General features: G+C 42.1%; 4 protein-coding genes across 4 annotated transcripts; all 4 read right to left on the bottom strand.

Moving 5' to 3' along the window:
- Window positions 1-18,005: 18,005 nt before the first annotated feature.
- Window positions 18,006-96,039, bottom strand: F5 (coagulation factor V). Its single transcript, XM_075988456.1, has 25 exons — window positions 95,739-96,039; window positions 92,540-92,628; window positions 80,270-80,392; window positions 70,556-70,768; window positions 66,962-67,105; window positions 63,839-64,060; window positions 62,111-62,276; window positions 60,803-60,980; window positions 59,102-59,201; window positions 58,516-58,727; window positions 50,413-50,563; window positions 46,389-46,601; window positions 42,538-45,040; window positions 38,009-38,183; window positions 36,733-36,969; window positions 34,936-35,143; window positions 31,272-31,451; window positions 28,996-29,112; window positions 28,192-28,263; window positions 27,108-27,211; window positions 26,524-26,679; window positions 24,271-24,415; window positions 21,292-21,443; window positions 20,287-20,469; window positions 18,006-18,861 (listed from the first exon to the last, which is right to left on the bottom strand). The coding sequence occupies exons 1-25, from the start codon at window positions 95,894-95,896 to the stop codon at window positions 18,715-18,717; spliced, it is 6,348 nt and encodes a 2,115-aa protein (XP_075844571.1). The 5' UTR covers window positions 95,897-96,039; the 3' UTR covers window positions 18,006-18,714.
- Window positions 96,040-97,900: 1,861 nt separating this feature from the next.
- Selp (selectin P) lies at window positions 97,901-134,189 on the bottom strand. Its single transcript, XM_075987336.1, has 17 exons — window positions 134,172-134,189; window positions 131,731-131,814; window positions 123,181-123,271; window positions 120,813-121,199; window positions 119,580-119,687; window positions 118,898-119,083; window positions 117,219-117,404; window positions 115,029-115,214; window positions 112,466-112,651; window positions 109,206-109,391; window positions 106,113-106,298; window positions 104,785-104,994; window positions 103,580-103,765; window positions 102,609-102,728; window positions 100,374-100,404; window positions 99,164-99,219; window positions 97,901-98,676 (listed from the first exon to the last, which is right to left on the bottom strand). The coding sequence occupies exons 1-16, from the start codon at window positions 134,187-134,189 to the stop codon at window positions 99,165-99,167; spliced, it is 2,406 nt and encodes an 801-aa protein (XP_075843451.1). The 3' UTR covers window positions 97,901-98,676; window position 99,164.
- A 39,063-nt stretch (window positions 134,190-173,252) lies between these two features.
- On the bottom strand, window positions 173,253-191,724 carry Sell (selectin L). The gene is made up of 9 exons (XM_075988455.1): window positions 191,591-191,724; window positions 190,719-190,800; window positions 188,313-188,699; window positions 187,694-187,801; window positions 184,999-185,184; window positions 183,289-183,474; window positions 181,668-181,796; window positions 178,077-178,095; window positions 173,253-174,280 (listed from the first exon to the last, which is right to left on the bottom strand). Exons 1-9 carry the CDS (start codon window positions 191,591-191,593, stop codon window positions 174,262-174,264), a joined length of 1,119 nt encoding a protein of 372 aa, XP_075844570.1. The 5' UTR covers window positions 191,594-191,724; the 3' UTR covers window positions 173,253-174,261.
- A 14,359-nt stretch (window positions 191,725-206,083) lies between these two features.
- Sele (selectin E) lies at window positions 206,084-216,159 on the bottom strand. The gene is made up of 14 exons (XM_075987469.1): window positions 216,095-216,159; window positions 215,682-215,765; window positions 214,791-215,174; window positions 214,121-214,228; window positions 213,517-213,705; window positions 212,417-212,602; window positions 212,126-212,314; window positions 210,967-211,155; window positions 210,458-210,646; window positions 210,188-210,364; window positions 209,472-209,582; window positions 208,714-208,735; window positions 208,535-208,607; window positions 206,084-207,652 (listed from the first exon to the last, which is right to left on the bottom strand). The coding sequence occupies exons 2-13, from the start codon at window positions 215,716-215,718 to the stop codon at window positions 208,550-208,552; spliced, it is 1,839 nt and encodes a 612-aa protein (XP_075843584.1). The 5' UTR covers window positions 215,719-215,765; window positions 216,095-216,159; the 3' UTR covers window positions 206,084-207,652; window positions 208,535-208,549.
- Between the last annotated feature and the right edge of the window lie 35,837 nt (window positions 216,160-251,996).

Below are 251,996 nucleotides of genomic sequence, written 5' to 3'. Positions count from 1 at the left end.
GTTATGCACACATGTACTTCTGGTGTTATTCCACATCATACAATCCCTTGTGTTCTCCCTCCTATTTTATATCTCTCCACTTTCAATATGTAGTCTGTTTACCCTCTGCACGGGTTCTACACCCACAGTTTCATCTAGCCATGGATTTGAAATAGTCATAAAATTGCATTTGTATTGAATACACACAAACTCTCTTTCTTTTCCCTAGACGACATAGGGTAACAACAATCGACATAGCATTACCTTGTACTGAATATTATAAACATTCCAGAGGTGAGTTTAAGCATAGAAGAGGATGTGCCTAGGCGATCTATAGGCATCACAGCGTTCCACATGAGGATTTAGCATCTGTGAATCTTGGGGCTGATTCCTCATGCGTGCAGAGAGAAAATGGTTCCATATGTAAATGCATTTCTGGAAAACAACACATTGAAACGCCTTCAAATTCATTCACTGGATGTTAGATTCTTACTACAGTTCTGTAAGTATGATAGCTGAAAACACATATTCCCCGCCCCTCCCCGATTTTCAGCCGGGAACACAAAGAATATCAGTCTTGCATACCCATCTATTCCTTCAATGTGTTTTTTGAGAACCCGTTGTTTAAGGCATTGCGCTTCGTTTCATAAGACAGCCCACAGCCAGATGACTCATGAGAAATCAGTCGTGGATCAGCACCCAAGTCCCACTGTAGGCTGTGCCCCCGAAATGTCCCTAAATTTGGGGTGGCTTTCACAAACAGAAGCAAGTTGTGTCCTGGCAATAACTGTTGACGAGATTATGCTTTGCAGGAAAATGTGTACTCAGCTCCTACGTGAGTCTCCGCCCCTTGCTGAGTACTTGACCCGGAATTTTGTGCAGAGTCAACAAGGCACCATCTTACCTGTCGAGCTGTATCACATCACGTTGCATCCTAACAAAAGGGCTGCCTATCAATCTGCTGCTCAGCTTGTGTGGGCTGGGAATGTGTTACCAAGCAGGAGAGGCATTGTCACACCTATAGGGAGTTCTGGAAAGTACTCCGGAGCGTGCCCAGTGTACACTTTGTGGTGCCATCCCCCTACTCCACTTTGGCTCTGCCTAACTTCTTCCATCTTTTCATTTCTAAATCAGAACACAACCACCATTTGCCAATCTCAGAAAGTTCTACAGCATCCAGAGAGATCGTCCTAAAGCCTAAATAAACCATATCATTCTTCTTTTTAGAGATCTCCAATGCTGTCCCACAAAATTTAGAATTAAGAGCTGGGTGGTGGCGGCACACGCCTTTACTTAATCCCAGCACTTGGGAGGCGTTCTCTCTCTCTCTCTCTTCTCTCTCTCTCTCTCTCTCTCTCTCTCTCTCTCTCTCTCTCTCTCTCTCTCTCCTCCCCGTCCCCTTCTCTCCTTCTCCCCTTCTCCCCTTCCCTTCTCCCTCCATAACCCACTAAATAAGCTCATATCCCAGCTCTCTCTCTCTCTGCATGGCGTATCTATCTGTTTGACTCACACCTGCTGTGATCTTCCACCCACAAGGGGACCTGAGGAGGCCTAGGGTGGCCTATCGCTGCCCCTTGTTGGACAGGCCTCAGAGACCCACCTTTTTATAAATGACAACACTTACCCTGACTGCTTTCCAGTTTATGCCTAATTGTTTTATTTTATCATTCAAAAATTTTTATGTGTATGGTGTTTTGCCTGCCTATATGTCTGTGCACCATATGCACACAGTGCCCTCAGAAACCAGAAAAGGGTATCAGATCCCCAGGAACTGAAGTTACAGGTGGTTGTTGCCACCATGTGGGTGCTGGGAACTGATCCCAGGTCCTCTTTTTACTGCTGAGCCATCATTCCAGCCCCTAAGCCTAGTTATTACTTTATCCTATGTAGAGTAGCACACAAATCCGTCCCAGGCACTTGGCGTGTCCACTTTATTCGTCCTCTCCCCACCACCATCATCTCCATGTGTCTTGTTGCATACGTGTTTACTTTTCCTATTCCTTCAGCGGACCCTCAAATGAGAGCCGCGTGGAAGCAGCACCTCGGCTTTGGCTTACTATTCTAGAACGATGCTCAGCAAGATACCCATGCATTCGATTTATATCTAGTGAATAAATGCGCAGATGTGACATCCGTTCCTCCCTGACTCCTTGGCTGCTTGTTCTGTTCTTTACTTTGGAACTGTGGACCTATTTATATGTCTCACATTTTATTATAACATTTGTATCCCAGTCCTCATCTACCTATAAAATCCCCAGCAATAGGTGTCTTACGCACCTCCATGTCCACTGACTCCCAGCACACATTTGGTGAATGCTGGAGAGACCTGCTTCAGCAAGGATGGGCAGGGGAGGGGAGTGTTCAGGTCCCAAAGAGAAAATGAAGTTGCGGGGGGGGGGAATGGGGGAGGTGAGGAGGAGATGGATGTGATCTTTTTCTCAATAAAAGATTACACCTTTTATACTGTGTAGTTGCACATAAGATTAAAATGGAGACAAAGGACACAGGAGCTGGGTTGTGGCTTGAGACCAAGAGATGAGGAATCTAGCTATGACCTTGGCAATAGGCACCCTCAACAGGGTCCTAAGTTCCCCTTGCTAGAGATAAAAATAACTGCTTTACCAAGCAGAATCCTTATCCAGATGCCTGACCTTGGGAAAAGAACTTCAGGGGCACAGACACTATACTGCAGTTTCTTAGTCTTACTATACCAACCTGTTCCTCCATAATGCTCCCAAAAGGGAAAGTCCTGCTGTCTTACTCTCTTCCCATCAGACCATAACATTTCTCTGTATTTATTAACTGAACTCTAGTCCTTGATGGCCTTAGGGTCTGGGTCTGAACTGCAGGCAGTTCATCCTTGGAATCAGGTGTGTCTAGTGAATCTCTAACCCCCGGTTTTTGGTGTAATTAGGAGGGCACAATGGAATTCCTGGTTCTGTGGTGGTGGGGATTCTTTTTTTCCCTAATGAATTATTTTGTTTAGAGAAGCTACCACTGTATACATTTTAATTCTTTACTGCAGCGCACTGCACCCCTGTCTGCGCTCTATGAGCTACAATACAGTTCGCGAGCTTTGGGCAGGGGCTGGAGGTTGAGGAAACACACGCAGAGACAGACAGACACACAGACCTCCAATCACTGGTACAAAGCCCTTTATTTCATAGCACCATGGAGGCTTAAATACCCAGCAGTCAAGTGGGCCAACAGGTGAAAACCCCATCCTCTGATCCTCTAGGCAAGGCACAGCTTTTAGTAACTCCTATCTCAAGGCGCTAGCAGGGAAGAGCAGCTGAAGGCCAGGACTCCAATTGGTCCCAACACTTTACCAAAGCCTGTGCAAAATTTCCAAGAAGGTGTTAATAGTGAGAATCATTAAAAATAAAAGTGGAAAGGTGCTGGGGAAGTGTGGCCTGCGATGTTGAAACTTTCTCAAGCAGCAGTGGGCGCCATGTGATCCGTGCCAGGTGTAAATGAGTAGATGGCCAATGGCAAAGAAACAAAATGGCTCAGCCGCAGTGGGCATTCTAGAATACGTGGATATGAGGCTTTCACTAATCCTGCTTTGGGGAAGCTATTTCCATACTGAATTTTGGCATTTTTCTAGAATAGACCACAGAAAAACCTCTCTCTGTCTCATCCACTAGTCTCCAAATTCCCTTTCCTAAAAACCCCCAGCTTTCCTGGAGCTCCAAAAAGCCATGTGGATAGCAATCTCACTTGAAGTTTAAAAACAGGCTGACCTGTAGCAATTCCAACCTAAGAGCTTTATCATAAACACTGTTAACCTCTGTGATTCAATAAGAAAATGGAATTATGTTTTTAGGAACACTGTTTTTTAAGGGCCACCCAGGTGGATAGTGCGAGCCATAAAGATTGCAAATTAATCTGAGGTAGAGATGTATTTTGGCCGAAGACAACTGGATGAAGAGATACTTCACTGCAAGTTCCTGCCCCAGTAGGTCAAGTAGGCTACATGCCTTTAGATAGTGACTGAATCTTACAACCTCAATTCCTCTAACATGAGAGTTGCACTAGATAATTTTTGCACATCCTCCTAGCTATAAAGTTCTCTGCTATTGAATTAGTTGGGAGACTGTTCCCTGGTGAGTCCTGGAAAAGGAATATACCATCTCAACACCAATGGCATGGAATGATGACAGAGACACATTTGTAAGCCTCAGATGTCATTTGTATTCTCATTCCTACCAACACCAATGCCTTACTCACACATGTATCAAGTCCCTGAGCTCCCTTCACGACGGACGAGAAGAGGGGAGGAATGGGACACACTGCCAGCCAGATTTGAAAGGTACGAGAAGAGCTTAATCAGGAGAGGGCAACTTGCCAGCACTTCCTGGCCATTTTAGCCCTGCTGTTGGGTTTTTTCTGAAAATTAGCACTGATGTGACCCAGAATTCAGGGTGTGTCCTTTGAAAGTTCCCAGGGATGGTACAGTCAGTCACTTGCAAAATGGCGGGCTTGGACACATCAGCTCTGACTCAGGACCTCACATTAGAACGACTTCCATGAAGAACAGGTTTCAGATGGGATCAGAACTGACCGGACTACTAGCCAAGCCAGGTATGGAAATAATTTATGTTCTGATATTCTGTGTCTTTTTTAAAAGATTGCACCAAGCCTTTGTAAGGGACCATGTTAAGCCCTGTTTTCTGTGACGAGGTAAGCAAGCTCTCCCGATAACCTCTAAACTCAGCATTCACGGTCACAGGAGAATGAGTCACAAGCCAGCCAAAACAAGGGCATGTTGATTTCTCCCATCAGATAGCCAGCATGGCAAACCAACCTACTGAAGGAACAGATTTTCCAAGTGCACTGACATTGCCAACACCACAGAGACGGGCCCTATCTATCAAGATATTTCTGTCTTTCTTCTCTTTCTGTCCTAACAGTATATAAGCACACTGAACACACCCGCACACTCTTTGATTTTCTCCTCCTAGTTATAGGTTCTTTGTGTGGCTTCTGTGTGGATAGACTGTTTTATATAAAGTCCTCCCAGAGAGAAAGAGACTGGCAAGGGCAGACTCTTCCTGAACGGCACTCTGAATACTGATTCTCAGAAATGAAAAATTCCCATTATGTATTTTCTCGGTCCTGATTCTGAGGATGAGGGTTATTAGCTAGAGTTTCAATAGAGGATTTCTATTGGGAGTCAGGGAGACTTTTAGGTATTGTGGGATGTGATTATTCAGGCCACATGTATGTCCTTGCCATATTCTGTCAGGTAAATAATTTCTAGTCCTTCTTTGTATGAATTCCTGTTTCATAAGTTGTGATTATCACTGTTGGTGTTATAGTATTATTAATTATTATTATTAATTTATTGAGAGATGGTCTTGTTGTGTAGATGAAACTGGCCTCAAAAATCACTATCCACCAGCCTCCACTTCCAAAGTGTTAGGACTACAGGTGTGTACTACCAAGCTCGGCTACTGTGTTTTTCTGTGATTAAGAACCAGCTGTGATCTTTAGCTTTCCCTGTGTTTTCTCTGATATTTTGAGCATATGCATTCTCTAATAAGTATGTTGGTAGACAAACTTCTTACTCCTCATCAGTTGGCTTTAATCTTAATACCTTTTGAAGATCATTTGTTGGTTTACAATGCTACACTAATACATAAGTGAAACACTCCGTGCCCATAGTCAGGCTACTTATTCTGTTATAGTGTAAAAATCTTTAGAGGAAATCAACCATAGAGTCTACTATGTATCCACGGGGTGGAAGGACCCATCTTTGTATCAGAACACACAGATCCCTTATCTTCATTCGTCCACTTGCTGACAACCCATGCCGTTCTGTATTTCTAACCATGTCTTCTCTCACTATATTCCAGGATTCTAGGGCAGAAGCTCTTCAAGCTTGGAAACATGAAGAAGCATCTACATGGGGGCTGGAATGTGGCTAGTGGTCGTCTACTTGACTGGTGTGTGTAGGGTGTAGGGTGTCTAGGGGGTGGAGGGAAAGGATATACAAGCCCAGGGTGTGACTGGTGCTTCTCTCGGACCATTGGAACTTCAAATCTTTATCCTGTCAAGAAGTATTTTTCTTTTCATTTCTTTCCCTTTCTTTCTTCTTCTCTCTCCTGCCACTCGCTCCCATCCCCCCCCCCCGGCAGTGTTGTGGTTTACTTATTTATATCTAGTATTCACTTCTGAGTGAGTACATATAATATTTAACATTTTGGGTCTGGGTTACCTCACTCAGGATGGTATTTTCTAGTTCCATCTATTTACATGCAAAATTCAAGATGTTGTTGTTTTTTAACTCTGAGTAGTACTCTAATGTGTAAATGTGCAACATTTTCTTTATCCATTCTTTGGTTGAGGGGCATCTAGGTTGTTTCCAGTTTCTGTCTATTACAAATAATGCTTCTATGAACATAGTTGAACATATATCTTTGTAGTATGATTGAGCATATTTTGGATATATACCCAAGAGTGGTATTGCTGGATCCTGAGATAGGTTGATTCCCACTTTTTTGAGAAACTGCCATATGTTTGCCATATGCCAAAGTGGTTGTACAAGTTTGTATTCCCACCAGCAATGGATGAGTGTTCCCCTTACTCAACATCCTCTCCAGCATAAGTCACTGGTGTTTTGGATCTCAGCCATTATGACAGGTGTAAGATGGTATCTCAGAGTTATTTTGATTTGCATTTCCCTGAGGGCGAAGGATGTCGAACATTTCCTTAAGTGCCTTTTGGGCATTTTAGATTCTTCTGTTGAGAATTTTCTGTTTAGTTCTGTAACCCATTTTTAATTGGGTTATTTGGAATTTTGATGTCTAATTTCTTGAGTTCTTTATATATTTTGGATATCAGTTCTCTGTCTTATGTGGGGTTGGTAAAGATCTTTTCCCATTCAGTAGGCTGCCTTTTTGTCTTACTGACTGTGTGTCTTACTGACTGTCCTTTGCTTTACAGAGCTTCTCAGTTTCAGGAGGTCCCATTTATTTATTGTTACTGTTATTGTTATTGTGTCTGTGGTCTCCTGTGCCCATGCATTGAAGGATACTTCCCACTTTCTCTTCTATCAGTTCAGTGTGGTCGGATTTATATTGAGGTCTTTAATCCATTTGGACTTGAGTTTTGTGCATGACGATAGATATGCATCTATTTTCATTCTTCTACATGTTGACATCCAGTTATGCCAACACCATTTGCTTTCTCTTTTCCATTGTGTAAGTTTAGCTTCTTTGTCAAAAATTAGGTGTTTATAGGTGTGTGGATTAACATCTGGGCCTTCAATTCGATTCCATTGGTCCTCCTGTCTGTTTTTATGCCAATACTAAGCTGTTTTCATTTCTGTAGCTCTGTAATAGCTTTTTTTTGATGTCAGGGATCATGATGCCTCCAGAAAGTTCCTTTATTGTACAGGATTGGTTGTTTTACATATGAAGCTGATTATTGTTCTTTCAATGTCTGTGAAGAATTGTATTGGAATTTTGATGGGGATTGCACTGAATCTACAGATTTCTTTTGGTAGGATTGCCATTTTTATTTTGTTGATCCTCCCTATTCAAGAACATGGGAGATCTTTCCATTTTCTGGTATCTGCTTCAATTTCTTTCCCCAGAGACTTAAAGTTCTAGTCGAATAGGTCTTTCACTTCTTTGGTTAGTGTTACCCCAAGTATTTTATGTTATTTGTGTCTACTTTGAAAGGTAATGTTTCTCTGAATGATTTCTCAGCCCCTTTATCATTTGTATATAGCAGGGCTACCGATCTTTTTTGAGTTAATCTTGTACCCTGTCACATTACTGAAGATATTTATCAGCTATAGGAGTTCCCTGGTAGAGTTTTTGGGGTCACTTATATATACTATCATATCATCTGCAAATAATGATAGTTTGACTTCTTTCTTTCCAATTTGAATCCCTTTGATCTCCTTTTGTTGTCTTATTGCTATAGCCAGAACTTCAAGAACTATGTTGAAGAAATATGGAGAGAGTGGGCAGCTTTGTCTTGTTCCTGATTTTAGTAGAATCACTTTGAGCATTTCTCAATTTAATTTGATGCTGGTGATCAGCTTGCTGTATATTGCTTTTATTATGTTTAGATATGCTCCTTGTATCTCTGATCTCTCCATGACCTTTATCATGAAGGGGTATTGGAATTTGTCAAGTGATTTTTCAGCATCTAAGGAGATGATCATATGGTTTTTCCTTTCAGTTTATTTATATGATGGATGACATTGATTTTTGTATGTTGAACCATCCCTGCATTTCTGGGATGAAGTGGACTTGATCATGGTGGATGATTTTTTTTGATGTGTTCTTAGATTCAGTTTGCAATATTTTATTGAGTATTTTTGCATCTATATTCATGAATAATATTGGTCTGTAATTCTCTTTCTTGCTTTAGTCTTTGTGTGGTTTCAGAATCAGGGTAAATGTAACCTCATAAAAAGAGTTTGTCACTGTTCCTTCTGTTTCTATTATGTGGAACACTTTGAGGAGTATAGGTATTAGCTCTTCTTGGAAGTTCTAGTAGAATTCTGCACTAAAGCCATCTGGCCCTGGGCTTTTTTGGGTTGGGAGGCTTTTGATGACAGCTTCTATTTCCTTATAGTTTATAGGTCTATTTAAATTGTTCACCTGGTCTTGATTTAATTTTGGTATATGGTATCTACCCAGAAAATTGTCCATTTCTTTTATGTTTTCCAATTTTGTGGAGTATAGGTTTTTGTAGTATGACCTAATGGTTCTCTGGATTTCCTCAGTGTCTGTTATTATGTCCCCATTTTCATTTCTGATTTTGTTAATTTGGATGCTCTCTCTCTGCCTTTTGATTAGTTTTGATAAAGGTTTGTCTATCTTGTTGATTTTCTCAAAGAACTGGTGCTGTGGGACAATGGTCTGTACCCTGCCACTTGTATTTAAATAAATGCTGATTGGCCAGTAGCCAGGCAGGAAGTATAGGCGGGGTAACCAGGCAGGAAGTAGAGGTGGGACAATGAGAATTCTGGGAAGAGGGAAGTTTCAGTCTGCTGTTGTCACCCAGATGCAGAGGATGCAAGATGTGACTGCCTCGCTGAAAAAGGTACCAAGCCACGTAGCTAACACAGACAAGAATAGTGGGCTAATATAAAATATAAGAAAGAGTTAATAAGAAGCCTGAGCTACTAAGCCAACCAGTTTATTATTAATGTAGACCTCTGTGTGTTTCTTTGGGGCTGAAAGGCTGTAGGATCTGGCAGGACAGAAACCTCTGCCAACAAATGGCATCCAATGTGGGGCAACTGCATCCACATAAAGCCTGAAAGAGCTTGGGAAGTAATTCTAGACACAAAAGAACAAAGTTAAGCTTGGCTTCTTGGTATCATTTTCTCAGGTGTACTCTGTTTGTTAGAGGTCTGCTGTTGCCACCCAGATGAAGAGGATATAAGATGTGCTGGCCTCGCTGAAAAAGGTACCAAGACATGTGGCTAACACAGGCAAGAATAATGGGCTAATATAAGATGTTAGAAAGAGTTAATAAGCCTGAGCTAGTAGGCCAACTAGTTTATAATTAGTGTAGACCTCTGTATGGTCTTTCTTTGGGGCTGAATGGCTGCAGGATTGGGCAGGACAGAAACCTCTGTCAGCAAACCAGCTTTTTGTCTCATTGATTCTTTGTGTTGTTTTCTTTGTTTCTATTTCATTGATTTCAGACCTCAATTTGATTATTTCCTGTCTTCTACTCCTCCTGGGTACATCTGCTTCTTTTTGTTCTAGAGCTTTCAGGTGTGCTGTTAAGTCATTAGTGTGAAATTTCTTTATGTGAGCACTTAGTGTTATGAACTTTTCTCTTAGTACTGCTTTTATAATGTCCCATAGGTTTGGGTATGTTGTGCCTTCATTTTCACTGAATTCTAGGGAGTCCTTAGTTTCTTTCTTTATTTCTTCCTTGACCTAAGGGTATTTCAATAGTTCACTGTTCAATTTCCGTGAGTTGGTAGACCCTAATATTTTGGAAATAGTTTGCTGAGTTGTGAGCAGCGATGGGAACTAGAACTGAAATGCCAAGTTCGGTATTGATGATGAAAAAATGGGGCTTTCCTCCTCTCCCTGGAAGGAAGATAGATGAAAGTAGCTCTAACAAACTGGAGTTGTCTGAAGGATGGCAAGCAGTGCTAATGATCATGGGGGCACACTGGATGTAGAGAAGGTGAAACCGCGAAGCTGGAGTTGTGTGAAAGTATTGGATACTGGCAGTAAGAGGCGAGAGTGTTTGAGAGCTGAGCTGCTCCAGGAGTTTCTAGCCTGTTGGATATACCATTCCATGGTCCTGTGCTGAGGTCACAAGGTTGAGGCTTGCTCATGGGAACTGGCCACTGATGTAAAAAGGGAGGTAAAGTGATGTCTTCTAACAACCAGCAGACCCCGCAAAAGCCACTGGGATAGTTGAACAGCTCAGTACATTCAAAGGAATTTAGATGGCAAGTCCTGCAGATTCTCACTGAGAAAGGTGTTCTGAAAGGTTTAAGTAGGCACTTTGGGGACTAAACACAAGTGATAAATTGTGTTTTGATAAATGCATCGCAAAAAAAATCATTTTTTTCTTTAAAAATGATTGACATTAATTTAATCTGCTGGGTCACATGAATTTGTTGAAGCCAAATTGTTGAGTTTAGTAGTAGCATGTTGTCATCTTAACCACAATTCCGTATTTAATCTGTTTCTCTGTTGTTTTTGTTTCATTATTAATTCTTTGAGAATTTTAGACATTCTGTTTTCATTATATTTTCCATCTCCCCTAAATTCATCCAGATCTACTTCTCATCTCATACCCACCTAACTTTGAGTCCTTGGATATTTTTTTCTCCCACCAGTACAACTTACGAGTGCTGGCCATACATTCTTGCATGTATGGATGTCTGCTGGAGTGTGTTCAGTCTACCAGAGGCCACAGGCTTAAAACTAATTTGAAACCAATTTCTTTCCATGCAGCTTTCAATTACCAATAGATCCTTAACTAGAAATAGGACTTGGTGAAAACAATGATTTTGAAAGAGGCTTTCTTAAATTGAAAGTAGGGCCTAGGAGGAGGTTCGTTGGTGCATTCTGAAAAACTGTAGGTGGGTAGTATGTAAGGGCATTGGATGTGTTGTGGAAGAGGCTGGGGAGAGGTGGTTAACTATAAACCCAACTTAGTTTTCAAAGCATTAATCCTGTTGAATGGTAACTTCTTAGAGCAAACATTGGGTTTGGGGAGTAAGCTGATATTTGTATTTCAACATCTGGGGTATAGTCCAAGTGATTTCAAAGTGGGAGACACTGTTTATTTAGAATCTGTGCCAAGTGTGCGGCCACACACTCCAAAGCATTGCAAAGAAAAGCATGTGTAATTAGGAATACCAGGCCTCGAGAGCTGGAACTGTGTGTGGCTAAATGCAGAGCTCAGTGCAAAGGAGCTGCCCAGCAGTTTGCGAGTGCTGAGGTTCGGCCACAACTACCCTTTGTGGTATCTTTTCTTGATTTACAATAAACATTTCTTTAAGCAGGCTGAAAGACTCTATAACAATATGGTACATTCATTTTCAGAAAAGCTGATTCTCAGAGATGGTTAGTGTATGCCTGAGAGAGAAACATCAGAACACATGTATACACACAATGCTTGGATATTGATGTCCCTACCACAGGTTGTGGATAGGATGAAAGGGAATTGAGTGTGAAGGATTATTCCATTGACAAAATAGAATGACAATCTTTTATCAAGTAACCTGAAGTCAGATTAATGAAAACAATGTTATAAAATTATATATTTCCCATTATGTTTTCCAAAGCATCTGACTTCCCTTGGCATTTGCTTATATGAGAATGAGAGGAAAGAGCACGCCTGTGGAATTGTGGTTCTTGTATCTGAATGCAGTCTTGAGCTTATTGCCACTGAATGACCATCAAGTCCATGACTGGAGAAATATCTATGACGGGAGTGTGTATATGAACATGAGCTCCCTTTAGAGACCCCACGCTCTAGCTCATGCAAACAGAGCACATGGCACTGACCTCTGAAGCCTTGCTTTCGCTGGACAGTGTTTCACTGAAAGGATCCAGATTCTGAGGGATGCACAGGAAAGCAGCTAAACATCATCCAGCTTCCTCGATGGCACTGTTCACACTGGATGGTGGCCTTGTTCTGTGAGCTTTAGGGAGAAAATTATGTTTAATTTCAGTCTCCAGGAAAGCATGCTTCTTCTGAATAGTTTTTGGGAGCAATACATTCTATAACTGATGATAAGGCTTTAATTTTTGCTTTGACTATTAAAAAATTCTGTTATAAACCGGGCAGTGGTGGTGCATGCCTTTAATCCCAGTACTCGGGAGGCAGAGGCAGGCGGATCTCGGTGAGTTTGAGGTCAGCTAGTTCCAGGTCAGGCTCTAAAACTACAGCAAAAACCTGTCTCGAAAAAGAAAAAAATTGTGTTATATCCCAAAGTCATCTATATTAAGACTAAGGACATATAGATTACATTTTCTTTGTTGCTAGTTAAAACACTGCTCTATTCTTTCACACATGAGGATACCTGGGCTTAGAGAGGCAGCAGTTAAGTATTTTTCCCAAGGCACTTGGCCACTGAGTATCAAAAGCCTTAGAACTCTTGAGAACAGGATTATATTTTCACAATAGCCTTTCTAAATTTCTTTCTGTTCTGACTTGTAATCCAGCTTTCTCTCCTACTTTTAATGGATGGTGTCTATCAGAACCTTATGTTTTCTTCCAACCAAGCTTAAATCCATTGTGTATGGGTGTGTGTGTGTGCACATATACGGGGTTATACTCAACTGTGTGTCTGTGCACATGTACAGGAGGTATACTTGTCTCTCTGTATGTGCGTGTACACGTGTATGTGTGTGTGCACAAGTACAGGGGTATATTCATCTGTATGTGTGTGCACATGTATGCGGTACACTCACCTGTGTGTGCACATGTATGGGGTATACTTGTCTACTTGTGTGTATACACACATATGGGGGTACACTCACCTGTGTGTGCACATGTATGGGGTATACTTGTCTATGTGTGTGTGCACACATATGGGGGTACACTCACCTGTGTGTATACATGTATGGGGTATACTTGTCTACTTGTGTGTGTGCACACTATGGGGGTACACTCACCTGTGTGTGGACACGTATGGGGTATACTTGTCTACTTGTGTATGTGCACACTATGGGGGTACACTCACCTGTGTGTGCACATGTATGGGGTATACTTGTCTACTTGTGTGTGTGCACACACATGGGGGTACACTCACCTGTGTGTGGACATGTATGGGGTATACTTGTCTACTTGTGTGTGTGCACACATATGGGGGTACACTCACCTGTGTGTGTATGCCCTTGTATGGGGGTACACTTGCCTATGTGTGCACATGTATGGAGCACACGCACCGGTGTGTGTGTTCATACACAGGGGTACACTCATTTCTGTGTGTGCGTGTGTTCCTCTATCATTCTATGCCTCATTTTTAGAGACAGGGTCTCTCATTGGACCTGGAGCTCACCACTGTGACTAGACACCTCTCCCTACCCAGCATACATGTTACCTGGCTTTTGCACAGATACTAGGGGCCCAAACTCAGGTCATCACAATCTCATGGCTAGAATTTTACCCATTCAGCCTTCTTCTCAGTTCAATAAACTTAAATCTTCTAGGGACAAGAAAAGAAACAAACATAATCATGCATTAATTCATAAAATGTGTTGTCATCATTCTAATCATTGTTATTATCATCCTGGGGACTGAGTCTAGAAACTCACAAATACTGGCTAGCCATGACTTCACTGAGTTACAGCCCCAAACTATCCTGTGGAGTATTGGCTTGAGAGTGTTGGCCTCCCAGTTTCTTTCTAACGTAGGATGTTAGCAGCTGGAGGATAGGGAGCATTCTTTCTAATCTCAGAAATGTCAGACCATATTATCACCACCAATGGTGTAGAATGTTCTAGTCTATTCAGTGTATTGCAAAAAAAAAAAGCATAACATAGTTCATTGTGCTGGACATCTTTTTCTGGTTTATCTTTGGTTAAACTTCTCTCTCTCTGGTTTTTAAAGACAGGGTCCTCTGTTGTAGCCCCGACTGTCCTTCCTGTAACTTCCTCTGTAGACCGGACTGGCCTCAAACTCTGATATCTTCCTGCCTAGGCCTTCCAAGTGCTGGGATTAAGGGCTTGCACCTCTACCACCTGGTTTATTTCCTTTCTTAAAAATCAATTTTTCCTTTTTTCCTTCTCTCTCTCTCTCTCTCTCTCTCTCTCTCTCTCTCTCTCTCTCTCTCCTTTTCTTTTTCTTTTTCTTTTTTTTTTAGAAAGGGTTTCTCTGTGTAATGGTCCTGGCTGGAACTTGCTTTGTAGACCAGGCTGGCCTCAAACTCACAGAGATACCAGCTGCCTCTGCCTCCTGAGTGCTGGGATTAAGGGCGTGTTTTTCCACTGCCTGGCTCTAATTTTTCTTGAAAGAAACTTTTTACTTAATTCCTGTAGTGGTTTGAATAGGAATGGTCCCCATAGGCTCATAGAATGGTTGGTCACCAGAGAGTGGTACTAGTGGGTGTGGCCTTACTAGAATAAGTGCATCATGTGGGTGGGTCCTAGGGTTTCAAATGCTCAAGTCAGGCCCAGTGTCTCTCTCTTCCTGTTGCTTACCATCCAATGTGAAGCTCTCAGCTGCTTCTCCAGCACAATGCCAGCCTTCATGCTGCCATACTTCCCGTATGACAATAATGGACTAAACCCTGATGTTAGCAAGCCCCAAGTAAATGCTTTCTTTTTTATAAGAGTTGCCTTGGTCATGACCACTTCACGGCAAAAGAGCACTAAGACAAGTACATTTAAAATTCTTAATTTTCTATGTGCATAATTTTTTCTGAATCTCATAAGAAGGCCTAAGCGTTTGGTATATAAACAAACATTAACTGCTCCTATTCCTGAGAGAAACATAATCTGGTCAGTGAAATCTACCAAGGAAGTTCAGGCATGACATCCAGTCAGTCATTCGTTTAGCCTCGGGAATTAAGGTTTAACCTTTTGTGGAAATCCTGGAGCTCTATTTGTACAGTTGAATGCCAACTGCTGAGGAAAGGAAGGCAGAAAACAGGGCAGCGGCTGAAAGCAATGAGTGCTCGACACAGGCGGGGTTGAGGCCAACTTAGTCTGCAAATAGAAAACTGGATGAGGCAGAGTGACATCACAAGTCTCTGTCAAGCATGCACGTGATCAAAGGCTGGGGAGCAGTGGTGATAGGGCCCCAACAATGGGAGAACTTAGGCAAGGAGTTGAAAACAGGCACACCAGCGACTGTCACCAAATTCCATGCCAATAAAAAATAAACAAGAGTCTGAACTTGCTGTGTACCATTCCTAAGACACGGAGAAACTTTCCTTTACCATAAAAATAGAAAAGTGCAGATAGATTCGAGGGTGGTTTGAATAGGGACAAGAGATCAAGCCTTTACATAAACACTTTAAAGTCTTGCAACCGTCCAACCGTACCCTGTGATTGTTCTATGTATCAATCATTTTTCTTCACATATGTCAAACATTTCCTCCTTAAATTGTTCTTTTGTAATGATGGTCCTCATCACAAAAGATGATACTTGTTCAATTTTGTTATAAAAAGTGGCATGATGTTTTTTGGTACTTGAAATCCCTCTGAAGAAGTGATCCTACGTTCACTGAGGACTTCTCATATTTGTGAGGAACCCAACCGTTCTCCAACTTTCAATTTGAGTGACTAATAACACCTGGGATTTTAATTGTTGGTTTCTCTCTGCAAATTATAATTCCTCTGTGAGTCACTTCTTTCCATAGCAACCAGTTATGAGATAACAAACAGAGCTTGTGTTGTGTCAGAGGAGACAGACTAGGTACCGAGGCTGTAATTTCAGCTAAAGCACTTTAAAGGGAGGGACAAAAAGTGCAACTGTATTTTACTTCAAAGTCACTTATAGCCCTAACATTTTATTGGTACTGAAACATTTTTTTTCAGATCAATTATGTGTCATTAATTAGCACTCATATCTTCCTGTCTAAGGGTGTGGTTTATACACACTATAACTTCTGTTTTTGTTGTGATTGAGTTTAGCTCTAACACTAACAAGTAAGAGTTTTGAGCAATTACTTTTCCTTTGGGGTCTTATTTATCTCATCGACAAGATAACCAGGCTACCTGTTTCACTACATTGTCTTCTATTCCCCTATTTACGGTACTGCATAATATTTATTACCCCAATCACATTTCAGATCAAGAGAAATTCTAGCCTGGTGTGGGGGCACAAGGCTTTAACCCCAGCAGGTACGGGTGGATCTCTGTGAGTTCACGGCCAGCCTGGTCTAGAGAGTTCCAAGCCCAACAAGGACTATATTGTGAAATCCTGGAGAGAGAGAGAGACAGAGACAGAGACAGAGAGACACAGAGCTGAGACCATCTAATTCTTAGTATAGATACCTATGACTAGCTTTATAATTTATGGGGGCTTATTAAAAAATGAAAATGTTAGTTTTTTTTATCTTAAAAATTAAATGTGTCAGGAGGATGACAGCTGAGCAGAAACCTCAGTCCAGATCCCTGAACACAGGGCCTTTTTGCTGATGGATCAGTAGCGTATTCACAAGGCCAGACTTGGAAAAAAGATTTTTTTTTAAACTTTATATTCTCAGCTGTTGTTAACAAAATGAAAATCTTGGAGAAATTTTGGTAGGATAGTGACAGGAATCAGGAATCACGAAAGGAAAGAGACAACAGAAATATAAATACTTCTATGGACGTTGGACGCTCTCACACATATCTTCAAGGCTCTGCAGAAGAAGAAATAGGGAACTGGTTCTAAGGGAACCCTCAGTGAGCAGTGCCCTCTGGTATGCACAGCCATAGAGTTCCTCCTACTCTGATAATGGGCTCACTTGCTTCACCAGATGGAATGCGGCAGAAGTGAGCTATGCCTCTGCTCTGAGCCTGGACTTTAAAAAGAATGAGGATCTCATCTTCCTAGCATCTGAGAGATGCCTGAACCATCACATAAAAAGATCAGCTGCTCACTGGGGACACTGAGTGGAAGACCACACACAGAAGCCAAGTAGGGGGATTGGAGCTGAGACATGTCAAAAGAGAGGAAGGACGCTCCCCTGCCCCCCACTCCCACCCTGCTGTCTTCGTTTCTGCACTCATGTAAATCCCCTAAGAAACCCAGTTGAGGCCATGCTTTTACTCTAACTACAGAGGGACACCGAAGGAAGCCAGCAACGAAACTGTCCAACTGAGCCCAGGGAACCCACAGCACCCTCAGAGGGAAGACATTTGGTGTTGTTTATGTCATTCATTTTTTAATCTAGAAAAATTGTATTTGTGGTATATAATGATGTCTTGACTATATGTACACACCATAAAATTAGCCATTTATCTTACCTCTACCACATGTATATTTTGTGCAATTCTTGCTTAAGCTTTGGGGTAGTTTATTTCACAAAACCAGAGAGTTTTGACTGTCTGTTTGAATGACTATCCTGACTGTATGGAGTATTCATCCCATGTGACTTTACAGATGTTGAGAGGCTCTACAGATGGGCAAGCAGAACAGCACTGTCAGATTTCACGCTTCAGAGAAAAGCATGCTAACAGGAGCTGCCGAGCGCAGGGAGGCGAGAAAGAAGGCACAGAAAGAACTCCAAACCCACTTGCCAGTTTGGCCCGGAGCAGCTCTAACAGGAACTGCCAAGCGTGTGCCAACTGTCCCCGTGTTCCTCTTTACAGGTAAGTGCTTTCTTTCCCTTAGGCGAACCCAAGTTTTGAAACAGTATGTTTCACCATGCCAGATTTTCGATCAAGCCAAGGCATATGACCAGCTCTCCCAAGGATATTTGAGTTGTATTTAATGTCTTGATATACCCTTGGACATCAAGAGGAGCAGCCTCCCCCAAACAAGGCCAAGACAGATTTGCAAGTCCAACTGGAGTGTGAAAAACATGCTCAATTGCTTCTTTGCTCATGAGGAATCAGAAAACTCACGGTGACATCGAAAGATGGACTTGTAAAATCTTTTATTTACTGTTAGAGCTTGAATGTGGGCATGGGCACACACATGTGCCACAGCTGCATGGTGAAATCAAGGACAGCTTTTCAGAATCCGTTGCTTCTTTCCCTGTGGGTTTTTGGACTTGAACTTAGGCCATCAGGTTTTGGCAGCGAGCACCTCTGTTGGCCTGCTAGGCCATCTCAACGCAGAGCATTTTAAGTTCTCCCTTCATTACCGCATGATTCTTTCCTCTATTATCAAAAAACTAAGCTATTTTAGTCTCTCTTCTTTACAAATTATAGTTTGTTTTTAAAGGGGAAGTATAGCAAGACAAGTTTTCTAGGTCTACGAACAGTTTCTGAAAGTCATATCTCTTTTATTAATGTCTACAGGATTGGAAAGAGCTAGAGTGAACCATATCATTCCACTATATAACATTACATAACATCTTTAATCAGAGTAAAAGGCAGTCATTTTCTTGCTGGAACTTAATATTTTCCCATCTATATTAAAATTAGTGCTTAATGGCAGCGATGAATTAACATTGTAAAAGCTTCTTATATAAACTTTATTCTCTATTAGAAAAAATAGCAGAAAATCTCTTAACATTCAAAATAGTCATAATATATTGGCTATTTTATATTTGCTCTAAATGGCTTAGGCCTTAAGAAGTTTCTTCAGTTTTTATCCTTTCCTTTTCTTTCTTGGTTTTCAATTCTAGTAAACGTCACAGCCAAAGAGTTCCAGGCGAAGTGCAATACTTTGGTTCCAGGATTTAGGAATGATGCGAATAAATCTGGAAATGATGGGTGGGTTAAAGAAGTTCTTCATTTGTCCTTTGGTATTACTATTTCCTTCGAAAATCTGAAAGAAAAACATGATAAAAATTGTCAACATTTACATCATGGGCATTAATGTTTCATTCTCATTTTTTAAAATCCTTTTATACCAAAGTCAATTATTATATATTTTTTTGCTGTTATCAGTAAGTTACTAAATCAGAAGACAGATAGATGTCCCCTTAAAGATGTTCTTGTTTGTTTGTTTGTTTGTTTTCGAGACAGGGTTTCTCTGTCTAGTCCTGGCTGTCCTGGAACAAGCTCTATAGACCAGGCTGGCCTTGAACTCACAGAGATTCTCCTGCCACTGCCTCCCGATTGCTGGAATCATTTCTTAATGATGTGTCAGACTAAGAAAAAATAAATAAACCTGACATGAGTGTTTGTAAACTTCTTCTCTAGCGTCTTTGTTGCCATGTGAGTTTGAAGACGTCATTACATCCCTCTGCACTCACTGTCTCATCATCAGGGCGAGAACAATCAAGTTTGCATCATACAAGTTGCACACATTTGAAAATATGTGTAAGCACACGGTGAGTGCCTCGTCAGGGTTGTGTAGTGGATGCCAATGAATAACTTGGTGTCATTGACATTTAAAATAAATGTGACCCTGAGGTTTTTATTTGCATTTCTCTTTTTTGGTGTGTGCTCTTCCTCCTCCTCGAGAGTTTATGTTTGTTTCTATTCTCCCCCTCAGGAAGTTCCCTGAGATTTACACACACAGCATCAGCGAGATGTCATTATTTCTTTAAGGTAGCGGGGTTTACCCTGATGTGAGGGCAGCCTGCTGTAACAAGATAACGCACACTGCCGGGGGTCTAAAAATAAGAAAGGGGCACCAATTTATTCAGTGCTAAGCATTTAATTAGAATTAAATCAAATTAAACCACCCTGGGTTGCTTTTCCTACTAGTTTTAGCCCAGTTTCCATTCCTGGAACACTAGACAGACTTCCTTGGCTTTATTTCGGACAGCATCATTAAACCACCTGGTAGAAGGTAGAGGGACTTAGAAATGTAATAGAGCAGTTAGTTTCACCAGAAGAGTGGTTTTCCCAAATGTTTTCTGTTCAGTAGCAATGTGACATACAGAGGCTTGCAGTCTTGGGCATCTGATTCGCTACAAGCAGCAACTCTAACTGCAGCAACTGTGTTTTATTATTATTATTGCAGAAGGTTTTCTGGATAGGTTCATTGTCTTTCTCAGTCAGAGAGAATAAAAGCCACACTGCACCCCCTGGCATTTTGTCCTCCCCATTTTATTTCACAGGTGGCGAAGTCAGAAAAGTGATGGAAATGGTCCCTCTGCTAAGACCAGCCACCTGGAGAATGGGGGTTGAGAAGACTGGGGGAGCGGTACATAATCAGCATTGTCAAATCAAGAAGCCCTTGTTTGTCTCATCAGGAGACGGTTCTCCAGCAGCTTTTGCTTTGCCAGCATGGCACCCGTACCTTGTCCACCATGGAGGATTTCTGCCTGTAAGGCTTCCATTCCATGCCCTGGTCACTGTACTGGATGCTGTAGCTCTTCACGTACATTTCAGAGGACAGCGACTTACAGCCCTGCGTTACAATGGCAGTTATCTTCTTGATCTTGAGCAGATCGATCTGCAACCACTGCTTGTTGTTATTTGCCTATGAAAATGATTTAAAAAACAAAAACAAAACCCTGGAATGAGTATGCTGTTTAAGCCTGTCTGTTTGTTACGATCAGGATGTTTAGAGACACACGGGGCTTTTCCATTTGCTCCCTTAGGAGCCACTGTCTTTGGGAGAACTTCGCTGTGATTTCTTATTTATTGTTGTGGATCATGATGGGGGACAGGGACTAAAGAGAGAGGAATAGACTATACATAAAAGGATGGCAATATTAAAGGGAACTGATTAAGAACAAAGTATAATGACACATGTATGACATTGTCACAATAAAACCTACTACTTTGTACATTAATCTAAAAAAATTAATTTCTACTGGCGTATTGCATATCATCTACAATAATCACTGCTTTTTCTTTTTTATGTCCCTTGCTGTTCTAGTGTGAGAGCTTAGTTAGTCTTTTACCCCTGGTGTTTATAACAAGACAAGGAACACAGTGTTTGACAAGTAGCTGCTGGATAAATACATACAAGAAGTTTACTTGAAATGAAAAGAGTAAATTCCCAAATTATCTGTGAACTTAAATTATTTACTATCTCTTTGCACACTGCTGTTCCTTCCCGTTTTAAATCTCAGCTCGACCAAGAACCACAGTGAAGATGTGTGACTTCTTCTGAGCCATGGCTAGAGCTGCGACTGTGGATTTTGCAAGTCATCCTAGCCTCTCAGATCTGGGACTTCAGAATCTAACACTTTTGCTCCCCAGTCACGCACCCCCCCCCACAACTATGTCCCCTGTGGTAGGGGCCATTGTTTGTTTCTGGAAGGCAAGAGAACACCATTTATATGGTTGTTGTCACCTTGGCTTGCCAGGCATTCACACGGCCCTGGGCATTCAGGCGGGCACGGGAGGGCTCCCAGTAGTCTCCCCACCAGGACTTTTTAAATGAGGATGCAGTGATTTGCTTGTTTTCTATCCTTCCATCTTCCAGGCCCAGTGGTGTGGAACATCCTGCCAAGTGGAAAGTAATGTGATTAATTACACAGCACTAATAGTCCCTGCATTGCATTTGCAACAGAGGAGGCAAGAAACACCACTCCCAGGGACACAGCAAAACAATCAAAACAAAGAACAATTGTTCAATTCAAGTGCAAGTACCACTATAAATATACTATTCAACGCTCATACTCACACCCATTTGACAGAAGAGACATAGCAGCTTGCCCAACACAAGACAGTCAAAAGAACAGGAAACTGAATTTAATGCTAGTTATCATCAAAAACTATATCCTAAGTATGGGTACTCCCTTCCTCAGACAGACACGAAGTTGTCAGTCTTTGAGGTAGATGGTAGTTCTGAAAAATTTATGTGTCCCATAATAATGACATTTCAGTTAATAGCAGACCACACAAATAATGGTGGGTCCCATTAGACTGTGAAGCTGATGCCTTGTAACATCCTAGCTGTCATAGTAATGTATAACCTCTGTGTTTGTGATGGTGCCCTAAGTAGATTTATATGCAGTGCATAGAATTATGTAGAATTCATAATATTCCATAGTAGACTACAATGTAACAGCTTTGTATATTTATTTTACTTTCAAATCATTAATATTGAACACACTCTTTCTACTTAAATAAAGTAGCTTATTGTGAAGCAGCGCCATGCTATGCTCACTCACTGTCTTTCCTGATTGTGTCAAGAGACCATACTGAGGGACTGTACTGTGCTGTCTAGGTTTGTGTAAACACAATTTATGGTATTTGCATGGTAAGCAAAATAACCTAAAATGCATTTCAAAGAACTGATTTTTACAGTTGAGTGAGGCATAGCTGTACACACACACACACACACACACACACACACACACACACACACACACAAAGTTTCTTTTAACAGAAGCTGATGAGAAGATGTAGTGAAGCTTTGGGAGTCACTGTTTGTGTTTTCCTTTTCAAAATTTTGAACACATAGACTCTTTAGAATTTTGCCAAGGTATAATTTGAGCATTCTAGGCAGCAGAGCTGACCTATTGATTTAGGAAACTAGCTAGTGAGTAAGGCTAGCTAACTATTTTCTTAGTGCTACTTTGTTTTTTATTTGAAAGATACAGACTTTTATTTTGAAGCTATAGCTTGCTTTTTATATGTGGGGAAAAAAAATCCCAAGAGGAACCTCTGTGCTGTGTGGTAATGTTCTTGTCCATTGTAAAGATTTGTCATTCATATTGGTTTAATAAAATGTTGACTGGCCAGTAGCCAGGCAGGAAGTATAGGTCGGGCGACCAGACTAGGAGTATTCTGGGAAGAGGAAAGGCAGAGACACAGTCACAATCCAGATGCAGAGGAAGCAAGATGAGAATGTCTCGCTGAGAAGAGGTACCAAACCATGTGGTTAAGCATAGAAAAGAATTATGGGTTAATTTAAGTTGTAAGAGCTAGTTAGTAATAAGCCTGAGCAATAGGCCAAACAGTTTATAATTAATACAAGCCTCTGTGTGTTTCTTTGGGGCTGAACAGCTATGGGACCAGATGGGACAGAAACTTCCATCTACATATGTAGAGCCCACTATGTAAGTTCCAAAAAGTGGAGAAAAAAGTAATGCTTATTATGTAGAAAATGATTTTTTTTTAGTTTTTTTTTTTTTTTAGTTTTTCAAGACAGGGTTTCTCTGTAGCTTTGGAGCCTATCCTGGAACTAGCTTTTGTAGACCAGGCTGGGCTCAAACTCACAGAGACTCACCTGCCTCTGCCTCCCACATTGGATTAAAGGCATGAGCCACCACTGCCCAGCAAAAATGAATATAAATTAATAGAACAGAACTTCACATTCTAGGTTAGCAAGAGTACATGACTGAGCAAAGCTACCATTCACATCATAATTATGGAAACAAAACTCCCATGACTTGTAGAACTGTTTCATGGAGTAATCCTGCCTACACAAAATTTGCATTTTGTGTGGGCAGTTTTATACACTACTAATAATTAGGTACTGGCAATTGTCCACATCCATATCTCTCACAAATGTCAAGGTCAGCATTATCTACTTTGGAAAGAAACTGGTTCCAAAATTCAGGTACTTTCTTAATAATGAGTCAGGGGAAGATCATGTAGTTAACAAGAGCATGACACTCAGTTTTTTGGCAGTCAGCTGAGGCCTGGGTCAGCCAAGCCTTGGGCCAATTTCTTTTAACTCGGAATGCCTGGACGATGATAGTATTTTCTGTATGTGCCTGAAAGTTAAAAATACTGGAAGACCTTGCTTCAAAATCAGAGAACAGTCAGTTGACCTTTATTATGACTGTTTCTTATGACCCAGATTTTGTTACATCCTAATCCAAATTTCATTCCCTGAAAAAAATAGAAGCTTGAAAAGACTTGAGGACTTATACTGGGTCCAAAGCAGAATACAGAACACACTCGTGGTTTCAGAAATAGGAAACCAGGGTCAGATTAAAGAACACTCACTGAACCCCCAAAATATGCCAGAGTCATGGCTCCTTCAGTCAAGAGGCTCTCACTGAAAATGGGCTGATGGTGACAGTCCCAATCTAGACCATTGATGATGCCATGGTGGGGCCATGATGATGCTCATATCATCTAGACATCATCTAGTGAGGTGCTGCCTACCTCCTGACTACCAGAACCAGGCTCAGTCTCTGTTTAGATAGTGCTGAGAATATCCCTATTTGGAGCTGGTGTTTTGCAAAAAATAAATAAATAAATAAAAATCTGGAGCCTGAGTGGTTGAGGAGTATCTAAGAATTCTAGTCTCCCACACTGCTCAAATCTTGAGTCTTGGGGTGGCCATGAGGAGGTCGTGCTTCTTGTCCCTTACCATTCAGCTCACAGCCTAGTAGCTCTAACCGAAGGGTGGGTCTATTATAGGACTTTGTTGGATGTATCCTAATGTATCTAGCCACGATAGGTGGGTCAAACCGATTCTCTTTTATTGTAGAGGCATCTGAGTTGCCAGCAAAATCCTAGAGGAAAAGAGGAAAACATTAATAACAATTCCTAAGACATTGTCTTTTTAACAAATTCATCTAACAAGTTTTGTAAGGTTCTTTCATGGGAACTGAATCAATTCAATTTGGTTTGAAAAATTGATTGTGGATATTTCTACTTGGAGGAAGCTGGTGCCGATGCACTTTCTCCTATTCGCTCTGCTGTGTAGAGCCAGAAACCCTGGACTACGCCTAAAAGAAGCAAAAGAAGATGAGAAGCTGGTATGAAGAAGCAGAACAGACCAGTTAAGCCTCTCGGGGATGTAAGGAATAGCACGGTCCTGGGGCCCAGGCTTTCTGTTTATGTCACATGTCCCGGGCTTAGAGATGAAGATGGCAACAGTCTCACTAGATAGCAGTTGAATACCAGCCAGCTACCACAGGAAAACAAACAAACCCAGACTTAACCCAAGCATAGGAGTAACAGCTGTACTGAAGGGTTAGACTTCTAGATTTCTGGGACTGAAGAGGTACTAGAAGCATCGTAGGGTATTAGAGAAGGGCAAAGTAGGAGCCCAGGATGCCATCTCTGCAAATCCTAGTAGGGCGCCCTCAGCAGTGTCAAGAGAAGCCAGTGTGGAACTCTGCACCTACCTAGCAGTCAAGAGAAAAAATGACTCCTAAGGCGCCCAGGGAGAACTTGGACTCTGACCCCTACCTGGAAGTCACAAGTCTATATGCCCCACCTCCCTGTCTCTGACAGAGAAGCACCAGAAAATGCCCAGCTAAAACAAGGCAAGAGTAGGCATCAGCAAAATTGAACACAAACAATTGAAGGAAATTGATAAAGGAACTGGTGCTTGGAGAAGATTAAAAACAAATTGACAGAACCTCAACAGGGCTGACCCCAAAGTAAAAGAAGAGAGGAATTTTGATGTCAGAGATGAAGTAGGCCATGTCGCTACAGTCCCTACAGATGTTGGGAGGACATCTGGGGACAACTGGTACTACAGATTCTACACATGTGACCCACAATGCAGAGGAAAGGGGCCAGTTCATGTTTTAAGAGCCTCAGAAAGAATCACAACTCACCCTATAAAATAGACAGCTCAAATAGCCTTCAAATGACTAAAGAAAGAAATTGAATTTAAAAATTTTACATTTCCCACAGAGGAATTTTCAGGTCCAGGTGGGTTTGTGGGTGATGTCTGCCAAATGAAGGAATTAGCAACGATTTTAGAAATCTCATCCCAAGCACCAAAGGGAATGCTCTTTGATTTATTTCACAAGTCACCCACTGCTGTATTAAAGTTAGAAACAGCAGAAAACAATCAAACTGCACACCAAAGTGCTTCATAAATACGGGCCTGAATATCCTTAAGGTATGATGTTAACTGCTGTCTGTGTTTTCTTTCCCACTACTGATTTTTTTAGCATCATAATTTAAGATTTTTTAGTGATCTTAATCTAAACTGTGTTATAAATGTGTCCCTATTAGAAATAGCTGAGACAGCAAAGGAAAAGTAGACTATGGTTAATGGTTTATATAAAATACCAACAGAAACAGATTAAAAGTGGTTGGTCTAACGACAGCCGACAGGCTCTCTACATTTGGATATTTTTGTCTGCGGAGGAGGCTCGGGACAAGGGGCTGATCTAGGAATCTTGGCTAGGCTCATGGAGGACCAGGTAGGAGGACATTGGTCCTCAGGTATGTCCCCAAGAGCAGCCTGAGAATCACGCGGCTTCAGAGCATCTCTGGGTAATCATGCTCACTGTAAAATAAGGCACGTTAGATAAGGAACAAAGTAAAATACGACCGTGAAATCAGAACTTTTGGAGGGCAGTTTCTAGATAGGCTCTGTGTTGCTCAGTGGTAGACACTGTTCCTGCCACCTGATAATCTAGTTTGTAGGGTGCTTGCTTAAATGAGTTTTTCCTCTCAAGTCTTGTGAGGTTTGAAGTTTTAGTAGCTCCTTGTGTCCTTTTAATTTGTAATATACAGGCTTATATTGGCGTTTTTACTTCCTAGGACCCTTAGAAAACCATTCACATTTCAATCGTCCTGATGTACTGGTAAAGGATACTGCTACGGAAGCCCCAGGGTGAGTCTTAAGATTTAGCCAGAAAACATGTGCACAAACCATGATGTTCTTTGTGCTGTTCCCTCTGAAGATCTGCCAGTTTGTTTGGTCGGAGCTGTATGCCACGTGGAATTCGGTGATAAAGCAAGACTTTAGGTAGTGTTTCGCACCCTGGGTTTGTATCCCTGTGACTACAACTTCCTTCTGCATGTCCACCTGCAGTACAGACAAGTCGGTAAACAGCAACATCCTCGTTAGTGAGTCACAGCTTGCCATAGCTCATGCTGTAATCAGCTTTCTTTAGTATTGGACAATGCCCAAGGTCTTAGTGAGCTCAGTAAAACCGTGAGGCCAGGGTACGGCCCACAGTCGAGCAAAGCACACCTCGACTTGAGTGTCAGCCGAGGCGCTGGCTGGGAGAGCTTTACTTTGGGAAAGTGGTTGTCACCTTCGTCTGAGTTTTTCTTTCTTAGGCTGAAAATCAGTAGACCCACCTCCCCAAGCTGATAGGAGGAAGCGAAGAGCTGAGAACAGTACCTACCACCCCTTACTGCTTTTTCCTTTAGCGCCACTGTAAGAACCTACTGACCCACCGCCATTTTTGTCACAATAGCGGTCAATATCATCAGGTTAGTAAGACATACCTGGATCCAAGACTTAAAGGCAAAGTCTAAAGCAGATTTCTCTAAACTCCAAGCATTATATGAACCACCATTGTTCAATCGTGCTAGTTTGGGCTCCCAATAACCTAAATTCATAAACAGAAGAAAAAGGAATTGTGAATTTATTTGTTTTTTGAGGGAAGGTCTTGTTATATAGCCTAGGCTAGACTCAGGCTCACAGTCTTCCTGCCTCAGCCAGGTACTACCATGTCTGGCTTGAAGTGTTGTTTCTTTTTTTTAATAGAAAATGACCAGTTTCTCAAGTAAGTTTGGTCCAGCAGAGAAGCAGATCCTCGGAGGATCTGTGCTGTAGGTAGGAGACCAGGCAGGTGGCATGGGCATAGGCTGCCTAGCCAGTCCTGAATGATGAAATCTTGGCTTTCGGCCATGTTTAGTCAGCTGAAAGCCATCAGCCACCCTTCCTTGTGCATAGGTCATGTTTGTATTTTCTCAGCCATGTTGATATGGCTACTGCTGAATATACCTACTGAACAGGAAGATTTGGGAGGAATCCGTGGGATCTCATGATGTTCTTCATCGTGGCCTCTAGATCTCAGAAAGGGATTTGAGGCAGAATGAATAAATCTAAGAGACGTTTTGTTCATAACATTTCTTGACTGGATAAATGGCTAGCTTAAGTATTGGAACTGTCTTTCCTGAACAATAAAACCCAGTGAATCTGGCTGGAGCTTATGTGTGAGGGCCAATCTAGGCAAGATAAATGGAGTTTGGGAAATGATCACAATGTTGTAAGACTAAGCTATTTACTTCCTGCCAAATCCCTGCAGAGCTGTGGGTTGCTCAGCAATGCTGGGTTCCTGGTATTTCCTAGAGAAGACCCTTTGGGGAATAGACATGCTGGGTGTATGAATATGATTTTAGCTCCTGCTATATTTCTTTCTCTACCAGAGGAGAGCTACAGATGGAGCTGTTTCATCAAAGCCGTGACAGACACAAACCCAGAGAGAGGAACTGGCTCATGGTCAGGTTGTCATGCCTGGTTTCATGAGCTGGATTCTGCACAGTGTAGGCATCCCCAGTCACAGGTTACGATGTTGCTACTTACTCAGATGTCCTGAGGCCTTGATCTGTGAATCAGATATGACACCCGTGCTCAGTCCCATTGGCATCTTACACTCTGTGAAAAAAAAAACCACAAAAATCAATAATTTTTTTTAGAAAAAAAATATATATAATAAGTAAAACTTCCATGGCTAGAGATTGTTTTCACTTATCTTTCACAATAGTGACATTAATATGCCTGATTAGAAAGTGATAAGCACTCATCAAGACTTTAGTGTTTATTAAAATAGTCAATACCACATGAGAAATTAACTGGAGACTTAAAAATATTTTTAAGCTGATTTCTGTCTGGCTCAATTTTTAAAACAAAGTCTTGACATTAAGCGCTATTATTCCTAAGACTGCAGGGTGCTCTTGGCCTGGGGGTTACAAGGAAGGAACTACCAGCTAGCGGGTACCTGGATGAGAGCGCAGTGCTTGGTCGTCAACAGGTGATTGACAAGACTTGATACCAAATGGATAGATAATCTATGAGTTCCTGCAGAATCCTGGTTTCTCTTTCGGCTCTACTATAGAAGCTTAAAGATTTTCTTACATTTTCCCATGGGTCAAAATTTCTGCGGAAGTAAGCTTTCTATTGTTTTCCCCAGCCATGAAATACTTGACCCGTTTGTTAGAGTTTTATAGATAAATTGTTATGTTTTTAATGGCCAGGGAAAAAAGCCTGTTTCATCTTTGTCACAGCAGAATGATGAGAATCAGATATTTGCAAGAATCAGATAACTGGACATTGGAAGCATTCTATTATTTGGCACCTCCTCATCAGTAAATATCACATGGGCGATACCTTTGTCTATGATGAGAAAGGGTGTTTGCATGCCCGCTATCTGGTTCTCTCCAATCTCTGTGTCCAGCAGCCACCAGCCAGGCTTTGAGGCCTTCATTTCAAGAGTTTTAAATGAACCTAAAATAGGGAGTGAAAGAGAAAATTATAAGCTTAGTGATTATCAGATTAATATTGTGGTGGAGCGCTCTAAGAATCTTAAAGTCACAAGAAACTGCAGGGGAGAATTTAAAAGTGATTCTTCTCTCTTGAGGCTACATAAAAATTAATTCCGTGAAAGCTACGACACCAGCATCCACAAATGACCAAAACTGAGTAGAGGAGCTACTCAGTCAGGAAAACATGCTTGCCTAGAACTCAAAGCTCTGAACTTGACCCTGTAAACTGGGCACCCCAGTGCATGCCTCTACCCAAAGGGCTCAGTAGGAGAAGGCAGGGGAATCAGGAGTTCAAGGCCATCTGTCGCTGCATGGGGAGACCTGAGACTATTTCAAGCAAACAAACCATCGAGCAGATAAACAACACAAGAGAAATTACCAAAAATAAATCACCCAGACATAAAAACCCTGCCAGCCCTCCTTAAAAAGTTTTCAGTCGTCTAAACTCACTGTTAGGAACTGACCCATACACAATTTGAATACACAGTTTCAAGTTTCAAAGTGACCTTGAATGACTTATCACTAGGCATTATAGCTATAGAATGTGTTTTCCTTTTCAATATGTAAGGAATAAAAATATCCTTTCCTTATGCTTTCAAATTCTCTTGAAAGTGTACATACATAAAAAAATGTACAAAAATTGTTTCAGGAAATTGGAAAGAAAGCCTAAAACTTATGTTAATTTGTACTGACACATAATGTCCACTCTCTTCCACTTGATCCTATATTTGAGTTTTATTTACTACAATTTATGACCACGTCCCAGATTGTGAGTAAAAATTAACAGCTAATGGTTATTCTTTTCAAACTCGGTGAATTACATCTCTCACGTTCCTTCTGACATCTGTTATTTTGGTTTGAAAATGCATGTGGGATGCTCAACCTTCACTTCTTAGGCCACGCTGCATGTTTATGCAATGAACTCGCTTGCTGACACTTGGTGAAAAGATGGGGTGAATTTGGCCTGGTCCATCCTGTCTCTGGAGTTAAACAAAGGAGCAAAGGAGCTTTTTTTTTTTTAAACTCTTAGGGAGTGGCATTCAGAACCAAACCAGAAGACATTTCTCCCTCTGTTTAGTAAAATAGACCTGTCTGGACTTCCTTGTCTGTATATGAGACGAATTCACACAATGGAATTCACACCCGACCCCTGTGAATGGATTGCCTTTTGTTAGTTCTTCAGACAGTATGTATGGGGAGGGAAGAGATCCAGAATCCCGGCTCTTCTCCCCCACAGTCTATACCTTTCCCAAGTCTCTGAAAGAAAATCTCAGTCCGTGTGCATCTTAACCCGAGTCCTGGGTTCTTCAGTGGCATCTCGCCCTCATAACCCCGCCCACTAACAGATTTCTATTCAGAGAACTCAGAGACACAGCAAAAATCCTCCCTGATGGTTCCCGTTTGTACAGATCTACGTTAATCATCGTGTTTTCACATGAACAACTCCAAATGCCTCTGCTAGCTTTTACAATCGTGCAAAGGAGCTTGTTCTCCAGAGTCATGAATCTGTTCAAGATTACAATTGCCAGAATCGCTTACTCAGAAAGGTTAGGCTGAAGGTTTCAGAAGTGGAGTTCAAGGCCCCCGAAGAGCACAGTTTGAGTTCCTAATCAACCTCCCAACAGCAACAGGTTCTTCTTTGTACCTTGGTGGCCTATTTGTCATATACTGAGATCTGATTCTCATGAAACACAGATGCCCAGGAGAAACTGGCGTGAGAAACTCTGTGACGACCCGAAGGTCACAAATCTGTCTTATGTGGTGCCTACACACAGCTCAGGAGATCCAGATGTCCACAGCTGTGCTCTCCTGGTCTAACCTGCAGCTCCCCGCATCTGATGGTTCAGTCCTCTGGTATAGCCTGCTGTTTCCTGCTTCTGATGGCTCTGTCCTCTCCTTGTCTAACCTGCGGTGCCCTGCTTCTGATGGCTCTGCCTTTTCTAGTCTAACAAGCTCTATTTGTGCTGGATGTATACAGCATAGAGACAAAGCTTTGCCTTGGCATCTGGAGCAGACTCTTCCCTTAAACAGTAGATGTACAAGGAGACAAAGACAGGAAGTTACAGGTGCCCTGTCCTGCTATTTCTTAGCAGGGACTTCTCCCATCGCCCAGATCTTTACCAGGTAGAAGGGGCCAGACCCCTAACTGGTGCTGTTTGGTGCTATTATCCAGCAGGGTCTGGCCATGAAAGTGAACCACGTGAATGTCTTGGGAGTCGCCCATGTTCAGCAGGTGGAGCCTCACCCACTCTTGCTCGTACATTATCAGGCCAGGCAGATTGTAGATCATCCCATTAATGGCTGAAAGGAAAGAGAGCTGTAATCAATCAAAAACTTGTATGCACAAGGAGGAGTTGGGTAAGCCACCCACTCCCCACCCTTCCTCCTCATTACTGGGCATTCCTAGGCCTACCCAGGTGTAGAAAGGGCCCTTGGCAGTATCATAGAACCCATGTGAGGGTGAATGAGGACTTCTGAATTTTTAGGCTACTTCACAAACATCTGCAGAAGTGTGGGTTGGCTCTATTTTGGAATGTTTTTTCTCTTTCTCCCCCAGATTTTGTTCCTCTCCTGCTTAAGGCTTTGCCCATTTGCCTTTCACGTTGATTGTATAAATGTCCCCTTGATGCAGAAAGATGAAAGGGGGCAGATAATGCTAGCCCCTAGGGTGAGAGTAAGTTAACAGTAGCAGTGTGTCATCTTTCCTTGGTGTGGCTCCTCAGCTCACCTCTCAGATGTGAGTCTAAGATCGCCACGCTGTATCTACCTTCCCTTTAGTGAAATCGGTGGATTTTTTGTTTTAGGTGAGGTCTTGGTATATACCCCAGGCCAGCCTGGAACTCTCTCTCTTTAGCTCAAGGTGATCCTGAACTCAAGGTCTTCTTGTCTTATCCTTGGGCACAATGCCATACCACTGTGTGTGTGTGTGTGTCTGTATGTGTCTGTGTGTTTCAAGCTCCTAATAACCTTAACCACCTTAAAAATGTAACACACATACACACGCACGCATGCACACACACACAAATTAATGATAAAGTTTGGTGCTATAAAACACTGAACTGGAACAGAAGCGGGGTAAGGAGACTTCAAGGGATTGCTGTAGGATTTCAGAAACCAACCAAAGAAACTTTTGGAGGGGGAGGGGTTGCAATTATTCTGGCACTTGTCGAATCATTTCAAGCACAGGAATGCCTGCCTACATACTTGAGCACCAGCTCTTACCCCCGTGCTTCAGTTTCTGTTCAAGAATTTGATGTCGTAAGAGTGAAGGACAGTGGGAGTGGTCACTACGTCAGCATCGTTCAGGGGCTGCACTAGGATATGGGAGAGAGGACTTTCAACAGAGATGCTCAATGAACGTTCGGTAGATGAGGATGGATAAGAGGACTTGTTCATTCATTCACTATTTCATTTGTATTCTGAGCATGTGCTACCAAAGCCAGGCACTGAGCTAGAGCCTGGAGGACTCCAGAGGTCTGCTTGTCACATACCCCGATAAATACTACACATTGGGATCACTAAATGTCCAAGAATTAGGAATGTGTTTAGGACTGAAGCTATAATAAACATAGCTAGCTTTGGGGGGAAACCAGAAAGCATTTTCTGGAGGATGCTCTTCAAGCAAAGGGCATAATCAAGAGACAGCCCATCTTATTCTTCAGCCTGTGGGGTCTTATTAGGCTGAGGGGGTTCCTAAAGGGGATACTTCCTGCTTATTCAAGCCAATTTCAGGGCTGAAAGGCCTAGAGATGGAAGAGGGAAGGGAAGGGAAAGGAAGGGAAGGGAAGAGAAGGACAGAGTAGGGGAGGGCAGGGAAGGGGAGGGGAGGAGAGGGAAAAGAGGGGGAGGGGAGGAAATGAAAGGGAAGGGAGGGGGAGAGGAGGAAAGGGGAAGAGAGGGAAGGGAGAAGAGGAAAGGGGAAGAGAGGGAAGGGAGGAGAGGAAAGGGGAAGAGAGGGAAGGGAGGAGAGGAAAGGGGAAGAGAGGGAAGGGAGGAGAGAAAAGGGGAAGAGAGGGAAGGGAGGGGAAGAAGGAATCTCTGTTTGCAATCTGTCCAACAGCTGTCTGAATCAGCTGTACTCTAACAGAAGTTTTTATATTTGAATTTTAAAAAATCTTTAAAGGTTTTTATGAAAAGCAGATTCTACTACTAGTTGGTGGGCTTTTAGAACAAATGTAAATCATTGTTTTCCTACTTGTGTCTCAAAGTATTTACAGGTGACATTATTGAACGTCTAGAAGTAAGGCCATGTATATAAGAAGTGTGCCTTGAGCACATCAGCGATAGAGGAAAAATAAATCTACCGAGCCTGGGTGGCTGGCTAGAGGTGCCATCTAATAGCATGCTATAAAAACATCTTGAAGTACATTGTTCATTTATTTGCTATTTATTCTTTCAGACAAGGTCTCAGTGCGTAGTTCAGCCCTCCTACCCCAGCCTTCAGTGCTGTGATTTCAGGCCTGTGCACGTTTCTCCTCCCTCAGTATTCTGACAGACTCGTTACCAAAAGCACAGGTTCTCACTAATCAGAAACTTCAGAACAATGGCCTTCATTTTCAAACTTCATTTCCAAAACAGGCCTGAGGTGTCTCTCATTTATTTTTAAATTTATTTTCACCTTGTGTGTCACATGTGTATGTGTGTGCACATGTGCTCGGGTGTGCACACACATACACATGTGCGCATGCATACACACACATGTGCACATGCACACACACACACATACACATGTGCACATGCACACACACACACATACACATGTGCACATGCACACACACACATACACACACACATACACATGTGCACATGCACACACACATACACATGTGCACATGCATACACACACACATACACATGTGCACATGCACACACACACATACACACACATACACATGTGCACATGCACACACACATACACATGTGCACATGCACACACACACACATACACATGTACACACACACACACCTATGGTATACATGCAGAAGTCAGAGAACACCTTGTGGGAATCTCTTCTTTCCTTCCACCATGCAGGTTTGGGAGATGGCCCTTGGGTTTGGAAGCAAGCCCTCTTACTTTCTGAACTGTCTTACCACTCATGAGTCTTTATTTTCTTCTGATTTCTGACTGTTGTTGTTTTGGCTGGGCACTAAACTCTTCATCCTGCCTTTTTCTAAGCCTGTTTTTTAATTAATTTGCCATTTTACAGGCCATCTTCCTCAAGGGACTTCTGAACAGAGACACTTTCCCCCGTATCATCTCCTAAGGGCAGGCTGTCTTGCCTGTATCCTGTTGCCTGGATGCTTAGCTTCCTAGTTCCTTAAATTCTCATGCCACCTGGTATAGATGCTGCCTGCAGAGGCCAAGAGATGGAGCTGCTATAGCCCCTCTGATTTCGGAAGAGACACAGGGACGGCCGTTTCTTAGTGTAAATACTAATTGTTTTAAACTGCAAGAAACAGGGTCATTAATATCTTACAGAGGAGAGTGATACCGTGCCCATGCCTATGTATGTTGCCATCTGGAGGACAGTGCCCATTTTCTTGTTGGTTAGTTTTATGTTGTCTGGCAGCAGCCAGTGTATGCTGTCCTGCAGTCCCTCTGTGCCCTTTAGCAGGGTTTCCTATGGGCCAGATCCTCTCTCTAGGATGCTGAAGAGCCAGGCTTCATTGATGCTGCTGGCTCCTCAAGAACACCTAAGGTCTAATCTTGTGAAGACCTAACGGCAGGAATCATTGTGACCTTGTGAGGTTTAATCAGAACAGATCAAAGTCAGAGGAAAAATACCGTAAAACTTGTGGGAATTTTTCACTTCTGGAGAATCGATTCTCCATGACCTTTTGGACTTTTCATAGTACCAACTCTTCTTTTCATCAAAGGCCATGAAGAGCAAGACAAATTCCCTCCTGTCCATAGGCAGATTGCTCTCCTCGTGAAGTGTTCCTTTCCGGCAGATCAGAAGGGGGCCAATCAAACCCGAGTGGATGTCTTTCTCCTGGAAGACAAGACAAGCAAAGTGCAAACGCTCGTCATTCATTGGAATATTCTTATTTTCTCTTCTGACAATTACAGTTCTTACACAGAAAGAAATCTCGTCTAAGAGGCTCCAAACTTGAAGATCAGTAATGAATAAGTCTGGGTTGTTATCCTTTATCTGAATAATAACATTAAAAATCGGCAACCAAATGAACACCATTTATTGAGCGTCCATACTTTATTAAAGGCTTTGCCTGTAGTATCTTATTTAATCCTGACAACAATCCCAACGGCAAGTGGAAATACATTCATTGAACGCATGTCTACTAACCTCCCCACACCCCCTTCCTTCTACCACTCTCTGTTTTGGTTTTGGGAACGGAATTGATTTTCATCTCCAGCCTCTTTCTAATTTTTTCAAAGGCAAGTTCTCACTAAATGGTTCAGCCCATCCTTGAATACACTCCGAACCAATCCCGTAAACCCCTAAACCACTTGTCCAGGGACAAAGGGAATCCCAGCAAACTGTCTAGAAACCTTGGTCTAACAAAGACAGATATTTGCCCTGTCTTTGAGGGCAAATCTGAAGCCAAGCTGTCCTTTGCCAAGTGGAGGGCTGGAGAGGGCTTTGGATTTTGCTGGCTGTGAACCTGGGCGGAGTCCTCAGCCATCTGTGTTTGGGAGTCTCACTGTGCAAAGGTTTCTCTCTAAAGGTCAAGGGCAAAGAAGACAGTGAGAGGCCAGTGGGTCTGCATGGATGCCAATTTCTTTCTGCCTTTCCTGGGCGCCTAAGGCCAGCCAAGAAGACAGGAGGTGGGCACAGCTTGTCCTGATCGACACAGTTGCTAGTTTGCCCAGAGAAACTAATTGTTCCTACCTTCCTGAATGTGCCTGGATTATTCCTCCAGGAACACCGCAGCCTCCTCCCTATGTCCTTGTTTAACTTAGAACAGAACTGACTTCTTATCGCATTGTTCTTTATTAGCAAAGGCTACGCATTAAGTAACAAACTGAATCTCCTCATGGCCTAAGTGGAACAGGGAAAACATTTCCTAAGTTGATGAAAATGATTGACCAGGTCTGGTCTCTTCCTCAAGAGGGCACCAGATCTCATTACAGATGGTTGTGAGCAACCATGTGGTTGCTAGGAATTGAACTAGGACCTGTGGAAAAGCAGGCAGTGCTCTTAACTGCTGAGCTCCATCTCTCAGGCCCTGACTTAAGACTAAACTACTTTTAAATTGCAAACTAGCATGGTTCTCTGGGAGCACACTCAGACTTATGTAATCCCCAGGATGTCCATTGAATGAACACTTTCTCTGTGCCACATCTAATGAACTGTGTGGAGTATCTCTAGTTATGGCAGCCACACCATGAATGGCAACTCTGTCACATGTCCCATGAAAAGCATGGGAGCCTTTTTTTTTTTTCAGACCAGGCTGGCCTCACAGAGATCTGCCTGTCGCTCCCTCCCAAGTGCCAGGATCAAAGGTCCAGTCTGTAGGAGATGCAAAAAAAAAAAAAAAAAAAAAACCACAAAACAAAACAAAACAAAAAAACCAACCTGTGGCTTTATGATGAGGGTAGAGATCAGAATTCAAAACCTACCACATTCACTGCAGAGTAGTAGGCCCAAGCCCGGCAGGCAGAGCCAGCGTTCTCTGGCCCAGAGCGTTCGGTGGCATGCCACACATATGTATAACTGCTGTTGGGCTGGACAGCATTGTCTTCCTGAAACCATTCAGGAGAGTCATCTTCATAAGTCTTTCCCTCAGAGGACTTTTCATAGAAAAGTCCATGGGCATGAAGAGAGTATGGTCTGGATGCTAAATTTTTAAAGCGAACCTAGAAAAAGAAGAAGAAGAAAGAGTGACCCACAAATGTCTTAACATACCAAACCAAAACTGTCAACACTAAAGACTGTCACTGGCAGTCATGATATCAGAGCTAAAGTGTACTGGGCGCTTATAACTGCAAATGAATTTTTGCATATTATTTGATTTAATGCAAGACACCCAAAGCGAGGGAGTCAAGCAACCATTGATGAAATCATGGGCTAAAAGAAGTGTTTCCTCCGTTATCAGAGCAACAGAGAGCCGACTAACACAGACTTCATTGCCTTTCATGACTGATTAATTGGTTTTGTTGTGTCGGAGTTCAAGGCCAGGATATTGCAGATCACAGACTAAGTGGTTACTCTTTACCCATGGAGCCATCTCCCCACCCCCGTGTGTCTTTTGAAAAGGAACAAATGGTCATTGACAAATTGGCAGATACCCTCACAGGTCAAAGGTTATGTTTCTGGACATAGATGCGGAGCAGTTTTTCTTGTGTTTTGTTTGCTTATTGTTGTTATTGTTTTGTTTTTGTTTGATATATGAGAGTTTAGGAAGGATGGGGAGATAAACTCTGTTATAAACGCAAGTTGTTGTCTGGGAAGTGGATACAGGGTTTTAAAAGCAATCAATGACTAAGGCTGGTAAAATGCTTAAGAAACTGGCTTACTCTTTTAGGGCAGAGAGACATCTTCATTTTCCAGTTTCCTTTCATTTGGTCTCATATTGTCTCTTAAGAAAACGCTGGGATATATTTATAAACTACTACGGTTGCTGTCACCGCTTCTGCCGTGGAATACAGCTGAGTCATTTTCTACGTTAGCTCAACACAGCCTGGCTTCAGCTAGAAATGCCAGTACTGCCTCTTCCAGATTAAACAACTTTCAGGGTTAAAACGTCTAAGGTCTTTTTTAATCTCAAAAATTGCCAAATAGTCAAGCAGACTCTGGGGGTGGGGAATGGCAGTTACTTGTCAGTTCTGAGAAACAAGTCAGCTTTGGTGCTTGTGGTGAATCCCTGGAGACTCAGAGGGCTCGAGGATGGCTTACTTGGATCACGTCATCCACTTCAGCTCTGATAACAGGACCCAGAATCCCAAGATGCTCCTCATATTCCGCCCGAGGATCACGTCTGGTGAAAGTACTGTCCAGGTATTTTCTGAAAACAACTTTCTTGTATGTGGTGTCCCTTGGAATGGCATCAGAGTCTTCACTGTCCATTTCACTGAAGTGATAGCAATAGCATTCATTAAAAAAAAGAAATTAAGGACTGTTGGGGAAATCTGGGAGAGATGGCTCAGCAGTTAGGAGCTCTGGTTGCTTTTGCAGAGGACCTACGTTTGGTTCCCAGCACCCACTGTGGGCAACTCACAACCACTTGTAACCCCAGTTCTAGGGGATATTCTGGCCTTTGAGGATGCCAGGCACACAACACAGTTCATACATACATTCAGGCACTCATACCTACACATAAAATAAAAATAAACAATTGAAAGGAATTAGGAAATAATCTGTTTGGTAACTAGCATAGAATATTTAATAACCACTTCATGTATAAGTTAATGAATATATATAAATGAAAACACAGGTGACTACATATGTTTTAGTTTCCAGCTTAAATATAACTTCTTCGGTAATACTTCCTAAAATCTCTTGGAGTAGGTCCAGTATAATTTCATTTATTTATTTATTTAGTATATTAATATATCAGTATAATAAATATATGTATGGTATTATTATAGTCTACACAGTAGATTTCTATAGTAGTCCTATAGTATTTCTTTTTTGTTTGTTTGTTTTTGTTTTTGTTTTTTGAGACAGGGTTTCTCTGTAGCTTTCTCTGGAACTAGCTATTGTAGACCAGGCTGGCCTTGAACTCACAGAGATCCTCCTGTCTCTGCCTCCCGAGTGCTGGGATTAAAGACGTGCACCACCACCGCCCAGCTTGTCCTATAGTATTTCTACAGGATGTATAACAAATTATATGAGACCTGAGAGATCTATTGATACCTCGGTCTGCCACTAAGGAGTAAGTCTTATGAGGCCAAGTATTCTACTCAGCCTGCTCATGATAAGTTCTCCAATTCTCTTTTTTCTTTTCTTTTTTCTTTTCCTTCCCTCCTTCCTTCCTTCCTTCCTTCCTTCCTTCCTTCCTTCCTTCCTTCCCTTCCTTTTTTGTTTCTTTTTCAAGGCAGTGTTTTTCTGTAGCTTTGAAGCCTGACCTGGAACTCGCTCTTGTAGACCAGGCTGGCCTCAAACTCACAGAGATCTGCCTGCCTCTGCCTCCCAAGTGCTGGGATTAAAGGCATGCGCCACCATTGCCCAGCTGCATTCTCCAATTCTTAGCATGTTATTTGGCGTACAGTAGGCACTTAATATGCTTTTGTCAAGCACATAACTTAATAAACAAATATAATGATATAGTAACAGATATTTTAAAACCAAAGACAGACAACATCATTCAATGGGTAAGTACCAGAGCTGGGACTTCCAGATGATGGTCAGTTGAGTTAGAAGGCCACCCTCATGAAAGGGATCAGATAGACGCATGTCTTTTACCCTGAGTGGCTGTTCTTGGCTTTGATTTTGCTAATGCATATTATTTATAAGCTTTTAGACACTGGTCTGAGCAAAGATTTTCATGATAAGACTCTCAAAATCAGGTAACAAAACACAAACAGACAGATGGAATTCCATTCATGCAATATCAGACTAAAGTGACATGCGGCAAAGGAAACAGTCAAGAGAATTAAGAAACAGCTTATGTGATTGGAGAACACATATTGTATCAGATACATGTTTATGTATCTGATAAGGAATCAATATCTAAACATATATGAGGAACTAAATTACTAACAAAAATATTGATTAACAGCAGGCAAAGAATGCAATATACATTATTATTAATAATTAATTAGTAAACAAAATAATATGGTAACATAAATTTTATATATAATATATTTAAATTTTTGATATATTATCAAAAGAAGACTTAGAAATTCCCAACAAGTACATAAAATGCTACTGTTAACGATCAAAAATGAAAATAAAAATTCCAAGGATGTCACTTTTAATCGGTTAAAATGGTGATTATAGGAACAGGAGATAAGTGTTACAAGCACATGGAGAAAAAGAAGCCTTTAAAATAAAAAAAGTGAATCTAAATGATAACACATTATTAAAAATAGGACAGAGGTTGCTCAAAAAAAATCAACAATAGAGTTCCAACATACATTGCAGTCTCATTTTTCTCTCTTGCCCTTTCTTTGAGATGGGGTTTCACTGTGTGGCACTAGCTAGCCTAGCAGTTACTACATTATAATCCAGGCTGGTCTTGACCTCCCAGAGATCTGCCCGCTTCTGCCTCCCAAGTGCATGGATTAAAATGTGTCACCATGCTTGGCTGGAAATCTCATTTTTGGCCACAGAATTGAATGTGAAATTTGTACATTAAAGAAACAGCTGCATTATTACAGGATTATTTATAACAGCCAAATGTATAATCAACCTAAGAGCCTATTAATGGATGAATGAATAAAGAAAATTACACACACACGAACACAAGATAGCCTCTATAAAGAAGAAAAATTTGTCATGTTAATAAATGAAAAGAGCCAAGCACAGAAAGACAAAAACTCATGGAAGCAGAGTGGTTATCAGGGACTTTAAGGGAAGCGGACTGGGAAGGTGTTGGTCAAAAGATACAAAATTTCGTTCAGAGAGCAAATGTACCTTCAGGAGACCTACTATACAGCAAAGCAACTATAATCAGTCATTGTGTAGTGCAGCCTTGACAACTGGCAAGAGTAAGCTCTAAGAGGTCTCTAACAGAAAATAAGTGTATGGTGCGTGTGTTCATTAGCTTGGGATACTTCCACAGGTATTGAAACCCCTCATATTTGGCAGCATCAATATTCATCAACAGCAAAACAACAACAACACTTGTGAATGTCATGTGAAATCCTACGGAGCAATAGAAGGAATGGTTAGATTGTTTAATAATGAGGATGTATCTCTGGAGAATTCTGTTTAGTGGTTAAAAAAATAAAAAGCCAATCCCCTAAGATCACATGTTGCACGACACAGTGGTTATGAAATGACAAAATGGCAGATATAGAGATCTGACTAGTGACCACAAGGCTAAGGTGAAGTACGGTGGGAGGGAGGTAGATGGGCGGTATGAGGCGTGTGTGTGTGTGTGTGTGTGTGTGTGTGTGTGTGTGTAGATGGCAATGTTCTCTCTCACGACAGCAGCAAGCTCCATACACTTTTTTGTAGTATAGTATACTTTTCTAAGAGACTACCACTGGGGTGACCCAGTAAAGAATATAAGGAATATTGTGTAATTTCTCACAAGAGTGTGTGATTCCACAATCATCTCAAAATAAAAAGCTTAATAAAAATATAAATCCAACACTTTAGTTCCCACAGATTTTATCAACTAAGCGAGAGGCCAAAAGACATCAAATTCTCTTACAGATTCAAATCTCTCAAGTCGATGAAAATAAGCCCCAAACTCATCCTTCAAACACCTAATAGCTATAATATCTCCAAAGCCATCAACGGAGAAACTTATTCTGCCTTCCCTCACGTCTTTCTTTCCTGCTGGCCCCATCTAGCCACACATGGAACACATGAGCAGGCAAAACAACTCTGCCAGCTGTAAGAGCCAGCTTCAGGCCTGAGAGGCAAGAGTTTGGAGGAACTGGCTTCCACTCTTTCTACTCTGTGTAAAGACTGCAACCCTGTCTCCCCAAGGCTCATCTTAGAAATATTCAGATAACTAGTTTATTCCCATGTAGTGATGGGCACTGCATTTAAGTAAGAAACCACAGGGGACAGCATCTTAAAGAAGCATTCTAAAGAAAATGCTAGCCGCTGTATGGCCAGTCTGAGGTGGATCAGTCTCAATGCACACCGTGTTCGCGTACTATAATCACACCTTTACGATATGTGTGTGGCAGCCTTGATTAACCACTACAAGCTGCTTATTGTATACAGTCACCAGATCTATCCCGAAGAATCTGCGGTTGACTAATGATTCTTGCCCTTTTCTTCTGTTTTCATCCCAGAACAGGGTGGCTTTCCATCCCTCAGTGACACTGAATTGGAAAGAATATTAAAAATAAAAGAGTAAGTAAGTGGATCTCTTAGAAACTGTTGTTAACAAGTAGATGCAAACAGAGATTTCTACATTAAAGTCTGGATTGGAAGCCAACCTCACTTGAGCTGTTTTGGTCAGCAGATAGCTATGCAGAGGGATAAGTGTGTGTTAGGACAAGGAAAGGGGACAGGAGCATGTGTGGTAAGTGGATATGAGAAAGGAGGGGAGACTGATTTAACCACAGCATACCATAGACTTCCTCAGTACTGGTTCTTATTTGCCTGAGTGTCATCTAAAGTGTAGAGGGCACTAATATTGGAAATGACAAAGGAAACATCACAGGCCCAGTTGACATAGGAGACATAGACAATAGAAAGCACAGTTTGTCCAAAATCACCTCCCAGGAACTGCTGTCGGTGATTTTCATGGCAGTGGTAGGAAAAATGAGAATATAAAGAGAAAAAACTAGCCAAACCTTTGAGAAAATTTTGAATAATCCCAGGATATTTCTTCAGCAGCAATAAAATAGTATTGCTTGTTTCCACGATGGCCACGGAGGTACCATGCTGCAATGGTATCCGGATTTCTGGAGGAGTTGGTATCTGTCCTGGTATCTGTTTTGTAGGGATCATTATAGTTTACATAATAATCTTCAGTATAATCATCATCAATGCTTTCTAGCTCCTCATTTGAAATGATTTCAACATCATCTCCATCGACTCTGCTGAGACCTACTACAACAAGAGGATTCAGTTCCGTTGACTTGGAAGTGTTATTGAGTTGGGGCGATGGTGAAGGAGATGGTGTGTGAATGAGATCTGGATGGAGAAGAGTCTGGTTCAGTTCTGGAAGAGGTAAAAACTGACCAGAATCTGAAGGGTCGGATGCTCGGCCAGGATCCTCAGAGGCTGTTTCGCGCCTGTGGTTAAGAGGGGGGCTTGTCTGGATGAGGTCTGGAGAGAGGGTCACTTGACTGAGGTCTGGGGATAGGATGATCTCATCAAAATCTGGAGAGAGGGTCAAGAGGCTGAGGTCTGGGGAGAGGGTCACCTGACTGAGGTCTGAAGACTGGGGCATCTGGTCCAAATCCTGGGAAAGGACTGGCTCATCAAATTCTGGAGGGAGAGGCAAGAGGCTAAGATCATTGGGGGAGGCTTTCTGGTTGTCATCTGGAGAAAAGGGCACCTGACCCAGGTCTGGGGAGGAGGGCATCTGGTAGTCATCAGGATAAAGGGGCACCTGACCCAGGTCTGGGGAGGAGGTCTTTTGGTTGTCATCTGGAGAAAGGGGTACCTGACCGAGGTCTGGGGAGAAGGTCTTCTGGTTGTCATCTGGAGAAAGGGTCATCTGGCCCAGGTCTGGAGAAATAATTGTCTGATCTAATTCTGGAGAGATGGTAAAGAGGCTTGGGTCTGAGGAGGGACTTGCTTGGCCATCTTCTGAAGACAGAGACTTTTGACTTTGGTCTGGAAAGAAAGATGTTTGACCAATGTCTTCAGGGTAGGATTCATGGCTTAGGTCATAATCAAGCCCCTGGCTGGGCTCTGGAGGAAAGGATCTGTGACTCGGGTCTATGGTGGAGTGTGTTTGATCAGGATCCTGGGTAAGAAATATTGGAGATTGTTCCTCTGGGGGCAATGATGGATACACATCTAAAGCAGAGCTCATCTGTCTCGAGCCATGTTGGGGAGCTTGATGATGGTCAGGAAGTGACCTGTCAACACTTGTTGAAGGGGAGGTCTGATTCAGGTCTATAGGAAGAGCTGTTTCATTGGACTTGTGGGGTACCAGCGAGTGATTAAGTCTCTGGTCTAAAAATGTGGGCTGGACATCTCCTCGTAGTGGGTGAAAGCCTCTTGGAGATAGAAAACTATGGATTGCCATCTTCTTATCCTTCTTCTTCTTTCGTGTCTTGATGAACTGTCCATTATTAAAGTTTCTGTTCCCTTTCTCCTGTCTTACTTGTGGAGATTTACGTCTAATTCCAGAAAACCTTGGGAGATCACGTGGCTTTCCTGTTGTTTTTGTAGTGGAGGTGCTATTGTCCCAAGCCCCTGAGATGTTCTGATTCTGAGGGCCATTCTGCAGCTTATCAACAGCCGTGTCTTCACCATTTGCTGGTATTATTTCATAACTACTTTTTTCAGAAGCCAAATACCATGCCCTATCCAAAAAATTGGATGTGTTCGTTTGTTTTAAGAGGAACAAATCAGTAGGAATTTCCTCGCTGGACCTCACTCTGGCATTAGTATTCTTTGGGTTTGAATGCCTCCTAGTTTTTTGGGCTGGTACTTTCATCTGGGGGAACCTATACTTCATCAGGTGGGCTCTTCCTAGCTTGGCTTTTTTATGCTTAGCGTGTCCTTGGCTCCCTGATCCTTTTGCACCAAAGGGAAGTAGGTGAACCACTGTGATGTCTGATTGTGAATCTTCCACCTCATGTTCATAATAGGAGCTGGAATGGTGTTCTGTGGGAGAGTTGAGAACTGAGTTCTCACCCAAGCCAGTGAGGTCCTCTGGGAGCGTACCAGTCATGGTGTCTCCTGAGCCAGGAAGGGTTTGTTGAGATTCTTTGAGGTTGTTACTGGCGATCCCACTAAGGTTTCCTGGAGAAGATTTTGAGTCATTTACTTTGTCTATGCTTGGAAATATGGACTCCGAGCTGTTCTCTAGAGCGAGAGCAGTAAGATTGAACTCATCTTCCTCCTGATTCCATGATGAGTTTCTGAATGACCTAATTCCTAGTGACGAAGCCAATAGATACTGGTAATCCTCATCTTCACTCTCGACGGAAAACTCGTTTTCTAAAGAGTCATGAATTTTCCGAGTTGTCGTGGAATCGGGTGTAGGTACAAAAGGTTCATAAATCTCATACGAGTCTTCATCATCATCATTCCGGATACATTTAACATCCCTAAATCTCAGTCTTAGGTTTTTGTGTCTTGGATTGGAATTCATGGCAGTTAACATCCACGTTCCTTTATAGGAGAGACAGAGAAGGGAAGGTTGAAAGCTCAGGAAAAGTTATAAAAACACCAGGATCTGCTGGGGGAAACAATTTCTAGGGAATTTTAACCAGAGGGCCCATGTGTGAGCTATGGACCATGCTAGACTATAAATGGTGAGTTACTGAGCTACATTGACATAGAGAGAAAAACCAAGAATAGGGTGTTTAGGAATTTTTTAAAATGTAGCTTGACATTGCTTTGGTATCTATCCACAGGGTCATTGTACTTTTAGGCTAGGGTATTTAACAGAAATTAGCTTTAAACTATTGGTCTATGGAGATTAAGAAGAAAAAGAGACTTTCGGTTTGGATTGTTCAAGAATTGTTGCTTTAGAATACACCAAGAAAAGGGGAAATCAGTGATAAAATGGACCTCAAAAGTCATTACCGTCTGCTTACTTGTACATTTTGTCTGAGGCTTGGAATTTGAGAGATGATGGTGAGGTTGTTTTCCCACAAAGAAAGGGTATTTAGGTATTTCTAGGAAATAATGTATGTGTCATTTTGAAAGTGAATTACTGAGACACTAAGGATGACCTGGGACAGCACCAACGCAACCACTTGTTGAGTGCTGGGCACTTGGAGGAGCTTACAACTAGGAGCCGAAACAACTCTGCACAGTGCTCTCAAGCTCTTCTGAGGGAGAGCCAGTAACACATCTAAAGTTGCAAAACATTGAGCAGGATTTGAACTTGGGTCTTACACAACAATGTTGTCTCTGAGGCAGCCTCCAGGGCTCATCTAATGGTTGCTCACCTGAAGGTGGGGTGATCTCTGATAAGAAATTGAAAAGTGGGGCTGGGGAGACAGTTCAGTTAGCACAAGGACCTGAGTTTGATTCCTAGCATCCATGTTAAAAAAAAAAAACAGTCAGGGCTAGTAGCCCGAGTTTGTAATTCCATCTCTGGGGAAGTGGATATAGGTGGGTCCTTGGGGTCCACTGGACAGTTACAATGGCCTATTTGGCAAATTCCATGCCACTGTTTCATAAAGAGGTCGACGACGCTTGAGGACTGACACCAAAGGCTGCTTTCGTGGCTAATCCCTTTCTGCTGCTTCTTCAGGGTTACATCTGTCTTTCTGCCATTGTATGTCTTTGCTGCCTGGTTATTTCAGAGATGTGCAAATGGAATTGGCATGAAATTGCTTCTATTTAAGCCATTATTTTCCCAACTATAAACCATGAGCAGCAGGGTAAGGCAAGCCCACAAGGGTCCTGGAGACACACCAGGAGCTGTGGTCATTGGGATGGCTCAATAGACCTTTCTCCACCTGAGAGCCGATCAGTTTTCCCTCTAAATACCTAGACCCTTACTCACCAACATTGTCCATCGTGACGGTCACAGATTCACCGCTCATAGGGAACAGGGTCAGTGTGTCCTCGTGCTTCTTCCCGTAGATGAATGAGTGCCCGGTGAAGTGGATGGTCAAAATGTCATCATAAATTCCCACACTGCAGAAGTGCCACTGGACGGTGTCATCAAAGCAGAATCCTAGAGTGGATATGCTCTCAGGCACATAGCCGTTGAGAGCTGAAAGAGTAAAATCTGTCAAACGCCAGGCCTGTACAACACGAGGACCCATAATCATAGCCCAGACAAATGCCTCTATACTCATTTGGCTGCATTAAGGCAGTGGTTAGTGAAGGTAAGCTTTGAGGGCTAATGTGTGAGTAGGTCACAGTCAGCTTTCCAAGACATGGCTGATGCTCTTGACTTAGTTGAGGGGGAAAATCAGGATAAAGATAAAGCCTCTCATGCACATCGGTTTAGTATGCATCCATCAAGCAACTATAAAATGTTACTTTATGCTCTGCTGTACTTGATTTAGATGGTCCAAGATGAACCTACCGGGAAGACAAGTCTATGTAGAAGAACTTTATCTTCTTGGGCATCATGCTTGTAAGAATGAATGTCACAAAACAAGGAGCTTACTGAGCACATTTGTTGTTGAGAACTGTTATCTGTAACCTAAGGTTGACGGATGGCTAGTCTAATAGTTTCCATTCAAGCACTGAGTTCATGTATTTTAATTATCTTTAAAGGAACACCACTTTGGGCAACATCTTTATTTACATATGTACTGCACATGGAAATCCAATTAAGATATGATTTATTGGAGGGCACAACCAGTACACCCGGGTCACCACTGTGACCACACTCCTAGTACGTGTGGTGTTTGGTACTAAAAAAAAAAAAAACAAATATAAGTGACTATGTACCAAATATATGTTGAGTTGCTGAAAGTGTGTGTTATTAGTTTCTACATCATTGCAGATGCTTTTCTAAATGGGCTAATCCTATGGGCACTGGCTGCAAGAGGCTGTGAGCAGGTATATTCCATTGACATGTACTTTAAGATCAAATACACACTGTACTGCGAAGACAGTCATAAAGCATATCCCATTTATTTGTATTACTTTAAAAAATTATGTATCTTTACATCATGAAAGCCTATCTCAAAACAACAAAAAAAGATAGTATCTGGAATATGCTGAGCTAAGTAAAGATTATTCTAATGAATTTCACTCATTTCTCTTTACTTTTCAACTTACCAGGAAATTTCATGTAAATGACTCACCTGTAATTTTTTGGGCAGCACTGGTCTAGAGCCATAGGTCTAGAGCTATCACAGACCCTGAGCTATAGGTCTAGAGTTATCACAGACCCTGAGCTATAGGTCTAGAGCTATCACAGACCCTGAGCTATAGGTCTAGAGCTATCACAGACCCTGAGCTATAGGTCTAGAGCTATCACAGACCCTGAGCTATAGGTCTAGAGATATCAGAGACCCTGAGCTATAGGTCTAGAGATATCAGAGACCCTGAGCTATAGGTCTAGGGCTATCAGAGACCCCAGCTATAGGTTTAGAGATTTCACAGACCCAAGCTATAGATCTAGAGCTATCACAGACCCGAGCTGTAGGTCTAGAGCTATCACAGATCCAAGCTATAGATCTAGAGCTATCACAGACCCGAGCTATAGGTCTAGGGCTATCAGAGACCCCAGCTACAGGTATAGAGCTATCACAGACATAAGCTATAAGTCCAGAACTATCACAGACCCAAGCTATAGGTCTAGAACTATCACAGACATAAGCTATAAGTCTAGAACTATCACAGACCCGAGCTGTAGGTCTAGAGCTATCAGAGACCCCAGCTATAGGTCTAGAGCTATCACAGACATAAGCTATAAGTCTAGAACTATCACAGACCCGAGCTGTAGGTCTAGAGCTATCAGAGACCCCAGCTATAGGTCTAGAGCTATCACAGACATAAGCTATAAGTCTAGAACTATCACAGACCCGAGCTATAGGTCTAGAACTATCACAGACATAAGCTATAAGTCTAGAACTATCACAGACACGAGCTGTAGGTCTAGAACTATCACAGACCTGAGCTGTAAGTCTAGAGCTATCACAGACCTGAGCTGTAAGTCTAGAGCTATCACAGACATAAGCTATAAGTCTAGAACTATCACAGACACGAGCTGTAGGTCTAGAACTATCACAGACATAAGCTATAAGTCTAGAACTATCACAGACCCGAGCTGTAGGTCTAGAACTATCACAGACCTGAGCTGTAGGTCTAGAGCTATCACAGACCCAAGCTATAGATCTAGAGCTATTACAGACCCAAGCTATAGATCTAGAGCTATCACAGACCCGAGCTGTAGATCTAGAGCTATCACAGACCCAAGCTATAGATCTAGAGCTATCACAGACCCGAGCTGTAGATCTAGAGCTATCACAGGGCCCTTACTGGAAGGAAATTATGTGAAGTCAGCTTAATGTGGCACCTGTCAGTCCTGAAACTACATGAACAGTCTCTGGGAAGCCACCTGCAGAGAGGTGGTTATTCATCAGAAAAGGTGATGGAGGTGGCTTTTTATTTTGAGGAATGGTGTGTGTGTGTGTGTGTGTGTGTGCATGCATGCATGTGTGTGTTCATGGGTGTGTGTGCATGGGTTTGTGTACATGAGTGTGTGTGTGTGTGCGTGTGTGTGTGTGTGTGTGTGTGTGTGTGTGTGTATGTATGTATGTATGTTGTAGGGGACTCTGGTTGTTGGAAGGAATTGCTTGCAGATGCCACAGTAAACTCATCTCAGACTTCTCATGACAATGGACTTTGGAATCATAGCAAATACCAAGCTCATGGAACTTTCCCCTCTGCTCTGAATTCCTCTCCACATACTTTCTCTTCGGACTTCTGCATCCACCGCCTTCTCACGACACTGGGCTCCCAGGCTCACCTTGCTTGACTCTGACTGGAGAATGCAGCTTTCTCTAAAAGACATCTTATCTCTGTCCTGGCATCAACTAGAGGGTCTTCACCATGCACATTTCTAAAATCCTTAGGTACCACTGACCAAGGTCCTCATGCCTTTCCTCCCAGCCTTCATCGTTGCCTAGTGCATGCACACTTCAACACACACACACCACATCACATTCACATACTACACATACACATGCACCACACACACATACATACATACCATACCACACAAACACATATACATACCACACATACACACCACGCAAACACATACCACACATACATACACACACAAACACACACCACACATACATACATACCATACCACACAAACACATATACATACCACACATATACACCACACAAACACACACCACACATACATACATACACACACCATGCCATACACATACATACACTGTACACACATACATACACCACAGACACACATGTACACCACACACACATACCACACATCACATATACATACCACACATACACACACCACAAACACATGCATACATACAAACCATACCTTACAAACACTTATACACACCACACAAACACATACCACAATACATATACAGACACACAAACATACACCACACATACACACACAAACATGCACACATACATCACCACACACACATACACACCACCACACAAACATGGCACACACCTTTAATCCCAGCACCAAGGAGGCAGAGGCAGGCGGATCTCTGTGAGTTTGAGACCAGCCTGGTCTACAAGGGCTAGTTCCAGGACAGGCTCCAAAGCTACAGAGAAACCCTGTCTCAGAAAAAACAAACAAACAAATCCCACACAAAATTTGGAAGCATGAGGCCACTCTGACTTAAAGGACCACTAGACTTTGAACCTTGTCTTAAAAGAAAAAAAGCTTTGGTTGCTGTGTTGTCAGGCATCCCATTACCAAGTCTTCAGTCCCTGAGTGAGGAGAGGAGGGGTTGCTTTTGGGAGAGGATAAAGCCATCACATGTTTGCCTTCGGGTAAAGACATGCTGCAACCACTAGAGTAAAAAAGACAGATAGAAGCGGGGGCTCCGACTTACTGCTCATGATATTTGATTCATAAAACTTGGGGTCGTCACGTTTCACCTCTTCAGGATTTTCACAAAACTTGTTGATGTTGTCCTCAATGTACCAGCTCTTGTTCTCATCAAACACAGCAAACACAGCCTGCTGCTCAATGTCTGCTGCTTTCTGGAGGTGAAAGGGCAGGGATTAAAGCTCCAGTTGGCTCCTACTTCCCCATTGCTTTGAGTCCAGAGAAGCCACATTTCAGGCACCTATGAGAGCCCATGATATACCAAACACTTGTCAGAGATATAGCTAATACGTGAAAGCAAACAGGAGGGGATCAGAGAACTCAGTCAAAAGTTCCTAGGGGAAAAATGCTACCTCCGTCCGGCACCTGCAAGCCAGTGTGTGTCTGTAGTGGGGCACTTTTCAGCACGAAAGACTGAATTTGCTCCAGATGATGTAAAGGAGGAGCAGAAGGTTGCAACAGGGAAGCCTCATGCCCTTCCTTCCCGTGTCCTTTACGATATCAATAAATCAAGATCTTGCAAGTGTTCTGATTTTTCTGGGCATCTGCCTATTTTGCATGCCTTTGAATAAGACCCCTTTCACTATTATTTAACCTAATGGGAATTTTAGGTGAATAATATAAGACTATTCATTTGCAATGAAGAGAAACTCAGGATGCTGGGGATATAGTTCCATTGGTAAAGTGTTTGTTTAGCATGCAGAAAGCCCTGGGTTCTCCCAAGTACCACATATGCTTGGTGTGGCAGCATATGTCTCCAGTCCCGGAGACATGGAAGTTCAAAATTATTCTGGTTACACAATCAGTTTGAGGCCTGCCTGAACTACAAGAGAAACCTCTCTCAAAACAAAAACCAAACAACAACAAACCAACAAACAGGGGGCAGGCTGAAGAGACTGTTTAGCAATTAAGAGTGCTGGCTGAGGCTAGGCGGTGGTGGCACACGCCTTTAATCCCAGCACTCGGGAGGCAGAGGCAGCCGGATCTCTGTGAGTTTGAGGCCAGCCTGATCTACAAGAGCTAGTTCCAGGATAGGAACCAAAAGCTACGGAGAAACCCTGTCTCGAAAAATTAAAAAAAAAAAAAAAAAAGAGTGCTGGCTGAAGACCTGGGTTTAATTCCCATCATCCACATGGCACCCTACAACCATCTGTAACTACAGGGGATTTAACTCCTTCTTCTGGCCACTGTGGGCACCAGGGATACACACTGTATGAAGACATGCATGCAAGCAAAACACATACACTAAAAACAAAAATAAAATAAAAACTAAAATTTAAAAATAAAAAGAAAGAAAAGACAATTTTTAAATGTTCAAGGCCATCCTAGCCCATATAGTGAGTTTGAGGCCAAGTTGGGCCACATAAAAACATGTCTCAAACAAAAACAAACTGAGAAATCTAGTCTCTTTGGTCACATTTTTTTGCTGTAACTTAGTCTCGCCAAAGAAAAACTTTTGACAGGCTCCAATTTCACCAAAACTATGGCTCCAGCTGGGCATTGATGGTGCATGCCTTTAATCCTAGCACTAGGGAAGCAGAGGCAAGTGGATCTCTACAAGTTTGAGGCCACCATGGTCTATACAGCCAGTTCCAGGACAGTCAGTGCTACACAGAGAAACCCTGTCTCAAAATCAAAGCAAAGCAAAGCAAAACAACAACAACCCAAACAAACAAACAAAACTATAGCTCCAGATGTCCTTGTTCTAAGGGATCTCTCCTGTTTCTGTTACCTGCCTCTGAAAACAACAAAGACTGGCACCAAGTTCTCACTGCATTTCTTATGCCACCCTGTAAACAAATTTCAGTGTGGGGGTGGGTGTTCTTATTTATTTGATCAAAGAGAAGAATTAAAAGAGCTTAACTGGCTTCTTCATCACAGGGGCAACACCGACAGGCCTAGGGTTTGAAACTTGGTTAAAATCCAGCATCACGAGCAAGCTCCACCAAGAGCAGAAACCAGGAGCAAAATCCAGTCCCAGGAGTCAACCCCATCCCGGGTCAATGGCGGATCAGGATTGAGCCAGTGACCAGATGCAGAGTCAGTGATCTCCTTCGGAACAGGTAGAGGGGAGTAATTCTGAGTGAGTGAGCCAGAGCCAGAGACCGCTGAGGGTCCAGACATGAATCTGAGACCTTCAAGGGAGTAGACCTAAGCCAAGACCCCTGGGGTCTGGGCGTTAGTAAACCTGGGACCTCCGATGGAATAAGCAGAAACCAGAGATCTCTGTGGGGCCAGGTGTGAGTCTGGGACCTCAGAGGGAGTAGGCCTGAATCAGGATTTCTGTGGGTCCAAGACCTCTGTGGGTCTGGGCACTGGTCTGAGACATCAAAAGGAATAGGCAGGAACCTGGAACCTCTGCGGGACTGAGCCTGAGTCTGGGATCTCTGAGGGAGTAAGCCTGAGTCAGATCCTCTGCAGTTCCAGGTGCACTCAAACCTGGGACATCTGAAGCAGCAGAATGGAGTCAGAAATCTTTGCAGGACCAGCTCCAAGCCAGGGACTTCTGCAGGAGAATATCCAGACCAGGATTTACAGAAACATGCAAAGCCAGAAGCCTAGGCCAAAGTAGATCTGAAACAGCAAACTCCAAGGGAGCAGAGCAAAGAACAGGAGCACTGAGCTATCTCCAGGAACACGGAGTAATCAACGGGGTAACTAGAACTGTGGCACTGACTGTACCATGAAGAACAACCATCTGAGCTTTGGATTCACTAAAACCTAGAAGGTTATTTAACAGAATCTCAGACAGCCCCAACCACACCTATTAGAGAAAAGATGAGTAGAAAAGGTAAGAACACACACAACACCACAAGAGTAACACAACACCAGTAAAACCTAAAGACCCTACAACAGCAAAACCTGAACAATCAAATATGAATGAAGCAGAAGAAAATGACCTAAAAAATAACTTCAAGGAATGTTTGAAACTCTAAAAGAGGAAATGAGAAATTCCCTTAAAGAAATGGAGGAAAAGATGAACAAAAATTGGAAGACACCAGCAAATCACTTAAAGAAAGTCAAGAAAAAGAAATCAAACATATGAAAGAAACTATTCAGGACTTGAAAACTGAAATAGAGACAATAAAGAAAACACAAGCTGAGGGAATTATAGAAACAGAAATCATGAGAAAACGAACAGGAACCACAAACACAAGCATGAACAACAGAATACAAGAGATGGAAGAGAGAATCTCAAGTGCTGAAGATACAATAGAGGAAATAGACTCATCAGTAAATCTAACAAATGCTTAACCCAAAATATACAAGAAATATGGGACACCATGAAAAAGCCAAATCTAAGAATAATAGGTATAGAAGAAGGAAAAGAAATTCAACTCAAAAGCACAGAAAATATACTTAACAAAATCATAGAAGAAAACTTTCCCAACCTAAAGAAAGATATGCCCATGGAGATACAAGATGCCTGTAGAACATCAAATAGACTGGATCAAAAAATAAATCCTCTTGCCATATAATAATCAAAACACTAATCATACAGAATAAAGAAAGAATATTAAGAGCTGCAAAGGAAAAAGGCCAAGTAACATATAAAGGCCGACCTATCAGAATTTCAGAATTACACCTGACTTTTCATTGGACACAATGAAAGCCAGAAATCAAGCATTATGCAGACATTAAAAGACCATGGATGCCAGCCCAGACTACTATACTGAGCAAAACTGTCAATCACCATAGAAAGACAAAACAAGATATTCCACGACAAATCTAGATTTCACCAATACCTAGCCACAAATCTAGTCCTACACAAAATACTACAAGGAAAACTCCAGCCCAAGGAAGTTGGCTACACCAACAAAAACACAGCAATTGATGGTCTCATAGCAGCAAATCCCAAAGAAGGGAAAAATGCACAAATTAACATCACCAACAATGGTAACTAAATTAACAGGAGATAGCAATCACTGGTCATTAATATCCATTAATGTAAATGGACTCAACTCACCTATAAAAAGGTACAAGCTAACAGATTGGATATGAAAACAGGATCCATCCTTCTTCTGCATACAAGAAACATATCTCAACCTCAAAGACAGACATCATCTCAGAGTAAAGGGTTGGGAAAAATATACCAATCAAATGGACCTAAGAAACAAGTGGTGTAGCTATCCTAATATCTAGCAAAATAAACTTCAAGCTAAAATCAGTCAAAAGAGACAAAGAAAGTCACTTCATATTAGTCACAGGAAAAAATCCATCAAGAGGAAATCTCAATTCTGAACATCTATGCCCCAGATAGAAGGGTACCCTCAGATGTAAAAGAAATACTTGCAAATCTTAAATCATGCATTAAACCCCACACACTAATAGTAGGAGACTTCACTCCCCTCTCACCACTGGACATGTCAGTAAGACAAAAAATGAACAGAGAAATAAGAGACCTAACAAATGTTATAACTCAAATAGACTTAACAGACATCTATAGAATATTCTATCCAAACAGAAAAGAATATACCTTCTTCTCAGCACCTCAGGAACCTTCTCAAAAACTGACCACATACTCAGTAACAAAACAAACCTCAACAAATATAAAAAAAATTGGCATAACCCAATGTACCTATCAGATCACCATGGTTTAAAACTAGAAGTCAACAGCAATACTAATTCCATAAAGCCCACAAACACATGGAAATTAAACAATGCTCACCTGAATCATGAATGGGTCAAGGAAGAAATAAAGGAAAAAATCAAAGACTTCCTAAAATTCAATGAAAATGACCACACAACATACCAAAATTCATGGGACACAATGAAAGCAGTGTTAAGAGGAAAGTTCATAGCACTAAACACCTACATAAGCTAAAAAGATCCCACACTAGTGAATTAACGAACATTTGAAAACTTCAGGACAAAAAGAAGCAAACTCACTAAGAGAACTAGATGGCAGGAAATAATCAAATTGAGAGCTGAAATCAACAAAATAGAAACAAAGAAAACAATTCAAAGAATCAATGAGACAAAGAGTTGGTTCTTCAAGAAAATCAACAAAATAAACAAACCATTATCCAAACTAACCAAAAGGCAGAGAGAGAATATCCAAATTAACAAAATCAGAAATGAAAAGGGGGTCATAACAACAGACATGGAGGAAATACAGAGAGAATCATCAGGTCATATTTCAAAAACCTATACTCCACAAAATTGGAAAACTTAAAGGAAATGGACAACTTTCTAGATAAATATCACCAAAATTAAATCAAGACCAGATAAGCAAATTAAACAGACCTATAACTGCTGAAGAAATAGAAACAGTCATCAAAAGTCTCCCAACCAAAAAAGTCCAGAATCAGATGGTTTCAACTCAGAATTCTACAAGACTTTTAAAGAAGAACTAATACCAATACTCCTCAAATTATTCCACACAAAAGAAACAGAAGGAATGTTGCCAAACTCTTTTTATGAGGCTACAATTACTCTGATACTCAAACCACATTACTAAGAAAGAGAATTACAGATCAATTTCACTCATGAACATTGATGTAAAAATACTAAATAAAATACTGGCAAATTGAATCCAAAAACACTTCAGAACCATCATCCACCATGATCAAGTCAGCTTCATCACAGAGATGCAGGGATGGTTCAACATACAAAAATCTGTCAACGTAATCCACCATATAAACAAGCTGAAAAATAAAAACCACATGATCATTTCATTAGATGCCAAAAAAGCTTTTGACAAAATACAACATCTCTTCATGATAAAGGTCTTGGAGACAGCAGGGATACAAGGAACATACCTAAACATAATAAAGGCAAAATACAGCAAGCCAACAGCCAACATCAAACTAAATGGAGAGAAACTCCCAGCAATTCCACTGAAATCAGGAGCAAGACAAGGTTGTCCACTCTCTCCATATCTATTCAATATAGTTCTTGACGTCCTAGCTAGAGCAATAAGACACAAAAAGGAGATCAAGGGGATACAAATTAAAATAGAAGCCAAACTCTGTTTGCTGATGATATGATAGGTTGCATAACCAATCCCAAAAATTCTGCCAAGGAACTTCTACAACTCATAAACAATTTCAGTAATGTAGCAGGATACAAGATTAACTCAAAAAAATCAGTAACCCTCCTGTACACAGATGATAAAAGGGCTGGGAAAGAAATCAGAGAATCAACACCCTTCACAATAGCCACAAATAGCATAAAATATCTTGGAGTAACTCTAACCAAACAAGTGGAAAATTTGTATGACAAGAACTTAAATCTTTGAAGAAAGAAATTGAAGAAGACACCAGAAAGTGGAAAGATCTCCCATGCTCTTGGGTAGGAAGCATTAACATAGTAAAAATGGTAATCTTACCAAAAGCAATCTACAGATTCAATGCAATGCCCATTAAAATTCCAGCAAAATTCTTCATAGATCTTGAAAGAACAATGCTCAACTTTACATGACAAACCAAAAAAAAAAAGAATAGCCTGTACAATAAAAGAACTTCTGAAGGCATCACGATCCCTGACTTCAAAGTCTACTACAGAGCTACAGTACTGAAAACAGCCTGGTATTGGCATAAGAATAGACAGGAGGACAAATGGAACGGAACAGTAGACCCGAATATCAATCCACACTCCTTCGAACACCTGATTTTTGACAAAGAAGCAAAAAATATCAAATGGAAAAAAGAAAGCATATTTAACAAATGGTGCTGGCATAACTGGATATCAACATGTAGAAGAATGAAAATAGACCCATATCTATCACCAAGCACAAAACTCAAGTCCCAGTGGATCAAAGACCTCAGCATAAAGCCAGCCACACTGAACCTTATAGAAAAGAAAGTGGGAAGTACACTTGAATAAATTGGCACAGGGAACACAGACACTGAGAGAAACAGTTAATAAATGGGACTTCCTGAAATGGAAAAGCTTCTGTAAAGCAAAGGACAGGGTCAACAAGACAAAACGACAGCCTACAGAATGGGAAAAGATCTTCACTAACCCCACATCAGACAGAGGACTGATCTCCAAAATATACAAAGAACTCAAGAAATTGGACACCAAAAGATCACATAATCCAATAAAAGAAATGGAGTACAGACCTAAACAAAGAACTCTCAACAGAGGAATCTAAAATGACTGAAAGACACTTAAGGAAATGTTCAACATCCTTAGTCATCAGAGAAATGCAAATCAAAACAACTCTAAGATTCCATCTTACACCTGTAAGAATGGCCAAGATCAAAAACACTGATGACAACTTATGCTGGAGAGGTTGTTGGGGAAAGGGAACACTTCTGCATTGCTGATGGGAATGCAAGCTGGTATAGCCCCTTTGGATATAAATGTGACGATTTCTCAGAAAATTAGGAAAAGACCCTCCTCAAAACCCAGTAATGCCAGTTTTGGGCATATATCCAAAGGATGCTCAATTGTGCCACAAGGACATGTGCCCAACTATGTTCATAGCAGCATTGTTTGTCATAGCCAGACCCTGGAAACAACCTATATGTCCCTTGACAGAATAATGGATAAGGAAAATGTGGTACATTTACACGGCAGAAAAAAATAACGTCATCTTGAATTTTGCAGGAAAATGGATGGAGCTAGAAAACATTCTTTTGAGTGAGGTAACCCAGACCCAGAAAGACAATTATCACATGCACTCACTCATAGGTGGTTCTTAAACATAAAGCAAAGAAAACCAGCCTACAAACCACAATCCCAGAGAACTTAGACAACAAAGAGGACACTAAGAGAGACTTACATAGATTAACCTACATGGGAAGTAGAAAAAGACAAGATCTCCTGAGTAAATTGGGAGCATTGGGACCTTGCAGGGAGAGGCAGGGAGGGTATCAGAGAAAAATGTAGAGCTCAATAAAAATCAATTAAAAAAAGAAACTTAAAAAAATATCCAGCATCACACCCAGGCTGTGCTCTGCAGTGAGAATCCAAATGAAAACAGAAAGAGCAACAACATAAAAGATGACCCCTGATGAAAATATTGTCACACTGTTGCTAAAGAAGACTACTGTCTAGTGCACTTTAGAAGGAAAAACTCTAGTGTCCAGCAGGGAGACCTAACCTACTCCAGTCAGGAGAAATTCCTATTTCAAGTTTTACTCGAAGGTTAAAATACCTGTATGCCTCTCTGATCCAGGGACCTGCTCTTACAGATTAGAAGCAGGCCTATTAACCCAGAGGCGATGTCCCTGGTAACGTCCACATCACTGTAGTAAGGCCTTGTTAGGCACTGGGCGTCGTTTTCTGTGGGTTCGTCAAACTCTAGAATGTTCCATTTGTAAGTGTAGATTTCCCCTGGTTGAACTGGTCTGATCATGGTGTGACTGCCTGAAAGAAAATATACACTGTTAATTTTCTAAGAAATTATTTCATCGTAATAAATATCTCCCTTAGCTTTTATTTAGAGTAACTACTATCAGGAGTTAACTACTATCAGGAGTTATAATTCTGTTTGTCTAAAACGCTTGACTACAGATTATCATTTAGCTGTTCAATATTTCTCCACTAGATGCCGCCAAAGACACTCAGAAAGGCATTGCATTTGTAACCATTAAAGGGAGAAGGGTTTGCTGGGATTTTTAGAGATTTCCCCCTCCGTGAGTGTTACTGACTGCACTTGTCATAACCACCGAGCAAATAGGACAAGAGGAAACCATGGAAGTTTCTCAGCGGTCATTTCAGTAGAAGTGAAAGGTTCCCACCTGAGGTGGAGGAAGAGTTGACTCCATCTTCGTAAGGCGAAAATGTCACCCCATGAGGGTAAATGCTATAGGGTCGGCTGGCCATGTTTTTGAACACAATCTACAAAGTTAAGTCATATCAATTATTTCAGCATCGAAGGTTACTCTTGAGAACTATTAGATCAAAAGATGGCAGCTTTGCACACTTACCTCTGTGTGTGCATGTGTGGGCAGGTGTGCACGTGACATGCGGATGTGCACCCACAGATGTGTGCTCAAGCAATGGGGAAATCAGTTCTGTTTATCTGTGCAGCAGTCCAGCCTCCCCCCCCCCCCATAACCAAGAAATGCGGGAATCAGTTCTGTTCATCCGTGCAGCCATCCCCCGCCCCGCCACCATTACCAGGCAAGAAGGAGTCTCTGGGGGAGTCTTACTCCCAAATAAAGATGAGAAATCGAACTTTGTCCCTGGGGAACAGCTTAGAAGAAGTTACATTTCCCTCATAGCACATCCTCCTCTCCCAGATGATCCCATCACCCTTCCCTTCTTCTTTCAGACCGGACCTCATCTATTCCTTTCCTCCGCGAAACCTTGCTGTCTCTGCTTGTCTTGCTCCCTGAGATCACTGTCAATGAAGTTATCTTCCTGGAGGGCCCCCAAGAGCCAGACCCTGAGTTCCAGACAGCATCTGCTTATGCTGAAACCTAAGGCATCTTAGTGGAGCCAAAAATGAGGCAAGGAAGGAAAGAGGGGAAAGAAGGCTCTGTCATCTGATTACTTTCAAATGAACAAAATGGGCTTTCTCTCGGGCATGATTTTCACAGAAGTCCTAATTTGCCTATTAATCTTCAATAGATAACCTTAGTTTTATCTTCTACTTGGTTTTCAGACAAAGCCTTTAAATCAACTTTGATATGCAGATTATCTACATCCTAGGGTCTTGCCGAAGATGCAACCTTCAATTGTCTGTTACTTGGGTCTTTACCTAGCTCTATGATGTAATACAATGTTCAAACATATTATTATTACATTTAGTATGTGCGTGTACATACGTGCACTGTGTGTACACGTGTGTGTGTGTGCGTGTGTCTCTCTGTGTGTATGTATGTTTAAAGGCATGTATGTTACAGTGTGCATATGAGGTCAGAAGATAACCTGTGGGAGTTGATTCTCTCCATCACAGGCCCCAGGTGATATAAATGCTGCTGGACTAGAGACCAACCATTAGAGCCACATGCTTAGACTGTCCCAAAGTCATTTTCTCTCCACTCTCCTGACTCGGATGTTCACACTGATAATGAACAATGTTATTTTCAAAAGCTGCTCAACTCTTCTGTTTTGCGACAGCTGTGGGATTTTGTCAAGGAAGTTACTCCTGGCTCCTCTACCTCAGGCAAATGGTGCAGTGTTCACAGGCATGTACACCTTGTTCAGACGTATTTCCTTTTTACTTTGCTGCTCAAGTTTGGACAGACTTTGCCGACAACCTTGGGATTGTTTCATTGCACCTACTTGTGACTCTGTTTTATTCCCTTCTGGTTTATCTGTCAAGATCCTTGTATTATTGAGTAAGGCTATAAAATGCATGAAATACTAAGTAAAACTAAAAGCTGTGTTTGAATTTAAAATTATATGAATACATTTAAAAATATTGAAAACTGCCAATCCCTGAGCTGTCTTTTCGGTTCAGTTCTTCCCTGCCTCCATATCTCTTTGCTTACCTTGAGTGTGTCCCTGACCTGGGCTCTAATAATAGGGCCCAGAATCCCACTTTGTTTGGTACCGGAACTCTCCATGCGTTTGGAGAAGGTCTCGTCCTCATATTGCCGGTAAATAACTTTCTTATACTGTTTTCCAATTTGATTTGAGAAATTATCCAAGTGCAAAGACCTGTATTTCCTTAAAGTGAAATGAAATAATAAAAGAAAAGTCAAACTACTTCAAGTAGAGAGTCCAGTGCAACAGTGGGAAACCCTTGCGCATGCAAGTTCTGCTTTGGGGTTGGCTAAAATGCTACTTCTTGGAATAGTCTCAGAGTAATTTACAACATCCTGATGTCCTTCACACAGCCAAAAACTAGCAATTAAGAGTCACCTGGACAGAAAATGTCTGTACCTTCCTTTTTTTTCTTCTCTCTTCTCTCTCTCTGTCTCTGTCTCTCTTTGTTTCTTTCTCTATTTCCTTCTTTCTTCCTCTCTCTTTTTTCTTTCTCCCTCTTTCTTTCTCTTTCCTTCTTCTCTTTCTTTTTTTCTTTCTCTCTTCCTCTCTCGCTTTCTTTTTGATTCATAGTATTCCATTGCATGAATGTGCTGTAACTTGATCCTCTTTTCCAACTGATGGACTTTCGGAATTGATTCTAATTTTTATTACTATTAATAGTGCGGCAGTATGCACCTTATTCCCACAGCCCTCCACTCGTGAATAGGAATCCTTTTGTGAAGTTAAATTCCAGGAGCAGGGTGATGCTGGGAAAGGGTGTATATGCTTACAATTCGAACATATTTTGTCATATTATCCTACAGAATGTCTTTAGAAGCACCCTGGGCTACCAGAATGTGTGATAGGTTCTGTTTCCCATAGCCTTGGCAACAGATGGTGTAATGTGAGCCTGGCAGTCTGATAGGCACAGAGTAGCAATCCAGTGAAATTCCACTTTAACCTTTCTTATTAGGACTGGCATATGAAGAGCTACTAGAATTTCCAATTTTCCTTATTATTTTCTGGCGTCTTCTCTCAGGTATGAGAACAGAAGAGTAGCCCTGAACTTGTAGAACTGACGTGAAGCCCTTAGCCAACATCCACTACAAGCAGTAGCAAGCATTCAGAGAATTCTAGCTGCTATTGTTTTTGTTATCATCACCAGGCCACATTCCTATGGTGATTTAGGGGCAATTAAATGTTTATAAGGATAAGAATGTCTAGATGGAAACCAATATGTATGTCCCTTAAGAGTTGGCCACATTTTAGCCTAAGGACCCGCCCGAGGAGCACGCCTCTCATCTTTGCACGATGGTCTGACCCGGACTCACTTGTCCATAGTTGTAGGTATTACAGGTGCATAGTTCCAAATGACTTCCTCTGCAGCAATGAAGTACTCCCACCTCTTCATGTGTCGCCTCTGCTCTCGAGTGAGCGTCTTGGGACTCCTGGTTTTCTTTGGGCAGTTTTTAATGTCAATGTAAGCTTGCATCCCAGCTGGATTAAGATAGAAAGTCAGCAGTAGAATTTAAGAGAAAAAAATTCATCAAAATGTGTATTAAAAAAAACAATTCATGGGATACAAATAATAACAGTAAAGCAATGCTCAGATACTCTTATAATGGGCCACAGAGGACGCAAGAGTAGAGAGCAGGATGAGAGGCAAGGGCTAGAGGAAGAAGTTGGAAAGCTTCCCTGATGGAGGAGCAAACTTAAAACCCTGGGGCTAGGACTGGGATATAGCACTATGATCAAGTGTGGGCTTAACATGTAGGTGCCCCTGGGTTTGATGCTTAACATAGCGCTCTCTCTCTCTCTCTCTCTCTCTCTCTCTCTCTCTCTCTCTCTCTCTCTCTCTTTCTCTCTCTCCTAAATATAAAAATCTTGTCATTGAGCAGTGGTGGCGTACACCTTTAATCCCAGCACTAAGAAGACAGTGGCAGGCAATCTCTGTGAATTCGAGGTCAGCCGGTCTACAGTGCAAGTTTCAGGACAGGCTCCTACAAAGAGAAATCCTGTCTCAATAAACAAAACAAAAAAATTATCTTTTCTTGTTATTTGTCCCTTTGATAAATGAAGAACACAATGGTGTATACTTAATGTGATTGTTAATTCATAATACCACTTGTTCTTAATTTTAGATGTAGTTTTGCTTTATTCCTATTAAGAACTATACCACAGTGACAGTTTATCAATGTCATCACTTTAACATAATTTCCATTGCTCAGGATGAAAACAAAGGGATCTCATACAATATTTATTCCTCAAGCGCCTACACACCTGTTGGTAACAAACAGTTTCCTAAAGCAATGGAATGTGCTTAGATCTTCAACTCTATCAACATGAGTGTTTCTTTCAACAGTTTAAAGGCAAAACTGTGTGACATAACAGCCAACTGTTTCATTTACACGGCACCACACGACTCCTGCTGGTTCAGGAGAGTTAACTGCTGCTCTCTGAAGTTCATTGCTAGCAGGCATGGTGGCTCATGCCTATAATCCCAGCACTGGGGAGGCTGAGATAGGAGGGCTGCCATGAGTTCACGGCCAGCTTAGAACATAGGGTGAGTTACTGCAGTGTAAGCCCCTTTCTCAGTAAAACAAACACACAACATGTAATCTATGGTCCACTCAACTCACATTGAGTTCTTTTCTGTGCCTGGCTTTTGAGCTCCTTTCATTGTACGGGACCATATTCTCATGTGTGGCCTTGTCAATCTTCATAATTCTATACTTCTACAAATTTGTGGATGTTCACCTTGTTCTGTCTAGTCTCTGAGCTCCTTCCCTTGGCTACATGTGAAAGACACTCAAGAGAAGTATCTAGAGAAGCATCAGTTTTCTTCTTCTTTCACGGAAATAGAGACCTCTATTTTAAAGGCTTTTGTCAATGCCTTCACTTCCTTCACCTCCAACCCCTGGGTCATGAGTCTAAGAGCAAGGGGGTGTAATGGTGCCATTGGGAACCAGGATGCTTGAGTCTAGGTGGGGTTGGCTAAAAGGGTAAAGGAGAACAAACAGAGCTGCACCCAACACAAGATGATCAGAAAGGTGTCTTGCCTTGATAATGCTTTGGGATGAGGGAAGAAACGATCCACTTTCCTTCTGGGCTCATGGTCATGTTCGCGGTTGTCGACGTAGCACTGACCAGCGTGATGGTGGACACCTTGTGCTGGTTCTGCTCCAGGACTTGACCGTTGAAGTGGATAGAGAACAGCTCTGGCCCTGAGCTCATTCCAATCAGATGCCAGCTGACGTGGTCATGGGCGCAGACTGTTACATCTGAGAGGGAGAGACAACATCCGAATGCATAGTGGCACGCAAACAAAGAGTCACAACTCAAGCAGCAAGTAGTACCCCCAAAGAGGGGATAGAGCTTAGAAAAGAGGGCCTTTCCCCCAGAACTGCAAGAACAGCTAAAGGACTAAAGTTAGGGGGCAGCTGAATATGTGACAAACCCTCCCGGTTGGTCCAGGACTGAGAGGTCGCTCAAGATATAGGGTTCTCAGTGTATGAATCAGTAAAGTACTGGTCACATCGATCTGGCCAGAGTGTCAGGACCCTAATCTTCTCATGCAGGTTGAAGTCAAGTTCTGTCAAAGTAGAAAGAAGTGTGAAGATGTGCAAAGGATGTTCTATGGTGTCTTCACCCACTTTTGAATTGTTTTAAAACAATGGTTTACTCTCTGTGTTACTGGTGCCCTTGCTGCAACTCGATGCTGAGAGCTTTTCATGGACAGTTTGATCACAACTGAAGAAGAAAAAAACAGCTTTGCTTTCTGTGTTGCCACAGTGATGGAGAAAATGCTCATTTGCTCTGGGAAAGAGTCCAGTCTTGGCTCCTACCCAGATCCATGAGCACTAGATATAAGAGGGTGGGCTGGGAACTGGTTTCTCATCCATGGAGGCATTTGTCCTTGGTGAACATTATGAACAGGAAGCTGGGAGGTAGCTAGAAGGTATGTGTGTTTCTGTGGGCACATTTATCCCCTTCTTTTTCAACTACAAATTTTTTGTCCTGATCAAGTTGTTTCTGTTTTATTTACATGCGCAGTCGGCCATTTTGGCTTTTATATATTTACACGGATTATTCTTCCTGTCAAGACACAGATAATGGGGTTGTTAATTCCACTTCTGGAAACAGCATATTGAGCCTACTAGTTGGTAAGGACAGCACAAAGGCGGGGAGATGAATGAGGTGTAAATTCAGATCTTCCAAGGGAGAGGTCACTTAGTTCAGTCTCAGCTTTGGAAGAACCTAGTTTTGGAACTCAGAATCATTATCCAGCGCTGAATGAGCCAGGCAGAAGATGGTGCCAAATGAAACAGAATAAAAATGGAAAGCAAACCAGACCTCAACTCTTGACAATGTTGATTTCTCTATAAAAGAAGTCGTTTGTGATATTGATACATAATGAAATTTAGAACTTTTATTTTTGTTTACAATTGTTTAACGATTGGTTTTGGGTATGTGCATGAATCACGTGATTCACAATGAGGTCAGAGGACAACCTGTGTAAGCTGGTTCTCTCTTTCCACCATGTGGATCTGAGGGATCAAACCCAGGTCATCAGGCCTGGAGAAAAAGCACCCTTACTCTCTGAGTCATCACAGCAGCCTCTGGAATTTTTTAATAGGGAAATACTTTCATTTTTCCTAAACTGATCATAAATATAATATATACACATATGCTATGGGACATATGTGTATTTACTTATGTATGTATATATATAAATATCCTAGGGAACCAATTTGTAGCCAGTTATCTCATATCTTGTGATTGCAAATTTGAAATTTGAATGTAAATCCAGGATAGACACCAAGGTTAGAGTCTCCCACAGAGCAAATGAACAATTCCCCAGTCACCATGAAAGCAAAGAAAGAGCAAATCTAGATTTTTCTCCCTGAGTTGTTATCACTACATCACACACACACACACACACACACACACACACACACACACACACATCTCCTGAATATTTCATTCTAAGTCAGTTTTACTAGAAAGACCTAGAAGAAGTGGAAGTGGTATTGGTGGTTGCTATGGTTACAGCATGTCTCCTAAAAGGCTGCGACACCAGAAGCTTGGTTGGCTCTGTGTAGTGGATTTCAAGTGGTAGAACCTTATAAACATAGAGCGTAGAGGCAAGTGGTTAGGTCACTGGAGAGATTGTCCTTGGAGGAGATTAATGTAGTTCTCCTAGAACTTTGGTTAATTCTCACGCGAGTGAGTTATTATAAAGCAAGGCCATCCCGGTCTTGGCCTCTTCCACATGTAGCCACTTCCCTTTTGCTTCTTTGCCCTACTATGACACAGACAAGTGGTCCCTCACCAAAGGCTGAGTTGATGAGCCTGCCAGTCTTGAGTTTTCTGCTTTTGAAACTGAATTCTTTTTTAAACATCTTTTTTATATAGTAGCCAGCATTCAGCATTTTATCACAGCAATAGAAAACTGACTAGTACAGTGGAAGTCAGTTTTCCCTCCACTTTATAGTTGCTATGATTTTACCTCTTTGCAAAACTCTTTATCTGTAGATGGGGAGAGAAAACTTTCTATATGCCACTGCATATTGTTTATCAATAGACTTTTGAACAACTAATAAAATATTTGTATGGTAGAGCATAGTCCTGTTTATCTTTACTAAACGTATCTTTATTTATTTCCTTAAGATTTACTTATTTATGTAGTTTATGTACATGAACGCTCTGTCTTCATGCACACCAGAAGAGGGCATCGATACCATCTCAGATGGTTGTGAGCCACCATGTGGTTGCTGGGAATTGAACTCAGGACCTCTGGAAGAGCAGCCAGTGATCTTGACCACTGAGCCATCTCTCCAGCCCTTTTATTTCATTCTTTCTGTTGAGCATTCCTATTAGAGAGTGACTCTGTACTTGAGTAGAAATGATATACTCAGATGCAACACCTAACAAGTTTCTTGTTGCCTTCTGATTTATCTGTTGTATTTCCTGGATAGGACACACACACACACACACACACTCACACACACAAGATGATGATGGTAAAGGTCCTGAGAGTCACTGAATCATTGTACAAGATTGTGATAATTTGCTCCTAGGCATTGGAAACCAGTGTATGTGGTAAGCTACCTTACAGAACCAGTGGGCCCAAGATCCCGGTGACACTGTCATGGCGGAATGGTGTGCGGCCCCTATGTTACCTGGCATCGTCCTGTTCACAAAGCCATTGACTGTGTACATTAGGGATGGCGACTGGCTCCAGCTCTTGCTTTCGTCAAACACAGCAAACAGCAGCACATGTTGCTTGTCAAACATCTTCTGAGTCCCGTCCTCAGTTAGTGTGCCTGAGAGAGAAGAGACATGCCTCTATCGCATTCCAGATTGAAGAGTACCTTCAGTGTTCCCACACATCTGAACTTGGGGCCAGAACCAAGTAGTGTTGATATAAATTTGAAACATACATTCCCAGCCAGGTCCTATGATCTGTTCCTAAAAGCTTAGTACTCAGGAAGTTGAGGCAGGAGGATCATGAGTTTGAGGCCAGCCTGGGCTATATAGGGAGTTCAAATAAATTTTGAACTATTTAGTACAAGTCTACCGCCAAAAGCCAAAACCTTCCCTCCCCTGCCCCTTGTTCCCTGCGGTGGGTGGGAGAGCTGTTCCTGAGGTCATAAGAGTGAAAGAACTGGTTCTGCCCCCCACTAGCTGCAGCACTTGGGGGGAGTGACCCCTGCACCTCACTTGGGCATCACAGTAGAGCTGGCCCTGGTGGTATAGATGCGGGTCAGTTGACCCTGAGGCTGTAAGAGCAGGGGAACTAGATCCCCCCCTGACTGCCTGCTGCAAAGGGTGAGCTATCCAGGGAGGTGATGGAGAGCTTGCCCTAGTGACGAGGATAAGGGAGAGCTGGTAGGCTGACCAACCCAGCTACCACCCAGGCCCCAAACCAGGGATATAAGTTGGTCCATCCCAACATCCACGCCATCAGTGATCTGCTAAAGCATGTGAGGGGGCCAGTCCTGCAGATCCAAAGCTGCAGGATCTTCAAAACACAGGGCAACAGCAGGATGTCCAAGAATGATGCGGGACAATGGTCTGTATTCTGTCAATTATATTTTAAATAAATGCTGATTTACCAGTAGCCAGACAAGAAGTATAGGCAGGAGAACCAGACAGGTGGGTAGACAAGAACAGGAGAATTCTGGGAAGAAGAAAGCTTGGTTCACAATTGTGACCCTACCACAAAAGAAGCAAGATGTGACTGCCTCGCAGAAAATGGTACTGAGCCATGTGGCTAACATAGACAAAAATAATGGGCTAATATAAGTTATGAGAATTAATAAGAAGCCTGAGCTAATGGGCCAATCAGTTTACAGTTAATGTAGACCTCTGTGTGATTTCTTGGGACTTAATAATGGCGGGAACCGGGCAGGACAGAAAACTCAGTCAACACAAGAGCAGTCCAGAAAGGTTCCAAGAGGATGTCCAGGAGGGCCCAGCAGCAGTCAGAGGCCTTGAACCAGACCAACAACTCTTTGAAGTGAACACCTGAAAGTAAAGATGTATGGGGTAAAGGGTACGCTATGCGACTCACTGTGGCACACTGCAGTTTCCACAAGACCTTTCTTTCTTTCTTTCTTTCTTTCTTTCTTTCTTTCTTTCTTTCTTTCTTTCTTTCTTTCTTTCCTTTCTGTCTGTCTGTCTGTCTTCCTTCCTTCCTTCCTTCCTTCCTTTCTTTTTAAAAAAAATATTTTGTTTTGTTTGGGTCGGGGGAGGTTGCAGTGGCAGAGGGTAGATGCGAAGGGATGGAAAGATGAATGAGATCAGGATGTGTGATGCAAAATCCACAAAAAAATAAAAAAAATCAAATATTTACATAAATAAATTAACAATTGTTTACTTGTGGGAAAAAGGCTCAAAATGACTACTTACCATCAACAATAAAAAAAACACACATTTCTTTCACTCTTCCAGACCAGAATGCATGCCTCAGCTCAAATGGTACAACACAAGACCCTGTATTGAATACAGCTTCCTCATTTGCAAATAAATGGGGCACTGAACTAGAGAAATGTTTGTATAAAGATAAACCCATCCTTATATGAGTAAAAATGGTGATAAAATGAAAATGCCTTTTATAAGAATACATTCTTTCAATGCAATTGCAGTATCTTTTATATGCCAGGAAATTTAAAAATATGTTTGTATGATGAATAAGTAGCTGGGTATATGGCTTGTGTATAGGTATTAATGGCATTATCCCCTGGTACAGTTTGTTGTGACTCTTTGATGGTTTCAATGAAGGTGGGTTGAAGTCGCTCAGAATAAGAGAAGAGAAAGTCAAGGTAATTCTAAGAACATTGCTAATGGAATGCCTCACTGTCTGAGCATGGTGATTGCAAGAATGACCCATGGTGAGCAACGCCATGGGGAACTGAGAGAGGCTCCGGGAAGAAAGGCAGAGGGCCTTTATCTCAGGTGATTTGTTCCCTGCATTGTCCTTGGACATATTCTGTACTCCTGTTAGACATTTACATTTGGTTTATACGACACGTTTATTCTTGCTGGATGTCAGAACCCAGTCTGATGTGCTGTCCTCCGTGTGCCTGAACCTGGATATGGGAATATACAGAGTCTGTCCTCCATGTGCCTGAACCCACATATGGGAATATACCGAGTCTGTCCTCCGTGTGCCTGAACTCGGATATGGGAATATACCGAGTCTGTCCTCCTTGTGCCTGAACCTGGATATGGGAATATACCGAGTTTGTCCTCCGTGTGCCTGAACCTGGATATGGCCTCTGCCTTACTTTTGTTCTTTCCCAGATATCATCGATGGTACGTGCCAGGCAATCGTGTTTAAACTGGGCAGTCCTGGGAGAGTTCTGGGAAAGGGCTGCTCTGTCAATATTTAGTATGTGTTTGCTGGAGTTGATTTACATGTTTTTCTGAACTCCAACAACCTTCCTTGGATCATCGCTTTCTTCATTTCACTTGAGTATTATAAAAGCACACTGAAACTGATGGAAAACTGTCTCCAGTGTTAGACTGTAGACTGCCCATTCCCTAAGGTCCTCAAATCCCAGGTCTCAAAGACACAGATCTACATAGGTCAGCAAAAGTTGACACTCACGAAGTCTGTGGCCAACACCTAAAGTGTTCAGCTTGTTTATAAGAAAGCAAACTGAGCTGGGAATGGTGGTTCACACCTGCAATCCTACCACATGGGAGCCTAAGGGATAAATATCGTTATGAGTTTAAGGCCCTGTCTACTAAACAAAAATAAAAGATCAATCAGCCATCCAACCAATCAACCAACCAACCAACCAACCAACCAACCAACCAACCAACTAACCAACCCATCCTCAACCAAATAACAACAAAGAAGGAGAGTTGGAGTATACATGTTTATAAACCAAATCACCAAAAGAAACCTCAGCTACCTCAGTTGTACCAGCCAGTGTCCTTTCCTGGAACTCTCTCATTGAGTAGGGTGCTATACACTTTAAAATAAATGGACTTGACTTTGAAGTAAAGATGGTCAGGCAAACATGCAGACACAGTGTCAGAAAGACTTGAATGAAATTGCCCTAACTAAGATGAAGGGAGGTTTTAGAAGAAACAGGAAAAGTTGGTACCAGGTGACATTTTTCCTCATTCATGATCTGGTCTCCACTGCCTTCTCCTGCATCACCTACAAGAAGGTTCCAAAGTTCTCCAAGCCTCACCCCAGTACAATCTCCCAGGTACTCCAGGGTCTCTGCTGTGGTTGAATCTGGTGTTACTGCTCTTACCTTTCTTACAGATAAGTAGAGGTCCAATCAGCCCTGAGTTGAAGTCCTGGGTCAGGTTTTCATAGGAGTAGTAGATGTGGGTGAGGCAAGGCGGGTCATCGGGGGTGGGCCCACTGTCCTCACTGATGACCCACTGGTAGCTGTACTCTTCCCCAGGAGCCACGGCATCATCCATCCTCTCCGCTGGGAACGTGTGGTCAGTGTAAGAAGCCCCTGGAGAAGTGACAGCCACAAAGACAATTGGATTTTCCCATCACTCTCCAGTGTGGGGAACCCAAGATGAGCTCTCTGCAAATTACCTACTTTCATAGCAACTTCCATAATCAGAAAGAGTCGCCCCCCCCCATTCCCACCTCTACACAATACCATGATGACTTGCTACTTATCAGGGTATTGGAAGGACTGTTTATATGTAATCAGAGACTCAAATCAATCTTAGCAGTAAGCCACCTCATAATACAAGAATCAGTATGCTTTAAACTTAGTGTTAGCATAGGATGTGTGTGCTGTTTACATATTGTTTTGTTTAGCACTGAGCACGTACGTTCTTTTCCACTGCAATGGTACTCAGCCCTGTTGTTTTGTTTTGGTTTTCAGTCTCTTAGTTGCTCCTTGCCATTGAGCCATTCCAGTTCCTCTCCCCACCATGGCTGCATCTAGCTCCAGTATGCAGTCTACTCCTTGGGCATATGAAACCAGTCTGTCCTAGAAGTGCAGATACCTCACTTCATTGTGCAAAAGCCCATTGATAATCTATGCTTGCTGCCTGCTCTCTCTGGCAGCAGAAGGATGATATAGAAATCAGTCTTCCGCTTTTGAAGAAGAACCTAGATGAAAAGGGGTTTGGAGGGTTGAGACATGGTAGAGATGGAGCAAGTGAGAGCAGGAAGGGGAGAGGTCAGGGTCGTAGGCAATCGTGAAGGATCGACTTCCTCTTTGCCAGAGGCATTTCTCATTCAATTAAGCCAAGTTTTTCACCCTTGGGATTCCACTTTGGGATGGAGCTTCCTTTGTTTGGTAGAAGTCGAGCCCATCATAATACAGGGAGTTGAGCCTGAAGTGTGTGATATGATTGGGCCAAGAGCCAGTGGGAATTGGGACTGTCAGATCAGACACACTGGTTAATACTCACCCAGTATTATACTTGAATTTGGTGAACTTTATTACATGTCAATCGAAGGAAATGACAAGAGGGAGGCAGAGAAGAACAGAGATGGGGAAAGAAAGGAGAGTAAGGCTGAAATCAAGCATTCGTCTTTTCAAAAGCACAAACACTTCAGGAAAAACAGTTTCTGTGTTGTACTCCATTGTGTAAATGTACCACATTTAGGTTGTTTCCATATTCTGGCTATGACAAACAATGCTGCTATGAACATAGTTGAGCACATGTCCTTGTGTCACGATTGCGCATCCTTTGGGTATATATCCAAAGGTGGTATTACTGCATCTTGAGGAAGGTTATTTCCTAATTTTCTGAGAAATTGCCACACTGACATCCAAAGGGGCTATACCAGCATGCATTCCCACCAGCAATGCAGGAGTGTTCCCTTTCCCCCACAACCTCTCCAGCATAAGTTGTCATCAGTATTTTTGAACTTGGCCATTCTTACAGGTGTAAGATGGAATCTCAGAGTTGTTTTGATTTGCATTTCTCTGATGACTAAGGATGTTGAACATTTCCTTAAGTGTCTTTCAGCCATTTTAGATTCCTCTGTTGAGAGTTCTTTGTTTAGGTCTGTACTCAGTTTTTTATTAGGTTATTTGTTCTTTTGATGACCAATTTTTTGAGTTCTTTGTATATTTTGGAGATCAGACCTCTGTCTGATGTGGGGTTAGTGAAGATCTTTTCCCATTCTGTAGGCTGTCGTTTTGTCTTGTTGACCATGTCCTTTGCTTTACAAAAGCTTTTCAGTTTCAGGAGGTCCCATTTATTAATTGTTTCTCTTAGTGTCTGTGCTGCTGGGGTTATATTTAGGAAGTGGTCTCCTGTGCCAATGTGTTCAAGTGTACTTCCTACTTTCTCTTCTATGATGTTCAGTGTGGCTGGCTTTATGTTGATCCATTTGGACTTGAGTTTTGTGCATGGTGATAGATATAAATCTATTTTCATTTTTCTACATGATGCTATCTAGTTATGCCAGCACTGTTTGTTAAATACACTTTCTTTTTTCCATTTGATATTTTTTGCTTCCTTGTCAAAAATCAGGTGTTTGAAGGAGTGTGGATTAATATCTGGGTCTTCTATTTGGTTCCATTGGTCCTCCTGTCTGTTTTTATGCCAATACCAGGCTGTTTTCAGTACTGTAGCTCTGTAGTAGAGTCTGAAGTCAGGAATTGTGATGCCTCCAAAAGTTCTTTTATTGTACAGGATTGTTCTGGCTATCCTGGGTGTTTTGCTTTTCCATATGAAGTTGAGTACCGTTCTTTCGAGGTCTGGGAAAAATTTTGCTGGAATTTTGATGGGCATGACATTGAATCTGTATATTGCTTTTGGTAAGATTGACATTTTTACTATGTTTATTCTTCCTGCCCAAGAGCATGGGAGATCTTTCCACTTTCTGGTGTCTTCTTCAATTTCTTTCTTCAAAGAGTTAAAGTTCTTGTCCTACAAGTCTTCCACTTGTTTGGTTAGAGTTACTCCAAGATATTTTAGTAGCATAAGCTCTTAATAGAAGAGATTATAAGGAAGTATCTCAAAGGACAAGCAGGGATCTTTATCTCTGCAAGCTCTGTAGCAAAGCTGCACTGATAAGAAGGCCACCCTCCCTGGTCATTCTTTGTGCAACAAATGGTCAGCCTGCAGTTCCTTGAGCTGCCCTACATGAGGCTTGCATGCTGGCCCCTCCTAAGTGGTCTCCTCCACAGCCTCCTAGGTTGTTTCCTGACTAGAAGCTTCCACTGTTTTAGCAGCTAAGGCGCCACAAAGGATTCCTATGGGAAGTAGCATCTTCCTGTTACCTTTACAGGCCCTCCAAAAGACAAAATGTGGTCTTCTTGGCAGGGTAAGAGGTTGAGATAAAATGTCTGCTTAGCTTTTAGATGTCTGATTTAACACAGTTCACTCCTCCTCTGACTCTGTGCTACATATGGTGGTGATGTTCCTTTTAAGTTTATTTGACTGATTTTATACATGTTTATGTGTTGTAAAAGGAGCAGTGGGCTGCTTCCCGCTGCCCGGCTAGCTCAGTCGGAAGAGCATAAGACTCTTAATCTCAGGGTCGTGGGTTCAAGCCCCACACTGGGCACCAAACTGTTGTAAAGGGAGCGGTGGGCTGCGTTCCTGCTGGGATCCTGGCTCCCCGCCTAGTTTACACCTGAAATAATTACACAGAAACTGTATTCATTTAAACACTGCCTGGCCCATTAGTTCTAGCCTCTTATTGGCTTACTCTCACATCTTGACTAACCCATAACTAATAATCTGTATGCCACCACGAGGTCATGGCTTACCAGCATGAGTCTAGCCAGCGTCCATCTTGGGAAGGGGAATCATGGCGTCTGCCTGACTCTGCTTTCTTTTTCCCAGCATTCTGTTCAATCTACTCCACCTATCTGAATTCTGCCCTATCAAAAAGCCAAGGCAGTTTCATTATTAACCAATGAAAGTAACACATAGACAGATGACCCTCCTACATCATGTATGTAATATGTAGGTGTATGTGTATGATTGTATGTGTGGTCAGGTGCACATATACCCGTGTGCACATGTATGTAGAGGCTGTTGTTGACATGAGGTATCATTTAATTTGTACCCCTGATAATTTGGGAGGGGCTCTTAATACCCTTGAAGCCCTTTACCTTAAATTAAGATAAAATAATTCATTTTTTTAAGTTATAAGAGTTATTTTTTTATTTTTTAATTTATTTATTTATTAAGGATTTCTGCCTCCTCCCCGCCACCACCTCCCATTTCCCTCCCCTTCCCCTGATCAAGTCACCCTCCCTCATCTGCTCGAAGAGCAATCAGGGTTCCCTGACCTGTGGGAAGCCCAAGGACCGCCCACCTCTATCCAAGTCTCGTAAGGTGAGCATCCAAACTGCCTAGGTTCCCCCAAAGCCAGTACGTGCAGTAGGATCAAAAACCCACTGCGATTGTTCTTGAGTTCCCATTCTTCCTCATTGTCCGCTATAGAGATAGTATTTTTGATGGGTTGTGAAGACTAGAAAACACACACACACACACTCCGTATCCCAAGCTATCCTCTCAATCACAAGCCTTCCATCTAAGCATCTCGAGTGCTGACATTACAGATCTAATACTGTGTTCAGATTATATATATATCTTAGTGCTCTTGTGTTCTAGCATAGCTGAGAAAACTGAGATTGGGGTGGCTAAGGTTGCTATGACAGAGTGCCCTAGACTGGGTGGCCGCTAAGCACAGCCATTCTTCATGATAGAGGCTGTGTGTAGATTTCAATGTGGTGGTGCCTCACTTGCCCCTCCCTGGTGCAGACGGCTCTCTGTCATAGTCACATGGGACACACACAGGGTGGGAGAGCTCCACTTGTGGTTCCATTGAAAGGGCACAAACCCCACCATGAGGGTTGTGACTCCATGACTTAAATTCCTCCTGAAGGCCCCACTCTTGATATATTCTTGCCGAGGATCAGGTGTCTAACACATGAAATTTGAAAAACACAAACATGGGAATCTATATCAGTAATGTATTTATTTTAAGGTGAGGAAAGTCCGTAATAAGACAATGTAACTACTTATAATTGCCCACAAAATTAACACATTTCTGAGCAAAGGGAAGATAACCCAGTGTCCCTATTTCTAATAAGTCATCAGTCCTGCAGCTTAGCTCAATAATGATAACCATGGCTCCCACCACCACCTCAAGAATCCCAGGCTCTGTGTTTGGTGCAGATGCAAAGGAGATCAGGGTAAGGACATGGTAGTGCTGTAGTTGTGTTGGCTTTGACCTCTGTTTATTTCCCAAGGCTACTCAGTGACGGACCACAATCAGAACATGCTGTCTGTCTTGATGTAAGAGTTACCTTCTAGGTGTGCAACTGATTTTCCTTGTGTCATCAAATTTATTTGTGAAAATTTAAAGGCTCACACTCAAATTTAACATTCAGTGGGTTTTAAAACCTGTACAAAACAGGATGCTATGACACACGCATAGATACTGAAAATGTTGCCAGGGCAACACAAAGAGATGTCCACAAGGAGAACTTCATTTCACATTTTGATGTAAAGCAGCATTTTGCATACTTGAATGATAATTTGAATTAAGTTGAAGAGGTGAGATTTGGATATTGGGAAATAAGGGTGAGCAATAGATTTGCACATGGGATGTGGTCTGTAAGTGCACACGGGCTCACTACTAGAGTGATCGGAGGGCACTTTTATCTGTTCTCTTATCTTTTCATAGCAGATTACTTTGCTTTTAGAACAAAACAGAAATGTTATATTTCTCATTTTGTGACCTACACAATACAGAACAAAACCGAAACAGCTATTTAGAGGAAGCAGTCGTGAAATGTGATTTGTTTGTTTTATTTTGTTTTTGCTGCTGTTTTGGTCAATCTGACTTTGACTTGGTAATCAAAATGAAGTTAAACTCTAAATTGAAAAGAAGAAACGGACAGGATGGATCATGATATGACTTAGAAGACCTTGTTCATCCTGTAGCAGAGAAAACCCCTTACACAAGAGTTCTCCTTCATTTTATATTCACTTGGCTCTGTTCATTTCCTGCTCGGTTCTTGGTCAACTTTATAATGTGCTTACTTTTGCCACGAGGTACTAATTATTTTCAACGAGGCCCCAGTATGTCTTAAAACGTGAAATGGTGCATGGAAGCTTTGGGAAGGAGCCTCTGTAAAGAGGCTCTGGTTGCCCTTTAGGGAAACCATTCATCTAATCTCCCTTGTTACTTCTCCTTTGTGAGCTCTTTCTTCCCCATTTATTAAACACAGAGGATGCCTCTGTGCACGCAAAGGTCCAGATATTCCTTTAGAAGCTGCAATTTAGACAATGGGAAAATTAATGCTGGTGTTGTATAATGAACTTGAGGCTACTGCGTAGACATATGAGGTTTTTTAAAAATTGAACAATGCAGATTTTTGTGATTTATGAGATTTTTTTATTTATCATTATAATTTGTTTCATACTTGGTAGAAATAAATAAACTTGTGTCAAGAATTGAAATGTTATGGAAACTCACTAAAGACTAAGTTTTTATATGCAAAATTTTACAGCACTTAGATGCAAACTACAATCTTTATTGGATTTATTTTTAAGATTTAGGGCTCTATATCAGAGAGATGTAAATCAAAACAACTCTGAGATTCCATCTTATACCTGTAAGAACGGCCAAGATCAAAAACACTGATGACAACTTATGCTGGAGAGGGTGTGGAATAAGGGAAGACTCCTGCATTGCTGGTGGGAGTGCAAGCTGGTACAACCCCTTTGGATGTCAGTGTGGCGATTTCTCAGAAAATTAGAAAACAACCTTCCTCAAGACGCAGTAATACCACTTTTGGGTATATATCCAAAGGATGCTCAATCATGCCGTAAAGACATGTGTTCAACTATGTTAATAGCAGCTTTTTTTGTCATAGCCAGAACCTGGAAACAACCTAAAGCCCCTTGACCAAAGAATGGATAAGAAAAATGTGGTACATTTACACAACGGAGTACTACACAGCAAAAAAAAAAAAATTACATCTTGAAATTTGCAGGCAAATGGATAGAACTAGAAAACATCATATTGAATGAGGTAACCCAGACCAAGAAAGACAAATATCATATGTACTCACTCATAAGTAGTTTTTGCATATAAAGCAAAGAATACCAGCCTACAAATAACAATCCCAGTGAACCTAGATAACAATGAGGACCCTAAGAGAGACATACATAGTTCTAATCTACATGGGAAGTAGAAAAAGACAAGATCTCCTGAGTAAATTGGGAGCATGGGGACCATGGGAGACGGTTGAAAAGGAGGGGAGAGGAAGGGAAGGGTGCAGAAAAAAATGTAGGGCTCAATAAAATCAACAAAAAAAGATTTAGGGCTCCAGCCTACTAGAAGATGGTTAAATGTATAGAGTTATAACATTAAATATAATTTAAAGCATTTTATATAAAACTAAAATTAATTTTGTGCTACAATACAATGCAACTCCCCAGGTAAATACAAGAATATAAATCCCATGAAAGAATACTATCAAGGGTCTGGAAACGCAACTTAGTGGTAACAGTGCTTTCCCAGAATGTGTGAGGTGCTGGGTCCGATCCCCATCAGACACACACACACACACACACACACACACAGCGGCGGCGGAGACAAAGAGAAAGAGAGAAGGAGGGAGGGAAGGAGAAAAAGAGACATAGAGGGAGAAGAAAAAAGAATAATAACAATATTAAGACTTATCATGAAAGAGACTTCCTTAAACCAATACTGCAATGCATGCTACTTAAAGACTTTTTTTTTTTTTTTTTGGTTTTTCGAGACAGGGTTTCTTTGTGGTTTTGGAGCCTGTCCTGGAACTAGCTCTTGTAGATCAGGCTGGTCTCGAACTCACAGAGATCCGCCTGCCTCTGTCTCCCGAGTGCTGGGATTAAAGGCGTGCGCCACCACCGCCCGGCTTAAAGACTTTTTTAAAATTAAATTCCATTTCAATTAAATTTACTTTAGTGTTAGTTTTTTTGTTTTTTTTAAGGGTTTTTGGGTTTTTACAGTGGTGTGTGTGTGTGTGCGTGTGTGTGTGTGTGTGTGTGCGCACGCGCGCGCGCGCATAAGCCAGAGGACTCTTGATGACCTACTCATTCTTGCCCTTCATCCCTTGAGACAGAGTTTCTTTGTGAACATGAAATTCAGCTGGTAACCATCAAGCCCTAGAGAGCTCCCGTCTCTCTCCCCTGCCACAAGCACTGAATGTTATAGATGCACCTGGCCACGCCTTGTTTTTTATGGGAGTTCCCGAAATTTGAACTCAGGTGGCCATGTTTGTTCAGTAAGCACTCTTACCTGCTGAGCTGTCTTCCCAGACCTGATACAAAGCTTTAAAAAATCAACACCATTAGAAAGGAACTGTACGCATTTCCAGGAACAAGTTTGTGTATTCTGTCCAACAGGGGGGTTCATCTTCAACCTACCTACCATGATGACTTCTCAAACCTATCCTTATTGTCTCTGTCTCACACTGCCCATCCGTTGAATGTTTACTTCTGAGATAAAGAATTTGGACTCTCACCTTGCTGGCTCACCATGTAGCTGCTTTACCCCCAGCAAACTAGGTCCAGCCACAGAGGTAGGCAGTAGGTGAGGGTGAGTGCTAGACACAGATATGAGGAGATACCGCACTTTAATCCCGAAGGGCATGGTACAATGGGAGGAGGCTTGTCTCTACATGAAGGAAAGTATATACTAAGTTTGCATCTTGTTTTCCAGGGAAGTTTTTTATTTTTCCTATTTAGCTGAATTTACTGTTTTCGACTTTATGGAAATATAGGCACTCACGCACAATGCTAAGAAGCTGCAAGCAGATGTGCTGGGGGCGTGCCCAGTCATTTGGTTTCACAAACGCTTGCTGACTGAGTAATGGGGGGGGGGCAAATAAACATTAGAGGGAGATGAGCGATGTTGCAAGGTCCATTCCCTCTGCAAACAACTGAGCTGAGGGCCAGAGTCCACACTCTCACTTTCTCCCTCATTGTGATGCTTGGAAGGTCAAACATCATTGTGATGTTTGACCATGTTGCTGCTCCCCTCTCCTGCCCTGCACTGCTCAACTCTGGTCGAGAAACCTCATAAGCGGGCTAATCACTGTATGAAATCAGATAACATAGAAGAGACTCCTGTGCACAATGTCTTGTCCGGGAACTTGCCAACGATTCCAATTCCCATTTCTCTTGCTGTGATAAAACACTGACCAAAAGCAACTTGGAAAGAAAAGGGTTGACCTGGATTACAGATGATAGTGCGTTGTGGAGGGAAGCCAAGGTAGGAACTCACGGCAGTAACTGAAGAACTCTGCTCATGGGTTTGTGTCCCTGGCATGCTCAGCTATCTGTTTTATACAGCCCAGGCTCACTGCCCAGGGATAGCACCATCCACAGTGGGCTGGGACCCTTATCAATTAGCAGTCAAGAAAGTTCTCCACAGACATGCCACAAGCAAATCTGATGGAGCAATTCCTCAACCAAAATATCCTCTTTTCAAGGCAGCCTAAATTCCATTGCCTGCAAAGCTGAATGTATTTAGTAGATGGCTTTTAAAATAAAAAATGTCTGCTCACCCTTAATTACCATGGGGTTTTGTGTGTGCCCATTAAAACTCATAGAAGCGGGGGAAAGAAGCATAGTAGCCATGGAGTTCAAGCAGAGTACATTTGCCCTGCATTTGTTTGTGTGATGATAATTCTTGCTTGTAACTGTAGACACATGGGCTTATCTCTGCCTAAAACCATCCTAGATGGTGGGGCTGTTATTACCATTTTAAGGTGAACATATGGAATTCAGAGAGGTGAGATGATTTTCTCACCCACCTTATTAGGTGCAGGAACTTAACAAAATCCTGGTATTTAGGTGGCTCTAAACCATTAGTTTTCATCTCTGAAACCGAAAGCAGGATCAATTTTTATAATTACAGTTTCTCTAAGAGTGCACGGTGAACAATCCCAGCTGTAAAAATATCTAGCAATAACATTAAAGCGATCAACCCTTTCTCTTGTTAGAGGTCCACAAACTCATCTTACCTTCTGAAAATTTGCTGTATTTGATTCCTTGAGGATGGATGCTTATGGGCTTGTCTGCTTTGTTTCTGAAGTGAACTTTCATGGTGTCTCCAACCTCAGCATACAGAGTAGGTCCAAGAAGTCCTATGGGAAGATAAGCATGAAATTTTTGTATTCAGGATTATTAAAGACACAGCTGCTAAGCAAGAGGAACATGTAGAAAAGCCCCAAGCTGCCCCTTCTGGTCCTGAAGTTGACTTGCTTCTCTTGAACTTAAACTATCACCTGATCTTTGCATCTTCGTCATCCCATCAGCTCCAGCATGGCTCTTTAAATAACGATGAACGGCAAATCCTTGGCCTTAACCCAAAGCAACTCCAAAGACTTGAGAGACAGTTTGCCCCAGATCCTACCTGCTCTCATGTGTTGTCTTTTCTTACATGAGTTAGTCTCCACTCTCCCGCGGATCTGAGTGCAATCACACCGTTCCCTGGTACTCACACAAGTTCAAGAATCTCTAAAGCCCCGAGACCTTGACCACAAGGACCTTAATGCATGGAAGGAAAGCCCTTGCATGACTCCTCACAACAACAATTCTACAATATCAAGGGGAAAGTGAGATGTGAACGGGGTGGGGGTGGGAGGATCCATGGGCCATCATAGGGATTTGGGTTTCTTCTACATGGACTAGCAAGTCATTTGAACTTTGTATAGTATAGACATGGCTCACCATGTTTTAAAAGTTCATACTCATTAGGAAAAAAAACATGTGAAAGAAAAGAGAGCTATGTCTGAAGAACGGGGCTGCTGTGGAGGGGGTAGATAGCGATAGATTGAGCCAGCGCGTCCAGCAGTGCAGCGGTGATTTGCTGGGCACGTTTGGAAGTTAAGAGAACAAGGTTTCCTAACAGATGGGATGTAGCATATATGAGGAGTCAGGAAAGATCCCAAGGATTTATGATCTGAGTCACTGGCTAAATAATGCCATCAGATTGGCTGTTACCATGACAGATGAGCGGAATCGGGCTAAGGACACAGGCATCAAGACCAAGGCTTTACTTGCCATTACCAGGCTCAGTGTGGAATCTTGATCCACACGAATGAGTAAGACACAATCATTGGCTCCCAGGGGACCACAAAGTAGTTTGAATGTAGGCATTCTCTAGATGGACAGGATATTATGGGCGCAAGGAGGCTGCAGGGCCAGCTCCATCTGGCTCCTTAGCAGGAAGCTGATATAAGGGTCAGAGTTCTGGAGACCCATATGCTAGAATTTCCTCAAGTGTAGACTTGGAAGACTTCATTTCAGACTAACCTGGTATCTCACCAAAAGAAAGAGCCCCAGTTACCACCTTGGCCTCGGCTCTGGAGGCGGAGCTTGTGACTCTGTTTTATCGTGTGCTCACAATTGATTTTGGCGCCCGTCAACTCTAACCACAGTTCAGTCAAGCGGCAGCAATGGCTGCTGTCACATCCAAGCCAGCCACAGTCTCACAGGATTTCTTTCTGGCCCCTGGGAATCTTAGATGCAGAAGGAGGAAATCACAGTGTGGTCATGAAGTTCAGCCAGCATCCATGTACTGCTGGTTACATGTGCAGTGCGAGAGTTAGCAGGGGCCTTTCACTTACTGTCCCTTCGATATACCCAAGTACTGGAAGCCCTTATATTAACCTTCATAGTAAAATTTTAGGTAGCCGTTAGATCTTCATATTACATACTAGAAAAGTGAGCCTCAGAGTATTAAGGATCATTCCCCAAATTATAAAACTAAGAGAGGCCAAGCTATGATTTCAACTTAAATCTGTCTGACTCAAGGCACTGAGTTTTAAGCCACCTCTTTACACAGCATTTCACACTTAGCGTTCTTCCATATATCAGATACTAACTGCTCTTCCGTCTCAGACCTCAGACTGTGGAGACACACGGGTGTGAGACATATGGCTGTGGGGACACACGGGGGTGGGACACATGGCTGTGGGACACATGGCTGTGGGGACACATGGCTGTGGGACACATGGCTGTGGGGACACATGGCTGTGGGACACATGACTGTGGGGACACATGGCTGTGGGACACATGGCTGTGGGGACACATGGCTGTGGGGACACACGGGGGTGGGACACATGGCTGTGGGGACACACGGGGGTGGGACACATGGCTGTGGGACACATGGCTGTGGGGACACATGGCTGTGGGACACATGGCTGTGGGGACACATGGCTGTGGGACACATGACTGTGGGGACACATGGCTGTGGGGACACATGGCTGTGGGGACACATGACTGTGGGGACACACGGGGGTGGGACACATGGCTGTGGGACACATGGCTGTGGGACACACGGCTGTGGGACACATGACTGTGGGGACACATGGCTGTGGGGACACATGGCTGTGGGGACACATGGCTGTGGGGACACATGGCTGTGGGGACACATGGCTGTGGGGACACACGGGGGTGGGACACATGGCTGTGGGACACATGGCTGTGGGACACATGATTGTGGGGACACATGGCTGTGGGGACACATGGCTGTGGGGACACATGGCTGTGGGGACACACGGCTGTGGGGACACACGGGGGTGGGACACATGGCTGTGGGGACACACGGCTGTGGGGACACATGACTGTGGGGACACATGGCTGTGGGGACACACGGCTGTGGGGACACATGACTGTGGGGACACATGGCTGTGGGGACACATGGCTGTGGGGACACATGACTGTGGGACACATGGCTGTGGGGACACATGGCTGTGGGGACACACGGCTGTGGGGACACATGGCTGTGGGACACATGACTGTGGGACACATGGCTGTGGGGACACATGATTGTGGGGACACATGGCTGTGGGGACACATGGCTGTGGGGACACATGATTGTGGGGACACATGGCTGTGGGGACACATGACTGTGGGACACATGGCTGTGGGACACACGGGGGTGGGACACATGGCTGTGGGGACACACGGGGGTGGGACACATGGCTGTGGGACACACGGGGGTGGGACACATGGCTGTGGGGACACACGGGGGTGGGACACATGGCTGTGGGACACATGGCTGTGGGACACATGGCTGTGGGGACACATGGCTGTGGAGACACACGGCTGTGGGGACACACGGCTGTGGGGACACACGGCTGTGGGGACACATGGCTGTGGGGACACATGGCTGTGGGGACACACGGCTGTGGAGACACATGGCTGTGGGGACACACGGCTGTGGGGACACATGGCTGTGGGGACACATGGCTGTGGAGACACATGGCTGTGGGACACACGGCTGTGGGGACACATGGCTGTGGGGACACACGGCTGCGGGGAAACACGGCTGTGGGACACATGGCTGTGGGGACACATGGCTGTGGGGACACATGGGTGTGGGACACATGGCTGTGGGGACACATGGCTGTGGGGACACATGGCTGTGGAGACACATGGCTGTGGGGACACATGACTGTGGGAACACACGGCTGTGGGGACACATGACTGTGGGGACACATGGCTGTGGGGACACATGACTGTGGGGACACATGGCTGTGGGGACACATGACTGTGGGACACATGGCTGTGGGGACACATGGCTGTGGGGACACATGATTGTGGGGACACATGGCTGTGGGGACACATGGCTGTGGGGACACATGGCTGTGGGACACACGGCTGTGGGGACACATGGCTGTGGGGACACATGGCTGTGGGACACACGGCTGTGGGGACACATGGCTGTGGGGACACATGGCTGTGGGACACACGGCTGTGGGGACACATGGCTGTGGGGACACACGGCTGCGGGGAAACACGGCTGTGGGACACATGGCTGTGGGGACACATGGCTGTGGGGACACATGGCTGTGGGGACACATGGCTGTGGGGACACATGGCTGTGGGGACACATGGCTGTGGAGACACATGGCTGTGGGGACACATGACTGTGGGAACACACGGCTGTGGGGACACATGACTGTGGGACACATGGCTGTGGGGACACATGACTGTGGGGACACATGGCTGTGGGGACACATGACTGTGGGACACATGGCTGTGGGGACACATGGCTGTGGGGACACATGATTGTGGGGACACATGGCTGTGGGGACACATGGCTGTGGGGACACATGGCTGTGGGACACACGGCTGTGGGGACACATGGCTGTGGGGACACATGGCTGTGGGACACACGGCTGTGGGGACACATGGCTGTGGGGACACATGGCTGTGGGACACACGGCTGTGGGGACACATGGCTGTGGGGACACACGGCTGCGGGGAAACACGGCTGTGGGACACATGGCTGTGGGGACACATGGCTGTGGGGACACATGGCTGTGGGACACATGGCTGTGGGGACACAGGGCTGTGGGGACACACGGCTGTGGGGACACATGACTGTGGGGACACATGGCTGTGGGGACACATGGCTGTGGAACACACGGGTGTGGGGACACACAGGTGTGGGACACATGGCTGTGGGGACATACGGCTGTGGAGACACACAGGTGTGGGGACACACGGGTGTGAGACACATGGCTGTGGGGACACACGGGTGTGAGACACATGGCTGTGGGGACACACGGGTGTGAGACACATGGCTGTGGGCCACATGGGTGTGGGACACACGGCTGTGGGACACATGGGCGAGAAGTAGACACTCTCTGACTTTTAGAGCTCACAACATACTAAGAGAAACATCTAACAATTAATCACACAAATACTTAGTTATAAACTGTAATAACATCAAAGACGATGCCCCTCTCCTTCTACGAAGATGGAAGAAGGGAGAAATGCATCAAGAAACACAGGCAGCTCCAGCTAATGGGAAAGGCACAGACTATGCCAGCCAGTGTGTAAAGTCTATTCCGGGCTTGTGAGCAGGAGAGGGTCAGGTGTGGCAAGCGCTTTCCTGAGGAAGTGAGCCTTTCAATGCAGTGCCAAGGCAGGGAAACAAAAGGATGGGGGCAAGTTTGCAAAAAGAGGCCAAAAGACTCAACCTACTTGAAGAGCCCTTGATGGCCAGTGAAGCAGGGAAGAGAGTACCTTCTCTTAGGGAAGAGAGCAAGGTGTCAAAAGTACCGCTAAAGGCGTCATCCTGGACAGGTCACTCAGGGCCAGGGAGGGCATTTGGAAGTTTGGTTTTCATCTGATAACAGTCAGAGTTGTTGAGGTTTTTCAGCAAGATACAATATGAGCCAGACTTCTAAGATGTTTTTGGTTCTTTAATTTTTGTTTGTTACTTTCTATTTACTCTCTCTCTCTCTCTCTCTCTCTCTCTCTCTCTCTCTCTCTCTCTCTCTCTCCCTCTCTCCCTCTTTGGCACAGATTTTTTATTTTAAATGTTCTCTGTTTATTGAGAATGATCTGGAGAGGAACTGGAGTAGAGGCCAAGCGAAGGCTCTGAAAGAGACACTGATAAGATTAAGGGCATAATGGAGAAAGGTCTTCAGCAAAGAAAGTGTCAGCTACGTACACTGAAGATGAAATCTTGGGGTTGTAGAATGGATTGGCTATGTGGTAGGGATTAGAGGTCAGCAAGGTGATACAGCACCAGGAAGTTTCTCTTTGGGAGCTGGATAGACAAGAGCAGCATGCTGTGGGATGGAAGATCCCACGCGATGGTTCTGTGCGGCGTGTGTGGTGGGCAGGGCAATGCCCCTTCCCTTCCACGTTGTAATGCCTAAGATTCTGAAGTGTGCTGCCCTGTGTGGCAAAAGAGACTGCACACCTATGATTAAATTAATGATCCAGTGTGGCAGTCAGAGATTTTCCTGGGTTACCAGAGAGGTCTTATGTAGTTGCAAGGGCATTCATTAAAGGGTTACTAGAGAAGCCTGAGGGGGAAATGAGAAGATGCCACTTTGATAGCTCTGAAGATGAAGGAAGGAGCAAACATCAATAAACCCGGGAAGTTCTAATTAATGAAAAAATCAAGAAAGAGTCTTTTTCTAGGGGAGGGGGGCAGAGCTCTGCCAACTCCTCTGTCTATACCTAGTGAACCCTACGTTGGTCCCCCACACATCTAGAACTGTAGTAAGAGAAGAAGAAAAGAATTGATTCATGTTTTGAGGCAGGTTCTTGCCATGTAGCCTAAGCTGGCCTTGTCCTCCTCATCATCTTCTTGTCCTGGCCTCCTGGAGCTGGAATTATAGATGTGTTCCAGGACATCTGGCTGACTCATGCTTTTCCAAGGCACTAACTGTGTGGTGATTTGTCACAGCTCAGCAGAGATCCTGCCTCCCCTGCTCTGTTCCCGTCTTCCTATTCATTCTTGACCTAGTCCTGCCTTCTTTGTTCCTATCTTTCTGGCCACTGTCACCTAGTTCCTGCCTTCTTTGTTCCTATCTTTCTGGCCACTGTCACCTAGTTCCTGCCTTCTTTGCTCCTATCTTTCTGGCCACTCTTGTCCTGTTCCTTTTGTTGACACACCCATCTTGGAATTTATGTTGTTTTTATACCGGAAGCTTGTTTGCTTGTTTTTCTCTTTGCTCTGGACAGGATCATGGAGGCTACATTCTTCAGACCTCATTTTAAAGATGGTTAACACAGCCTGGGGTGTGTGTGTGTGTGTGTGTGTGTGTGTGTGTGTGTGTGTGTGTTAGGAAGTGTGGGAGAGTGGAGCTTGGCTTGCTCAAGGTCACTCAGTAACTCCCTGCCATTGCTGAGACTAGAATATTGGAGCTCCCAAGAGAAATCTTTTCCTAATTCTTTCTTTGGAATAGTTAGGACCCTAACCTCCCTAGACCAGTCCAGATGGGTTCCTCTTTCTGGTTTTGACTGCCTCATTGGCTGACCCTGTCTTATGAATGCTACCATTCATTCTGATTTATTAAGGATGCACAGAGTGCCCAGGCTGCAAGCAGCCCAGGACTTTGTGACAGTATGGCTACAGTGGGCGCTGTATTTTGTTGTCATGTTTCTCTTGCACGGTTGTTTGTTGGTGTCACATGGCTACAAATGCCAGCTGCCAAGGAAAACTCTCCTAGGTTATTTGACTCAGTAAGATCTCTTACTTCAATGGACATTCTGACAGTGTGGGGTGTTTATTCAACTCCCTTCCTGCTTCTTTCAAATTAAGGTACAGCCACAGAATGTTTTCATAACTGACTCAAATACCTTAGCCCATGCCGCAGATTCGAGGCTGAGACTCTCCTCCTCTTTAAGCCACAGTGTCTAAGCCCTTTTCTGCTGATGGTTTGATGGGAGAGAAGGGGGACTGGGGAAGGAGTGATGTACCTTGGGGCTTGGAGAAGACTGCATGGGGCGGGGCATGTAGCCAATCTCGTGCAGTTAAAGAATTGGAAAGACTGCAGTAGATGAGCTAACCAGACCCACTGCTCTCTGCCCAACAAAGAATGACACCATACAAGACAGCCTGCAGTTAGCAATTAAAGCTCACTTGGGGACAAGGATTTGATAGAAAAACGTGGAGACTCAAGGCTTGAAACCCAAGTTGGGTTCCTGAAACTGCATCCGACCTCTCCAGCTGTCTAGGTGTCCGTCAACCTCACCAGGAAGGGCCCTTCAACCTATAACCCAAATGACTAGCCTCTGCTTTCAATTTGGTAAACCAGTCTGGGCTCCTGATGTTGCAGAGGTGAAGAATCAGGACTTGTTCCTGGCTTGGCTGGAACCACACCCACCAAGTGTTTGGGAAAGGAAACATGGCAAAGGTACAAACAACACAGGGCTAGATCCGGGCAGCGCTAACTAGCCTTCAAATCCAGATCTGAGCCAGAGCAGAGGCTTTTCTTTCTCCGGTTCTGCATTCTTGGGCTAGAACTATGACCACACCAGCATTTCTACCGTGCAGGGGAGGGGTTCAGAGTTAGGCAGAACTGGGAGTTTAAGAAGGGGCTGCATAAAAATGGATGCTACAGTTCCCCAGCTCCCCCACATTAAATATGTTCTATGATACACAGACACTGACAGAAATGTTGAAGGTCCAAGGTCTTAAACATGATCTGGGCTGTTCTCACCGACTCACAAGGTCATCTTCTGACTTACAAGGCTGAGTCAGGAACTCACTACAAAAGCCTTCATCTGGAAGGATGCCTGGCACAGTGGTCTTCCTTTTGAAAAACGATTGGTGTCTCCTTCTATCAGCTCAGAAGTCTCCAGTCTGCCCATGGTTCTGTCTGTTTCTGTGCCTTCAGCACAATGCATCGCTTAGCAATGACATCAATATCTGGGGAACCTGACCAAAGCCACAGAACATTCAGCTCTGAACACTTGTCTTCTCGTCTTAGCCTAGTGAATATGTTCCCATTTATTTACTTACAAGTTAAAATTCTCTTATGAGTCTAATGAACACGGTAGGCTCTGCACTGGATTATGAAACTGGACTCAGCAAGAGAGGAAAAGCGAGCCTCCAGTTTAATACCCACAAACACAAAAGTAAGTTTATAGGTGACCTTCAATGCCCCACCCGAGAGCTCACAGCGAGGGAGTAGCCTTTCTATGCAAGGCTGAGCTGGCTGCAGTTTCTAATACCAGCACTTCCTGATTCTTCTGTGTCTGGATCCATCAATTCTTCCACAGGTAACTTTTCTACTGAATTATAAATATTAGATTCCTGTGCAACTCCCAACATCTTTGAACCTCCTATTTATCTCCAGAACATCCCTGCCTCCTTCCCAGTGGGAGGCGCATCTCAGGAAGAACCATACTTTCCTTGTGTTTCCGGTTCTTTACCACCATCCACTCCCCAAGCCTCCCCCACCCCATCAGTTCTCACCCCACCACGATAGCTCTTTTATTGCTCCGTCTATTGGTAACCATTGACCTCAGTGCCATTTGATTTTGCTTCCAGGGAAGCACGCTCTCTGTTCTCTTCTGTCCTCTCTGGGAAGATTTTTTCAAGTTTTTTCATGACTACTGCTTTCTTGGCTTACCCCTTGGTCTCTGTTGCTCCTTTCCTCTTCTAGTTACATTTTGCTTGTGTGATCTTGCGTTCCCTCAGAGTTTCATTTATATTGTGGTTATTTCATCTCTTGAGTATCTGTATCCATCTATCTCAGTTCTCCCGCCTAAAAGAGAACTCCGTACCCACCTGCTCCCTTGATAACACTAGGAAGAAATTCTACAGACACCTGGGTCTCCAGTCTGACCTCATTATCCTTGCAAACAAGATTCCTTCTTATCTGAAATATTCTCTCTCACTGAGTGGCAGGCATGTTATCATCTCTAATATTCCACCCAGGAAACTTGAAGTCAATCACAACCCCCTCTTCTCCTCTTTCCATCCAGTTAGCCACCTGTTTAGTTGATTCTAGCACCTAAGTATCTTTGGAATTCATTTAATTTTCTCCACCTCAGGCCTCCCTGCTGCCCTGTTTCCTGGATTGGCACTAAAGTCCCATTACTACTTTCTCTGGCGAGTCTCTAATCCATCTTCCAGACTTGAACAGATTGATCTTTTTTTTTTCTAATTAATTTTTAGTTAGCATAGGAAGCATTGGAGTTCATTGTGGCATTTTCATACATGCTTTACGGCATTGTGCTTTTTTTTTCACAGTCTTAGACCAATAGTGAAACCAGTACTAAAGGGCAAACCTGGGTCTGTCTTTCTCCCACTTAGCTTAGCGACTCTCTGCTTCCCTCAAGACAAAGCTTTCACACAGCTCCCTGATCTGACTGAGTCTCTCTAGTCCAGTGGTTCTCAACCTTCCTAACACTGAGAAACAGTTCCTCATGTTGTGGTGACCCTCGACCATGAAATTATTTTCATTGCTCTTTCGTAACTGTAATTGTGCTACTGTTTTGATTGTAATGTAAATACCTGTGTTTTCCAATGGTCTGGGGTGACCCTGAGAGAGGGGTATTCAACCCCCTCCCCGCAAGGATCACAACCCACAGGTTGAGAACCACTGCTCTAAACCCTCATGTGCTCTGCTGTTCCGTTGCTGTTCTGAGATACATCTTTATGCCCCCTTCACCCCCCACTGTTTGACTTTCCAGTTCCCTCTTCTTCCTCTCTCTTCTCACCGCTAGACTGGAGACCCTTCAGCATCGCTCTTCCTTGTCACTGTGCTAGACCATTCTATCATCAGTCATCTCTAATGGCTGACCATGGAAAGTCAGGATTCACTTTTATATCCCCAGCCCCTCAAATATGGCATTCTTAGGTTGGGATCATTAAAAGGAAGAAATACTTAATGTACTTATCTCAAGGCAAATAAATACATAAATTATAATGCATAAGAGATAGAAAATGAACAAAACTGTAGTTGTGTTGATAGATCCACAATATCATAATCGGCATGCTCTAATGGAGGCATAATTCGTAGCTACAACATCAGCAAGAACAACAATGTAGCTAGCTTGTATTAAGTGCTTATCACGTGTGAGCATTATTGTAAGTACTTTGTATTCATTAATCAGTTTGGTCCTCACAGCCTCTCAGAGAGGTAAGCCTAAGTCCTTGGTGCTGGGAGCACACAGAAGAGAAGAATTCCTAATGTTGGGAGAGGATCAAAACCAAGGGAATGTCTTAGAGGATGTGGCTTCCCGGTGGCTGTCTTTAAAAGCCATAGTTGTGACTGAGTTTGGAGCCTCTGAGAAGAGATAGAAAAGAAACTCAGAGGAAAACCAGAGGAAGTTTCAGGAGGGAAACAAGATAAAGAGGTCCAGAAAGGGAGAGTGTCAAGCAGCCTAGAAATGGCGACAGAACCAGAGAGACATGACACATGACGGTGCTGCCGTCTCAGAGGCAACAGTCGAGGGAGACAGGGTTAGTCATGCCGGAGCAGCTCAGGGAAGGGAGGAAGACAGAGATTGTAAAGAATGACACTGGCTTCTCATGTGGAAAATGGAGAGGAAAAAATAGAGAGACAAGAAAATGGCAGGGAGGGCCAAGGAGAGATATTTCCCTTTTTCTAGATACGATTTACCAGAAAATGACTTTTTTTTTCTGAAGGAAAGACCCAAATTGAGGAAGAATTGAAGAATAAAGGAGACCAGATGAGACAGGGGAGAGCAGCCAGTGAGGATGGGGGTGGATAGGCAGATGAGGCAGAAGGTGAGCCTGGGAAAGATGGTCGATCATCACCAGGGTGGGGGAGGAATGGGAGACTTGATGACAAGGGGCCCGACTGGATGCTGTCCTTCCTGGATAGACTCTGTAATTCCTGTAAAACAGGTGTCTGTCATGAAGATCCCAGAGCTCTTGCCAAATTCGTCTTTGATTAATGAAGCATCAAAGAAAAATAGAAGAGAGGCTTTCTTCAAATGCTATAGCTACTGGGAAAGCTAAATGCAAAGGGTCAAGCATACGCAGTTCCTTTGAATGACTATAGGAAGCTGGATAGAAACAATGACAGACTCATTCTGTTGGCATGCTTCTGTGCCCAGACAAACAGATCACAAAACCCAGGAGAGTCTGAGTTCACTTTGTCTGACTCTTGTATTCATAGAGCCTAATTCAACGTCAAGCCCGCAGAAGGTGCTCAGCTGTGGATTGTCAGATGAAAAAATTCAGATTCAAACACTGAAACGCTTTGTTTGGCTTTCTTGACCAAGGTTAAAAGCATGACTGACTGTGTGGGCGTGGGACCTGTTCAATTCCACAGGGCCCCATGCTCAGAAGAACCCCTGTTTATTTAAATTTTCCTGTCTCTGAAATTCTCAATCATATGAACAAGGAGCCCCATCTTCTCACTGCATCTGGATGTATATATTTTATAGCTAGAGTCTGATAGAAATATCATACATATTAACAGAAGGTAACTAAGTAGATCTTTAACTATTTTTACACACACTTATTTTGGTGTGTGTGTGTGTGTGTGTGTGCGTGTGTGTGTGTGTGTGTGTATGCGTGCACACGCCATGGTGCCTGTGTAGAGAGAAGAGGACAATCTGGGAGATAGTTCTCTCCTCCTACCATGTTCATCTGGAGATGAACTTGGCTCTTCAGGCTTGGCAGCAAGTCCTTTTAGCCACTGAGCTATCTGGCCAGTTCACAGTGTGGATATTTCAAGTTATAAAGAATATAATATTACCCATGAAAACTTATATTTACAATTAGAAGAAATACACACTGGACCTGGTGGGCCAGACCTATAATCTCAGATACTTGGAAAGTTGAGACAGAAAAATCACAATTCACAGTCTTGCTATAGGCAAGCTCAAAGCTTGGGTCACCGACTTAGTGAGACCTCGTCTCAGAATAACAATGTAAATGAGCACTGCGATCTAGATCAGTGGTAGGGCTTTTTTCCTAGCATGCGTTAGTCTGTAGGTTCAAACCCTAGCACAAAGAATAATTTTTTAAAAAAGATGTATTTCAGACTTACCTGAGATGCTAGATCGTGGCTTTTCTTTCTTAAAATGTGGCTCATACTCTCTGTAGACAATTTTCTTGAAGGAAGGTTTAGAATTCAAACTAGAAATAAAATAGAAAAACTAATTTGAAATTCACATGTGATATATATTCCTCTTCCAGAAAAGGAGGTGTCTATGCACTCAGATTTTGTATATAAAAATGGAATGACAACATTTTATTGTATTTCCAAAGTACAAGGTTTTATAAATTGGAGTATCAAGTGAAATCAATGGAACAATCATTGGTCTCTTTAATGAGAGTTTTCCATAAATGTAAGCCAAATTTTGTCCCAATTCTGCTTTTCAGAATCAATTTTTCTATAAAGGAAGATAAGCACATAGTGCAAAGTCAAACTTCAGGTCTAAGTTAAAAATATAAGTCACTGATAAGTATATATTTGAACCATTTTTCAATCTTTTAATCAGACATAAGTTAAAATTTTTCCACTTTCATTATGCAAATCTGAATCAATGGGAAATGTGGTAAATTGGTGTCTATTCATTGGATCCTATTTCTTTTTTCTTTTCTTTTCTTTTTTTGCATCCAGAATCTTTATTTAGTTATATTTTAAAAGGAGCAAAAAGTTACTGAACACAGCAAACAAAGCCTCATTTATGTTGCCTTGATTGAGGAATAAAAATTGGTACTTTTTTCTCTTCCTATGTTTTTAATTTCATTTTACATTCCAACCACTTCTCTTGCCCCCCTCACCTCTCCTCCTTCTTCCATCCACTTTCCCCAATGAGTAAGGGCTCCCATGGTAATTCAGCAAAGTCTGGTACATTAAGCTGGGGCAGGACCAAGCCCCCCTGAATTAAGGCTGAGCGTGGTGTCCCACCATAGGGAACGTGGAGCCTCTTTCTAGTGGAGTTGAGAGAATGGGGAGAGCAACAGGGCAAAACTCTGGGATCTGGATTGGAAGCAAACCAGACACCTGCATTGAAAAGATGAAGTCACTTCCAAAGGAGATGTAGAGGATAAAGAGCACAGCCAAGGTCCAGGAGGGTTAACCATTTCCTCAGCTCTATCCAGACCCAGGAGGCTTCTGTCCCATTCTCCATTTCTAGGGTAGCCGAGGTTCTGCATCCTGATAACTATGGTACCAGAGTTCCCAGGAGCGATGAAGATCCTAAGAGCTTCCTCTAGTAGTTTTCCCTACCAAAAGTGTGCTGACTGTGTGTGTGTGTGTGTGTGTGTGTGTGTGTGTGTGTGTGTGTGTGTGTCAACTGGACACAAGCTAGTGTTATCAGAGAAGAAGGAGCCTCAGCTAAGGAAATGCCTCCTTGAGATCCAGCTGTAAGGCATTTTCTCAATTCCTGATTAATGTGGGGGAGGGCAGCCCGTGGTGGGTGGTGTCATCCCTGAGCTTGAGTTCTGGGTTCTATAAGAAAGCAGGCTGAGCAAGTTGGGGAAGCAAGGCGGCAAGCAGCAACCCTCCATAGCCTCTGCATCAGCTCCTGCCTCCAGGATCCTGCCCTGTTTGAGTTCCTGTCCTGACTTCCTTCAGTGTCAAATAGCAATGCTGAAGTGTAAGGCAAACAAACCCTCTCCTCCCCAACCTGCCTTTTGGTCAAGGTGTTTCATGGAAGCAAAGGAAACCCTAACTAAGACAAACAACTTACCCATTGTCCCTTTCCACTATCCATTTCTCCTTGCCAGGGAAAGACCTGCCTAGGTAGCACACTGTTGTTAATGGGGTCCTCATGCTGTACATTTGATCTGAATTTGTTATCCTTAACTGTGTGTCCTCTGACTTACACCGTACCTGTGCCCTACTCCAGGCTGAACAAACCAGCCACCAAGTCTGTGTTCTACCCAAAGCAGGAAAATCAACACTGGAAGTAACGTTATTGGGGGGGAGGGGTCCGTTAATGGCAGTTTCCTAAGAGTGTGTATGGCTTAGATTATGACTCTAAAAAAATGCAATACTTGAAATCATTTTAATGTGATATTTCTTATTAGCATAATATAAAGATAGAGTGTAATGCCCTCCCAAATAGCCCAGTTACAACAACAACAAAAATTAAATGCTTTATTATGCTTTCATCCTAAAATGTTACACATTGCTTTCAAAATATTACAGTATTTTTTGGCGGATTGCTTTGGTTTTGCAATTGTAAAAGAGGAACACATCTTTCACAATCACTTAAACTTTGATGTCAACTAGAAGGGAAAAAAATGAGTCAACTAGAAGGCTAGGCTTGCCATTTAAAATCAAACCAGTAGTTGTAAATGCTGAGTAAAATCTATGGTTTGGTTAACATCAGGACGGCTTTCAATTAACCTTCCAATTGGCAAAGTGTGTTTAAACTTCCTCATAGTTACACACACCTTTGAGTGGCCACAGTAAACCTCGCCACTAACATGGGTAATATTCAGGGCAGACCAAAATATCCAGGATAAGCCAAATTCCAGGAAGTAATCCAAAGTGAAAGAAAAAAAATGAAGCCACTTAGGTAGCCAGAAATAAGTCAAGAAAAGATGAAAATACAAGTGTGTCCTTTTTCTATGAGCCAACGTTTTGAAAGTCATTTATAGGAAGGCAACAAAATTAAGGCAAGAGTCACTAAATTATCTCCTTTAGAAGAGGAGTCTGTGTCTACAAGGAATAAATGTTATGTAACTCAAAGTTCGTTTGCTTTCTTTCTTTTTCTTTTTTTTTTTGTGCAGACTATTAGAAGGCTGGAAAGATGCAAGAGGGTGCTGGAGACTGGTCATTTCAACCCATCAGTTGAAGGATCTAACTTTTTTGGGGGGGGTGATGAACAAACCGTTAGCCATAGCTAACTATTCACACTGAAAACTTTATTCATCCTCAGTATGATAAATTATATCAGTGGAGACAAAATTAGCACCCACCATTATTATACTTTACCTGTATTCTCTCCGCCTCTGTCTCTCTCTCTGTCTGTCTCTGTCTCTGTCTCTCTGTCTCTCTGTCTCTCTCTCTGTCTCTCTGTCTCTCTCTCTCTCTGTCTCTCTCTCTGTCTCTCTCTCTCTCTCTCTCTCTCTCTCTCTCTCTCTCTCTCTCTCTCTCTCTCTCTCTCTCTGTGTGTGTGTGTGTGTGTGTGTGTGTCTCCTCCGACCCCACACCCCGAAAACAAAACTTGTAATTACAGTGGATTTTCTTCCCTGGAGAGGAAGCCCATCTGGACTCCACCCCGAGTTACCTTGGGTCTGTGGTCTCAGGATAGTAGTTCCAGAGGATGCCCTGAGCAGCCACGTAGAACTGCCTCAGCCGCGCTGCCTCGGCAGGGTGGCTGCCCCAGCCCGCCCAGCTGGTGCCCAGGACCACCAGGACGCAGAGGCGCGGGCCGACTAGGAGCATGGCCCTTGTTCCGCCGCGCACTGCCTCTGCCAGCAGTGCTCAGTTCTCTGTCCGCGCTGCGCGCTGTAGCTGTCGTGGCTCCCAGGAGGATTAGGAGGCTGAGGACGCAGTGTCCCTGTCCCCTGCGGCGGCTGGCTCACCCTACCTCCCTTTCCCGGCTGTGCCTCATATAAGCATGAGCTTGTTGAGGTCACTGCCCCCTGTGGCCAGAGGCATTTATTAGGGAACCTAACTAGGGACTGTGTACTACAAGGAAAGAAAGGGCAACCCTGCTGGAGGTTGTGGCACAGGAACTGTGCCCAAGGGTTCCTGCCCCCATCACAATCCCACCCATCCACCCTTAACCTGCGGGGGAGGGTGGCCGGACGGGGAGGAAGGGTCAAAGTTTAAGCTTGCCTGCCGATTTCTGCAAGCCTCACTTAGATCCAACACCCATCCTCTGATCCCAGGAAAACAACACTGTGCGGTTACTAGGCACAGAAAACGGCCAGGGAACAAGTCCACCAACAGGTTAGCGTCCTAGACTGCTTTGGTAACTTCTCCCAAGGCACAGACCACCTGGTAAGGCTTGTCACCAGCTCAAGTGTAGCAGAGAACAGGACTTAATTGAGATAGTCGGTGGCTGTGTGGTCTTGGGCCAATCACCTTATGTCTCCGGAGGACTTTTGACATCTGTCAAATAAGGATGGCAATTCTAATTTTCCTTGATCCAATTATTTTGAGGGGAAAAAATGTTGTAAACGCTATGCCTCCCCCTCCAGTGCCAAGGCAGCTGCAGGCTGTGCTCTTCTCTATGCTAATGTTCTCCTGCTCCGTGGTGCCACGTTTTGAAGCGTGTTGGCATGTTGTTTTAGATTTTGTTTTTCTGTTGGTGGGGAAGCTGAGAATTGTGTCTGAATCACCAAAAGGACTTGTCTCTGTTTCCCTAGAACTCTGCTTTAGGCTTCCAGCACATCCAGTAAACTGTAGTCAGGCACCACCCAGGATCCTCAGCGGTTTCCCCGCCCCCACCCCTGCTTTTGTTCTCTGGCTCATATTCTTCGGTCAGTTTACAAGGCCCTTCTCAAGGAAGACGTGAATCCCAACACATGGGGGCTGAAGGAGGAGAAAGCGGGTTTGTGGCTTGAGATCAGCCTCTGCTACACAGTGAGACCCTTTACCAAAAATTAATTAATAACACACACGTCTATCTAACTATATTGTAAAAACCCATTGTTTTTCCTCTCTGCTCTCCCGTTCTTTAAAATCAGGGGTTCTGCCTTTATCTCTGATTCTGGGTTCAAACTGATTTCTCTGTTTTATAAACTCAGTCTATTCAGATTATATTCCTTTTGATTATCCTCTATTAGTTTTTCAGGATTCTCTTGTTTCCGCATATAGATTATAATCTCTTCAAAAGCAGGAACAATAACTTACACTCCTGACCCACAATTCCAGGGCTTCCCAATGTTGTCAGAATCCTCTGTTTGTATTTGTTTTTTTTTTAACAAAATGCAAATTCTGACACAGGAGACAGGTTGAGGGATTGAGATCTTGGATCCTATAACACCTAGCTTAGTGTTAGTGTCTGTCTGTCTGTTTCTTCTCTCTCTCTCTCTCTCTCTCTCTCTCTCTCTCTCTCTCTCTCTCTCTCTCTCACACACACACACACACACACACACACACACACACACACACACACACATACACGATGCTATTGACAATGCAACTGAGAAAAAAATTTAAAGCAGCAAGTCCCTAAATTACTTTCATTTTTTTTTTCAAAATCACTGTGACTTTTCATAGGGCAGCTTTACTGTTTTTGCTTGCCTATCTGCTTATATGAATCCAGTCTACATGGTGGTCACTGGATTTCCTTACACCACAGCAAAGCAACTGCACTGTTCGACTCCCTCATGTTCACATCAATTAGAGACAAACCATATATAATTTTCAGTGACTTATTTATTAAATATGTGAATTAAATTACATACAAAACATCTGTTCTTTCCTGCAGAACAGTAATACAATGAAGACCCTTTCTGTTCCTCTGACTTTTTCTCTGTGGAAAGGGGACAGATGACATATATTTGCTGGCTCACTGGAGGGCTTAGCTGTCATTTGGATGACTGTAACTGTCACCATATTGGTGGTAGACAATGTGAGATACATGGACCCTTATTGAACAAAACAAGAGGAGCCTGGCATTTGGGGGAGTCTGGTTACATATTCGAACAATGGCCTGTGGGTGCTTTGGTGGAGTGAAGGTCTGAATTCCGATGTGGAATCCTAGCTCTGTTCTTGGTCTTCTGTGGCCTCTGGTACCATGTGGAAGTTTGTGGAAAGTGTCAGCAGCAGAGGTATAAACAACCTCACAGGTAGGAAGCACAGAAGACCCAGGAGACCTTAGAGCAGGCTCTCCCTTCAGCTAGAGAATTTCCTGCTCTCCAGCATCTCGGAGTCCCAAGAGAAAGCAGATCCTCAGTTCTCCAGTCTGGTCTCCTGGTGAGTCAGATGCCCCAGTGCCTTGGACTAGCTCCCATCTTCAGTAAGAGCAAGGTCAAAGTCACAGACCACAGCAGAAGCGTTTGCTCCTGTTTCTGTGGCCGCTCTAGAGGACGGTGAGAGGCGGAGCAGGAAGGGGTGGGTGGAGGGGTGGGAATGTGTATAGTTCTTTTGCTTGGTTCCCTGCTGGTTATTTACAGAAAACCACAGCCAATGCAGTGGAGTTAAAATCAGGGAGCTTGGCATCTGCAGGCAGAATCCTGAGAGACAGTAGGAGGAGACGGGAGACCAGATCTCTGAAAACATAAGAAAACAAATTAAACTATGCTTAAGAGAAAAAAAAATCTTTCTTCATGACTAACCCCTGATGTTTAAGACAGTTCCTCTTTCTAGGTCCTACCCTGTCTACCAGGAGGATGATTCTCTTGGGAAAGGGGACTTTTCATTGCACTATTTGAAAAATTGCTTTCAGATGACTTCAGTTTTCCCATCAGTTAGCATAGGGGCTTTTATGGCAAGCCCACAGCCTGCCAATCTCGCGCATCCCGGAACAGTGCATGAGCTGCTACAGCCTTTCATCTCAGAAGGGATAGAAATCCTTGGGTTGGCTCTATGGTCCCTACACTGTCACAAGCACTTGCTGCAATGTGGTCTCTGTCATGGCGTGACATTTTAATACATGCTTGAAAGTTAATATACGATGATGTAAAGAGAATTCAAGCTTTATCTTCTTGTTCTCTTACTGTTTTATTTTCTTCAAAAATGTCCTCACAGGATGCTCACCTCAAGGAGTTGGGTCAAACGCAGCATTAGTGAAGACTCCATATGTTCCTAGGTGGCTAAAGAATAGAAACACAGAGAGGATCTACCATGAAGTTACTCCTCCAAACAGCCAGCTCATAGTACCTCTAGAAACAACGGATTGCCACCTACCCTGGCATCCTGTCTGTTTTAATCAGGAAAGTAAACAGAGAAGCAGCTTCATGATCCCACTCAGAGCTCTGGCTAATTTGACTTGCGCTTTCCACTCGCACTTTTTCATGGTCCTGGGAATGGAGCCCTGGGCTCAGGCACACTACACAAATGCTCTACCAGCAAGCCACATCTCCAGCCATATCTACACTATTGTTGCTATTGGTTTCTGTGCAGAAAAGGATTTACCCTCTAAGTGGTTGCAGCCTCTCCTTGAGAAGAAGAAATAGTTTCAAAGTTCTCAATCTTAATAAAGGGTGCTTGAGCAAGGGCTTCTGCAGAATGATAGTACTGCCCCCTAGGGGTGGTTTTTAGATTGTGATGAAGAGGACAGGCATGTGGTGGACAGAGGTCAGAGATGCTGCGTGTCCAAAATCACAGGATACAGAAGAATTGTCCCAGACCCCATGTGGTTTTGGAATAGCACTATTCAGGATTAAAGATGGCCCGGAACTTAATTGCTTCAAATGAAAATATTGTGTTTTTTCATCTTTTACCATCTGTGAATTGCACCAAGACAGTATTTTCCCAAGAGACAGCCCACTGTCTCTTCTGGAGCCATTGCTCATGGAGAGCCTATTGAAATTTACAAACTTTCAGTGTTCTGCCAGCGTTTGCTAGTGTAATACCCGAGCTTTAGCATTCAGTTTCTATCATAAGTCACTTCCCGGTTTATTTCTTCTTTTATACTATAATGAGGATAACTACTGTCGTTAGCCAGTGGGGTAAAGAAATGTGCACACGCAGCAAGTCCTCAGAGAGAAAGACTCTCCACAAAGCAGAGGGAAGACTCCAGAACCCGAAAATCCCTAAGTTTAAGTTTGATACTTAAAACACTATGGTTAGCTGGCATCTATTGGTTAACTGGCATATATTGCCCACACACTTTTTCTCAGGCCAGGAAAGACATGGCAGAAGAATATTCCAGAGAGGAGGAAGCCTTGCAGACATTTCCCCTGGCACAGCACGTTAGAGAGACAGGCTAACAAAATTTGTTCTTGCACAGACATTTCCATCTTACCTGTGAGGGTTCAGGGGGTATTTTCCATCATCTGAAATAAGGGAGAAAACATGAATCAAAGAAAGCAGTGAGGTAAAAGAGTGTTACCAATGTTAGAAATTACTCAAGAAAATCCGAAGGCTGAGTTTCAGAGACATGTGCTATATGCAGAGTCTTAGGGACTGGCTGGCCTGAAACGTAGGTGGTAATTGTTTTAGACTAAATTGAGCATTTTATCATATTTTATTCCAAAATTGTCCTACCTTTTTGCCTTTTAGCTTTGTAGGGGGACAAAGCTACACTGTCCTCATATCTCTGAGGTCCCCAGACCCTGTACTTGAGGGCTCCCTATTCCTTTAGCCAGGTTTAGTCCCCTGGTCCTTGGCTAGCACGGTAATCTCATAAATCAACTCACAAGGGCACTACAGTGGATGCTTTCATCTTCCCTCCTGGTGACACAAGCGATCAGGAGCCTCCTGTCTTAATCTAAAGTGCAGACTGTGGTTGTCCTAAGACATGGCTGCAGCACTGTTTGCTACCTGACAATAGACTATTTTGACATCGGAAGCCAAGCTGGGATGAGCACAGGAAACACCATCCTTCCCCAACTCATCAATTTTGTTATTGTCAGAGATTTAGAAAAAATGAGAGGCTACTGGCACTTTTATACCCTTGAATTTATCTGAAAACTGAAGAAACAGTTTGGCAATGGTTTATAGGGTCAGTAGACTATGGGGGGAGGGGAGAAAAAAACGATGTAATTCTGACATGCTTATAGAGCTTAAAGCTGGGTCTCCAGAACTCTTCTTTCTACCGTCTTGATTTGGTTAAGTAAGCACACGGTTTCATGGAGGAATTCGTCACAACTATTGGCACATCTCTCGCACCATCAAGAAACTACCCTTTGTCACCATCAGTCTTCCACGCACAGGAGATCACGTACACGAGTGTTAGAGAAACAGATGTCATGCAATGGTGGCGTTGTGTGGGGAATAATAAAAGGAGAACATAGGACATTTTGTCCCATGAGCAATTCAGGTCAATGGAATGCGAGGTCTGGAATAGTTTAACACAGATACAGCTCCTTCCAGTTGTCTGGACTTAAGCATCAGTCACTCTTCAGTGCCTCACGCTGTTTATGAGGAAGGACAGTCACGGCCTCGTTAGCTTCAGAGAAACATGCGTGAAGCCAATCAACTCTTGGGCAGGCGACAAGACACAGCAGATGGAGAAATAATGTTTGCAAGTCTAAGAACTGGGTGATTCTTTTGTCTTTCGGTTTAAGTTCTCTTTCTGACTACAGGCTGGCGAGGTGTCCTTGATAGAATCTTCGTTATTTGGGTTATTCTCCTGTTTAAATCATCTCCAAAACCACAAATTTGCAGGCGAGAATTGTTGGGTATGTGTTTTCAGAACACTACTGAAGCAGCGGCTTCTCAACCTCCAGCTTTCTCCTCCTCACTGGTCTGTGAGTCTGCTCGGTCAGCTGTTCTTCACTGCTAAACACACCACTTCGCCCAGCTATCTAACGAGCTCATGGCTTTCATGTGTGGTTTTCTTTGCTAGAACCTTAGTTCACCTGCTCACCTTGGCTACATTCCATAACCCAAGCTGAGGCTGAGGAAGCCTTTGTGAAATGCCAATCTGATCCAAGAACCATTGTTCTATGTTCCAGTAACATCTACACTGTATTTCTGTTCTTGCAGACATACCAGTCAGTATGTATACTGTTTAACTTATCTGTCCCTCTTACAGGACTTTTTCTTCCTTGACCTCAGGGATTGTCACTATTGGCCCCACTGTCTGGAAAAGCTGATTTGCCAATGGCTACTCCATGGGCAAGTGAGGGAAAGAAGTGTGGCATGTTTGCAACGAATGTTGCTGGTGCCAGAGGCTCTCAGATGCTTCAGCAGAATTTTAAGGGAGTCTTTGGAAAAATTCACATAATGGCTGGTGACACAGCCCAATGGTAGAGTATGCACAATGGCTTAGTATGCAGAAGGCGTGCACATGTGTACACACACACATACACACACACACACACACACACAACATACACAAAGAAAAAAGGAAAAATTCCAAATTTCTGTATTGTCATAAATTCCTGCAGATGATTCTGACAGGCAGTCAGGACTCACGGCCACAAATATTAGTCTTCTTTTTTTTTTTTCAAGCTATTTCTAAACGGCAACTACTGACTTTATCCCTTCACTCCAAAATCGTGAACAGAAAAAAGGAAGGTTCCTTCGTATTTACCTTTTTTCCTGAGACGCTTTCTGAGGAGAGCCAGGAGTGTCCCGCCCACTGCCAGACCCATTGTAGATGCCACTGCCCCACCCACGTAAGTCAGTGCCTCCTGGATGGTCAGTGGGCCTGCTAAAATAAACACACGTGAATGGTGTGAGGGAAGCGGGCACAGGCCAGTCATCCTCCCCGAGGCATCCCAAGAACTAAGACAGGGCTGTAAGCAAGATCCTCAAAGGGCCCGCCAAGGCTGAAAACCTGAGAGGAAAGATCTGGAAGCCAGAAATCCACTGCAACGGAACAAGAAGCAGGGCCTGATTGCATCCCAAGGCTTAAAGTTTTTGATTAAAAAAAATCATGATTTTAAAGTGGACAAGACAAAGATCCCCTGAAAGGAACTTATTAGTAGACACAAATTCATCAGGACATATGCATCAGTCAATGATGGGGCAAGTTTTCTTTATCCATCAATGACTTGGATATGTGATAGAAACTAGCCATAACTGCTAAGGGAAAGTAAGGGTGACGTAGGGGCTGGGATAGAGCACACACACACACACACATACACACACACACACACATACACACACACACACACACACACACACACACACACACGGGGCATAATTAAATGACGAGGCAATTTTAGAGGCAGATGGTAAACAAAGTCTGGCACAACAAATAAGGACTCGGTGTGAGAACCCTTGGTGAATGTATTTGAAGTGTCAAGGTGCGTTAAGCAGAGGCTATAAGAAGTGGGGAAATTTGCTTCACACATCTAAACAATGACAAGGAAAGGCCCAGACCCACATGGTCACCAGCCTCATGCCTGGGGCTCTGTATAAAGCAACAGGTTCTTTGTTGCTCATTGTGAAACATTCATAAAGCAAGTGGGGAGGGCAGAGAAGGGAAGAAAAGCCACCATGAGAAATGTGTAGAAAAGAAGCAGGGATTCTGTCTTCTAGGTCAAGGTCAATATGTACCTTGGCATGTTGGCATGGCAGCTGACCAGTGACCATTCTCTCGGCATGTCGCCTTTGCAGAACCATTTAGTAACTGCCCCTCTGGACAGTGGAAGGTGCAGGTTGATCCATAGCTAAAAGTTCCCCAGGGATTGGAACAGTTCGCCACTACTGGTGTGTCCATGTGCAGTTCCGAGCACTTCACGGCTGCAAGAAAAAAGACAACAACAGCATGAATGGGAAGCAAATACACAGAAGGAAGGCAAGTGAGATTGTGCTTTGCTTTTAACTTGGCTGGAACGGGCAGTAGATGTGGCTGATGTGGAAAGTCAGAAAGGAGGTCAGTCACATGTAAGAGCCACAGCAGCTCTTCAAATACCATCCCACCAAAGTAGCCAAGAAATAGTGCCAGGCAGAGAACAAGGCTGACCCATACTCTACAATGAATTGTTAATGCGAAGCTCTATTCTCCAAAAAGTCTCTTTACAAAATTTGCCCCTCAGAACCACTATTGACTTTGGATCTACATGTTATTATTGTTATAGTGTGGTGAACGAGCCATGTCAGTGTGTCATATCAAAATACTGATTTCATGTCCCTCACAGACACCAGAAATTTGGAGGAGGAGACCCCAGCCCTCTTTAAACTATGTTTTAGGCAACTTCAGATTCTTTTCCGTAAATTGTGGACGGGAAACAAACCACAGGAAATCAGACTTAATTCAAGTAAGTGTTAGAGAACGGTCCTGACATTTGTAAAGCTCAATGCTGTGCTTTGTGGGAGATATCCAGATGAAGGAGACGAGGGACCCCATGCTTGGTGCATAGTGTGGTAGCTCCTTAAGAAACGTCACCCAGGGCTGGCGTCTTAAATTCTAACCATGGTGAAAACACCGCAGGTTCACACTGCCACGTAACTAATCATGGTGCAGTGTGTACTTCACAATTCGTTGATCTGGCTTTTCATTTGTGTGCATTTAGCTCTGATACATGCATGTATTCTATGCACGTGTCGCCTATGTATGAAGTGGTTTGAGGGGAGGGCAATGCTGAAGTGGCTGCCACACATTCTTCTGCCTGGAACTGCTGTGGGCTTCATGGAGGAGTGAGTGCCTGGAGCGGTTGAAGCACTGGGTGGAATTTAAACAGGCAGATGCACACAACGTCTAACTCATCTACAGGCAGGAAGATGGCTTCAGAACTCGCTGCTCCTGCCTAGTTAGTTACCTCTGCATGCTGGAGTCACTGCTGTCCATTGTCCTGAAGTCCTGCATCGGAGCGAGCTGGCTCCTCTGAGTGTAAATCCAGTTTTGCACCCAAAGTAACAAGTGGTGTTTGGAGCAAAGGTTCCCAGATGGTGGCTGCAGGACATTGTCCCCTGTCCAGGAGTGGTGAGAGTGGGACAGCGTACCTCTGCGTTAGGAAGTGATGTCACACCTGTCACGGAGAAAAGCATTTCAAAGTGTTCAGTATGCTCATGGGTTGAGAGAGTATATCTGAATTAAGACTGTCATGCAATAGCTGCCTTCAACTTTTCTTGTAATAAGTGATCTCTAGCAATTTATATACGGCTTGGTGGAGGAGAGCACTTGTTTGGAAAGCAAAAGGACCTCAGTTCAAACCACAGCATCCCCATAAAAGCCAGTGTTGGCAGACAGAGACAAGTAGATCCTGGGGACTTAACAGCCAGACAACCTAGGCAAAAAGGTGAGCTTTAGGTTCAGTGAGAGACCACATCTCGGAAAATAAGGAGGGGAGGAACTAACAGAGGAAGACAACTGCTGGCCTCCTCCAACTTCTGCATGTGCACACATGGGCTCTCATGCCAGCACATAAATGGGCACACATACCACACACAAGTAAACAAGTGATTTAGCAAAACAGTATTTTAAAAGTGCCCATGAAAAGCCATTGTCCTGATCATAAGAAGAAGTGGAGCTGATGCTCCTAATAGCCAGTAAGAGGCTAAAACTAATGGGCCAAGCAGTTTCCTTTATTAATTAACCAATGAAAGCAACAGAAAGATAAAAACACTCCCACATCAAGGAGGCATTCGGAGAGCTGCTACAGAGATCTAGCACCTCAATAGAAGGCCACATTAGATGCAAACAACTGCTTATGAATTGTTGGAAGATAGACTATTTCCTGGCCCAAGTTCAACACGAAAGATGAAGCAGAAACAATGCCACTGACTTGGTCATAAACTTGCCATCAATAGAACTATGATACTTGATCTATCTGCTTCTTGATTTCTTGTTTCAAACACCCAGGGCCATAACTGCCACCCAGCATCCTCAGCAAGTACAGTGTACCACTCACTTTGCTCAATAAAGATCTTCAAAGATAAATAGTTTTAAAAGACGTGAAAGCAAGTCTCTTCATAAGAGTCATGGTATCTTTTATTTGGGAATAGAAAAATCCTATAACTTCTTAGGAAGTTTAAAAACCCACAAGTGTGTTGACTACACCCACAGTGTAATATGTACTTGCCACATAAATGAGCTATGTGTCAGAGTTAACCCCAAGTACTGCTTCCCTGGGGAGTATGTCATTACCCGTGCAGGTTGGTGGAGGTGAGGACCATCTTCCAGAAACCGTGCATTCCACGCTGGCTGATCCCACTAGGTCAAAGCCCTTGTTACAGGAGAAGCGGCAGGTGGAGCCAACACTGAACTCTCCGTGATCATGAGAACAATCCATACTGCCTTGATCGGGGGCAAAGATTCCTGGGCACTTGATGGCTGAAGGATCAAATGAGAAAGTCATGCTTATTAAGATCTTCTGTGTTTCACAGAGTTTATTCATTTAATAGTTGACAAATAGTCCTTGTTTAAGTTCTATGTGCTGCCTCTTGAAGCAGTGTGTCAGCGTGTCGGCACAGGTGTTTGCAGTAAGAGGCTATTTGTGGGTGTTTTACGCATCTTTGCAGAAGCGCACTAAAACAAAGAGATGGAGGAAAAGAGAGAAGCGAACCATCCCAGGGTTCGGAGGGTACATGCCCGCTGTATTTCAGAATCTGGACAAGGATAGGCAGATAACACAGAGTACTGGAGCTGGAGGTGAACATAAAACCAGGTCTCTGTTTCCTAAGAAGATTAAGCAAGGTATCAGGTGCTGAATTCAGTGGCCAACATGGTCTCTAGAGGAACAGTGAATGGGGAACCATGTTAACCATAAGGAGAGCAATAGTCTGTGTCAGAGAAGTGGCCTATAGGTGGGGACAGGAGGGACACAGCAGCTGAACTTAAGCAATCCAACTCACAGATGGCATTATGGGAATTAGAAGTGCCTTTGTCATTGGTATGCTCATGGAGAAGATTCCATGGCCTGAAAGTTCCAAGGGGCCCAGGGAACTGGTATTCTTCATAATGGAAATACTTGTGGAGGCCCCCTCTCCAATGGAAACGTCAGTGCACAATGAAGAGAGAAGCTAGGGGTCCCACCCACTGATGATTGAAAGCCCCTGTGGTCCCTTCTAGGGTTCTGGAAAAATATTGCCTGAGAACCTGGGTTCCCAAGGGTTAAAATTCCAAATTAAGGTAGGAAAGTGAAAAGGAATGGCTTCCCTAAAGTGGGTAATGAAGCAAGAACAGACATTAAAATTAGGATTCAGAAGATTGACATAACCGAGGACCACATTTTGTTAGAGGTGCTGTCCCTGGGTGGCGTCCAGGCTCACAGGTAGGAGGCAAGTGCTTCCGTCTGCAGAGAAAAGAGGCCCAGGATGGAGTGGAAGGAAGTGGTGTGGGAGATCACAGGCTTAGCAATTGAGCTGGATACATACATGGTTTAAAAGTTCAATGGGATTTATAAACGGAATTTAGGTGGTTTTTTTTTGCCCTTAAAACACAATCTGAACAGTGTAGCTTAGGAACCTGTGACTAAGGTGACAGAGAGTGAGAGATAAAGGGCTGAGCAGGGTATACAATGCATAAACTCTGCCCTCACACGGCCTGAGTTCCTTGAGGTTGGAAGTGCACCTTTTCACAGCAAGTGTTGGCATGTACGCCCTTTAGTACAGTAGTAAGTTCTTGGGATATCAGTTTCCGGATGGATAAGTATTCGAACTGTTTCCGCATAGCTGAAGACTCTTAAAGGCATAGTCTCTTGGCTGACCACCTGCAGAAGTCACACCTGCAGCCTGTGCCTGGACCCGGGGTTTAGAAGCCCTGCCGCTAGGTGGCAGTGTGGTGTAGCAATAAAAACACCCGGTAGCCTGTCATTCTGCCCTTCCCTCCATGTTCTTATTACAGTTACTTATTCTCTTGGTGTTCTGTTCTCTTCATCTTTAAGTGGGCAACATCAATTACCTCTTCAGAGGTGGTTTGTGTAGCCCAAATAAGAAAGTGTTTGAAGTGTGAGTCTCATTATTACTTACCCTGACTGCACTGAACAATAAATTGGAGCAATAACCCTTCTGAACCCAAACAGGAACTATAAGTGAACTAACATGGCACGCTTCTCTTTTAGAACATACTACATGCCTGTAGTTATATGAGAAACGTTGTGCCCACTGGGTGCTTCCAGGAAGTCAAACACAAGTGAGATCTGCCCTGACACTGTCAGCAGGGCTGCGCTGGCGCGAGTGAATGGTGCCAGAAACTGATTAGCTTCCGTTCAACAGATGCTTGTTACACACTCATTTTGATTCCATTTACTATTGAAGGCGATATAGAGATGGAGGGCCTGAGGAGATGACTCAGTGGGCGATGTATCTGCCAGGCAAGTGTAAGGTCCCAGGTCAGATCTCCGGGCTCTGTGTAAAACAGGGCATGGTTGCACACATCTGTAATCCAAGCACCAAGAGTGTTTAGACAGATGTGTCCCTGGAGCTTGCTTGCTAGTCAGTATAGCCAATTGGTGAGTGAGGACTGGGTTCTGTGAATGACCATGTGTCTAAAAGATAAGGTCAAAAGCAGTAATGGAAGCCTCCCAACATCCCAACATCAATGTTTTCTGCAGCCACATGCATACTATCCCTGCATACAAACACACACACACACACACACACACACACAATACATACTACAGAAACATGCACATTTATTATACAATATGTATGCATGCACACGTTTGCATGCACACACACATACACACACTGGAGGATGCACAGCTTCTGCATTTTAAACTCAATGACTTAAAACCCATAAAGAAATAGGAGTAAAATAGAAGGGAACATGAAAGCCAGGGTAGATTAGATGACGTCTATCCCCAAATAAACTACTAGTTCGAGACTTAGTGGGGTTGGCGAGGGTGGATGTGGCAGTGATGGCTGGAGAGTGTGGTAGAAAAAGAGACAGAGTTTCTCAGAAAATAAATGCTCCATTGCATCGCTGAGTATCACTGTGAATGGCAATGACCTTGGACTACGTCACCTCTGAGCTTGTCTCTTTCTCATATGTAGCACGGAAATGATATAGACTTCCCTTATTCTAGAATGGTAGTATCATGTTCTGTGATGATGTGGAAACATTGTTAAGACTGAAACGATTTATACTCAATTTGTTAAAAGGTTATTCAGGGAGAAGGAAATTTTTGATCTAGAGTCTCATGCGTAGATCGGGACGCTGTCATCCAAATCTCTAATAATTCTTCCTTCTATAATGCCATCTGAGACAGGACAAGATAGGACAGATCCAAGTGCCTACCTTCACATGTGGGCGGTGTGCCTGTCCAGTGTCCAGATGGAGAACAATCCAATCTTTCTGGTCCAGAAAGATAAAATCCTTCATCACAGATGAACTGGCACATGGATTTGTAAGTGGAACTTCCAAGAGGCTGGATACAGGTCATGGTTCCATTGTGAGGGCCGAGCAAAGGTGGACAGGTGGCGTCTACGGTGGCAAGGACGAAGTGGGGGAAGGGAGATCATGTTAGCACTCGGCATTTGGAAATCCATCTTCTCTCTTTCTCACTTTCTTCCTCCCCCTCCCGTGTGTGTGTGTGTGTGTGTGTGCTGTTTGTCTGTCTGTCTCTACTTGCAAGTTTAGCATTTGACTAAAGGTGATCATTTTTTGTTTGCATTTTTTGCTCTTTCTCTGTAAGAGGCTCTTTCTCTGTAAGGAACTGGTGACAGGCAGTTTCTTACAGTTGACTGTCATTCTGAGATCTCACCCACACGGGGTTTCCGAGGAAATTCTACAAGGGACTCAGTGCCTTGAGGTTCATTTTGGAGGCCCCAGAACCCAGAAAGTTGCTGCCTTGCTATCTTCTTGAGAAACAAACCTAATGTGTTTCCAACAAACAATGTCAAGAACTTAGAGGTGGAAAATGGGGCCGATTTCTTTCTTCCTCTCCCCAGCGGTGGGTAGCGAGAATCTGGGCCTATACCGCAGCTTGTGCTATGCATGGTGACCCTTTCGACCTTAGCTGCTTCATTTCCAGTCTACGAAAAGCTAACTCTGGCCTCATAGCTACTCTTAGCTGTACAGCCAGTCTCCTGAGTCACACTCGAAGAGGAAATATGACAGGGGATAAAGGAGGCAATGCATTTTATCAGCTGTCTGCAATGCCAGCCTCCACCTCTTTCCAGAAGCCATCTCAGCCTACAGGACCAGGCATAACTGATCCCAGCTTATTTTCCAGTAAAAGTTACGTCAGGTCTCACAGTTCTTTGACCCCATCTTTAAACTCAAGTGTGAGGTGCTGGGAGACTAGCTTGGGCAATTAAACGTAGTATGTGACTTTGGGAAAATTGCTTAGCCTCTCTGAATCTCAATATTTAAAAAATGTCTTAGCCAATCCAAGAGTGAATACATTCTCGGCACCCATTGTCAGTAGTTGTCAAGATGGTCCTCTCCCAACCCACAGAGCAAGGAAGCCCAAGGACTGACCCTCAGAAGAGAAGACAGAGTCAGCATGGGCTCAGGGACTTCTTTACTGCCGGGCTTGACTGCTCACTGTATGGTTTTAAATCAGAGGAAGTGCAATAGCTGTCGCAGGCCAGCTCTCTCTTGCTCAGCTAACTCAGCAGCGTGAAGTTTTAAGGTGTCGCCTGTACCTTTGTTTCTGACTCCCCCCAGCAATACTCCTCTCTATCTAATCAATTTCTACAGAGACCGGGGTACTGTCTGCCACTTGCAAAGTCTTCCTGAGTTCAGTATGTCGGGGGGGGGGGGCGAAGAGTGGTCCGGAATGGAGGGCTATGATCTGGAAAGGCAAAGGGGAAAGGGGTGTGGGTCCTTGGTTTGGTGGAGTCATTTCCAGCCCTCCTGTGACTTTGCAAGGGTGAGCGTGGAGGGCTGTGGGGACAGTGACAAGGGAAATTATCTGATAGCACGCTCTCCCTCGGAAGTGCCGCAATAGCTTGTGGATTCCTGCCTCGACCACATGTGGGTATTTCACTCGCTGTGCACCCAGCCAGAAGAGGAGAAAGTTCCTCCAGAGTAAACAAAGGGCTGAAAGCAGAAGGGGACTGGAAGGTCACAGGAAGCTGGGGTGAGAAGCAAGCTCCTGGCCATGAACACCCATAGGCAGGACTGTGGGGCAATGCAAAGCTTGGCTTTCCCGGAAGGGACTGGTCACTCTGATAAGCCTGCTCAGGAATTCTGAGCTCTTCTTCAAAGTCACATGGATGGCAGCGTAGTGAGGATGAAAGCTGAGGGGGCAAGCTCACAGCCTCGCTCTGCTCTCTCCAGACTCAGTTCCTCACTCCCAAACCAACTCCTGCTTGCTCTGGGTTCTGATGCCTGGCACGAAGGAATCCTATTATGCTGTTAATTAATTCATTTAGTTATTCATACATGCATTATTAAATTTAAAATGGTGTGTGGGTGTGCATGTGTGTGTGTGTGTGTGTACACTTCTGTGACCTGAATAACAAGTGGTTTCTTCTTCATGAAAAATATGACCTGCTTGCTTTTACTTAGCTATTTTAAAGGCCTATACAAAGTTGAAGGCATGACAAATAATACAGAGATATTTCATATTATATATATAGGATATTATTAAAATTTAGTATACACAATAAAAATACTATTACAAAGGAAAAATGGATGAGAAAATACAGGAAGCACTCTGTGCTAGAATGTTAGCAATATTTATTTTAGGGGACTGATCCTTAAGAGGCTATTTTTTATTTTTCTGTTTTCTTATTGTATTTCTATTTGTAGATTTTCTAAATAAAAATCTTGTGTTAAAATTGTTTGTTATAAATCTGTCTAAAACCAATAGATACACTGAAAGAAAAAGAAATGGGAAAAGTTGAAGATTACACATCTTCAATTCATAAAGTCAGGTGATTAGACCAACTCCAGTTCACACAGGATGTTATGGTGCTCACAGGACACTGGCTTTTTAACACCAAGTCTAACAGAGATAATGGTCTTATTAAATCTGCACATTGCTTTCTTCTGAGGATGCTCTACTCTCCATAGTTCATGGCTTGTGTTCTTCCTTTTCCCTGTCCTCCCTGCTCTATTCTTGGCATTTTCTCCACTCTTACATAGATCTCAGCGAATGCTTGCAACTAGGTTCTGTAATTCTACCTCCCTCATTCCAGCGGGACATGCCATGGTCCCAAAAAAGAAGAAAGTGCTGGATCAGCCTTGGAATAAACACTCAAACTAAGTTTTCTTTTCCTCCTCTTTCTGGGTACTATACTTAGTCAATAAGTACCGCTTGTGATAGGAGCCTGTTAGTCCTGATGTAGATTCTGATAAGGACAATGCAAATGGATGCATTGCTGCTATCCATTGACAAATATCCTGACACTCGCAGTATCCACTTAGCTTCCGATGACATTTGCATTTGGGGTTCTCGGGACAGAGGATGAAGGGCTTAGCGACAGTACTCACTCATTTTTCATCTAGTTTCAAGGTAGACCCTACACAGTCCCTGCCACGGACATAGCCTTTAAGAATATTGCTTCCAATTTACTTCCAAGAAAATGGGGAGAATGCATGCTTACCTTGGCATTCTGGAGGAACCCCACTCCACTGTCCAGTAGCCAAGCATTTGATTGCACTTGCTCCCACCAAGAGTGAGCCTTCATCGCAGGAAAAGCTGCAGACTGACTGGTACTTCAGGGCACCAAAGGGGTCTGAGCAGGTCACCTGAGCTTTTCTCGGAATTGAAAATTCCCGACACTGCAATGCTAAGGGGTGAGGAAGGCAGGGAGTAAGGAAGCTGTCACACATACGTGTTGTTGACTTCGACCCATCAGCCCTTTTTAGTGAAAGAATAAGCACCTGTGAGTTGAGGTTGTTTTACTTGGAAGATAAAGAAAAAGGTTGTAATTAATGTCAATGATACTTGATGGATTTTACAAGGAAGAAATGTTTGAACAAGTGTTGGCTGAACCAGTGTTAACTGAACCAGTATTACCTGAGCCAGTGTAGAACAGTTTGGTAATACACTCCAATCAATCTAAAGTTATCATACCTTTGGATTCAAGAATCTCTGAGGAGTGTAGATTCTTGAGATTCATACCAAAATCAACTCAGTCATTTTTGTCCAGACATTGTTTGTAAGAAATTATTTTTTAAAAAAAGCATAAATGGGGCATAAATTTCAGGGTGGAGGAAGTAAATGGTGGATTCATGAAAGGAATGTTCATGGTTCTTAAATTTCATGTGCTTTACTTGCAAAATATTGTGGAGGTGTGTCTATGTATAATGTTAAATGGAAAAGCAGAATAAAAATTATGATCATGATTAAAGTGTGGTCTTTTGTAGAACAATTTTAGTTAGCATACAAAATGATGGGTTTCACTATGACATTTTATATACACATGCACACGCACATATATAATTGTACCTTACTCGTTTCATCCCCATTGTCTTATCTGCTCTTTCTCACTGCCTCTCACTACACTATTATCTGCAAATATACGATAGTCATATATGGAGAGAAATCACTTATTTCATTTTTATCACCTCTGAAATATGAATAATAGTTTTCACTACCTCTTGGCATTAGACTATCTGAGATCACAGGAAATGCTCGGTAAATCCTGGCTACCAGCCACAGTAGCAGCCGCAGAGGCACTGGCGACACCAGAGCCATCCTCAAGGCTGCATGAGGACAATAAAAGGAGTGATGGAGGATCCAATTCCAGATGCTCAAGAAGATATCCAACCATCTGCTCGGGATCATTCGACATTTACTTGCCCCGGTACAAGGTGGCTTGAACAATCCCTTGTGATCCTTTTAAAAGAGTCACAGGGCTTAGCATGTCTGTGTCTCCTGGACAATAGACAACAGCACATGTAACCGCCTCCCTGTTTTACCACTGTGAGGCACCTTTATTCCTTCACTGCCTGCTTTTCTCTCCACTGTTTTCATCGTGTTCAGTACATGGACCATAAAATCCGCCATGTGCCACTTAGCAGATTGAAGTGTCTGTGTCATCTGCGTTTGTACTGTCATACAGTCTTCATCACCTCTCTTCCCCAGGGCTCTTTCAGGACCCCAAGCTGAATTCCAGGCACACTAACAGTATTTCCTCTTTCCTTCTCCCTTACCATTCTACAGTCTGTCCCTGTGATTATATTGCTTTACATAATAGATATAGATACAGATAAGACCATATAGTACTTGATTTTTGGAGGGTGACTCATTGTCTTTAAGATCTATCCATATTGGAGCATGTTGGGATTCTAAAGCTGAATAGTATTCTAGAATATGTGAATACCAGATTTTGTTTATCCATCCCACCCACTGATGCTCACTTGTTTCCACAGTTTACTGTTTGAATAGTGCCACTGTTAACCTCAGGATACACAGATTCCTTCAAGTCCCATTTGCCAATCAGGGTATCCACAGGCCCAGGGACTGACACAGCCTGCTGAAGAGTACCAGTCAATGGTGACATAAGATGCTGTCACGTACTTCTGGATCTTGGCTTTGCACAGATACCCTTTGTAAAATGAGGCAGTCCCAGTGACCATTCTGTGACTTAGTCTTTATTTTAGAGCAAAACACTGAGAACATGAAATCCTAAAAGAGAGCCATTTTGTCAAATAGGGCCACAGACTTGGGATTTATAAGGCAACTGTTTCATTCTGGCTTTCTTTGTGTTTATAAAGTTGACAGCAGTGTTGGTGGCTTTAGAACACATGGACTCACAACTGTTGTTGACACAAGTAGGAAGAGCAGGTATTAGTGCCCCTTTTAGCAGAAGTAACACAACTCAGGAAGACCCAAAGCCTGCTGACAAAAAATGATAGACTTGGACTAGGTGCCTGTTCTCTCCTCTTCCACCATCTCACATTGTTCTTTACACATCACTTCCTCAGTGCTGTTCTCCTCAGTCCTCTCCAAACATGTGAACCGAAGCTACTCTCGTCTTGACTATGCTGTCATGAACATGGCTTAAAACTTGCCTTGCCCACCATTTGATCTCTGGTAGCAAACACAAAGAGTCCAGCCCATCTCAGGTTCTCTGTCAATGTCCAACAGACAAGCGAATGGTGGTGTTGAGTGCCCGTCGCACCTGAGAGGCACAGTGGAATGATTCAATGTCACATTACCTTCACAGACTGGAGCCGGGGCTGTCCACTGTCCCATGTCAGCACAGCGGATGACATCACTTCCCCTCAGCTCGAAACCCTCCGCACAAGTGAAAGTACAGCTGCTGTTGTATGCAGATGCCCCTGCGGATGGGGAGCAATCCATGTTTCCGTGGACGGGGCTCTCTGGAGGTTCGCACGTCATGGCTGAAGGGAGAATGCCAGATATGAGGTCTTTGGAGAGTCTACTGAGAGAGGCTGCTGCTTTCCTGCCCAAATTACCTACATATTCAAAACCCTCAACTCTTTGTCCAAAGGGAAAACTAGCCTTTCTGAGTCCCTCTTTGGCTGGCTCACTCTTCAGATCTCAGTTTTGACATTATTCTCCTTCAGAAGGCTTCCTTCCCAACCTAACTGAGGGGGAGGGATTCCTTGTGTGGTTCTTCAGACCTCAGAATGCAGGATTGTCATTCTTCCCCCTTACCCCACAGTCTCCTTGATGCTGGGGTAGTCATTCAGAAATGCATCCTGGAGCCCTATACTCTCTTTGATAAATTCAGAGTGCTCACTCAATGTTTATCAGATTATAAAGAACAGAAAAGGAAACGTAGGCTCATGAGGAAGCAGATGGGATAGTGTAGCTACTGAGGATGCTCTGACCCAGTGCTGGATGATGATTCCAAGTGACCCGTATCCTAGAACACAGGATGTCATCCTCATCACATTGTTTGCCAAGGGAGTGCAGTTCAAAGTGAGTTCCTGCACACGGTTATACTCTGAATGACCCCAGTTCTCATAAGGACCAGTTTCCTCAAACCCTTCTGTGGAGACGGTATGCCTCTAGATACGTCTGCAGATCTGAGAACACAGAGACCACCCTTTCACCCTCACCTCTAGTTTTTACAGAACCAGAGCATGAAAGGACAAAATGTCCTCTAGTGCTCTTCTTCTACTGTATAATCAAGAAGAAATTGGAATCAGAAATGTCATATAATCTCCCTAAAGTCTATGTGTTGAGGTGTATGCCTGCCTGTGTGCATGCAATGCCTGCCTGTGTGCGTGCGCGTGTGTGTACATGTGTGTGTGTGCACGAGCCTGCTCACACGTGCTCACATGTGCACATGACTGCCCATGTGTAGAGGCCACAGGTTGGTGTCAGGTGTCTGTCTCTATCACTCTCCACCTTATTTCTGAGATTCTTATTGAGCCTGGGGTTCGCTGCTGCAGCCAGACTGGCTGGTCAGCAAACCCAAGGGATCTTCTGGTCTGTAAGTCCCCAGTCCAAATGCTGAGGTTATAGGCACATGTCACCACCCTTGGCTTTTGTGCTGATTCTGAGAAGATAAATTCATGTATTCAGGCTTACAGCAAGTGCTTTACCCCCTGAACCGGTGCCTTAGCCCCTCCCAGAAGCCTCACAGCTCACTACTGGAGCTGGGCTTGTCATCCAGATCTGGGAGTTTACTAATCCAACCTTCAATCTCCTAGTTTCCCTCCCCATCTCTGCCCTATAAGCTGAAGGGATGAAGCAACTGCACACAGCTCAGCCTTCATGTATTATGTAATCATCTGGGTTTGCACCAGAGCTGTTCTTTAATGCAGGTTCCTTCATTCCTTTGCAGAGTCCATCTCCAGAGATTTTGAGCCAAGATGTCTCATTATCCCTATAGCTACTGCTTTAACTTCTCAAGTGTAGGATATTGCCCTACAGAGTGCATATGCCAGTGGGACAGGAAGGGGATGTGGTTGAAATCGGCAGAGGCTGAAGTGAGCAAGTGCCCAAGTCTCTCCTTTGTATTTTATCCTTGCTATTTCTTCTCTTTCCTCTGTCTTTTCTTTATTTTAATTTATGTTTTAGACAGAGTATTATTATGCAGCTCAAGCTTGCCTCCAACTCACTGTGGAATCCAGGTTAACATTTGATTTACAGAAGCCCTACTGTCTGAGGCTCTCAAGTGCTGAGACTACAGACATGTGACACCACATCCTGCTTACACATGCTACTTCACTGTGTGCCTTTCATATGCGTAATTCTCACAATGCACCCAGCGATTCTTAGCCTCATTTCACAGATGAGAAATCTCCAAGCTCCCGAGGTTGAACAAGTATGATCCTAGAGGAGGCTGTCTTTGTCCTTAAGAGCCCTTAGTCATGCCTACCATGACATGACTCCATCTAGGTTATATCGAGAGCTGATAAAATTAATCTTACCTTCACAGGTTGGCAATGGTCCAGTCCACTGGCCAGACCCAGTGCAATGGAGTGTGTCCGAACCCTTCACTTGATATCCAGGATGGCACTCAAATTTACAGCTGGAGCCATAAGCAAAGGCAGCAAGTGGGTGTATGCAGTCCATGTCTCCATGGACAGGGCTTTCCAGGCTCTGGCACTGCACAGCTTAACAGAAAAACCAAATGATAATGAGAAGGGAAAATACCCAGCATGGAGGGAAACCACAACCCCAGAGAACAGTATAGATCTGCCTGTGGAAACACAGATGGAGCTGGGAAGATGTGGGGAGCAGGATGCTCTAACCAACCTGACAAGAAGTATCAATCCTCAGAGTGACCTGAACGTCTGAACAGAGTCCTCCGAACTTTGCCCTTAACATTCTTTATGCTTTGTGTGTTTCAAGTCTGATCCTGAAGGTCCATACATTGATGTATTTGCCCTCTTGCATATGAAACACACAGACAATACCAATACCATTCTGAAACTCTTGTGGTATATGAGTTGGGGAAAGAGTAGATTTTTCTATTTTCGTTATAGCAAAATCAGTCCTTTGTTTTCCCACAGACTGATACTGATTTCCCATCCCAGATTTAAACCATCCAGCTCAGTAGCTGAAGGAAGGAAAATTAAAAATTGACAATTCAGAATGACTTCTCCACAAGATGACCAGCTTCGTCTATGCCCCAGCTAAGATGGGGTGGAATGGATATTATATATCTCAATGACATTTGCTCTTACATTCTGGGACTGGAGCTTGTCCCACCCTTAGGTACCCCATCGCTCCATCTCTGGCCAACTCAGGCGAGTCCTTCTTTGTACCAAAGCTCCAGCTTCACTACCGCTGGGTGATTCTGTAGGCCAGATGCTGGCCATGCTTCCTCCTTCAGCACTGTTCAGGGCTGAGCGCTAGGAGGCCAAGAGTGAGCACAGAGGCATGGCATTCATGCTGGGACGAGTCCCCTCTGCATTTTGGAAGCTCTGAGATTCTGTGGCATTCACATTTTCCCAAAGTGGCGGGCAAGGTCATTCTTAGTTGGTTAAGTGGAGTTCAATGACTGTTCAGAGATCCAAAGAGCCATGTTTTTTGCTTAAGAAGCAATGATATACGCTCAATCCCAAGTTCTCATCATTGTTCAAAGTTCACTCTACAAGGAACAAAAGGGAAGGAGTTCCTTCCCAATGCTTTTGCCAACAAATAAAAAAAAATTAAGTTACCACCTCTATGTAGGTAGGAGATGCTCCACAAAAATGAAAATAGGGTTAACATGATTGACTAATAATTGTGATAACTAGAATTTCCAGCTAATTTAGATCCTTATTGTCTTCTCAAGTTTTTATTTTTTTAATTTTCATTTACTTTAAAATATTTTATATGTATGGGTATTTTGCCTGCACGTATGTCAGTACACTACGTGTTTGCTTGGTTCCTGCCGAGGCCAAAAGAACCCTTGGAACTGAGTTACAGGTAGCTATCAGCCACCATGTATATGGTGGGAACTGAACCTGGATCCTCTGGAAGAGCAACCAGCACTCTTACCCACTGAGCCATCTTTTCAGTCCCGACTTTGCAAGTTCTTAAGGGAACGCGCACTGCCCGCCGATGTAGTCCCCCAAACTCCAATTATTTAGTGAGGATGGAAAAAGTAAGGTCTGCCTACCTTTACACTGCGGAGGTTTATTTGTCCAGATTCCAGAAGCCAAACATTCCAGCTTTCTGAGTCCATCCAGTTCGTACCCTTCCACACAGCGGAAATCACACTGTGAGCTGAAAGCGAAGTCTCCCCGAGGATGGCTGCAGTTCAGGAGCGCATGTTGAGGAAGCTCAAACTTCCCACACTCTTGGACTGTGGGGGACAAAAATACTGATTTTTTTCTCATTGTAGACTTAAAAGCTCTGCTAGCCACAGTGAGTTGCAGATTTCTTTATTCTCCCTCCTTAGACTCCTAACCCAAGCCCTCCTTCTTAACCAGGTTCCTTAGCGTTGCCAGCATCTTAGACAATAATCACCTTTCTGGACAGCTCAATTCACTCACTGTCTTTTTTATTTCAAAGAGGCAAAATTAAACATTAAGGCTCTCATTTTATCTTCCTGTCTTTGTATTTCTCTTTTATTCCTTGAAATATTATGAGTGAATGGTCTCTCCAAAAATAAAGTGATTTTTATCCCGGGTGTTTTGGGATAACTCTGTGGAGTGGGCGGACAGACAGCAGAGGGGATTTCCCACTCGCCCTTATTGTCTAGAGAGGATGGAGCCTCTCTAGACATCCAGTTACTTCCTGGCATCATCTCTCACCCAAGATCAGTTGCCAAAGCAACACCACCCAAGCGCCAGCCTCACCGTATTCGCACTCTGGCCCATAGAAGCCGGGGTAGCAGGAGCAGGTGTAGTTCCCGATGGTCTCAATACACTCCCCTTGCTTGTTGCAGGACATGTCCTGGCAGGAGGCTGCGTGGATACAAGAGAGGTCAGAGTCACACAGCTGTGACTCCACCCTTTCGGGAGCCATGTAGAGGGCCACCCTATGCCCGGTGAAAGACATTGCCACAATAGGAGCAACAGAAGGGCCTGGTTGATAAAGGCCCTGAGGACTAAAAGTGACTAAAATTAAATAAACAAATGACGTAAACAGAACTACACAAAATGATAGTGTGGTTGGCATTCAGTCCTAGTGGGTATTCGCTTCAAACTTCCTCTCAATCTGGACCTTCTTACGCTAATGCATACTGGTACGGAAAAGTGCTAGACGGCAGGGTTTGTCGTCCTAACTTCACCATAGGAGTATTGCAACGCTCCTGTTGGATGACACATTTAGTATTTCCAACGGATGGTGCAGTCACAAACAGCTGTGTGGACAGAGGGACTCTTTCATGTCAAGGAAAATGCTTTCTAACAGAAAGTATTAATGCCCTGATGCTGACTTATACTCAAAGGTGGTTAGGAAACAGATTTGGGTCTCCAGGAAGGAGTGTAACAGAAACTCAAAGAATAAATCTTCTTATAATAACATGTGCTGAGACCTGACAAACTTGCAGATGATTATTTCAGTAACCAAATTTAATGTCTCATTGCAATATTCCTATCTATGTGTTGTCTCTCTTCTGGAGAGAACCTTATTGCATCTTACAGTGCAAAATGTCGGTCCAATGTCAGTATGTCTAGAATATTGGGTTGTTAGGGATGGATCCTATCTAGGTTTTGGAAAAGCGTACCAATTAGCGATGTTGACTTTTGTCATCAGAAAAAACATAGCATCACTTTGTCAGTGATTTCCAATGCTTTTTCTATTTTGTAAAAATTCTTTGAAAGCCTCCTGGCCCTAAGAAAGTAACATTTCCTGAGCACAGTGTCTTCGGAAATAAGGAGGGTGGGCTGGGCAATACTAAAGTCCCTTCTAGCTTCAGATAGATGCTTTTCTCTAATCTTGATCCTATCCTCTCCGAGGCACTCGGGAATGCCAGCAATTCTGCACTCTCTTTGTGGCCCCATGTCACTGACTCAGGCGGTTACATCCCTCGACCAGGAAAGACTTATTTTTCAGGGACGATGACACGCGCCCAGGGGAGGCCTCACCTGTGTAGCACAGGGCCCGCTTGCGTTTGGAGCAGGGCTCATCATTCCACTTGCCAGGGGCCGAGTTACTCTTGATGTAGATCTCCACGCAGTCCTGGTTGTTCCTCTTGTTGTTGGGCTCGTTGTCGGCCCAGTTCTCAGCCTCCTTCGTGAGAGTCTTATTGGTTCCCACCCAGGTCCACTTATTATTGATCTTTCGGATCCCAATCCAATAGTAAGAGCTGAAGTACGGGATGACGTCATTGAGGTGCGCGATTTCATTCTTGTTCTGGATGGCCACTAAGTCTGTGAAGTGCCTCTGGCAGAATGCCCGAGAGTAATTCCACGGGTACGCCTTTATGCTGTAGTTATAGGTCCACGCTGCCACTTCCTTCTGATTTACAAACTCTGAGGGGGATGGGGTGGGAAATAAACATTGGTTAGTATTACTCACTGGATGGAGCCTGATTCTAAGCTTATTTCTGAGAGTAAGATGAAGGTCACCAGGAGAAAGATGCCAAGAACAAGGCTGTTTTCTGCCTGGTGTTATTTAAGGGAAAAGGAGCGTTCTATTTTCCACTTAAAAGTGGAAAATACGAGGTCAGAAAGGAAAGCGCCATCTTCTAAAAGATTTGGGATGTTTAGAGATTGGTGATCCCAAGATAGCAGAGACGGTGGGGGGGGGGGGTGTGCTTAGCGCTCAGCCAGTCTACTCTTGCTTCATCAGTTAAGGAGACCGGTACATGGCTTGTCCAAGCTCACATTAGGCAGCACATGAACGTGTGGTGGAAATGAGAAGCCTTGTGATCTGGAGCCTCCCACTGCTCAGTCTCGGTGCCCACCATGCTTACTTTCTTCCTTACAGAACACCTGTTTTGTTTTGTTGAGTCAGGATCTTACAGCATAGCTCAGGCTGGCCTGGAACTCCGCCTCAGCCTCCCAAGTACCGGGATCACAAGCATGCACCGCCATGCCTGGCTACTCCTTTGCCTTCCCTTGTAGCTGTCCTATTATGTTGGCTAAGCTCCCCTTCTTTCCTAGTAATTTCCCCTCTTCTGTTTCCCTTGGTAGACTCAGGTACACTTCGCCCTTCTTCCTCCAGGCTCTCACTTCTCTTCTAGCCCCATGTTGTAAGACCTGTTTCTGTGATGTGACCCATACCCACCAATGTGAGTCTGGTTGGTTGTGGGCCCCCTTTTAGCCCCAGATTCTCATCATGAATCACAGTGGTCGACCCTTACTGATAATGTAGTAAGTAGATGCCCCCTGAATTCGTGAACTGCTGTAGGGCTAGGCTTGGAAACATCTCCCTTCTTGCAGCCACACACTTTACTTCTCTTAGCTGTTTCTCCCTGATAAATTACCTTTTCCAAATCTACTTACTCATGCATTAAAACGGACCCTTCCTTGTAAGTGCTTGTGATATAAAAACAAAATAAATAAAGTATGTCCCCTTTGATACAGAGGTTGTTATTGGAGCCCGTGGGAACTCATGGGGCAGAAGAGGCCAGTTCCCCAGAAGAGGTGGACAATGCCAGCAATCAGACCTGGAAACGACTCCCTTCCTGTTTATAAAATTCTGTTTCTATTTGACCCATGAGATATGCCATATTTCAACTTTCTTCACGAGCGCCTCGGTGGTGGTGTTTTGCCTGTAGGCTTTACTCTGGAGGCAGGCAAGCATGGTGGTACACACTTGTAACCTCAACCTTCCTTACAGAACTGGGAGGCTGAGGCAGAGGGATCACAAGCTTGAGGCCAACCTGGTTTACATAGTAAGAGAGGAGATTTATTTTTGGCCCAGCTAGGATTGCACTGTTGTTTCCAGCAACTAAAGGCAGTGATTAATGTATTAATATTATATACTTAACCGTTTACTTTGACTTTGAAGAAATTCACTTTTATTTTTTTTTAAGACTTTTTTTTGTTTGTGTGTGTGTGTGTGTGCTCACGCGGGTTTGTGTGCACCACTTGTGTATAGGTGTTGTCTGAGTCAGGAGAATGTCAGGTCCCCAGGAACTGGGTTACAGGAAGCCGTAAGCCACTTGACATGGGTGCTGGAAACTAAACCTGGGTCCTCTGGAAAAACAGCAGGTAACCTTAACTGTTGAGTCATCTTTCCACCCCCAAAATTATGTTTAAAGAAACTGAAATAATGTTGTGAGTCAATGAGAATATTGTGGCCTGTGCCTGTCCTGTCTAGATGATGCTGATCCATCCAGCAACCCTGCGGTTCAGCGTGATAATGTCTGCTGTGTATTTCTTTCAGGCCCCTGGGTGTGAATGGTTTCCCATGCCTCACAGCAGGCTACCATCCCAAACTACTCCCATTTGACCCTGGGATCACTCCTAAATACTCAGGTCAGGTGAAGGTTCACGTAGTATTTACCAGAGATCAAAGCAATGAACCAGATAAGCTGAGCAGCTCCGAGGACTGCACTCTGGAGTCTTGGCTTCCAGGAAGCTTTTAGGCAGCCGGCCTGAAACAAAACAGAAACTTTCTTTTAGTATCTACAAACAACCAATGAGACTGTAGAAATTCGGCTGAGAATCATTGGGATAATTCTTATCTCCAGCAGGAAGGTGTTGTGGACCTTCCCCTTCCTTCTGCTTTTTCAACACTCTCCCGACCCACCATAACGAGGCTGTGAAGGGCATATCAAATCTATTGGCCTTTAGAGATGACTTCAGACAGGTAAGTTCTTGAAATGCTCATCTTGTCCAAGTTATTATTACACACAGCAATACTGAACTTGTAACATCTAAATGGTATCTTACAAATGAAAATTGCCGATTTAGATGCAGAAGCTGTCTACTTGACATTTTTATATTCATAACCCCCCTAAGATTTCAAACTCACAGTGCATTGCCTTTGAGGATGTGGAGTATGAGGCGTGTCCAAGCTGAGCAGGGTACCAATATGCCTCCAAAGCCGCTCTAATGTTACGACCAACGTGAACACAATGGTTTTGTATTTAAACCCAGGGTTTCGACTCCCTCAGAGAAATAGCTAACTAAAATGACTGTAGAGAAATTCTGAATTGCCCAGACTGTACCGCTACCATACACGGTACGGGATGCAGAGGACACAGTGTGGGACCCCATATGTCTGAGGGGGCAGATGGCCTGCTGGCCGCAGGCTCCAGATACCAAGACATGCATAACTCAGACCAAAGCAAGTCTCCCAGACAGTGGTGGGTGACTTGGCCAGCTTGGCACTGTCTACCCTGGAGTTTCTGAATTCTGGCTTTTATGGGTAGGTAGAGTGTCCTCACAAGCCAGCACACTAGTCAACTGACCTCTGCATAGTTGTCTCTCCAGTGCCAACATTGGTACTATATTCATCACAGCTTAATTGTGTTCTCAAAATAATTGCCATGTAGGTGACATTTAAAAAAAAATTAACTTTCAGAGACTTATGGTTCCAGACAATTAAAGATACTTTCATTTTTACTTATTATATTTTTTATAAATAAGCAGAAAAGACATTGTGTTTAAAATTATATTAGCTTAGGATTCTGTAGAGGAAGTAAAATGGGGATCAGTAGTTAAGGAGACAAAGAGAATAGTAGTAATGTCCATGTTATCTCATGTCTCTTAGCGTTTGTATCATTCCAGCATTTAATACCTTTGTTGAACTTTAAGACAGAATACAACAGCTTTTTAAAGAGCTATGTTTATAATATGCTGGAAATATAAACTTAATTTCAAAATTTATGAAGAAAATCTTTAACGCTCCACTTTAAAAGGGGGGGGGGGAGGTGACACAGTTTTCCGAAATTTTGGAGATAACGAAAGAAAAGCTCTTACTGATGAACATAGCAATGTAACCTGATGCAGGGACCCAGTGCTTCCTGATGAACATAGCAATGTAACCTGATGCAGGGACCCAGTACTGGCTTTGACCCTTGGCTGGGTTCCACCCTGAGGAACATGACAGTTTTAAATCCATTGCATTTCCACCTGGGCCCCTGTGACTTGTCCCACTAATGGTATGTCTAGGCATTTCAGATGCTGGGGTCTGCCTAAAAAAGGCATGAGGAGAGTGAGCTGATGCGGCTTCTAACTTTGTTTTTTAAAAAAATCACTGTGCCCAAATCTACTCATTGTTTTCTGTATTAACTTTTTTCAACTTTTAAATAAGCTTTTGTTTAAATACAACCCTCAAAAGAGGTACTCCCCATTCTGAGTTGTCCATTTATTTGTACAAAATTTAAAACAAGATTTTATTTAAATTTCCCCAACTATTGTACCAGTTGTGTGTGTGTGTGTGTGTGTGTAAGAGAGAGAGGGGGGGGGGGAGAGGGGTTTGAGGAAACGTAAGGTATTAGAAAATTGTGATGCTCCAATGAAGTCCTGACATCATAAAAGGAGGACACAAACATCTGTGCACCCTGTTTCATTTTGACACTTCTGTTCTTCAAGATCATCAAATACCAGGACTCGTCTTCCTGAGCTATTTCAGTCCCACAGGAGATGCAAGGGTCCCTGCCGAGTCAATTCTGCATTTCCCTGGCATTCCACAGTAGGTGTTCTGGTCTACTAAGGGAAGATCACCACATCCCATCACGGAGTTTAAGTGATTTTTCCCAAGTTGGCTAGCTAAGTGCACAGCAGGTCAACATATATTAATTCTTAGTCTTACAAAGCTGATGAACCGTGGAAATGGTGAAGAGAATGTTTATCTGTAGCAATTAGACTCCTAAAAGGCTCATAAACCCAGTAATTCATTTGTGCTAATTCTTATGTAGTTGAAGTTAACTTTAAACTTGCCATGTAGCCAGTTCCTCAGCCTCCTGCCTCCATCTCCCATGTGCTGGGATTAAGCCACCATGATCAGGTGAACCTCCTCACTCTGATCATACTTAATGAACCCCCAAATCAAACCCCTGTGTCAATAGTAAGGTTGCCTGTTGATTTAGTGGTAGCTGACAGGACTTTTTGTGTGGGTATGAAGCGTGGTAGTATTCGAAAGCTTTACTTCGTAATCAGTTTTCCTTGGAAATGTCTTTTTGGGTGGCGGCAACCTTTTATAGCTGCTCTTACTCTACAGGACAGCTTTAGGGAGCAAAGGGACCTAGGACTCTGAAGAGTTAAGGACCCTGTGTATCTGACCAATCAAGAAGTGTTGTAACAAGAGAAAATGCCTCTCTAGGTGAAGCAGCCATGTGCTCTGCTAATCTTTAAGGCTGTCTGGCAGACTGCTTCAAACTGTAAGTGTCTGAAAAGAGTCTGAGCCTGACTGGGTCATTAGAATAACATCCTGTGACTGCCCAAACCTTGTGTAAGCACCCTGGTTATCGGCACTGCTACTTAGAGCTGGGGCAGAGTCAAGGAGGGAGCAGAAAGTGTGAGAATCTTGGCCTCTTAGCCTCCCATTTATATGAAGAGGGACCAACATACAGGGGTCCCATAGCCACAGAGAGGGGACCACAGTGCAGCAGTTCAGAAGCAGAGGTGGTACCCCTTTTTGACCTTTGTCTGCCTGTCCATATCCTCTTGGCTCTCTCTGCTTCCTCTGCAGCTACTAGTTCGCAACTCCCCTGCCTCCTCTTTGTTTTCCAGCCCACAGCTTCCACCTTCTTATCAAACTGCTCTCTTGAACTTTATTGTGAACTTGCACATCACCCAACTAAATGGCAACTTTCTGCCTCTATCTTACTTGAACTCTGTGCACCAGCATTTGCTGTAGGCAATTCATTTTGCTTAATGTGATGTTTCTCTAATGTCTTGAGAACTTTTTCTGAGTGTTCCTTTGGATCTGCCCCAACTTTCTGTCCTTAGTGTGTTCCTGCTTCCATGATTATTCTATTCCTCTTTTCTAGGCTTTATGGTCGTCTATTTGTAAAAGTCCCCAAATCAGCATCTCCATTTCTGGTTCGTTCTAGAGCATAAGGCTCCCAACATGAATACTGAGCAGACACAAGACCATGCAGGTTGTCAGGTCCCAAAGAAACTATGGCAACATTGGAAACAGCTGGCTAACTGTGGTGCCTATAAGCATATCCATGGGTCATCTCAGCTCTTCACACCACGTGGAAATGTGATAATTAGTAAATAAATGATAATCATAATCTGATACCTCTGATACAATATGCTATACTAGAGACTGTCTGAGTAAAAAAAATTACAGATCTGAAAAACAATATTCTTGCCATTTACTCCACTCACTAAAGTAACAGATTTATTGAGTGACATGTCTAGGAACCCAATGTGCAACATGACCATTGTAGGTAATAAAAATATACTACCTATATATTCCTGTTAAATATGATTTAGCTATTCTTTCCACAAAAACAAAATTAAAAATAAGCAATGAAAGCCACTTGGCTACCTGTATGTATCCTGTTACATTATACTGTATATTTAAATATCCACAATAAAGCATATTTTTAAAAAATGAATGGTGGGTTTATAGATATACAAATGAATGATGAAATCTGAAATAAACAAAATGAACCAATATAAATAAAATAATAATGGTAAGAAAGCGACTGGAAATCGGGCAGAGGTCTGCTAAATAAGGCAACCTCCAAAAAGCACACCCCCACCCCGACACTTTCCCTCACTCTACTTGATGTGAGAGAAACAAGAGCAGGACGGTTCTCTTTCCTACAGCTCCCGTAGGGGCTCAGGTAAGCCTGACGGACTCTCTAAACTCCATACAGACAGGATGTAGGAATGAGGGGAGAGGATGTGGGGAGCTGGAGGGATGTTCCAAAGGTGGTGTGCCTCGGGAAGCCTAGAGGACATGACATAGCAACCACTCTTTAAAAGAAAATTAAGTTTCAACGTAATGTTCTGGTGCAGTCTGACTCTGAAGGGCTCTGGCACACAACCAATGCAGGTTCTTAAACCCGGCAGTAGCATTGACCCGAGCTCCTCTGCCTACATCTCCATGGCAACCTGAACTCCTCCACCAGGTAGGAGCAGGGAGGGAGGACCAACAATCTTTCCCTTGTCTGAACCCTTTTACAGCAACCTGTTGAGGAAGCCTAACGACTTTACCGTGTGGCAAGAATCCTGGACACTTGCCAAATTGTCGCTTGGATTGTCACAGACTGTCTGGCATGCCGTTGTTTCTTTTCCAGGCCTCAGAAATCAGCTTCTAATTGGCCTCACTTCTCAAGGTTAACTACTGCTAATTCTTTCTCTAAAATGCAATCAAAATGATTATCTTTCTTTTTTCTTTCTCTCTTCTTTTTTTTTTTGTGTGTGTTGCTGGGATTAAACACAGGACCTCATGAATGCTGTGAAAGTATTCTGCTATTGAGGCATATCCCCAGCCCAGAATGACATTTCTAACATAATTTGTTATATTGCTTTACTACTTAAAAACCAATGATTCCTTGTCTCTAAGCCACACATTCAAATTCTTCAACATATACAAAGAAGACCCTTAAAAATATGGCCCCTTACTGTTTGACAATTCTTTCTGCCACTACTTCTCAGTTATCCAATCTTTCTTGCAATACTATGATGAAGTTATAATAAGACATGCTATGATTTCCATAATGTATTATATGTTCCCTGTGTTTTTATGCCAAGAGTACCTATGTGTATCAGCCCAGTTCCCCTTAATTTTCCCCTTAGAGTAGTCTGGCTATCCAGACCACTTTTTCCTCCACACCAAACAACCACTCTCTTGTCTCTATCTGGGGGTTATTTTTCCATTAGTTATTCCAACAACAACTAAGTCCCTAAAACACCTCAGGCACATTTCCAGGGACAAGAGTTAAGATGATGAAAGTGGACTCAGTATCTGTCCTCAGAATGAACACGTGTGGTTGCACTAAAGAAAATGAAGATGCACAGAAATAGAAGTCAGGTAAGACTTAAAGTAGGGTTATGTGACAGAGGGACTGGGGAGCTGTCAGCCGGGGACCTCAAGGCAGTCCTCTACAGGAAGGTGCTCTTTAATCCAACAGCAAAGTGATCAGAGAAAGCTGTCAAGTGGGCAGCAGGAAGAACATGAAAGCCTTGAACACAGGATCAAGCATAAGGTCAAACAACATAAAGAAGAAATGTGGCTGGAGCGGATGTGGTAGGGGGCAAACAAACATGGCAGGAAAGTAGTTAAAAGATGATGCCAGGCTCTTGGAGCCAAAGCACAGGATGACCTCTTATTCTAAGCACAGAAAGAAGCCAGGGGACAACTTTAAAAGAACTATGCTGTGCTCTGGCTGATGTTGAAAACTGGAACTCTGGAGAGTAACTGAAAAGGGAGTTTGGAGACAGGTCTTGTGTTGGATGCTAATCAGAAAGGGAGCCATTTTCAGGGTCTGAATTGAGAAGCCCCATGAAAAAAATGCACCTGACAAGGCTGTTGTTGTTAGGCAGGAACGTAAAGCCTGAGACACAAAAAGCAGAGGCCATTACCATGGTCCTGATTGAAGTTAAAGAGGAACTGATGGGCTGCAGTCAATGGAAACGGAGACGGGAAGGAAGAGAAGAGATACACCAGGGACGAAGAGCCATATGACCTCAGAGTGGCAAAGCCCAGGTATCACGAGGCATGGCAACAGTTCCGCCCTCAGTGACCTTGACTTTCTGATTGGAGGTGGTGGAATGTCAATGTCCCAGCAGCGCCTCCCACCCCCGGAAAATAACACTAGAAAAGAGCTCGTCTCTAAGTTCAACAGATTTCAGATAGAAATAAGACAAATCCCTTACCTGGCCACTCAGAACCAAAGCCTGTATTTAAATTAGACTAGGCAGAGTTATGGTATAAAACAAAACAGCAGCATTAAAATAAAGCACATAGTTGATTTTCAAGAAGACCATGGGTCCTTGGCTGAGCTACATCCCTAAAAACATGAAGGATTTCCTCTGCATTTGATGCTGTAGAGTATCTGCCTTGCTCTTCCAGCAGAAGCATTAGACACCTGGAAGGCAATATAGTGACTCTCAGTATAAAATCAGCCTGCCCAGGACCTTGTTCAGTACTGTCTATTAGATGAAAGTCAAGATCTCTTTGGTGATCTGACTAATGGTCTTCTATGCACAGAGCTCTAAAGATGCATACTCGAAGAGCTCATTGCCAGCCTAAAACACTATGGAACAGAAATGATAGAAGGAGCAGTAGAAACTGGAAGAAGCTGGAGGCTGAAGTGGTTAAGGAGTTCACAGGAAGTGATCCTGAGCTGCTCCTTGGCCTGCTGAAGCCTTGTCAGACCTCAGGGTGACTTAATCCCTAAGCAGGAGCAGCTCCATGCGAGTTGATTGAAAACCATCCCACGAGATACAACTTAACTTAATTCTCTCGGGTCCTCATTGAAGCCACTGTCTAAACATGAAGCAGATTTCTTACAGACAGACTGAGGTTTCTGAATCCTAAGAGACAAATGACCTTGGAGAGGAAGATATCTAAGGAGTGCTGTGACCAGTCCCAGGGCTCGTCCTTAGCACTTCAGTACAGGCTTCCAGCCTACTTTCAAGGTGAGAGCTGAGGAGCACCTGAGCATAACGCATAGCGGGGAAAGTCCCAAGGGTCTTCTGCAACCTGCCTGGAAGTCGAAGAACCTCCTACTGATGTCTGTAAAGGTCAGCTTGTGTGGATATTTGTCTTTTCATCCAGGCAAAGAAATTGTAGCTTCCCTCAGAATCCTGAACAATGCCATGATCTAATATTTTTATGTATTTGGAATAGAAGAGGATGCCAAAAAGAATAGAAGGAAGAGATGGATGGTTCATTCACTTGCGTCAACTGATTCAGAAGAAGGCTATGCAAAAATACACCAGTAATCCCAATTTATGTCATTGTCATTAAATAGTGCAGGCTCAAATGTCACCATCCTCATATCTCTATTTTTCTCCACGCACACACACGGGAGGGGGGTTTGCAAAGGTGCGTTGCGGGGAAGTAGGGAGGAGGAAGTATCCCATGCAAGCATGGCTTTCTTCAGGGGTGCTACAGAAAGATGCCCAAAAGAGAACACATGCCTGCTCCCTCATTAGGCACAGACTAGAAGATTTCAAATTCTGAAACTATGAGTGATACTCCTAGTATATTGGAATGCATATGGAAGTACCCCAACTATGCATATTTTATCCAGAGTCATTATACTGAGTTCAAAATATCTGGTTGCCTTTGTATCTTCCCTCAGTCCCAACCTCACTATACCTCCAGAGTTTTCTCCTTCACTTAAATGGTAGCTAGAGATATAAATGCCCTTCGGTGCAATCTTATTTCTTTTCTGCTATGATATTGAATAATATATGTAGATTATTATTATTACATCCAATTCATTGATGAGGAGACTGAATTAGTAACACTAAAGATAGAAATTTAGATCAGAACCCCATGGATATTTATGGATTAGTCCCAGAGAACTCCTGAGACTTAGAAAACGTGTTAAGAAGGCCGAGAATAAAATGAGTAAGAAGCTATTCAATTGTAGGTGCCCCAATGCGCTTTCTCAGCCTTCCATTTATCCCAGAGACACCCGCAGACTTAGCAAAGAGGTGACAATCTTGCCAAGATCTCTTCTCGTGGAGAGTGTTTGCAGCCAGAGAATGCGATCTAGAAGGCAGCATCATCGAGTCTTGACAGGCATGTAGCCACTGGTTAAATGCCTGCCCTTTGTAAGCCACAACAGTTCTAGCTGTAAACTAGAAATCATCCAAACTTACTAAGATGTTGGGAGAATCCAAATGAACAGCAGGCTTTTAAAGATGCTTTCAAGCCAGGCATGGTGATGTGAACCTACGATCTTACCTATCTCGGAAGCTGAGACAGGAGGAGAGAGTTTAACAAGCCAAGGTAATAAATAAGACCTCATTTCAAAAAGAGAGAAAAAAAAGCCTTCAAGCTCTAACCGGCTATTCAACATAAAGTCCCATGGCTATTGCTGTTCCTTACTTTGTGAAACTTTCCTCGGTCCTTCAGCCAGAAACCGCTTTAACTCCTCTACTTCCCACACAGAGAAAATGAACTTACCATCTCCTCCACGACTCCACTGGCTTTCTCCCTTCTGGCCACGCCACGCTTCTTATACTTTTGCTGCTTCCCCTTGGTGTCAGGCTGCCTCGGAAAAACAACTTCCTATTCGCTTTTGAGAAATTTATCACGGCCTTTCCCCTAAAGTTAGAATGTTGATACTGCAGGATCAGAGTTGGCAGCTTGGAAGAAGCGGTTGCCAAGGGAGCAGCGGGTCACTTCTTCCACGGGCGACCGTCTGGAGACAGGCGCAGGTGTGAATCATGCCTGGACATCCCAGGCTGAGCAAAGCAGGAAGAGTCCCTGTGCCCCGAGAGGTCAGATTTGCTTTGATTATCATACAAGTTCCAATCTAAGGTCCTAGGTTTGGGAGACTTGCTTTGTACTAATGACAAATTCCCAGGGTAAATTCCAGTTAGTGGGAGATGCCCGAGAATGGTACGGTTCCAGGAGCCTGCTGAGGGGACAGAGCAGAAAATAGAAACAAAAAGCTAAGGGTGTGGAAAAGGGAAAACCCAGTGAGAGTTTCTGACACTTGAGGAATATTGTCGGAAACAGTTTTAAAGCGACTTATGGAACAGTCACGGGCCCAAGTGTAGTGTGGCACATGCCTATAATCCCAGAACTTGGGAGCGGGAAGAGGATTCAGAGTTCTGGGCCAGACTGGGCTCGAGAACCTAACCCTGTCTCCATAGAAAAGGGAAGGTCTGTATTTCTCTTCTCATGGAGACTGTGGTATGTGGGACCAAACATTCTGTCGTGCAATGGTTAGGGTTTGGGCAGGATGTTTAAACGTCTTGAGGCCTATTCCTATACTCCTACCCCATTTGCCATCTATTGGGCAAATCACTAAATTAATGTGTTTCTCTACACTATTTTCTCAACTGTGAATCTGAATGATAGTAGTGGATCCTCCCTCCCAGGGTTTTGTGAAATTACATGAATTGATACAAGAAGAGGGATGAAAATAATAGTAGACACACTGAAGGTGTTCCCCAAATGTCGCTAATGATGGCCACTTACCAGATGAGTGGCAAGACCAAAAACCAAGTGTTTTACATCAAATTGGAGAGAAAATTCACAATTTATCCTTCTCAACTTCTAGTTAATAGTTTTAACCATTATTTCCGTTCACTCTTTTTAGGATTGTTACGGTTCCTTCACAGACATCGCATGGATAGGTTCAGAACTGGGGATGATAGGAACTGGAAGAAAGTCAAAAGGCAAAGGTGGATAAAGTAGTGTGTGGACCTGCTTTCATGACTTGGGGTTTGGACCAAGGCAAAGAGCTTTAGAACACAGGTCAGATAGAAAAGCTGTTTACAGAGGTAGTCATGGAGAATGGCTACAGAGGAGTAAGGGAAACTGAGTGAGAAAAGATAGGGGAACTCGGAGGTTGCATGAAACGGGGGGTTTAGAGACCACACCCAGACTGCCTGACTCCACCGATTCTCAGCTGTATGAGGTGATTAAGTTACTCACTGCTCCTTGGCTCATTCTCCTCAGTCGTATAAATAAACAAAGGTAACAGTCACCAAGCATGGGGACTTCGGGGCAATTATGTAAACTCAGTGCTTGGGATAAGACCATGCGTGGTGTTAAGTGTGTTGTTGGTGCCAGTGCACAAAACACTCACTTCAATCTCCCTCCAGTCTTACTGTTTATTCTTTGGCCTCTCTGTTTGACATTGCTCCATTAAAAAAAAAAAAAGACTCTCACACAGGGCTAAGGGAGGGTGCTATGGATAATGAGAGATTCCTACTGAGAATGTGCCTTTAAGTTAGGTAACATTAAACTGTAGTATTAGAATTTCAGAGAGATTTCCTAGAGAGGTGATGTCAGCAGGATGATGGAGTAAGTAGAAAGTTCTTGACTCTGTGTACCCTGACATCCTCACATCCCACAATATAGACAGCTACCCACAAATCAAAACAGCTCTGAGAGAGCACAAAGGTTCATGGAAAAATATTCAGTACCACGGTGGAACAAAACACCAGAGGTTACACACAGAGAGAAAATGACTGGCAAGTCAACATATAGTTGATGCCTGGGGACACATGGAAATAAGAAGAAAGGCAGAGGTGATCATTATCAGCCACGGAGACTCCCCAGTACCCCTTGGTGGCCCCATTGTCTGTAGGAGACATTCACATTGTTTTCCATGAAGGTAACTTACCATGATTCTTACCGCAAATTCCTCGAAAAGAAGACACAGCTTCCAAGGAGCAACTTGGAAGCTCCTTGGTCCTGGGGCTGGAGCCAGGGCCACCACTTCTCAAAAGGCCGTGTGTCACCTGAACCTCTCTGCAAGTGTCCTCAACGCAGACTCTGCTGCTGTGATTGGACGGCGGTTTTTCTGTTTTCTTTCCTCCATTTGTTCATTTTGTTTTGTTTCTTCACTTTGGATGCCAGACTCATCAACATTGTGATCTAATTCTCACCGTGAGGTGTCTGCGCATGGTCTCTTTTCAAGATATCAGCTAAACAATGACAGAGAGATAGCTGGTGCCCCCATCCCTGGAGTCACTGTGCCCTTCTACAAACCCAAGCTCTGAACCTAGCTCTGAGGCAGAACTTTGTGTCCTCAGGACTCAGACTTTAACCATCACTATAGACAGATATTCTATCCCCAGAACTCTGTAGATAGACCTCTGTAAGAGGTTTTAGACACTAATGTTGCCACCGAAGGAGTTGGCCCATGGCCTAGATCCCAGAACTGCTATCGAAAACTACATGTCCCTGGTCTAGATCCCAGCTCTGAGGTTGTTCCTCTTGACCCATACTTCCAATCACTGCAGTGTCAAGGTTATTCTGTCTCTATTCATGCTTTAGTAACCAGCTCAGCTGCCAAGGGCATCTATCCCATGGCCTAGACTCAGTGAGCTCTGCACATGCACACAACTACAGCCTTTGGCTCCTCAGATGTTTTGTAGGACTAACATCTGGTACAACATACCAATATAGCAACGGTGATTCTTGTGCCAGTCCCTGGTTTCATGACTTCTCTTGAATCCAGTGCTGTGATCCGTCCATGGATGCCTGTGCCCTAGGACTTGAATTTGGCTACTTCATAAACATTGATCTGTGGACATTAGTGTCACTGCTGTTTGGGGCAGATCCATAAGCCAGACTGATTGCCAAGAGGAAAATTTCTTGATATCAAGACTCTAGGTCAGAGGGAAAAAAATACAGCCAAAGGAAACAAAACAAATGTAAAGGAATGGAGAACTTCCAGAGTCCTGGGACAACATCAAGATGTGAGTGTCAGTGCCGCATGGTACGGAGAACGTAGAAAGGGACTGAAGCTTATTGGAAGAAATTAAAAATTTTGAAATTTGGGGAAAGATGTAATTGCTCAGACCACAGGTCAATGGTGGGTGTCTTCTTCTTCAATTGCTCATGTTTCTTAATTTTTGAAACAGGGTCTGTCACCTGAAATTCAGCTACATGGGCTGGCCACAGCCTTTAGAGATTTTTCTGTCTCCACCGCCCCAACGGTGTGACTGTAGGCATGCCTCTGCAAGGTCTTTTTATGTGGTTATGAGGAAATCCTAATGGCTTTGCATGCTTGCAAAACAAACACTTCACTGACTAACCCATCTCGTAGGTTTGTTCTATGTGTGTGTGTGTGTGTGTGTGTGAATGTATGCATGTGTATACATGTGTTCATGTTGGTGTGCATTCCTATGTGTGCAGACATCCAAGGAGGATGTTGGGAACCCTGCTGTATTACTCTCTGCCTTAGTCCCTTGAGATGAAGTCTCCCACTGAATGTGCATCTAGGCTGGTAAGCGGCAGCCCTAGCAGACCCTCCGTCCCTGCTTCCCCACCCACCAACTGTAGGTGCAGGTGTGCGCAGCCATACCTTGCTGGGCTTTTTTTGTTTTTGGTTCAGGCACAACTTCTTTAGAGTTTAAAAGAAAAACTCCCCAAAGCAGACAAATTATAAATTAGCAGCTGTCTGAACGGAGAGAGGGGAAAAGGAGAAGGAGAAGGAGGTGGGGCAGCCATCTTTGAGTTAGGCAGGCATGCAGGTCAGCCACATGGCAGACAAGCGGCCACATAGTATGAGGGGAGCATTACAGAGCACATGACCTCTACACGCTAAAGAAAGCATGCTTAGGAATGAAATAGAAAGAAGAAAAGGAGAACTTGCGCTTTCTGATCCAGAACTCAGACAAGCAGGCAGACTCAGTAGAAACTCTGGTGGGTCCACAGCCACTAAACTAGAGGGTAGGGATTCTGGAATGAAAAGGGACATCTCATTAGTGGAATAATTATCCCTCCATCTTCTTAGTGTGGTCCAAGGTGATCCTGCCTTCCTAAGAGGGGGGTCCCTTTTTTTATATTTTGGGTAGCTTGGAATGCTATGTCTCCATTCATGCTAAAGAGGAATCATTTAAAAACCAGATCATGGACCAGAGCTCTTCAATTAGAAATTTACCTAGAAATCTGTATTGTCATTTCAAAGACGTTTGAAACTCATTCAGGATCCACTGCCCCTTGTAACCCAAGAACAAAGGAGCTTAGATTGTGTTTCAAGCTTCAAGCTCAACTGAAGAATTACACACATCCCCTCGTGTGTGTGTGTGTGTGTGTGTGTGTGTGTGTGTGTGTGTGAGAGAGAGAGAGAGAGAGAGAGAGAGAGAGAGAGAGAGAGAGAGAGAGAGAGAGTTTGTGTTGAGGACCAACCCCTGACCCTACCTTTTACATGCTAGGAAAATACATAAAAGCACATAGAAGAATCTTGTATAATAAAATAGAACCCGGGAAAGCAGCTAAATACTTGCTTAGCATGTGTGAGGCCCTGGAACACTCTCCAGGAGAGCAAAATGAATTGTAACAAAGAGGCCTGGCCAAGCAGTGTGGTCTTTCCGCAGTGCCCTCATTCCCACTAGAGGCATTTTTATGTTATGGAATGTGCAATAATGACTTTTTCTCAAAGGGATTTTCCCTCTAAATGTTCTCAAGGGCACAATGTTTTGTTTTGTTTTTTGTTTTTGTTTTTTTTTTTTTTTTTTGGTTTTTCGAGACAGGGTTTCTCTGTAGCTTTGGTGCCTGTCCTGGAACTAGCTCTTGTAGACCAGGCTGGCCTCGAACTCCCAGAGATCCGCTTGCCTCTGCCTCCCGAGTGCTGGGATTAAAGGCATGCGCCACCACCACCCGACTGGGCACAATGTTTTTAATGCTCATAGTTATTTACAATTTTTTTCTCTCTGTTACAGAGCCAAAGAGCCAGTCTGACTCAGTACATGGAATTTTGGAGGACATTTAGAATAAACCAACTAAATCTCAAGTAACTGGGCCTACTTGCTCCCAGAATCTATGCTCAACAAGCACAAACCACACATGACAATTTACCATCACAATTCATGTTACAGCTGGTAAGTAGAGGGTTTTCCTTACATATACAAGGCCCTGGGTTTGGTCTCCAGCACTGTAACAAATAAGCAAACAAAAAGCAATTGTTGAACTCCTAGAAGCACAGAGTAAGCAAATGACTACCACAGACTTGAAACTGGGATTAGGAGGGTGACGATCTAAGAATACAATATGACAGCTGGGTAGGAGAGTGAGTTCAAGAGATTTATTTCATAAGATAATGATTAGAGCTAATAAATATTGTATGTTTGAATGTTGTCCTAGCTGAGTTTCTGTTCCATTCCTGAAGGAAGCCAAGGCAGACACAGGAGCAGAGACCATGGAGGAATGCTGCTTAAGGGCTTGTTCACTGATCTTTCCTTTTATATTGAAAACTAGATTTTTGTCATATAGTATGCTTTAATTATGGCTGATTTTCCCTCTCCCACTCCTCCCAGTTCCCCCTTTTCTTCCTATCCAGGTCCATACATTCCCTTTCTGTCTCTTGTTAGAAAACAAAAAGCAGCTAAGCAATCATAATAAAATAAAATAAAACAAAAAATAGAAAAAGAGTCAAAGAAAAAGCACAAGAAACAAATAGAGACCCAGATACAAAATTTCACACAGACACACACACACACGCAGGAATCCCATAAAAGCACAAAATCAGAAGCCATGATATATATGCAAAGAATATGTAAGGTTGAAAAATGCCCTGACACAACAGTTGAGACAAAGAACCTCCAAAGATGCCTCTGAATTCATTTTGTGTTAGCAGTTTACTGCTGGGCAAGCAGTACCCTTAAGCAAGACTACGCTTAAGAGTGGTTTGTTTCCCCAGTGAGACCCCCTTGGAGAAAACTAATTCTCTGTTTGCAAGTGGTTGTCAATTGGAGATGGATTTTGGGTTCCAGATTGGGGCTTGTGTCCCCTTGTGTTCTCATCTCTAGGATCCCGTGTGGTACAGACCTGTGCAGGTCCTGTGTATGCTGCCATGTCTCTGTGAATCCATGTGTATCTAGGTCATACTTCATTTAAAAGGTCTTATTTTCTTGGAGTCTTCCATCTCCTCTGGTTCTTATACTCTTTCAACCTCCTCTTCTGCAGAGTTCCCTGAGTCACGAAGGGAGGGATTTGATGAAGATATCCTGTTTAAAGATGTTCCAATGTCTCTCACTTTCTGTGTCTTGTCTGCCTGTCAGCCTTCGTATTTGTTTCCATCTGCTGCAGGAGGAAGCTTCTCTGATGATGGCTGAGCAAGATATCGATCTATGAGTATAGCAGAATGTCATTAAGAGTCATTGTATTGCTATGCAAGAACCCTAGGTCCTTGGCTTATCTAATCTCAGGCTCTTGGCCTGAGATACCCATGCAGTGTCAGGTATGGGTTGCATCTCATGGAATGAGTCAAATCAGATATTGGTTGGTTGCTCCCATAAGTTTTGTGCCACTATTGGACCAATGTATCTCACAGGCAGGACACCATTGTAGCTGGATTGGTATTTACCTAATTCCCTTAATAGCATTCATTGTACCTTCCAGTACCATGAACACTAACTAGTCTATAGGAGTGAAGGCTCTAGGTAGGTATCAGCTCAACTTCTCCATGTTCCATGAGTTGTGTAGGTGGTGTCTTCAGCAACGGGGCCATAGTGTCAGTTTGTGGAGATCTACCAATAGCCTTAGCAATAGCTTGGGTTGTTTGGAGATTCACATAGGATCTCTTTGGAAAACAACTCAATTAGATATAATTCATTTCTTATGCTGGAAGCTTTATTTTGTTGACAAGAGATTTCTAGTTGAGATTCTGTCTCCCTAGTTATTTGATGATTTTATTTGTATCACCTTCAAATATGAATATATTTTAGTATCTTCTACTGTATTGGGTTTCCATATGAGTCCTCAAGTGGCCTTTAGTTTTAGTTGTCCTTTCTTACAGTTTCTCCCTTTCCCCTTCTCTCCTCCCCCTCATGACTTGATCATCCCATTACAGTGCCCCTCCCTTGTCCATCCATAACTATCTATTCTATTTCCCCTCCCTATGGTAACCCACCCCACCCCCATAGTCCCTTACTCTACATGTCACTTCTGTGGGTCTATGGATGGTAGCTTGTCTATCAATGGCTTAACAGTAGACACCCACATATAAATTAATACATAACATATTTGTCTTTCTGGGTCTAAGTTACCTCATTCAGGATGATTTTTCTAGTTCCACCCATTTACCTATTGATCTCAATTTTTAAGAGCTGAGTAATATTCCAACATGTAAATGAACCACATTTTCAATATCCATTCATCTATTGACAGACATATAGGCTGCTTCCAGTTTCTTGCTACTATGAATAGCACAACAATGAACATGGTTGAACAGTGTCTCCATAGTATGATGATACATCTTCTACATATTCTAGGTATATACCCAAGAATGGTATAGAAGCTCATTTTTTCATACAAACCTAGGGCCACTTGCCCAGGGATGCCACTGCCCACAGTGGATGGGACCCTTGCACATCAATCATTAATACAGAAAATGCCCCCACAGACTTGCCTTTAGCCCAATCTGATGAAGGCATTTCCTCTGTTAGGTTCCTTCTTGTCAAATATGTCTAGTTTATGTCAAGATGACAAATCCAAGCAGCACAATAGTAAGTCAATATATTTTAACTATTCTATATAACAAAACACTAAACAAGTGAATGCTAATTAACTTTACTTAGCATTCTACAAAGTGGTATCAAAACATATTAAATATTGTAAATATAAATTATTTTCATCATGTATGAAACATGCATATTCACAGAGACTGAAAGAGAAGGAGGAAGGGAAGGTGAGGAGAGAGATAGAAAGAGAAAGAAGGAGAAAAAGAGAGATCCTAAGAGAGGAAAAGGACCACCAAGGATAAGAATGATGTAAATACAGTACATATATATAAAATTTTAAAAATGAATAAATTTATTTTTAAAAAGAAAAATGACAAAAAAGAAAAGAAATGGGAAGAAATACTATTAGATTATGTTTAAAATATATTCAGGTTTATACCAGTTGCTTATGTATGTTGGTGTATGAAAGAGTTCCACAGTAGCCTGGAATGAAGTATAACAAAGGTTTATTCATTTGGGAATAAACTCTAAGTGTAGTGATCCACAGTCCCTTGTGCTGGGAACTGGAACTGAATCTAGCAGCCAAGGGGGCTGCATGTGCTTTTTGCCTGAATTTGTAATACATGAGACCATGCCGAAAGTGGGCTGGTGTCTTAAAGGCTACTGGCTGAAGGAGTTCCCACAGTACTTCTTCCTTTTGTTTAAATAAGAGAGTTTTAAGCCTAATACAAACTATAAACAATAAGAACAAATAAGTATTGTTCAGGGAAAGAAGCAAAAACATGCTTAAAAATTAGAATTACAACCAGCATGAATAACACCAAACAGGAAACATATGCTAAATGTTTCAATAGCTATTCTATCATAAATAATCTAAGTCTTATATTAAAAATGGTTTGGCTAAGTCATGAGAGGAAAGTAACAATGACTATCTAGTCTTCTACCCCATGAAAGACCTGAGAAGGGAAATAATATTGCTTGAGTAAACAGGAAGTGCAATCAAGCAACTTCTAAAAGGTGCAAGAAATGAGAGAGATATCTGGGCAATCACCCAAAGTCTCATTTGCAATATTGGGACAGCCACCTTTGGCTAAGACCTAGAGTATCTGACAGATGATTTTCAGAGGTAGAAAATTTGAAAAACTCTCTTACCCTGTCTTGGCAAGACTTGGCACATTTTTCTTGTATCCTGCTTGTCCAGTCTGGACATGTGCATTTTGTCAGTAGTCAAGGCAGGGACAGTTCTTTGACCAAAGACCAGTTTTGCCAAGAATAAGACAAGTGGAGTGTCTTTGGTGTAAATATTCTCTTGGAAATAGATTGGTGCTTCCAGGAGCAATCATGTCTCACATCAACAGAATTCTACGTTATTTAAATGCCATATTCTACAGTTCTTTGAAAAGTTGAATTCAGATAGGTATAGTAAAAGATAAATTAGATATAAAACTTTCCAGATACAAATGGATTAAATATTGTAAGTGTAATTCTTTCTTGATACCATTTTTGTTTTATATTCAATTTTACCATGTTAAAGTTAAAACCTTATTTCTTATTTAGGCAGAAAAGGGGAGATGATGTGGGATGTCCTTCTATATATGTATTGGTCTTATTGGTTAATAAATAAAACTGATTTGGCCTATGGCAGGGCAGAATATAGCCAGGCTGGAAGAGATGTAGAGAGATAGTAGGCAGAGTCAAAAGGATGCCATGTAGTTTCTGAAGGAGATAGACACTGCCAGAAGCTTTCTGGTAAGCCACAGCTTTGTGACTATACACAGATCAATAGAAATGGGTTAATATAAGATATAAGAGCTAGGTAGGAATACACCTATGCTAGTGGACAATGTTGTAGTTAATATAGTTTCTATGTGATTATTTGGGTCTGGGCAGCCGGGAAACAAATGAACAGTCTCCCTTTACATGTGTGAATATAAAATTTGGATAATTAGGGTTGTTTTAAATTGTATTTAAAGCATGAAATAATTCCAGTTCCTATATAAGTCAATTATCATGTCATATAATAAGATCTAATTATCTTTGAAAATTAAAATAGCCAAGATAAAACATGATTTCTATGGTCTAATCATGATATAATTACTTTTAAAACATGAAGAAATTATATCTAAACTATGATATCATTTATATATAACAACATTGTTATCCATTTGTTATGTTTTCTCATCTCTTCAAATTTTAATATGTTTCCAAAGCTTAAGAACCCTTTTCTATAATAGTTTTCAGTTACCTAAACTGTTTAGGAGAGGTCAAATAGACACTCAGCAATCACTCTTTAGGTTGGTGACACCAGGTAGAGACAATGAAGAACTCCCCCCCCCCCGACTTCCTTCCTGAATGCTGTGGTCTCATTGATCCATTCACATATACCAAAAACACTGAAGTTCTTCTGGGGCTCTTGGTGATGTGTATTCTTTGGGAATGCGATAATGAGCAAATCTTCATATGGCTAACAGTTTTGCTGTAAGAAAGAACACGTATCAATATTAAACAAAAATCACATCAATAGGTGCAAGGGGAAAAGAGAACATAATCCAGTGAGATTACTTGTCAGGAACTCAGTCTAAAACAAGCTTCCTGAGATAATAGCCACAGAGATAAGATCCAGACGCTGAGAATGTTTTGTATCAGTTAAGGTTTAGAGACACCTGGAAGTCCAGAGACAGGCATGATGGCTGTGGGGGCAGGAAAGTAAATGGAGAAGCAGGAAGGGGTTTGGCCACATTATGTAAAGTCTGTGTTTTCATGCGTCCTGCCTGTTATCAATCAAACTAGAGGAAGTTAATTCCCTGGTAAGGTTCAGCCTACCTGCTGTTCCCTCTACTTAGAGAACAGGGAAATTTTCTAGAGAATAGGTTGTAGGATGTCGAATTACGTTTTTTTTTTTTTAAAAAAAGAATACATAGGGTTTTTGTTTTTACTCTTTTTAAAACAATAGTATATGATCATTGCAAAAAAATAAAAGCACAGAAAAGCACAAAGAAGAAAACACCACCAAATGTCACCAATGGCATTATGTATTATACATAATGCTTTTATCATTAGATGTATTATCATCTGCTTTTCTTATACAAGAATGTATGTCTGCTCTAGCTACAACTTAATCCACCCAAATCAACATACAGAGAGATGACATGTAGATATTAATATAGATCTATAAATAACATAGAGCTGCAGCACAGATGTGAGGAATGAGGGTAATTTGCATTTCCCTATAGTTGAGCATGGAAATGTTCAAGGCAATGGAGCCCTTCTGGCCTCTGTGTCTCTGTATCTGTTCCTTCCTTGAATGCTCTCTACTCCTGCTGTGGACAAAGGCACCAGCCCTCCTCACATAGTCTTAGGAAGCTATCTCAAGCATGCTTAACTAGCTTCTAACTCTTCCTGTGGGGAATCTATTTAAGTTGCTTTGTGGTGTGATGCTTAGGCATTTCGTTTCTCTATCTTTGCTCTCCAGTTTTTGAAAAGGAAGGAAAGGCAAGGAAATCAACTGGCTTGGCAAAGATCCTGAACAACAGACATAAAATTTCATAAACCTATCCACCCTCATAACCTTAAATAGAAATGGGATTCTCAGGACACATTCTATATTGCCACGTTTATACCAGCTTTGTCCCGCAGAGGGATTCATCTATTCTGCTTATGTTTATTTTTGTGAGAGCCTATGATCTAAACTATGCTCTAGAGACATGAAAGCAGATGACACATAGTCCTTGTTCTAAAGGACCTCAAAGACCAGCTCAGAGACAGGCAGATCGACAGCTGAGTATACACACTGTGGTGGAGTTTGTGGGAGATCCACTCAGGGCATCTGATGTATTATTGGTGGTGATGGATTGGTAGCTAGAAGACTCTAGAGGAGAAGATCCTTTGGAGTGGAAGTAGTCAGTCTTTTCTGCAAACAGTGTGACTTTAGACATGTGTACACAGAAAAGGCTCAAAACTCAATAGATGATTAGGAAGTGGTTTTTCACAGTTACAACACTTTTACCCTTCCAAAAGCATATTGTTTCTGAACCCTGTGGGTACCAGAGTGCTGGGATAACCACAGAAGCCTTATCACCTACCTTAAAGCAGCCACATTTATAAATGAGTGACGTGTTTACAAATGAACATTTTTGAGTAGGTTAAACCTACCAAGAAAGCAAACCAGAAATATTGTTGTACTTAAGATCTACCAATATTGAGCCTTTATTCTTAGGCCAGAACCTGTACTAAACATTTTTAATGCTGTCTCAATTCTTAGAACAAATTCATGTAACAGGTATTTTCTGTAGTACTTGTCCATCTGACGTGAGAAGGATGGACTCCATGACACTACAGTTGATTAGAAAGTGAAATTTTTGTTTAAGCTCATTACAAAGTACTTTCTGTGGAGAGAAGCGCTTTGATCCTTTAATGTTATAGGGTACTGTATGCTAGAAATCTCTAGCAATTTCGGACTAAAGAAGAGTAAGATTGACTTGAACTACTTCTCATGTCCATGCCAAGAAACATGAGCCCTATCTCAAGGCTAGGTCTTCTATGGACCTTAGCCTCCCAGGATGAAATAACCTTGAAGTCAAAGGTTTGGCTTAGTTTGTTCAAGAGTGTGTATTTTATCTGGAAATACAAAGAACACATCAAAAGAGCTCCATTCATATCTGAGGGGAAAAGGCTATGTGGGATGGGCAGTAAAATTGGCAAACTTTTGCGTGTCCATACAATCATAAAATAAGGGTTACTTTGGTTCTGAACTGGCCACAACTTTTTAGTTCATTTCTACCATTTCCCATTATCAGTTGTAGTAAGAGATTAATTAACAGATAACATAAAATACACCGTGCATAACGTGATTTGTTTTCTGCTGCTGCACGCAGGGGATTGTTACTCTAATGATCTCTGCAGCCATTCATCTCTGTAGAGTTACCACTCAGAAGCAGTAGATTTCACAATTTGGAATGTATACATTTACACTGAATTTTCTTTTCTTTTTTTTTTTTTAGGAGACTAGAGATGACTTAGTGATTAAGAACACTGACTGTTCTTCCAGAGGACCTGGGTTCACTTCCCAGAACCTACATGACGCTCACAATTGCCCGAAATTCCATCTGACACCTCCTCTGATCTCTTTGGGTACTTCAAGCATGTGGTGGGCAAACATACATTAAAGCAAAACATACGTATATAAAAAGTCAAATGAAAAGAAAAAATAATTTCTTTCTTTTCTGGAGAAAGGTCTTTTTTATTATGTAGTTCTGGTTGGTCTATAATTCACTAAAAATAAAATTTATCTACTCAAAAATTATTTAATGATTCAGTTATTGTTTGTCTCTTCTCTTGATCTGTTCCCCCTATAGGATTCCAAAGTTGTGGCGGCAAAATACAGAATTGAAAACACTTTCAGCATTCAGAGGCATCTCTAGTTGTCTAAGAACACCCCCCCCCCATTAGAATTTTAGTTTAAAAATCAATTCAAAATGGGTAGAGGCCCAAAGGCAAGATTTGAAACTCAACTCTAAAATTTCTAAAAGAGACTGTAGGGGAAAGACCCCAGAAAAGAATTTTTGGATATTACCTATGTCTTGGGCCAAAGAAGCAAAACTAAACAAATGGAGATTCCCCAAGTAAAGACATTTCTGTCCAACTAAGGGATAATCAGAAATGTGGAAAGGCAATCTATGAATTGGGAGAAATACTTGAAAAGCACATATTTGGAGTTAATATTTGGGTTGAACATACAAATGAATCAGGATCTCACACAGCTTAGCAGCAGAAAAATAGGTAATCAAATTTAAAAACTGGCAAAAGACTTTGGTGTGGTTTACAACTTGAAAGTCTTATGATAAAACCTTGGTCCTTAGCCTCACAGTGGTGTTGAGAACAGCTTCAGATGGTTCAGGGGGTTGTGGAAGTATATAGCATATGGTAACTGGTAATTCAGGGGTCTACCCACCTAACCCTAATGGAGCCAATCCTGTCTAGCAAGGCTTACAGAACCACTGGCTGAAAACCGGCTGCTGGAATCTATAATTTCTCTCATGTGCTATTTCATTTCTTCCCTAAGAAGATCTTTGTGTGTTTTCCAACTGCTTGTGTATTTATCTCATGAAAGTATTCCATTTAATGGGTACATATATCTATGGGTGGTCAGGAAAATGACTTTCCATTTATCTATACAATTTCGATAAATAAAAATATACTAAGATATGCTTCATAACCAGATCTACTGTCCCAGAAGGTCTATAGACACGTAAAAGCCTACCTTGCTCCTTTGGCTCAAACTAACTGCACACAGTTAGCTCAATTTTACCTCAGAGCAAGTTCAAACTAGACTAAAGGCTTTTTGTAAATAGATCATAAGTTTAAAACTTTACAGTTATGCACAAGGCCAGAGTTGCAGGTGTCCAACAAAGGCTGCTACACAATACACCCTAAGAAAAGCATGCAAAATCTTCACTTGCCAAGTCTGCTGACAATAGACCTATGTCTCAAAGTTTATCACTGGGCACTGTGCTCCTGTCTGGTCATGGTCTTACTGCTGTAACCATGGAACCTCGTGCTACCATGGTAAATGGCTCAGCTACTTATCACTTACCCTTGGATGTGCTTTGACCAATGAGAGGTAACTCTTGTAATTTTTTTATTGCTCCAAGCCTCCTGAAAAGGAGAGTTTCTAGGTTAGGAGGAGAAAAAGCTAGGAAGAATTAAAATTAAGACAGTAGAATTAGAATAGAATTAGAAGAATAAGAAGACTTGTTCGAGACAGTATGGCGTTAGAGAATTCATTCACCCTCAGATAGCCTAAGTGCCTTTTGCTTGCTATAGTTCCCAATCTGAACCCTGAAGAGGACCTTGGAGAAAGACCCCAAAGGTCCTCATTAAGATGGGACAGGAGAGAATTAAGGCAGAGAAGTACATTGCATCCCCTAACACACACCTGCACATATACTTTCTGTGTTGTTTTCAACCACAGTGAATACTTATCAGTTTGATAAACATTTTTTCCTTCTTCATTAAGTGCTACTCAGCTTCTCTGAATAATCTTTGCTGCATAGCCGGCAGTGGAGACAAGCATCCATGGGCAAGCTTGCTTGTAGACTGGAACAGACTTTATAAGGACAGCAGGACTGTGAACATGACCTTTCATGTGGTGCCAAGTGCCCTGTTGGCCTACATCCACATTGGGCCTGATCATTTACCTCCCTTAGTAGACAGGAAATTCTTTGCTGCAGAAACCCTGTCTTAGTCATCTTTATATTGTCTGATCTGTACTATTCTTGCCAAAAAGTCAATGTAAGTTATGTGAAGTTCACTGTCCCTGAGAGGGTCCTTCTTGCAATGAAACATTTATTCAGTACAATTTTCTCTACCTATACCAACCAAACACTATTCATAGCCCTACTAGAATTAACCTCTGCTCCATGAATCATTTAGCACATAATTCATGTGCTAAGGAAAATTAAATGAATGTTTCTCATTCGAGAGCCTTGTACCCATGTTCTCTTCTTCCTGTCACACATGAAGTATGAACCTGACAAATTATACACTTTTTCACTTGAAAGAAAAGTGTAGTAGAACTGAAGATATACCTGATTCTTTCCAAATTATCTTGAAAATGTGTTTGTTTTTGTTTTCTTTTGGAAATGGCCCTTTGAACAGTATCTCTATCTTCCATGAAATTGGGGCTAAGAAGAGAAAGTTGACATCATCTGATCCTTAATTATTGAAGTGTCAATTTCTCAGATGCAAGGAGAATGGAACAAAGGTGACTGAGTGTTCCTCTCACTAGTCCCACTGTCATTGGGTGAGCCTTGCAAGTAGACACATAATTTTGAGCTATGTTCCAAATTTGACATAGCTAATTTAATGTTATTTCATTAGTTTGTAAATATCTTGCTCATCAAAATGGATACTGTGTACATAAACTCCAACCATAACATTAAACAAGAAATTATGATGTCGTAGATAAACGGAAAAGAGCAAATATATAACAGTTTAGCTGGAAGTAATCAAACCAAGTCCAGTTTTTAAATCCTCAAATAATTCTATGATCCTGGCTCCAGATAACAGGGAATTTTCCTACCAAGAAGAATAATAGTCCCTGGGGGACTTGCTTTTCTTTGAACACTAAGGAGTCAGGAAAGGTAGTCTTGGAGATTTGTATTTCGTGGGCTGTTTGTGCTTAATCTCCGCTTAATAAGCTGTCTTTTCCTATAGCTAGACTTTTTGTTATTCTAATTGTTAATAAATTAAACTTTAAAATTTTTATAGCTACTAATCAGCTTTACAAAAACAGTCTTAAGAGCAGAAATAAAAATTTGGAATCAATTTCTTTTTTTTTCTTTTTCTTTTGGGGGAGTGGACTCATTATCGTTCAGTGGTGTGCTGTTTCTTCCCCATGAGTCTATGTACTTTCTGTAGTTTCTATTGTTGTCGCTATCCAGATTTATTCTTTTGTGGCTAGATAGGGTGCAGGGTGTGATTTTAATTTTTCTGTATTTTTTTAAGAACTGCTTTGTGTCCCAATATGTGGTCTATGCTGGAGGAAGTCCCAGTGGCTGATTAAAGGGTGTGTGTTCTTTAGTGCGCATGCAGGATATTCTACAGAATGTGTTAGGTCCATTTGATCTAAGATATCATTTAATTTCAGTGTCTCTCTATTTATTTTTTTTCCAGATCACCTGTCTGTTGGTAAGAGTGAGGTTTTAAAGTCATCCACTATCATGTTGGGGTTAATATGTGGTTTTAGGTTTAATGGTATTTCTTGTATGAGACTGGGTACTCTTGTGTCTGTAGTGTGTGTATTTGTATGACAATATGCTCTTGGTGGATTGCTCCTTTAATGGGGGATAAAGAGACCCTCCTAATATCTTACAATTAGCTTTGTTCTGGAGTCTGTTTTGTTGTACAGCACCTTTTAGAACCATGAAAACCAGTTCTTTATTCTGTGACTCAAGTATGTGGTGTCTTCAGAAACAAGGTCTTACTATCTACTGCAATTGTCCCTGGCTCTCTTGCCCCAAGAGTCTCAAGCATGAAGCAGTATGCAAGAACGAGTGGACCATGGAAACAGAAATGTGGAAATTCTAAGAAAGAACTAGAAAGAAATGTTAGAGGTCAGCAAAGTTGTACTAGAAATATGCTGCTTCGTTAGTAAACTGTATCCAGCTAAGGAAAGGATCTCTAAGATTGAAGATATGCTAATAGAATTAGCTGACACTGGAAGTCAGAGAGGATAAAAACTGAATAAAACAGAAGAGAATAACTGAGGAGTATGGATCCAATACAAAAAGTATGTTGTATAATTAGACTCTCAGAGGTGAAGAAAGAGGAAAAGAAAATAAGAAATATTTGATATAAGAATGGCTGAGAATTTCCTTCAAATTCTCTTCAGATATAAGAACATCAAGGAGACTAAATGTCAAATTAACTATATTAGGTGTGCCATTTTCAAGCCAAAGAAAATCAATTAGAAAACTCTAGAAGCCAATACCAATGAGTAACAAAAAGAACTACATTTTTCTCCTCAAATACCATATAAGTAAGAAAAAAGACAAGGAAATGTTGACTATTGAGAAAGAGAAAAAAACCTCCCACCTCAAATTGTGTGTACTATGAAAGTCCCCTTCAAGGAGGAAGTAAAAACAATGCTTTTCTTGTGTCAAATTTGTGAGAATTTGCTGCCAATATCCTTGCCTTACAATAAATATTAAAAGAAGCTCCTAAAAGAGAAAAAAAATGAAGAAACTACAAAACTCAAAAGGCATCAAGGATCTAAATCAATGAAGATGGACAAAGTTCCTGTTTAGACTCAGCACCAGTAACGGTTAGGAAGACATGATATAATCAGATGTGACTTCTTTCCAGCTTTTTCTATAAACTCAATGCAATCTCAATCAAAATCCCGACAAATTATTTTGTAGTTATTGATAGTCGACACTGTAATATATATGGAGGCATATTTGAATTTTTATATCTCCCCAAATTTATTTGTTGAAACCTAATTCCCCAAAGTAATGCCATTAGAAGGTGGTGTCATTGGGAGGAAATTAAGTGGTGAGGCTTTTGCCTTTATGTAAAGAATTAATGCTTTTACTAAAGATACTTGGCAAACTAGCTCATTTTCTCCATGTGAAGGCATATAAGATGCCTTCTATAAACCAGGAAGTAGGCTGTCACTAGATCCCAGGAATTTTAGTATGTTCATCTTGACCATCTCAGCTTGCACTTAAGATAACATTTCTACTGCTTATAACCCAAATAGTATAAGGTATTTTACCGTTGCATTCCAAAAGACTTCAACTGTATAGAAACAGCCAGAAAGGTATTGAAGGAGAAGAACAAAATTGGGGTATAGACACGACCTGATTTTAGGACTCACTGAATTCCAAATTAGGTAAGTCAGTACTAATGAAAGAAAGCAACAGATTAGTGGCACAGACCCAGAAACAGACTCCGTAAACATAGCTGTGTGATTGTTAGGAAGGGAACAAGAACAATAGATGGAGGCACAGATGGTATTGTCAAGAAACGGTGACATGGCTGAGAGATGGCTCAGTGCATAAAGGTGCCAGACACCGCGAGTGACAACCTGAGTGTAATCTCTGGTTGGAAGAACAGAACTGTCTCCAGCAAATTGTTCTCCCCGCCCCCCAGAAAAAATTCAGAGAGAAGAAAAGAATCATTTCTGGAACAACTGGACATTTATATACCATCAAGAGAAAGGCAAGGGATTTAGAGACAGACTTGACAAAATGTGACTATAAGAGTCTTGAAGATAATGAGAGAAAATCCAGATGTTTCTGATGAGGCCATTTTAGGTAAAATATCAAAGTCGTGACCTGTAGAGGCAGTATCAATAGTACAAGAAGACAAGCTAAATATACAAACAGCCTTTAAACTTCAACAACAAGAAAAAAATTAAATCTCAGCTAAATTATGTTAAAGATCTTAACAAAAACTTTATCAAAGAAGACATACAAATGTGAGTACATAAAAAATATTCCACACCAAATATCAGAAGTGTTTTATTAAATTAATGAATGTTTACCGAGCATCCTGTCTTGCCTGTCTCTGTAGCACAATGAGGCTATAGCAATGAGCATGAGAGGAAGTAACAGTCTGTGAGGACAGAAGTCACACTGATGAGAGCAACCTACTAAGAATAAGTGATTGCTAGTGTGACATACTGATTCTATACTGAATAATTGACATCTCCCTGCTGGTAAAATGGAAGGTTCAACAAGTTAGATGCCTTATAGGAGATTGAATATTTTATGCAACTGCCAAGAGATGAATGAATATGGCATCAGAAGCACATATGAGAAATACACAATTTGGTGAAATACAAGCATAGGAAGTAAAGGCTATAAGCAGCAAAAAATCAGAATAGCTAATACGGGAAAGGAAATGGTCAATGTAAGAAGAGTGTATATACTCTAATGATTTAGAGATTGACAGACATATTTGTCTCTAATACAATTGCAATTCTGCTATGTATGCCTTGTATTAACTTGAACAAGTTATTGAAGCTCTAGCTCCCTATGTATGATGAGAACAATGGACAAGGTAATGCGTTTCTAGTTTAATGTAGTACCTGGCACATAGCAAATGCTACATAAAATAACACCTCTTTTTAGTTATTAATCAACCTATAAAGTCAGTGTCTATTTGTATGCAGACACTTAGGATCCTTTGGTACAAGGTTACTATCACTAGAAGAGATAGACATTGCAATATCATCCTTATTGTTGAATATCTGCTCTTTTTAAGGCAAATTTACCAAACAATCAATATCTTATAAATAGTATAAAGATACTAAGAAATCCAGAAGAAGAAATGTGACCAATATTCTGAAGTATGAAATGAGCTGAGTTTCTCGTTATAGCTATGCATACCCTGGGCCAGGGGGGACACTGGGGGAAGTACTATCGTTTTGTCTCCTCCCATCCCCATGTCATTCCTGAAAGACTAGTGTTGGTACGTTCAGACTCCAGTGTTTGCTATGGGATAATGAGTTGTTTTCCATTGCCTACAGAAGATTCATGTTTACCTGAAAGTCCTGATCTTACTAGATTGAACAGTGTATGTTTCTCTCTTTTGAAGAGAGTTAATTTTGTTGGTTAGTTTGTTTTTTCAAGACAGGGTTTCTTTGCTCAGCCTTGGCTGTCCTGGAGAGAGTTAATTTTGAATTATTACACACAAAGAGTCAGGAAATAGGCTAAGAAAATCAAATTAACATATCTTCTCTACATACCAATGGTGGGGTTAATGCCAGGAAAATAATTGCACACCACTGAGTTAAATCATTTTGAGGTATGGTCGATATGTGAATGAAGACAAGGACCATAATCACAGCTTTTCTGAACAAGATGAGGTCAAAGTTGTGGAAGAGAAAAGGGAGTGGGGATTACCACAAACCATTTTAAACCACATAACAATCAGGTTGGTCATAGCTTTGGTTTGGACACCAGGGTAGGAATATCCGGGCAGCAGCATCCTTTCCTGTCTTCAGACACCCAGGGAATTAATTGGGAAGTCAGACGCTACTGAGGGCAAACTTGGATGATAAAGCGCAGTGATTTTCCCAGGCATCATTGTGCTTCCCTTGCTAATGCCTCCCATTGTAAGGAAGCTAGATAAACAAAAGTTAACGGGAATCCAGTATCTTCCTCTCCGTAGGAAAACGTTTCCTTGCTGAAGTCTTTTAGGAAATTCCACTTTGTCGTGAGGGCTAGGAGGTTGGAAAAAGAAAGTCTTAACAATAGTGAATGTTACTTTTAAACTATGAGTGTTGAAAATTAATATCTGATTTTAAAAGTCTAATACACATTAGCAGAGATGGCGATCCATCTTCTACAGCAAATATGGAAGAATATCATTAAGAATAAGCCAGGCCACAAAATGAAGACTTCCTGAAAGACAATTGTGCATAAAGGTCAGAGACAAGGGGTACCAAACCACAGTGCTGTTAGACATTGGGAGAAGAGCTACCCTTGGGGACAGGGGCCACTTAATTACCAGAAGCCAGAGCAGAAACATCTCAGTAAGTGACACTGATCTGGTTCTTGACCTGGGTGCTAGTTATAGGAGTGTGTTTAGGTAGTAAGACTTTATCAAATACTATCCACTTGTTCTACCCCTGTTTTCATATGGACATTACACTTCAGAGAAACTCAAACAGTGACTTCTCACATTGCCAGAAAGATTAGTTAAGGGCTATCACCATTCTGGCCTTTTCTGGGAAAAGTTCCTTAAGTCACACGAAGAATGGATAATTCCAGAACAAGTTCAGGGTGGATAAATTCAGAATGTGAGTTTGTTGAGTAAGATTCTCTGTATGTTATAGTGTTGTTATAGAGTCTAAGCATTGTGTCCCTTTTGTATGAGAAAGACAGGACGATCCACTCCTAAGGGTATTTGACTGGAGGTAACACATCGTTGGTTAGAACTTACTAAAAAACAATATTAGAGTTTAATATCAGGGAGAGCTTGATTGTAGCACACCTTAATGCTTTTAACTGACTGGTGCTGCCAGGCATGAGCAGTTCAGCTGCCTACCTGGGAGTTCTCCGAGCCTCCTCCAAACGTGGTGCACTGGTACTGCTAGGATGCTAATCTGATGCCTAAAAGGGGTCTGACTGCAGACGACTCCTGTTGTTCCTGCAGTTGCCAGAGTCTACGAAGGCTGTGAATGATGCTTTTGCCTCTGCTAAGGATCCCTGGCAGTTACAGAAATCAGTTTCAAACCCATCATCTTCCCAGAGGTCCTGGGAGCTGTAAATTGAACAACTGCTTCTTCATTGTATCAACAGCCAACGCTGCTTAAAAACGTCTTGGGGATGCCTAGGGAAACTTGGGCTCAGCATTAAATACTTTGAGGAAACTACCAACCTGACATAGATGCTCTGAAGAGATCTCGTCCCAGGCACAGGCACCACAACTGTTGTCATGGCATATTTGAAACCTTGGCTTCAGCTTTAGGAGCCCATACCACCCCACACCCCTGTTTTCATGCCTCAACTTCTCTGGACACCCTGTAGTGACTCAGAAGACTCTGCTTTATCCATGACAGCTTTGAATGACCCTCAGATGACCTTGCACACACTCTGGATTTTTCCACCAAGGCTCAGTGAGATGGGTGCATGGCAGTGAGGAGCAGGAAGAGCTAGTTTGTTCGTTTCGACTGTATAACTAAGAAGAAAGTTGTGGATAGCAGAAGGGACACTGTGCCCATGTGGTACCAGCACTGCAAGCAATGCCCTTCTCAGAGACCTTGGGGAAGTTGTAGAGATGTCCCCGCATATCCCCTAGCCCCGGCATTGTTACTGAGACCCCCCTCCCCATGAACTAATCTTGTGTGTTTTCTTGCATGACTTTGTGCTTTATGGGTAGAGTGGACTAAGCTGGTGGAACAGTTAGCAACTTCCAGGGTTGGCAGCTCTAAGCACACCTAACAACAACTGAATGGTAGTTGAGAATTCCAGTTTCCTGCTGAAATCGCATGAAAATTGAACAGCTCTCAACTGAATTTCCTCTGGGCCAAGGAAGGAGGGAGGGAGGAAGGGAGGGAGGGAGGGAGGGAGGGAGGGAGGGAGGGAGGGAGGGAAGGGAGAAAGAAACAGGGAAGGAGGGAGGGAGGGAGGGAGGGAGGGAGGGAGGGAGGGAGGGAGGGAGGGAGGGAGGGAGGGAAAAAATTAAGGCTTCCTAGAATTCAGTGAAAATAAATGCAGAACCCAAACTTAGGCAACACAATGAAAGCAGTGCTAAAAGGAAATTTCATAGCACTAAGTGCCTTCATAAAGAATTTGGAGAAGTCTCATATTAGTAACTTAACAGAATACCTGAAAGCTCTAGAACAAAAAAAAGCAAACATATCCAAAAAGAGTAGATAACAGAAAATCATCAAACTGAGAATTGAAATCAAGAAAATAGAAACAAAGAAAATAATACAAAGAATCAGTGAAATGAAGAGTTCTTTGATTTTTTGAGAAAATCAACAAGATATGGATGCTCACCTTACTAGACCTGGATGGAGGTGGGTGGTCCTTGGACTTCCCACAGGGCAGGGAACCCTGATTGCTCTTTGAGCTGACGAGGGAGGGGGACTTGATCAGGGGAGGGTGAGGGAAATGGGAGGCAGTGGCGGGGAGGAGGCAGAAATCATAAATAAATAAATACATAAAAACAAGATAGTCAAACTCTTATCCAAACTAACTAAAAGGCAGAAAGAAAATACCAAAATTAACTAAATCAGAACGAAAAAGGGGACATAATAACAGACACCAAGGAAATCTAGACAATAAGTAGGTCATACTTCAAAAATTTGTACTCCACAAAATTGGAAAATCTAAAAGACAGAGAAATTTTCCTTAATAGATACCATATACCAAAATCAAACCAAGATCAGATAAACAATTTAAACAGATCTACAATCCTCCAAAGAAATAGAAGCAGTCATTAAAAGTCTTCCAACCAAGAAAAACCCAGAGCCAGATGGTTTCAACACAGAATTCTATCAGACTTTCAAACAAGAGCTAATACCAGTACCCCTCAGATTATTCCACAAAATAGAAAGAGAATAAACATAGCCAAATTCGTTTTATGAGGACCCAGTTACCCAGATACCCAAACTACACAAAGACTCAACAAAGAAAAAGAATTACAGACCAATTTACCTTATGAACATTGATTCAAAAGTACTCAGTAAAATACTGGCAAACAGAATCCAAGAACATATCAAAAAGATAATTACCATGGTCAGGTGGGCTCCATTTTAAAGATATAAAGATGTTTCAACATATGTAAATCTGTCAATGCAATCCACTATATAAACAAACTGAAAGGAAAAACCATATGATCATCTCAGTTAGATGCTGGCAAAAGCCTTTGACAAAATCCAACACCCCTCATGATAAAAGTCTTGTAGAAATCCGGGATACAAGGAACATACCTAAATATAACAAAAGCAATATACAGCAAGTCAACAGCCTATACCAAATTAAATGAAGAGTAACTCAATGCAATTTCACGAAAATCAGGAACAAGACAAGGTTGTCCACTCTCTCATATCTGTCCAATATAGTAGTTGAAGGTAGAGCAATAAGACAATAAAAAGAGATCAAGTAGATACAAATTGGAAAACAAGAAATCAAAGTACCTCTATTTGCAGATGATATAATATTATGCATAAGTGACCCCAAAAATTATACCAGGGGACTCCTATAGATGATAAACAACTTCAGTAATGAGGCAGAATACAAGATTAATTAAAAAAATTAGTAGCCCTCTTATATACAAATGATAAAATGACTGAGAAAGAAATCAGAGAAATAATGCCCTTCACAATAACCACAAACAATATAAAATATTTGGGGGTAACTCTAACCAAGCAAGTGAAAGACCTATATGACAAGAACTTAAAGCCTTTGAAGACAGAAATTGGAGAAGATATCAGAATATGAAAAGATCTCATATGCTCATGATCTGTAGGATTAATATAGTAAAAATGGCTCTCTTACTAAAAACAATCTACAGATTCAATGCAATTCCCATCAAAATTCCAACACAATTTTTTACGGACCTTAAAAGAACAATACTCGACTTCATATGGAGAGAAAAATCAAAAAATCTAGGAAAGCTAAAACAACCCCGTATAATAAAAGAACTTCTGGAGGTATCACCATCCCTGATCTCAGCTCTGCTACAGAGTTACAGTAATAAAAACAGCTTGGTAATGGCATTAAAACAGACATGTTGACCAATGGAATGGAATTGAAGACCCAGACGTACATCCATACACCTATGGACACCTGATTTTCGACATAGAAGCCAAAACTATACAATGGAGAAAAGAAGTATCTTCAGTGAATGATGCTGGCATAACTGGATATCAGCATGTAGAAGAATACAAATAAACCCACATCTAGCATCCTGTACAACACTCAAGCCCAAATGGATCAAAGAGCTCAACATAAATCCTGTTGCACTGAACCTGATAGAAGAGAAAGCAGGGGACAGCCTTGGATGCAGTGGCACAGGAGAGAACTTCCTGAACAGAACACCAGTAGCACAGACACTGAAATTGACAATTAATAAAAGGAACCTCATGAAACTGCATAGTTTCTTTAAGGCAAAGCACACCATCAATAGGACAAAACAGCAGCGTACAGAATGGGAAAAGATCTTCACCAACCCCATATCTGACAGAGGGTTGATCTCCAAAATATAAAAAGAACTCAAGAAACTATACATCAAATTCAAAATAATCCAATTTAAAAAAATAGGGTACAGACCTAAACAGAGAATTTTCAAAGGAGAATCTCAAATGGCAGAGAAACCCTTAAATGTTCAATATCCTCAGCCATCAAGGAAATGCAAATCAAAACAACTTTGAGAGTCCATCTTCCATCTGTCGGAGTGGCTAAGATCAAAACCACAAATGACAGCTCATGCTGGAGAGGATATGGAGGAAAGGGAACACTCCTGGTGGCAATGGATGCACAGCCTGAACTGGTCATCCCCTCTGGTCCAATTGATGGCTAGCACAGTTGTAAATAGGAAGTCTCCATCCACTGACGGATGGAGGCAGATTCAGAGAGCCACAGCCAAACATTGAACTGACATTAGGGAGTCATGCTGAGAAGAGGGAGGAGGGAGGGATTGTAAGGGGGGAGGGGGGATCAGAGACACAGCAGGAAAATCCACAAATTTACAGAAATAGCTAGCCTGGCCCATGGGAGCTCACAGAGTCTGAACCAACAACTAGAGAGCCTGCATGGGACTGGTCTAGACCCTCTGCATATATGAGACAATTACGTAGCTTAGTCTACTTGTGGGGCTCCTGGCAATGAGCGCAGGGACTGTCCCTGGTGCTTTGACTGTCTCATGGGAATCTGTTCTTCATGCTAGGTTGCCCTGCCCAGCCTGAATACAGGGGGAGGTGCTTGGTCTTATGGCAGCTTGATAGGCCATGCTTTGCTGACTCACAGGAGAGGCCTACTCCTTTCTCAGTGAATATGGAGGAGGGCTGGATTGGAGGGGGAAGTAAGTGGGAGGAGAGGAGGGAGGGGAGGCAGTGGTCGGGTTGTAAAATAAATAAACATTTTTTTAAAATTAAATTTTAGGTTAGCATATTGTATTAGTTGCCTTACGCATGGTTATGACAAAAATACCTGGTAATAGCAACTCACTGAAGGAGAGTTTTCCCTGGGCTCACAGTTTGAGGGACTAGTCGGTCATGGCGTGCACATCACAATGGAAAGAGTTCGAGGCTGCTGGTCACAACACACGTAGTCAGAAAACAGAGAGATGAAGGCTAGCCCTGCCTTTGTTCTTTGATTAGGTTTACAGTCAGGACCACCTCCATTAACCTAAGATAGAAAAATCCCCACAGACATTTCTAGAGATTTCTCTCCAAGATGATCCTACATCCTGTCAGACTGACAATCATCACAAACCACGCAACTCGTCACCCAGTTACAGTAAACCTGGGGTTGATCCCAGGGACCATGTAGTAGGAGAGAATCACCTCTTAAAAGCTTGCCTCTGACCTCCCCATGTACCCGCACACATGTACAAACATGCAAAGTAAATTAGCAAGTGGGCAAATAAATAAAATATAATGAACTATCACGCATGCCAGGTAATGGGTTTCACTGCGCCGTCCTCATACACACATGCAGCTTACTCTCCTGCATCCCCTCCCCAGCTCTGCACCTCCTTCCAGCTGATTCCCTTTCTCCACACAGCTACTGCTTCATCTTCCGCTTTCTAATTGGATGCATGTCTTTACCTTTCCTGGGTATGTCTGGGTTTGTGTCAAGTTGACAAAAACAGCTATGACAATGATGTATGACGTGTATTGATTTGCATATATTGAACCGTTCTTTCGTTTTTATAATAAATACCATTTGATTATGATATTTAACCCATTACTTTACTACTATATGCAGTTTTTTAGTGTTTTGGTTATGGTCTTTATCACAGCAATAGAAACTCTAGCCAAGACAAACAGTAAGCGTTCTTAACAACTGAGCCATCTCCCCAACCCTCTCTCTGAAACCTTTGCACATGTATTAGTTGCTATAAGCATTACTCAGAAGTATCATTTTTTTCTCTATCTCATAAGTTTTGGTAACTGTTTCTTTATGTTCATTTGTTTCAAGAAAAAATAATTTAAATTTCACTCTTAATTTGCTTCATGACTCAGTGGTTATTCAAAATTACATGATTTGGTCTTCCTGCATTTTTACAATTTTCACAGTTTCTATTATGGTTGTGTTTCATTTTATCCTATTTTGGCCAGAGAAGATACAGGCTATAATTTTGAAGTTTTTGATTTGTAAAGACTTGTTTTTATGACAAAACACGACCTGTTCTGAAAATGTTCATGAGACAATGAGATGAACGTGTGTTTTGCAAGCAGTAAGTGAAATGTCAGATAAGCCTATTGGATTCCCTTGTCTATAGTGCAGTGTAACTTGGTCAGTTTTCTCTCTGGCTGGTCTGACTTCTGATTAAAGTGAGAGTTGAAGTCCCTGGTTATTATATATAACAGGTTCTATCTCCCTTTCTATATTGTAATTTATGATTTGTACAATTTGATGATCTGGTGTTAGACATCACTCTGTTGATTCAGTCTTTTGCTTACTGTACAGAAACCTCTTTTCTAGTCTATGTTTTGGAGTTTTCTTTCTTTGTTTGTTTATTTGGTTGGTTGGTTTTTGACTTTTTGCCTTTGGATTTTTGAAACAGGATTTCTCTGTGTAGCCCTGTTTGCCCATGAACTTCCTTTGTAGACTAAGCTGGCCTTGAACTCAGAGTTCCACCTGCCTCTGCCTGCTGAGTACTGGCATTAAAGGCATCACCACACCACCCTGGCTAACATTTTGTTTAATTGAGAAATATGCCTTTTAATTGAGGGATTTAATCCATTTAACAATAAAGTTGCTATTGATGGCAGAAACCAATGGCTGTCACAGCGTTGGTTGTGTTGTTTTGTGTATCTGCTGCTCTCTTCTTCCTCTCTTGTTGTGAATCATTGTGGTTTGGGGTTTTCTGTAGTGTAAAGCTTTGATTTCTTGCTCTTTCTCAGCTGTGTATCCACTCTGCCAGTGAGTTCGAAGCTTTTGTTTGTTTTCATGATCGCTGTTACCCTTTAAGGAGCTTCTTGAAATCTTCTGTAGTGTTGATGAACTCCTTCAGGCTTTCTTTGTCTGAGAAGGGCTTTGCTTCTTCATTTCTGAAGGATAGCTTTGCTGTGTATAGTATTCTTCATTGGCTAGTTTTTCTTTTAGTTCTAGGAATATATTATCCTATCTTCTTTAGGGCTCCCAGACTTCTTTGTTTGTTTGTTTGTTTTTTGAGATAGAATTTTTCTGTAGCTTTGGAGCCTGTTCTGGAACTAACTCTCGTAGACCAGGCTGGCCTTGAACTCAAAGAGATCAGCCTCCGGAGTGCTGGGATTAAAGGCGTGTGCCACCACCGCCCAGTTTAAGACTTCTAATCAGAAAGCTGTTGTTGGTTCAGTAAAGATTTCACATAGGTGACTCAACACCTTTTCCACGCTGCTTCTGAATTCTTTCTTTGCCTTTTGACTTATTAAATATAGCACTTTGGAGAAGGCCTCTTTGGTTTGAGTCTAATCAGGACTCTGAGATTCATTGGTCTGGGTGTTTCCTATTTCTCTCAAAGCTTAGGATCTTCACATATATTGTTTTTTCAGATATGCTTTCTGTGGTTTTCATCTTCCTGCATCTGAATTCCATAATATAAGCATTTGCCCATTCACTGGTGTCTCACAGGTTCTGTAGAATTTCCCTCCAACAGATTCCGTTCACCATCTCTGATTAGGTTACAATAAATCCTACCTTGAGATGTAAGTAGTCTTTCTTCCATTTAATCTAGTCTGTTATTGTGGAACTTAATAATTTATTCTAGTCACTGAGTTTAGTCACGGCGAAAAAATTCTGTTTGATTCATCTTTGTGACTGTCTCTCTGCTGAAATTCTCACAATACCTGTGAATTGTCATCCAGATGTCTCTGAAGTTTCCTCTGGACTCTCACTGATACACCAAATTCCACGCTTTGTGTCTCCTTCCTTTGTGTCTGTCTGTTACTGTAAGAATATTAGATTTTCTTATGGGTTTTTTTTTGTTCGTTTCGTATGTCCCTACACTGATATCTGAATATCTAGTGAAGCAGGTGCCTTTTCCAGCTTGGGGAGGTTTATTTTCCCCCTAAGAGGAGGAGGTTTTCCTGTAATGTGTGCTAGGGTATTGGTTAGTTGTAGTTAGTTAGTGCTGAGTCTGCATCCAGCTGGTCCACCATGCTAACACAAACAACATCCCAGTAACCCCAAATATTCTGCCTGCACCTAGCAGCAGGGCCCCTACATTGACTTCCCAACATACGCAATGCTTTATTTTCCTAAACAGGTGTACCTGTTGTCTTGTTGCTTATTCAGCTACACTCCTTGTAAAAGGTTTCTACAGATGTGTTAGAGGACCAGACTGTGGGTGTCTATAGATATGACCGACATGGTAGGATTTTCCTGGGCGTTGGATGACTGTGCAGCTGTAGCATATACCTGCAGACGGTGTGAGGCCAGTGACTATGTGGTGGGTTTTCTTCCATGCAATATATAGTCACGTGGGCCAAGTCTAGCCAGCTGTTAACAGGGCCACTGGGGAGGCTGCCATCTTGATTCTGATTCTGGCACTATCTCAGACATGAGTGTAGGCATTGCAGATTAGCCACACAGAGGGCATTCTGGAGGAGTGGGGTCACTACTTGTTTGGTTTAGGCGGCCATTGCAAATTTATGATGATGACATTTGAGACAGGCTGATTGTATGGCAGACTCACCAAGATGGGCCTGGCAACCAGCCAATAGCTGTCAGATTGAGTTTGATTATACACTTATTATGGGCTGGCCAGTTGTGTGGTGTGCTCTCAGTCAGGCAGGGGAGTTCCGATGGTTGTTGGGATGGTGGCAGAAGGACAAAGGTCCCGTAGGCTGAGTGCCTGTGCAGTGCAGGCACCAAGGCTGCTGACCAGTTATCTGTTAGGCCAGGTAGCCACACGACACTACAAAATCTTTGCCAAATTCTCTTTCATCAGGTACACCTGTTTAGGAAAATAAAGCATTGCGTATGTTGGGAAGTCAATGTAGAGGCCCTGCTGCTAGGTGCAGGCAGAATATTTGGGGTTACTGGGATGTTGTTTGTGTTAGCATGGTTGAATGACGGCAGTCTCTAGAATGGAGATGTGCTACGAACAGTAGCCAGCCTCGAATGGTTGTTCTCTGCCAGAGGATTTATGAGTCTCAGCTGCTTAGATTAGGTGTGAACGACGTGAGCTCTGGGGCTGTATAGCTGTGCACACTGAGCAGGCTTCCACGCTGCGTTTAGACTGTGGTGACATAGGAGTCTCCTTTACTGTCAACAGAAGCAGCAACGAGACCACATGAAGCCTGCAGCTTATTTTCTACCACAGGAGTCCTGGCTCTGAAATGACTTTCAGGGTGGAAAACATGCAAGGCCTCTTATTTTTCTTTCTACAAGACTGGGCTGTGTTTCCAGACCCTGTTGAGGAATATCATTTTTAGGTGTGTGACTTTTGTTTACATTGTATTTCTTTAACTTGGTGAAGTTGTGTTACTGTGCCTGTCTAAAACACCTGATGTTCTAATAAAGAGATGAACTGCCAATAGCGAGGCAGGAGTAAGGATAGGTGGCGCTGGCAGGCAGAGAGAGAGTATAAATAACAGGAAGACAAGGAGCAAAGGAGAAGGCAAGGAAATCAGCTATCCAGCTACCCAGCTACCCAGCAAGTCACAGTGAAAGAAGTAAAGTACACAGAATTAAGCAAAAATAAAAGCCCAGAGGCAAAAGATAGGATAATTTAGTTAAGAAAAGCTGGCAAGTAACAAGCCAAGCTAAGGCCAGGAATTCATAATAAAGAATAAGCCTCCATATGTGATTTACTAGGGAACTGAATGGTGGGACTCCCCAAAGGAGTCCAAAGAGTAAAATGTCACACAGCAAAACCCCACAGGAATTCAACCACTTCTCTACCGTTCTCTCACAGACTTTCCCGTTTATCCTGTCTTGTGTTGTTGGGGTCTGAGGTTCCGAATCAACCCAAGCAGACACACGAGGTTACCTAACGGCAAGTTTCACTGCAGGGCAACACAAAAAAAGGAGGAAGAAGAGGGGCTGATCCATCAGGGTCACAGAAAAGACTTGGGAGCCGAACTGTGAACCCCTAAATGTCAGCTGAAGCAAGTATTTAAGCACAAAAATCACAAACATTTGTTGCCACATTGTAGCCACAATTTTCATCGATTATGATTTAGAGATTAAGGGGCTTCCTTGAATGTTCCATCATTGTCAATCGATGTACAGAGCAAGCTTTTCAGTCCAACCAATCAGATCCATTTGTTCCTTCTGTTGGTAGGAACCGCCATGATGCTTCTAGAGAACTAAAGATGCACAGTGACTCTTTCTATGGTTTAAGGAGGAGGTGGTCAGCTACTGGAAAAATCCCAGCTCCCCTAGGGCTTGGGGACCTGAACTTTGTTTCACCCTACAGGTAAAATGGAGTCTGAAGTCAAAGGGGCAGTACTTAGGCCAAGGCGCTTTTTGCGAATAACTCCCAACATCAGAGTTATTAGTCCTTCGTCTTCACCTGTTGCCTTCGGGAATGAATGACAGGTAATTCCATGCAGCTCTCTTTGTCTGTCTTGCTGATGTCACTAATACACTCATTTTAAACCATGGAAAATGAGACATAACTATGAACTCTAGATCTAAGTTTAGGCTCCAAGTTTATTAACCTGAAAAATCAACTATACCCAGTACTCGAGGATGAAGGCTGTTTTAAGCAACTTCCTGAGAAAACTGATTAGTGCCATGTTTGCATCATATGCTTATTTACTATTCCTTCAGCATCTTCCAGATGCTCGGAGCTAAAGGTCTGTACCCATGTTTTCTTGTTCCCCTGCACCTAGAAATAGATTCGGTACAGTTTGTACCTTTGGATCAACAGCATTCACATAAGAATGGAAATTCATGCCTAGACCGCTACTTGCCTGTTTCGTGAACAATAGATGAATCAACAGCTAAACAGATGAACAGGATAGATATTTGGCATGACTAGGTGCCGCTAAGGAAAAGTGAGTCTGATGATATACTCAACAGCACAGAGCAAAAGACTAAATTTATCTCCAGTTTGCACCAGTTCACCCTATTAGCACAAATGCTTTGTGCATTTATTTCTGCTGTTGCCTGGTTTGTGAATCAGGACCCAAACCAACAAGTTTCCCCAGAACTTCTTTACTGGCATCGTCTTCAAATGTTTGGGAAATAAGGAAAAGAGTCATAAGTTAGCACACAAGAGAGCTAACCAAGGGAATTGCTAGGGCTTGGCCAGGGATTGCATGTCAGTGTGGTAGGAAGGGGAAATGGTGGCCTATAACCTCAGGGAATATTGCCAAAAGTCCACTCCTCTCTGGCCCTGTCCCGGAGGAAGTAACAGCCTGCAAGCAGTACCTCACTGTGGAGAAAAGCAAACCTAAAGCAGCCTTAGCTGTCACCCTACACCTGGAAGCAAAGTTTTCACCAATACCACCAACTTCTACTAAAACTCTTTAAAGCATTCAAATATTCGCAGAAATAAATTCTCTTGCGTCATGTGTAGCTTCAATATTGTTGCGAGTCAGCCAATCACATCTGGACCAGTGCTCCTTCCAAAAACAAAGTATAATGGATCACCAGAGCCAAAGCCAAAGGAGCTTCCTGAATGCTAATTAAATGTTAAGCTTTTTTTTTTTTAAATTATTGTTGCTTTCAGGAAGAATTGGGCCTGAAGAAGGAAAAAGTCTAAAATGATCCTGCAGTTAACTGCTGCTCTGAAGGTTTTGGGTACAACTCCAATACTGTATTCATTCCATTATCGCTTGTAATGAAGGACAGAGATGAGTGAAAGGTTTTGTTACCTGCAAACCCTGAGTGCTGGAGAGCAATGTTAACCTGATTCAACTCTAACATTTATAAAGCAAAGCCATAGAATTTGAGGCTACCTAACTTTGAGGATTCAAGAGAATTTTTTTTCACTTCAGATCCCCAGCTCAGCTTCCAGAGGTGGATGATTGGAAAGAGCAGAGGTGACAACGGCTCAATCAAAGATCAGGTGCCAGAAACGCAGGCAGACAATTCAAGAAAAGGTAACTGCTGAGGTGTGCCTAAAACACCGGCTCAGGGAGCAGAGGCTTCTGGGTAATGCACTGGCCAGAGTTCTAGCATGTAATGCTAGAGATGTTGGGTGGAAGCAGTGACAATTAATGAATGTGTTTTCCCAAACACGTGAACATGAGGAGTAGCTAAAGCAGCCTTCAGAATAGAGTGCAGTTGTAACACCTGTCAAAGGAGGGGATGGGAAGAGGGAAGTTGAGGGAACACTTCAGACTCGTGCAGGGTCCTGGAACAGTAACAGCCAGGTGGATGGAGAGTCCTTCAGGCACATCGTCTACTGTATGATGCCCACACCCGCGGGAGGGGCCTGTGCTGTGTACCTGTGTTCCATCATCGACTGGGAGAAGCTTGAGGACCATGGTGCCTCCCTGCAGAATTGTGTCAGATCCTAGAAGGGAGGAGCCTGGGGCTGTCCGTCAGCCTAGTTCTGCAATACAGAAGGCCAGGGTGGTGAGTCTTCATGGGTTCCAGGTCAACTGGCATCACTGAATTTTTCCTGCCCAGGGGTCCAGCTTCTAATGGTTTCCATTGTGAAGGTTAACCTTGTCAACTCCTGGAAACAAAAAAGTCTCTGGGCACATCCGTGAGGGATTATCTAGAACAGATTAATGAGATATTGTCATGTCAGGGCCCATGAATCTGGGACTGAATGAAGAGATGACAGCAAGCTGAAGGCAAACACAATCCCTCTACCTCTTGCCTGAATACCTGGTGAGCAGCCACCTCAAGTTCCTGTTGCCAGGACTTCCTGATTATTATGGTCTGTACCCTGGAACTGTGAACCAAAATAAGCTCTTCTTTATGTGCCTTTTTAGGTGGTTTTGTCACAGTAGCAAGACAAACACCTAATAAACCCGTCAAGGACCGTGTTTGTGGCAGTGTTCCGTAAATTGTATTTATCGGTTAAGGAATTCTCCTTTCTGGCTTACTAAATGTTTTTATTTTCCTTCTAATAGTCACGATTTTTTTTTTACTGAGATGAGCATATGGGTCTCCTCCCATCTGTTAATATGGTTATTAACATGGATATGTTAATAATAATAAGATCCATATGGATCTTGTAGTAAAAGCCCACTCTTACGTTCTGGAAATAAATCTAACTTGAGTATCAGGTGGCATATTTTTATTCAATTCTGCATTTGACCTGCTAATATTATGTTTGAGATTTTACACATATAATCACAAGGGCGATTAGTCTAAAATTTTCCTTTGTTGTCAAGTGTTTATCTGATTTTTGAATCAAGATGTTCTCAACATAATATTTGGAGAATAGTCCATATTTTTGTGTCTAGAAATGTAAAGAATACTTGGAATGGCCATTTTCCATTGTCTTCTTTATGGGAAAAGTTTCATTGCTCTATTGAAATTCTATGATGAACCTGAGAGTTAAAACCAATATACATGCATACATATGCATGTATGCAACAATAATAATCAAAGAAAAAGAATCTAGAGTCTTGAACAATTGTTCTCAACCTGTGGGTCTTGATTCACTGGAGGGTCAGAATTTCGCTTCACAGCGGCTGCATATCAGACATCCTTCAGATCAGATATTTATTTACACTGTGATTCACAGCAGTTGCAAAATTAGAGCTATGAAGTAGCAATGAAATCATTTTATGGTTGGAGGTCACCACAACATGAGGAATTGTATTAAATGGTCGCAGCATTAGGAAAGTTGAAAACCACTGATCTTGAGGGTATGGGGACTCGGAAGGACTTCAAGGAAAGGCAGCTGGGAGGGGCAAGAGGGTGCAAGGAGAAGAGGGAAAATGATGTAATTCTATTTCAGTTAGAAATTCATTTTTAAATAAAAAAAGAAAGGGAGAAAAAAGCCTGGTTCTAGTTTTGACAAAGAATGGAGCAATATGCAGATGAAGGCCAGCATAGTCTATAATTAAGAACTTTAACATTCTTGTTCAAGCATTAACTGTTAAGTAAAATGTATCTTGTCTTCAATATAGGAGATGTTTAGGTTTCCTGTGTCTTTAGGAATATCTTTGTGAAGTAGGAGGTTTTTTAACAAATTTATTCATTTGACTGTTGTGTGTGTGTGTGTACCTGCATGTACATATGCATGTTTGCACGTGTGCACGTATGCATTTGGAGGACTGCATTTGATAACGGGTGACTTTGCCCATCACTCTCCACTATATATATATAGGCACGGTCTCTTGCTCAACTCAGAACTTGATCTTGTGCTAGTCTGGCTAGCCAGCTGGGCGGAGGGACTTTCTGCTTCTGCTTCTGCTTTCCATGTGCAGGGTCTACAGTGTCTGGCATGACCACCTTGCTTTAATGTGGGTTCTGCGGATCCCAACTCCAGTCCTCACAGTTTCACGGCAAGCATCTTACTCACTGAGCTGTCTTCTCTGCTCCCAAAAATGTCTCCTTTACGGTTTCAAGTCCTCTTGTCTTAGTAATGCACCAAGTTTAATCAGTGCTGCCCAGTTGTTCATGGTTGTGAAGTTATCCTCTGAGGGCATGGGCAAGCAGCCAGTGGTCACCCCTCAAAAAAAAAACCCTAATTGTCCCTCCTCTAGTATCCATCAACTGCCAATAGCTCCTCAGCTATGGAACCTCAGGATCTCCTCCTGTCTCCACATTGGAATATGTAACTGGTTTCATCTTGGGCAAATAAGGGCAGTTGCTGTAAGTTCCTGAGTGCAATGTCATGTCGTGTTCGGAGGACAACGTTCATTCTTGTCATCTAGCTCTTGCAACCCTTCCACCCTCTTCTGTGATGTTCTCTGCACGTGGGAGGGTGTGGGTGTGAGCGGGACAGACGTTCTGTCTATGGCTGAGCATTCTCAGTCATTTATTCTCTCACTTTGAGCACTCAGGAGTCTCTGCCTTTACCACTGCCCCTGTGTTCATAATGCTACCTTACCGATGAAGAATCTCGGTACTGAAAATAAGCCTAGGTCTGTTATCTGTTTGTTTGTTTCTTGTTTTGCTTTGTTTTGTTTTGTTTTTGAGACAGAGTTTCTCTGTAACTTTGGAGCCTGTCCTGGAACTAGCTCTTGTAGACCAGGTTGACCTCGAACTCACAGAGATCCACCTGCCTCTGCCTCCTGAGTGCTGGGATTAAAGGCATGTGCCATCACTGCCCGGCAAGCCTAGGTCTGAACTAGGCACTTGCTACTTTTGCTAAAAAAGCATCGATTTCTTTCTTGGACTCACAGTTCATCTTGAATTCTAGAATAAGCAAACCTTGCAGGACGGACAGTTATCTGTGATGGTGAGGTGGGCTGCTAGAACAGGGAGGCAGCTGTCTTACAAGACTTAACCAGGTCTGCTTAACTCTTGCCCCTCTGCTCCAGCTCGTCAGCTCTTTGAGGATAAAGTTCATGTCAGTAGTGTAAAAATGGGCTTGGGGGATCACTGAACCCCTCTATATGTTCTCTCCAGCGTGACCACATCAAATAAATCTCTCTCTACTTTTCACCATTCCCAGCAGAGGATAGGCACAGGGTCTCTTGTCTGATTCTGAGTAGGATAATAGAAAAGTCTAAGGAATATATCTCAGACCACAATGCTGTTAGATACCAGAAACACAGACCTTTGGAATTAGTGATAATAACTACTATTATATCAGCAGCTATCATTTATCCAGTGTTTTCCAGTCACTTTCCTAAGTTCTTTGCATATATTAACCAACTGATTTAATCCATACAACTAACCCATGAAGCTGAACTAAACTGACCACCATTCACCATTCAGTGATAAAAAAAAAACTGGCATAAAGGGCTTTAGTAACTTTCTCAAGCCACACAGCACAGAGACACGGCGACACCATAATGTTGCTCTATTTGCTGGTAAACTTTAAATGCATGAGAAGGAGACCTGGAGTCATAGTCATTAAGAATAAAGCTAGAACTCGGAATAGAGCTCAATGATAGGACACTTGTCTATCACACACAGGGCCTTGTGTTCAGCTCCCAATACTGAAAGAAAACAAAACAAGAAGGAGTTCTAGGTATCCCCCTTCCCATTTCAGCACAAAAGATCAAGAGACAGAGGTCGTGTGCTGCTCTTGGGTGTTTTGACATGTGGATCCTCCAGGGAAGCTCAGATCTCCTGTTGATGAGGAGCGTAAGTGAGCCCTTGAAAGTATTGCATGGTGTAAGTCTTAAGTATTCTCAGGGTGAGGAATCTTTTTAAAAAACAAATCACAAAACTCTCGCTTATTATTGCTATCCGATCTGCAAGAGTCGCTCTCTCAAAACAGTTACTCTGGGTGATGGGAGTGTGAGCAGCAGCATTGCCCAGCAGTTGCTATTACTACTCAGTCATACACCACCAGCAGCCTCAAGAGCCTTCTTATACAAGAGGTCACAGACTACAGCTTGACCATGTGCGAGTTCCTATAGCTCTCCTAATTACTTCTAAATATCAAAATGTCAGTACCCCTTTGTGGTTTAATAAACACATCAATGAGAGAAAACTCCGGCAGTTATTGATGCAGACATATGCTTTCTAAGGAGAACTAATTTATCTAGAAGATTATGAAATACCCCAGAGCAAAGAGTACAATTGTGTAAGTCGGTCCTTTGTTCAACATGCTTGTTATCTGCGTGCCCTAAATCCACATGAAACCAACCTCACAGGCAAATGTCGGCCTCACAAGCAGAAACTGCTGATGGCTCCCCAGCACCCTGACCGAGGCTGACCAGTCTGTATCAGTGTCTCTACCTAAACTGTGTTCGTGAAACTGCAAAAACTCATTTTCTTGGGAGTGGGAAGAATTGATTGCCAACTGAATAGTGAAGAGCATTTTAGATCTAGGGCCTTTTCCCATTCCCAGTCTTCTCCAATTGTCTTTGTGAGTTTACAGGCATTTGGGCTACATCCTTGACTTGCTCCTGTATTAAGAATAAAGAAGATAAGTTCATGCAGGGGAAAAATAACAAAGGAGGGACTTTCCTACAAGATCTTTGAAAAGGGGGACATTTGCATAAGCCATATTTAACCAGAATCTTTGTTTTATGTTTTTCCTTTCTAGACTCCCTCCTATTCTCCACCCTCCCACTCATCAGAGAACAAAGGCTTCAGGATGCCTCCTAGGGACCTTCCTGGCTCATCATCTTCGTGCCTGGATAATTACATTTAATGACTTGCATCTCCTGCTTCCATTTTCCCCCCTCTTAAATCATCAGATATACTTGTCTTCCAGATGCGGCTGTGATTCTCTCCCTCTCTTGCTCTCGTTTTCCAAAGACTGCGGTACAAGCTTCGTGAGCTTTAATTTGAAATTTAAAGCCCTGGGATGACATTTCTCTCTCTGCTTTTCTTTAAGACAGTGATATTTGTCTGCATAGCAACAGGCCCCAGGAACATTTCTTTTCACTTCTCTGTTTCCCTTTAAAAAACAAAACAAGCCGGGTGGTGGTGGCGCATGCCTTTAATCCCAGCACTCCAGAGGCAGAGGCAGGTGGATCTCTGTGAGTTCGAGGCCAGCCTGGTCTACAAGAGCTAGTTCCAGGACAGGCTCCAAGCTACAGAGAAACCCTGTCTTAAAAAACAAAACAAAACAAAACAAACAAACAAAAAAAGCAAGGCCTCCCAGGGATATCCTAAGATGATATATTAAGACTGGGCACAAACCCTCATATCAAGGCTGGACTAGCCAACCCAGCAGTAAGAAAAGGGCCCCAAGTGCAGGCAAAAGAGTCAGAGACATTCCTACTCCCATTATTGGGACTCCCACAAGAACATCAAACTACATATCCCTAATGTGTATGCAGAGCATCTTGCTCACGCCCACAAAGGTCCATGTTTGTTCCTTTAGTCTCTGTGAGTGCCTATGAGCCCTGCTTAGTTGATTCTATGGGCCATGTTCTTGTGATGTCCTAGAGTCCTCTGGCTCCTTCGATCCTTCCTCCCAATATTCTGTGGGATTCCCCCGTTCTGCCTGTAGGTCTCTGCAGCTGCTCCCATCAGTTTCTGCCCCTCTTATAACAACATGCACAGATCTATGAATATAGCAGGAAATCATTGGGAATCATTTCTTTGATTTTTTTTCTTGTCAGTCATGTTTGGACACATGACTCTCCCAGGGAAGGGGAAATAGAATAGATTTTGTGAGTGGACTCAGTGCCAGTGGGATGAAAGCAGGAGGGATCAGGTGGGGCTGAGAGGAAAAAAGGAGAGAGTAGTGGAAAAGATGACCCGAAATGGGTTATTTGGAGGCGGATGTAGAAGCCTAGTGCAGTGAAAACTCCCTGGAATCTCCAAGAGTGACTCTAGCGAGTCTTTAACAATAGGGGGATGTAGAGCCTGGACTGGCCATCTTCTAGAACAAGGCAAGGCTCCTAGCAGTGAGACCAGGACACCAACCCAGCCACACAACTTTCATCCTACAATCTGTGTTGCCTGCAAGCTGTGTTGGGTAATGGTGATACAAAACTTGTGGGAGTGGCCAACGACTACTCCAACTTGAGGTCCAAACCACAAGAGGGAGCCCACAGCTGACACTGCCTGGATGAGCGGGAGCCAGAGGCAGGACAACCTAGAGACCCAGGTTAGAACCAAATACAGCTGACTATAACTTTTCTTTCAAAAACAAAACAAGGTTTCAGTTTACAAAGCAGTTTCACAATCACCCTTGACACAACATCACAATAACCCTATGATGTAAACAGGTAGACTTCCTTATTTTACAAGCAAATTAACTAAATCTCAACGTAAGGAGCTCAGTCTTGAAGGGGATTTATCTCAACATTGTAATAAAATTCTTAAAATCACATATTAACCTTATGTCATGAATAGAAGATCGTACTTCTCTTTCTTTTTGGTCCCTTGCCCCTGATGTTTGAAGTGACGAAGCATCTCAGGCAGGGCTGTGAGCATGAGTCTGCTCTCTGGACACCACACTTCTCTGAAGGGTGCACCCTAAGCTATGTGAGTGGGATTGACACCTGCTAGTAAACACACAAGATGAAAGGTCTTTTGCAATGGTGATAGAATCTGAAATGACTTGAAGAAAGAAAAAAATCCTTGTTTAAAAATATAGTCGCACAAGATGTGAAAATGTGTGTAAAAGCAGCATTGGCCATGAAACAGGAAAAATATTTCCAGTCAGTTTCTTTTTCTCTTTCTTTTCCTCCCTTCCTCCTTCCCTCCCTCCCTTCCTTCTTTTCTTTCTTCTTTTATTTATTTAGTTAGCTAGTTAGTTCTCACCATTTATTTATTTGTTTGTTGTTTGTTTTGCTCTTACTAAGTAGCCCTGGATGGCCTGAAACTCACTATGTAGACCAGATTGGCCTTGAGCTCACAGACCTCCGCCTACCTCAGTCTTTGCCTCCCAAGTGCTGAGATTGAAAGCATGCACAACCACATCCAATTCCAGTCGGTTTCTTACAATGTACTGACTTCCTGTAGGGATTCCGGTGCTGAAGTTAGCTGAATACTTATCACGGCACTTGTAGAGTTTTTCTAATCTATTTGAACGCATTTTACCCATTTACTGCTACAGCTCTAGTGGGCGCTGTGAACCTTGAAAGTAGAGACTAAAAGTAAAGTGGACTAAAGTCTCAGGCCATAGTCATCTTTATTCAGGGCATCAAGAAATTTCTCTTCTGAGGGTTAGACAAAGTCAAATGAGCAATTTGAGAGTTCAGGCAGTATGCAGTCATGAGGTCACATGAGTTTAGGAAGGTCACATTTTTTTGGCTTATACAGTCTTGGGCAAGGCTACATTAGTTCAAGCCGTATACAGTCACGAGGACAACCCGTGCTTGGAAATATCATCTAAATAGTAAGAGTAAAATGATGAGTAATTTGAAGTAAACACACTCCTATTTACACCAGGACAGGCATGAAAGCACATTCTGAGAACAAATGCACGTTATACAGGGATGGAGGTTACAGGTCTCTTGTGTAGTTGGAGTTTTCTCACAAGCTCTCAGAAATCACCTCACACAACTTTATCCATGGACTGTGCTCCAACAGTTAAGAGCACTGCCTGCCCTTCCAAAGGTCCTGAGTTCAATTCCCAGGAATCACATGGTGACTCACACCATCTGTAATGTGATCTGGTGCACTGTTGAGGAAGAGGCCTGGTCAGTCGTCCTCATCAACTTAGATCATGAAACCCAATATGGACAAGTTCAACAGAACCGTCATATTCTAGCTGTCCACATATGCTTCAGCATTGCCGAGCATTAATTTCATTCATTTCATTCATTCAAGTAACAAACTAGGAACTCCAGAGATCTGGTGCAATCTCTTCCCTCAAGAGATGTATAATGTTATCTAGGGGAAAACAACATGTATTCTCATATACAAACAACAGACTACGGAACAGTTTTTAAAATGGGCTGTATTTAAATGCATCGTCCAGAATGAAGCCGAGAAACGCCATAGCCTGTGGGCTGGATGAGCTAAAAAGCTAGCTATAAAAGAAGCAGCAAGGGACAAGGACAGCTGTCCTAAAACTTAAAATTAGAATTCATGTTTCTGAGTAGGAGATATTAGGGCAAGGGGAAAGTGTCACTCCAGCATGAGACCAGGAATCTTTCTACTTGTTTTAACTCATCTTCATAATATCAGAAATATATTTATTACCTACATTCCAAGATAGTGGGTCATGTCATTATTAACAGTAACTAGTCATCAGAACCCTGACCTCAAAGAACCTAAAGAGATGTACTAAAGAGAAGCGAAACTTCAAAACTAACAGTCAGTAAAGGTGATTTTCTCTTATTTGTTCTGTGGCTACGAGATGCTATGTGTGGAAGTTAGCCAGCTAAGGAAAGGACACGGGGAAGGTGAGTGTGAATGGCCACGGTGGCTTCCACTCACAGGAAGTGGGGCTACAGTGCAAAGGAAACTTGTCTAACTTGAACAAAACAGCCTTCTTTGGCGGTGGAAAGCAACGGTTTTTTATCATCTTCTTCATAGTTTATGGACTGTGTGCAAGGAATCCGGTTCAGTTACATGTGTATCAAATTTTCAGTGTTTGGTATCAGATCCAGTACTGAACTGAAGCAGGAAACAGGAATTAGGAAAGAGCGAGGTCAGACTTCTTCATACCCCAGAGCAACCCCTTTTCTCTCCACAGAAAAGATAATAAAATCCTGAGCAATATAAACAAAAATTACAGGCTAGGGTCAAGGAGCTGAGTGAGCAGCGAGGAGGCTAGAGGATCTGTCAATCACGTAGAAATCCTTCCAGATACCCTGAAGTAAACATTTCATCTTCACTGTGGGTGATGCCTGTGTGCAAAATCTTTGAGGGAGGATTTGAAGTTGTTTCCAGACTTTTTTTTGGAGGGGGGGCACCTTGTGACTTTTCCTTTCATAGAGGATGAATTAGTATGGATCATCCATCCTGAAACAGAAACAAAAGATTATAAAAATTAAACTAAGGAGAATTTTAAAAATGGAAAAAATTAAAATGTTACTAATATAGATGAATATTTTTAGGTGAGAGAGGCAAGGAAATTGCAAACATGGAAGTAAGGGGTAAAGGGCCACTAACGTGAAGAAGAGGAGCAAGGAACTGCTTCCCGTTGGGAATTGTGGACAGGGTATGGAATATTTTTAAACAACTGGAGAAGAGACACTAGAGCAACATTTTATACCCTCATGTATTACCACCCCCAAATTAATGTTTTAAAGAGTTATTTTAGTTGTGTGTGTGTGTGTGTGTGTGTATGCACATATGAGTGAAGTTGTTTGAGGAGGCCAGAAGAAGGTGTTGGAGTCCCTGGAGTTGGAGATCCAGGCCGTTGTGAACCACCCAGTGCAGATGCTAGGATCTGAACTTGGATTCTCTGCAAGAGCAGTACACTCCTGGCTGCTGAGTCAGCTCTCTGCACCATCCCCAACCCCATCCCTCCTCCAAGTAAATACTTTAAATGTCAGCTCTGATTCCACCGGAAGTCCCGATTCTCTAAGAAGCTCCTCACAGATGCTCACACTGGAACATCTGCTGGTCCACAGATCACATCTGGTCGTATTTCTGCAACATTGCTAACTTCCACATCTAATATTTGAAGGACACTGTGTGCTGAATCACAGTGGAGAGGAGGGTACATGGAAGATGATATGTGCTCAAATGGAACTGAGATCAGAGAAAATGAAAACCCATGGAAACGGTGGTACTTGTTCTAAAGGCCAGATTCTGGTGGAACATGACTTAGAGACTTGATGGCAAATTTAGATTCACGAATATGGGTGCCACTGTATTCTGTGTTTCAGCTGTGCCGTTCTTGGGAAGGGTGGAGGAGAACCACATTTCTGTGTCTTTGCACCTTGCAAAAGGAGAACCAGATTCTGAGGCTCTGGTCTCGTGATGAAGTGTCAGGGTAAACCACCAGGGCAGCTGCAGACTTGCTTGCCAGGGTAGAAATAAAAATGTCTCTGAAAGCAGAATCTCGCACGCACCCTCCTCCTCTGAGGTTGGCATCATATCTTCCTGTGTATCTTGGGTGTAGCTTTTACCCAGGTAGAATTTAGAAACTAGAAACCAAATGAGGTGACAAACAGAACCCGTTTGCAGAAGAGTCAAAATAACCAGCAAGAATCAAAACCACAAATGCCCAAGGAGTCATTCATTCATTAGCCAAACACTAATAGGAGTGAGTGCAAAGAACAGTGAGAATCAACCACAGTGAGAAAAAAAATCATTCGGTGTTTAGTGTGATAGTATTCATCTTCCCCTTGGCTTGCTCTAGAGACACACCCTATTTCTTCCACCCCACCCTTCCTCAGTGCCATCACACAATGGTTTAGTGTGAAAATAAATCACATTACTGGAAGAGGAGGGCCTCTGGTCCTTACGACTCTAACCTGGAAGTCAAGGAGCTTGAGCACTAGAAGCAAAATAGTTATCAGAGCATTATCCCTGGATGCGGGTGCGACAGATGTCAGCTTCTCCCCCTACTCAATGACTTCCCTTAAGCTACTGCCATTTCCCCTTCTTCCGTGTCTTTACTGTAATCAGGGATAGCAGTGTTCCCTCCCTACACTGACTTGTAGGCAATATTTAATCATTTGGGACTTAAAACACTCAGAAGAGTAGGCAACAAGAAAGTGTATCTGATCAAAGTTGATTTTTATCTGTGTTTATTGTTGCAACTCTGTCACTGGCTCATGGCCTGCAGGTAAGTTATTTACTTAATCACCAAGATAGTTTCAATATGATGTCCTCCATCTTCCTAGCCTAAAGTTTTATGAAGAAGGATCGCCTTAACTAATCAATGAGAGATGACACAAGGCAGCCAGACCACTTGGCGGTGAAGTGCCCTGGACACATGGGGGTGTGAGGGAGACAGCCTTTCTCTCAGCTTCTGTTGCACAGATCCTCAGTAAACCAGGGGCTCTAGGAAACTCCACTCCTGAACCCCCGATTTGCTTTAGACCCACCTGACTTTGCCATTGGTATCTCATTTATTTCCTATCCTGAACCTTTTGATGATTCTCTCCCAGATTCTGCCAAATCACCCAGATTTTTTTGTGATCACTTAGACCAATGATTTTTCTTCAGTACAAAATTCATCACCATTACTGTTCCTGGCTTTTATTGCTCTGCACTTCTGCTTTGTCTTTTGTCTTGTTTTTGTCTGAACTCCCCAGTTGGATAATAATTCCCCCGAGGTTGGAGTCAATGATTTATTGCTCTGAGTGTCTCGGTAACGCTTAGCATTGTTCCAATATACAAAAATGTTCAATAGCCGGGCGGTGGTGGCACACGCCTTTAATCCCAGCACTCGGGAGGCAGAGGCAGGCGGATCTCTGTGAGTTCGAGGCCAGCCTGGTCTACAAGAGCTAGTTCCAGGACAGGAACCAAAAAGCTACGGAGAAACCCTGTCTCGAAAAATCAAAAAAATATGTTCAATAAACAACTATTAATTGAGTAATTGTAAAAAACTAATAAACTGTTAATAAACAATCAGTAACTAATTTTATGCTATTTTGGGTCAGCATCTTCAGCTGGCCTCCCAATCCTTGAAATGAACCGCACTACTTTTCTGCTGTAGCTATCAAAGCAGGTGTTTCTGTGGCCAGAACGCCACTCTGGGTAGATAGAATGTACCAGCAGACTTTCACTCAGTGGGTGGGAACACAAGAAATCTTTACATCCTGTGGGTTTCCTGCTACAGAGATAGGAGGCCAGTCCCCACAGAGACCCTTTTCTTACTAGGACTCCATCTACATAATTACAGAGTAAGAAGACTCCACTGATCCCATCCGCTATCACTCTCCCCTTCTTCATGGCAAATTCTAAAGAAAGCAGAACACGTTCTGCCTCCAACTGATTGATTGTCCTCATCCCTTCGGCAGCTGACTTCTGTCTTGTTCTATGAAGTGAAAATGGCCTTCCCACCGATGTCCTTAAAGCAACCAATGGAAATCAGACGGTTCTTCTGTCTGAATTTAAGACTTTCCACTTTTGTCTTTGCTTAGTATCTGTGATCCCTAGTTATTCTTCATCTTCCCTCATCTGTGTCTGTGTCTCTGGCCACCTCTTTTTATCTTCCTTTTCTTCCTTCCTAACAGGTAGGCTAGGCACTTCCATGTGTCTGTGTTTTCCTCAGCGATCTACACTCTATTGCTATCAGTCTAATGAAAGAACTAGAACATTGAGAACAAACTGGGCAAATGCTTCTTTAGGGAGGAGAGGAAATTTCACACTCCACAGCTTTCCCTCGCTTCTGAAGGCAGGTGCTTATTAGAACAGTAGCTGATCACCCTTTCGTGTTAAGTATAAAGGCCTGTGGCTGGGCAGTCCCTTTTTACAGGTATGCTAGTTATTGGAAATGCTCATTGAATTGGGTGCTTCTTGTTTATTTAGATGTTGGTCCTGTATACTAAAGAAGAAACATAACAGCGTGCTTCTAACCCTCAAGGAAAATTCAGAGACAACCAGGAAACATTCCCATCATAGGAAATCTACTTTCTTAATAGACATATTTGTACATCCATTTATTTAATTCCACTAGCATCAAAGACATAAAGTTTTTAATAGAAGCCAGTGCTTGGCCACCTTACCTGGAAATGCCATTAGTTAGTATGAGACCCCTGTGTAAATAACTACCATGGGCTTGTTCTGTCCATAACAGAAAGCACCCAGTGGAAAACAGAGACAAATATATGTGGACATTCTTCATCAAAATACTTACCTTTTCTGAGATTTCTTGCCTAAAAATAGAAGAGAGAATAGAAAAATGGTATCATTAAAAAGTAGACCATTTCAGTTTTGAAAGTAAAGGCTGTGCCCATCCCTATGACTGTCTTTTGAAGTGTGTTATGAATTTGCTAAGGGGGTACCCACGTGTGACTAAGTGGCTCTGGGTACCAGCGAGCATTTGGTGCTGCAGTATGATGCAGGTGCTTTTTGGGACTCCATTCCACCTGCTGTGCTGCTCATGAAGCCAGAGCCTGGGCTGAATTCCCTCCTGATCAGGCCCAGGGTCCCATTCGTAAGTTTCTATTGCATTTCATTCTGCCTCCATCCCCTCCCTAAAGGACTTAGGTCCCAACCCTGTAAACAAATGGGTCGAGGTCTCTCAGCTTCTCTTAAGTGTATCCTGAGAATTTTACTCTGGCCTGGTTAATCAGTAGAAATCAGTGGGAACCGTGCAGCCTAACATGAGTAACTAATGTGTTTTCACCTACTTACGCAATCATATGTACAATTCATATCTCATCAATTCATCTGCTTTCTCTTTTGATGGGCTGCCTGGGAGCTAGATCTGAAAATCACTTCTGTCAAGTGGACAGCACTCCATGACACACGTTTGTGTGCTAACGTAAGCCTCGGTTCCAACTTAGTTTTGCTTACTCGGTTGAGTTTTTCTTCTCCTTACTGTTTAGGTAATTTTGGTTGACTGTATCAAATGTTTTGTGAATCGAATCACATTCTTTTTAGTGGAGAAGAAAGTAAAGATTGATTACTTGATGGTCTGATGAACTGATGTCTGTCAGAAAGACAAGATAAAAAATTAGAAAGAAAGCTCTCTGAGGAAAAAGGCTCTTTGAGAGGAGAATGGATTTTGTGTATTTCTGCAATCGTAAGCTAGTATTCTAGAACTGCCCCACACAGATTTTAGCTTTCTTATTGGGTTAAATAAAGAAGAGGTATTTACAATGTTTAGGCTAAGGCCTGACATATACTATACACAGCTCCAATTGCTTTTAAAAATATGTTTAAAGTTCTAGAAGATGGTATTGCAAAACGTTTCTTTGAAAATTTAGCTTTCAGATGATATGGACCAAATACATTGATTGGGGATAATCAAATTCAAGTCCGTTTGTTCATCTTCACAGAAGTTTTTTTTTTCTTTTAGCAGCAATGAAAACAATGACAACAGATAAACAAAATCTTATTCTACTGAGAGGGTGTCTTGTCCTGCTGAGGAAGTATCTGGTTCTACTGAGGGAGTGTCTTCAAAGAAAAGAGAACTGAGGGAGACCGTGTTCAGTTTCATGTACTGGTGGAGTAACCCTGTGTGTTGGGTCAGGTGGAAAACTCTTCCAACCAAGTAACAAACAGCCTAATGAACCCAAAGGCAAACGCTTTTCGGGGGTTCTGTTTGGGGTGGAAGGAGTACCTCTGACTTGAACTGCTGCTAATGAACAGTTTTAGAGTTTGGCCTAAAAATGTCATCGCCTTGGAGAACGAGAAAGTCTAGGAGTACCGAGTGTTTCCGCTGAGCCAGAGTGCTTGTTTATGGACCCAGGAAAAGAGAGGTAAAGACTAACTACACCCCAAGATGATCAGGGCACGGGCAGCCCTTGCACCAGGTTCATAGGATCCCTCTGAAAGAACAGAGTTTGCACCTCTCATTGGCTCTCAGACTCTGAATTACCACCTGTCCCCCTTCCCTGTTTAACTCAAATAAACCTATAACATGTGTGTAATAATGCATAATTACAGAATCATTATTTTCACTATGATTCTTATAAATGTGTCTGTTTGATCTCTGTGGGTTTTACTTGGTAGCCTAGCTACCAATTCTACCAGTATCTCTCCAGGGGGAAGAAAGGGATACTATTCATGTTGTAAAGAGCCAACTTACGGCTAAAATTTTTGGAGGACAAAGTCGTTCACTTGAAAGCGGGAGAGATCTGTAGATGTTTGACAGCTGAAGGCTATTGAAGACAGCATAGTTACCCTGAATTTCCCTCCAGAGCCAGTGATCTCTGGGAGCTGGCAACTCTCTTTGGTGGCATAACTGTCACTAGCCCAAGAGCCCGTTATCTGTTTCCTGTTTGCCCCACTCTGATTCCCCCAGCAGGGGCATGCCATTTTCAGGTTATCAGTTTGAGATCTTGTACAGAAATGACTGACTCCAAGGTTAAAGCTTTGAAAACAACCCACAGCTCTTCTCAAGGCACGCATAATGCAGCCGTAGCTAGCTGGCACCCACCAAGCTCATGGGACTTGGATTCCATTCCTTTGTATCTACAATCACCTAGGAAGGAATGGAACTTGGGGGGTCATTACCCTTCTTATTAATAGGACGTAACAGCCTTGGAGTTATTGAGCTAATAGCCACCTTATTCAGGGAGCATGTGTAATGAATGGCTTCCTTGTTCTCCATTCAAGGCAGCCAGACAGTCAAAGTGAGGTTTGGCACCTCAGTGAAAAGACTAATCAGTGGTGAAAAAAAAATGTCATTCTTTATTTTGTGCTGGTGCTGGAGTCAGTATTTAGAATAGTCTTGTGTGGTGGTAATATCCAAACTCATGGAATTTCTATCAACAGAAAAGACGTTTAAACTGTCCAGTGTGACACATTATAGTTAGTGAAATACACTCTAATGGCTCCAGTGGAAGGGAAACGTAAATGGCCATCAGCTTACATCACAGGAAGAAGTGCATAGGAGTCAGCAATTGCTTTAAGGTCGTTCATAGCCCCTGACCTTAATACTGGGGATCTCAAAGCTGCAGGGGTCTATGCATTTTACAGTTTTGAATAGATCTGTTGGATGAACTTGGACAAAGGTGGCAGTCAACACCCAAAGCCTGCTGCAGACTGTGGGCCTATGGCTGGTATACTGATCTCACCTGAAGGCAAAAGAATTTTCAGAAGAGAGAAAGGGGGCCAAAGGAACAATGTTGTGTTCTTGTGTAGTGTTCCATCTATTTCCTGGTGGGGTGACAAAGAATAAAGTTTGGAGGAAGCTTTTCCCCTTTTCTTCTTTCCCCAACTTCTTTCATTCATATATATATGAATGTATATATAGTATACTAGGTATACTAGGTTACAGCCTCAGTGAAGAGATTCTAGAGAGAATCCACAAGAATTTCTTCCAAGGGCAATACAACTTCCACATGTCAATACCCAGACAGTTATGTGACTCTCAAAGGAGATCAGATGTTTAAAAACCTTAGATAATAATAGATTCACTTCCCAATGATACTGTAGTGCTAAGATCAAAGTCATCTAGGGTCCCGAAAGACAGTGGCAAATGCATCCTCTCTTCAAACAGCTATAGGACCAAAGAGTCATTACAATGTCTCCTCTGGCAAGCTCCTCATAGTAAGCCTTCATGAGAAGGTCTACCTAGTGTGAACCATTGGCTGGTTCTTTTAAATAAATATGTATGTCAAGTTCAGGGTCTCCAGGGACTTCTGCCTACAGAGCATAGAAGTTGCTTGGCACCTGCTTCAGCTAAACCTCTTGCACTTTATTTCCTGTGGGGTTTCTTTTCTCTTCTCTTTCCACTTTAAAATTGTTTTACTTTGATGTTATTGAGCACACCTACCTCTTTTTAACCTCCTTGCCAGCCAAATGATAAATGCCAGTCCCGAGAATGCAGTAACTGTGACAGCCACCGGAATGAAGAGGGGGTTATAGTCGCCTTCCTTGATCTTTGAGAAACTTCTGTCTGTCTCTGAAAGAGGAGTCAGTAAAGCATATGCTATGAGACCAAAGCATTATTCCCGTAGTCCAGCTCATGATATTTGTCATTTTGCTCTCCTGATAGTCCCCCAGTGATAACATCTCCCACAAATGAGGAAAGTAGCGTGGCAAGGGCCATGATGGGTATGCGACAGGGCTCGCCTCTAGCCTAGTGCTTACAAGAACACACTTCTCAGATCTGCAATCCATGGAATTCCTGGAGATGAGGCTAAAATTACCGACAAGAAGTAATTACCGTGATGTTCTGTCCCTGGTATCATTTAAAAATTGACTTCTGAGCATAGAGAAGGGATAGAAGCTTAACATAGAACTGCAAGGAAAAGGAAGTCAGCCATCTGAGCTGGGCAACTTGTCAATCAAAGGAAGCCATTCCAACTCCTTAATTTTCAGGAGGTGTGCGAAAATGTTACAGTGTCTATATGTCCAGGATCCGCAATGATCTAAAGGGAAACACTTGTACCACTTCCCTTCATTTCTATCCAAACAAATTAAGAGGACACCTCTACATATCCCTTTGCAAATGCAAACTAGTCTTGTTTACAGCCTTTTTTGAAAAGAATATTCATCTGAAAAAAAAGAAGTCTGTCTTCTGATACCTCCAGATGAAGGAATCTACTTTTATATATTGGCAACTGTTGGCTTGCGAAAGATGAGGAAATGAAAACTCAGTAGACTTAAAAGGAAATGTACTTAGTGAGCCTGGCATACAGCCTTACTGTACCTCTGCCCTGCCCCTCCCTGCCCGCACCCTACCCCACTCTACTCTAAACACCCCGAGATCTTCCTTGACAGCTTCTTCGGGGCCTATCATTTCTGTACTCTGTGCAGACGGAATCAGGGCAGACATTGATAGCTGTCGTTTCATAAGCTGATTTAATGCACCGTTATTTTAGCTTTTTTTTATTTTATTGAGCTCTACATTTTTCTCTCTCCCCTCCCTGCCTCTCCCCCCCCCCCTTCAACCCTGCCCCAAGGTGCCCATGCTCCCAATTTACTCAGGAGATCTTATCTTTTTCTACTCTGTTAGGGAGTATATACACAGAGATGAAGAAGACACGGTTCTTCTCACGCACAGATAGATTTAGAAGAATCAGCTTAGGATAATGGAAAACTACCCATTGTGTTGGGGGTTAGGTAGTCATTGGTGACCTTTGAAAAGGCATCTCAAAGGACTAACAGAGAAATCAGGTTGTGGTGGAATTGAAGATATGGATAATCCACAAATAAATAGACAAAGGGTTTAAAAGTAAGAGGGCAGTTAAGGTTGAAAAAAGAAAATAATTATCATTAAAGCAGAGGCTGAGAATAGCCAAGGATTTTATAGTACACGAATGCATATAAATTTCTTTTTTAGGCCACATGTATTGAGGGAAATGGAATTTGAATGTGTATTATATTTTTCCCACCTACTAGTTGATCAGTGCCACCTTTAAGTCTTAGTATTTCTGAGCATAACTACTCACTTTGACATAGAGGACGAGGACTAGACCAGATGCCAGCTGTCCCGCAGACACTTATTCTCTCTCCAATTAAGTCGGTTCCTGCTGAGCAGGTGAAGGTACAGGCAGAAGTGAAGCTGAAGTTGGCCAGGGGGTGACTGCATTCCATCGTTCCCAGGTCAGGTGCTGTGAGAGGCTGGCACTGAGTCACTTCAGCGGCAACGCAACAACAAAACAGTATTTGTGACCAAAGGCATTTTCCAAGCTTTTATTAGCCTAAACTAATTATGTATCATAATGGATTTCATCATGGCATTTCTATAGACGATGTATGGATTGTAGTTTGACCACATTCACACCACTTGCTGTAGCTTCTCTAATCCCACTCTCAATCTCATTGTTAGTCTTGAGGCTTTTTGTTTCCTTTGGTTTTTAGCTTTTATGCACATGAGTACCTACATGTATGCATATGCTGCATAGGAGTATCTTCAACTGGAATTACAGCTGATACTGAGCCACCTACTGTGACCCAATCCAGGTCATCTGCTGGAGGAGCAAGTGCTCTTAAGCATTGAGCCTTCTCTCCAGCCCCCAGTCAAGACTTTTAGACTGAAGCCACCAGACTTCATCACTGGAACAATCCATGTGAACCTAGAAATTTCTAATTTGTAGGAATTGCATTTGACAGTGCTTCCAGGATTGTTTTCTTAATGTGCTATTGGGTAACAATTTGTCAGGGGTGGAGCCAACAAGACATTGATAGCCCATGGTGGTACAAGGTAGCCATTCCAGGCTGCTGCCTTAGCAAGGCATTGTGCCAACCCAGCTGGAAATGTCAGCCCATATAGCCTTGGACAAATCTAAGAGCTTGCATGGTACATTCTCGGTGATTGCAAAGATGTCAACCTTCTCATGGATCGTGACATCTAGTCAAGCAGTTTTGACAAACATCCCCATTCCCCTAAGTCAGCTTAACTTTATAGAATTCATCCCTTACATTGATTCAGTTCTATAATTTCAATGATGGATTTTGCTTTTCATTAGAGAATTGAACTAGGAAACCAGAAATATAAATGTAGACAGCACAACCTGAACTTCATACGTACAAACCCAACCAGTTTTTTTTTCCATCAATGTGGCAAAACTTGTCAGCCAAAACACAATGAAACCTACTCTGTTTCAAATGCAAACAGAGAGCATGGCCTTTGTTTTCACAGCGGTTGTTAGTCTCCTGAGAGTCACACAGGAGAAAGACAAATAAATGACGACGTCTAAAACATGCCAAATGAAACAACCAAGAAAGACCTCTACTAGCTCTGAAGGAAACGGGTTGGTGCTAAGTAAGGCACCACATAAAATGGGTGTTCTTGGAAGGAAAGAACCAAAACTCAACAGAGGTTCATTAAAGCTTTATGCGATGACAATGAGAAAAATAAAATATAGAGTATAACTTGAATGGATTGCCATAAGTCACATTATAAAATGTCAGGTGGCTTTAAAGACTTTGGGGTTTTTTTTTTTTGTTTTTTACTTGTTTGTTTGTTTGTTTTGGAGTTTTGCCCTTCATTTTAGTAAGGAAAAACACAACTCTTGAAAAGCATCAAACTACAATCAAAGTTGTGTTGAATTTTATAGCAGAAGAAGAGACAGGCTTCTACGCAAGACTCCCCTGTGTTTTCTCAGATTATAGGTGCAAGCTTGCCACAGCAAACTCTCCAACCTAAAGTCACTCACCTTGACAAATAGGCTCTAGGGATGTCCAGTTTCCATATGATCCGCAGTGGGTTTCTCTAGTCCCAAGTAGCTCTGTTCCCGCCGAACAGTTGAAAGTACACTGTGATTGGAAGCTGAAGTGTCCCCAGGAGTGAGTGCAGTCCATGGTACCCAGTTCTGGGGCCTTTAATGGCTCACACTGGACCACTTTAATAGAGAGAGTAGCAGGGTTGGAAAGAGCTATGAGATTCAGATGGATTTGAGTCTTGTCTCTGCTTGATAATCTCTGGTCTGTATTGGGGTCTAAAGAAGTATTCTAGGAAGAAATGATCTCTGAACTATGTTTTAAAGATGATCAGATGTGTTGTCCACATGCAGAATCAGAAAGAAGATCTTATACAATGTCAACAGGACACAAAGTATATGTGGAAAGTAGAAAACTGCCAAACTTTGAGACTGACATAAGGAGAGGAACAGAGACAAGGTGTTCATCATCTTCACCCCTCAGTGAGCACTTGTTACATATCAAGCATCATTCCTCAACTTAAAGAGCTCAGATTTTACCAAGACAAATAATAGGGATAAATTAGTGAGTGGTCTTATGTGTCTGGTGTGTCTGATTCTTTTTCATTGGTCAGCCTGCCTGCACTATGAGTGACTTACTTGAAGGGAGCTAATTTAAAGTTCTGGAGCTCATCTGGGGACTACAGCAGTAACAGGAGAGAAACAACAAGGGCAAGAGGAGTAGACAAGTAGGAGAGAAACTGGAGACATCCTCAGTTGTAATACGAAGTTAACAAGGGCACTGGTTGGGAAGAAGAGTGGAGATTGGCAGAAGTAGGATGGAGAAAGGAGGTGAAGGCAGCCATGGTGCATCATGTGCCGGTGTGATGGTGCCAGGAAACTAAAACAATTGAAAATTATCTTATTGATTTGTTCGTATACGGGTCTTTTGCCAGCACGTGTATCTGTGCACTATTTGTGTGCCTGGAGCCAAAGGAGGCTGGAAGAGGGTATTGTCTCCCCTGGAATGGAGCTATAGATGTCTGTGGGCCATCATGTGGATGCTGGGAATGGAACTCAGGGCTGCTACAAGAGCAGCTAGTGTTCTTCAGCTAAACCATCTCTCAGCCCTATAAAATCAATGACCTTTCTGCAAATTGAATTAGCGTTAGGTTATCATCCCCAAGGGTTGGAGCAGGTGAAAGTTTCACAGTAGTGTCATTTCATATGCCATTTCCATGTAATGTGGTTAAAACCGCACAAAAGAAAAGTGGCTGGGGGCACTTAACTTGTACAACACATCCAAGACAACATCCTTAGGATAGGTGGAGGCCATAGCTGAATACAGAGTTGTCATTCCAAAGATCATATAGATAGAATAAATCCGCAAAATTTAGGAAATTTAATGAAAGAAACAAATCAGAATAACAACAGAAAAGATAGATGCTGAGACTAAGGGTTCATGGCCTTGGATAAGTACCGAGGAAGAACCCAGGAGAAATTGTTATACTTAAAAAACATCAGAAAAGGGTATGATTGGAAGCAAGAGAGAAAAGACGAGGTTTAAAAAGGAGTGAAATAGACGGGCGGACCAATAATACTGTGGAGGTACACTGTATGGGAAGAGTCACAGCTTTGGGGATAAGCGAATTAGTCAGATCTAATCCAGGTGGTTAATACCGAAATTAATTTTAGTTTCAGTCCTTTATTCCTCAAAAACTTTAATTTTCTTCTTACAACTTTCCATTGTATGTGTTAGACACATCAAACACATCTTGAAACTCAGCCAGCCTCAATTAAAAGATCCAATACTCCTTTCAGGCGTAGTTGGCTGAGTCCAAGCCTCTGACTTTGCACATGTGCACGCTCTCCTTTCCAATCTACGACCACATCTCTGAGAGACACAGTAAGGCTCCCAATGACTCTTCCCATCCCCTCTTTCTTGGCAATCCTTGCAGAGCTGTGTTGTTTCTAGGATAATTGTCCTCGGTGTTGGTGGCGAGACACTGAGTAGCCACTCGTTACAAATAAAGGGCAAGCGACTTTATTAGGAGCTCTCCCCATGAGCTTATTCCTGTTCATATCACCTTTCATCAAACTTGATCAATGGACTTACATGATTTCTATTAATTAACTGTAAATCCCATAAGTACACAATCTTTAACAATTCAGAAATACACAGTCAAATTTAGTGCATAGGATTTGTTATTAGATAACCACGACATCATCTATGTAACATATGTGAGTTCTTCCTTTACTGTTCTTCACCATGTCTGTCTATAGAAGAGCAGGAGGGCCTTCCGGATCCCTCATTCTTCTAATGACAAATATAATTGTTTCTGTCAGACTTCAGAGCTCTACTTAATCCAGCAAGCTCATTAGATTACTACATCCTTGACTGGCAAGATCTACAACACCTGGTTTCTTACTGCAATCTGCTCAGCTTTGGCAAATCTTAACACCCTGTCCCTTGTGGTACTTCAAAAACATGTGTGAAGTAAATTGAAACTGCATGTTGACTTATGAAATCTTTACAGGAAGATAACGTTGTGAAAACCCAACTTTCTGTTCAGAACTTCCCATTTCTTAGAATGGCCAATATTGTTTTGTTCCCGCAGTATCGTTTTGTCCCATTCAGTTGCCATTCTAGGCTACTATGGTTCTGGTGACTTTTGACAGGAAAAAACAGACAAACGGAAAGGAGGAGGCTTACCATACTGACACTGGGGCCCATAAAACCCCTCATCACAGTTGCAGGTGTGATTGTTGATGGTTTCCACGCATTCTCCATGGCCACTGCAAGACCCAGACTGGCAAGAGGCTATAAACAGATTAGACAAAGACATTTTAGTGGGATTGCATCCATAGTCCCTTCTTCACACAAGAAAGATTTGCTTAAGTATTCAACAATGTTTTTTGCATAATAGTGCATGCTAAAATTTTTATTTATGGGCTAGTCTAGCCATTTGGCATAGATATTTATTTGGTTTTAGAATGAATTAACTCATAGTAACACTTTATATGGTTTTGGAGGTGTTAGCGGAAGACCTTGAAAAAACACCCAGCTCTCAGCACCGTCTTCCTGCCTGTCACCAGGACACAGGCTGTCTAACCCTATTTCTCACATAACATTACTGGCAACCTGGATAGAACTTGACCTAGTTGTTGAGCACAGGGAGCATCTTTACATACAGAATGCCCAGAAGTGCTATGCTTAAGATTTATTTGGGATTTTTTTCAGGGTGAACTAGCAGTTTCTGGGTAATGAGTCTGACCATTTTAACTTTGATCCTCCCGAATCAGAGATGGAGAGGAGTCTGGTCACTGCTCACCTGTGTAGCAGAGAGCTGCCTTTCGCTTGTGGCAGGCATCGTCGTTCCATTTCCCAGAGTCTTTTTCCCTCTTGATATAGATCTCTACACAATCCTCCTTGGACTTCTTATTGTTGGGCTCTCCAGCTCCCCAGTTCTCTGCTTCTTTAGTGAGAGGCTTGTTGGTTCCCACCCATGTCCATGTGCTTCCAATTTTCCGGATTCCTATCCAGTAGTAAGTAGGGTTTTTGGGCAATGTCTTCTCCAAGTACTCAATTTCTCTCTTATTTTGTATGGCCACTAAATCTGTGTAGTTTTCCTTGCAGAACTTTCTAGCATTTTCCCAGTTCATGGATTTTTCAGAATAGTGGTATGTCCAACAGTGAGTTCCATGGTGTGCCAGGAAGTCTGAAAAACACCAGACAATGTGATGACTCATAGGGTGTTCTAGGACCAGACACAGATGCAGGCTGCCCATCACTCAGAGATGCAGAAACAAGACTCCAAAAGAGCAGGTGCACATCTCAGGGTCACAGTATTAGCCACTGGCAGACTTGGAGCATACTCAAGGACTACTATATATAAATACATCTTTGTAGTTTTACTTCAGTGAAAGTTCTTTCTCAAAATTCTTTCAAGTGTTATTTATCCAGCAGACTTTAGAAATGGTGTCACAAACAGGTTTAAAATCCACTCTAAACTTTCTAAAACCTTGGATAACTTCCTAAAGGCCAATATTTATTACTGTTAACACAGTACACATACAAAATTTCTCTGTTAGGTAAAGTAAAATCGGATCAGGAAGAACAATGACATAATTTTAAATACTTTCTTGTCACATTAAAAGGTAGTGCTTTATTGTAGAATAGGCTGCTATTGGGAAGTACACTGTCAAATTGTTGTGCATCTAAACTTATTGTAAAGAAAGAACAATATACATAAAAATAATGCAAGGACTCAAAGTTGATTACATTGTGTTCTACACTCAAAGATATTCAAAGGATGGTGTTCAATAAACATGGGGGGTTCAAACATGAGGATTTTAAAGAAATCAAACACAAAACATCATTGTACACGATGATCATGAGGATATTGACCTTCTAAGTATGGTCTGATCTCTGTGAAATAAGATTTTACAGTAAGATAAAAGATTTTACAGCCATCAGCTCATTGATTTTTTTTCATAAGGCGAGTACTACAGGGAAATACCAAAACTGCCTTCTAAATGTTTATGCTCATGTTTATACCCTTAGTCCTGAGCTGCTTTCAACCTGGGTCAGAGAAATTTCTTTTTGAAGTAGATAACAGTCAATAGAGTGCATAACTGTTAAGTTATGGAGATAAGAAACTCAGTGCTTAGCCCTAAATGGTACATCTATATTAACCCCACAACCACCAAGGCTCATTGCAGAAGAAACACAAGAATGTAAGAGCCAGAGAATGGGCATGGATACTGTGAAATGCTGTCTCCTAGACATGATGTGGTTAATGCACCCTTGAACTCATGGCAGCTGTGATTGTTTGCACAAGGTCAGCATAGATGGGATAGAGGGTCTCCAGGTCCCACCCTTACTGAGGAGCCATTGGCAATTCATAGTTGCTGGGGGGAGGGAACATCATTCTTGCTGAGGAAGTGGACTCTGCTAGGTTTCCCATGCTCCGGTGGATGGATCACATCCATGAATATATGGGTAGCACTAACTGGACTTAACAGGTTATCAAAAGAAAAAAGAAAAAAAATAAAGACAGGAAGTTGGGAGGGGCGTCTTGGGAGGGACACGGTGGGGGGAGTTGAAGGGGAAAGGGCATATAGATATGATCATATTTTATTGTACATGCACAAAACTCTCAAAAGTAAAGAAAAATTAACAAGACAAAGACAGTATGTGTTCACTTGTTCTGAGCTGAAAATCCAAGTTAGGGAAGACAGAGGCATGAGTTTCTTAGGCAATGGTTTAAAAAGTTCAAACTTGTCGATGAAGAGTCTCTAAGGCTTAAACATAAAGCATGCAACATCAGTAGAAAGACAAAAAGCCCCCAAACAGAAACTAAAACCAAGCCCCCAAGCAACCCATGCTAGGACCATAAAAGCTCACTTGGTGCACAGAAAGCTACTAATAGAAAATAGAGTGTAAAGCAAGTGTTCCAGCAGTAAGTGTATTATTTGAGGTTTCTCTAGCTGCATTCCTTCATAGTAGAAGGCCATTGTGTGGTTCTCAAGATTTGTGTCCTTCACTAGAGATTGTAGCATGTAAGGCTGGTGTTCGGGGGATCCGAGAACTATTGAAAGTCAGAGGAAGAACAGAGTCCTTAAAAGAATCAATAGCCATCTATCTGATTATTTCCACTGGACTATATACTCTCGATGAATATGAAGCAAAGAATAATCACAAGGTATAAAAGCTTAGCAGAATTCGAATGACATACCACAACAGAGCACTGTCCAGACACACAGCTTGAGGATGCTCCATGAGCCCCACCAAGTACTCTGGCATCTCCATGGAAACACCTGAAAATGAAAGGGAACATGTTATTTAAACTCTGAACTACAAACTTAGATTCCCTTAAGGCAGTGCCCCACAATTTTCTTAAAATAAAACAAAGCTCAGCAACCTAGTGCCTTATCCAAGGTAAAATATTAGAGGAATGTAGCTGAAGACAATGGCAACAAGTTCACTCCCAAATGCTGCGCTGTTTTATTTCATTTTGTCTCCATGTTTCAGTCCCAAGCTGTTGATCATATTGATGGGATGTTTTTCTGTATTTTAGTAACCTTTCTATGTGCTTTTGGGCTGTGCTTTAAATTAAACTAAACACTATTTTGAGTGCATTTTTTAAATGTTAGTTGGTGTTTAATGGACTAGTGATGTTCAAATTGCTGTCTTAGCACACTAGGTCATGATGTATTCATAAATGAGTGATATAGTTAGACACCAGAAAAGGAAAGCAATTCTTTGCTCCAAGAAAGAAGCAATACATTCCGAATAGCCCAAACAATGAATCCATAAAATTTTCTGCACATCTTAAGGCTGTAGCTTTGCTTGTATCACTTCTCAGGTAGCCACTCTGTGTCACTGCAAAGTCATAATCTCAATGGTACCTCTTCGAGCATCTCCTCAGCGCAAACGCCAAGGGAAAGAATCAACAAGAAACAGTCTAGAATCACTTCTTTGAGAAAACAAGATTTTTTGTTTGCTTGCTTGTTTGTTTCTCTCTTTTTTAAAACCCCTTGCCACCTGCCTCTTCAAGCCCCAGGAAACATTTGAATATCTAGAGATCTTATAGGCTGGAAGGCTCACCATGGCTTGCTGGTCTCTCTGCAGTTCCTCTGCAGCCCCCAGCCTTCAGCAGCTCTGGGTTCTTGCACAAGGAAGGTGTGCTGTGCTCAGGAAGAATGTGCTAAGTATCACCAACAGGGCTTGCTCTCTTTCATTTCTCTAACCCAGTCTCACATCCTCCTCCCCCTTTTCTTCCCCTTTCTCATCTCTCTTTCTTTCTCCCCGCCCCTTTCCTAAACTGATCTCAGTCATCTGCCCTAAGAACACAATAGCTGACAGGGAGCTGTGACCACTGGGTTCTTCTGCACATCCTCCCACTCTTTTCTATTCACCTGTGCATTCTTTCCTTCCTTCTTTTCTTGCTTCCCTCTGTGTTTCTTGTTGTTTGGTTTGTTTAGCAGAAACACCTGACTGTGAAATAAGAAGCCTGATAGTGCCACAGATAAAAACTTACTTCAGATCCAGTTATGATTCTGTTGAACTTCGTTAGCTCTCTCTAGAAGACTTGGCCCAACTCTGTTCCTTCCCTCCCTCTTTCCTTGCTCACCCCCTAGTGGAAGTACTTGTTAATGGCTCTTATGAAAGTTAAATCCTAAACACACTCCCCAAACTCTATCATTTTGCCTTAGGAAGGTTTGGAGACCTAGAAATACCTTGAGTGTAAAATGTGAAAGAAATGAAACCATATATGAAATTTGAATTCAGCCAATAAACGCAATCTGAAATCAGTTACTGACATAGTGCTTACATTGTAAAAAAGTTAGTAATAGTGACAAAGATCAATGCATACACTGTGCCAACACACACACACACACACACACACAAAATAAGATAATAATAGCAATAACAACAGTCTCATTTAACAGGTTTAAATTAAATTATCATTTAATTACCTTTTAATATCTAAAACACTGTGGGGGAGGAACACTACTAGTCTTATTGTTTTAAATTTATTTGTTCTTAGGTAATTTCATAGCTCCTTGGTACTTAATCCACCTCCGATCTGACTGGCTATCATCTCTTGGAAACTCGCCAACTCATTTCTCACCTTCATGTGCTTTCTTGCTTTTTATAACCTAAAAAGTCTAAGTAGTACTGCAGTGTAAGAATGTTAGCGGATCTTCCTGGCTTAAACATGTGCAGATAGCCACGCCTACAGTGAGTTCATGGGTGTAACAGCTCCATCAATAGATTGGTAGGTTGAAACAATGACTGAGAAACAGGAGACTATATGTTGTGGGATCCCGTATGCTGTGAATATGTGTTTTTCTCATTGGTTGATAAATAAAGAAACTTTAACATTTGGAAAGGCAGGATAGAGCAAGGAGGAAAAAAATCTAAGCAGAGATAGAGGTGAAGAAGGGTGTAGTCAGGGAGATGCCAGCCAGCCGCTGAGGAAGCAAGACATGTAGAAAATGAGGTAATGTCATGGCCATGTGGCAATACATAGATTAATAGAAATAGGCTAATTTAAGTTGTAAGAACTAGCTAGTAATAAGCCTCAACCATCAGCCAAGCATTTATAATTAATATTAAGCGTCAGAGTGGTTATTCGGGAACTGGTGGGTGGGAAAAAAACCCTCCAGTTACAAGCATATATGCAAGAAAAGGACCAGGAGACCCAGTGATATAATTCAGCTCAGGGCCCAAAGCTTGAAAATCAGAATTACCATCATTCTAGACCAGGGTAAAATGAATGTCATAATTCAGGGTGATTTTTGTTCTGATTCAATTTGGATACGTAATGAGTTGGATAAGGTCTGCCCTTATCAGGACTGTGCACTAATCCTACAGTAATAGGAAGAATGTATGCATTAATGGGGAGAAAATCACTGTGAATCTAGTCCTGGAGGGATAATTAAATCTTTAGTGTAACTTCTTTTAAATTTATTTATTTATTAAAGATTTCTGTCTCTTCCCCGCCGCCACCTCCCATTTCCCTCCCCCTCCCCCAATCAAGACCCCCTCCCTCTTCTGCCCAAAGAGCAATCAGGGTTCCCTGCCCTGTGGGAAGTCCAAGGACCACCCACCTCCATCCAGGTCTAGTAAGGTGATCATCCAAACTGCCTAGGCTTCCACAAAGCCAGTACGTGCAGTAGGATCAAAACCCATTGCCATTGTTCTTGAGTTCTCAGTAGTCCTCATTGTCCGCTATGTTCAGCGAGTCCAGTTTTATCCCAGGCTTTTTCAGACCCAGGCCAGCTGGCCTTGGTGAGTTCCAGATAGAACATCCCCATTGTCTCAGTGTGTGGGTGCACCCCTCACAGTCCTGAGTTCCTTGCTCATGCTCTCTCTCCTTCTGCTCCTGATTTGGACCTTGAGATTTCTCTCCGGTGCTCCAATGTGGGTCTCTGTCTCCGTCTGCTTTCATCGCCTGATGAAGGTCAATATTCAGGAGGATGCATATGTTTTTCTTTGGGTTCTCCTTCTAGGATCACGAATTATAGGCTCAATGTCTTTTATTTATGGCTAGAAACCAAATATGAGTGAGTACATCCCATGTTCCTCTTTTTGGGTCTGGCTTTCCTCACTCAGGATAGTGTTTTCTATTTCCATCCATTTGCATGCAAAATTCAAGAAGTCCTTGTTTTTTACTGCTGAGTAGTACTCTAATATGTATATATTCCACACTTTCTTCATCCATTCTTCCATTGAAGGGCATCTAGGTTGTTTCCAGGTTCCGGCTATTACAAACAATGCTGCTATGAACATAGCTGAGCATATACTTTTGTTGTATGATAAGGCCTCTCTTGGGTATATTCCCAAGAGTGGTATTACTGGATCCAGGGGTAGGTTGATCCCGAATTTCTTGAGAAACTGCCACACTGCTTTCCAAAGGGGTTGCACAAGTTTGCATTCCCATCAGCAATGGATGAGTGTACCCCTTTCTCCACAAGCTCTCCAGCAAAGGCTATCATTGGTGTTTTTTATTTTAGCCATTCTGACAGGTGTAAGATGGTATCTTAAAGTTGTCTTGATTTGCATTTCCCTGATCGCTAAGGAAGTTGAGCATGACCTTAAGTGTCTTTTGGCCATTTGAACTTCTTCTGTTGAGAATTCTCTGTTCAGCTCAGTGCCCCATTTTATAATTGGTTGATTAGCCTTTTACGGTCTAGTTTCTTGAGTTCTTTATATATTTTGGAGAGCAGACCTTTGTCAGTTGCAGGATTGGTGAAGATCTTCTTCCAGTCAGTGGGTTGCCTTTTTGTCTTAGTGACAGTGTCCTTTGCTTTACAGAAGCTTTTCAGTCTCAGGAGGTCCCATTTATTCAATGAGGCCCTTAATGTCTGTGCTGCTGAGGTTATACGTAGGAAGTGGTCTCCTGTGCCCATGTGTTGTAGAGTACTTCCCACTTCCTCTTCTATCAGGTTCAGTGTGTCCGGACTGATATTGAGGTCTTTAATCCATTTGGACTTGAGTTTTGTGATGATATGGTGATAGTGAGCATGGTGATAGATATGGGTCTATTTTCATTCTTCTACAGATTGACATCCAGTTTTGCCAGCACAATTTGTTGAAGATGCTCTCTTTTTTCCATTGTATACTTTTAGCTCCTTTATCAAAAATCAGGTGTTCATAGGTTTGTGGGTTAAAGTCAGGGTCTTCTATTCGATTCCATTGGTCGACTTCTCTGTTTTTATGCCAATACCAAGCTGTTTTCAATACTGTAGCTCTGTAATAGAGTTTGAAGTCTGGGATGGTAATGCCTCCAGATGATCCTTTATTGTATAAGATTGTTTTGGCTATCCTGGGTTTTTTGTTTTTACATATAAAGTTGATTATTGTCTTCCCCAGATCTGTGAAGAATTTTGATGGGATTTTGATGGGGATTGCATTGAATCTATAGATTGCTTTTGGTAGAATTGCCATTTTTACTATGTTGATCCTCCCAATCCAAGAGCAAGGGAGATCCTTCCATTTTCTGGTGTCCTCTTCAATTTCTTTCTTCAAAGACTTAAAGTTCTTGTCAAATAGGTCTTTCACTTCCTTGGTCAGAGTTACCCCAAGATATTTTATGTTATTTGTGGCTATTGTGAAAGGCGATGCTTCTCTGATTTCCTTCTCTGTTTCCTTATCCTTAGTGTATAGGAAGGCAACTGATTTTTTTGCAGTTGATCTTGTATCCTTCCACATTACTAAAGGTGTATATCAGCTGTAGGAGTTCTTTGGTAGAGTTTTTGGGGTCACTTATGTATACCATCATATCATCTGCAAATAACGAAAGCTTAAGTTCTTCCTTTCCAATACGAATCCCCTTGATCCCCTTATGTTGTCTTATTGCTATTGCTAAAACTTCAAGCACTATATTGAAGAGGTATGGAGAGAGTGGACAGCCTTGTCGTGTTCCTGATTTTAGTGGGATGGCTTTGAGTTTTTCTCCGTTTAATTTAATGTTAGTTGTCAGCCTGCTGTAAATAGTTTTATTATATTTAGGTATGACCCTTGTATCCCTAATCTGTCCAAGACCTTTATCATAAAGGGGTGTTAAATTTTGTTGAATGCTTTTTCAGCATCTAATGAGATGATCATATGGTTTTTTCTTTCAGTTTATTTATATGCTGGATTACATTGATAGATTTTCGTATGTTGAACCAGCCCTGCATCTCTGGGATGAAGCCTACTTGATCATAATGGATAATTTTTCTAATGTGTTCTTGGATTCGGTTTGCCAGTATTTTATTGAGAATTTTTGTGTCAATATTCATGAGTGAGATAGGCCTGTAATTCTCTTTCTTGGTTGGATCTTTGTGTGGTTATAGTATCAAGGTAACTATAGCTTCATAAAAGGAATTTGGCAATGACTCTTCTGTTTCTATATTGTGAAATACATTAAGGAGTATAGGTATTAGCTCTTCTTGGAAGTTCTGGTAGAATTCTGCATTGAAACCATCTAGTCCTGGGCTTTTTTTGGAAGGGAGATTTTTGATAACAGTTTCTAGTTCTTCATGACTAACAGGTCTATTTAGCTCATTCACCTGGTCTTGGTTTAGCTTTGGTATATGGTACTTATTTTAAAAAATGTCCATTTCTTTTGTATTGTCCAGTTTTGTGGCATACAGGCTTGTGTAGTAAGATCTAATGATTCTCTGAATTTCCTCTGTGTCTGTGGTTATGTCCCCCTTTTCATTTCTGATCTTATTTATTTGCGTGTTCTCTCTCTGTTGTTTAATTAGTTTAGATAGGGGTTTGTCGATCTTGTTGATTTTCTCCAAGAACCACCTTTTTGTTTCATTGATTCTTTGGACTGTTTTCTGTGTTTCTATTTTGTTTATTTATGCCCTGTTTGATTATTTCTAGTCTTCTACTCCTCCTGGGCACATCTGCTTCGTTTTTTCTAAAGCTTTCAGGTGTGCTGTTAAGTCCCCAATGTATGCTTTCTCCGTTTTCTTTAATTGGGCATTTAGTGCTATGAACTTTCCTCTTACCACTGCTTTCATCGTGTCCCATAGGTTTGAGTATGTTGTCTCTTTATTTTCATTAAATTCAAGGAAGACTTTAATTTCTTTCTTAATTTCTTCCTTGACCCAGGTGTGGTTCAGTAGTTGACTGTTCAGTTTCCATGAGTTTGTTGGCTTTCTAGTTTCCATGAGTTTGTTGGCTTTCTGTGGGTAGCATTGTTGTTGCCTTCTAACTTTAATCCGTGGTGATCTGATAAGACACAGGTGGACACTGATTTTTTTTTTTTGTATCTGTGGAGGTTTCCTTTGTTTCCGAGTATGTGGTCAATTTTAGAGAAGGTTCCATGAGCTGCAGAGAAAAAGGTATATTCTTTCCTCTTTGGGTGGAGTGTTCTATAGATGTCTGTTAAGTCCATTTGCTTTATTACCTCCAATAATTCTCTTAATTCTCTATTAGGTTTCTGTCTGATTGACCTGTCCATTGGAGAAAGAGGTGTGTTGAAGTCTCCTATTACTAGTGTGTGTGGTTTGATGTCTGCCTTGAATTCTAGTAATATTTCTTTTACATAAGTGGGTGCTTTTATATTAGGGGTGTAGATATTTAGGATTGAGACGTCATCCTGATGAATTGTTCCTGTTATGAGTATAAAGTGTCCATCTTGATCTTTTCTGATTGATTTTAGTTTGAAGTCAGTTTTGTTAGAAATTAGTATGTCTCTTAGGACCATTTGCTTGAAAGACCTTTTCCCAACCCTTTACTCTGAGTAGATGCCTGTCTTTGTGGTTGAGGTGTGTTTCTTGCAAACATCAGAATGTTGGATCCTGTTTTTGTATCCAATCTCTTAGCCTGTGCCTTTTAATAGGTGAATTGAGACCATTAATATTAAGTGATATTAATGACCAGTGGTTGTTTACTCCGGTTATTCTTATTGTTTTTGATAGTAGAGTTTGTGTGTCTCCCTTCTTTGAGTTGTGCTGGTGAAGGGTCGCTAGATGCCTCAGTTATTGTAGGCAGTGTTGGCAATGTTCGATTCCTTGGGTTGTGATTTTCCTTCTATTATTTTCTGTAGGGCTGGATTTGTGGCTACGTATTGTTTAAATTTGTTCTTATCCTGGAATGTCTTGTTTTCTCCATTTATAGTAAACAATAGCTTGGCTGGGTATAGTACTTTGGGTTTGCATCCATGGTCTCTTAGTTTCTGCAGTACCTCTATCCAGGACCTTCTGGCTTTCATGGTTTCCATAGAGAAATCAGGTGTAAGTCTGATCAGTTTACCTTTATAAGTTACTTCTCCTTTTTCCTTTGCAGCTGTTAATATTCTTTCTTTAACCTGTATATTTTGTGTTTTGATTATTATATGGCGAGGGGATGTTTTTCTTTGATCCAGTCTGTTTAGTGTTCTGTATGCTTCTTGAATATTCAAAGGAATATCTTTCTTTATGTTGGGAAAGTTTTCTTCCATAATTTTGTTAAAAATATTTTCTGTGACTCTTTGAGCTGTGACTCTTCTCCTCCTTCTATTCCTATTATTCTTAGATTTGGTCTTTTTATTGTGTCCCATATTTCCTGAATGTTTTGTGATGAGAATTTGTTGGCTTTGCTGTTTTCTTTGATCAATGTGTTTATTTTCTCTATGGTGTCCTCAGAATCTGAGATTCTTTCTTCTATCTCTTGTATTCTATTGATTATGCTTGTTTCTGTAGGCTCTGCTCATTGACCTAGATTTTCCATATCCAGCTGGTCCTCAGTTTGTGTTTTCTTCCTTGCTTCCATTTCAGTTTTCAATTCTTGAACTGTTTCCATCACCTGTTTGATCGTTTTTTCTTGGTTTCCCAGGGTGTCATGTACGTATTTACTCATTTCTTCAAACATTTTGTTATACTTCTCATCCATTTCTATAAGGGCGTTTTTTACATGTTGTTTAAGGGACTCTATTGCTTTCATAAAGTCAATTTTTTCCACTTCTTCTGTGTTAGGGTGTTCAAGTCCTTCTATTGTAAGATCATTGGGTTCTGGTTGTTTTTCAGATTATTGGGTAAATTTTTGCCTTGGTGCCTGCCCATCTTTTCCTATGGATGCTATCTAATCGGTCTTTTAAAACTGGATCAGGTTTCTCTGCTGGCCAGGGGCTCCTCTTACTAGATGACTTCACTCTGTTTTCTGGCTCTTGCCAGGGGCCAAGATCCCTCTCACCCCTCAGAAGGGTCTTCAGGAACAGGATCAGGCTCCCCATTTGCCAGGGACCTCTCCGACCAAAGGCCTACCTCTTTGATTTAATTGTAGTGGGGAGATCTGCTCTCGGTGTTGTGCACTAGTCCCTGCCACCTGCGTCTGTGCCACTCCGGTCCCCACCGGTCCCCGCCACCTGCAGCCTGCGTCATCTCTTCAATGTCAATTGATGTAAACTTTCTTGAATAACAGCAACTAAGACTGGCAGGCAGCAAAGGCTTTGTTTCCTTGGTATTGGTAATTCTTTTAGACTATTAACATGTTTGGATATCTTTTGGTATTGGCAGAAGAGACTATATGCACACTAGAATAGTGATGACCAAAGAGAGACAAGAGGAAGTATTAATTAGAACATAGAGAAGCTGGAGTCCTTCTCATTGCATGTGCTACTGTAAAACAGTCTCTTCAGGAGAAAGCAGATGGTTCCTTTAAAAATAGAAGAGTTCCTATGTGACCTTCCTCCAGAAAAATGATAAAGGGGATGGAGAAAAGGTTGTGCCTCAACCGTTGATTTGGGATTCCTCTCTGTATGCTGTGAATACCATTGGTTAATAAAGAAGCTGTTTTGAGCTTGTGATAGGGTAGAGCAGAGATAGGCGGGGAAAACTAAACTGAATGCTAAGTGAAGAAAGGTGGAGTCAGGGAGAAGCTATGTAGCACTGCCAGAGACAGATGCCAGAACTTTACCCAGTAAGCCACAGTCTCACGGCAATACACAGATTAATGGAGATGGATTAATTTAGGTTATGAGTTAGCTAGAGATATGCTTAAGCTATTGGCCAAACAGTATTGCAAATGGTATAGTTTCTGTGTGGTTATTTCAGGCTGAGCAGCCGGAAACTAGTTAGTGGCCTCCTACAACGAATTGGTGCCCAACATCGGGCTGACTACATCCACGTAAAACCTGAGAAAGCTTGGAAAGGAACTCTAGACACAGAAAAAGAAAATTTAGCTGCATCTTTTCAGCTGGCAGCATGCTGTAGCTCCCTTAAGAGAGGTTTTCCTGATTCAGCAGTAACAGAAAAAAAGCTGCATGGTTTTAAAATGGCAGATTTCTGGGCCATGATGCCAGTGAGAACTCTGGCTCTTTCAGGTGGCCAAGCATTTAAATGTGGTTTGTGAGCAGTGTGCTACAACTTGCTTAATGACAACATATACCCGCCAAGTGTCTAAAAATAGGGCACATGTGACCATAGCTCACATTAAACAGACCTCTGCCCTGTCATGTTGGACTAGGCAGAGCCAAAAGACAAAGCAGCCTTAAATGCACTTAGCATTTTAAGAAACTCTCCTGGACAGAAAAGAATTACAGACATGCAATAAAACAGATTCAGACATAAAAGAACTCTAAATGAGTCACAATGTTGAGTTAATGTATGTAGGCTTGGGAGAGAGAATAAAAAGAGCATAGAGAGTTATAAAAAAAGTTAATGGTTTAAAAAAAACAAAACAAAGTCTTTAAAGAGACAGTACATACAGTCATAGATTAAAGGAGTAAAGATAATAAAATAAACATTTAAAAAGTAATAAAGTAAAAACAAATAAGCCAGGTAAAGATGGAAAATACAGGGAGCCTAGATTGTGTATATTATTGTGTTTTCTTTGAAATTTTTAACTGTGAAGGAGCTAAGTAACAAACATATATACTTTAAAGGTATCTTGTCTACAAAATTTGGGTCTAAGGATATGTTGCTTTGAAAAAGAGGTTCTGCCAGTCAGTAGGTTGCCTTTGTGTCTTAGTGACAGTGTCCTTTGCTTTACAGAAGCTTCTCAGTTTTAGTAGGTCCCATTTATTCAATGTTGTCCTTAATGTCTGTGCTTCTGGGGTTATACATAGGAAGCGATCTCCTGTGCCCATCTGTTGTAGGGTATTTCCCACTTTCTCTTCTATCATTTTCAGTGTGTTCGGGCTGATATTGAGGTCTCTAATCCATTTGGACTTGAGTTTTGTGCACGGTGATAGATATGGGTCTATTTTCATTCTTCTACAGGTTGACATCCAGTTGTGCCAGTACCATTTGTTGAAGATGCTTTCTTTCTTCCATTGTATACTTTTATCTCCTTTATCAAAAATCAGGTGTTCATAGGTTTGTGGCTTAAAATCCGGGTCTTCTATATGATTCCATTGGTCAACTTCTCTGTTTTTATGCCAGTACCACACTGTTTTCATTACTGTAGCTCTGTAATAGAGTTTGAAGTCAGGGATGGTAATGCCTCCAGAAGAGCCTTTATTGTATAGGATTGTTTTGGCTATCTTGGGTTTTTTGTTTTTCCATATAAAGTTGATTATTGTCCTCTCCAGATCTGTGAAGAATTTTGATGGGATCTTGATGGGGATTGCACCCCGCAACAGACAAAGGTCTGATCTCCAAAATATATAGAGAACTCAAGAAACTAGACTTTAAAATGCTAATTAACCCAATTAAAAAATGGGGCACTGAACTGAACAGAGAATTCTCAACAGAAGAAGTTCAAATGGCCAAAAGACACTTAAGGTCGTGCTCAACTTCCTTAGCAATCAGGGAAATGCAAATCAAAACAACTTTGAGATATCATCTTACACCTGTCAGAATGGCTAAAGTCAAAAACACCAAGGATAGCCTTTGCTGGAGAGGCTGTGGAGGAAGGGGTACCCTCAACCATTGCTGGTGGGAATGCAATCTTGTGCAACCACTATGGAAGTCAGTGTTTCGGTTTCTCAGGAAATTCGGGATCAACCTACCCCTGGACCCAGCAATACCACTCTTGGGAATATACCCAAGAAATGCCCTATCATATGACAAAAGCATTTGTTCAACTATGTTCATAGCAGTATTATTTGTAATAGCCAGAACCTGGAAACAACCTAGATGCCCTTCAATGGAAGAATGGATGAAGAAAGTATGGAATATATACACACTAGAGTACTACGCTGCGGTAAAAAACAATGACTTCTCGAATTTTGCATGCAAATGGATGGAAATAGAAAACACTATCCTGAGTGAGGTATCCCAGACCCAAAAAGATGAACATGGGATTTATTCACTCATAATTGGTTTCTAGCCATAAATAAGGGTCAAGGAGTCTACAATAGGTGAATCTAAAGAAGCTAAGTAAGAAAGGGAACCCAAGGAAAAACATATAGTTATCCTCTTGGCTAAGGGAAGTAGACAAAATTGCCGGGGAGAAAATTGGGATCTTGGGGGTGGGGTGGGATGGGGGTAAGGGGAGATGGGGAGAGAAAAGTTAGAAGGGAAGGAGGTGGGGCCTTGGGGAAACAGGAGGATTGGGATAAAGGAAGGTTGGACAGGGGAGCACGGAAACACAATTCTTAGTTAAGGGAGCCACTTTAGGTTTGGCAAGAGACCTGACCCTAGAAGGGCTCCCAGGTGCCCAAGCCGAGGTCCCCAGTTAGTTCCTTGGGCAGGTAAGGATAGGGAACCTGAAATGACCCTATCCTAGAGCAATACTGACGAATATCTTGCATATCATCATAGAACCTTCATCTGGTGATGGATGGAGATAGAGACAGAGACCCACACTGGAGCACTGGACTGAGCTCCCAAGGTCCCAATGAGGAGCAGAAGGAGGGAGAACATGAGCAAAGAAGTCGGGACCACGAGGGGTGCACCCACCCACTGAGACAGTGGAGCTGATCTATTTGGAGCTCACCAAGGCCAGCTGGACTGTGACTGAAAAAGCATGGGATAAAACTGGACTCTGAACATGGCGAACAATGAGGGCTGATGAGACGCAAAGGACAATGTCACGGGGTTTTGACCCTATGTAATGTGCTGGCTTTGTGGGAGCCTAGCCAGTTTGGATGTTCACCTTCCTAGATATGGACGGAGGGGGGAGGACCTAGGACTTACCACAGGGCAGAAAACCCTGACTGCTCTTTGGACTGGAGAGGGAGAGGGAGAAGGGTGGGAGGAGGGGGAGAAGGGTGGGAGGAGGGGGAGAAGGGTGGGAGGAGGGGGAGAAGGGTGGGAGAAGGGGGAGGGAGATGGGAGGCTGGGAGGAGGTGGAAACTTGTTTTTTTTTTCTCCTTTTCTCAATAAAAAAAAGAAAGAAAAAGAGGTTCTGCTTTTGTTTCCACAGAAGATGAGAACCTATGGAATCCTTCCAGACTAATGTAGTTTGATGGACCAAGATCCCCTGCAAGGTCACCTTGAACACCTCTCAAAAAATTACTTTGCCCAATAAACAGCAAAAAGCAGTTTGGAAAGAACTATGTCCACATTCCCTAAATTATTGTTTATAAATGTTTGTTTACATTTAAAGGATATGCTATATAGATTTACATTGGTATGGCTCTTGGTTTATTGATATAAATTTAAGGTCAATTTTGTTATATGTATATTTCTGCTCTTGATTAAGGTATTGTGTTTGTGCAGCTCATTTAAAAATGTAATGTATAATTAAGAAATACAGGTTAATAGATAATAGTCCATCTTGTAGTCATGTTAGTTAGATTTTCTAGATGTACATAGATATATTTCAGTTGAATAGGCATTCTTCAAACCTTTCGAAGACTATAGAACATGCCATTTAAAATATTTAAGAACTTAGGACTTTTCATGACAGTGAGACACATCTGCTCCTGGCAGCACTATGCTACTTCAAGAGGAAGTTGGGCACTGAAGAGGCTCCTTATGGGGTGGTTAGCCATTTGGGTAAGAAACTGTTCTTGCCTGAACTGCATGATGCTATGCTGTATGAACTGGACACACAGAGAAATGACTGCTGAAGAAATGACTTTCCTAAAGATGAGATGATCTTCAGGGTTCCTGCTTCATCAAAGAATCTGCCAGACATTCTGCAGGATACAGAAGAAAGTAACTGATAAACTGCCAATATAGGCAAAACTGTCTTTGAAATTTCCTGCTTCATGGAAAAGTCTGCTGGATACTATGGGCCTGTGGGCTGAAGATTGGATACCCCAGTGATACAGAAAATCTTTTGGTGATGACTGTCCAGTCAGTGAGATGTCTCTGTCAATTCTAGAGTTTTAGAAGATGTTTGCAATGCACTTCCTGTTAACTTAGGTAATATTATATCTTTCTGGAGTCTTTGATGGAGTTGAAGAATATATAGGTATAGTTATAGTTTTCCTTAGTTATGATAAAAGATAAAGTAGATAAAATATTGTAACTGTAATTCTTGCTTGATAACTGTTTTGTTATACATTTTACTATGTTAAAGTTAAAACCTTTCTTTTTATTTAAACAGAAAAGGGGAGGTGATGTGAGATTCCCCCCTGAATGCTGTGAATACTGTGGGTTAATAAAGAAGCTATTTTGGGCCTGTTATAGGGTAGAGCATAGATAGGCAGGGAAAACTAAACTGAATGCTGGGAGAAGGAAGGTGATGTCAGAGAGAAGCCATGTAGCTCTGTCAGAGACAGACGCCAGAACTTTACCTGGTAAGCCACAGCCTCATGGCAATACACAGATTAATGGAGATGGGCTAATTTAAGATATGAGTTAGTTAGAAATACACTTAAGCTATTGGCCAAACAGTATTACAAATAATATAATTTCTATGTGGTTCCCGAGGCTGAGCAGCCAGGATCTAACTAGTGGCCTCCTACAACAAACTGTGGCACTCAGGCATTCAAAACAGCATTGTTCACAGTAGTTCAAATGTGGAAAAAAACTCAGAGACAGTAGTCAAGCCATACAAAGGATGTAATTTCTCTTTAAATGAAACAAAGTGTTGATGCAAGCTACACCATGGAGGACCATAGAAAACAGTATGCTAAGTAAAAGAAGCTAGACAGAGGCAGAAGGTACTCCACGGGTATAAAATGTGATGCATAGACAAATCCCTAGGTAGAATGTAGATTAATATTGCCATGAGAAGGAGAGAAAACATTGTGAACTAACTGCTAAGTATTTGGTTTCATTCTACAGCAATAGAAATGCTGCAGAGGTAGGTACATGATTGACTGATATTCCATTTTAAAAGAGTGAATTCTGTGCCAACAAGATGGCGCAGTGAGTAAAAGCACTTGCCTGGACAGCCCATGGTGGAAAGAAAAAGCTAAGTCCTCAAAGATGTCCTCTGATCTCCAGACATTCACAATGGCAATACGGAACTATGCATTATCAATCAATAAAATAAATTAACATGTAAATTTTATGGCATACAGATTTTTATCTAGATGAATTTAAAATGTTAAGAAGGCTTATACGGAAGGCTGGAGAGATGGCCCAGTGGTGAAAAGCACTGCCTGCCCTTCCAAATGTCCTGAGTTCAGTTCCCAGAACCACATGGTAGCTCACAACCATCTGTAATAAGATCTGGTGCCCTCTTCTGGTCTGCAGGCATACATGCAGACAGAATACTGAGAATATTGTATATATAATAAATAAATAGATTTTTAAAAAGAAGGCTTATATGATGCACAATTAATAAAATCTCAGGGAGAGAAATTGGGGATTGACCTGAAGGTCAGAAAAGCAAAATAGCCAGCCACTGGTTCTTGACCTTAACCTCAGACCAAAAATAGCAATCCTGCCTCCAGGGATCTCAGAATGAGATTGTGTGTCTGATAGCTGTTTCCTTCCATTTTATAATTCTCTCTAGGGCTAGGATTAAAGGAGTTCACCACTAGGATTAAAGGTTTCTATGGCAACTAGTGTGGCTACTGGCATTAAAGGTGTGTGTTATTGTTGCCTCATCTATAAGGCTGGCCAGTGTGGCTGTTTTACTTTTCTGATCCTCAGACAAGTTATTAAAATACAATTGAAATGCCACTACACTTATATACACAAAGATAAGTAGAAACTTATTTATTTTCAATTATACTGACATGTGAATACAAGTTCGACATATTTAAATAAATACATACTTTAAACCATAAAATATTATAAATCATAATTTAAAATACTCTATAAAATTCAAATACAGACCACATTCATATTTCACACAGTTATTTCTGATACAAAATAGATAGGCATTTACAGTGTGTAGTTTCACAATGGCTACTCTCTTTCTCTAGCTCTTGCGGTCTCTCTTCCTCTCTCCTACCCCTTTGGTCCTAATGCTTGTCACACTCCTTGCTCACCGCTGATTTCTCCATTGCCACTACTCCATAAGCACTTTTCAAAACCTTTCTTTCTCTAATATGTCAATTCAGAAGCTGGAGCTGCTTTTGATGGGAACAATTTGGGTTCTTACTGATCAAGTATTTGTCATTGCCAACTAGAGGTGAAACTCCTTAGGAGTTTTGATGTCTATAAGACAACATAATCATTGTGTAGACAAGCTTCCTACTCTTCTAGAACATACGAGCACAGAGAATGAAACAACTACAGAATAACTGTTAGACACTTCCCTTTTTGAAAATCTACTGCCCGGATCTATTATGTGGTGAACCCTCATCATGGATTTAGAATTGTATACAATAGACAAGAATCGGGTATCTTCTTGTCAACATAAGAACCTCCTTTATAGGAATGCAAAGCATATTTATGCTTAGATGAGCTTTCAAATAAACACTTTCAAATGCACCTCCACTTTTTAGTATTTACACTTCTACTAAATCAGAACATTTGGCCTCAAGGAAGTTCTTTCTTTTCTAAAGAAAAAACACATCTTAGGGGGTGAAAAAAAATCCCCCAAGCATGCAAACTCTCTCTTCAAATTCTATTATTCTGGTAGTACCATGTCTTAAAACAGCTGCAGTTTAATTCTCGGGAATTAAACTTATCAGTAATTCCTTATCCTGAAGATAAGTTTACTACAGACAAAACATTAGAGCTTGCCAATAAAAATGAATTAAGATAACTTTTGCCTTGTCATAGGTCATAGAATTTCTGATTTTTTAAAAGTCCTTTTGATCCTTGCACTGAAATAAGAATGCTGGACAACATGGTAGATTCAACGCAAGGACACAGAACACAATGTCTGAGACTATTTCAGAGCCCACTGCATCCCATGGGGATAAATCCAGTAAGCCTGCCTAGCAGTGCTAACAGCAGTCAGCAGGATCTGTACCTGGCACCTCTGACACTCCCATGCCACAGCCTGAAGCTATGACACTTTTGCCTTTTTTTCACAATAGAAATAGAAAACTGTTTGCTCACAACTGCTGACAAATACTATTTATCCCTGTAACAACAATAACGGCATTAACAATCAAGACACTGTATGGGGAACAAGAGAAAGAAACAAAGCCACAAAATGCTGTTTCTCTTCCCAGATTCTCGAGTGACTAAGGTAGAATTCTGCTGTTCCGGGGCCTTGGTGCCTTCACTCTCTTTTGAAGAGCGTACCCGAAACCTTCTGTGGCCAGCATGTCCTTGGTTCTGTGGCTAGGAAAGAGGAAACGGTGGAGGGCTGGCCTTGTCACTGAACTTTGAGCCACAGAGTCAGGATCCTGGTTATTAAGCAGACGAGAGAGACCAGGGTCCCACGGGCAGCTCATTTTCTGCATATCATTCTATTTCCCAGGATGCATCTGTTTTCCTGCAAAAATAAGTGAAAACCTTACAAATATCCTGCATGCTGGAAGCAACAGCAAAATACGTCTCTTAAACAGGCTCTTGGGAATGGTTCAGATATGAACTCCCAATGTCACTGAGTTACAATAATGCAACTAGTCTATCATACTGTAATGGTGGATATCAGCCATTTATAACTGTTAAATCTATGGAGTGTACAACCTAGAGAATGAATCCTGAATGGTGCACCCTGGGCTTTAAATAATAGTAATTCACTATGTTGGTCACCATTAAGAACTATGAGGAAAGATGCCGATAATAAGGAAAATAAGGGGGCTGAAGAGGCAAATTGAAACATCTATTTTCTGTCCATTGTTTCTCTAAGCTCCAAACTGCACCACAAATTCTGCTCATTAAGAAAAGTTGATTTAGAAAGTCTTGACCTTGCTGCTATACTCCCAGAAGCAATGCAGCTATTGAGGATCACAGATGTCCAGACTCAGCACACAAGCCTTGGGGTTTGAATCCTAGCCACACTGCACGGTAGCTTTGGAAACTCAGAGAAGTTCCCATAAATGTTGTGCCTCTTTTTCTTCATCTCAGAGGAACAAGGGGACAGTCCCACATTCTCAGCGTCCCCAGCTTAGATCCATGCTTAAGCACCTGATTGCTGAATGGGGCTAGCATTCGCCACTACCACCACCATTATCATCTACAAGTAAAATGATCCAAGAAAGACAGAACTCTGGGCTTCCCTCTCCTTCCACAAAGAAACCAAACAACTTTCTATGAACTTCCATGAAGATGGGGATTTCCTCTAGCCAATGGCAGGCTTGAGGGTGCCAGCGAGGGACACCATTTGGAAAGGGGATCTTTCTCTCTTTCACACGACCTGCCCAAGTCATACCTGATGGTTGTGAACTTAGATAATGTGAGAAGGTACTTGATAATTGCCATATGATTGAAGGCTTTGGCAGCTGCTGTGGAAGCAAGAAAAAAAATACATCAAGCACTGCCTTCCCACATGAAGAGAAAATTTAAAGATGGAGTATTAAATGGCATGCTTTGCACAAGAATTCACCTTACCTAGCAGGAACAAATTTCTTCGCTGCAAGAGAGAGGAAAGTATTAATTTGGACTGATGACGTTTAAGCAAATTAGACTGATTTACTTCTCCCATCTGGGTTTATACTCTCAGTACCATGGGCTCTGTGACAGACATTTGGTGGCGATTAAGGTAAAATGCCGAGGATAAACGCCCAAAGAACAGAACAGCTTGCTGACCCAAGAAACTGATGCTCAGCTTGTCTGATTCTTCTTTTAAACTCTCATGAGAAGTACAAAAGCCATACTTTTACATGAAATTCCCTAATGTCTAAATTTCAAGTTTTAATTAGAAACATTTAAATAGTCTGTGGACCAAAGTGACCATGGATATTGTATTTCCTATACCTGGTGATATATATATTCAAAAATTTAGGCTATTCCAACCAATTTTCTCTGTTACTTGAAATCATTTCACGTATTCTCCCAAGAGAATCATAGTGTAACTCCATAATTCTCATCGAGCAACTCCGCAGACACTGTGGAACTGGAAGTGAGTAGTGCCCCCTAGAGTTAATCAGTATTAGTGCAGCCAACATCCGTTTCCTCAAACTTTCAACAGAGTTGAGTAAGAAATCTTATCATGAAACCTTGATTATATTGGCATTTGCGGGGGCTATTTCACAAGTGGGTTCTACTTTCTAAATTCTAGTGAAAAGTTTCAAGAGACCATAGCTCATAAGTGACACACACACACACACACACACACACACACACACTTTTCGACTTTTTGAATTTACCTTTCTTTCGAAAGTATCTCAGCAACAAGTAGAAAAATGAAGATGATGCCAGGAGCGAGGTTCCTGCTGTAGAAAGTGCAAGTACCAAGGGACGGGTGGCTTCTGTGGGGGCTGAGGAAACAAGTCACAGGGAACAGCGTAAGCCACAATTGGCTTTAGAGTCTTTCTGGCCTGTCCATTTGGCCTTTCCTCTGTGTATTCATGACTGCCAGCAGAACCATGTAGATTGAAGATTTAAACAGTTCCTCCAAAACTACCACTGAAGCTGGTCCCGGTGTTTCCAGGCAGAACACAGCCTCGTCAAGCTCTTCGACATTAGAACACAACACCTCAGTTAACACTAAACTGCTATCCTTGCCTTCTGTCGTGTGCTTCTTATTTCCTCCTTCAGTCTCTAGATCTCCCCCTTCCAAAGATCAGAATCCCACTATGAGGGAGCAGAAAGAGGTCTAAAGGGAGTCAAAGGGAGGGCAATGGAAATAAATCGTGATAGCGGAGAGGGCCAGTGGAAAGTATTCGAGAGGGAACTGGGGTCACAGATGAGAGCAAAACATTCTACCTGTTCCTATGACATGCATCATTTTCTGTTTTCTTTCTATCCATCCCTATAATCTACCATTCTGGTTTTGGCATAAAGGACAGTTAGCTTCCTTAGCAATATAACACCCCTTCTGCAACCTTCTCCCCCAGGCAACTACCACCAATCAATGCATCACCTTCACAGGTAGGCAGCATCCCAGACCAGTGTCCTGTGTCACCACACGTCAGAACTGCAGATCCATTGAGTGTCCATCCATCAGGACACGTAAATTCACATACAGTGCCGAAAACAGTCGCCCCACTGCAGCTCACGTTCACCTTTCCTGGCACTTCAAGGCTTGAGCACTGTGCCACTGCAAATGACACCGCCATGGTAGGAATCAGAAAAACCTCACCACAGAACAGCTAACTGGATGTGTGTCCTGAGAATCTGAACTCAATAGTACCTTGGCAGGAGGGCACCTCCTGGCTCCACTGGCCCTGGGATGTGCACTCAAGCTGAGCTGATCCATGTAATTTGAAGCCTTTGTTGCACTGAAAGTTGCACAAGGACTTGTAGGTGAAGTTTCCGGTAGTAGCATGAGCACACTCCATTACACTGTTCTGGGGCTGAGGGAGTGCATCACATTTCACAGCTGCAATAGAGGAGCCATGCACAGGTTTAAGCATTGGACTATCGTAGGAGTCTGAGGGTAACCAAGCCACAAAGATGTTCAGTAGTGTCTATCTGGTAGTGAAATTCAAAGTATGTCGCAGGGGGCCAGCAAGATGGCCCGACAGGGAAAGGCACTTGCCACCAGTCCCCACAACCTGAATTTCATTTCTGGGACCCATACGTAAGGAGAAAATAGACTTCTGCTAGTTGGTCTCTGATCTCCACACATGGAACTCGCGGTAGAGAAAGAGGAGAGGGAGGGAAGGAGACAGAGAAAGAGAATTTCTAAAGAGAAAATACCTGAACATGTGGGCTTTTTGCTGTCCCACTCCCCTCTTGGGCCACACTGAAGCCTTTTTGATCCCTTCAGTTCAAATCCTTGATCACAGGAGAACTCACAACTGGATCCACTGTGGAAAGGTCCAGAATCACTGGGAAGACATTTCATGGAGCCCCGCGGTGGCGTGGATAAGGCTTTACACTGGAAAGCTGAGACATCAGAGAAAGGGAGAGAAAATACCATGGTGATACCAGAGACCATTCGTCTTTTGATGGCCAAGTTCAAGTGGCACAAAGTTTTGCTCAAAGAACTCAAGACAATTCTTCATCACAAATTCCTAGAAAGGCAACTGTGTTTTCACCATTACCCAATATCTCTATGATAATAACATCTAATACGAGGCAACCATTAACAAGAATATGGTGCCTCCACACTGGGTTGATATGTAGAAGGAGGGTAAAGGGGAAGGTTTTACATCACCAAAGAACAAGGTACGGGTCCTGAAGACTTCCGTGTGGTGTCAAAAAGGAAAAGAAGATTCCCTGCAGAATTTGCCTGCTCTTAGCTTAAGTTTGGTGGTGGTGGTGTGTGTGTGTGTGTGTGTGTCTGTGTCTGTGTGTGTCTGTGTGTGTTTGCTCCTGGAACTCACTCAATACTAAATTGTCTCTGAGGATGCCTGCACTGGATAAAGAAAGCTGTGTCTTTTGAACATTCTTGCCCTTGCTGAAAAGTGAATTAAATTTTATTGCTTTTATGTCTGTATCAGAACAATGCTTGTTGGTGACAGACCTCAAGCTGGGGGCATTGTCATTGCTGCTAGCTCTGAATTTAGAGGTGTTGTGATGATAATACTTTCATTATTCTGCACTTTACATTTTAAATAGGATTTCTCTTACATTATGAATTCTCCTTACTCTATTATACCAATGCTAACACATTAGTATTCTTAATATATCCTAGTTTAGAAACAAACAAAAATCCATATGTTATTTGCCTGCAGTGCTGCTTCCTGGCTGTGCATTCATTTTTTTTTTTAATCAATCTCAAAGGTATTGCTGTTGCCCTCGTAATTGGTATCTATAGTTACAGGGGACGCCTGATGTCGTTGTCAGTGCTCAAGACAGAAGATGATGGATGTTTTCGAAATGAAAGTATTAGAAGGTACAGTTTGCTGCTCACCTTTGCACACTGGAATCTGTGGTGTCCACTGCCCTTCTACACTGCATTCAACCTGGGCTGGCCCCTCCAACATGTAACTTTGGTCACAGGTGAAGTTACAGGATGACTTAAAGGCCAGTTCTCCAGCTGTTGAGTTGCTGCAGCTCACAGAGCCATGCTGGGGCTGAGGGATGGCATCACAGGTCACAGCTGAAACCCAAGCACCCATTCAAATTAGTAAACCTGGTTTGCCCGATTCAAGCCTTAGCTGAGGAAGAGAACATGATGCATCGCCACACGGAAGAACTCTACCTTTGCACGAGGGCTTCTCGTTGTCCCAGACGCCGGAGGAGGTACACTGCAGACTCTGGACTCCAACTCGCCTGTACCCTTCATCACAGGCAAACGTACAGGTCGTGTTCCATGGGAAGCTCCCAGGATTCGGGGAACATTTCCTGACTCCATTGGTAGGGTGTGCCAAAGCTTCACATTCAACCACTGAGGAGATGAAGGAGAAGAGAGAGTTCTACACAAAGAAAATTCCATAGATGTTTTCATCTTCTGTGGAAGTAGGGTTTATAAAAAAAGGTGAAACCCATCTTCAAAGGGTGAAACCCAAACTTTTTTTTTTTTTTTTTTTTTTTTGGTTTTTCGAGACAGGGTTTCTCTGTGGCTTTGTAACCTGTCCTGGAACTAGCTCTTGTAGACCAGGCTGGCCTCGAACTCACAGAGATATGCCTGTCTCTGTCTCCCAAGTGCTGGGATTAAAGGCGTGTACTCCCACAGCCCAGCAAAACCCAAACTGTTGATAACATATTCTTGATAACAATTATTGATAACATATAGATAAACCCATAACAAATGTTTTAGTCTTTAGTCATAATTCATTCTTCTTTTATTAATTTTTGTTTTGAATATGCTGGACGATCTCTGATCTATTTTACTACATATATAAATAACAACAAAAATAACAGCCTCTAGATCAAGATTCATGGCTTGGTGTAAAAGCAGTATGAACATTCGAAGGACCTGAGCAATGAATCTTTGTAATGGGACCAGAGAACTGCACAAAGAGATAGTAAAGCTCCTTGACCAACACAGTGCTAAAGTTTGTCCCATTGCATGGAAGAGTTAAACAAGAAAGTCCACGAGAAAGCCATACAGCTGTCTAGATGTGTTTCCACCATCTCCTTACACCTTCCTTTCCATGTCACCAGGGCCTCGGAAACACCCATTTCAAAAAAAAAAAAAAAGAATGGAAAAAAGGCCATGTTAAACCAAACAGGCACCAGATTGCCCACACAACTCATAGAGAGAATACATCTTACTAAATGAAACAACAAAGAAGTTGTAAGTTGGGTAAGAACTAAGGCAATTTGGAGTGAGAAGCTTTAGTGCACATTGAAAGTTACCTTTGCAGGATGGAGCAGCCGCACTCCATTCTCCAGAGGACATACACCGCATGGTGGTCTCTGGGCTGCTTGGCAGGTAGCCCCTGTTACAGCTGAGAGAGCAGGAGGAATTATAGCTGAAGAGGCCAAAAGGATGTGTGCAGTCCAGGCTTCCGTGGTCAGGCTCCTTCTGCGCTTCGCACGTCACAACTGAAAAAGAGAACGAAGTCACACTTTGGCTCCTCTCTCACCTTGCATAGGAGTGTGAACACTGGACACCATAATTATTGCCCATTGAGCATTTCCTGTGGTCTGGGCTCTATGGAAGCATTAGACTATGAAGCTGGTTTATCTTCATACAGATAGTTGTCATATGAAGTTGTTTAGTTTAATATGACTGAAATATTCAGACATTCTATAAGACTACTTTGTCAAGGTGCCATAAGTAATAAGTAGTAAGTCTGGAGTTTGACCCAGGAGGGTCTGAGTTGATAGTCTCAGTTACCAAGTGCTCTTATTGTGTGTATTCAGGTGGAGGAAACACATGGCCCCGTCTGACAAGCCATCTGAACCACAGGAGGGAGTTGCCAGCTTTGGAAAAGGAACAGGTGAGGAAAAGACTTACCTTGCTCACAGTTGGGTCCGAGGAAGCCAGGGTGGCATTGGCAAGTGTAACTGTTGATGGTCTCTACACATTCACCGTGGCCACTACAGGATGCAGGAGTGCAGGAAGCTACAGAAAGCACAAAACAGATGAGGACGATCAATTTGTATGGTGCTTGTCATGCATTTTTTATTTGAGTTTGTCTGGTTTTAGCCTATAATCTGTGCAATCCAGATAACACTAATGGCATTAATGCTCAGAATTTTTACTGACACATCTGATTCCAGTTCCAGGCTATTGTATAACTTGGTGATAATAAATGGACATCAGCAGAATAGCTGTGCTTGGCACCAAGCAAGAAAAAAATAATTCATAACATCTCTGAAGATGGTGTCATGCTAAAAAACATGTACTGTATCTGAGTATATATATACTCTGCATATTGATAGAAATATATGTATATATATATATATGTATACATGTATCTTCATATACATACAACCATACATTCTTGCCTTTACTCACACCAATCAGTAAAAAACAAATAGATATCATTATTGCTGGAATGTTTCACAGCCATCTCTTTAAAAACAGAAAATGTGCACAGCAGAGACTGATTAGTTTGCATCCTCTAAATATGCCACGCTGCCTCCCCATAGAAACACCCCACCTCCATTCAGAAGCTTCATACCTGTGTAGCACAGAGCCAGTTTCTTTTTGTCACATCTCTCGTCATTCCACATGCCCGGGTCATTGAGTCTTTTGATGTAGATTTCGACACAGTCCTCATTCTTCTGCTTGTTATTGGGTTCACCAGGTGCCCAGTTCTTAGCCTCCTCGGTCAGAGGCTTTTGGGTCCCCACCCAGATCCATACGTTATTGACTTTTCTGATTCCAATCCAGTAATAACTTGGTGAAAATCTCAGGTTGGAGTTCAGGTAATTGATCTCTTCTTTGTTCTGAATTGCCACCAGATGTGTGTACTTCTGTTGACAGTACGCACTGGCTTCATCGTATGTCATGAGTTCGATGGAGGTGTTGTAATACCAAGCTATGCTCTCTCCAATGAGAAGCACTGGGTTGGGTCAAGAAAGGAATAGAAAATTTAGTCCTGCTTTATGTTGTCTTATTTTTTGGCTTATAGAGATCTTTCTGATAGCCCAAACTATGATTTTTAAAAGTAAAAAGAGGCCCATCTGTGGGGTGTAGCATGTCTGTGTATCACTGTGTGCCTGGCCACCCGCTGATGCTTTATCATAATGTAACACTCCAACTCCACAGACCGCTGCCTGTCACAGAAAACAAAGCCTTGTTGGATGCTATGACACCCCTATTTGAGGCCCCATTTCAAGAAGCAAAAGGATGAATCTTCACAATGCCTGAATAGGTCACCTAGGATCCATCCTTCCCATGTAAGGAAACTAACTATTCCTACCAGAGGGCAGAGCCCTACAGAGAGAGGTCAGCAGTCCTGCTAACTCCACTGCAAAGCACAGAGCAGCCCCACACATCAAGATACCCTGTTCTGAAGACCCAGGAGGGTGAAGATAAGAGAGTCTGGTCTCCGATGACCCCACCTTACCAAAAGTGAGAGTGGAGAGAAACCGTGAGGCATTCATGGCTCCAGTGATTCCTCTCACCCAGAGACAGGACTGGAGATACTCTTCTGAGGAGAGAAAGTGCAGAATTAGCCACAGAAGGAAATTCTAGGTTTGGGTTACTCACACCCTTCTGTCACAGCATTTAAGGTGACACCATGAGGTTTTAGGCAAGGATTCCTGTATGTCATTAATTATTGCAAAGACATTTACTGTGGTGGATAGACGCAAATTTGAAGATTTTCATCATTTTAAGCAAAGAGAAAAGGCAGATCTTAATGACAATGCTCTAACAGCATAGACAGATCTCTTTATCAGAGTTTTTTTGCATATGTGTACACACATATAAATCTATGCTTTATTCCCGAGGCTCCTCTGGCTTGGAAGCTGCACTTACTGCTTTGCGGAATGGTCGCTGGGGTGTTGGATTTCTCAGGTGTATTGCTGCTGCTTCTGTCCCTCCGTTCTTCTAGCAGTTTTGATGTGTAGTCAGTCAAGGACCACTGAGTATTGCTTCTGCTGGAGGCTCTTTATAGGAGATCTGGCTTCCTGTGAGTCACAGGACATAATTATCAAAATCTGTTAAAGAGGAAATCCTCAACCACATCCAAAAAGATTTCTGGAAATATGCACCGCACTTTAAAAAAAAAACTTCATAGTGTTGTTGGAAACTCCAAGCTAATCCTTGTTCTAGGCTTTCATAATTTGTATGCAATTTTATTAAGTATGATGCAAACGTGTGATTTTAATTCCCTTGTCATAAAGACTAGCTACTGTTTTCACTCGTGTGTAGAAATTAGTTTCATAAACATAAGCTATAAATATCACTCGGGATCCGCCACTCTCATTCTCTCATGCTTAGCCGTCATTAATACATCAGTAGCCACTTTCCCTTCATTCGTCTGCTGCCTCAGCCCGTTCCAACGGGCACCATGCACAGTGGAGAGATTTGTGAAGTAGACACCTATTCTCACATAGTTATTCTCACACATATCCTTACACTTATGATGAAGCTTCACTCACCTATTCCAAATAGTGCCCTGTTTCTACAAAATAGGGTTAAGTGGGAGATAAAAATTTACCTCTGTGACCTTCCTGTCATCTTACATTTTCTAGATACTGTCACTATCTCAATCCTTCATTTCATTTTATGTAGCTAAATATGGTTGTTATTGTTCACCAGTTGTAGACATGTAACCCCACATACTGCTTACTCAGATCTTTGGTAAGATTAAATCTAAAACCTAAAGAATAAAGACCCTAAGAGAGAAATACATGGATATGCCTAGGAAGGAGAAAAAAGTCAAGATCTCCTAAATAAATTGGGAGCATGGGGGACAGGGGCGAAGGCAGAAGGAGAGAGGGGAGCAAAGAAGAGGAGTGAGGAAAATGTATAGTTCAGTTAAAAACAATGAAGTATAAAAAAATTTTTAAAAGTTCTGTTCATACATAATATGTTTGTCTATCTACACATGAATGACAAATATGTGTCTAATATTTTTTAAAAAGTGTAGTCAAGCAAGTGTGACATCTGCCTACCAGCCTAGCGTTTGGGAGGTTGACATGAGGGTTGGAGGCCACCCTGTGTTTCAGCCGTGATTACAAGTGTGAGACACCATCTCAAAATGGAAAAAAAAATTCATGTGCATTGACTTAAATCTTAAGATAAATTTTACCCTGAAAATTAGTCATAAAGAGTCCTCAATCATACATTTGCATCTATGGATTTTTCATAACTAATTTTCTAGTTTCAACATTCATGGTACAGTATCTGTAGGGATACAATACTTACTTAATGATGTAGATCTCTGACTATAATCTCTTCTGTGCTTCTTCTGTGGCAGGCTTTATTCTGAGAATGTTGCCATGTCTGTTTGTATTGTTTTTTAAGTCTATCAATTGTGATATATGTACCCCATCCCTACTTTATAGTTGAGGAAATTAAGGAACCAGTTTCTTCTTTCTATCTATCTATCTATCTATCTATCTATCTATCTATCTACCTATCTAACTAATTTTCATCTCATCTAACTGCACAAAGATATGCTGTTGAAACCCAGGCAACCAATCACCAGGGCCCCATCCCTTGACTGCCCAGGCCGTGGTGGTGGTGCCTGCTGTTGTTTGCCCATGCTGAGGTCTCTGCTCTTCCTCACTTCCCAGTCTTTGCCTTCTTCTTCCTGAAGTCCCTCAATCACTGAAGCTTTCTGCCAAGGGATGTGAGGCATGGGGACAGCTAAAAGGCCCAGAACAGTAAATAACAAGGAAAGGATGCCTGAGAACAGGCCCTGATTCCTCAGCAAATAGAAAATAAGTCGAAAAGGGAAAATAACAGACAAGGCAACTGTACCTTGCCTGGAAGGAGGAGTGGATTCTAAGTCACATTTGCCAAAAGATCCTGATCAGAGGCAAGCTTTCTCTGAGACCAAAGGGCAAAATGTGTATTCTAAATTTATATTTATAAATTATATCCTTATACTAAAGAATTTTATATTCTTTAGGTAAAGAACTCAGTATAAGAAAGAAAGATAAGAAATACAGATAACTTGCTTTGTAGGAGCCTAGGCAGTTTGGATGCTCACCTTACTAGAACTGGATGGAGGTGGGGGTTCCTTGGACTTTCCACAGGGCAGGGAACCCTGATTGCTCTTCGGGCTGAGGAGGGAGGGGAACTTGATTGGGGGAGGGGGAGGGAAATGGGAGGCGGTGGTTGGGAAGAGACAGAAATCTTTTTTTTAAATTTATTTATATATTAAGGATTTCTGCCTCCTCCCTGCCACCGCCTCCCATTTCCCTCCCCCTCCCCTGATCAAGTCCCCCTCCCTCATCTGCTCAAAGAGCAATCAGGGTTCCCTGACCTGTGGGAGGCCCAAGGACCGCCCACCTCTATCCAGGTCTAGTAAGGTGAGCATCCAAACTGCCTAGGCTCCCCCAAAGCCAGTACGTGGAGCATATAGAAATCTTTAATAAATAAATAAATTTAAAAAAATAAAAAAAAGAAAGAAAGATAAGAGCAGTGGTAGAAGAGATTTGTCAATAAATTCATATAAAGGGGGATTCATATAAAGGAGGTTTTGTGTTCATTATGTCTAAAGATACACACAAATATAATGAGAGGTGTATTATTCCAAACCCACTCACCCTGCCATCCTGCATCGTCCCAGGATGTTTCCTGTGTCTTGCACCTGAGACTGAGCCTGAAAATCCTGCAGGTGGGCACTGGGAGCTGCTGGAGCTGCTCTTCTTGCTTGGGTTGCTAGAGAAGCCATAAACAGATGTCCTGAGGAAGCTCTGGGTGTGGGGGTGAGGGGCTAGCCAGCCTTCTGTAGTAGCATCATCTGATTCATCACGTCTAGTACTGCTGAGAGGCAATCACTTTTGCTGGGCTGTGGAAAGGGACACTGAGTGAGACATAAATGGTTGGGGTTTCGACTATTAATTCAAGCAACACAAATTTCAGGAGGAACAAGCTGCTTAGTGGTTCCTCAGTCTGCACTAAGTCTCCCAAGTTCTGAAGATGTAGCCAGTTAGTTCTGAGCTGCTCAGTTCTCAACCTAGGCTGGTATAGACGCTTGAGGATCTCAACCTTGGAAGAAGGAATGCCCGACATGGAGGTGATCCACTGAAGGAAGGAAGAGGATGCAAACACAGCACACCTTCGGCTGCTCCTCTGGGTACCACATATCCCTGCTTCTTTAGCACTTTCCTTCCACACCCTTCACATGGAGGATTTTAACCACTTCAGTACTCCTGAGACAATGAGGGTCCACCAGGGGATGCGGGGTCACGGAAACAAATGTTAGAGTTCTAATCAAGACCATCCCGTAAAGAAGGCAGATTGTGAGGTAAGGTGGAACATAACCCCGGCCATAACCATGTATGACCAAACAAACAAACAACTCTCTATAGATACGTCAATTCATGTTTCAACCGTCACTGCTGAATGAAACTGGGAAGCTTCCCCTCCTGCCTTCTGGAGTGCAGCTCTGTCTTCTCCTACCTCTGGAAAAGGCTTATTTTACCTCTTATTTTGGGATTTTAAAAAGCCTCGGCACCTCCAAATTCCTACTTTGAGAACAGACATCTAAATTATCGTGATAGACATGGGTAGTGGAAGAAAATCCTAGTGAAGAGATAACCTTATTTATAGCATGCAAATTCTTCTTTTCCACAGCCAAATGATACAAAAAGGCTAATATAATAGCATTGTGCCACAACATCACAGAGAGGCGTTCCTTGTTTGATTGAAACATAAGTTCATTTGATGTCAAATTGGTCTGGCTACCCCTCAATTCATTTCCCAATAATTCCCTTGGGATTTGTCAACACCTTCAGACAAGCAGCTAAGGTAGGAGCAGTGCTGCCCACTCTGCTTCTCACACCCCTGGGAAGAAGTGGAGAAGAGTCCCCCGAACATCTCAGTAAAATGGACCTTAGCTGTGTGTGGTGTCACAAGCTTGAAATCCCAGAGTTCATTGTGCTGAGGCAGGGGGACTGTCAACTCAAGGTCTGCTTGGACTACATCGTAAGTTCAAGGACTGTAAGAGAAAGAACATGAGGATCCCCTTACACACACACACACACACACACACACACACACAACTGGATGTAATGGCAAACAGCTGTAGAACTTGGAAGGTGGAGGCATGCAAGAAGGATCAGGAGGATGTAGATAGCTACATAGTGAGTTTGAGGACAGCTTGGGTTGCACAGGAGCTTGCCTCAAAACAAAGCAAAAACAAAACTGAACAAACAAAATGTTCACCAAAATCAAACAAAAGAAAGCACATCCTTAGGTATCAAAATTCTGGCCAAACTGGAAAACTGAGGCACAGAGATGATTAGCTCTGTGATTGTGCTGAGCAAATAGAAAGGGTGTTTAGGTTGAGCTGCCATTTTGAATTCTTACACATGGGGAGTAGATGGCTTATTTATTACCAAGGAAGAAAGGTGTGTGTGTGTGTGTGTGTGTGTGTGTGTGTGTGTGTGTGTGTGTGTGTGTGTGTGTGCGTGTGTGTGTGTATTCACTTGCTTTATTTATATTCCCTTTGGGTTCAGGAGGACTCTGTACTCTCTAACCCCACTTCTGGACCTTCCAAGATGATGAGAAACTTAACATGGTTTTGCTTCCTGCTTGGCATGGCTTTGTTCCTAGCTTGCCGTGACTTTGCTTCCTGCTTGGCAGCACCTTATCTCCCAGCTTCCGAACTTTCTGTTCAGGGATTTAAGGAATAACTAATGAGAATATCTTCTAAGTGAGCCAACCCTGGTGAATTCCCAAGCGGAAGAAGCAAATGGGGCTGGGTTGGTTAATTAGCTGAACTTTTCCTGAGTGTAGCCAGGCTGCCTGGGGTCTGATACTAACAAGGGCAAGAGAATGCTCAGGATGGAAGAAAAGCCCCGGTTTGATTTTTTTCTCTGCCATTTGTGCAGCTTATTTTAAACATTAGATTTTTTTTCCTAAGGAACTATTCCAAGATTTGTTTTCAGTCCTTCCCAGGAGAAAAACCTCAGCCTGTGATGCTTGAAAATATAACTTTGATTTTTTATTATTATCAGGAAGACAATTTAGCAGTTCCAAATAGCATAAAATGATACCAAATGGTCAGGGAGATCATTTTTTTCTCTAAATTAAAAATAGGTGATTTGAGAGAAGTAGGAACACACCTGAAGTTCCTAGATCTCTTTACACTCCTATCAGTCATGGAACCCATAACTGATATGGTTCATTCAAATAGAAAACATTTGCTAACAGTTTTTTAGATGATTTAGATACATCATTAATGAGTAACTACTGCTGGCCACTACTTTACATATGTTGCTTTATACTTATGACATGAAAGGAAGACATTAAACCCATCTTACGGAAGATGAAACAGAGACCCAGAGAAGGTAAAAAACGTATCTGTTTTTGGTTTGGTTTCAGTTACCAACTGGCAGAACTTGGGCTTGAATCCACATCTGCATCATCCTGAAGCTTATATTCTTCTGGTAAAGTCATACTAGCTCAGAGTTCTCACCTGGAAAGTACACTTTTGTTTTAACACAAGTAAATGGTCCAGCAGCTTTCCCCCACCCTGGCACTATGGGCCAGCATCCTTGGAGAGGATTTTTCTGAAGAACCTGAGTCCTAACATTGTTAGTGTAAGATACTTATTTGAGAGATGGTCCCAAGAAACGACACAGCGCAGTAAAGAAGAGAGACAGGAAGGAAAGACTCTAACAAGAAGGGTTTACTACCTGGTACAGTCAGAACTCAGTTTTACGAGAAAACCTCAAAATGTGTATCTACCGTTCATCAACTACTGGCTGAAAGACAGTCCTGGGAAGGCATGGTTAACTCTCCTGCATTGCCAGGTGGGTGTCTGTGGCCAGAGAAAGTCGCCCACAATGAATTACAGGTACTTGGGCCTCAGTCGGACATGATTTGCTATGCTGGGATACTATGGGCTTATTCCATTCCTTTTCATTTTCATTTTCTTATTATGACTTATTTAGTTGTGTGTGTGACCACATGCACACATAAATGTGCACATACGACAGCACAGGTGTGGAGATCAGAGGACAGCCTGAGAGAGTTACTTCTTTCCTCCCACCATGTGGGTCTTGGGAATCAAACTCGGATCTTCAGGGCTTGGCAGCAAGTGCTTTTGCCCTCTGAGCAAGCTCGGCAGTCTAGCTTGTACATTTTCTATCATTATCCTAACAATTCATTACAAACTATGTGGGTGAAAACAGCCCACATTTATTGTGAACGGGTTGGGTTTTCCTCTCCTGGGTTTATTTTGCCAACATCATGGTATCAGCCAGCTGGGCTCTTATTGGAAACCTCAGAAACTGATCTACTTCTGAGCTCCTTCAAATTGTAGGCAGAACTTGTGGACGTGGGACCGAGGTTCTTGTGACTTTCTGGTTGTTTGCCATAAGCTAAGAACAAGCTACATTGCTTGGTCCGTGCCTCCTTCACCTTCTCTCCTAGTTTATTTCCATTGCTGTGATAAAAATCATGGAGAGAAAACAACTGAGATGCGAAGGGAGTTATCCTGGCTCACAGTTCTAGATCATAGCCCATCACTGTGGAGAAGAGGCAGGAGCTTATGGCTGCTATTCTAGTGGCATCCATCGTCAAGAGCAGAGAGAGAATGAGTGAATGCACGCTTACTGAGCAGCTTCCTCTCTCTGCTCTTGCACAGGCCAGGACCTTAACCCATAAATGGTATACCCACATTCAGAGTGGGTCTTCCCACTTCAGTTGAGATAGCTAAGAAAATCTTCCACAAGCACATCCGTAAGTCGACCTTATTTAGACAATGCCTCATTGGGACCCTCTTCCTGGTGATACTACATTGTGGAAAATTGGAGAAAAAAAAAACTAACCACAGTGCTTCCCAAAACAGATCACATCCTTTTAAGTATGTTAAAATTCTGAGAAGAGCAAATTGGGCCTTTCCAACAAACGGCAGGTTCTAACCCTCACATCTAAATTGGGCAACGCTAATAACAGAAATGTAGGGAAACATTCAGATAGAAAAATGGGCACCGTGCCTGGTAATGGAAACTCCAACTTCACCAGCCACCCTGGCACCACCTCCTAGTGCAATGTCCTGTCTGCAGACAAAGCCACCTATCTGTGATGTCAGCTGCGTCCACAAACAACTTCACCAAAGACCCAGATTGAAAGCTACTGTGTGTGCGCTGGAGCAATTAGAAGGTATTCAGATACATCTGATGACGAGCCGCGTGCACACATGATACAGAGAGGGGACCATGGGAGACGTTGGGCTGACATTCCAAACAGAATTTCCTTGCTCTGTTTGGTGTTCAGAGGTTCCTTTGTGTTGTTGAATAATGTTGATTTTGAAGAATAAACAAGAGTTCTGTCTCCAGAGATCCCTCCCTGGGGAATGTTACAGGAATACAGATGGCAATGTCACTACGCCAGCAAGCCCTTGTTTCTGCTCCTAGCAGACAGCAAGAGATGAATAATATCTTATAAGAAGTCCCGCTTTAATGTCTTATCTCATTAAGGGATACCTCCGGTCGGTCTGGCTGAGGTAATAGGCATAGGAGAGTCTTTATCTATGATTTGAACAAGCGAGATGTTTCCTTTAATTAACGAATCTTGACAGACTCTCAGACATGTCCGCGCCACCGTGCCTGCCGTGGGACAGCTTGCGAGAAATCAGCCACCCTCAGAGTGCACGGGAAGGGGCAATTCAGCCAAATGGAAATGCCCAGAAAATTGAATCCTAAGTATGCTTTGCTGGACTTTCATTGTCGAATACACTAAAGTTCCCACTTTATCAGATCGCTGAGACTCAGTATAGAATAGAAGGAAAATCTGTTTCTAGTGGTCCATACATCTGCAAATCCAACAGAATATTCTGGGTACTGCCACAAGCTGGCTGTGTGACCCCGAGCAAGACTTTAAATCTCTCTGGACATCGGGCTCTTCTTGTGTAATCTGATATGGTATCTGTAAAAACTGGAGGACTTTTTTTTAAAACAGAATAATAATTAAAAACAAATATAAACCCGAATCTATCCCTGTAATCAATCCCAGCACATGGGAGCTTGGGCAGGAGAAGCACAAAGAATCCGAGACTGGGATGGGTGACTTCGTGAGTGCCAGGCCATCCTGGCTGCAGAGCAACACTTTGTTTCAAAAAGGAAAAGAAGATAAATACTACAAATAAAGGAAGATGAAGATGTGTAAAAGCCCACGGGCATACACAGTCATCTGATACAGCATGAGACAGAGGGGCCAGCCTTCTGCAGGTCGGAGAGACCAGGAACGAGATGTAGTCAGTGAGAAAAAAACACGCAAACTTCATTTCTGGGACATAAAAGCTTCTTTTTCATTTTATTCTTCCTTTGGTTGCTGGTTCTACTCTATTTTATTTTTCTGTTTTGTTCTTCTACCCTAATGTTTCCCTCCTGTGTCTCTCCCGATGTCTTCCTTCTCATTTCTTTGTTTTCCCTTATGGCTTATAGACGCCAGCAGAATCTTTCTACCAATATAAAATTACAATGTGGCAGCATTCTATTTTTAAGTGAATGATTATAATGAATACAAGTAAAAAAGGAAACAACGTGTTTCTCATTTCCCTTACGTGAGTCAACAGTTTACATACCTTGGGTGAAAAACACATTTTCCCCAACAACCCAGAGCAGTTAAACATTGTCTTTTAGACTCCTCACAGATCAGGAGCCTTGCTGCTGTAACTGTTTACATAGGCAGCAGTTGTTATAATTCCCAGAAAAGCAGGTTGCTTTATAGAGTGCTGTCCAGATATCTTAACTAACCATCAAATTCTTGGTTTCCTAGTTATGTGAAGTCAGTTGTTTAAAGCTTTGTTTTAGTTATGATGCACAAGGGAACCCGTGAACACATCTCCCAACATCCAAAAGAACTTGAGCTAACTCCTGGGACTCAGGTCCTTAATCGTTAGCCTAAGTGACAGTTTGTACGGCTCCTCGAGAGAAACCCATCAGTCTTAGCTGTGTGACACTCCCTTGGTCCTGCTTTCTACGCTTTGAAGCCCCTCCTTCCTATATCCTACCTTTACCTATATTATTTTTTTTCACTAAAATAGCCTCTATCACAATCCCTTACCATATTTGTTTTAAACCCTTGGTCATCAAAATTCTATTTAAACTAACATTATTATTATATAAAATCATTACTTCCATTAAACAGAATCATCTTCATAATAATACATAGGTAAAAATACCCAGTGGAAAGTGATATTTCCACGGGATAATCACACTACATTAAGGGCAGTAGGGATCCCCACACACCTGTTCATACCATGCCAGATACCAGAGAAAAATGGCAGCAGCAAGCATGTAGAGGCACATTGGTAGCAAGAGACATTCTGGAGCTGAAGACCTCGGGGCCTTGCCTATCCAAGTTTCACCAATCAGTGCCTTGCATTCTGGTGGGCCGAACTCCAGAAGCCCAAGTGCCACCTGGTCCTCCTCTGACATGGCCACTGGCTGCATGTAAAGAGAGAAACTCTCGTTTTAGGCTTAGCAACTGGGAGACAATCAGCCAGAGTTCGCTATGTCAGACAGCAACTGGAAGTTTTCCTGGAATAGAAACTGTCCACATGCCTCAGTTCTAAAGAGAAACCTATTAGTCTGGGTTGCTGGGAGAGTTCTAGATATGCTATAGACCTGGCTTCTTGGAAATGTGTCATGGAGAGAGTAATGGGAAAGGAGCAGCAGACAGAGTGGAGCTCTGGAGTCACAAGCAGCATTGTCAAGGCTCCGGAAAGCGTGGATGGGATTATGGAAGGTGAAGCAGAGAGATCTTCACCTTCCTGTGAAATGGCGACCCAGACTTACTTTCCAGAATCTCCCCTGAATGGCTAAATAGAAAAGGTTAGTAAAATATGTTCCCTATACAGAGATGCTCAGGGAAGAAAAATACCACAGCCAAATGATTTTTAAAACACTAAATAATACAGTCCCTTCTTAAAGAGTCTAAAGGCACATTTTGTATTCTCATTCTACAGGGAAAGGTATTTCACATCTAACTTGGTATTTTTACCCTACGCTGGCCCTGATGGTTGACGTCAACTCATTTGTACTTGAGAAGTAACTTGAGAGGAATAGTAAAGCACTTATCTGGATGTGACCATGGGGCATTTTAAGAAATAGTTGACATCCAGGGCACTATTTTAATTTAAAGGTGGCGCACACCTTTAATCCCAGCAGTTGGGATTCAGAGATAGGCAGATTTCTCTCTGTGAGTTCAAGGCCAGCCTGATCTACCAGAGCTAGTTCCATGATAGCCAGGGCTGTTACACCGAGAAACCCTGTCTTGGAAAAGAAAGAGAGAGAGAGAAAGAGGGAGGGAGGGAGGAAAGAAGGAGGGAGGGTGGGAGGGAGGGAGGGAGGGAGGAAGGGAGGAAGGGAGGAAGGAAGGAAGGAAGGAAGGAAGGAAGGAAGGAAGGAAGGAAGAAAGAAAGAAAGAAAGAAAGAAAGAAAGAAAGAAAGAAAGAAAAGAAGTAGTTGACTTGTCGACCAGCAGCAAAGGAGGAGAAAAGACCCACCGTGCATGTGGGTGGCACCGTCTTGTGGGTGGGGACCCAGGTGGGATGGCAGCTAAAGAAGAAGGAAGCCCTTTAGCAAGGGGCTCATGAAAACTCCATTCCTATGGAGGGAGCGCATCTGTTGCTGATGCCTTTGACTGTGGGCATCAGCCGGCAGCTGCTTTTGTCGTTTACCATGCATTCACACCGGTGTATCTCCAAGGAGCTCGGACCTTTAAACTCAGACTGGAACTACTCCACTGACCACCTACGCTCCCAGTCTTCTATCTGCTGGAATTAAGAAGTCACCCAGTTCTCTGACTTCCCAGCAAACAGATGGCCGCTATAGACTATCTATCTTCTAATAACATATGTCAATCCAGTGAGTAAAACTTTTATAATCATATGTAATTCTTTGCATTGTGTTTCTTCCTTGAAAGAACCCTAATACACGACACAGACAGTTTTCCCTCACAGTGCTATTCTCTAATATGCCACTGACAATATAAAAATGCATGCATTAGATTATTCATTATGTTATAATTTTAGTAGCAACGTATTGAGAACAATTTAATATGAATATATAATACTTATTTCACAAATTATGTATGTATACATTATATACGTGATTAAGAGAAACATTCCTAGAGAAAATGGCCCCCTCACTAGCTGGGAAATTTCCACTTTACATATACTTACCTTTCTGTGTGCTAAGTAAAGAATTCAAATTCCAACTTCTTAATGTTTCTGTGAACACTGATTCTCCTCCAGAGGAAAAAAAAAGCGCCATTGATAAAAAATGCATAAAACATTTTGTTCAGAATATGATTCATTTCTACTTATCTAAGCAGGAATGGAAGTTGTTTTCTTGCTGTTTTCCACCTACCTTGCAATCTTTATGCTGGCTTGCACACTCATCTTCCCCCTCTGCAAATACTATGTAAAAGTTCAAGGCAGGAAGAACTTGTTTGGAAATCTGTTCTGCTGACTGGTAGAACGTTAAAGGATATTTGACTTTTCTCCTCACAAAATCCCACCTGATAGGATGTGAATTTTTCCTAGTGTATTATTTTTAGAGCCATTCTTCTTTCAGATGGAAAGCAAAACCTTCTTACCTTTGGACACACCGATTCCACATAAGTAGCTTTTCTCAAAATGTCAATACAAAAGTTTCAGATCAAAGGTTAACTTTTAGTCTGGGCTGTATCTGGTGATCGCTCTATCTATCTATCTATCTATCTATCTATCTATCTATCTATCTATCCACATATATGTATATATGTGTGTGTGTGTTTGTGCACACACATGTGTAAAATAAAGGACAGATGAGGGCAAACTATTTAAAGCAAAGGCATCTTTAAGTGCTTGGCAATGCACCCTGTTGAGAAGCTAATTTTTCTCATTTCTTTCTGTGGCTGTGATTTAAAAACAAACAAACAAAAAACACTCTGATGATAAGAAACTTAAGTGAGAAAAAAATCATTTCAGCTTGTGGGTTACAGTCCGTCACTAGCGGAAGTCAGGACAGGAACTTGAAGCAGAAACCATGGAGGAACACCACCTACTGGCTACTTCTGGCTCATGCTCACATGTTTCTGTATCTAGCTCAGGACCACCTGCCAGGGAATCATACCACTCACGGTGGCCTGGGCCCCCCTCCATCAGTTAAAAGTCAAAACAACTCCTCACAGGCAAACCTGATGAAGACAATTATTCAGCCGAAGCTCCACCCACGAGGCGATTTAATCTGTGTCATATTGATGGCTAACTCTAACTAGAACAACTCGGGCAGCTGTAAACAGTGCCATCGCCCTAAAGGGGACCTTGGCAATGACTAACAAGAGAGTATACACGTTTAGCTTTGCACCAATCAAATTCCACTTCTAGGAGTTTGTAGTGAAGATGATTTCCAAGAATGAATGTATGCTTCAGTGATATTCTGGTAGAAGTGATTTATTGCCCAGAATTTAGTTTACAAATGCTGTCATCTACTAACAGGACCAGGGGGTTCTTGGAAACACTACTGATTCCAGGTCTTGAACAGGAAGGGTCAATAAGCCTGAGCCAGGGGTAAGGAAGTGCTTACAGACTTATGGAATAGAAGAAGAAGACACACGGAGTCACCTGAAGTGGTCTTTGAGGACCATATTGGAAACCATTGGAGAAATGAAAAAATATTAAAAATAATAGATGATGAAGGAATAAAATACAAAGTGTACAGATAAGGGAGAAAAAAAGATATTAGTTGTTCTGAAGACTATCAAGTAGTAAATAGAGAAGACACTTATCTTTAAAAGACCACTGTAATCACCAGCTCAAGACAGTCTTATTAACAGCTGTGTTATCATTGCATAAAGATGGCTGAGGAGTGGAGTGGGCACAGCTTTACAGAATCACCCTGCTCATTGTTCCTTCCAGATAAAAAAGCATGCCTTCATAATGGAGAAAGCGAGCCAGTAAGCAAACTACCATCACCAGTAGTGGGTTACACGGAATCCTGTGCCTCCTAGTAAGATGCACTGGGAAAGATGCAGCCTCACCATTTCCTTTGGTGTGCTGCAAACCCCTGGGTGATGGCCAGCTTTGTTATACGTCAGAGTGGGGGGTTTTGATTCACTATGAAGATCTTAGGTTCTTTACTTTCTTGACAGTTCAGTAATTCTGTTTAAGTAGATGATGTTTATATTTTATTGAGTAATTCTCTTCAAGTAGATGATCTTTGTATTTTATTCAATATTTGGTTATTTTAACTTATAAGGGCTTCTAATGTTTCTAAATCACTGAGTTGTTGGAAATGAAAAAAAATAGCATGGCTTCTTTTGAACGTGACAGACTCTGCACTCAGTGGGAATACTAGAGTCCTTTAGCCTAATAATGTGGTGCCATGTAGCAAGGACAATAAACATGTTTATAGCCTTTTTTATTCAACAATGTGTCTCTTGGGAATTTTTCCCGAGGAAATAATTTACTAGTCACAAAATGCTATTAGCACAAAGCATAATTCGACTTGGACAACCAAACACTGGAAACAACCTAAGGGTCCATTGGGGAAATCATTTACTATGCAATTACTAAATTACCCATTATGAAGCTGATGAAAACAGAAGATGGCTATGATGTTAAGTTGTAAATGCTGAATTGTTTGTAATAGCCAGAACCTGTAAACAACCTGGACGCCCTTCAATGGAAGAATGGATGAAGAAAGTATGGAATATATACATATTAGAGTACTACTCAGCAGTAAAAAACAAGGACTTCTTGAATTTTGCATGCAAATGATGGAAATAGAAAACACTATCCTGAGTGAGGTAAGCCAGACTCAAAAAGAGGAACATGGGATGTACTCACTCATATTTGGTTTCTAGCCATAAATAAAGGACATTGAGCCTATAATTCGTGATCCTAGAGAAGCTAAATAAGAAGGTGAACCCAAAGAAAAACATATAGTCATCCTCCTGGATATTAACCTTCATCAGGCGATGAAAGGAGACAGAGTCCCACATTGGAGCACCGGACTACAACCCCAAGGTCCAAATCAGGAGCAGAAGGAGAGAGAGCACGAGCAAGGAACTCAGGACCGCGAGGGGTGCACCCACACACTGAGACAATGGGGATTTTCTATCGGGAACTCATCAAGGCCAGCTGGACTGGGTCTGAAAAAGCCTGGGATAAAACCGGACTCGCTGAACATAGCGAACAATGAGGACTGCTGAGAAGTCAAGAACGATGGCACTGGGTTTTGATCCTACTGCACGTACTGGCTTTGTGGGAGCCTAGGCTGTTTGGATGTTCACCTTACTAGACCTGGAAGGAAGTGGGAGGTCCTTGGACTTCCCGCAGGGCAGGGAACCCTGACTGCTCTTGGGGCTGATGAGAGAGTGGGAGTTGATTGGGGGAGGGGAGGGATATGGGAGGCGGTGGTGGGGAAGAGACAGAAATCTTTAATAAATAAATAAAGAGTTAAAAATAAAAGTTGTAAATGCTGAACATGAAATTTACATGCATTCCAAATACAACTGTTCTAGAAAATGGGGTGGAAAAGCAAGATGATGCTCGAAACGGTTGTGCTAGATTGGTAGAATATTGGTTCTTTTTTTCTGGGTTAATTTTGTAAAATTTTGGCACATTATTTGAATTCTAAACACTAAAGACTCTGCACTTATCTTTACCGTAGGCAAAGAGGCATGTGTTAGATTCTTCTGTTTTTTGTCATTTCTACCATTTCCTCACATATATAATGGACATTTCTGTTTTCTTTTCAATGAGACAGTGTTAATTTACTTTTTTAATTAGCTGGACATTATAGAGATAATCACAGCACTTTGGAAATAAAGGTAGGACTCTTCAGCTGAGTTGAGGTTCTCAGCCTTCCTAATGCTGCAACCCTTTAATGTATCTTCATGTTGTGATGACACCCCAAACATAAAATTATTCCATAATTGTAAGTTTGCTACTGTTATTACGTATTTATTCTTTTATTTTTATTTTTTCTTTCTTTCTTTTTTTCTTTCTTTCTTTCTTCCTTTCTTTCTTTCTTTTTTTTTTTTGAGACAGGGTTTCTCTGTCCTGGCTGTCCTGGACTCACTCTGTAGACCAGGCTGGACTTGAACTCACAGAGATCCGCCAGCTTCTGCCTCCCAAATGCTGGGATTAAAGGCGTGCGCCACCACTGCCCAGCTTTGCTACTGCTATGAATTGCAATAAAAATCTGATATGTAGGACATTTGATCTACGTACGGGGTTGTGACCCATAGGTTGAGAACCTCTGAAGGATGACCTTCTCTGGGATAATCTGGGCTGCATTGTAGATCCTACCACAAAGCAAATAATAACGTTTGTTTACCTTTTGACATACATACGTGAAACAGAAAGTTACCTAAACTAGGGCATATTACTAAGGAGATATAAAATGGCACATTGTTTTCACTTCTTAGTGTTCTTTTTCTTCATGTATGTTTGTATGTACGGTGTGCATGAATATCTGTATGTGTATGGGTGCAAACATGTGTGTGTGGGTGCATATGTGCTCAGGTGTGCATACACACTTGAAGGCCAGAGGTTGATATTGGCTGTCTTCTTTGACAGCTCTCCACCTGAGGCAGGGTATGCCCACAGTTGACTAGTTGGGGTTGCTGAGATTTCAAACTCCAGTAATTATACTTAACGACCAAGCCCTTTATCTATTGAACCACGTCCCCAGCCCAAATATTTATCTTTTACAGAATTCTCCAGCTTGTAAGTCAGCTCCACAGATTTATTGTCTAGTAATAGCACTGAGATATAGATGGGTGGGTATTTCTGTAAGAACAGAATGGTCTAAGATGAGATAATAGGTTGTGTTTATGTGATTAGAAATTGCTACAAGACAGAATGTAGAAACTCTCAATAGCTAATAGCTCATTAACCCATAAATTACATTTCATTCTTCAGCAATACTAATATGGATATAAATTAAAAGTTGTTCATTAACATTGTTTGCAATACAAAAAAAATTAAGAAGCCCCCAAATAACATTTGGTGGCTTGAACAAGAAAGGTCTCCCATAGTGTATTTGAACACCCTAAATGGTGATGTCTTGGGGTAGGTTATGTGGCCTTTAAGTAGGGTTTTTTACATTTGAAAATTGATTGGTTTGGGAATTTGAAATTATTTTTTAAGACATTTTTGGGCTCTATTTTGGTCATCTCTGTTAGCCTAGTTTCTGATTGACGACAGTATTTCTGGAATTGCTCAAAGTTGTTCTAACACAAAAGTACAATTTGTCAATATCCAGCGTCTTAATTATACTTGTTATCTTTTTTGTTGTTGTTTTGTTTTGTTTTATCAAGAGGGTTTCTCTGTGTAACAGCCTTGGCTCTCCTGGTACTTGCTCTGTAGACCAGGCTGGCCTTGAACTCACAGAGATCTGCCTGTTTCTGTACCCCAAGTGCTGGGATTAAAGTTGTGCGCCCCCACCATCTAGCTACACTTGTTATCTTTAAATGATCTTTCATACTACTTTGCTCACACATTGTAGAAGGGAATATATGCATATATTTAGTCTGAGGTCTTGATCAATCTACTCCTTCATGTAAAACAAACATGGATAGTTTATTCTATACAATGCACTTCACTATAGAAAAAAATCAGAGTCATATGTACCCTTTATGATGTGTGCATGCATGCATACAATTAAACTTAAAATCTGCAAGGTAAAAGATGAGGAAATAAACTTTAAAGGCCAATGGGTACAGGAGACTTCATGGAAAGAAAACTATGGGCTGGGCAGTGGCTCACCCTGAAAGGCATAAAACTTAGTATAGGTAAAATTCATATATTCCAAATGCAGAAAAGACAAAATATGGTCAGTAAGGAAAAAAATCATCTCTTCACACTTACCTCCATATTATGGGTTCCACGTATCTATGAAAGTTTTTTCTTCCATTGTACCCAGTCTTTCTGTTCTCCACATTGGATGATTTCCTGTTGAGCTAACTTTGAATTTATTGACTCTATTAAGTCTGTGCAGGGATTAGATCTAGTCAATAACACAAACTGAATTTTAACTTTTGGTCTTCTCTCAAGTAAAAAAAAAAAATCTATGAAACACCAGACAAAACTCAGGACGTGTTTGTCTCCGTGGAGTTATTTCCTCCTTCCAAACATGGACATTGCTCCATCACCTGTTGTTTGAAGTTTCTCTTCAGGGTCCAGAGTTTGTGGTTGTTTGTTCAGAGAGTTGGTCTTAGAACTGTTCAAAAGCAGAACCAGAACCCCCTAAGTGACCATTGATGGCATTCTTTGGGGAAACCCTTAGCTAATTTTGTACTTCCATGCATTAGCAGTTTGTTCTAACATCTCCTACATTTTCTTTTTCAAGAGCTAGAACAGATGATAGAGAAATATATATAACTGCAGAACTGTCTCCTCTTGTTACTCATCTGTTAGTGAAGTGCCCTGGCCACAGTTCCCATTCCCTGCTGACAGAAACAAGAAATGTTTCTGTTTCTTGCTCACATCAGTTGTGATGTTGGTTGTAGCTCGGGTTCCCAAAGCATGCATAACCTGTCCTTTAACACCTGAACTCCTGCTCTGCTTTGCGTTCAAACTGCTTGGAGCTCCATATCTTATGAACTGAAGTGTGAGTTCTTGCCAAACAAAAACCACGTGGACGCACACTAGGCTGACACCATGGCACACATCAGAATCACCACATGAGTTCGGTGACCTGAATCGCTCCTGTTTGGTGACTGTGACAGTACAACTATGACTCGAGTCCTCCCACTGTTAACTCCTCGCTGCACACCCGGTCACTAATCTGTGAAAACTGAGTTGGATCCCATGTTATTGGTTCCTTCAGGACACTGTGTGCCTCAGTAGAAGACCCAATAAGTTTGATTGGCCCTGCAAATATTTACCACACTACACTGTTGCCAAAAGGTACAGGACAGAACACCCGGCATCTTGCATGTTGTCTTGTATATAGTAGACACTAAATTGACGCTTATTTACTTCATTTAGTTAGCAAGAAATAAAAGGTTTTTTTTTAAGGAAAAAAGAATGATTTCTTATCCCTTTAAATAGTAGATAGAAAATGGACCCTCCCCAGAGATCTCCAAATTCCAATCTTTGGAATTGGCTAATAGGTTATAATTTGTAACCAAAAGGATTTTGCTAATACAGTTAAGGGTATACATCTTGAGATTGCGAGACTCTTCTGGATTATACAGAGCCAGTATAACCATCTGAGATCTTAAATCAGAAAGCCTTTCCTGATGGTTTAAAGAGAGGTAAGACAGAAGGAGAGGGGAAAGATTTGAAATGTGAGAATGATGCCTCATGCTAGTACTGAGCTCACAGATTAAAGAAAGGTACCACACACAGCGACTTACTCTTACTTATGAATGCCTATCTTTAGCTTGGCTTCTTTCTAGCCAACTTTTCTTAAGTTAAATTATCCCATCTACCTTTTGCCGCTGGGCTTTTACCTTTCTCTATTCTATCTTCCTTCCTTTCCTTCTTACTCCGTGGCTGGTTGTGTGGCTAGGTGGCCTTGACATCCTCCCCGCCTCCTTTTCTCATATTATTTATTCTTTCTGCCCACCATCCCCACCTATTTCTCTCTCCTGCCTAGTTATTGGCTGCTCAGCTCTTTATTAGGCCAATCAGGTGTTTTAGACAGGCGAAGTAACTCAGTTTCACAGCATTAGACGAATGTAACACAAAAGAATGCAACACACCTTTCCATCATTAAACAAATATTCCAGAGCATAAACAAGTTGAACACATCTTAAATTCATATTCCACAACACAGCATGATGAACCAATGTATTTATTTGGGTTACTTAGAGGAGAGTGGGTGACCCTTGGGTAGATACAGCACCAGGAATTCCTACCCCATGTGTGGATAACTCACCTCTGAAAAGCCCCTATGCCAAGTCAACCTTGCAACTCTTATACAATTTACCACTCCCCCAAATCACATGCAGCCTGTACAGGAGGGAATGGTGACTGAAATAAGGGTCTGGTGCCTGCTCCCATCTTCCAGGAGGGAATGCCTCATTTCCATAGACCTAGCTATTAACTGTATTAGTCTGCTTATTTGACTGCTGCGGGCCAGGCCTTTATGTAGGTCACACAACAATTCCACTTCTTGGTGGAGATGGCCATGCCAAACCCAGCAGAAGTAACCATCCTAGCAAGAGAAGGAACACTTCCCTGATATTTTTTAAAATGTCTAGACCAAAGCCAGACACACTTCCTAGATGAGTTGGTTCTCTGGGAAACCAGCATGTCTGTCCTCCAACCTCACTTGTCTCAAAAAACAAAAAACAACAACAACAAAAAAGTAAGCTTCTTGTCCTTTTGAAGATCTGTCTATGAAAGCATTGAAAACAATCTCTATAGGATATTTAGGTGTAATTTAAGGTTAGAGTCATGGAATATCTTCAAAATATCTTAAAGGGATATTTATTTATTTATTTGGTTTTTTGAGACAGGGTTTCTCTGTAGCTTTGGAACCTGTCCTGGAACTAGCTCTTGTAGACCAGGCTGGCCTCAACAAGTTGAACGCAGTGGTTTGTGCTGCCATTTTGAAACCACATAGTTTTTGGTTTTTTGTTTGTTTGTTTTGTTTTGTTTCGCTAGTGCTAAATCAGGAAGATCTCTCTTAAAGGAGTTGCAGCATGACACCTGCAAGCAGAGCCCATTTGAAAAAAATGTGGCTAAACTTTTTTTTTTTTTTTTTTTTTGTATCTAGAATGCCTTTCCAAGCCTTCTCAGGTTTTATGTGGATTTAGCTAGCACACATTGGGCATTGGAGTGCCAATTTGTTGTAGGAGGCCACTTGTTCATTCCTGGCTGCCAAGACCATGAAATAATAACTCAGAAACTGTATTAATTAAATCACTGCTTGGTCAAACACTTAAGCATATTGCTAGCTAGCTCTTATATTTTTGGTTAACCCATTTATAGTATTTTATATTTTACCATAAGGCTAATGGCTTACTGGCAAGGTTCCAGCTGGTGGCTCATGTCTTTTGCCTCTATGGTCAACAGAGCAACAATCCCAGAGAGGCAAGAAAGCAGTTCAGTTCAGTACAACTAAGTAGCCAGTGTTGTTTCAAATTTTGGGAATCTGATTTCAAGAAATTTATTTTAGGCATACTTAAGCATAGCACAATTTGGTTAAAAATTTCCTGGTGATAATTAACTCAAGCTTGTGTGCAAGTTAAAGCATACATAAATAACCTTGAGGAACAAAGTAAGCTAAATAAAGATCCCATGTGGACCACATGGAAACTCTTTGTAAAGTACATATGACACCTTCCATACAGATGGGTTCTATAGATTGACAGAAAAGTAAATTTATGATAATGGTCTGATGGAGAATTCAGTGTGGCGTGCATTCCACAGATAGCACGGAAGTAACCAGGTTACTAACCAGGTCCACTCCCAGTCCTCCGGGCAGGTAACAGGTTTTGGTTAACATTCCAGGTTCATCTAATGAGTGAGTAAAACAGAATAAAAAGTTCCACACTTCTGGGGCTGGAGAGATGGCTCAGTGGTTAAGAACACTGGCTGCTCTTCCAGAGGTCCTGAGTTCAACTCCCAGCAACCACATGGTGGCTCACAACCATCTCTACTGAGATCTGGCACCCTCCTCTGGCATGCGGGCATCCATCAAGGCAGAATATTGTATACATAATAAATAAATCTTTAAAAAAAAAAAAAGGTTCCACACTTCTATCAGCCCTGTGTGAATCAGTTGGAATATTTTGTCCCCTGGTTCATTTGACCTGGCATGGACATCTTCTGCCCTTTCTGTGTGCTTTCTCAGCAGTCCTAATGCTTGGCCACATCTCATCATTATCATAAGGGCCGTACGGAAGAGTGAAGCCAGAATATTTATTTATGTAAGATAACTAAGAAGTTCCTCGGAAAAGCCTGTCGGTTAGCCAACCAGTGCAAGGCCACGATGCTTACTCCTGAGAAGAAGATATTTTTCTTCAGAAACTCCTGGAAAGTGCCAGAAAAGTGAGAGACATCTACTGTCCCCTGCCCTTTGCTGAACATCTGATCTCTTCTGTAAACAGAGTAAAGTCCCCCCAAAAGATAGCTTTGCCTATGTCACATGATGTCTTGATCTCCTTTCTACTCTATTCACTTCATAATGGAAACTTTCCATCTGAAACCAAGTGACCAAAGTTGGACAAAAAGAAACACGTACAGAACGAACTCTTGAAAATGACACCAACTTATAGTGGCAAAAGCAGAATGTATTCGCTTGGTAGGGGATGAGGCTTGGAGAATACACAGGGAAGAGAGGATGGATTAAGAAATCAGCACATGAAAACTTTTGGGGTGGTAGGTACGCTTATTATTTTTCGGTCTCGTTGTACATGCCTATTAACATATCAAAGGAGAAAAAAGCTAGAAGAAGGAAGAAAGGAAAGAAGGAAGTTTCTAGTTCTCCTTTGGAATTTAGATTTAGAAATCATAAAGGAGACTAGATACACATGAAGAATATATGGGCTCAAAAAACCCAGCCCGAGGTCAACTGCACTGACTATTTGAAGTAAGGTACCAATGTATTTCCATCTCCCTTACACTTTTCATCTCTACTGCTGGTTGCTGCCTTCTCATGCCAGAATTCCTTCCCAAACTACAATTAACCTAATCTTTCTCTTCCTCAAAAATCTCCAAGTAGTTAGTTTTCTTAACTCCAATTCTTTGTTTGTTTCTTTGTGTTTTATTTATTTGTTTTTAAAGTCAGAGCCTCACTATGTAACTCTGGCTGTCCTGAACCTCATGTAGATCAGACTGGCCTCGAACTCACAGAGATCTATCTATCTCTGCCTTCTAAGTGCTGTGATTAAATGTGTGTACCACCAGGCCTGGCTTTACTGTCCTCTTCATCCTTAAACACATTCCACATTCCAAAATTAATTTTCCTGAAATAAAATTTTAGCACAGTATTTGTGTATTTATGAATGATTAATATTTATCCCTTGTTTATAGGAAGAAAGAACTCTTACTCCTTTCATCAACTAATTAAATATCTAGCATGGCTTAGAAACAGTCTCCTGAGACTTGTGGACTGGAGAGCAATTTCTGGACATGATACCTCCTTAGAAAACATACACTGTGACAGGCTGAGGGATGCAAGGGCAGAGGGCCGAGGATCCAAAAGTTGTCAGTATGCATAGGAAACACCTTGCATGGCCTAACCTTCTCACTTTTATTGCTCTATTAGTCACTGCAACTATTTTTTTATTGCTATGGTAATTGGCTTCAAAGAAGCCTTCTTTCGGAATCATCACACATTGTCTCACTAAAAACCACCGTTATTTTTTTTGTTATTGACAACTATGAAAACATTTACTTCCAAGAAGACATAGTGATCTCTGAACTTTCTAAATGAGGGCTCCAAACTTTCTGGTAAGAAGAGGAAACAGATGGGCAAGATCACCAACCACCATAAAAAACTGTGTCTAAGCTGTGGCTTAAAGTCAAATTGATGGCATAAGAACAGTCAGGAGGACCAATGGAACCAAATAGAAGACCTGGATATCAATCCATACATCTTTGAACACCTGATTTTTGACAAAGGAGCAAAAAATATCAAATAGAAAAAATAAAGCATATTTAACAAGTCGTGCTGGTATAACTGGATACCAACATGTAGAATAATGAAAATAGACCCATATCTATCACCATGCACAAATCTCAAGTCCAAATGGATCAAAGACTTCAACATAAAGCCAGCCACACTGAACCTTATAGAAGAGAAAGTGGGAAATACACTTGAACACATTGGCACTGGAGACCACTTCCTAAATATAACTCCAGCAGCACAGACACTGAGAGAAACATTTAATAAATGGGACCTCCTGAAACTGAAAAGCTTCTGTAAAGCAAAGGACACGGTCAACAAGACAAAATGATAGTCTACAGAATAGGAAATGATCTTCACTAGCCCCACATCAGACAGAAATCTCATCTCCAAAATATACAAAAAACTCAAGAAATTGGACACCAAAAGATCACATAATCCAATAAAAAAATGGAGTACAGACCTAAACAGAGAACTCTCAACAGAGGAATCTAAAATGGCTGAAAGACACTTAAGGAAATGTTCAGCATCCTTAGTCATCAGAGAAATGCAAATCAAAATAACTCTGAGATTCCATCTTATACCTGTAAGAGAATGGCCAAGAGCAAAAACACTGATGACAACTTATGCTGGAGAGGTGTGGGATAAAGGGAACACTCCTGCATTGCTGGTGGGAATGCAAGCTGATACAGCCCCTTTGGATGTCAGTGTGGCAATTTCTCAGAAAATTAGGAAACAACCTTCCTCAAGACCCAGTAATACCACTTTGGGGTATATATCCAAAGGATGCTCAATTGTGCCACAAGGACATGTGCTCAACTATGTTAATAGCAGCATTGCTTTCATAGCCAGAACCTGGAAACAACCTAAATGCCCCTTGACTGAAGAATGGATAAGGAAAATGTGGTACATTTACACAACGAAGTACTACACAACAGAAAAAAATAATGTCAGCTTGAATTTTGCAGGAAAATGGATGGAGTTAGAAAACATTATTTTGAGTGAGGTAACCCAGACACAGAAAGACAACTATCACATGTACTCACTCATAACTGGTTTTTAAACATAAAGCAAAGAAAACCAGCCTACAAAACACAATCTCAGAGAACGTAGACAACAATGAGGACACTAAGAGAGACTTACGTAGATCTAATTTACATGAGAAGTAGAAAGTAGAAAAAGACAAGATCTCCTGAGTAAATTGGGTGCATGGGGACCTTGAGGGAGAGTTGAGGAGGGAGAGGCAGGGAGGAGAGCCGAGAAAAATGTAGAGCTCAATAAAAATCAATTTTAAAAAGTCAAATTGAAATTAACTGGCTAGAGATACAAAGAGTGGAAGATCATACCACGAAAGAAAGCAGTGTATGCAAAACTTCATGTATGGAAAATAGCAATAGTGCATAATCAAAGCCAAGAAGACAAAGGGGATTTGGACAGTGACATGGAAACCTAGAGGAGGAAGAAATGGGCCCTCTGGTTGGTCCCCTGATATACTTACTTAGATGGAGCTTTTGATCATTAAATATGGATTGAGAGCATTTTATATACAAAGATGTGGAGACATGAGTGAGTCACAGGCATGAATAACATTAGGTGAGCAAGTTGGGCCATTCGAGGGCCAAAAAGAATGTCAGCTGCTTGCAGTGCCTTGAGCCAGGAGGGGAAGGAGTGGTATATGGGGAGACAAGAATTATAAGCAGATCCAGATAATGTAGTCCCTTATAGGCCACAATATGAAATTGGAATAGGAAATTGGATCTTTTTTCCAGAATATTTGATAATATATATATATATATATAAAATTTCCTATTATACATCAGAATATTTGATAAATTATATATAATATATAATAGTAAATTGGATCTTATTTCCAGAGTATTTGCTAAATTATATATATGTTTGTATGTATATGTATATATGTGTATATATATTAGAGTTTTTTGTTTTATGTGAATGTATGTTATACATACCACATGCATATCTCAGAAGAAGAGGTCATAGTTTCTGGAACTGGAGTTACAGAAGGTTGTGAGCACTACACTTCAAACCTGAGCCCTTCTAAAAGAGCAACAATTGTCCTAAAATGCGGAGCCATCTCTTCAGATGTAGAGACGTCATTATGTAGTTATGGCCAGACACAGGGGCACAATCTATCACTCAGGGACAGAGGCAGAAACATCACCATAAAGTTGAGCCCAGCCTGGGCTAAATAGTAAATCCTGGGCCAATCAGGTCTATAGAGTGAGGCTGTGAAACAAATCTGCACAAACAGTTCTGGAAAATTCATTATACATAGGAAAGAGTAGTTAAAAAATTGTGGATTGTTTCAGTAGGTCCTATGGGCTTGAACTAGGATTGTAACCATATACATAAATTGAAGTGGCTCATATTTAAGATATAATTTTACATGTAGAACTAGGTATCAACAAGGGGGTATTAACAATCTAATCATATATGAGAGTACACAAAGGGGCTATTAACAATGCTTCCTACGGCTGTGCCTGAGCAACTGAAGGAATGGCTGCTATGTATGGAGATAGAAGAAGTAAAGAGCAAGAAAAAGAGCTACGAGCTCGGATTGTGAAAATAATTTTGAGAGGCCCATTAGACCTCCACGTGGAGATTTTCATCAGAAGGTTGTGCATGAGTGATGCTAAGTAAAAAGGTCAGGGGAAAGATGTTAAACTGAGAGCTGTCATCACAGGCACTGTAGGTAAAGCCAGGGTGAAGATAAGCTACCCAAAGCAGGTAAAGAAGAAATGAAGGGGCTGGGGGCTGCAGCTCAGTGGTGAGATGCATGCTAGCACTCACAGGCATTAAGGTTGATACCCAGCAAAGAAATCCCAAGAATGCAGGGGTACATTTAGAGTTAACACAGAAATAAATAAAATAATAATAATAAAAGGCCCAAGAAGTTGAGATTGAGAAGTTGGTGAAGCAATAAAGAAAAACCAGGAAGAGACATCATGGAAGACAAGAGTAGACAGGGCTCCAAAGAAACAGTCATCGACTCCTGAATGGTTCCATGATGTAAGTCCAGAAATAATCATGGGATCTGGGAATACAAAGGTCTCTTGGTAAGTATTTTGAACAGAGTTATGAGACAGAGCTTAATTTGAATGTCAAGTAAATCATGAAAAATTAGAAAATGTAAGTTGCATATTCTTTAAAGGTAAGGGTGTATATGTGTGAGAGGAGACAGAGAGACAGAGAGAGACAGACACACACATACGCATAGACACACAGAGACAGAGACACAGAAAAAGACACACAGAAAGACATAGAATTTTGCGTGATGTATTTTTCTAGGGGAAAGAAAGCTACTTTGGGAATGGGCACAGTCAGGTTTGCTTTGTCTTTTTTATTTCCCTTTGTTCTTTTGAGACAGGATTTCTCTGTAGCTTTGGAGCCTGTTCTGGAACTCACTCTGTTGACTAGGCTGGCCTCGAACTCAAAGAGATCCTCCTGTGTCTGCCTCCTGAGTGCTGGGATTAAAGGCGTGTGCCACCACTGCCCGGACCCTCCTTAAGGATTTTTTTGTTTGTTTTGGGTTTTTTTGTTTGTTTGTTTTGTTTTTTTTTTTGTTTTTTTTCTTTTTCTTTTCCTTTGGTTTTTTGAGACAGGCTTTCTCTGTAGCTTTGGAGCCTGTCCTGGAACTAGCTCTTATAGACCAGGCTGGCCTCGAACTCACAGAGATCTGCCTGCCTCTGCCTCTCAAGCGTTGAGATTAAAGGCGTGCACCACCACCACCCGGCCTGCTTTGTCTTATTCTACTGCATCATCTGGTGTTCAGCTCTTCTCTTCAGTGTGCTATCAGTTGCCAAAGGCCAGGAAGACAGGTTTGTGGCTTGCCAACAAGATTCCAACTGACAGCAGACACAAGACAAACTGGAGAGAAGAGGATTTGATTTTTCTTCTAACTTTGATCCCAAAGAGATGTGAACAAGCAAGACACTTGATGAGTGCCTAGAAATTGGTGGAGATTACTGGCTTGAAAGTTTATCATGGGATCGAGGACGTTTTTGGTGCTTTTCCAGTTCTCACTAATTTTTTTAAAAACTACTTCCCATTCAGCACAGAAGACTTGAAGCATTTAGAAAGTCCAAGTTCCATTGGGGTTCTTGGAATTAATTATTGCTGGCTATAGTAAGAAAACCGCTATTGTACTGGCAGGTCTAGACAGTGACTTGCTTCAAGGAGACACTTTCCACATCAATCAGACAACAGTCTTTGGTGACTAAGACAGTAAGACAAAGGGTATTAGTTCATTCCTTTGTGTGTTAGAGTTACCTTTTGACCTTTTGTTCTGAAATGGCCAGACTCCTACACTCAGTGAGGGCCGGCGTAGAGAAATTTGGTTGTTTACTTTTACAAGTCACGGTGGTAACTGACACAGGAAGTACCCTGAATTGAAAAATGAGAGTTGGATATTTTCAGATAGGATTCATTTGCCAGAATGATTACGACAGAAATGTCAAACAAGTGAAATGAATTTGCTGGGTTCCTTGTCCCCATGTTTTCTGTCTTCTCCTTCCGTGGACACCAGGAATATTGTGGTCCCTGGATCAACTTTAAGGTGTGTGTGTTGGGGGGTGGTATCTGAGACATTAACTTATGTGAAATTGTTAGTAACTAAATATAATTGTGTTTGCTGATGAGACCCAAGAGCAGAACATAATTGGCCCCACAGCAGGCTCTCTCTGTGTAACATCTCAGCTGCGGTGGGGAAGGGGCTGGTGGTGTATGAACAGGGAGTTTCTGGGCTCCCATTCCATCCACACATCCTCTTCTGTCCCAGTAACTCTCAATGCATACTTTTGTGGCTGTTCACTCATGATGTCAGACTGTAGATTGCAAGTTGCTTTGAAAACCATCAACTGATATTACATTAGCTTTTCTTAAAAGTACAAGCAAAAGAAGCTTGCAGTTGACCACTATTGAATCAGGGCTCTCTGTTGACACTATCTGTTTGATAAACATTTACGAAGCATCTCTTCTACGCATGAATTGGAAACTGGATCTTAGTATATGTTTAGCCTGCGATTTCACTTAATCCTCACAGGAAGTCTATGAGTTTAGTTTTGTGATCTAACAAATGCTAGGTCCAGTTGGATATTCAGAGCCGGTTACAGAAAAGTTCAAGGCCGTGCCATGACTAAGGGGCAGAACCAAGTGTCAGAATGTGGTTTCACTCCGAAGCCTGTGCTGCTGCTGGATGCCGCTTCCTCAGGTGAAAGCTGGGCGGTCCAGGAAAGAGAAGGACCATGAAACCAAGGGAGGGCGAGCTTTCCATAGAAGGGAAATGTTCAAAATAGCTGTCTGAGTTACCAGAAATTATTAGATAATATTGGGTGGGGTATCCATTTACTCTCACACTTCGAGAACAATAGAAGTCGCCTAATGATATCTGTAGAGCATGCAGAGAAACGGAAACGCATGAGAGATCCCAAGAAAAATACTAGGAATAAGATGACGTACTTTAGACTGCGGCGGTGGGAAACCTGATGGGCAAATGCAGGGACTGGGCCCTACTTCTCTCTGGAATTTCTATCATAAGTGTTATTATTCTTTTCTGTGAGCTCTAAAATTCTAGAAATATTACATAGATGGGAAAAAGCAGCATAATTAGGGATAAGGTTATTTCACTATTTTTTATTTTATTTTTTTCATCCTCACCTTTCTTTTGCCATTTGATATTTCTTCATTCAATTACTTATTTTTGAGATTATAATTTGATTGCAAAATTTTGCAAGTAACCAAAGAATCAAAGCATATTAAAAACTGTGCTCCAACTGTTTTCCAATGTACTATTTTAAAGCTATATTTTAGAATTTAGCAGCTACCAAGTTCCATGGTTGCATGTTCTGTTTCCTTTGATTTATAACTGTTACTGGCATTGGATGATTAATTCCCTGTGTGTTGGGCTGGAGCAATGTATAATTGTGTTTAACGTTCAGCATCCTAAGACAACACAGTATCAGGTTGAATGGACGGCGTCATTAACGAATGGGCACATGGTTTGGTAGGGAAAGTAAAGCATTTTAAAGTAGATGTGCCAGGTATTTACTGCAGTGAGAATTATTTTTAATTTATTTATTTATTAAAGATTTCTGCCTCCTCCCCGCCACCGCCTCCCATTTCCCTCCCCTCCCCCGATTAAGTCCCCCTCCCCTGATCAAGTCCCCCTCCCCCGATCAAGTCCCCCTCCCTCATCAGCCCAAAGAGCAATCAGGGTTCCCTGCCCTGTGGGAAGTCCAAAGACCACCCACCTCCATCCAGGTCTAGTAAGGTGAGCATCCACACTGCCTAGGCTCCCACAAAGCCAGTACGTGCAGTAGGATCAAAAACCCATTGCCAGACCAGCCTGGTCTACAGAGCTAGTTCCAGGACAGGCTCCAAAGCCGCAGAGAAACCCTGTCTCAAAAAACAAAAACAAAAACAAAAACAAAAAAAAAAAACCATTGCCACTGTTCTTGAGTTCTCAGTAGTCCTCATTGTCCGCTATGTTCAGCGAGTCCCGTTTTATCCCATGCTTTTTCAGACCCAGGCCAGCTGGCCTTGGTGAGTTCCCAATAGCGACCCCAAAAACTCTACCAAAGCCGGACGATGGTGGCGCATGCCTTTAATCCCAGCACTCAGGAGGCAAAGGGAGGCGGATCTCTGTGAGTTCGAGACCAGCCTGGTCTACAGATCTAGTTCCAGGACAGGTTTCAAAGCCACAGAGAAACCCTGTCTCGAAAAACCAAAAAAAAAAAAAAACTCTACCAAAGAACTCCTATAGCTGATAAACACCTTTAGTAATGTGGCAGGATACAAAATCAACTCCAAAAAATCAGTTGCCTTCCTATACACTAAGGATAAGGAAGCAGAGAGGGAAATCAGAGAAGCATCACCTTTCACGATAGCCACAAACAGTATAAAATATCTTGGGGTAACTCTGACCAAGGAAGTGAAAGATCTATTTGACAAGAACTTTAAGTCTTTGAAGAAAGAAATTGAAGAGGACACCAGAAAATGGAAGGATCTCCCTTGTTCTTGGATTGGGAGGGTCAACATAGTAAAAATGGCAATTCTACCAAAAGCAATCTATACATTCAATGCAATCCCCATCAAAATCCCGTCAAAATTCTTCACAGATCTGGAGAAGACAATAACCAACTTTATATGGAAAAACAAAAAACCCAGGATAGCCAAAACAATCCTATACAATAAAGGATCATCTGGAGGCATTACCATCCCTGACTTCAAACTCTATTACCAGAGCTACAGTATTGAAAACAGCTTGGTATTGGCATATAAACAGAGAAGTCGACCAATGGAATCGAATAGAAGACCGTGACTTTAACCAACAAACCTATGAACACCTGATTTTCGATAAAGGAGCTAAAAGTATACAATGGAAAAAAGAGAGCATCTTCAACAAATGGTGCTGGCAAAACTGGATGTCAATCTATAGAAGAATGAAAATAGATCCATATCTATCACCATGCACAAAACTCAAGTCCAAATGGATTAAAGACCTCAATATCAGTCCGAACACACTGAACCTGATAGAAGAGAAAGTGGGAAGTACTCTACAACACATGGGCACAGGAGACCACTTCCTACGTATACCCTCAGCAGCACAGACATTAAGGGCCTCATTGAATAAATGGGACTTCCTGAGACTGAAAAGCTTCTGTAAAGCAAAGGACACTGTCACTAAGACAAAAAGGCAACCCACTGACTGGGAGAAGATCTTCACCAACCCCGCAACTGACAAAGGTCTGATCTCCAAAATATATAAAGAACTCAAGAAACTAGACCGTAAAAGGCTAATCAACCAATTATAAAATGGGGCACTGAGCTGAACAGAGAACTCTCAACAGAAGTAGTTCAAATGGCCAAAAGACACTTAAGGTCATGCTCAACTTCCTTAGCGATCAGGGAAATGCAAATCAAGACAACTTTAAGATACCATCTTACACCTGTCAGAATGGCTAAAATAAAAAACACCAATGATAGCCTTTGCTGGAGAGGTTGTGGAGAAAGGGGTACACTCATCCATTGCTGGTGGGAATGCAAACTTGTGCAAGCACTCTGGAAAGCAGTGTGGCTGTTTCTCAGGAAATTCGGGATCAACCTACCCCTGGACCCAGCAATACCACTCTTGGGAATATACCCAAGAGAGGCCTTATCATACAACAAAAGTATATGCTCTACTATGTTTATAGCAGCATTGTTTGTAATAGCCAGAACCTGGAAACAACCTAGATGCCCTTCAATGGAAGAATTGATGAAGAAAGTATGGAATATATACATATTAGAGTACTACTCAGCAGTAAAAAACAAGGACTTCTTGAATTTGGCATACAAATGGATGGAAATAGAAAACACTATCCTGAGTGAGGAAAGCCAGACCCAAAGAGGAACATGGGATGTACTCACTCATATTTGGTTTCTAGCCATAAATAAAGGACACTGCAGTGAGAATTTTTAAGAATAATTTGTCTCAGGCCAGGCGATGGTGGCGCACGCCTTTAATCCCAGCACTCGGGGGGTGGGGGGGGCGCAGGCGGATCTCTGTGAGTTCAAGGCCAGCCTGGTCTACAAAGGGAGTTCCAGAGCTGCAGAGAAACCCTGTCTCGAAAAACCAAAAAAAAAAAAAAAGAATAATTTGTCTTTTCTGCCAGAGATTTAAGAGATATTAATGTGATGAATCCCTTGATAGTGAACATGAAGCACTGTGACAAAATGTATGTTAGATGATGACTTACATTTTTAAACTACAAAACTTAAGGATTAGTAGTGAAATGAAAGGAACTCCAGTTAATATGAACTCTGAAAATATTCTCAACAGGAAAGAATTTAGGGTAATCTATAAATTGTTTATATAGTAAACAAATCTGGTATATTTGGTTACATGCTTTTGTAGTTTTAGCATGCTGCTGGCTTCTATGGAATTCCCACTGGGCATCAGATGGCTGACTGAATAAACTATGATCAACATTTTGATATTTTAAAAAAAGAAGAAAAACAGGCAATTATAGCTCTGTGCAAAATTAGTATATTCAATATTTTAGGAATCTCAATTCTTGTGTGATGTCAAGCATGGGAATTGAACTGTTCTAAGTTGTTCAGAATGACTACCAGAAGTTTCTGAGGCTGTTATGGCAAGACTATTGGTACAGTGACTAACATGCCTCCATTGCCAGTGGATGTGGAAAGGAAGAGGTGCGAGAACTGTCTGAGAGGCCGAAGTTCCATCTGCAGTGGAACCATTGGTGCACAGGTGATGCTACACAAAGCCTAGGGCGGAGGGACCAAAGCTGCTGCGCATGAGGAAGACAGCATCAGCCAGGGGGTGTGGGGCTAGACACCTAATCAGTCACTGGGGAGGCAATCAGAGAACTAATTAACCAGATAACTAATTAGAGGGTCTCTCCTTACATGGTGCAAATTAATTAATTGCAAAATATACAAACAAAAGAGATAACAAAATAAAGGACATAGGTATTGTGAATTATCTAATCTTTGAGTGAGACATTTTGAGCACCTTGTTACCATAAAACAGAAGTTTTAAAATACTGAGGTTTTTTTTAATATTTATTTATTATGTATAGAATATTCTTTCTGTGTGTAATGCCTGAAGGCCAGAAGAGGGCACCAGACCTCATTACAGATGGTTGTAAGCCACCATGTGGTTGCTGGGAATTGAACTCAGGACCTTTGGAAGAGCAGGCAATGCTCTTAATCTCTGAGCCATCTCTCCAGCCCTAAAATACTGAGTTTTAAAGGTAATTTATGTCAAGAATTTCCATAAACAAGGTTGAAAAGCAAATGAAAAACAGGGGGGAAATCCGTTACACACACACACACACACACACACACACACACACACACACACACACACGTATGCACAACCACGGTCACAAATGTACAAATGCCCTCTCCAAACCCAAACAATAAATGCTCCCTATGACAAAACAAACTGCCGAAAAATTGATTCCAAACCAAAACAAAGAAACAAATAAATCTAAACCATCCCTATACATATGTGAGAAAAGCTCAACCCCCCTCTCAGTCACAGAAACATACACTGAAAAAGGAAATGGCTCTTTTCAAAAGAAGCAAAAGTATGCTGGAATGGCATCCTATAAATGTTTCTGGAAAATAAAATACTTTCATATATCAGTGTGTGTGCAATTGATTGCTATATATTTGAGGGCAATAATTTGACAGCAAGCTGGGCAGTGGTGATGCACGCCTTTAATCCCAGCACTTGGGAGGCAGAGGCAAGCAGATCTCTGTGAGTTCGAGACCAGTCTGGGCTACAAAAGCTAGTTCCAGGACAGGTTCTAAGGCTACAGAAAAATCCTGTCTAGAAAAACTAATAATAATAATAATAATAATTTGACAGCAGAGATAAATGAAAAATAGTCATTTACCTATCAGCTTCACCAGCCCCAATACATACAGCAAGAAATAATAGATATCAAGAAAGCATAAAGGTAAACACATAAAACAGCCTATCATACAGCCCTTCATACTGCAAAACGAGAGTTAAATGTTTAAACTATACAGATATACAAACTGAGTTTGTCAGTTATGGTGAAGTCACACAATAAGCATCAGACAGATAACGATGTCCAGCCCATCTTCAAACTATGGCTTTCCCTAACAACATTCTGCACATCAAGTAAGGCGCATGGGAAGTGTCCAATCTCATATCACGTTGGTTTTTGTTTTGTTTTTTGTTTTATGTTTTTGTTTTGTTTTGTTTTTACTAAAAACCTTAAATGGTTTTCAGTTGTCTCAAGGAAAATTAAAATTCCTTGATGATTTCTTCAGACTCTATAATTTGACTTCAACTTGTGTTTCCAAGGGCGCTGCCCCAATCAGACTAAGGTTATGCCCCATCCTAGTCTTCATTCTTGCCCTCTCAAACCACCTTCCTTACAAACGTACTTTATCTCCAGTTGGCAGCTTCTGGAGCTCCAAGACCAATGTCTAAAGAGCCTACCCTAAACAGCCAGCTCAGGCTTTTCCTTCGAACCCTAAAAACGTGTTTCTGTTATTTGCTATGTAGATAAAGGTGCTTTCGTATTTACTGCTTACCCGGTAGGACTTGAAGGTCTTCAACATCAGGAGAAGTGTCAGCTTTGACCTTGTGCATAGAAGCACTTTGGTAAGTATGCATGAAGGGTTAATCAATGCTTGGGAATATTCACAACTCCACAGAGAGTCGGCATTATGACTGTTCTCATCAACAATCAAAAGTGAGGAAACAGCAATTTTCCCATACAGGAAAACACAAGACATTGAAAAAAATTCCCTCCACTAGGAGCCAAACTACTTTTTGTCTTGATGCAACTCAGCAAATGGCAAAAAAATAGGAAACACTAATGAGTGGAAATTTGAATAAAGAAGGGTTTCTTATGAGGGGCATCATGACTAGACCACATGTTAAACTTTGCTAGAAGTACCGTACATCTGTTTCTTTTGGGTTTTTTTTTGCTTTTGTCTTGAGCAATATACACAATGCGAAGAACCCAAGTATTAGCACCAAGGACCTGATGGCTTCAGCATCTTTCCCTTGCACTGAGGAATCAACATCATCCAGGAGTAAGTACTGCCCATTGTTACCCTACCTTCTGCTTAAGAGCTCCTCTGAAAGCTGCCTGCTAATCAGCACACATTTCCCAAGGTCCAGTTACCCATTTATTTGCCTTAAGGATACTGCTCCATCCCATCCCTGTCTCCTCTGATCCCCATGGTCCTCTCCATTGCTCTCCTTCTTAAATGATAATTCCATAGAATGGAGAGATGCATGATAAGGGGAAGGGAGACAGCAGTAGCAGCAGCAGTATTTCTATTTATTTATTCATTATTTATTCCTTTTATTTTATTTGTTTTGTTTTATTTTGTTTTGAGACAGAATCTCTATAAGTATTCTTATAACAGGATGGGAATGGTTGTTTGGCCTAAATTAAGAAGAATTTTAAATGAAGACAAAAATATTTGAGACAATAAATAGCCAGGGGAAACATTTGGGTAAGGGGGTGATATACTAAAACCCTAACTTTTCCTCAGGAGTTTTGGTATTTCTCCCACAGTCTCCTAGGAAAAGGCTGCTTTAAAGGAACCACAATACAGGTAGTAAGTTCTACCTAAACTGTCCTTCAGAAAGCCTTCCATCCTGTCCCCACTTTTACAACATCCTTATGAAGATATGAGGAGCCCTCTTATCTATAGGTTACCTATAGATGTGTCCTTATGGTTCTCAGGCCTTAAAGAAAAAGAAAGAAAGGAAGGACGGAAGGAAGGAAGGAAGGAAGGAAGGAAGGAAGGAAGGAAGGAAGGAAGGAAGGAAGAAAGGAGAGAGGGAGGGAAGGAGGGAGAGAGGGAGGGAAGGAGGGAGAGAGGGAGGGAGGGAGGGAGGAAGAAGGAAGGAAAGAAGGAAGGAAGGAAGGAAGGAAGGAAGGAAGGAAGGAAGGAAGGAAGGAAGGAAGGAAACCTTATTGGTGGAATATTATGGATTGTACTAAAGCTTATGGTGCATCTTATACCATGGAAGATGAATTCAGCATTAATTTCTCCTGTATGTTTTAGATTTTAAAAAGCTACTACACGTATATGGTTTGGTATTTTCTTCCTGAATTATAATGAAACGTCCTGTATGCTCATTTTGGAGGTTATAATCTTTGAAAAAGGGAAGCTGTTGGACATTTTAATCAGGAAAGAGGTGGGATGCAATTGACATTAGGGAAGCTGTTATCTTGCGATATGGGTTTCATGATTGGCATTAAGGTGAATGGGGCAATCCTTGATTAGAGCTAGATAAACAAAGGAAGCAATTGACTAAATATTGTCAGTCACAGTATCCAAAATTTTGTTTTAGTCAAATATGGAAATAAAAGGAAGCATGACTTACAGATGATATCTTTCAGGATAAAATCCTAGATGTGTGTGTATAAAAATCTCAATAACTGAGAGGTGAATGGGAAGAAAAAAACCAGTCCAACATTTGACCAAAGAAATCATTAGACAAACCTTTGTCATTCAATGAAAGTGTGCACAGTTACAAAGGACAAGAGCTTGGACAAGGACTTGAGTCTGTCTGGCCTCTCTGTGCTCTGCGCATCACACCCCAACACCTGCTCCTTTTGTGGCCTCTTACATTTGCT

This window comes from Microtus pennsylvanicus, chromosome 10 (genome assembly GCF_037038515.1).
Source record: "Microtus pennsylvanicus isolate mMicPen1 chromosome 10, mMicPen1.hap1, whole genome shotgun sequence".
Taxonomy (NCBI): Eukaryota; Metazoa; Chordata; class Mammalia; order Rodentia; family Cricetidae; genus Microtus; species Microtus pennsylvanicus.
This window is presented reverse-complemented; position numbering and strand designations above follow the sequence as displayed.

Excerpts from the sequence above, each read along its gene's own strand:
- Sele (XM_075987469.1), bottom strand. The coding sequence starts at position 215,718 with ATGAATGCCTCACGGTTTCTCTCCACTCTCACTTTTG. Across the intron at positions 211,156-212,125 it reads ACAGATTCCAGTGTGCAAAG|CTTTCCAGTGTAAAGCCTTA; the intron begins GTGAGCAGCAAA and ends CTGATGTCTCAG. Across the intron at positions 208,736-209,471 it reads GAGATACTTTCGAAAGAAAG|CGAAGAAATTTGTTCCTGCT; the intron begins GTAAATTCAAAA and ends TCTCTCTTGCAG.
- Selp (XM_075987336.1), bottom strand. Across the intron at positions 119,084-119,579 it reads TGGGCCAGAGTGCGAATACG|TCCAAGAGTGTGGGAAGTTT; the intron begins GTGAGGCTGGCG and ends TGTCCCCCACAG. Across the intron at positions 104,995-106,112 it reads ACCTCCACCAACCTGCACGG|GTGTGACATCACTTCCTAAC; the intron begins GTAATGACATAC and ends TCTCCGTGACAG.
- Sell (XM_075988455.1), bottom strand. Across the intron at positions 188,700-190,718 it reads CTGGACAGTGCTCTGTTGTG|ACTTCCTGGCACACCATGGA; the intron begins GTATGTCATTCG and ends GGTGTTTTTCAG. Across the intron at positions 185,185-187,693 it reads TGGGCCCCAGTGTCAGTATG|TGGTCCAGTGTGAGCCATTA; the intron begins GTAAGCCTCCTC and ends TCTCTATTAAAG.
- F5 (XM_075988456.1), bottom strand. The coding sequence starts at position 95,896 with ATGCTCCTAGTCGGCCCGCGCCTCTGCGTCCTGGTGGTCCTGGGCACC. Across the intron at positions 58,728-59,101 it reads CAACTCTTCCTCCACCTCAG|GCAGTCACACCATGATCAGA; the intron begins GTGGGAACCTTT and ends ATTTTCTTTCAG. Across the intron at positions 20,470-21,291 it reads TGAATGCCTGGCAAGCCAAG|GCAAATAACAACAAGCAGTG; the intron begins GTGACAACAACC and ends TCATTTTCATAG.